Source organism: Sarcophilus harrisii, chromosome 3 (assembly GCF_902635505.1).
Source record: "Sarcophilus harrisii chromosome 3, mSarHar1.11, whole genome shotgun sequence".
Classification (NCBI taxonomy): Eukaryota; Metazoa; Chordata; class Mammalia; order Dasyuromorphia; family Dasyuridae; genus Sarcophilus; species Sarcophilus harrisii.
The window spans coordinates 180771774-181060131 of record NC_045428.1 but is presented as its reverse complement, the minus strand read 5'-3'; the positions used below and the strand labels follow the sequence as shown (position 1 = coordinate 181060131).

The 288358-nt window shown below is 33.8% G+C and overlaps 1 protein-coding gene and 1 pseudogene across 1 annotated transcript; both read left to right on the top strand.

Annotated features, from left to right (window-relative positions):
• The first annotated feature begins 49017 nt into the window (after positions 1-49017).
• LOC100926387 lies at positions 49018-49672 on the top strand (annotated as a pseudogene).
• Positions 49673-55382: 5710 nt separating this feature from the next.
• GBE1 (1,4-alpha-glucan branching enzyme 1) lies at positions 55383-198272 on the top strand. Its single transcript, XM_031958840.1, has 16 exons — positions 55383-55715; positions 91077-91246; positions 108135-108250; positions 118758-118883; positions 120384-120519; positions 130522-130612; positions 133546-133755; positions 141792-141907; positions 142437-142564; positions 150408-150506; positions 156147-156257; positions 165863-166034; positions 170834-171018; positions 172547-172677; positions 188948-189065; positions 196494-198272. Exons 1-16 carry the CDS (start codon positions 55591-55593, stop codon positions 196548-196550), a joined length of 2091 nt encoding a protein of 696 aa, XP_031814700.1. The 5' UTR covers positions 55383-55590; the 3' UTR covers positions 196551-198272.
• Positions 198273-288358: the final 90086 nt, after the last annotated feature.

Sequence of the window (288358 nt, the reverse complement as noted above, 5' to 3'; positions counted from 1 at the left end):
ACTTGAAAGGGGAGGAAAATGCCAAAAAAAGGAAGTGTTTTTTATCTTTGCAGAAATCCAAAAAAGCATTAATGATAGATTTAAATGTGAATTTATAAAAATTGATCAAGAAGAAGTCTTTTGTTCTGATCCAACTGTTAAAAATGCTTATTGGGAAAAGAAAGGTCAAAAGAGCATGACTGAAAATTGTAAGAAAAAAGAAAAAAAAATACCCATGTTGCAAAAAATGAAAAGTCCAAATGAGAACATAAGAAATAGTGAGTTGTAAAAGGAATATATCTCAGTAGGGAGGGAGAAGGAGAAGAAGGTTTTGTGAATGCAGGATAATCATCTGTCTCTAGCTTGGTATAACTATATCCAAATTTTAGTCAATGTCAAGTAAAGTAACTAATCTCTTCAATATATCCAAAAAAAATTCATTAGTCTGAATCTTCCCCCTGGTACAGATGACTATCCCTCAATGAAATAGTAGATTATAAAATGAATGGTATCATACAGTGAAGATTTCTCAGAGACTGTAATACCTTAGGCCTAAGTTTTAGGAAGTCATATGATCCCTATTTTCAGAGGGTTGTAAGGAAGAAAAGGTCTTAGACCTAGAGGTCTGAGCTTCAGGAAGTCAGATGACCCCCAGAAAGCAGACAGCATTGCTGATCACTGGCCAATGGTTACTTCCTTTTCAATCCATCTAATGAATTTAAAAATCAACAGGAAGGGGAGTTGTATCCAAGTCTTTTTTGCTATATCTTGTTTTGTAATGCCAGAGAAACTGAGGCAAAATAGATATTAGAGGTTTTTAATATTTAGTAATGGAGAGCTTAGACTAGTCAGCTGGATCAGACTATTGTCTCAAAGTCTCCAGCAAGGAACTAGAAATTCCAGGGATTCTTATAGGGCTTCAGCTATAAGGGAAACAAAGGTAAGGTGAGGGTATACCACTGGTGAGTGGGAACTTCCAGGAATGGACTATAAATTTGATTCTCTCAGGTTAGGGGTAAGGAAAGATCATAAATTCTGATAAGTTGGGAGGACTAGGAGCCAGGATGTCTGAGACAGGCGATATGCCTACATATCTTGAGATAAACCATCTTCATTTTATAATTTTTTGGAATCCTAGTGATCAGGGCTCCCAGCCCTAATTATCTCAGTCCTAATAGCCAGAAACGAGGCTTGCCACTAGGGAGACTGAGACAGAACAATTCTTAAGTAGATGTTTCTGGAGGGAGACCCCCCCTATTGAGAGAATATAACTTCTAGGGGAGACAGCAATAATTTTAAGGTACTTTGACTTAGGGTGATTCTGTTCTAACAATCTGTCAGTGATCCTAAAATCTCCTGGCTTTAGAATCTGTGATCCTGAGGTTTCCCCTCCTGCCCCCCAACCTTGGAGTACTATTGTTCTGGCAACCTGCATGTCAATGATTGTAAAAATCTTGTGGTCTAGGAATATAATAATATTTCTTCCTTTAGACTTTAGAGAAAATATATTAGTGATCCTGAGACTCTCTAACCTTAGAATACTATTGTTCTGACAATCTTGTCTGTCAGTGAGTCTAAAGTCTTCTGGCTTTAGGATAATTCTAGGTCTGCTGGTCAGTGATAACCAAATTCCTGAGACCACTCCTCAGTTCTTCCTCTAGGCCATAAAATTAGCATACCAATAACATGAAAAACTAGATAAATGTGTCTCCTTGCTTCTGATGCTTTGCTAAATTCTTTTCAAATCCAATCTGCTTCAATTAATATTAGAATTATAATAAACTTTGTCCCTTGACTTGGATATGGGTTCAAGCCTGCAAATTCTTTTGAGACACCCATGACACCAGTCTACAACCCCCAACCTTTTGGGGACCCTTCCCAATCTCAACACTATCAAATTTAATATACATAGTTACACTTAAAATCTAAGTTCATTTTCCACTCTTCTTTTCTCCTCACATTTTTCTTTGAGATGTTCTCATTCCCGCTCTCTGCTAACTTGCCTATTAATCTTTCTAACGTGTGTAAGCATCCAGATCTGCAAGTGTAAAGATTTTGCAAAAAAAAATTCAAGTTTGATTTTAGCGAAATTGGATTGTCTGGCTTTGCAATGTCAAAACCAAAAGAAAACTAAATATTCTGAAACTTTTCTCCTGTTTCAGAACCATGTGGAATTATTACTGAGAGAAGAATAGATTTTGGTAAAGCTGAGGATTTAATTAGGCTCTTTACAATTCTGTCAATATACAGGATAGCTGCTATCTATCCAGATACCTGAGGGAAAATCAAAATGGAAAATAACAAAAGATTTTAACTGACAATGAAAATGAGAGTTCTTTTAATTTTTAAGAACTTTTCTATATTTTAATTCTAATGTTTCTTTAGTTGAATGTATCTGCTTGGTCCATATATTTGTTGCATTTTATACAAAAAGTTTTAATTGTAGTTAGCCTTAATTGCAGAATAAAGCATGGATAAGTATATAAAAAGAAAAAGCAAGGAGTCTTTTGTTCTGATCTAACTATAAAAATATTATCTATTGGAATAAGAAAAGACAAAACAGTTTGTCTACACATTGTGAAGGGAGAAGGGGAGATATTCAGAAAAAAATTTCTAGATGAGATTTTTTTTTTCCATGCTAGATATAGTCAGGAAATTAACCAAAGTTTTCACAAAACAAACCCTACATCATACCTAAATTGGAATGGAATTTTTTAAAAAAATAAAAAATCACTTCCCCAAAAGTTTATTTGAAACCTTTTTAGAGTGCTTAGTGTTTTTCCTTGACTAACAAAATGAGAAATTAAAATCAAACAATGAAGTATACACAATGAAGCCTATTTTATAAATCAGTGGCTAGATGGATGCACCTGAGAATGGTTTTAGTCTCTCCTTTCTTCTCCTTCCATACCACTTCCTATTTCATTGTGAAATTTTAAATGTTATAATGGTAATTACTGACCAACTGCTGCTTCACCTATCAAAGAAAATAGCTTTTGAAAAGAGATAGCAGATTGTTTATGCAACAACATGATTTCATGCATAGAATCATACTGAATAACATTTTAGAGGTCATTTTTTGCAACTTCCCTGTAAGTATAGAAATCCTTTCCACAATAACTTTTACAGATTATTAAGAATCTGTCTGAATAACTACATGGAACTCATTGCCTCATAAGACAACTCTTTCCATTTTTTTAAAGAAAGCTTTAATTGTTAGAATGTTTTTCATTTTATTGAGCTGAACTTATAAATGCCACCCATTGTTCCAAATTCTACCCTCTACAAATATACAGAAATAGAAACTTTCTTATATGAAAATAATTAAAATATTTGAAGACAGTTATCATGTCCCTCTAGTCTTCTGACTTAAATTATTTATCATCATTTAGTACAGTGACTTGGAAAAAGTAGGTACTGATAAATCAATGATTAATAGATAAATTAATTAATATAACATGATTTTCAAACTTTAAAATCTTCTACACACCTTCTGTACACATTCAAGTTTACTATTATCCTTCCTGAAATATGCTGCTTTGATCCAATCAAAGTACTATGGAGTCAATAAATACAAAGTATTATTTTCTCTATTCACTCTATTTCTGTTAAGTTAGCCTAAAATCACAATTGTTCTTTGGGCAACACACCACTATACTGTTGAGTCATATTAATTAAGTTAAATTAAATTTCTAAATCTTTTTGATATGAACTAATGCTATACCAGAAGTCTATCCTGTACTTCTAAAGTTGATTTTTTTGAGCCTAAGTATATGATCTTACATTTATGCTTCCTAAATTGATTCAACCAATTCTGATGCCCAAAGACTTAAAGCACTCATAGTGAAATGAGGCAGGGATGGGAGGGACAAGGGCAAAGAATGAAGGTAGCATCTCAGAAACATAACTTCTAAGATATAAAATCTCAAAACACCAAGCCAATCCCTCCCCTGATTCCATCCATGGAAACTTTGTATTTTGTGCTAATGTGAGTCTATACAGGCTCAGAAAATAAATCACCTTAGGATCTTCAATAATCATTCATCAAGAAGTGCAAAGACAGATGCACTTCATCCTTAAAAAGCTATCCAGATGGTTGTTATTTCTTATGCTGAGACCATAGTTTTTTCATTGCTTTACAAAAAATCCACTTGTTAACAAAAGTTGAAGGCTAGACTCTATGCTCATGAGTGCAAATTGTTCCTTGCCAACATAGATCACCAAATAGCAGGTCTCAAGCCAGAAAATAAGGTAAATATATATCATGCATAAACAAATGACCAGGGTCACTACATGTGGATTTATGTACAGTCCAGCCTCTCCAAAGAACAGTAGGCTTCCCCACAAGCCCATGCCCTGGAGTCAGCCTCAGTTTCTCTCTAGATGAGTTCCTATGTTCCCCAAGCCCCCAGATTTGCAACTTCTCAGGGGACTCTGGATTCTATAAAAGGGTGTGGTCTAATTTTATATGTTTTGGGGACAAATCAGTCCACATAGGGAAGAATATAAAATTTAGGGGGAGAGATCAGAGCCATAACCACTTTGCTCCCAGGAGTCTGTGTCTCCATCTTAGATCTCAAATAGTTTGTTGCCAATTCAAAGATGTTGTGCAGTCTAGAAGAATGGAGTTTTAGAGGGGGAAGAGGATTTTTCTCCCAAAAATGTGACTTACAATTCTGTGTTTCAATGTAAATGGCATATGATAGAATTAATTTCAATTGATGCATTTGGGAATAAGACTTTAGAAATGTGTGTGCACTAATATTGTAGAACTGCTACTAGAAGTTTAAATCTGTATTTGATTTGAAATTTTAAAAAAATAACTTATTAAAACAAAATTCTCTGGTAACTTACCTAAAGAGGTCACATGTTTGTATCTCCTAATTAGGTGAAATATGTTGATTTCTAAAATATATATTAGGTAATTTGTAAAAATTATGAACTATGCTTTAAAATTTTGTCAGCTCTGCTTGACACATTTTTAAGTTTTATGAAATTTGGTCCAAAGTTATTTAGATATTAGCTGTATTGTGAATCTTAAAGTTTAAATAAAGGGTGATTTTTAAAAAAACAAGGGACAAGAAAGATTGATTTGCAAAAGCAATTGATAATTTGGAATATCCAGTTAGAATACCACAAAGTATTAATTTTTAAAATAACTTTTTAAAAAATTGCATATTTGTTAAAATTAGAAACTTGATTATAAATTATTGGATAGATTCCTATCCAGTTTTGTGATAGGCTATGTTATATCTATTTGGCTATCACTTATAAAAATTGTGAAATTGCTAATTAAGTTCTTTGGGGTTGTTGTCATTAATATTGAAACCTAAAATTGATAGGTTGTTAGAAAGAGGGAGATAGCATGTTGAGAGAGAGAAGGAGAGAGAGACAAGAGGCAGAGTGACAGAGGATGTTGGAGGGGAAGGGTAGGTATTTTGACTGGTACCAAAAGATGTGGTTCCAGAACCCAAAAATGGACAGATAGAATAGACACCAGGAATAGTAAATATGAAATAGAGTGGGAGAGAAAGAGGTTTTAATAATTAATGATGGAGAGAGCAGGCTCTTTAGCAGAATTTGCCATTTGCCAGGAGAAAGACAACACCCCAAGAGGTTGCCTTGACAGGCTAAATCCGGAAAGGGAATTAGCACCCTAAAAGAGTCAGTTATAAGAAGGAAAAGTGGAGTCAAGAAGCATGATATTGTTGGGAGAGATGATATATGTATGGGGAAGTGGAAAGGAAAAGAAGTTTCTTGGGGGCCTGATCCAGGGGAAGGTGGAGGTGATGGGGTGGCTATTTTTATTGAGATTTTATGGGGAGGATTTAACCCCAGAGACATGACTGGGATTTCTAACAAGGCAAAGCAGGGTGAGACTCCTCCTCTGCAGTGGGTCTCAGAAGTTTGACATAACTTGGATTTCAGACTGAATCACCCCCCAAAGGGTGAGACCACGAAAGCTGAACTGATCTCTATCTGTGCTTTCTTCCAGCCTGAGGGACAATAGAGTGGGGAGGTAGACTTCAGGCCCTATTCTAGGGTCCAATCCCCTGCTTTGTGAATTTGCCAGGTTTGGAAAAAGCTTGATTCTGAGTGTAGAGTTCCAGTCTCTTTACCTTTAGGTTTCTGAAGGTGTTGAGTGGGATTTTTGGTAGCTAATCTGAAATTTAGGATTGAAAACTATATACTAGTTATTTGCATGATCTGTTGGTTTGGGAGGCTTAAATCCACCCTTCCCACACTGAGTGTGGCTGCTTCTTAGAAGTGCAAAAACAAACCCACTTGCTGGAGCTCAAACTCCCCTCACCCCTATTAATTGCTTCTATCATTTAAAGGAATAGCTTACATTTACCCATGTGTTAATAATTGAATATTTGTTTTTCTTTTTTAAATCTGTAGTTGTTTTAAGGCAAAATCATTTGTGATGCTATATCAAAAGCTCTACTCTTAGCAATGCAAGGAACTTCTAAGAGAAGTTTGTTAGATTTCTGGTTAACTGTAAATTCTCCAAAAATGGGTATATCAAAACCCATTCATCAAATTATTTATTAAGTGCATCATGGTCTCATTGTTTAATGAATAAGATAGCAAATGTACTTTCTTGAAATATCTAGAGCAGAATTTCAACCCAACAGACCTGCATATTTAGCTTTGACTGTGCTCTGCAAGAACATGTGATATATAAATTTAGGATCTAAAACGTGATTACTGAAACTTGCTATTGAGATAAAATCTCTTGAAATTATAACTGTTATAGTTTTGATTCTTAAATTTGGGAATGATCATCTGACGAATTAAGTTAGAACCCACCATTTGAAATCTGAGTTGGCTGTAAGGTGGAATTGTTACTATTTGGCTGGTTGTCAGCTGTGCCCTCAGGCTGAGACCCTGAAGGATTAGTTTTGATGTTTTTTCATGCCCTTGCTTTTTCCTTTATAGCAAATTTCTTTCTATAATCAGAGAAAGTGGTCAGTAGAAGCCATAAGCACAATTCAAGTTTGCAATATCTTGCTGTTTTCAATCTGAAAATATGTAGTCATTATATCTTATAATTAGGCAAATGAGTAATTAGGCTTAGTCATCTGTCTGTTGCTAAATATATATTCTGACCTTATATAAAGGTGGAAAAAATTGATAACAACTGTCTGTGGGATCTGTTATTTTATTGATTATTAAAATTGAAGCTGAAATATCTTTATGGTTTTAGGAAAGATGGTTTCACTGTATCAAGTTTTCTTAAAGGGATTTTACTTAAGGAGTATTTTATTAATGGGAAGCATTATTATTTAAATTTATTACTAATGTGAGAATAATATTTGTTTGTAATGTGTTACAGTGTGTATAGTGTTTCTTTCCTTTTGAATAATTTATATTGAAAAGCAGCTGGCCAAACAATATTGCCCTTTCTCAGTCCATTCTATAACAGGCCAAAGAGGGGGAATATTTTTTTTTAAACTGGCAGAGAAGCTTTACACATATGCCTCATGCAGAAGTCTGGGTTAATCTCTATCATATAATTATATGAAATTGAAACTATTTCTAGCCATATGAAAAGATGCTCCAAGTCATGATTAATCAGAGAAATGAAAATTAAGACAACTCTGAGATACCACTACACACCTGTCAGATTGGCTAGAATGACAGCGAAAGATAATGCAGAATGTTGGAGGGGATGTGGGAAAACAGGGACACTAATACATTGTAGGTGGAATTGTGAATACATCCAGTAATTATAAAAGAGAAAAAAGATAATTTTATAAACAAAAGCTCTTGCATAAACAAAATTAATGTATCTAGTGTAAGAAAGTAAGTGGTCAAATGGTAGAAATATTGTGTCCAATTTCTCTAAGACTGTTTAATATCCAAAATATATGAATAATTAGTATCTGCAATAAAGATAAAAAAAGATGGGAATACTTGATGTTGGAGAATTTGTGGGAAGATAGATGTTCTTGTTGATAGAATCATTATAACCATTACAATTATGCAAATAAAATAACCATATATCCATATACTTTAATCCAAAAATTTAGAAGAGTATTTGCTTTTTTTCTGGCAAAAAGCCTCCTTTTTGTCACAGTCTATTTTTAGAAATAGTGGGACCAGCAAATCCCGGAACTCTGGACAAAATAAAAGATCTTTTTTTCTTTCCCTATTCTGTAGTGGACACCCAAGCCACTCAGGTCAGGCTTGGGTCGTTGTTAGAGCTCTATGCTCGTGCACAATTCTTTATGAATTGCTATGGACTGACAAAGGGCTCCTTTTGTCTCACTCTGTCTTTAGAGTCTTCTAGACACATGAGAGATGCTGCAAGAATTTGGGAAAACTAAAAGCTTTTACCTTTCCATAATCTAGAAACACCTCTGACTCTAAAAATCTTTCCTTGAGCAGAGATACTTGGCTTGAGGAAACTCCCTCTGTCCAGCTCCTGCAGACACAAAGGACCTTCCTTTGCATTTCAAGGCACTCCTGAATTCCTTTTTTTCTCATCAGAATGCCCTGTCCTCAGGCAGGAACTTGGAGACACGAGAGGAAGTGTCTTTTTAACACCTACCACCCCCACCCCTGACCAGGAGACACATGGCCATTTTGGCGACCCCTCTCAGGGGTGTTAAGCCAGCACTCTCTTTGATCTGTCTTGGGGAGATAACCAGAGATAATCGGAGAAACTTAAGAGTGTAATGCCGGAGAAATTGAGGCAAAATAGAGATTGGAGAGCAATTTGATTATTAATTTATTGGAGAGTAAATCAATTGACTGGATAGGACTCTCCTCTCAAAGTATCCAGCGCTGAGTATTGTGAGTAAGATTTTTTATAGGATAACAAGATCAATGACATAATGGGGGGAGGTACGTGGATGGGGATAACCTAATGAGGGGAGGTACCTAGAATAACATAATGGAGAGAGGTACTGGAGAGGTTCCTGATATTCTAATGATGTCTAAAATAGATAGACCTTCATCTTGTCAAACATTAAGAAGGAGTGTTTATAGCTTAAAGATACAAGACTTTTATCTCATCAAATATTTAAGAGGGAATAATTATAGCCTGGAGTTTTGGGGCAGAGCAACTGAAGTAAGATGACCTCAAGGAGACTATGGCATAACAAGAGAAGCCATGCTTAAGCCTTTCTCCCACTCCACTGTTACATACAGCTCCTGGGGTCACTGAATTGGAGCAAGCTTAGAGAACATCTCTCTACCTTTGACTGCTACTCCTTGGACAGGAGTGGGACCGTCTCCTTCAGGTCTTGCTCTCCCAGCAATATTTGGGGGTTTAGATGAGTTCCCCCTCTCTCAAGTTCCAATGTGGAATCAACAGCAGAGCCCTCAATATTTGGGAAGCGCCAGGTAATGTAATGCCAAAGTTCCCTTTTAATGGGGTAACCAGTTCCTCCAATTATCCTATTTGGTAATTCTGCTTTAAGGTTATGACCATCCCCTCTTAATGGTTGAGATAAAGGTTTTATAGACATTCCTAAATGTCATTAGAATATCAGTAACCTCCTTCTATGAGCTTATCCCCACCTAGGGTCCCTCCATTGTTGTTATTACATAAATGGCTCCCTGCCCAGAGACCCAGGGCTAGACTCTTTGAGATGATAAGTCTCGTCTAGCCCTGGGATCAACATGGATCCCAGTATTTCTCTCCATTTAATAAGTTACTGAATTGGTCTCTAATCTCTATCTTGTTCAGTTTCTTTGGCATTACATTTGGAGGCCCCAGCGAGATAATTAGAAAATGAGCAGGATTAGAGATGAGACTTTTGGGTCTCTGCCTTGGGTAGGGTGGCTGCAAATCTGAATTCTTGGCCTGGAGAGGTCAGGCCCTTCTGGATTTCTTTCCAGAGCCTCTGGGAAAGAGAGCAGTTTCCAGCCACAATAGCCTGATGGTAGACAAGCCCATTTCAGCCATAGGAGAGTAAGTTTGTCTGGGTACCTTTTGGGGTACCATCTGGTTATGTCTTAAGACTTGTTTTGTTTGTTTGGTTTGGTTGATTAGTGAATAACCGGACTGCACGGTTGTATGGTTGTCACTTTTGGGGTGCCCTTGGGGTACTGATTGGTTTGGTTGATTAGTGAATAACCGGACGCGGTTGTCACTTGGAGTGCCCTTTTTGGGAGTGCCATTTGCTTGGTTGATGAGTGGCCTACGGGACACAGGTGTCGCTACTGGAGTGTGAAATACAGAATTTTGGACAAGGTAAAAGACTTTTTCTTTCCTTATCTTGTGGTGGACACTGCAGGCATCAAGACTGCAATCGTTGTTTGGAGCTCTTGGGAGCTCTGGCACAATTTTTTAGGAATTGCTGCGGCTCTGTCTCTAAAAAGAGATACGAGGGAGGCTGCAAAGGTTGAGAAAACTAAGTTTTTACTTGTCTGCAATCTAGACACTCCGCTGCCTCAAAACTCTTTTCCTGGAGCAGATGCTTTGCTTGAGGAAACTCTTTCTGTCCAACTCTTTTCCAGAGACAAAGGCCCATCCTTTACATCTCAATGCATTTCTAAGAGAGGTCCTCCCATTTCTTCCATCGAGTGGGAAGTATATACATTTGAAAATGGGACTCAGTTTCCTTGCTTGGGTCATCCTGTGTTAATTAGAGTAATGCCGGCCCCTCCCACTTTTGCATGCTCAGGGGGCTATCTACAAAGACTGGGGGTTTTAAAAATGTTTGGCTTTAATGTTAGTGTCCTACTGAATGTTGTAATTGTGCGGTCTAAGTGTGATCAGTGTTCTGTATGTCTTGTATGTTATTATACAGTCTAGTTGTGCTCTGTGTTCTATGTGATTTTTGTGAAATTGTTTGTAATTTGTTTGTCTGTTTTGGTAACTTAAGAGCTCTGTTAAATTTAAGAACAATGATCAAATTTGGGAATTGGTTATTTCAATACTGAACTCCAGCTGGTGGAAACATTTGATTAGGAATTTAAAGATGATTCTAAATTTGAGAAATGAATTGGTTATCCTTAAGTATAAGATCTTAAAGGAACAATAGCTTGTTAAAGAAGTTCTGTTAACTTGCCTGAAAGTGGTCATGTGCCTCTAATTTTACCTAAAATATGTAACAAGAACTTTTCTGAAAGCTTCACCCCTGGCCAAGCTGGGCTTAGGAGAAATCCATTGGGAATAATGGCCACATGGGGCCAGAAGGAGAGAAAGAAAGTATGTTGTTTTATTATTTGAAATGAGATAGAAATGGATTATATGCTTTAAATTCAGCTCTGCTGGACATGTAGGTTTTATGGGATTCACCCACCCACCCACTGATTTCTGCTACTTTAAATGTTGGGTGGGGTAGGGATCTTTTGTAAAGATTTAAACTCACCACCCACTGCTGCTACTTCAGCTAGAGGAGCATTTAGTTAGCCTGGAGTGAAATTTAGTTCGACTTTGCACCCCACCCTTCCAATCTGGTCATCGGTAATCATTATATCCTAAATACTTGAGCAAATAAGTATTTGGTCAGGTCATCTATTGGTTACTAGATATTGTGTCTGGATATTCAAGTTTTTTTTTAAGGTTTTTAATTAATGAGAGGCCACATCTTGTAGCAGTCCTTGTGGACCAGTCTTTCTATCTCAGACTGTTCTAACTTTTCTTTGTCAGATTTGTTTTTATTTCTAGATTTGGTCAAATTGCAGATATATTGACTTGCTTCTGGAACTTAGATCAAACCTTTGTCAGCATGCCACACTACAGACCCATCCCCCTCGCGGCCTGAGCATCATCCCTGTTCAGCTTGAAGAAGCAATTGACAGCATCGCCCGCTTTTCCTGATGTAATTCGGACTGATGGGTGGAGTGAGAAAGTGGTCGACTTGTTAGAATTTTCACTGTCTTACTGTGCTGTGTTTAAGACTTGGAATGGAAATTGTTGCTGTTATGTTTGAGGGACTTTTAGTCTGTTATGTATATGCATATGTGTATGATTTATATGTGGGATGGTCATTTGATAATTCCTTTCCAAAAGAAAAAAAAAAGGGAGGAAAAGAAATAGGAAATTGGGAAAACTGGTATCTTGCTAGTTCAGATTTAATTGGAAGTCCTTTACTCCTTGCTTAAATTTACTAGACTACAATGTGCTGATTGTGCTTTAACTTGGAAATCCCTTATTCTATTGGAATTGCCCTGGCAGACTCAGTTTTGGGGGATCATTTTTTAGAAACAATCAGAAATTGGATACCTGTCTTGGAACTGGAAGTCTCTCTGAGCTGTTGCTCCACTCCTGTTACCCCAGATCCTTAATTAGTAATTCAGCGTACTTAAAAGAACCTTGTTGATATCGATTGCCTCTAAAAGTTTGGGGCTTGCCTGCCTTGGTCTAACTGTGCATAATCTGCATTCTAGTAGCAGCCCTGTTTGTTCCTCTGGGCGGGACAGGTGGGGCTACTCCAAGCCTCACCCTTCTCTCCTGGAGCTGGCTGCCCCTCTGAATGGGCAACAGAACTGCCTTGAGCCTGCTGCTCTCCATAAGCAGAGGCCGAGTCATGCACAAATGACCACAGCTGTCCATATACTCCCCAACTGCAGAGGATCTGACAATTAATTGTCAGAAATAATTGAAATAAGGAACTTTGTGTATTGCTGATTAATTCTAGGGTTATCAGGGAGAGACTTAACCTTACCATAAGTCCTTGCATTGGTCTAGCTTTATTTTGATTTTTATTTACTTCACATAGGGTTGTTCAAATTATAGTGCTAAAGCCTTCTAGAGGAAGGTAATTCAAAGATTTGAATAGTTCCAAGAGAAAAAGGGGAGATGTTATGCCAAAGTTCCCTTTTAATGGGGTGACCAGTTCCTCCATTTGTTCTATTTTGTAATTCTGCCTTAAGGTTATGACCGTCCCCTCTTAATGGTTGAAATAAAGGTTTTATAGACATTCCTAAATGTTATTAGAAAATCAGTAACCTCTTTCTATGAAGTTCTCCCCACCTAAGTCCCTCCATTGTTGTTATTCCATAAAAGGCTCCCTGCTCCGAGACTCGGGGCTAGACTCTTTGAGATGATAGTCTCATCTAGCCCTGGGATCAACATGGATCCCAGTATTTCTCTCCATTTAATAAATTGTTGAATTGGTCTCTAATCTCTGTCTTGCTCAGTTTCTTTGGCATTACATTAAGACTGTATTTCTTTCTCCCCAACCCTCACTTGACACCTCTGGTCTTTCCTCCCCCTCCCCCATAGAGTGGGGATCGAAGAGGAATCAAGACCTGTTTCAGACCTCTCCTCTGCCTACTGTCATTTAAATGCTCCTATTCTGTCCCCTTATTGGGGTACTATAGAGTGGGGAGATTGGGGACTCAATCTTATCTTCTCAAATCTCCAGAAAAGTTTTTCACCAACTTTAAACCAACAGTTAAGTTTACTTCCAATCTGGTCAAGTGGGCACACCCTTCCCAGACCGTTTGCCTGGCTTCCAACCCTCTCACAAAGCATGTTTGTACCGTACACTTTAAAACAGGACGTGGTTTCTCTCCTGCCTTAGAGCAGTGTCTCCTGTCACAGCCTTTTAATTGAAAAAGCCTCAAAAGTATGCTTTTGCATGATCTTGCTCATGTTTACAAAGACAGGGGATTCCGAACTGTTCTCGGTTTTTTTTTCTCCTAACCTCAGAGCACTTGCTTAAACCTTTCTTGGTCCCTTGTGGGGAGATGAATAGCCTATCTATGGAAAGCAGGGTTTGTCCTTTCTCTCATTTTCCTACCCAAACTTACTTACAGGTAGAAACATTTTTGCTCTTAATTTTCTCAATCCCAAGAACTTTTGCTCTTAGCATATTCTCTCCTATTTTTCTGGATTGGCATTCTATACCCCTGCCAGCAATTAAAGGTTTCTTTTCTAAGTTCCAACCCTGGCCAGGTTGCAGCTTCAAGAAAGACCTTTGGAATGATGGTTGGGGAATAAAATTCCAAAACAAATTTAATTCAATTGTTAAAAGAGTGAAAATAGCTTCTTTCTTTCTTTTCTCTTTTCATTCTCTGACTGCAGCAGGGAAAAAAGGAGTTAGAGGGAGAGACTGAAACTATTTGAAAACTCCTTAACTACTTTTAATTTGGTGAACACTTTAAAGGAAAGAGGCCTTTCCTGTTGCCTTTTCTCTAGCTTGCAGAATTCCCTTGTGGAGATTCCTGTGGAGTCTCTCTCTAGACTTGTTCTCTCTTCTATAGCTAGTCCTTGACAAATTCTCCTTTGCTCTGTTGTGCCACAGTTCTGCCTCAGTTTCTCTGGCAGATTCTCTGTCAGAGTATCCTCTGGCTCAAGGAACATTTTTGTTGCTCTCCTCTAGAGAAAGATGAGGGCTATAGAATCTGGATAATGTCTAGAATCAGGTGAGGAGCTATTGAATGGAGGACATTAAAGCTTTTTTTCCCCTAGAAGTCAAGGATTTTATTCTTTCTAGTGATGGCTGATTTCCCATTGGGTGACCTTTCATGAGTTTAGGGTTTTTTTTCTTAATTTTTTATTTGGTTTTTTCCAGTAAGTCCCATATTACGCTTCTACAGCAGGGCTACAGCTTGAATTCCCAGGGCACACAGGTGGAGCTGTCTGGAGCCTTACGCTCGTGCAGATTTGCCTCTCTCAAGGATGCTTGGACAGACAAATTTCTGGGGGTTGACAAAGTTTTTTTGTCACTTTTTTTGTCACATTTGTCACGTTTTGTCACATTTGACACAGAATGTGTCACATTTCTGGGGACACCCAGAGCAGACGAGAGCTATAGAACTGGGAAAGCTTGGGACCTGTTTCCCTATCCCTCTCACCTTTGAGTGAAGGTGAGTAAAGACTCACCTTTAGGCTGTCTCTTAATGCAGAGACATTTCAGCTTGAAAAATAACTCAACTGTATTATGGAATATTATTGTTCTGTAAGAAATGACCAACAGGATGATTTCAGAAAGGCCTGGAGAGACTTACATGAACTGATGCTGAGTGAAATGAGCAGGACCAGGAGATCATTATATACTTCAACAACAATATTATATGATGACCAGTTCTGATGGACCTGGCCATCCTCAGCAATGAGATCAGCCAAATCATTTCCAATGGAGCAGTAATGAACTGAACCAGCTACGCCCAGAGAAAGAACTCTGGGTGATGACTAAAAACCATTACATTGAATTCCCAATCCCTATATTTATGCCCACCTACATTTTTGATTTCCTTCACAAGCTAATTGTACAATATTTCAGAGTCTGATTCTTTTTGTACAGCAAAATAACAGTTTGGTCATGTATACTTATTATGTATCTAATTTATATTTTAATATATTTAACATCTACTGGTCATCCTGCCATCTGGGGGAGGGGGTGGGGGGTAAGAGGTAAAAAATTGGAACAAGAGTTTTGGCAATTGTTAATGCTGTAAAGTTACTCATACATATAACCTGTAAATAAAAGGCTATTAAATAAAAAAGAAAAAAAAAGAAAAATAACTCAACCTCAAAATTTGAACACTGATTAGATTAGCTGAAAGGGATCCAATCTCCCTCCACCCATCAGTATCTCAGTGCACTTTTAAAAGTGCCTTCTTTTTTCTTTCAAATCCTGGGACTGATACTGACACTTCTATTTTCAGGCAGCTAGCCAAAATATTCCCAGTAGAATGGTGTCTCTTTCAAAGCTGAAAAAACTCCCAGCCTAATGAGTGACCTGAGACCCCACCCCCAACTTTTTCAGGGGTCCAAGGCCAAAACTAGAGGAGTCCATTCTTAGCCCTCTATGTTTCTCCCACTCTGCTGTTACAAACAGCTGTTGGTTTTTTTCTTTTAACTCTCTCACCTGAACTAAAACCTGAGACTCTCAGCTCTTTTCACTCCCTCTAGCTTCTTCCACCCTTCCCCATAAAGAGTAGGGATAGTAGGGAGAAAGGTTCAGCATCTTTGCCTAAACCATCTTGGTGATTTTTCTGGTGAGATTAAGGAGCTAACTCTTTCTTTAAAAATTAATCCTGGTGTTTGTGGCAGTCCTCTTTGTAGTGGCCAGAAACTGGAAAGTGAGTAGATGCCCATGAATTGGAGAATGGCTGAATAAATTGTAGTATATGAATATTATGGAATATTATTGTTCACTAAGAAATGACCAACAGGATGATTTCAGAAAGACCTGGAGAGACTTACACGTGAACTGATGCTGAATGAAATGAGCAGGGCCAGGAGATCATTATATACTTCAACAACATACTATATGATGATCAATTCTGATGGACCTGGCCATCTTCAGCAATGAGATGAACCAAATCAGTTCCAATGGAGCAGTAATGAACTCAACCAGCTACGGCCAGCGAAAGAACTCTGGGAGATGACTAAGAACCATTACATTTAATTCCCAATCCCTATATTTTTGCCTGCCTGCATTTTGGATTTCTTTCACAGGCTAATTGTACAATATTTCAGTCCGATTCTTTTTGTACAGCAAAATAATGGTTTGGCCATGTATACTTATTTTGTATTTAATTTAAACTTTAATATATTTAACATGTATTGGTCATCCTGCCATCTAGGGGAGGGGGTTGGGAGAAGGAGGAGAAAAATTGGAACAAAAGGTTTGACAATTGTCAATGCTGTAAAATTACCCATGCATATAACTTGTAAATAAAAAGCTATTTAAAAAAAAAATTAACCCGGAATAGCCATTAACCCCAGGGATTCAGAGTAATTTTTGAACTTTTTGCTCCTAACATTTTCTCCTACTTTTCTTTGGCATACAGTATAGTTAGATGGGCCATCAGCTTTCTTAGTGCAGCCCACAAACAGGACCTGATGCATTTCCTGCAAAATGGTCCCATTCCTAAATATCCTCATTTCAATCCTGGAGGGACACCCCACTTTTAATCTGCTCCTGAGATCTGTTTTCTCTAGGCTTCAAACTTTGGATTCTAACTGCCCTTCAGCCAGGAGAACATGGGACAACTGACCAGGACAAACACCCCTTAGTTGCCCTGTGGCCATTTTCAGACCCCACACCTCATGCCTCACCTCTTGGCATGAACCCCCTCCCAAAATGGAAAATTGAAAAGCAAGATTAGTACTCCACTCTTCCTAACACTGTCTAGTGCTTTATCTACTGTGCCACTTAGCTTTTTACAAAGCAATATTACTAAAAAGATATAACAAACACTAAAGCACAAAAGTGTCCTACCCTACCTTCTCCTTACTTCAAAATATTAATGTACTTTCTCCCCTTTATCACCTCTTTCCCTGAGAAAAGGACTCAAATTTAATATGGTATCTTCAAATATTCTTTCCTCACCAGGTTCATTTCTGTGTGTAACAGCTAATTGAAGGAATGCTCTCTTAATTATGAATCAGTGTCCTAGAGGTGGAGGTGATTAACTGCTGTGCTAAATCTCACAGTAGTCTTTGTCTCTCAGCCACTATTACTAATTTAGCCAGTTAGTATCTTGCATATGCATTTTGAGCTCTAACTCGGCAGCTATTCAAAAAGCTTTTCTTCACCTCTCAGTAAATGTATATGAAAAAATCAAAAATACCTGCTCTCAAGTGGAGAGTCAGGTTTCTCTGTACCTATCATCATGTACTTCCAGAAGAAAGCTCAACACTAGAACTAGGCTTTAATTTGCTAGTCTCAGGTAACAAGAGAAATAAAGTTAGCCAAATAATTGTAGAAATAATTATGCTAGAGTATGCCAGTATAATAAAAATTATAAATTAATGAACAGATTCAGTACCATACCAAACTAAAAAGTAGTAACAAACTAGAAAAAAAAAATTTAGAGAAAGAAAAGGTCAAGTATGCCCCCCCCAAAAAAAAAGGAAAAGGAAAGGACCTAGTAGTATCAAATCTGTTACCACACTACCAAGTAGTAATCATCAAAACTATTTATTACTGCTTCATAAAATAGAATTGAATTGGTGATACATGGAACAAATGATGTATATGAGAGTCAGAAGCAATCTGACACATCAGAGTTCCATAAACCTAAGCCTCCAATTACTAGGGTAAAATTCTTGATTTAACACAATGTACTGAGAATGCCAGAAAGGAATCTAACAAGAACTTTTCACACCATATGATACAATTACCTCAGAATAGATGCATATGCTAAATATAAGAGATCATATCCTAAACAAATCAAAGGACTAAGAAAGAAGATTCTTTCACAACTATGAAAAGTTCTTTATAAAATATAAGAGAGAGAAGATTTCAGGAGATAAAATGAACAATTTTTGATGACATAAAAATTAAAAGGTTTTTGCTTAAATAAAACTAATGCATTTAGATTTCTTTTCATATCTTTGAATGGGGGACAGAAATGACCATATAACTTTAAAGGGAAACAGTTAAATGGTTAAAAAAAATCTTTGTATCAAATTTCTTTGATTAAATTTTGATGTCCAATATATATGGAAATGATACAATAATATAAGAACAAGGTCTTTGGCCTAATAGATACATTTTTTTAATAGACAGAAGGTTCACAAAAGGAGAAAGAAAAGCTTACAATAACCATAACAAAAATTCTCCATATTAATAATAAGAGAAATCAAAATCAAAACAGTTCTAAGTTTTACTTCAGTCACATCAGATTGGCAAAGATGACGAAAAACGGAAAGTTACAATTGTGGGAGAGACCATGGAAAGACAAACCACGTACTCACTGATGCAAGGTCTATAAATTCTGGAATTCAATTATTCTGTAAAACAATGTGGAATTATTCCCAACAAGTCAACAAACATGCAAACCCCTTCAACCCAAATAACCCAATATTAGGTCAATAGATCTGAGACTAAATGAACACAGAAAGAACTAATGTGTATTAAAATATTCATAGTAACCCTCTTGGAATAAAGAACCAGAAACAAAATTAGGAATTGACTGAAAAAATTACAGTATGGGAATACAACATATGTTATGAGGCTTAATTTATGGAAGCAGTGTGATAAGAGGAGCTGGAATTATGATAGCAAAAAGTATTAATGATACAGTATAAATATACATACAGGAGAAAAGGATGTTCAGAAAAGGACATAAAAAGAGTTTTAGAACTACCAAATCAGATACAAACATGAAAAAAAAAATCCATAACCAAACATATATAATGGAGATTCATAATATTATATACTAATTTTTTCTGTTATTCACATAAGAAAATTTAAATTTTTTTAAATGTGTCAAGCTCACATAAATAATTTTTAATGAAAATCTTCAAGAACCAAAAAGTATACTTCTTTATATGAATACAGTTTTAGGCTTTCTCTTCTCAGTAATACAATACTAACTATGTTATGATATCTTACATATCTTCAGTACACAATATATATATATATATATATTTTAGAATGAATATTAGAAACAGTTAATAATAATTTGTGTAACTATGTAATTCTAAGGAAAACAGAGAAAATAAATCAGAAGACTATCAATTTATTGAATTTATATTTATTGAACAAATCCAAAGTTACTGACATTTTAACTAAAGAAATTAAGTTGAATATATGTGTGTATGTTTGTATAAGAAGGTATGGTCCTTGCTCAAGAGCACTAAGAATGAATATCTCATACCCAGCTTTACAAATGCTATGGATACTAATATGTCTCAGAAAAGATTAAAACAGTTTGAAAGAATAGCAGATCAGTCACAGTTGCAATGTAGTTCAAATGTTTTCTATACTACATTACTTTCATATCTTTTGAAAAACATAGTCTGTGAGTGACCTTGAAATGAATATCCAACCACTATTTCAAATCTATTTCTAAATTTAACTATGTCACACACACTGTGTCACACACTAACAATGTCATATTAGTAATCTAACTAATTTCCAGGGATCTTGTTACTCATTTAACAAATGCAGGGTACATTTTTCAGGATATCATCTTTCAAATGCTGGCACAGCAGCACCTTCCATGACTATTCCCATTTCCCCTAATGACATAGTGGCACCTAATGAGAGACCTGTGGGTTGTATGGAAAGCAAAAGTTACATGGTATGAAAGATTTGTGATAGCTCTGATATTTTTTCTTTGCTTTGTTCAGAAACTAGATCACAAAAAACTTTTAAGTTACAAAAAAAAAAAAATTGAATTAGCACCCTTTAAAGCTAAAGTCTCAGGTGACTATTAAAATGAAGTACTAATTTATAGCTATGATTCACTGTTTTATGGAAAAGGGAAATTCTCTAGGAGTTAAAAATACTATCAGATTAAAGACACCTGTCTACAAAACTGGATAATGTATCAAAACAATGCAAGCACTATTCAATTTTATTGATTTATATGAATAATTACATAATGCTTATGTTTTCAATTGTTAAGGCAGTATTTAATTCTAAGGAACTATGTAACAGATCAAGCACTAGAGAAAGTGGAGAGAGAAAAATTCATTAGTGTGTTTTCCAGATTACTGTACAAGAATGTTTCTTTTTAAAAATTGAAAATTAGCAGTTTAAATAATAAGGCTTCTGAATAGAATGTGCTTCATTTAAGAGTGCAATTCAATTTCTAGAGCTGCCAAATAAAACTTTCAATGGTGGAATAAAAAGAAAATGACACAAATGCATGTACAGCACAACATATAGACATCAAGACTAATTAAACCGATTAAACTGATCTTAAATGATTTTTCATTAAAATAGAATTTTGGAAATGGTGCCTGGCAATATTTATGATTTCCATTAAGGAAGAATGCTTGCCCTTAGTAACATTTGGTGATATTATAAATGTATGTTAAATCAGTGTGCACTGAATTCTAATGCTAGGGTTACATTAGAATACATTTTTAATATTTGATAAATTCATAGAATTTCTTTTCTTATGTTAACCAACTTTAAAGTATAATATCACTTTAAATATATCAAGAATATTAAGATTGCCCAGACAAATTGGAAATTAATAGAAAAAATACAAACTCACACCTTAATAAGAATGAGTCCTAAATAATATTATACAGAGCATAAAAAATAAAAGTTAAAGACATCATCAAATTTTCTTAAGTATGGATGGAAATTTGCTTTCATTACATTTTTAAAGATTATTCCAACCTCCTTTTCTACTTTTAAGAATTATTGAGCAAGTTTTGATTATTTTCTGTTGCTACCAATTTAGTCTCCTGAGATAGTACCATTCTGTTGTGTCATTTTGCCATTGAAGTGACATTAGGTTTCAAAGTCTATGCAAGCAGAATCAAGATTTGGCAGGTACTAAAATGTCAGAAAGGCTTACAGTACTGGCAACAGATTGTATGCCAGTCATCTGAGGACCAGTTACCTAAACTCAGAAAAGCTCATCATAAGGTTGACTGTCAAATGATGAATTTTTCAGCCATAATAACTAACAAAGATTATCTATTAAGTCACAGAAGAGGCAGTAATTTGTGTCCTTGAACACTGACCAATTCAGAGCCTAGAAGTATTGAAGTACTTACTAATTTAGAAATCATCTTTTATGCTAGATTTGCCAATACCTTATTCCTATTTGACTAGGATAGTCTATTAAATTTTTAGAAATTGTTAATAATATGCAGCATCTATTAGCTTTCTAAATTTTTTCTGGCATTTCCCAACTCATTTCCCTAATTATGCTATCACTAAATAAAAATGTAAAACAAACACCAAAAAAAAAAAATCCTAAAGCCTTGCTGCCTAAACTTGAGACACTTTCTCAATGTCTTTTTACTTCTGACATCTTTAAATAGTTGAAGGAAAAATCAGATCAGTTATAAAACTGCATCTCACATATTTGTTTGCTCTTCTGTTTAAAAAAATCACTCATTCCTCTGAAAACCACGAATTTCATTGATTCAAACCATAGAATTAATCTTATTAAAATTCCTGAACCCTTCTAATAAAGGCCTCATTTACAAAATATAGAGAGAATTGACTCTAATTTATAAGAAATCAAGCTATTCTCCAATTTATAAATGGTCAAAGGATATGAACAGACAATTTTCAGATGATGAAGTTGAAACTATTTCCACTCATATGAAAGAGTGTTCCAAATCACAATTGATCAGAGAAATGCAAATTAAGACAACTCTGAGATACCACTACACACCTGTCAGAATGGCTAAGATGACAGGAAAAAATAATGATGAAGTTGGAGGGGATGCAGGAAAACTGGGACATTGATGCATTGTTGGTGGAGTTGTGAACAAATCCAATCATTCTGGAGAGCAATCTGGAACTATGCCCAAAAAGTTATCAAACTGTGCATACCCTTTGATCCAGCAGTGCTACTACTGGGCTTATACCCCAAAGAGATACTAAAGAAGGGAAAGGGACCTGTATGTGCCAAAATGTTTATGGCAGCCCTGTTTGTAGTGGCTAGAAACTGGAAAATGAATGAATGCCCATCAATTGGAAAATGGCTGGGTAAATTGTGGTATAGGAATGTTATGGAATATTATTATTTTCTAAGAAATGACCAGCAGGATGAATATAGAAAGGCTTGGAGAGACTTACATAAACTGATGCTAAGTGAAATGAACAGAGCTGGATTATTATACACTTCAACAATGATACTGTATGAGGATATATTCTGATGGAAGAGGATTTCTTCAACAAAGAGAAGATCTAACTCAGTTTCGATCAATGATGGACAGAAGCAGCTACACCCAAAGAAAGAATACTAGGAAATGAATGTAAACAGTTTGCATTTTTGTTTTTCTTCCCGGGTCATTTTTACCTTCTGAATCCAATTCTTCCTGTGCAACAAGAGAACTGTTTGGTTCTGCACATATATATTGTATTTAGGATATACTGTGATATTTAACATGTATAGGACTGCTTGCCATTTGGGGGAGGGGGTGGAAGGAAAGAGGGGAAAAGTCAGAACAGAAGTGAATGCAAGGGATAATGTTGTAAAAAATTACCCAGGCATGGGTTCTGTTAATAAAAAGTTATAATTATTTAAAAAAAATTATTGAACCTTTATAACTTTCTTATTGCCAAAGGAAGGAAAGGTTAATAATTTTTCTCAGATAATTCAATACAACAGGTATCTACCAGTCATAAAATGGAGATATTGAACAGATAAAACTGAACAAGATATAAAAAGATTACAGAAATAAATATATTCCATTAAAAAACTTACATTTCAAGGGAATAAATTTATTTACAGTTTTGTATGTTTTGTCTAGTGCCTACTTTCACATCCATTAAAACAATGTTATTTTCAATGTATATTTTTCTTCTCAGAAAGTCCTACAGTATTGAGTCTGGCAACAAATTCTATGCCAGTCATCTGAAGACCAGTCTACCTAAACTCTGTTTTTTTCCTCACTCTTTTCACTTCCTGCCATTCTCTCTTATATTGTTCCTTTCTTTCTCTTTCTTTCCTTTTGGTAGACCTTGTATCAGAATTTCTCACAATCCACAAAGTCCAGGTTTGCTTTGGGAAATGTCTTACTTTATTAGACTCCACTGATTTCCAATTGGAATGAATCATATGTTGAAAGCATCCACTGGAGAAATTTTGAGTGGCCTGCACATTTATGTAGACTTGTTAGTGATAATATTATTTCCAACTACCCTAGATATTATCAGGTAAAAACTAAAGAAATTTATGGCTTTTCCTATGTGCAAAGGAACCTTCTGGAGGAATTAAAACAGTTTAATTTATTACCTGAGAAGGAGGACACGACTTCTAATCAGCTACAAGTTTCTAATTCCTCTTAGGGTACCAAAAAGGAAACTTTTTTTTTTCTTTTTTTACTTTTTAAAAATAATATAATTATTATTGCTATTATTACTTTTTAAACTTTAATTTTGTTCCTTCCAAATTGTTTTAGATTGGGACAGTCCCTTATAAGTATAATATCGTCATCTCACATAGCTATGGCTTAGCGTTTTATTTCAACAAATATCAGCTGAGCTCTGGTTCATCAAGTGTCCAAGGAACTTGTAATTTCTATCTTTGTGGATAATAAGAGTAGCTGTGGCCAGAGCCCCAAATAGCCTCATAGGGCACCTTAATAAGTTCCAGGACAGCTATGATGGACAATCATCTTTTTATTCTCCTTTCTCTGGAAGGGTTTTGGGGCTAGAACTCTTGTCCAGGGGAATGATGCTCTTTTAGGAGTGTAAAATAAAAATTATTTTCCCTGGTTCTCTAAGAGAAGGATAACAGATTACTTCTGAATCCCTTTTGAATTCAAATACTTTGAACAGAATTACTTTTGAAGCTCTCTCTTACCAACATTTTATTGAGCACAAAAGACAATCACTGGAAAACAAACAATCATATTTACCATAGCAAACAGTAAAATAGAAATTGGATGATTTATATGAGTTAGATTAGGACTGTGCTGGAGCCAATCAAACCAATTCACAGTAGCTGATTGTTAACTTTTGAGTGTGGGGAATCTGGGAAGCCAGATCTTATCTGAGACTACAGGAAATTTATTAGCCATTGAAAAGTTCACTTCTCTCTTCCATCTCTCTTAACTTCCCTTTTCTCTTTCCTTCAGTCTTTCTATATTAATGTATCACCAGAAACTCAGAAGCTTATAAACCAATTAAAAGTCAAATTTGCATAGACATTATATAGTGTTATAGTATTGTCTTCCAGAGAACCTAAGTCTGAATAGGTAAGATCACATAAGCAGGGAGAGATTGAAAGTGAAAATTTCCAAAATATATAGATATGTGTAAATTTAAGCTACATTCACTTGCTTTGGAAAAGTGATGATTTTATGAGAAAGAAACTTAAATATAAATTCTATTCAATGAAAGTTTGATAAAACAAGGTCAGTCATTTTTCAAGCATAAATAACTTCATATACATGTACCCCAAATCTATACTATTCATCCTTTTTTATTGTAGTAAGTTTATTTATTTTTAATATACATTGCTTTATGAATCATGTTGAGAAAGAAAAATGATAGCAAAAGAGAAAAAACATGGAAGAGATAAAAATAACAGAAGAAAGAAGTGAACATAGCATGTGTGGATTTACATTCAGTCTCCTTAGTTGTTTTTCTGGATGCAGATGGCATTTTTTGTCCAAAATCTATTATGATTTCTTTGGATGACTGAACCACTGAGAAAAACCAAGCCTTTCATAGCTGATCATTGCACATTCTTGCTGTTATTGTGGATAATGTATTCCTGGTTCTGCTTGTTTTTCTCAGCATCAGTTCATGTAAATCTTTCCATGTTTTTTTCTATAATCAGCTTGTTAAATCACTTTTATAGAATAATAATATTCCATTACCTTCATATACCACTTGTTCAGCCATTCCCCAATTGATGGGCAACTACTCATTTTCCAATCTTTTGCTACCACAAAAAGAGCTGCTAGAAACATTTTTGCACATATAGGTCCTTTTCCCTCCTTTATGATTTCATTGGGATACAGACCCAGTAATGGCACTGCTGGGTCAAAGGGTATACAAAGTGTTATAGCCCTTTGGGCATAGTTCCATAGTTCCATATTGCTTTCCAGAATGGTTTGTAAAGGGCTGAAACTATGAAAAAGTGTACTTGAATCAGACAACCGAGCACTGAAGGCTAATTACTTATTTGATATGAGACAATGACTCTAGAAGCATATGTTTTGCATAAATGGCTCTTCTCACACTGTTTGATGATGGCTCAATGTTTGATGTTAAGATAATGGTAGGCAAGGATTACAGGGTAGGGTGAGAGAGGTGAGACTCACTTGGCATCAGGACAAGGAGGAGAAAAGTAGAGATTCTAGACTCACGAATCAAGAAGTCATCTTTGGCAAAACTCCTGGCAGTTTGCCTGTTTCTTTCACTCCACCTCCTAAAGACTGAAGACTTTTACTTTCCTGACTCTGGCTGATCCTGAGGCCTCCAGGGAGCTAGCCCGGACTTTACAATGGTTGGATTGTTTCACAACTCCACCAACAATGTATTAGTGTCTCAGTTTTCCCATATCCCCTCCAACATTTATAATTTTCTTTTCCTGCTATCTTAATGAATCTGAGAAGTTTGAGGTGGTATCTCAGAGTTGTTTTAATTTGCATTTCTCTAATCAATAGTGATTATAAGCTTCATCTTTCTATAGTAGAAGTATTCTTAGATCTTAAAAAAAAAAATTCCCTGACCTTATTTTAGTAGGAAGAAATTTTTGTCCAACTTAATTTTTATATGAAAAGGTAATTGTTAGTAAGAGAATATTTGAGTCCTATAAAGTTATATTTATCCTTTTTGTAAAATGATTCAATATGATTGTCTTATAGGATACTAGATATTCAAATGAAGATTAATTTATATAATATTTGTGTTTGTAGGATATACAGAACTGATCTATAGCACTGGTGAAATCTGAAAGGAATTTACAAAGAAGTTAAAATATAGAAAATTATTTCAATGCTTTTCTTCATTGTAATGGGGAGAAATCTGCCAAAGTTTCACTAAACTCACTTAAATATAGTATGAATAAAACCCATCTGAAAGACTTTATAACACTTATCAATAAATATATATGAAAAGAAAAAATTCCATGGGGAAAAAAGGGAAGCCTTTATCAAAGATAGAAGAATGAAAAGATAGTAAATGGAGATGGACTAATTAACTCAAACTTTAAAAGTTATATCCCCTCAAATAAGAATACTTATTTGTTAAAATATATAATAAAAAAAAAGATTATGATATATACATTGCTAAAGAAGTAAGAAAGGAAATGTGATACAAAGGGAGTGAGGAGGTAATTTTAGTAGAATATAATCCATTTTCTGAATAAACATTTATTTTTGTCTTTGTATCCCCAAGTACTTAATACAATTAAGTTCACATTATAGACATTTAATAATTGACTTCTGATTTAAACTGAATTCAATATTCATTATATGTATATTCTGATTCCTAAAGCACATATGTTGATTAGAGCTAGTCATTATAATATACTGAAAATCATAGAATGTTATATTGAAAGAGAAATTGATGAAAAGGAACTCCCAATATAACATATGGGACAAGTGGTCATTTAGTCTCTTCTTGAAGACTTTCAATGATAGGAAACTTTTGTAGGAAGCTCATTGTGCTTTTAAACAACTTTAATTTTTTCCTAATATCAAATTTAAATTTAACTCTGTAATTCCCACTCAATGTTTCTAATTCTATCTTTTAGGGCCAAAAATGTTTCATGTCAATTGAGGAAAGGCTGAACAAGTTGTGGTATATAATTGTGACAGAATGCTACTATGCTATGAAAAAGAATGGGTTCCATAATCTTAGAAAAACTTGGGAAGATTTGCACAAAATAATGAAGAGCAAAATGAGCAGAACCATTGTATACAATAACAGCAATATTGTTTTAAGCATAACTTTGGGTGAATAATTCATTTTGATTATTAGACATATCCAAATTAACTATAAAGCACGTATGAAGAAAGAGACTATATGTATCCAGAGAAAGCTTTCATGAATAAAACTAACATCTGATTCTTTGAAAAAAATTATAAACAAAAAATCTTTAATCAAACTTGTTAAAAAGAAGTGAAAAAACAAAGAACAAAGTTAAAAATGAACAAAATGAAATAAAAGAACTAGGGAAAAAAACTATATTATTGAAAATTTAGACCAATCTCTCATGCCATGTAACAAGAGCTCTAAATGATTTACATATAAAATTTCTTAGAGGAGAAATAAATTAAATAGTTTTCATAAGGATAGGAGCAGCTTAATAACCAAAAAGGAATAGATAGTATCACTGGAAATATAATAAAACATTTTCCATTACATAAAATTCAAAGTTGTACCAAAGCAACCAATAGAATTAAAATTTCTGTGGCAAGTTTCTCTGATAAAAATTTATAAAAAGTAGATTCAAATTGTCACAAGAACCATTCATGAACAGAGTAGTAATTTAGAAAATATAGCTATTTTTCATAAAAGTATGATTGTGTAAACATGTAATGGGTTTTAATATTGTTATTTTAAAATGAATTATATGTATACAAATCTCTCCCTATAAAATATTAGCTCAATAAGGTTATAGTTTTATTTTTGTCTTTGAATCTCCTCTGACTGTATAATGCCTGGCACAAAGTATATGCCAAATAGATGCTCACTGCTAGATTAATTACCATGGGGTACAACTCCCCTCTTTTTTTTCAGGCCTTTTTTCTTTGAAGTAGTTCTTTTCATTGAAGTAGTTCTTCCATTTTTCTTTTTCAATGAATTCTACATTTTCCTTGATAATTTAAATATTGAACAGCTGTTCCTTTTACTTATCTTATGCTCTAGGAAGAAGACCAGTATGAACTTTGAACAGTATCTTGGTAGGATGGATGCAAAAAATCTTAATTTTGAAATGGAAAAAAAAATTCCCTTCCCTAATTTACCATCTTTGAAGAATCATTCTGATTTCCTTCTGAATTCATTCTGAAAAGTTATGTTTCAAGGTATCTTGGATGATGAAGTAACATAGGGTTGAGGTTAGTGATTGGTGGCTGGACAAGGCACAAGAATTCAAGACTGTCTGATTGTCTATGATAGACCTAACCATATACTCATTTTGAGCAAAATTTTAACCCTATTCCCATGAAAGTTAAGCTAGTTTTTTTTTTCTTAGAATATATTAAAACTATACTTAATACTTGGTTAAATCAAAAGGCTAAGAGTTCAAGATGTTGACATCATGTCCTGTTTGCCTGAATATGAAACTAGCATGAAGATCTTTTTGTGCTTTCTAATCCTTGACTGGGAGAAGGTGATGGGCAATTTAGGCAAGAGAGCTTAGCTTAGCTGAATCAATGCAAGGTGTCCTCTACACATATCCTTGTTGAATGGCCTTCTTCTACTATGGCTAGGTAAGTCTCTTTTTGTTAACTGTTGAATGCATTAAACATAAACTATGAGGGCTCTGACCTGAGCAGACCCAACACAGAGCAACTGTGAAGAGTAAGGAAGATAGGGTTCAAATAGTGGTTTAGGAAACAGAGAGGAATCATAGTGAGATGGAAGGCTAGGAGTGGACAAGTCAGTTTCTAATTATGTGCTCGTTAAATAGAAGAAAAATCACAAAAATCAATAAAGTTCCATACCAATAAGGTTCATTATGTTACATAATATCAACTGTATATTAGCAATTGAACAGAAACCTTTCAATCTGTCTTGGTTTACTTATTACTGTTTTCATAGTGACAATTCCAAAGCTTTCTATTACCCTCTTTATTTCCTACCTTCAGCAGATCTCATCTACTTCAGTTACTAAGAATATAGAAACTATCTGTCATAAAAATCTCTTCTCTATCCAATCTCATATCTGAAAGCTCCATTGATATCCTTTATTTTGTCCTTTGTTCTAGTATCTGACAAAGACATGGATCTTCTCCATGTCTAGTCAAATGCTCTATTTTTGCTCTTGATCCCATCCCCTCTTCTCTCTTTCGGGAAATTCCATCTCAATTATCCCCCTTCTTTCATCTCCAATCTTTCCTTATCCATGGCTCTTTCCACACTACCTGAAAGATATGCTTTTCATTCCTTAAAAAGTCTATCACTTCAAGTTACTAGCCAAATCTCTTCTTTCTTTCAGAACCAAACTTCTATAAAGATTTTATACTTACACCTACATTTCCCCATACAGCAATTATTTCTTCCTTCCTGGAAATTTAGCCAAGTCTTATCAGTCCTACCTATGCAGGATCTCTATTGTCCCTCCCTTTCATTCCATTCACATAGCTCTTGGCATTCAGCTAAACATGAATTAGCTTCATAATGGGTCTTCTCTCTTCCTTTTTTATCTTCTAAAAAGCTACCAAAGTTATATTTCTTTTTTTTTTCTTAATAGTATTTTATTTTTCTTCAATTGCATGTCAAGACAAGTTTTAGCATTCATTTTTATTCTCCATCCTTCTCTCTTCTGCCTAAAATGGCAGTGCAATTATATAAAACATATTTCCATATTAATCATAGTTTTGAAAGGAGAAATAGATCAAAAGAAGAAACATACGTGTGTATACATACACACATACAATACGAGGGTAAAAAAGGATAGTTTTATATACATTCAGGGTCCATCAGTTATTTATTTAAATGTGAAAAGCATTTTCCATCATGGATCCTTTGTATTTTTCTTGGATCATTGTGTTGCTGAGAAGAGTTAAATCGTTCATAGTTGATTATTACACAATGCTTCTGTTACTATGTATAATGTTCTTTTTGTTCCATTCATTTCCCTTAGCCTCAGTTCATATATGTGTTCCCAGGTTTTCCTGAAATCTACATGATCATCATTTTTTATTGCACAATAATATTTCATTACACTCTTATACCACAGCTTCTTCAGACATTTCCAAACTGATAGGCATTAACTCAATGTCTAATATTTTGTCATCATGAAAAACACTGCTATAAACATTTTTATACATGCATTTCCTTTTTTTATATGATCTCATTACACAGATCTAGTAATGATATTGCTGTATCAAAGAATATGCACAGTTCAGTTACCCTTTGGGCATATTCCAATTTGTTCTCCAAAATGGTTGAAACAGTTCAGAACTCTACCAACAGAACATTAGTGTTCCGATTTCCCCACAGACTCTTTAACATTTATCATTTTTCTTTTTTGCTATTGGTCAATCTGATAGGTGTAAGTGGTATCTCAGAGTTGTTTTAATTTGCATTTCTCTAATAGTGATTTCGAGTACTTTTTCATAAGACTAACAAAACCTTTGATTCTTTCATCTAAAAATTGCCTGTTCATATATCCTTTGACCATTTATCAGTTGTGGAATGGCTTGTATTCTTATAAATTTGACTCAGTTCTTCACATATTTGAGAAATGAGGTGTTTATCAGGGACATTTGCAAAATTGTTTCCCAGCTTTCTGCTTTCTTTTTAATCTTGGTTGCAATGATTTTGTTTATACAAAAGCTTTTTAATGTAATATACTCAAAATTATCTATTTATGTAATGTTCTCCATTTCTTATTTGCTTATGAATTCTTCCCCTCTTCATAGATCTAATAAGTAGACTGTTCCTTGCTCTTCTAATTTATTTACGTTGTCACCCTCTATGTCTAATTCCTGTACCCATTTTTTTTTTAATTTAATAGCCTTTTATTTACAGGATATATGCATGGGTAACTTTACAGCATTAACAATTGCCAAACCTCTTGTTCCAATTTTTCACCTCTTACCCCCCCACCCCCTCCCCTAGATGGCAGGATGACCAGTAGATGTTAACTATATTAAAATATAAATTAGATACACAATAAGTATACATGACCAAAAGGTTATTGTGCTGTACAAAAAGAATGAGACTCTGAAATATTGTACAATTAGCTTGTGAAGGAAATCAAAAATGCAGGTGTGCATAAATATAGGGATTGGGAATTCAATGTAATGGTTTTTAGTCATCTCCCAGAGTTCTTTTTCTGGGCATAGCTGGTTCAGTTCATTACTGCTCCATTGGAAATGATTTGGTTGATCTCGTTGCTGAGGATGGCCTGGTCCATCAGAACTGGTCATCATATAGTATTGTTGTTGAAGTATATAATGATCTCCTGGTCCTGCTCATTTCACTCAGCATCAGTTCATGTAAGTCTCTCCAGGCCTTTCTGAAATCATCCTGTTGGTCATTTCTTACAGAACAGTAATATTCCATAATATTCATATACCACAATTTATTCAGCCATTCTCCAACTGATGGACATCCATTCAGTTTCCAGTTTCTAGCCACTACAAAAAGGGCTGCCACAAACATTCGTGCACATACAGGTCCCTTTCCCTTCTTTATAATCTCTTTGGGATATAATCCCTTTAGTAACACTGCTGGATCAAAGGGTATGCACAGTTTGATAACTTTTTGAGCATAGTTCCAAACTACTCTCCAAAATGGTTGGATTCGTTCACAACTCCACCAACAATGCATCAATGTCCCAGTTTTCCCGCATCCCCTCCAACAATCATCATTATTTTTTCCTGTCATCTTAGCCAATCTGACAGGTGTGTAGTGGTATCTTAGAGTTGTCTTAATTTGCATTTCTCTGATTAATAATCACTTGGAGCATCTTTTCATATGACTAGAAATAGTTTCCATTTCTTCATCTGAGAATTGTCTGTTCATATCCTTTGACCATTTTTCAATTGGAGAATGGCTTGATTTTTTATAAATTAGAGTTAATTCTCTATATATTTTGGAAATGAGGCCTTTATCAGAACCTTTGACTGTAAAAATATTTTCCCAGTTTATTGCTTCCCTTCTAATCTTGTCTGCATTAGTTTTGTTTGTACAAAAACTTTTCAGTTTGGTATAATCGAAATTTTCTATTTTGTGATCAGTAATGATCTCTAGTTCTGCTTTGGTCATAAAGACCTTCCCCTTCCACAGGTCTGAGAGGTAAACTATCCTATGTTCCTCTAATTTATTAATAATTTCATTCTTTATGCCTAGGTCATGAACCCATTTTGACCTTATCTTGGTGTACGGCGTTAAGTATGGATCAATGCCTAGTTTCTGCCATATTAGTTTCCAATTTTCCCAGCAATTTTTATCAAACAGTAAGTTCTTATCCCAAAAGCTGGGATCTTTGGGTTTGTCAAAGACTAGGTTGCTATATTTGTTGACTGTTTTATCCCTTGAACCTAATCTATTCCACTGATCAACTAATCTATTCCTTAGCCAATACCAAATAGTTTTGGTAACTGCTGCTCTATAATATAATTTTAGATCTGGTACAGCTAAGCCACCTTCATTTGATTTTTTTTTCATTAATTCCCTTGAAATTCTTGACCTTTTGTTTTTCCATATGAACTTTGTTGTTATTTTTTCTAGGTCATTAAAATAGTTTTTTGGGAGTCTGATTGGTATAGCGCTAAATAAATAGATTAGTTTAGGTAATATTGTCATCTTTATTATATTTGCTCGCCCTATCCAAGAGCATTTAATATTTTTCCAATTGGTTAGATCAGACTTAATTTGTGTGAAAAGTGGTCTGTAATTTTGCTCATAAAGTTTCTGATTTTCCCTTGGCAGATAGATTCCTAAATATTTTATATTATCAGTAGTTACTTTAAATGGAATTTCTCTTTGTAACTCTGACTGTTGGATTTTGTTAGTGATATATAAGAATGCTGATGACTTATGTGGGTTTATTTTATAACCAGCAACTTTGCTAAAGTTGTGGATTATTTCTAATAACTTTTTAGCAGAATCTCTGGGGTTCTCTAAGTATACCATCATGTCATCGGCAAAGAGTGATAATTTGGCTTCCTCATTGCCTATTCTTATTCCTTTAATCTCTTTCTCAGCTCTTATTGCTATAGCTAGCGTTTCTAATACAATATTAAATAGTAACGGTGATAGTGGGCAACCTTGTTTCACTCCAGATCTTATTGGGAATGGTTGCAGTTTGTCTCCATTACATATGATGCTTACTGATGGTTTTAAATAGATGCTGCTGATTATTTTAAGGAAAAGTCCATTTATTCCTATACTCTCAAGTGTTTTTAATAGGAATGGATGTTGGATTTTATCAAATGCTTTTTCTGCATCTATTGAGATGATCATATGGTTTTTGTTAATTTGGTTATTAACATGGCCAATTATATTGATAGTTTTCCTAATATTGAACCAGCCCTGCATTCCTGGTATAAATCCTACTTGATCATAGTGTATTATCTTGGAGATGATTTTCTGTAGTCTTTTTGCTAATATCTTATTTAAGATTTTAGCATCAATATTCATTAGGGAGATTGGTCTATAATTTTCTTTCTCTGTTTTCAGCCTACCTGGTTTAGGTATCAGTACCATGTCTGTGTCATAGAAGGAATTTGGTAGGACTCCTTCATTCCCTATTTTATCAAATAATTTATATAGCATTGGGGCCAATTGTTCTTTAAATGTTTGGTAAAATTCACATGTAAATCCATCTGGTCCTGGGGATTTTTTCTTAGGGAGTTGTTTAATTGCCTGTTCTATTTCTTTTTCTGAAATGGGACTATTCAAGCAATTTACTTCCTCCTCTGTTAGTCTGGGAAGTCTATATTTTTGGAGGTAGTCATCCATTTCACTTAGGTTATCAAATTTATTGGCATAAAGTTGAGCAAAATAACTCCTTATTATTTCTCTAATTTCCTCTTCATTGGTGGAAAGTTCTCCCTTTTCATTTTTAAGACTACTAATTTCATTTTCCTCCCTCCTTTTTCTAATCAGATTTACCAAAGGCTTATCTATTTTATTGGCTTTTTCATAGAACCAACTCTTAGTTTTATTAATTAGTTCAATAGTTTTTTTACTTTCAATATTTTTAATTTCTCCTTTTAATTTTAGAATTTCCAATTTAGTATTTGATTGGGGGTTTTTAATTTGGTCTTTTTTTAGTTTTTTTAGTTGCAAGCCCAATTCATTAATCTTTTCTTTCTCTGTTTTATTCAAGTAAGCCTCTAAGGATATAAAATTCCCTCTTATTACCGCTTTGGCTGCATCCCACAAATTTTGGTATGATGTCTCATCATTGTCATTATCTTGAGTGAAATTATTAATTGTATCTATAATTTGCTGCTTCACCCAATCATTCTTTAAGATGAGATTGTTTAGTTTCCAATTACTTTTTGGTCTATTTCCCCCTAACTTTTTGTTGAATGTAGTTTTTATTGCATCATGATCTGAAAAGAAAGCATTTACTATTTCTGCTTTCTTGCATTTAATTTTGAGGTCTTTATGTCCTAATATATGGTCAATTTTTGAATAGGTTCCATGAACTGCTGAGAAGAAAGTATATTCCCTTCTATCTCCATTCAATTTTCTCCAAAGATCCAACATACCTAATTTTTCTAATATTCTATTTACTTCTTTAATTTCTTTCTTATTTGTTTTGTGGTTTGATTTGTCTAATTCTGAGAGTGCAAGGTTGAGATCTCCTACTATTACAGTTTTGTTGTCTATTTCTTCTTGCAACTCTCTTAACTTCTCCTTTAGGAAGTTGAGTGCCATACCACTTGGTGCATATATGTTTAATATTGATATTGCTTCGTTGTTTATGCTACCCTTTAGCAGGATGTAGTTTCCTTCCTTATCTCTTTTAATTAGATCAATTTTTACTTTTGCTTGATCTGAGATAAGGATGGCTACCCCTGCTTTTTTGACTTCACCTGAAGCATAATAGATTTTGCTCCAGCCTTTTACCTTTACTCTATATGTATCCCCCTGCTTTAAATGTGTTTCTTGTAAACAACATATTGTAGGGTTCTGACTTTTGATCCAGTCTGCTATCTGCCTCCTCTTTATGGGGGAGTTCATCCCATTCACATTTACGGTTAGAATTACTAAATCTGTATTTCCTGCCATCCTAATAACCCCAGATTGTGCTTTACTTATTCTTGCCTCCCCCAACCCTCTTTCCCCCTTTTAAACTTATGTACCCCTCTTGTATCACGATACTTATCCTCTTTATAATCCCTCCCTCCCCCCCTTTGAGTCTTTCCCCCTTCCTTCCCTTATTACTCTTTTTCTTTTCCCTTTTCCTCTCCCCCGTTTTTAATGAGGCGAGAGAGAATTTTCTCTAAAACAAATGTCAATTATTTTTTCTTTGAGCCAACTCTGATGAGAGTAAGATTCACACAATGTTCCTCCCCCTCTCTAAATTCCCTCAGATATGATAAGTTTCCTTAGCCTCTTTGTGGGATGTGGTTTCCCTCTTTTTATCCCTCCTTCCCACCTTATTCTGCCATCATCCCTTTTCCATATCTACTTCCCTTTTTTATGTTATATCAGTACAATCAAATTATACATGTATTCTTTTTGTATATCCACAACAGAAATACAATTCTCAAGAGTTATTTTTACCTTTTCTGCATCTCTTGAGTTCTATTCTTGGAGATCAAATTTTTTGTTTAGTTCTGGTTTTTTCTTCAGAAACAAATGGAATTCATTTGTTTCATTAAATGTCCATCTTCTTCCCTGGAAGAAAATGCTCAGCTTAGCTGGGTAGTTTATTCTTGGCTGCATCCCAAGTTCTTGTGCCTTTCGGAATATCATATTCCAGGCCCTTCTTTCCTTTAATGTAGAGGCAGCCAGATCTTGGGTGATCCTTATTGTGGCACCTCGGTATTTAAATGGTTTTTTTTTGGCTGCTTGTAAAATTTTTTCCTTAATCTGATAGTTCTGAAATTTTGCCACAATATTCCTTGGGGTTTTTATTTTAGGGTTTCTTTCAGAAGGTGTTCGATGAATTCTTTCAATGCCTATTTTACCTTCTGATTCTATTACATCTGGGCAGTTCTCTTTGATGATTTCTTGTAAAATAGTATCTAGGCTCTTTTTTTCATCATAGTTTTCAGAAAGTCCAATAATCCTCAGATTATCTCTCCTAGATCTATTTTCCAAGTCTGTCGTTTTTGCAAGTAGATAATTCATGGTTTTTTCCAGTTTGTCATTTTTTTGTTTTTGCTTGACTGATTCTTGCTGTCTCAATGAATCATTAGTTTCTATTTGTTCAGTTCTAATTTTTAAAGAATTATTTTCTTCATTAGCTTTTTTTACTTCTTTCTGTATATGTCCAATTGAGTTTTTGAATGTATTGTTTTGGTCTGTGGAATTTTTTTCCATTTCACTAATTTTTTTTTTTAGTGAATTATTTTCTTTTTCCAATTCACAGATCCTACTTTCTTGCGTGTTCTTTGTCTTTTCCAATTCACGGATCCTACTTTCTTGCGAGTTCTTTGTCTTTTCCAATTCACAAATCCTACTTTCTAGTGAATTCTTTATTTTTTCCAATTCACAATTCTTACTTTCCTGAGATTTTTTTACTTTTTCCAATTCATATTTCAGGAAGTTGTTGCTCTCTTGTAAGGCTTCTCTTTCCTTTCCCCATTTATCTTCTAACTCTCTTTTGAGACTTTTAATGGTCTCTTCTATGAGAGCATCATGTAAAGGAGGACAGTCTGATGCATTTTTGCTGTTTGAGGTCTCTTCAGGTTTGCTGCTGCTCTTTTTCTGCATAGAAGCTGTCGATCGTTCTTTTCATCTTTTTATTCATGTTTTAAAGCCTTTAGGGTATGTCTCCGAGGCAAGGGGGTTACCAGCTTCCTCTGCAGAGCAGGGAGAGATGTAAACTGATTTCTGGCTCTGAGGTATGGGAGTGCTCTGAGTGAGAGTCTTCCCTTCCCCCAACAGGAAGTGGATTCAGCACTGGCCGAGCTATTGAAGTGCCCAGTTGGGCTGTGTGGGTTAGCGATTGCCCTCAGCTAGAGACTAAGGGGTGAAAGTGTCACTGCCCCAGGCCGGAGCCTCTTGTGGGACTGTGAGTATTAGCAGCTGACCGCAGACCGCAGTGAACTCTGCCCAGGAACTCTGCCACCGCATCTCTGCCTGATGCAAATCGGCCCTGTGTGAGATGTTAGCCTACATCAAGTTTGTGACCTATTGTTTTCCACTTTTCCCAGCACTTTTTATCAAATAATGAATTCTTATCTCAGAAGCTGGGGTTTTGGGGTTTATCAAATACTGTTACTATTGTCATTGACTGCTGTCTTGTATTCCTAATTAATTTCTCTGTTCTACCACTCTATTTCTTAGCCAGTACCATATGGTTTTGATGATTATGACTCTATAATATAATTGGAGATTGGGTCTTACTATGCTACATTGTATTTCCCCCTCCTCCCTATCAATGACCTTTATTTTCTTTTTTGTTATTTTTTCTAGCAGTATCATATAATTTCTTTGGCAGTTTTAAGTGATATGGCACTGAATAACTAAAGTTGTTTAGGCAAAATTGTCATTTTTATTATATTAGCTTGGCCTACACATGAGCAATGGGTATTTTTCCAATTGTTTAGATTTAACTTTATTTGTGTGACAAGTATTTTGATATTATATTTATATAGTTCCTGGGTTTGTCTGGGCAGGTAGACTCCCAAGAATTTTAAATTGTTTATAGTTATTTTAAATGGAATTTCTCTTTATAACTCTTGCTGTTGGGCTTTGTTGATTATATAAAAAATGCTGATGATTTATATGGGTTTATTTTTTATCCTAAAACTTTGCCAAAGTTGTTAATTATTTCAAGTAGTTTTTGAGTTGATTATCTAGTATTCTCTAAGCATACCATCTATCATCTGTAAAGTGATAGTTTTATTTCTTCTTTGTGTATTTCTAATCCCTTTGATTTCTTTTTTCCTTGTTATTGGTATAGCTAACATTTCCAGTATTATATTGAATAATAGCAGTAATAATGGTTATCCTTGCTTCACCCCTAATCTAATAGGGTATTCTTCTAGCTTATCCCCATTAAACATAATTCTTGTCTAATGTGTAAAGACATAATGGTTTGAGATAAATACTGCTTATCATTTTAAGGAAGTCTACCTTTATTCTTATGCTCTCTAATGTTTTTAATAAATATGGGTGCTGTATTCTGTCAAAAGCTTTTTCAGCATCTTATTGAGCTAATCATATGATTTCTGTTGGCTTGACCAATGAAATGATTAATTATGTTGATAGTTTTCCTAATTTTGAACCAACTGTACATTCCTGAACTAAATTCTACCTGGTCATACTATATAATCCTTGTGATAAATTGCTGCAATCTCCTGGCTGGTATATTATTCAAAAATTTTTATTGGTATTCATCACAAAAATTGGACTACAATTTTCTTTTGCTTTTTTTGCTTTTTTGTTTTAGATATCAGCACCACATTTATGCCATAAATGGAATTTGGTAAGATCCATTCTTTGCCTATTTTTCCAGCAATTTATATGGCATTAGAATTAAGTGTTTAAATGTTTGGTAGAATTCACTTATGCATTCATCTGGCCCTGGGGGTTATTTTGAGGGGAGTTCATTAATAGTTCAATTTCTTTTACTAAGATGGAATTATTTAGGATTACTATTTCTTGATCTGTCAATCTGGGTATTTTATGTTTTTGTGAATACTTACTGATTTTGCTCAGTCAGATAAATTGCCATGTAATTGGGCAAAATATCTCCTAATGATTATTTTAATTTCATCTTCATTAGTAGTAATTTCACTGTTTTCCATTTTTAACACTGGCTATTTGGTTTCTAATTTTTTTTAATCAAATTAATCAATAGCTTATTGGGTTTTTTGTTTGTTTTGTTTTGTTTTTTGTTGAATAAATCACTTCTTAGATTTATTTATTAGTCCAAATTTTTTTTAGTTTTCAATTTTATTAATTTCATTTTTGTTTTCAAAATTTCCAATTTGATGCTCAATTCATAATTTTTAATTTGTTCTTTTTCTAGTTTTCTTAGTTGCATATTCATTGTTCTCTTTCTCTATTTTGTTCATGTAAGAATCTAGAGAAATAAAATTTCCCCCAAACACAGTTTTGGCTACATTCCATAAATTGTGGTATGTTGTCTCATTATTGTCATGCTCTTTAATGAAATTATTAATTGTTTCTTTGATTGTCTCTTTGACCTATTTATTCTTTAGGATTAGATTATTTAGTTACCAATCACCAAACTGTTATTTCTAAAGTACTCATATAACTATGTCACTTCCACCCACAGTAAAATAATCTTTCATAGCTTTCTGTTGTCTCTAGGATAAAACATATGTCTAGAATTTCAAAGCAGTCCAAAATCAAAATCTCACTTAGTTTTTCAATATTGCTTCACCTCACAACCCCTCACATTCACTTTACATGGTTCACAATTGCCTACTAACTGTTTCCCATGTGTGACTTTCCTCTCCTATTTCTGATTAGAATATATTCTCTTTTCTCTTCCACTTTATAGAATCCTCATATACAGAAATTTACTTCAAAGGCCCGTTCTAATGCTTCATGTGTCCACTTACATGAAGTTTTTCCTGATTCCATGTTGCTGCTGTTGTTGTTTTAACATTCTATCCTTATTGAAATTATTTTTTGTATCTTTTTTCTCTTATTTAGATATTCACTGTATCCCACTAATGGAATGTACATTCCTTGAGGGCAGAGACTGTCTTGCTTTCGTATCACTAACACCCACTACAGCATTTTATACATAATATGTACTTAATGATTATTGAATTGAATTATTAGAATTTTTGTATGTGTGTGTGCTTAAGACAAGCATTTTAAAGAAACAGCACACAAATATTGGCTAACTATCATCCCATATTTCTCTTACCTTTTGTGACTAAACTTGAGAAGGCCTTATACAAAATTTCTCCTCTCATTCTTGACTCTACAGTCTGGCTTCTGACCTATTTGTAACCAAAACTTAACTCTTAATTGTCGAATGTTTTGGCCTATGAGCCATCCTCATCCTTCTTGATCTCTCTGAAGCCTTTTGTCAGAAACCCACTTCTAGATATTTTCTTCTTTCAGTTTTTAGGATACCACTTGCTCTTGGTTCCTCTCCTACTTATCTAACTGCTGCTTCTCAGTCTCTTTTGCTGGATCTTGATCTAGGTCATGTCTGTTAACTGTAGTTTTCCAAAGGTCTCTGTCCTGTTTTTTGTTCTTTTCTCTCTCTTATACTATTTTACTTGGCAATCTCATCAGTTGAATCTCTCTGGATTCAATTATCTCTCCTAAAGATTTTCATAACTATTTATCCAGTCCTAAGCTCTCTGCTGACCTTCAGTCTCTCATCTCCACCTTCCTATTAAACATATCATATTGGATGTCTTATAAATATCTTAAAATCAGCATGTCCATATTGTATTTCTTTTTTTCCCCTTGTCAACAACTTCCTCTTTTCAAACTTCCTTATTGCTTTTGTAGGCATCACCATACTCTTAGTCCCAATCTGGAATGTTTTCCTTAACTTCTGTCTCTCACCTCCTATATCCAATCTCCATTTCACATGTGTAACATCTCTTGAATTCAATTCCATCTCTCTTCTGATACTATAGTCTGTATCTCCTCTTATTGCAAGAACCCGCTGGTTGGTCAGATGCCATAAGATTTTCCCTGTTTCTCTATGTCCTTCACTCTGACAACAAAGTAATTTCTCCAAAATGTAGGTCTTACTTTCCTTGTCATACTCCTACATAGTCAAGTTCCTAATTACATCCAGGATCAAATTTTAAAAATTCTCTATTTGGTATTCAGTGCTCTTCACACATCCTTCCCCCTATTTTTCCATTCTTCTACCTTAACATCAGCCTCAATTCTCTTTAATGTTTTTCACCAAGAGATTTCATCTTGTGACTCTGGGCATTTTCAGTGGCTGGAGGAATGCTCTTCTTCCCCATTTTTCATTTATCTTTTCCTTAACTTCTTTGTAGTCCCAGCTAATCCCATCTTCTAGTACTTTTGTTCTGTTAATTATTTTATTATTTATCCTATATAATAAGTATTTTTTGGTACAAATTTGTTGCAAGTTGCTTTCCCTAATAGATTATTCTTTTTACTTTTTTTTTACTTAATATTTCATTTTTTTCCAATTACATGAAAAGATAGTTTTCAACATTCATTTTTGTAAGATTTTCTCCTTTTATGCTTTTCCTTACTGTCCCCAAAACAGCAAGCAAACTAATATAGGTGATTCATGTACAATCTTTCTAAACATATTTCCATGTTAGTCATATTGTGAAAAAAAAATTAGAACAGAAGTGGAAAACCATGAGAAAGAAAAAACAACAAAAAAAGTGGAGAGAGTATTCTTTGATCTGCACTCAGTCTCCATAGTTCTTTCTCTGGATGTGGATGGTATTTTCCATCACAATTCTATTGGAATTGAAATTATGTCTATAAGTTGAGGATATTTTAGACTAGGCAAGTTTGTGAGAGAATTATTTAAATTCTGATGTAAGTAGTGGGGGAGGAGGGTTTTCAGGGGAGTAGGTACAAAAGTTAGATTCTTTTACTTCTGGGTCACTAGTCCAATCCACTAGAAATGATTGAGAAATCACTTTTAGACTATCAAGTGACCTCTGGGTTAGTACTTGATCCTATCCCTTAAAGTTTTTTTGTTTATTTATTTGTTTTTACAATTTGTCAATGAAAGTTTGAAAATTGAAGACTGAATGGGCATGAAGCCATGAAAGGTTGTCTCCTAGGCCATATTTTAGTACCCTGGCAGATGGTCTTAGGTAGTAAGGGAAAATATGCATAGCTAATGCTTCAGCTATTGCAAGGAATAGCTAACCAGAAATTTTTATTTATATTAAAGAGTATGGGAGGGGAAAATTGTTGGAATCTTTACAAACTGTTAAGCCATTAGAGTTGATAGAAATAATAATTATCTAATTTAGCATGGTTCAATATGATTGATTTGATCTTAGAAGAAGATATTTTGGGCCAGAACTTGAAACAAGGTACTAAGTACAACTGATGGAAACAATGCTTGTGTTCACACCTTTAGAGAGCTCATAAGTATCTAAGTATTCAATGGAGTTCACACGTTTGGGAGATTTCAGGGCTTAGTATGGCTTAGTATGAGATACCTGAATTCACAACTCCCTTATGGCCAGAGAGCACTCTGGGAGATAACCCAGAATCCCTCTCTCTCCAGAAGGAGGAGTTAACCTTTGGGAGATCATTCATATATATGAAGCTCTTAGAGCTTGAGAGAATTCTTCTTGGGAACATTGACTGGGGTCAGAGAGGAGCATTCTGGGAGGAAGCCCACAAGCCCTATCTTTGAGGCAAGAGAAATTCATTGGATCTTCCAACTTGGTGCTGGCTGGAGGCTGAAGAAAGCAGAGGCAGAAGCCAAGGACAAAGCTGCAAGATCTCTTGGAACCAAGCGGAGAGATAGGCCTCTGAGCTAACCAGGCTTTATTGTAGGACACAATAAAAGATCTGAACTTTTATCACCTGGCTGTGTTTTGGAAAAAGAACACCACAATCTACTGGTCATCCTGCCATCTGGGGGAGGGGGTGGGGGGTAAGAGGTGAAAAATTGGAACAAGAGGTTTGGCAATTGTCAATGTTATAAAGTTACCCATACATATAACCTGTAAATAAAAGGCTATTAAATAAAAAAAAAAAAAGAAAAGAAAAAGAAAAAGAACACCACAGAAAATGTTGCATTCAGTTTATTAAAGAGAAAAAAAGATCATTTTAATTTGAGAATTAATTATAATTCTAATTATTATATTCACTTTTGAATCCCAACTACATCCTACTTCCTGCAAGAAGCCTTCTAAGTATCCCTTAATGTTGGTGCCTTCAGTCTTGATTAACTCTAGTTTATATAGTACCTACCTTTGTACATAATTGTTTTACTTCTTCCCTGCTCTGCCCATTAGATTGTGAACTTCTTAAGAACAGAACCGGTCCTGTCTTATTTTTTTTTTGGTATCTTCAGTGCTTAACAGTACATGTCACATATGATGTGGTACAGCAATTGTCAGGAATGACATTAATTGTAAGACTATATCCTGTTTCATTGACAATCTTATCACACATGCAAAGGGAGGCCAAATTCCTGGGACTGTCTTGTCAGCCTGACTAAAGTTTATTCTATTCACCAAATCAGATCAGGGACACTTCCTTTCCCTGAGCAGATATAGTAGGCACATTTTCACTCTACAAATAACTTTTATAATCAAAATTCCTATATTATCTTGTATTATCATACCCCACTTCCAGATATCCCAATATGCTGTTGTTGAGGTAGACAATAAAGTACATTCAAGTTTGTTTTCAAATAGGACCTTCCCTAACTCCTCCTTAATTCTCTAGACCCCACCCTTATTCTTCATCATGTTGTGTTGATTTAAAGAGATCTGTTAAGTTTTAAGAACAATGATTAAGAAATTTGGCAATTGGTTATTTCAATATTGCAATTGTGTTTAGTATAAAAACTTGCTTGTGATATTAAACTTTTTAACCTGTTGTACTAATTTGTAAATAAAAGAACAGAAAAGCTTGACTATTTTAAACTGGCAGGGAAGTTTTTTCCTGAAAAGGAGGTTTTCAAAGCCTGATAGAGAGGAGTAATGGCGATAAAATCTTATCTGCTTAATGCCACCTGGGAAAAAGAAGTTTATACTAGTGGCCTTGAAATACTCAAGCAGAAAGAAGAAAAATAAAAAAAAAATACTATTTGGTTTGCTTCAGTTCTTCTTCTGCTTCTTCTGAAACACTGGATAATTTGTTAACATTATAAGTTATGTTTTGCTAGACATGTGGGTTTTATGGAATTAATTAGTTATTCACTGTATTGTGAATCTTAAAACTTCTGAAGGGAAAAGGAAAGGAGAATGACAGATTTATGAAAGATTGATTTGTAGGAGCAGTTGTAGGTTTGAAGGGCTTTCGGAATAAGGAAGAGAAGAGGTGAGGGAGGGAGAAACGGGAGAGGATCGTTTGTCTTCAAAGGTAAAGATTTAACTCGCCCTCCCCTCTCCCCCACATACACATGCTTCTGCTACTTTATCAATGGAACATCTAGTTAGAAGGGTTATTAGAATTTGTTTTAAGTATGTAGCTGAGGGAAAAAGAAGAGTTAAGTAGGAAGAGAAAAAGGAAAGTTTTTATTAGAAGTATTTCTGTGTAGAGAAACTTGAATAGGGAACAAGAGGAATTCTTTTATGTAAATTAAGCTCCTCTTACCTTCCCTCTCTCCCCTCCCACACTGTGTTCCAGCCCTTTTTTTTTTTTTTTTTTTTTTAAATCAAGTTGCAGCAGCCTGATTCTTCACTGAAAGGAGCAAACTGTGATGTTAGAGACAAGCCTACTTTAACTTGATTGACTGAATATTTGTTTTTTGTTTTTTTTAGATATATAATGGTTTCCTTGGTTAAGGAATATGGTCATAAATGTGATCTATAATTTGGTGGAGTTATTTCTAAAAGTTTAATTGATATTTTTAAGAATCTTTCAGATGTTTTTACATGGCATTAGGATATTCTGTATAAGTTTTAATTGATTGTATCGTGAGGTTATACCCATCATTTAAAGGTATTTGGAAAATAATAGTTTTTTTTTTTCTTTGTCCTTTTGAAAATATTTCTGTTATGGGCAATATGCAATTTGGAATTTTTCTATATATTGGGTATGTTAAAGCAAAATGATTTGTATAATGTTCAACTTATGAAATTGCCTACTTAAATATGAAAGATGAGTTGTGAATTTACTGGGCCAAATTTCTTATTATTATCAATATAAAGTCGTGGTAAATACTTGTTTGGGGTTTATCTGAAACTTTGGTTAATAGGATTTGTTATTGGAGATAAAGTTGCTTGGGCTTGTAATTAATATTTATTGGGAGTTTTAAACCTCTGCCCAATTCTAATCAAATTAACTAATGATTTATGTTATTTTACTGTTTTTTTTCATAAAACCAACTCTTAGTTTCATTTATTAATTCAAAAGTTTTCTTATTTTCAATTTTGTTAATCTATCCTTGTCAGAATTTCAAAACTGATATTTTTTGAGGTTTCTAAATTTGTTCTTTTCCTAGCTTTTTTAGTTGTAAGCCCAATTCATTGATTTTCTCTTATTCTATTTTATGAAGTAAGCATCTAAAGACATCAATCAGAAGGTTATGATCTGGAGCACTCTCCGTACAAGAAGCATTGTGTAGTGGTTACTGAGGTTCCCCCATATAAAACACTGCAGACTCTTTAAACTCTTTGGCAGAGGTGGCCCTACAAAATTGTCAGGACCTGCATTTGCTCTACTTTAAACAGGGAGGGTTATGTATGCTGTTTTTATGCTAGTGACTCAGGGGTAGTAAAGGAGTCTCTATCTACAGACAGAAGACACGTCTAGGAATTGGGAGACTGCCCCACAACAATCAATATTCTGGTATCAGTTACTTTTTAATTGGTCCCCCTGGATGACTTCCCTTCTAACCTCCCTGATAGGCCCCTTACTCTATTTCTGCTGTCACTACTAATTACCCCTCGTTTGATTAACTGTTTAACTGAGTATATCAGGAAAAGGATCCAGCCCATTAAGTTGTTTGTTACCAGGACTGCTTATTCCCCCCTGGTCTCTGATGAATCCAGTTCCTAAACAATCACAAGTAAAAGGGGGGGAGTGAAATGAATGTTGCCCCTAACCTGCTTATGCACTCCTGAGACTGTGAGAACATTATTTTGGTTTCAGCTCTGTCCGCAATCAGAACTATGTTGCCAGCTCTTCACTCCCTAATGCAGGTGGTATTTTCTGTTTGCAATTGCAGGCATATGCAGCCCTCAGATATTCCACCTTAAGACCTTGACAAGTTGACAAATATAAAACTTAAAGAAATATTGTCTTGCTGCCTGTCTGGGAATGTAATTCGTAAATGTGATAACCTTTGCCTCCTGTCTGGGAAAGGAATTTCTTTGTAGATTTTTATATAAACATGTGTTCTCTGAAGCCACTTAGTGCTGACTCCCCTGTTCTGGTGGGGTTCAGTTGCTAGCTAGCAATAAACCCATTTTAGCTGTATTTTCTCTCGTTGGGACACGTCGGTACAATGCCAGCACCTCAAACAGCCTCCACCTGTTGGAGACAAAAGGGTGGATTTTGGGGAAATATTCTTTGGTACTTAAAGGCACAGCAATGCTAGTTCCCTGGGTGGGATGCTTAGAACATGAGAACATCCTTTCCAACCTTACTGCCACCATCAACCAGCTGGCCAATGAAACTGCTTTTGGTTTTGTTAACACTTTTCTGTTAAGGACTGAGAAGGCTCTGAAGGCATCAAGGCACTTGCTAAGCCTGTCTAAGCCTGAGCTACTTGCAGAAAGACAAAAACTCCAGCTTTTACTTCTCAGGTATTTCAGAGTTCTCCTGTGAGTACTCTGGAGAATGAAGAGTGAAATTGTCTGAGTCCTTCTTTCTCTCACTTTCACTTTTCTACTTAACTTTTTTTCACTTCAAGGATGAGAACTTTTTGCTTCTAGCATTTTCTCTCCTACTTTTCTTAGCATTCTATGCCCCTGCCAGTATTAACTCCTTAGCATTCTAAGGCCCCTGCCAATTGTTAACTTCTTCTCAGCCTTTTAGCTAGGGAGCCCTGTGGGTAGTGGGAGAAATTCAGCATTGTTGGGTGGGCTATCAGCATCCTTAAGGCAGCCCACAGATGGTACCTGATGCATGTTTTTGCAAAAGACCTCATTCCCAAATGTCACCATCTCAACTCTAGTTGACACCCCATCTGCTCTTGAGATTTGTTTCCTCTAGGCCTCAAGCTACAAATTTTCAACTGCTCTTCCAGTCTGGAGTTCATGGGATGATTGACTGGGACACACAACACCTCTTAGATGTCAATGCTGTTGTCTTCCCATCCTGGCCTGGACCCCCAGAGAATTTAGGTATGATACTTATGACCCTTGTCATCTTGAATCAATTACAGAAGAATGAGACCTTTGCCCCTTTACCCTAAATGAATTTGGGGATCACCCCTTGAGGAGGGGATATGACAGGGGTGAACTCTGCAACTATGTCCCCTTTGATCTATAAAAGAAGGGAGATTCGGAGTCTTCCAAAAAGTCTGGGAAAGCATATGTTCCCAGACAAATTAAGTGGCTTCATTCAACTGGAAATCTTGGTCAAATCATCCTCCATTAATCTTTTGGGGGTATTTGGGGGAATTTCTTCAGGAAATTCCAGGCTCTGGGGGGGGGGGGGAAAGTCTTCAAAATGATTTTATTCAGTTGGAGATCTGTACTTGTTGAGTGGCTTGAAACTCCAAGACAAGTATCTAGGCCTGGGAGGCACTGACAACATCAAAGGAATCTCATTCAATGAAAGCCTTTGTCTCAGACTGCTATAAAGGACAATTCTAAACTCTAAATCTCTGCAGAAGGCCGAAGTAGGAGTATGCTTTGGCAAGGGACCTCTGTTCTTGGCACAGCTGCCTACCAGGACTCTTGCCTGCTGTGAAGACACTCTTTTCTCAGTAATCACCTTTTATTATTTCACTGACAGGACTTCTTGCCACTGAGAAGTCTGTCTTCCTAACAATGCTGGCTTCTCAGTGCCAATAAACTTCCCTTTTGCCAATCAGACTTTTCAGGTTCATGAATTCTTTCACATTAGACCTGGGCATCTCTGACCAAAGGGGATTCCCACAACTCTCTGCACTGCCACTAACTTCATCAAAATGACTTATTTGCTCAAAATGCTGCAGGCATATTAATTGACATTTATTAATCAATTTATATAGATTATCTTCTTTGAACTTTACAAGAACCCAGTGAAACAGTATTATTATTTTTTATTTATAGATGAGGAAACTGCTCTGAGTTGTACAGTTACCAGCATCAGTGGTGGGAATCAAACTGTGGTCCCTGTTCCAAGTTAAACTTTCCACTACTTGGGTAGCAAGATATGGCACAAGTAAGATTCCAATCATTATGCTAGAGATAAAGGAAAATGAAGAGGTAACATTTTGTTTGAAATCACCTAGCTAGCCCAAAGAAACCAAAAAAAAAAAAACCCCAAAAAACAAAAAACAAAAAAACAAAACTGATACAGCAATTGAGAGAAATGAGATATTCAAGCTTGATTTCTGTTGGAATCGTAGTGTCAACTCAACTTGAAACAAGGTGAAAGCAAGAGTGATGTCAGAATCCTGGTGTTAACTCAGTGCTTATTGGTTAACACCTTAGAGCGCATCCTTACAAGGTGATAAGTTGCTAATACTGATGGAAACAAGTATCTAAGTACTCAATGGAGTTCACACGTTTGGGAAAGTCAGGGTTAAGAATGAGATAATTGAATTCCCACTTCCCTTAGGGCCAGAGAGCACTCTGGGAGATAACCCAGAATCCCTCTCCCTCCAGAAGGTGGAGTTAACCTTTGGGACTGACTTGAGTTAGTTACTTGAGGGAGTTTCTTGGAGAGTTTTCTTGTGAACATCGACTGGGGTCGGAGACAGAGCACTCTGGAAGAAAGCTTACAAGCCCTATCTTTGAGGCAACAGAGATTCATTGCATCTTCCAACTTGGTGTTGGCTGGAGGCTGAAGAAAGCAGAGGCAGAAGCCAAGGACAAAGCTGCAAGATCTCTTGGAGCCAGGCAGAGAAATAGGCCTCAGATAACCGGACTAATTTGGAAGAAGAAATAAATGTTTGCACTTTTATCAGCTGGCTGAGATTTTGGAGTAATTATTTATTTCAACTGAGACTAAGGCTGCCTCCAGAAAACCTTCACATTTTGGTGCCCAACGTGGGGCCCAAACCCACGAACCTGAGATCAAGAGTCTCATGCTCTACCAACTGAGCTAGCCGGGCTGCAGCTGTGGTGAGATGAGCCGGGACCAGCTTCCAGGCTCAAGCCATAGTGAAACAACTAAAAAACGGGATGACTATTTAGAATGGCCTGAATACTTCATGGCTGTGGCCTTTTTATCTGCTCAGAGGAGCAAAGATCCACATTCCCAGGTTGGGGCTTGCATCGTCAACACAGAAAACAAAATTGTTGGAATTGGGTACAATGGGATGCCCAATGGGTGTAGTGATGACTTGCTTCCTTGGAGGAGAACGGTTGATAGTAAACTGGACACAAAATATCCTTACATGTGCCATGCTGAATTGAATGCCATTATGAACAAAAATTCAGCCGATGTGAAGGGTTGTACCATGTATGTCGCCTTATTCCCATGTAATGAATGTGCTAAACTCATCATCCAGGCAGGTATAAAAGAAGTTATTTATATGTCTGATAAATACCACGATAGTGATGAAACCACAGCTGCAAGACTCACGTTTGACTTGGCTGGGATTAAATTCAGGAAATTCACATCCAAGTACAGCAAGATTGTCATTGACTTTGATTCAATTGACAGCAGACCGAGTCAAAAGCCTTAGTGAGTTACATCTCATTAAAATTCTAGAAGATTGATTATCCTCTTCTTAAGAAGCTGCTGATGCCTTTCATCTTGAAGTTACCCATAACTTTTTAATAAAAGTAGATATCTAAAGAATATAAAGCCTCAAGTCTTCCTTACTGTCTCTCTGGTCACATGGAATCTACATGTATTTAAACTATTGATTTGTGATTTGAAATGGAGAAACATGTATAGCTTGGACAAGGCTGGGGTAGGAGGGATTCTTTTCTTCCTCCTCTAGAAGAAACACAACACAGTGAAAGGAATCATATTTGGAGTGGGAGAACCTGGGTTTGAATTCCGTCATACTATAAATTGGGCAAATGACAATTTATTGCCTTTGATTTTTTCATCTGTAAAAATAACAGGTCCATGGTCTGGGGCTCTATTTTAAGAATGCCTTACCTAGTTTGGTACCTAATCATTGGAGCTGGTTGGGATTACTTAGGTAGATCACACCATCTTATTTTGGTTTAGTCCTTCACTAAACACAGTATGCTTACTTGTGCTAAAAGAACAGATAAATAATTGTTGTTGTCTTCTTAGCAGGAAAGAGCAGACACACTGGGTTGAACATCTGGTCTCAATGAAGTAGAACATGGAAGTGCCCTTGTTAAAAATAGAGGCTCAAATTGCAGTAGTTTCAACATAGCACTAGGAGTAGGTCACTAAAAGGTGGTGATCACATACTTAGGTTTGCTAGCTTGTCCTGTCAGATTCTGACCAAGGGGCAAGCACTATATCAGTTAATATGGACTGAGTGCTTACTTGAATGATACAGGCAGTTATTTACCTTAGTATGAGATCTAAGCAAAAACAGCTGTTTTTTTTTTTTTTGTGAATTATTTTATGCTTTCCTGTCACATCCTGCATTTAATTCAGCTTGTTCTTTATAGTTCCATATATTGTCAATTGTATGGAATAATTTATTTCCAATCCTAAAAACATTGTAGGTTTAAGGTCAAGGACTCACAGGATTTCATGTTTCAAGGGATTTTCAGATAAAAATTAGTGCACCTTTCATTTAACAGATGAGGCAACTGAGGCAATAAGAAGGGAAACCCAGGAAACAAGTATTAGAGTTGACATTTTGACCCCTAACTCCAAACCCGTTGTTTTTTCACCTTCCCCTTCTTGTCTGCTAGAAACCTTGTCTCCCTAGCAAGACTGGGTTCTGTCTGTCCTCTTGAAGACCACCTTTGTTCATAACCAGGGTTACTCTCTAACATGAGATCGAATTTAAGATAAAAACATTGAGCCCACTTGGAGCAGCCTGTTATAGCTAGAGTGGTGACTTGGGCATATTTAATCAAACTGGCTTCTGCCTCTGTATACCCATTTGTGCTGTATACTCTTATGATTTAACAATAAAAAGAGTAGTCAGAACTCCTTTTCAGTCCACCCAGCAGAACGAATTATGTGCAATCATGTTAGCTCTCACTTATTACCCAGGCGATATAAATATAATATCTGATTCAGCCTATTCAGTAGGTGTGGTACAAAGAATTGCCACAGCTCAAATAAAATTTTCAGCTTCTAATATATATCAGCTCTTCAAGGAACTTCAAGAGCAAGTGAGAAAGCATCCAGGTAAGATTTATATCTTGCATGTCCACTCACATAGTGGACTTCCAGGTCCTATTTTCGATGGAAATTCAAAGGCAGATAGATAGCCTTTTAACTATGTTAGCTAGTACTCCTTTGTTTCAGGAGGCCCAGGAATCCCATTCTAAATACCATCAGGCTTCTCGAGCTTTACGTTTACAATTTGGGATAACAAAAGAGGAAGCTAGGAGCATAGTAAAAAGCTGTACAGCTTGCCTTCCTTTCCACCCTCCTATGCTCCCCCCAGGGAAGAATCCTCGTGTTTTGAGACCCAATGGAATCTGGCAAATGGATGTGACCCATCATAAATCTTTTGGTCGTCTGTCTTTTATCCATGTTGTGGTAGACACCTTTTCAGGATTCACTTATGGAATACCAGCAGCAAAAGAGACAGCCTGAGTGGTCACTGAATTTCTCATACAAGCATTTGCAATGGGTGTTCCAAAAGAAATAAAAACAGATAGTGGACCCGCATATACCTCCAAACATTTTGAACACTTTTGTGTACAGTATAAGATTTTACACACCATGGGCATACCCTTCAATCCTCAAGGTCAAGCAATCATAGAAAGAAGAAACAGAGACATTAAGACACTCCTCCAAAAACAAAAGAAAGGGGGAGCCATGGGTAACCCTAGAGAACTTCTAAATTTAGTTCTCTATACCATTAATTTTTTAATTTTTGCTAAAGATGCACTGGCTCCAGCAGACAGGTTTTATAACCCACCAGAAGAGCAGTGTCGAGTGCGAGCAGCTCCACTATCTCTAGATAATCGCCAGGTGATGTGGACAGATCCAGAAAGTGGTGAATGGAAGGGACTAGATAGGTTAACTGCTTGGGGGAGAGGGTTTGCTTGTATCTCTACAGGAGGAGAAGGAATCAGATGGGTGCCAACGAGCCATATTCGCCTTGTCCATCAGAGAGAAACAGAAAAGGAGAAAAAACCTCTAAACAAAGAAGAAGATTTAAGAAACATCTGATACTGAAAGAGCATGGCTGATATTGGATTCTTGGCACATTAACTAATGGACAATGGATTTCTTTGGGACTATTTTTAGGACTTATGGAGATGTATAATTCTGTATGCTGATTCATGTTATGAAAAATTGTTTATTTCAAAGCTTACAGGAATCATTGGATTCCTGGCACATGAACTAATGGACAATGTGTAAATGTGTAAATTCTCATGTTAATTTATGTTGTTTGTTACATTACTACTAGCCTGTGTTATATTGCTATGTGCTTATGTAACTATGTGTAATGCCTCCCATAATGATGGATTTATGTACACCTTGTTTCAGGTGAGCTCCTTTAGATACCCCCTGATTTGATTTTCTATTTCCTTTGGTATTTTCATCTCCCTTCCTGAGATGTCAGGGAAGGCGTGATCACCTTTTTGGAGTTCTCACCTCCTTAAGAAGTCAAGGAGGTTATGATCGCCTATGTTCTAAATCAAAAGAAAGGGGGAGATGTTGGAATCCTAGTGTTGGAATCCTCAATTTGAAACAAGGTGAAAACTCAAGGGTGATGTCAGAATCCTGGTGTTAACTCAGTGCTTATTGGTTCACACCTTAGAGCATCCTTACAAGGTGATAAGTTGCTAATACTGATGGAAACAATGCTTGTGTTCATACTTTTAGAGAGCCCATAAGTATCTAAGTACTCAATGGAGTTTACACGTTTGGGAGAGTCAGGGTTAAGAATGAGATAATTGAATTCACACTTCCCTTAGGGCCAGAGAGCACTCTGGGAGATAACCCAGAATCCCTCTCCCTCCAGAAGGTGGAGTTAACCTTTGGGAAATCACATATATAGAGGGAGCTCTTGGAGCTTGAGTCAGGTCTTCTTGTGGGACTGACTTCAGTTAGTTACTTGAGGGAGTTTCTTGGAGAATTTTCTTATGAACATCGACTGGGGTTGGAGACAGAGCACTCTGGAAGAAAGCCTACAAGCCCTATCTTCCAGGCAAGAGAGATTCATTGCATCTTCCAACTTGGTGCTGGCTGGAAGCTGAAGAAAGCAGAGGCAGAAGCCAAGGACAAAGCTGGAAGATCTCTTGGAGCCAGGCAGAGAGATAGGCCTCAACTAACCAGGCTAATTTGGAAAGGGAAATAAATGTTTGCACTTTTATCAGCTGGCTGAGATTTTGGAGTAATTATTTATTTCAACTGAGACTAAGGCTGCCTCCAGAAAACCTTCACAGATTTCCATTTAGTTCTTAACATTAGAGAACAATATCTGTATTTTGAAATTTAGAGCATATCCTCTAACTCACTCTGAATGAATCTGAAGGAATTTGAAATATAAAGTCAACCATTTATATATATATATATATATATATATATATATAATAAACTGGAGATATATCAGAGGAAAGGCACCAAGATTTATGAGGAGCAGGTTAAAAAAATATAATTATGCACATATGATTTTATTTGGCTGACAACAGCATTACAATGTTGATGTTTTTCTATTTGGATGGTTAATACTTTAAGAAAATTGTTAGAACATCCATTGAAATTATTGATGAGATCTTCAATATTAGGTATTTTTAGCAGAGGAACTGATAAAAATTATTCCCTGAGGCTGGGAGAAGGTTCTGACAGAGATAATTTTAGCTGGCTATATCTTCAGTTTGAAATCCAAGTTATGTCAAACTAAGACCCACCATCTATTGAGATCTTGAACAGTCTTCTTGTCATGCCCTGTCAGAAAACCCAATCTATTCCTTAAGTCAAATTTTCCCTATAAAATCTGCTTATGGGCCATCCCATGGCTGCTGCTTTTCTTTGGGTCAATACATCAGGGCCCTTAACCTTTTCCATACTCCCATCTCACATGGTATCTCTCCACTATGCTTCCCAACCCTACTTCTCCTCCTTATAGCTAATTAAGGTTTTTTTTTTCCCCTCTGAGGCATTTGGAGTTAAATGACTTGCCCAGGATCACACAGTTAGGACGAGAGTTAAGTGTCTGAGATCAAATTTGAATTCGGCTCCTTCAGACATCAGGGCTGGTACTAAGGACATGCCTCAACTTCATGGAATGCTCCTTTCCTATGCATGTGTTCTCGGGTGTTTGTTGATTTGATAGGGTACATATGGTGGGTAAATTTACCTCGTGGGGAAGTAATTAGTATGTGGAGTGAATAAAGGGTGGTGATTACTGGGTAATTGTGCGTTTCACTGAGGAACTTGTTCCATTTGCTCCCTCATTCTATTTCATATTTACTATTCTAAGCATCTATTGTATTCTTCCATTTTGTCTGTAACCTCTTCCTCTAAATAAATTTACTTTTTGCCAGAGAAAATGGCTATTGTGAATTCTTCACTTTACTAAATCCCAACTTTTGGTATGTTTCTAGGGGAAATGTGGCAATAGACCTTAAGTCATTGCGTCTTGGCAGTGTCTAGTTCCACAAACAATGCTGACTGTCAGATAATCTGTTACCAACAGATTAATAATAATTAATAACAAAATTTTTGAGATGTTGAGATACATAGCAAACAACTCTTTAAGACCACTCCTCAATTTTACCTCTAAGCCATACCATTAACATATCAGTGATCAGGATAAAACCCTATAAAATTTATCCTCTTGATCCTGGTCCTTCACTAATTTTTTTTAGAATTTAGCACAGCTTCAGTTGGCGTTACAATAAATTTTGCCCCTTGACTCGGAGATGTATCAAGCCTGGAAATTATTTTGAGTCACCTCGGGACACCAGTCTGCGATCCCCAATCTTTTGGGGTGCCTTCTGAACCTCAACAACATCACCCCCCATCATTTCGGTGCTCAAACCACCTCATTATAAGGAAGTATTAAAATACGTCGGGAGAAAAAGAGTCAAAATAACAGAACTCGAAACATTTCCCTGATGGAGTGTGGACAGTTACTTTGTTACAATCCTATTTCAACTCGCAGCGTCTTTGGTTTAAAAGATCATTAGGGGATCTCGGCAAGGTGACGTTTCAAGGTCTGTACGCCCACTGAGGTAACACTAAGCAGTAATTTCAAAGCAGAGGCCCAAGAAGGACGTTTGAGCAAGTCAGGACGCTAGGATCTTGCCAGTGGGTCGCGGGGCGGATCTGGGCACGACCTGACCCCGGTTCCGGCGCGTGTACAGTCGGCTGCCGCCGAGTTCGAAGGTCCGCAGGTCAATCCGGGTCTAACCCCTCCTTCCTCTCCCCGGGGGGAAGGGAGAGAAGAGGAGAAGGGAAAGGGGTGGGTCCACAGCCAGTTGCATCAAGTATAAAGAGCTCCGAGTCGGCGCTGCCGGCCGACCGACCGCTAAGGGCTTCCTCCTCTGGCCCCGCCCCCCCCAGATCTCGGCTGCGGCTCTGCTCGACCTCTCGGGCCTCAGCTGCTTGGGGCTGCGGCGGGAAGATGGCGGCTTCGGCGGGCAGCGGGGAGGCGGCTTTGGCCGCGGCTTTGGCGGATGTTCCCGACTTGTCTCGCCTCCTGGAGACCGACCCCGCTCTGAAGCCCTACGCCGGAGACTTCCAGCGGAGGTACCTCCCGCGGCCGCCGCCCGGCGGCCGCTTTTGCTGTGGGCTCACTCCGCCTTTGCGATTTTTCTTTCTCTCGCGAAGCCTCTGGGCGGGCAAAGTGGCAGGAGGGCTGGGCGCTTCCTTTTTGAGCCGTGGAGGGGAGAGTCTGTCTGGGCTTCCGTAGTTGGGCTCGGGGCTCTGATAGCGAAGTAGGAGCTTCCCACCCACAAGGCGCACCTCTATCTTCGCCTTTGGCTTCCAGCGGAGCAAGTTGCGTCGCCCCTGGGAGTGGGTGGGGGCTCGGCAGGTGAGCGGCGCTGAAGCCTCTGCCTGGTGGTGGAGACTGCGTGTGTACCTACCTCCCCGCTAAGGCCAAATGAGCTTTTCTCCGTGCTTTGGAGAAGCCTATTGCTTCCTGGAGCCTAAAACTTTATCATTTTTTCTTCTGGAAGACCAAGTCTGGCCCCTTTCAAGAGTGAAGAAGGAGGAACCCAGCTGCTTCAAAGGACACTTTTCCTTCCCCTTTCCACTTATTTTGAGTTATTTATTTTCACAGCGACTTATATAAGTGCTCCTCTAATTTTTTGATTTGGCGGGCCACGCAGCTCCAGATGTCGGTTGATATATTTTAATTTATTTTTTATTATTCTTAGCCCCTTGTCTTCCGTTCTTTTTATTGCCCCCTTTGAAAATTTTTTCTCGTGTTTGGAACTAGTGAAAAATCGAATCGCCGTCTCTGAGCAAATAGCCCTATTGCTCAACATAAATACTCTTGGCTGAACACCCTTAAGAGTTTTAAAATTATTCCTTTTGGGTGCAAGGTGCTTTAGGAAAGTTAAACAACGTGGAAAAATTTAAAATGCAGTTGAATTTAGATTGGGTTGATTTTCAGAACATCCATTTTAATGCTAATAGACTATTTTGGTTTGGTGTTTTCTACGTTTGTAATGTCTGAATACGTTGGTAGTTTCTTGGTGAGGATCTGAGTTAGGTATTCCATTGGAGTATTTCTAGTCATGATTGGCATGATTTATTAGATAGTGCAGTGGAAGTGGAGTTCTCAAAAAGGACCCAGATTCACATTCAGCAAAAGACATTAATTGTGTGACCCTGAACTTGACCTCCATATTTCATCTAAAATAAGTTCAAGGGAGTTGAACTTGATGGTTTCTAAAAGGCCCTTGTAGCTTTGAATCTATGATCTCATGATCCTTTCAGTAAGCATTTATTATGTTCCTGTCATGTTCTGGAGACACAAAGAAGCAAAAAACAGCCTCTCTTGTCCTCTAAGAGCTTATGGTATAATGAGCAAGACAACATACAAATATCTGCAGAGCATGCTGTAAGTATGATAATTAGGAAATAACTAACAAAGACCTAGAATTAAGAGGAATTAGGGAAGATTTCCAGTTTAAAAAAAAAAATTAGGAATTTACTTTGGACTTTTAAGTTGGGAGTGAAGGAAGTAGAGTGTTCCAGGCAGTGGGAGAGAGCCAAGAAAAAAATGCTTGAAGTAGAAAGATGGAGCGTCTTGTTTGTAGAACCGCTAGGAGACCCACTGTCATTGGAAGGAAGATTAGGGGTCAAGTTTTAAAACATAAGAAGACTGGAGAGTTAAAGGGAATGTGGTAGGTAGAGAAGGGGTGTTCTGTTATGAAGAGCTTCAAATGCTAAGTAGAGCATTTTGTATTTTATATTAGAGGTAATAGGGAGCTGCTGGAATTTGAGTTGGGGGGGGGTAGAGTGGGGTGAGAAGAACAGATTTCTATTTTGGGAAAATCAGTTTAGTGGTTGAGTTAGAGTAGAGAGACACTTGAAGCCTGCTATTGCCATAATCAAGGCATGGGGAGATGAGGGCTTGCATTAGAGTGGTGGCAGGGTCAGGAGAGAAGGAGATCTGTACAAGAGATGTTTTAGTACAAGAGATGTTTTAAGGATGAAATTGACAGCAGATTGGATGAGAGACTCCTAGGTTGTGAGCCTGAATAACAGGAAAAATGGTGTTCTCTTCTATAGTAACAGAGAAGGTGAGGGAGGGACAGTTTAGAAGATATGAGTTTCTTTTGGACATACAGAAATTTAGGCTGTCTGCTGGCCATCCAATTGGAAATGCCTGAAAGGGAGTTGGAGATATGAGTTTGGAAATTAGTAGAGCTTTGGGGGCAGGATAGAGAGATTTGAGAATCTTTGGTATAGATATGGTAATTAAATCCATGGAAGCTAATGAAGTTACCAGATGAAACTGCATTTAGGGAGAAGAGAAAACAACCCAAGACTGAACCTTTCTGCACACAGAGATGAGGAAACTGAGGGAAGTGGTCAGGAGGAGAACCAGGAGAGAGTAATGTCCTGAAAATGAAAACCTAGAGAGAAGTATCAAGGAAGAGAAAAAGATCAGGTGTCAAAGGCTATAGAGAAGTCAAAGATTTGGAGAGATGATTTTCAGTGGAATAAGGTTGGTAGCTGTATTGTAAAGGGTTAGGAACTCCGGGAGATGAGAGAAATGGGTATGCAACCTATTGTAGATGGACATTGAGAAATTTGGCTATCAAGAGCAGAAGAGATACATTACATGGAGAGTGGGATAAGGGAGGTAAAGTAGCATTACCCAGAAGTATTGGAGCTTTAGTTGAGATTCGGTAGAACATAAATTTGTAGTGAATCCAGTCAGAAAGATTGCATGATTTTTATAACAGGAATTTGATGTCATAAATGAATTAGTTATGGTGTAATTGAAACTTGGTTATCTACTTGAATTTGGGAGGAGTAACAATTCTGAAGGAAGGCAATGACAAATTTCTCCCAAATATTGGGAGAAATATCTGCTCCCAACTTAATCTGCTTCAATTTATTTCTTACCTCTCTTTCTCATCATAATGTTTAAACTTCTTGGAGAAGAGACTACGTTTGTTTTGGTCTTTATTTCTTATTGCCTACAGGAGTATCTTACAAAGAATTGTAAACAATTAAAACAATTGTTAAATCCCCTGTTTATTACTGATACAGTATACTTTTGTATATACATTTTGTATATTGGATTTTGTATATAGACAAACCTCTTTGGTAGTTACTTTTCAAAATGTGGTGAACTTGGAATTCATGTCTTTTATTCCTGGCTATTCAGAAGAGCTCAGTAAATTGCAGAACCTGCTTGTTTTTATAATTTAGAGAACCTTTCTACTTTAAAACCTTGGAAATCATGGCAAGCAATTTATCTTTGTTTTTAGAATTCAGGATTTGGGAAATAAGAAAATTTAGTGAATGCTTTGCTGGGCAGAAAGAGAATACTGTCATTTTGACATGCCCCATTCATTCTGTGTATAACATATTAGATATATTCAGTTTCATAGTTTGTTTTTTTTTTTTTTTTTTTTTTTTTTTTTTTTTTTGGAAATGGAAACTACTAAATTTAATTACTCTGCGTCTGTAACAGAAGATCTGAATATTAAGTAATATTATTAAAAAGAAAAAATGAAACCAGAATGAACACAAATGAGTGTGGTCACATTGGAATTCTTTTTCTGGACCAGTTTGTTACATGGTTGTTTCTATAGTTTCATTGGTTGTAAAACTTCTTATTTTAATTTGGATTCATTTAGAGCCAAATTTAGTGAATGAAATGTTACCTTAAATTTTTGTCCTGGTTCGTTGGAGTTGGTTTTGGAAATGTAGGCTTCTATTTAGAAGAGATGAACTGTCTAGATACAATAAAAGTAGTAGAACTTTGTTACAATTATGGTTTAATTTATACATAGGATGTGAGACTTGTAGGGATAGTCAGGAACTGTCAAGAATGGGGAGGTTGACAGTTCAATCAAAGAAAAACGGGAATGGGTAATCAAAAATACAATCAGGGAGGTAGCTGCCTTCTCAGGAATTATGTTCTTCATGCTATGACATAAGGAAATTGAAAGCTATGAAAAAAGGGAGTCACTAATTCTATGAGATGGTGTTCTCTATGGATCTAGATCAGCATTATTTTCATCATTTTACCTATTTCAGTATTTATATAGGTAAAATGATGACACCATTGCTGATCATTCTTAAATTAAGATAGTTCATGTCAGTGGGGTGAGAGAATGGTGTTTAAGCACATCTGATTTGTTTTCCTCTCATGATGTCCCAAGGCAGAACATATGAGGAACTGGCAAGGAGTACCTCATGATTAGAATTTTCTAGTATGAAAAAATCCAGCCAGGAAGGATTCCAGAAAATGGAATAGAGTTGTGAGGGGAGGTGAGGTGTATAGAACAGAGAGGGAGAAGAAAGTATGTCTAGGTTCATAAATCATAGGTTGAAATTTGGAAGATATTTTCATGGTCATAGTAGACTCCTTCCCCTCATCACTCTGATTTTAGGGGCAAAAAAGATTAAGTAATTTGAGTCACACTAGTAGTACAGCTTTGTTAGGATATGATTTCAAATACAGTGTTAGTTTCACTGTATAAAGAAAAAAACAGTCTGATGAACACAAACCTTATGAATCTCAAAAAGCTTCAGAAGCTTGGAGAATTTTTGTACTAACACAGAGACATGGTGCGTAGACAGATTTTTTTCTCAGCCTGAGTCTAAAAAGTCAGTAACTTGAGTGCTAGTGTTCCAAATTTAGAAATGAAGAAACTGAGGATCAGGAACTTTGTGATTTACAAGCATTTATCTTCCAAAAGCTTCAATTATACATCTTCTGATTTTTAAGATTAGTTCAAATTCTATTTGAAGCTTTATTTGAATATCATGCCTAACATCCAGAAAAATGATTTCAATTGATTCATTTGGCAGTTTTTTAGAAATGTTTTGTAAATAGATCCAAACTGGGCAAACTTGAGATTATAAAAAAAAGTTGAAAAAAGGAGAATGGCAAGGAGAAAAAAAAAAATACTTTCCAATTAGGACTCATCCTCTTCTGGAGATTATTTAGGGGAAGATGATCAGGTTGTCAAAAGTTTTTAAGATCATGCCAATCAGTAAGGGTGAGATACATTGGAAAGGGCATTCTGAGATCAATTTTCTGAGATCAAATCTCACCTCTTTTTCTAAAATTTCCTCTTTGAAGAAATGTCCTCCCAAGATTTTAGATCTGGAAAAATAACCTTAGAGATCATCAAGTCCAACACTGATTTTACAGTTGAAAAAACTTTTAAAAAATGACTTGTCTAAGATCCATTAAAGGGAAATTCATTTTCCAGAAAGGAAACCTATTTACACAGCACATTCATTCTCTCTCTCTCTCTCTCATTCTCTCTCTCTCTCTCATTCTCTCTCTCTCTCTCATTCTCTCTCTCTCTCTCATTCTCTCTCTCTCATCATCTCTCTCTCACATTCTTCTCTCATTCTTCTCTCTCTCATTCTCTCTCTCTTCTCATTCTCTCTCTCATTCTCTCTCTCATTCTCTCTCTGTCTCTCTCTCTCTCTCTCATTCTCTCTCTCTCTCTCTTTCTCTCTCTCTCATTCTCTCTCTCATTCTCTCTCTCTCTCATTCTCTCTCTCTCTCTCATTCTCTCTCTCTCTCATTCTCTCTCTCTCTCATTCTCTCTCTCTCTCTCTCATTCTCTCTCTCTCTCTCTTTTCTCTCTCTCTCTCTCATTCTCTCTCTCATTCTCTCTCTCTCTCTCTCATTCTCTCTCTCTCTCTCTCATTCTCTCTCTCTCTCTTTCTCTCTCTCTCTTTCTCTCTCTCTCTTCTCTCTCTCTCTCTCTCTCTCTCTCTTTCTCTCTCTCTTTCTCTCTCTCATTCTCTCTCATTCTCTCTCTCTCATTCTCTCTCATTCTCTCATTCTCTCTCATTCTCTCTCTCTCTCTCATTCTCTCTCTCTCTCTCATTCTCTCTCTCTCTCCTCATTCTCTCTCTCTCATATTCTCTCTCTCTCTCATTCTCTCTCTCTCTCTCTCCTCTCTCTCTCTCTCTCTCTCTCTCTCTCTCTCTCATTCTCTCTCATTCTCTCTCTCTCTCTCTCTCTCTCTCTCTCTCTCTCTCTCTCTCTCTCTCTCTCTCTCTCTCTCTCTCTCTCTCTCTCATTTTCCAGTGATATATTTAGACTTACAATTTCAATGGGGTCCAAATAGTTCCCAGCAGTATTACTTTGGATAAGTCACCTAACCTCCCTGGGCTCCAATTTCTTTCTTTCTAAAATGAGGAGGTTGGATTAGATGACCTGATTCTTTTCACTCCAGATCTATGATACTGTTTAATGTGTAGAAGACTTGGGGCATGGTGAATAATAACAATGCTCAAGTATTTTGAAGGGCTGCTATATAGGAGAGTATTTCTGTTGCTTCTTCTCAAAAGACAGTACTGGAAGAATGAGTTAAAGTTGGAAAGAAGTAAATTTAGATTTGTTTTTGATTATCACTATTTTTTAGCTAAATTTTAACTGAGTCTGAAGAGTTATGAAGAGTCCAAGACTTTCCTCAGCCATTAAACATTTCATCTCCTTCCTAAGTAGAGTAACATGTAACTGTATATACTTGATTATACTATGAACTCATTTATAGAATATTGTGAAGAAGAATAACAGATAATTCATAAATAGTGAAATGCATTCAAGGAGAAAATGAGCCTTTGGAAAGATTAGTATTTGACAAAATTGATCCAAGTCATCTCAGGAGCATCTATAGCTAAAACTAACAGTAAAACAAATATCCATATATTATATACATTTGGAATGCATTTGCCAGATTTTCTTGTGATTTATTCTCATTTTAGATGAAAGGGTTGGCATGGGGTAGTAGAAAGGGGTTATATTTGGAGTGAAAGCAACCTGGGCAAATCACTTAAGCTTGATGGTTATCAATTCCACATCTGTAAAATGATAAGGTGATCTCTATACTCCCTACCAGCTATAAATCTGTGATACTTTCATTTTTTCATTTCTTCACTTCCTTTGGGCCAAATTCAGATAAGGGAAACTCTTTCAATATTTAATTCAATAACTTATTCAGTTCCCATGGATTTAATTATCATATTTGTACAAATAATTCCCATTTTTCCATTCTATTTCACTTTACCTCACTCCACATTTTCAATCATTTGTCAAAATGATTTCCATCATTTGTCAAGTCTTATAGATTCTTTCCACACAATATCTCTTGTATCATTCTTCTATTTTTTTCCACTCACAAACTAACTATTCTCCTAGTTCAGGTATCTATTGTCTGAATTCTCAAAATGGCCTCAATGGGTCTGTTTCTCAAGTCTACTTGAGACCTTTTTACTCTGACCTCCATTCAGCTGCCAAGGTAAGAACAGATTTCATCATTTCACTTAGTGTAGTGACTATTATTTCTAGAGTAAAATACAAACTTTTCAATTTGAAATTTAAAGCACTTTACCACAACCTGGCTCCCACCTACATTTTTAGGCTTATTTTGCATTATTCACTCACCTGGGATTTTCATGTCTTTTCTAAAATGTAACATTCTTTTCACCTACTGATTGATGTCTCTTAATGATTGTACACACACATCACTGATTAGGATTCTTTTTAAATGCTTAATCCCTAGTAATTGCAATTGTAATTTGTAATTGCCTTGGTTAACCGAAACCTATGTGATCCATTGGAAAATGAAAATCTTTGTGAACACATATTTCCATTGATTTTAGATAAAATTTATTTTAATTAGTGTGCTGCATAATACTTTAACATTTTAAGTGAGAAATAAGTTGATACTGAGATGATTCCACCTCAGTTCAGTTTGTTATATTTGATACATCCATAAGCCCAAAGTTATTGCTATGTTAGTGACAAATGGATCATTAAACATTTTACTCAGTAGTTATTTTCAGAAAAGTTCTAATTGCTTGATAATTTATCTTGAAAGCTGTTACCTGACAAATAGTAGGATTCCAAGCTTAATAATTGTGTTTACTTCTTGTTAAAAGAAAAATTTTTATTTTAGATTCTGCCCTCCTAGTTTCCTTCTCTTTCTTCTCTCTACCTTCTATAAAATTGAATGAGGTGAGGTATTATAAATAATAATTTAATAGAAAAAAAGGACCACATGTTTAAACCTTACACTGGGGAAGGAAATGATAAAGCAGTTGGTAACAGGATAGATGTTGAAACAGAATGAGCATGAAATTTCCAGTATTGAGATTGGTAAATACCAGCCTGCAGTAATTCAAAAATCGGCCTTCTCTTGATCTTCTCTCTCTTTTCTTTCATCTGATTGCTAAGGGTTCATATTCTTGTATATCAAATAGCTGCTGGGATTTTTTTTTTCCTTCTGAATTGCTGATGGTTGTATATGAATTCTTTCTCATAAAAAGTATTTTAATAGATAAGAACAACTTTGAAGATAGGGCAGTATGGAAAAAGAAAAAAAGAGTTTATTACTACTGAAATAGGAATAAGGCCATGAAAACCAGAGAATTCTTAAATTGAGAGATGAATGTTAACATGAACTATGGAAAAAGAAGTGATAAGTTATGGTGATTATATATGGAAAAACAATGATACATAGGAGCATGAGTACCCTAGATTCTAAACCATAAATGTCATACTTTTAGCCCAACTACAATGGGAGCCATATCAAAATATAATTGAGAAATGTTTAACAAATAAATAAAAAAAAAATAAGACATTTTGTGTGTGTGTGTGTGTGTGTGTTTTTACCTTGGAGAGAAAAGTTTATTTAGAAACAGTAAAACGGTCTTGAAGGGGGGAAGGAGAAAAAGATACTATTTTTAAGTTTTTATATAGTGCTTATAGGACACTGTGCTAAATACTTAATAAATGTTATCTTTCTTCATCTTTCCAGCAACTCTGCCAGGCAGGTGGTATTACCCCCATTTTAGAAGAGGAGGAAATGATGTGAATAGCAGTTAAGTGACTTATACAGGTTGATAGAGTTAGCAAATACCTGATGTAGCATTTGAATCCAAATCTTCTTGAATTCAGGCTCAGTGCTGCATCCACCCAGGTTCCATAGAGTTTTTTTCCTCCACAAAAGAACATAGATCCCTTTGTATCTTTATTTAGATTAATATGTAATTAAATAGACAAATTAAAAATTTAAGCTTCAAACAAAAATGAAATTTAGCTTCTAGACTTCTGACCCTTACTAAGAAGATAATAAAAGTATCTAGTGGCCATTCAGCCCCAGAATTCCTAGGGCCTAATATGATTCTAAATAATTGATATTGTATGGTCTATCACACTGAGTTATCCCTTTGCTATAGCTAAATAGGTTTAATGATAGTGATATTCGACCATGATACAAAAACAAGAATACTCATTGGTACAGAGATTTGGTGTAGAGAGCCTAGATTCAAATCTGTTCTCTGTCACTTAACTACTTGTGTGACCTAAGGCAAGCCAGTTGAAGTTCTTGTGGATAAAACCAAGCGCATTGGAAGATATCATATAGCCACTAAAGTCCTTTTTAGCCCCAAATGTGTATGATGTCAGACTTAACCTATGATTTGTGATACCTTTTGTAGCAGAAGTGAAACCACAAATACGTGATTATTCAAGAATTTTTATTAAAATCTCTGTCTATAGGAAAACAGCCAGTATTATGAAAGCAGTATTTTCTTCACCATTAAAAATGTCCTTTGTGAGGTGTGATAAAAATCACTTGATAAAAATTTGTACAGCTGCGTGGTTATACTAGATATGACTAAAGCAATGAAAGTAGAAATATAATTTGTCGTTTTCTGAGTCAATATGCAGAGATCCATTTCTGTATGAGTTTGAAATTCTGACCCAGATCATGGCTACTTTCCAGATGAAGAAAGCTTAGTTCCCTTTATTACTTTTTAGACTAGAAAAAGTTAAAATTTCCCCCTACCCATACTCTTAATCTATCTGCAAATATTGAACTCCTGGTGGCAATAAAGAGTGCAATCCTCTTGTTCAGATATTTAGTATATAACCCTAGGCAAGTCACTTTCCCTATCTTAAGACTATTTCTTCATCTGTAAAGTGAACCTTTCTCAAAAACTTACTGTATCAGGGGAAATAATATAAAGTGCTTTACAAACCTTAAAAATGCTATATAAATGCTAGTTATTATTAAGTACCTCATATATAATATTAGCTTAGGCCATTCTAGTAAAATCGCCAATATTTAGTCTTGTGTTAAAATTCAACCCTGCTACAAATGTGGGCCTCTGGTGCTATCACACTTAAATAGTTGTTAAAAATAACTCTTGACACTGAAAATCAGATATCAAGGAAAATTTATTAAAGAAGAATCTTAAGGAATCACCTAAATGTTTCTGGCCAGAAACGGGTTCCACTCCTCTTCAGGAAGAGGGAGCACTGGGTACCAAAATAGGGGAACCTTTATACTTGCTTGTGTGACACAGCTCCTTCCTTTGGAAAATGGATTGGTCCGTTTTATCTGAGTTATATATGATATATATATATATTTCTGATATACCCACTACGTATTTCCCTTTAATAGGTATAAAACACATCTCTCCCCCCTCCCTGTTATATATCTCATGTACAAAATGGTGGAAAACTGTTCTGGGGTGTGTTATTTATATGAAATTAGCCTATTGAGCAGGCAGCAGTAGTAATTTGTATATCAGGTCATTGATCCCAACTAGTTTGAGCTGGATGGGCTATTATCTTAAGTTTCTGGTTTTCTGAAAACCATAAGACTCTTGGCTGAATCTACCTGTGCCTTCCTAGTGTGCCTCCTCCCTACCCCCCAATTTCTTGTTTGCTCAAGGCTTCTATTGATCACTTAATTCTGTGAATCTTAATCTCCCTTAACCTCTCACATTCTGAAAACTTCTTGGTCAGTGGTACACACTATCCCAATCCCACACTACCTGAAGTTTGCAACACTGTGAAAAACCATCTTTTTAGCATTTTTCACATAACTCGTGCTGGGTCAGTTTTTCCTAGAGTTTGGAGTCACAGTAATGTATGTTGTAGGGAAACTGTTCTCTGAGATTTGAGCCTACTCTTGGAAATTTTTGTTCTGATTCATCAGAAAAATTCTATCTTAGGTTTGTGCTACACTGATTTGGAAAATCCACACAGGTGATAATGTGTTTTTGATATCTATTTAACTACTTTTCAGAGTAACTCAGAAATTTAAGCTTTTCCAAGTTTGAATATAACTTCCCAGTGGTAATTGTTCTAATTGTCTTATCTTTTAAATGTATAATTATCTCTAGGAATAATGTACTCATAAATTTACCTTTTGTCTAGTGTCCTGTAATAATATGATAGCTTAAATAGCAGTGATGACAATAGCTTACATTTATGTAGGATTTTTAAGATTTGTAATTTACTTAAAATTGTGGAATCCAGATCTGGGAAAGACCTGATAGATTCTCCAAATAAAACTTTGCCTAAAATCACAGTGATAGTAGTAAGTGACCAAACTAATGCATTGTCATTGGAACTAAGATGACATGGCTTAAAGTTTGCAGTTGAATGCTGCTTCTCATTATTTCATCTAATACTCACAACAACTAATGACTTAGGTGTTGATATTATCCCATTTTTATATTTATATATAGAAGTTGAGACCCCAGAATCTTAAATGACTTATCTAGGATCACATAGCTTACAAATGCCCCAGGCAGGATTTAAATCCAAGTGTATATTATACTATATAATTTTTGTCCCTAAGAGTTTTCTTTGTAGCTTCAAATAAGGTTTATTTTCAAAATACTGTGTGATTCCATCTATTAACACCTTTGTAGTTAACTGTTTTCCCAAGATTTCATGTCATTCCCATTTTTCTTTATTTGCAATTATATATGTTCTTGAGAAATTTGAGCAAAGTTAGGCATCTATATTAGAACATATCTAAAAATAAATATTTTGACCTAATACAATTTAGAATTTGGTTTTGTGTGAGGAGTTATGACTAACTAGTGATAAAATCTCATCTCCTTTAGAATTTCTTTTTTAAAATGTATTTTATTAATATCTTGTTTATAGTTACCATTTCAACTTTCTTCCTCCCCCTAAATGAATCCTTTCTTGTGATGATAGAAAAACAACTAAGTAAAATACCTGATATATTTTCTTATCCAACAATGTATATATTGTATTCTGTTTAGGGAGGTGTAGGTTTCGTTATATTTTCTCAGAAACTTTCATTTTTAAAATATAAAGTTTTAGTGATGTCTCTATTTTCCATGTTATTATAGTTATACCATGCATCTCATCCCAGAGAACTATCCCATATAACAGATAATATTTCTTTTAAAAAAAAATCAGCACAACATACTGAAAAATTGAAAAAATATAAAACATGTACATTGTGTAAATACTTAGACTTCTGACCTTCCTAAGGGATTGGGTTGGAGATATCTTCTCATCTCTTTACTTGAGTTATACTTAATCTTTATACTTTTGCTTGAATTCACTTTCAATTTTCAATTTTTTTACACGTGTGATTGTTTTCATTTAATTGTTGTAGTTATTGTGTGTGTATATATATGTATATTTATATATATATATATATATTTTTTTTTTGCTTAGCTTCTACATCAGTTCATGTAGATCTTCCATGTTTCTTTGTTTTCATCACATCATTTCTTTAAAGCACAATAATACTCCATTATGTTTCTATATACTATGATTTGTTTAGCCATTCCCCAATTGATGAGAATGATGAGAATGAATTCTTTGCTGTCACAAAAAATGCTGATCTAAATGTTTTGGTGTATATGAGAACTTTCTTCTTCCTTAGGATTGTTAAAAGCCTAATAATGGAGTCTCTGGTTTAAAGAGTATATTTATTTTATTCACTTTATTTACATAATTTCAAATTGCTTTCCAAAATGCTCATAGCTCCACCAACAATGTTTTAAAGTATTTATAATTCTACCACCTCAATATTTACTATTTTAGGTCATTTTTGCCAATGTGCAAAGTATGAGATGAAATCTTAGAGTTGCTTTGATTTTCATTAATTTTATCATTAGTGATTTTAGAATATTCTTTCATGAGGTTGTAAAAACTGCAATACTTTTGAAATTTGGTGATTTTATTATTATCACATACATAAAGTAATTTGATATTGCATGAAAAGTATAAATTTTGGTAATATTTTCCTTATTATATTTACATAACCCAATCAAGAACACTGAATATTCCTTTAACTATTTAGGTTCTTTTTTTTTTTTTTTTTTTTTTTTTTTTTTTTTTTTCCCCTTTCTTTTCTTTGTATTTTTTTTTTTTTTTTTTTTTTTTTTTTTTTTTTTTACAACATTATCCCTTGCACTCACTTCTGTTCCGACTTTTCCCCTCCCTCCCTCCACCCCCTCCGTAGATGGCAGGCAGTCCTATACATGTTAAATATGTCATAGTATATCCTAGATACAGTATATGTGTGTGCAGAGCCAAACAGTTCTTTTGTTGCACAGGAAGAGTTGGATTCAGAAGGTAAAAATAACCAGGAAGAAAAACAAAAATGCAAACAGTTTACATTCATTTCCTAGTATTCTTTCTTTGGGTGTAGCTGCTTCTATCCATCATTGATCAATTGAAACTGAGTTAGATCTTCTCTTTGTTGAAGAAATCCACTTCCATCAGAATACATCCTCATAAAGTATCGTTGTTAAAGTGTATAATGATCTCCTGGTTCTGCTCATTTCACTTAGCATCAGTTCATGAAAGTCTCTCCAAACCTCAGCAATTCTTTCCCTCTGACAATAATCTCAGAATCCTTCCATCCTTCTGGACTGGTGTCTGTACTTTAATTTCCCATTTCTCCCCATGACTATCATTCCTTCTACTGTTACCGTTTTCTCTTCCAGTGTATGCCTGACATTGCCTTGGAGCCCTTGTCTCCCTTAACAGGGCCAAAAAGGGATTGCCTTTCTTATCTATCTTTGCCTTAGGAACAGTTAGGGGGATAGGCACTATAATTGCAAACTTTACCAAATCCCAGGAATTTTATAACTAACTCTGCAGAAGTCTGGTTGAAATTGAGAGCCACCTTTCTGCTAGCATTAAAAGCCCTGGACCAGCAACAACAATCCTTGGCTGCCCTGACCTTACAAAACCAATGGGCAACATCCCATTCCTTATTCTACAATAAGGAACATCCTTATTGTAGGTCAAGGCAGCACCTGTGCTTTTCTTGGAAAAGAGTGCTGTTTTTATGTCAATAATTTTAACTTTATTCAATCCATAGTAAATGCGGCTGAGACTAATGCCAAACAATAACTCCAATCCTTCTTCCACTCCATGGTCTGCCTGGCTAATATCTCTCTTAACTACTCTGATTGTTCTCTTGTGTCTCTTGTTCCTTTTGCTGGCTTGTGTTCCCACTTTACTTAATTGTTTTTTTCTCTGGTTTCGTCCAGGTCAAAATATTCCCATTATTTACTTTTAACTTCAGTCCCTCTTCTATTATAGATGAGGCATCTAGGACCTTTCATATGCAGTATTTATTTAGGAACAGCTCTACACTCATGTCAGCTTGAAGCAGTTACAGAAGAATGATTTTCATTTTTGCTCTCAGATCAGAAGTGTGCCCTAGAAATTTAAAAAAGTGGAGAATGATGGGAACTAAGCCAGCTCCCTAAGATCAAAATTCCTCAATTCATTCTGAGAATATTTCTCCAAATCTCCCCTGACTTTGTCCTTCAAGTATTTTTCCAGCTCTTCCCTGACTTTATCCTTATCCATGAATTTCTCCAACTCCTCCTTGATCTTATTCCTCCCTAATATTCCCTGATTTTGTCCTTCCATACTCTTCCTTAATCTTATCCTTTGAGCAAAACATTTCCCCAACTGTTTCCCCAAGCATCCCTCATCTTCTTATCTTCCCTTATCTTCCAGTTCTCCTAGTTTCTCCCCCTTCCTTCTGTCTATAAAAATCCTTCCCAAAGCATGGCAAAAAATCATACTTGGGTTTTGTCTGAAACCTTTACTTGTGAATAAAGGTGCCTTTTAACAGGGAGAATTTCTTATTGTGATTCTTCACAATCTTTGTGCCTCATCTTTGCTCTCCCCAATCTCATCATGTGACATCATCTCTTACTTAATTTTTAAAGTTCCTTAAGGTCTTCCAAAAACTTTTATGGGGCTTTTGTTGCTCTTTGATATGTTTCTTTGAAATTGGAATGGCTTTTTAACTTCATTATCTATGGTCAGGTTTTTTGTCCTAAGCTTAATTATTTTTTATTTTATTTTTAGAAGCTTATTATATTAATCAGATTCTCTTCTATATGTGTTATTCCTTAGGTTTCAAATTTTTTTATATTGCAATTTTCTGAATTGTTTTGAGCCACAAAAGGGACCTGTACACACCCTGTTGTTGTAAACACTTTTGCTCTCTGTAGTCTCTCTGGAGGCTGGCTGTGAAGTTCAACTCATCCCTCTGCCCTGGAACTTAAACCAGGAACTCTGCTTTTCTGCAGATACCTACAACCAGCAGGATCCTTGCCCCTCTGCTATACTTCTCTCTAGTTCATGTATGTATTACTCTTGCTTGCCTTTCTTTGCCCAGAGCCCAGGACTACCTAGTCAGCACAATTGGGCCTCCAAACCAGTGTGGAGAATACTTCAATATTCCCCTAATTAAATTAGATGGCTGATCCCTCACTATCTGTGAGGTGAAAGTTCCTGAAACCTCTCCAGGTATCCACAGGGCTTGCTCTTTTTTGGTTCAGTGTTTGGGTGATTATTATGAGGTCTGCTCCAGTTTTCTTTGGAGGACAACTGCTTTGCCCCCACTTTTCATTATTCATTTCTGCTGCTTAAAGTTCACTTTGAGATGATGTTTTATCTTTGTATTTCCTGTTTTCTTCCTGTATCTTTCCTGAATCTCTTCTCTTTTGAATTATTTGGATTGGTAGATTTAAGATGATTTGACTTTAAAAAGTTCTTGCCTATCCTAGGCCCCTCTCATATGTGCAGTGCATGTGGCTCTCTAATTATTATTGCTTTACAGTTAAAATGTGACCCAAGTATGGAACTGATTAGTAAACCTGCCTTTTTACTGTGAAGAGTTGTTTTCTTTATTGCACACAAAAGTCGTCATTTCTTGATGCTTGTGCCCTCTTTGACTTCAGCTCAGCCAACAGGCAATTTTCTAAATTTAATTGAAATGAAAGTCTCAACCAGAGACAACATAATGATTCCCACAGCTATTTTAGTCCTTATGATGGGCATTATTTTTAAATAACTTTAATTTCTAAATAAACTCTTAATTTTCATCTCTGCTTATAGGCAGAATTCCTTTTTATCTCTCAAATAACTAAATAAATGTTAACTGAAATGGTTTTTCATTTAAACTGGTTTTTTTTTTTTTTTTTGGAGGGATTCTGGGAAGATGGTTGAGTAGGTTGGTAAATTTCAAGCTCTCCAGATTTTCCCCCACAAATAACATCAAATTTGTGTCCCAGGGCAAATATAGACTGGTGATAAATCAAGAAGAGTTGGAGCAGACCTGAGATTTTCCTGATCACTACACTAGAAGATAAGATAAGATAGGGCCAGTCATTATTTCTTGAAGTGCAAACATCTCTGGATTAACTCTACAGAAACACCAAATGGGGAACTCTGATGCTAGCTGGGTGTGGCTTGGGTCCCTGCAGGAACCACACAAACTTTCACTTCCTGAACTGTTTGTGGAATTGTGGGTCTGAGTCCAGGAAGACTTGAGTGAACCTTGGTTGATTAGGAATACCAGGCCCAGGTGTGATGCAGGGACACAGCCTTGGGCAAGAAGGAACCAGAAAACCCGGTTAGTGCAGAGGCAGTGAAATAGGGATGCTTTTGGGTGTGGGCACTTGCTGGAGGGTAGAGCTATTGGTTTGTGGTTACAGGTCTGTTTCAAACAGGTGGGGGGAGGGAGGGGGACAATGTGCCCAGCTCAGACCACAACACAGGGAGACAGGGTAAAGAGCTGGGTAGGGAGTCAGAGCGTTGTAGGTTTCAGGCACCTGGAAATCTTTTGTGATTCTCTTAGGCTACTCTGTCCTGGTTGCAAACAGGTGGTTTGGCAGATTTGCTACAAAAGGCAAATTGTAAACTACTGAGCCCCAGAAGAACATGGGACCTAGCCACAATTGCCCAGCACCAGAAGTCAATCAGCAGAACTGCTTCAGGGCAAATTAAAGCAGCTGTTGTTCCTTTGCATTGAGCAGACCTCAAGCCTTAAAAAAAAATGAGCTAAAAACCAAAAGGACCATAGACTGCCTTTATGGAGAGAAAGAACAGACCTCAATCCTGAGGTTCCTAAGGGCAAATCAACTCCAGATGAAGTCCCAAAGGGAGACATGAGTTGGTCCCCATTTCACAAGGCTTTCTTAGAAGATTGCATAAAGGATCTTAAATGGGAGTTATAAGAAAAATAGGGAAAGTAAATAAGATCTTTGCAAAAGAAAGGTTGGGAAAAGCATATAACGCCTTACAAAATAAATTTGATGGAAGTGGCTAGTTGGTGCATTGGATAGAGCACCAGCACTGAAGTCAGGAGGACCTGAGTTTGAATTTAGTTTCAGATGCTTAACACTTCCTAACTGTGTGACCCTGAATAAGTCACAATTGCCTTACTCCCCCCCCCCCAAAAAAAAAGATTTGATGAAATGGAAAAAGCATATAATGCCTTAAAAAATAGATATAAATGGAAAAAAAATGCAATGAACAAAACAATTCAATTGGCCAAAAACAAAAGGAGCTAAAAAGGGTAACTGAAGAAAATACTATACTAAAAATTACAATTGAACAAATGGAAGTGAATGACCCAATAAGACTGAAAGAATCTGTCAAACAAAAACAAAAAAAATGGAATAGAAGAAAATATGAAATTCCTCCTAGGAATGACCTGGAAAATATATCTAGCAGAGACAATCTAAGGATTATTGGACTTCCTGAAAGCCATGATGAAAAAAAGCTAGACATTATCTAACTGGAATTCATAAAGGGAAACTGTCCTGATGTTTTAGAAAGAGTAGGTAAAATAGCCATTGAACGAGTTGACTAATTATTTCCTGATAAGAGACCCTAAATTAAAACCCTGAGGAATATCATGGCTAAATTTCAGAACTATTGCATCAAGGAAAAGATACTGCAAGCAGCCAGAAAGAAACAATTTAAATACCAAGGAGCCACAAAAAGGATTACCCAGGACCTAACAGTTTCCACCTTAAAGGATTGAAGGACCTGGAATCTGATATTCTGAAAGGCAAAGGAACTTGGATTATAGCCAAGAATAAACTATCCAGCTAAAACGAGTATTATCTTTCAGGGAAGAAGATGGACATTCAATGATATAGGTGAATTTCATCAATTTGTAATGAAAAGACCAGAACTGAACCAAAAAACTGATCTCCAAACATAGAAATCAAGAGGAGCATAAAAAGGTAAAAAGGAAAGAACTCTTGAAAACTGTATTTCTGTTATGGGTATCCTGAGAGAGTGAGTGTATAATTTGATTTTAATATGATAATATGACAAAGAAACCAGAGATAGAAAGGGGATCCTACTGGAAAAAGAGGAAAAAAGAGGTAAAATAAGGGAAATAACATCTCATGAAAAGGGAAAGAAGACCTATTATAATTGAAGTAATAAGAAGTGAGGGGGATTAGCATTGTGTGAATCTTGCTGTCATCAGATTTGGCTCAAAGAGCATATGGGACATATTTGGTTTCACAGTGAAACTTTTCTCACCCTTAGTGAAATGGGAGGGGAAAGGGGAAAGGAAAAGGGAAGGCTAATAAAAGGCAAAACAAAAGTAGCAGGGCAAAGATGTAAACAAGGGGGAGGGACTCTAAAGGGAGGGCTGTTTGAGGGAGGTGGTCATCAGAAGCAAAATACCATGGAGGAGGGAAATGGGAAAGGAAAGAGAAAAGTACAACTTTGGGTAAATAAGATGGCAGGAAATACAGACTTAGTTATCATTAGTTATTAGTTAATTGTGAATGTGAATCTCCCATAAAATGGAAGTGTATAGCAGACTGGATTAAAAGCCAGAATTGTTGCTTACAAGAAACACATTTAAAGCAGAGTGATACATACAGAGTGAAGGTAAAGGGCTGGAGCAGAATCTGTTATGCTTCAGGTGAAGTAAAAAAAGCAGGGATAGCGATCCTGATCTCAAATCTAATAAAAGCAAAGGTAGATCTAATTAAAAGAGATAAGGAAGAAAACTATTATTTCCCTAAAAGGTATCAATAGTAAACATATACGCACCAAGTGATATACTATCCAAATTTTTAGAGACGTAAGAGAGTTACAAGAAAAATTAGACAGCAAAACTGTCTGAAACTGGGGGATCTCAACCTAGCTCTCTCAGAACCAGATAAATTGAAAACACAAAATAAATAAGAAAGAAGTTAAGAAAGAAAATAGAATTTCAGAAAGGTTAGGTATGATAGATTTTTGGAGAAAACTGAATGACGACAGAGGAGTACTCTTTTTTTCCTCTGCAGTTCATGGAACCTACAAAAAAACTGACAATATATTAGGGTACAAAAATCCTCAAAATCAAATGCAGAAAGGCAGAAATAATAAATGCATCTTTTCCAGATCATGATGAAATAAGAATCACTTATAATAAAGGGCCAGGGAAAAGTCGATCAAAAATTAATTGGACACTAAATAATCTGATCCTAAAGAATGAGTGCATAAAACAACAAATCATAGACACAATAATTTCATCCATGAGAATGACAATAATGAGACAATTTACCAAAATTTATGAGATGCAACCAACTAAAGCATTTCTTAGGGGAATATTTTTTTTTTTATCTCTAGATGCTTATTTACATAAAATAGAGAAAGAGAAAATCAGCTTTATAAAACAAATTTAAAATCCTCTAAGTAAATACCAAATTTGATATTTTTAAAATAAAAGGAGAGATTGATAAAATTGAAAATAAGAAAACTATTGAATTAATAAATAAACTGAGTTGGTTTAATGAAAAAACCAATAAAATAGATAAATCAAAAGGGAGAACTTTCTACCAATGAAGAGGAAATTAGAGCAATAATTAGTTATTTTGCCCAATTACATGCCAATAAATTTGATAATCTAAATAAAATGGAATTGTATATTTATTAGTTTTATATCCATGCTCTCCAAAATTTTAAAATAATTTTGTTAATTATTTTTAATTAGGTGTAAACAATTTTGTTAACAATTCTTTCCCTAATTTTCTTCCCTCCCGTTCTTGAGAAGACAAGTAATTTGCTGTAGTCATACAAAAATCTTTCAATGAATAGATAATTCTAAAACAGTTCATCTTTATAATATTGCTGTTTGTGTACATTGTTTTTTTTTTTTATTCTGTTTACTCCACTTTGCATTTACCCAAGCTTTTCTGTAACTATCTTGCTTGTCATTTCTATAATATAGTAATATTCCATCATCATCATCTGCTAAAATTTGTTTATTTTCCTTGATGAATATTTCATTAGTTTCCAGTATTTTGCTACCATGAAAAAAAGCTGCTATAATTATTTTTGTACAAAAGGTTCTTTTCCCTTTTCTTTAATCTCTTTGGGATAGAGATCTATGAATGGTATTGGTGAATCAAAGGATATACCTCATTTTATAGCTCTTTGGGTATATAGTTCCATTTGTTCTCTAGAATGGTTGGATTAGTTCACAACAACAATTCACTAGTTCCCCACTTCCTGCCAGCATTTGTCATTTTCCTTTTCTACTGTTAGCCATTTTGATGGGTGTGATGGTATCCCATTGTTTAATTTGCATTTCTCCCACCAGTTGATGAACTTCTAGTTTTGAATTTGGCTTATTTTAGAATATTTAAAAGTCTTTTATGATATGGCCTAAATGAATAAGACATTTAATTTGGGGGGGAGTGGGTTCTTCAGTTTCTTAATCTAGAAAATATGGTGATATCATTAGATCACTTTTTATTTGTCACAGCATTAAAATTCTTGGTTATCTTTTAATTTCAAGTCATTTCTACTTTTTAAGTCTAGTATTCTCTCTCGACTAACCCAATTTCAACTGTTTCTTATGTATTGTATCCATATGTTTATGTATGTGTATATTAAAAAATGTGTAGAATGTAAACTTCTTTGATGCTAGGGCCTGCGTATTTATTTGTATTTATTTATTTATTTTTGTATTTCCAGGGCTAGCATAGTGCCTGGAACATGGTAAATACTCAAACATTGAATGAAAGTGCTTTTACTCCCTCTTGTGCTCTTTCATCTCTCTGGGTCTCTCACATCTGACTGTCATTGAATCTGTATGAATTCCTCAGTTTGGTTTTTTTTACTACACATTGATATTTCATTAAATTCAATAAGCCTATCTATCCCAGCCATTTCCCAATCTGCTCAAAAAATTGCTCAAGATAGTCCTTTTTGCAATTGGATAAATTAAAAGTCTTGTTGAATCTTGGTAGAGACAGACTACTAGATTTCTCAGTTTTCAACAGAAAAGTTGGAAAATTTATCAATCAGCTAGTACTTTTTAAATAGATATGGGTATAGCTTGTTTCTACACATCTTGACTTTGTACTAAATGTTAATCACAATTCCAAGTCTTTATTAATTCATATAGTTTATTTATCAAGTACAGTGTTGATGGCTAAACAAAGAATTGTTTAGGCTTTTTTGTCCTTTTCCCTTTTGAAAGGAATAATTTTGTAAATTATTTTAAATGAAATAAAAATTAAGAAGAGCAAGTTTTTTGAGAATTGGTGGAGAAACCAATACTTTTTTATGGTAGACAACTTCAAAAAAGCATCATCTTTCTAGTTTGTGGAAAAAGGATATGTTACTATTTAGTTTTTCTTATTATCGTTGGCTGCAGAAGCAGTTTGATTTCTACTTGGAAAATTTTGAGTGCTGCAGTACCTAAAGAAATGACTAGACAAAAAAAAAAAAAAAAAAAAAATCCTTGTTATTGTTATTTCTTTGGAAGTCTTTAGAATTAATTTATTATTAATTTAGAATTAATAATATTAAGTGAATTAGAAAAAGAGGCATTTGTTGAGGGGGGGGAAAGCTATTTTTTTCACCAAATTTCAACTGAAAGAAAATATTTCATTAGTTTATTTATATTATATTATTTTATAATAATAATATTTTATTATTACATTACATTAGAACTTTTTTAAGCTGTTGGTCATGTCTGACACTTTGGAACTAGGCTTTGTGAGATTTTTTTTTTTTTTTTTTTTTTTTTTTTGGCGTTTTGTGGGGAAGAGCTTTAGAATGGTTTTTCCTTTCTTCCACTACAATACCTTTTTGTCAGAAGTATCCACTGTGAACTGACTTAGATAACCCTAGAAGGCATAACTCATAACTTAAGCTAAAATAAGCCTTCTTGCCACAACAAGGCAGTGATCCAAGAGAGGCCATTAAGATTTGAGCATCTCTTAATTATACTTTAATACATTGATTAAAAAAGTGTTAGGAAAGTACTTGATTTAGTAAGTTAGAAATTGAAGAAGACTAGAAACTACTTTTGTTTAAGAAATGCCTTTCACTTTGGATTGGGTAGATTATAAATGACTCTAAACAGATAAGAATGAGTATTGCTAGTATTGCAGATGGAAGACGCTACTGTGTATTTTTTCTGTATTTTTTTAGTATGTGCGCGCATGCATACACACACACACACACACACATATACACACACCCCTTGCTATTGTAGTCAGTAATCTTAAGAGAATCATAGAATTTGATAGGTAGAAAGGACCTCAACAGCTATAACATAACTTGACATCTGACTCCAGGAAGAGATCCATAATATATAGATCCATCATATATAGAGACAATTTATTCCACTTTGAGACACTCTTAATTTTTGAGAAGCTTTTTCTGACATTAACTAAGTTTGCAACTTGTACCTGTCATTCTTGGTTCTTCCTTTCTCATAAAAGACTTTCAGATATTTTCTTTTTCCGTCTCATTTTCTCTTGGCTAAACAAACATCTGCATTTCCTTCATTTGATTTTCGTACATGTATGCATGTACTCAGTTGAAGGTTTTTCCATGATGGTTGCTTCCTTGATGCTTTTGAACAGTGTACTTCAGATGTGGTTTAAGAAGACAAATGAATATGTTGTGCTTCATTGTCACTGTTTTGCTATTTATTAATTGAATAAACATTTAAAAATACCTTTGAAGATGTGAACAAAGAAAGAAAACAATTCTTAACAAATGAAGAAAAAGTTCTAAAAATAAATAAAATAGATTTGTGCTCTGTGGCTTGCCATGCAATAGGAGGTAGTAATTTTTAGCTTCTCATTTTTCTACAAGAGAGAAATGGAAAGGCTCATTATATTAGAATCAGATATCAAGAACTAGAAATTTTCTTTGGGAACTCTTTTAGTGATGAAAAGACCAGAGCTGAATGGGGGGAAAAATGATTTTGTGATAGAAGATTCTGGAGAAGCATAAAAAGAGATAATCAGGAAAGTGATATCATAAGTTTATCTGTTAACATTCCTACATGGGAGGATTATACTTGTAACTCAGAACTTTTTCATTATTATAGTGGTTTGGTGTGAGTTGAATATGAAGGAATTAGAGTGATGAAATTAAAGAATGAGAGAGGAATATACTAGAGGAAAGGGAAAGGGAGAAGTGGAATGGTTTTAATTATCTGGTATTAAAAAATAGGTAAGAAAAAGCTTTTATAGTGGATGGAAGGAGAGGGAGGGAGTGAACTTTAGTTTTCATCAGAATTGGCTCAAAGAGGAAATAACATACACATTCGATATGAGTGTAAAAGCTTACCTTACCCTGACAGAAAATAGGAGGGGAAATGGGATATGGGAAGGGGAGGGTGATAGACAGGAGAGGGCATATTGGGGCAGAGTAATAAAGAGAAGAAAAGGCATTTGGTCAGTACCAAAACACTTGGGAAGGACAAGGTGAAAGGAGAAAGAAAATAGAATAAGTGGGGGGAAATAGTAGTAGTAATTGTGAAAATAATTTAAAAGCAAGTTTTGCTGATGAAGGCTTCATTTCTCAAATGTGTAGGGAACTGAGTCAAATTTACATATTTTTAAAAAAACATCCTAATTATCAATTTGCAGGGACAAGGATGATTATGGTGAATAAGAAGATAATTAGGTTTTTGAAAAAGCGGTGTATGTTTGGGTCTGTGTGTATATATCATATTGAGAATTCTAGAATGGATCATGTGACGTGTAATGCAATGGGGATAAAGATGGGAAAATAGTCTAGTTTAAAGCTTATTGTTAGGTTGAATGTATTTATTGAGAACCATTGTCAGTTTGTAATTGTGGCTTCTTGTTCTGAATGGATGAATAAGGTTAAAGGAAGAAGGCTAGTAAAGAAGGCTAGTTTGACTGTGTTTTTACATAATAGTGGGAAATTGATGGTTTTGTGTGGGAGAAGTATATTGTAGATTAGGGGGAAAGTAAGTATAATAATGACCAGAAGTAGAGAAGATGATCAGAAGATGTGAACTATGCCCAAAGAGATACAAAATCATGCATAACCCTTTGCTCTAACAATACTGCTACTAAGCATGACTCCCAAAAGAGTTTTAAAAAAAATATATTTGTAGCAATTCTATTCTCAGGACAAAGCATTGGAAATTGAGGTGATGACCATCAGTTGGGGAATAGCTGAATAAATCGTGGCATGTAAATGTCATGGAAAGTTATTGTTCTATAGGAAATGAGCAGAATGTTCTCAGAAAAAAACAACAACAACAACAACAAACAAACCTGGAAAAATCCACCATTAATGAACTAAAGCAAAGTGAAATGTATTGTATGCAAATTAATATCAATGTTCTGGGATGACCAGCTGTGAATGACTTTGCTATTTTCAGTAGTACAATGATGTGACTACTATGAAGAACTTGTGATGAAAAATCCTTTATATATCTAGAGAAGAAATTGATTGTATTGGGTCTGAGATTGAAGCTTATTCATTCTTTGTCTGTTTCCCTCTCTTATCTCTCTCGCTCCCACTCTCTCTCAACTTTAATTTATTTTTCCCATTAAGGTGGGAGATCTATGTTTTCTTTTATAACATGACTTTTATGGAAATGTTTTGCATAATTTTTCAAAAGGGTGGAGATAAGGGAGAGAATTGGGAATTCAAAAGTTAAAAAAAAATTAAAAAATTTGTTTTGAATGTATCTGGAGAAAATATTAAATAAATAAAAAAAACTGACTTGATGCTTTTCATAATTTTTATTTTAAGCAAATATATTTTTATTTTTATTTTTTTTTAATTTTATTATTTATTATTTATTTATTTATTTATTTATTTTTTATTTAATAGCCTTTTATTTAAAGGATATATACATGGGTAACTTTACAGCATTAACAATTGCCAAACCTCTTGTTCCAATTTTTCACCTCTTACCCCCCCCCCACCCCCTCCCCTAAATGGCAGGATGACGAGTAGATGTTAAGTATATTAAAATATAACTTAGATACACAATTAGTATACATGACCAAAACATTATTTTGCTGTACAAAAAGAATCAGACTCTGAATTATTGTACAATTAGCTTGTGAAGGAAATCAAAGATGCAGGTGTGCATAAATATAGGGATTGGGAATTCAATGTAATGGTTTTTAGTCATCTCCCAGAGTTCTTTTTCTGGGTATAGCTAGTTCAGTTCATTACTGCTCCATTAGAAATGATTTGGTTAATCTCGTTGCTGAGGATGGCCTGATCCATCAGAACTGGTCATCATCTAAGCAAATATATTTTTAAAAAGGAAATGTTTGTAATCCTTATTTACCAGTATAATTCATTCAATTTTTTTCTTTTTCCAATTTTGAGGAGGAATAAATTGTGTTTAATAAATAACAGACCTTCTGAGACTTCCTTAAGGATGGGATGGAGCATGGTGTAGGTACAATGAAGAAAATAATGAAAATGAAAAAAGGTAGAAATAACCCAGGAAGAATTGAATTCAGAAGGTGAAAATAATCTGTCAAGAAAAACCAAAATGTAAACAGTTTACATTCATTTCCCAGTGTTCTTTCTTTGCGTATAGCTGCTTCGACAGAAGCATCATTGATCAGTTGAAACTGAGTTAGATCTTTTCTTTGTCGAAGAAATCCACTTCCATCAGAATACATCTTCATACAGTATCGTTGTTGAGGTATATAATGATCTCCTGGTTCTGCTCATTTCACTTAGCATCAGTTCATGTAAGTCTCTCCAAGCCTCTCTGTATTCATCCTGCTGGTCATTTCTTACAGAACAATAATATTCCATAACATTCATATACCACAATTTACCCAACCATTCTCCAATTGGAGAATTCATTTTCCAGTTTCTAGCCACTATAAAAAGGGCTGCCACAAACATTTTGGCACAAACAGGTTCCTTTCCCTTCTTTAGTATCTCTTTGGGGTATAAGCCCAGTAGTAGCACTGCTGGATGAAAGGGTATGCACAGTTTGAGAACTTTTTGGGCATAATTCCAGATTGTTCTCCAAAGTGGTTGGATTTGTTCACAACTCCAGCAACAATGCATCAGTGTCCCAGTTTTCCCACATCCCCTCCAACATTCATCATTATTTTTTCTTGTCATCTTAGCCAATCTGACAGGTGTGTAGTAGTATCTCAGTGTTGTCTTAATTTGCATTTCTCTTATCAGTAGTGATTTGGAACAATCTTTCATGAGTGGTAATAGTTTTAATTTCATCATCTGAAAATTGTCTGTTCATATCCTTTGACTATTTATCAATTGAAGAATGGCTTGATTTCTTATAAATTAGAGTTAGTTCTCTATATATTTTGGAAATGAGGCCTTTATCAGAACCTTTCAGTTAGTTTTCTTAGAGACCTATCTCCCTCCTTGCTTTCAAGACCTCTTGCAGCTTGTCTGCCAGCTTCAGCCTCCAGCTTTCTCTGAATCTTGGTTCTCCTCTCTCAACTGACTTCAGGAGCTCCTTATATACAATCTCTTAAAGGTGTGAACCGAAAGGTTGACTCCTTTGAGAGAGTGGGATTATGGGAGGTGTAAACTTTTGAATCTCCTACTGGATCCTGACTTTGAATCTCCCAAACTTGTGAACTAATGTGTGATCTAATGTATAAAGTCTGAAAGGTGTAAACATAAGTATTATTTCTATCAATTGCACTGAGTTGACACCTTGTAAGGATTCTAACATCTTATTATCCCCAGATTATGCTTTTGTTTTTCTTGTCTCCCCCCCCCAAAAAAAAAAAAAAAAGTTCTTTTGCCTTTTGGAATATCAGATTTCAGACCCTTCCATCTTTTAATGTGGAAGCAGCTAGATCCTGAGTGACCCTTATTGTGGCACCTCGGTATTTGAATTGGTTTTTTTTTCTGGATGCTTTTAATATTTTTCCTTAATCTGATAGTTCTGAAATTTGGCCACAATATTCCTTGGAATTTTTATTTTACTGTCTTTTTCAGAAGGTGTTTGATGAATTCTTTCTATGCCTATTTTACCTTCTGATTCTATGTACATCTGGGCAGTTCTCTTTGATGATTTCCTCTAAAATAGTATCTAGGCTCTTTTTTTCATCATAATTTTCTGGAAGTCCAATAATGCTCAGAATATCTCTCCTAGATCTATTTTTAGGTCTTTATTTTTCCAATATTTAAAATTTTTTTCTATTTTTGCATTTTTTTTAATTTTGCTTGACGTCTCAATGAAGCAGTCATTTCTATTTGTTCAGTTCTGATTTTTAATGAGTTATTTTCTTCATTAGCTTTTTAAACTTTTTGTATATGTCCAATTGAGTTTTAAATGAGTTGTTTTGCTCTATGGAATTTTTTTCCATTTCACTAATTTTTTTCTACTGAGTTATTTTCTTTTTCCAATTCACAAATCCTACTTTCTTTGGAGTTCTTTATCTTTTCCATTCACAAATCCTATTTTCCTGGGAGTTCTTTACCTTTTCCAATTCACAAATTTTGTTTCTCTGCACTTCCTGGGAGTTTGTTACCTTTTTCAATTCACATTTCAGAAAGTTATTACTCTCTTGAATAGCTTCTCTTTTCCTTTCCCCGTTTTTCTTCTACTTTTAAGATTTTTTATAGTTTCTTCTAGGTGAGCTTTGTGTGATGGGGACCAGGTTACATCCCCCTTTGGAGTATTGTTTGGAGACTGTCTGCTATTAGTCTCCTCAGGGTTGAAAACATGCTCTCTTTAGGTATAAACGCTATCGATCATCCTTTTGATTTTTTTTTTTTACTCATTTTTTTAAAAGCCTGTATGATCTGCCTTCAGGACAAGGAGGTTACCAGATTCCTCTGCAGAGTAGGGATAGGTATATGGATAGTAGCTATCCTGCCAATGGGCTGCAAAGAGCGGCCGAGTTGTGGGGCTGCTCTGGGAAAAGCTCCATACCAGAAGTGACTCAGGCCTGGGTTGCATGGCTGAGAGAAAGTGCCCTTAGAGGACCCCTACTGTTAGTGACTGCCTTGGGGCTAGAGGCTGAGCAGCGACATTACTTCCTCCCCTTCAAAACCCTACTTTGGGTTTTAGCAGTTGCCTTCCCCTTCATGGCACTGAAAGTATGTATCTCTGCCTGGGGAGCAGTTGCTCTGGGGAAATTCTATTGCCTCAGGACTGAGCCCTCCCCCCCCCCCCCCCCCCCCCCCCCCCCCCCCCCCCCCCCCCCCCCCCCCCCCCCCCCCCCCCCGCCCCCCGTGCAGATTAGAGACTGCCCCAGGCTGCGCCCCTTGCCGTGCAAATTTGTGACTGCCCCTGGGAAAGCCCTTACTGCACAATGCCACTGCACAGCTGTGTTGTGGCCTGTGGTAGTTCGTTCACTTCCGGTTTTGGGTGTGTATAACTATATCCTGTTAGGTTCTGGTGTTTTTTAGAGTACCCTCTACCTTTGGCTTTAATTTCTCTGCTGGTCTACTGCTTTTCAACTAAAGCAGAACAGTCCAATCTATGGTAGAGTCCTCTCTGTAAATTTTCCAACCACAGACTTCACCCCCAGCCCCAGTCCACTCCAGATGCTGACCTCTGGTTCTATCCCAGCTTCGACTGGTCTGTTCCCACCCACTCAGGACAAAGCTTTTCTGGAAATCTTCCGCTAATAAGTTGTTGTACTTACAATCTTCCTGAATTTTTACCAGTGAAGTGCTATTTTTGAGGCTGATTTTAATAGTAATGAGGGTATGAGAGAAGCTCAGAAAGTCACGCGTGTCTTCTCCGCCATCTTGGCTCCCACCTTCCTTGAGTCTTAACCTAAAACATCCATTCTATTTAAATCATTGAAGTAAATCTTATTTTTCTGTGTTTTAACTAGAAAATTTGCTTCTTACAAAAGAACTTAAGACCTTTTATTATATATGGCAACATAAAAACAATTAAAATTTAGACTTGAATGAGTCTTTTGGAAGTGTTTAAAGTTTGATTTCCCCCCATATTTTTAACAGTATGTTATTTTTATTATTGATAATACTAAGTAATACTTGGTAAAATGACAATAAAGTCAAGAGGTGGATTAAGGAATTAACTAGTGAATTGTGCAATAATAAGAAACCATACAGATTTGAGCCACAGATGGATTTAATTTGGAGGCCTGAATGTTTGGTGTCCCACTGCTTTGGTTAACCATATTATCTAATTTCATTTACTTATTTTAATGTCCTTAATTTTTAAAGTTTTATTTGTTCTTGTCATTTATTATTTAATGTCTTTTTTCAAAAAAGGGGCACTAGCCTTGGTTGCTTATAAAAGAAAGAAAATTATTAAGTGATTTCTTAAGTTTGTTTTCATTTTAATATTTCATTAATCGAAAAGACAATTTGCTGACTTGATTTTATTGGGAAATGGGTATCAGTAGAGTGACTATAATGGCACTTAATAAATATATAATTTACTTACATGCAAATTTCATTTTAAATGCATTCAAGTTTTTTCTAGTTTCTAGAAAACTAGAAAAAAATAGATTCTGTCTTTTGGGTCTTTGTGTAAAGTAAATGATCACTCTGGTTGCAAATCTATCTTTTGTACAAATATAATTTTTGCATATAGGGTTTCTTGTAGTACTGCTTAAGTATCACACTTCATGTGCTTAATTATGAAGAGAAAATTTATTAGCTTCTACCTTTATGAGCTAATTTTAAAGATTGAACACTTTTTCCAACATTTTATATTTCTTAAACTAATATAAATATATAATATATGTAAATATATATAACATATAAGCTAATATAAAAATTCATATTTTTGTTGATATTTTCCCCATATTTTTGAAACAAATTAGGAAAGTGGAAAAGGTTTTAGGAGGTATTGAGATTTTTACTTGTTTTTGAGTATTTTATGAACAACTTTTATCTAAATAAGGCAAATATCAACTTTTGTGATCAACATTGTGCAAATGTTAGTTGTTTTACAACTTATCTTATAGAATCTTATAGGAAATAATTAGTGAAAGCATTCTTGTGTTTTCATTAAAAATGCCTTTTATTAAAAATCCCTTCAAAAATGCCCTCGCTACAAATCTAGAACATTTTATAAATATTTTTCGAAGATGAGAAAATTGGTCTGTGAATCAATTGTTATTGATGATTTTTCCTTGTTCCTGGATGACTTAAAGTCTTAAGCATTGTGACAGGAATAGGGAGTAAAGAGGGAGATATTGAAACTTAAAATGCTCAGACTATGACAAGTCAGATGGCTCAAATTTGTTTCAAATATATGAACAAAATATCAACAAAGCTGTAAAATAAGCCCACTGAAATTACTACTCTTTCTGTAATCATAGACAAAAGCCAGTAGGGAGAGAAGGATATTTACTTTAAAATAATTACACAATACACAAGTTATTTGAGTACTTCTTCAGTGATATATTAAAGTTATATAGAGGTGTAAAAGTGAAACATCATTCAGGAAAACAATCATTTATTTAAGTTTTTTTTTTTTAACTTATCATGATTGGGACATGAAATACAATATAATTGAAAATATTACTTAAATTAATTTAGTTACTCAATGCTGTACCAATAGATTTCTTTATAGAGGTATCAAAAACTAAAAGAGAGGGGAAAAAACTAAAGATGAGATATTTAAAAAAAAAATAATGGGAGGGGGAGTAAGAAAGAAGTAGTACCAGATTTTAAAATACACCAAAAAGGCATCATCAAATCAATTGAATACTGGCTTTAAAAAAAAACAGAAAAGTTGATTAAAGGAGATTAGGTATGAAATAATCCAAAAACAAAGTAAGATAGTGTTACAAAACACTAATTGTAAACCTAAAGGCCATTCAGCTCCAAATTGATACATGACCTAAGAGGGATACAGATGAAAATAACTTTTACAGCTGCTAATTGGAGAAGTTTACTTCTCCTTGAGTATTTTGGAGTATCCTTTGGTAAACAAAGGATAATCATAGAAGACAAAATGGATAATTTTGTTTATGTAAAATTAAAAAATTAAAAACTGAAATTGATTCAGTTAGAAAGCGGAAGGAACCAGGTAACTGGGGGAAAGTCTTTGGAGCAGGTTCCTCTGCTAATAGTCTCATTCAAGAGACAATTCTATTTCAAATATATAAGATTAAGAAGCTATTCCCTAGTAGGTAAATGGTCATAAAATATGGACAGGTAGCTCTCAAAGAAAGAAATCTAATCTAGCAAAAAACATGAAAAAAATGGTCATAATTAGAGAAATATGAATTAATACCTTCAGTGTTCTACCTTATAACAGATTGACAAAGGTGAAAAAAAAATGTAAAATCATAGTTGTTTATAAGGGCTATTCGAGGCAATTCATTGTTGATTTTGTGAATTTGTCTCATCATATAGAAAAGCAATTTGAAAGTATTTCAAAACTGGTCTCTCTGGCCGCTGTGGGTTGCAGGAGCCTAACAAAGAAGGCCAGAGACAGGAGAGTCGGGAATTTCAAAATAAGAAAAATGGTCTGTTACACAAAGATGAGTGCTAGAATCCTGCCCCTTTTTGGAGTGGGGGTGGGGGTAAGTAGAGGCAGTGTGGGGAGATTTCAATACTTAATACCAGTAATTGCCTAGTGAGCTGTAACTCTGACAATGAAAGGTAACAGCAACAATGTGACAAGTTTGATTCACAGCAGAATTTTAGAACTTGGGTACTACAGACAGATGCTTATCCAAGCTCAGAAATCACTTCATGCTCCTGTGAAACAGTCCTGAGATTTTGCTCTGGCTGAGATCATCCAGAGAGTGAGCACAAAGTGATATTGTTTTGCTAGACTTAGGGTATGGCTGCTTCCTAGTTCTTTGCTGTGGAAAATGGTGTCTCCTAATATTTTGACAAAAAAGGTCAGTAATAGAGAACTACAGAAAAGATCAGTAATAGCGATGGCTCACATATATTCAAATATTCATAGTGGCAATTTTTGTTGTAGCAGAGAACTAGAAATTAAGGATGTATTAATAAGGAAATAGACAAAGAAATTATGGCATGGTAAGTAAAGAAGACTTGAATTCCAACCCATGGTTAGCAGCTATGTCATCTTAACTTGTATTTCAGTTTCTTCATCTGTAAAATGAGAATGATAACATCTATGTAACATAGGTGCTGTATGGATAAAATAACATTTGTAAAGCATTTTACAAAACTTAAAATATCATATGAATGGGAGCTGTAGTTAATACAATAAAATAACATTCTAAGAAGTCATGACATTGCTATATTAAGAACTCTTGTTGCGTTAGCTAGATGGAACAATGGGTAGAGCACTGGTCTTGAAGTCATGAGGACTTGAATTCAAATGTGACCTCAGATACTTAACTAAGCTGTGTGACCCTGGGCAAGTCGCTTAACCCCAACTACCTTACACACACACACACACACACACACACACACACACACACACACAAAGAACTCTTGTCCATATGATGACCAACTAGAATTCCATGAAAGGGATAATAGTGAGGGTATTAGTAGTTTAAAGGAAGAGCAGGATCATATGAACATTTCTTATGACTGGAGCAATTCTGTATATATTTGTAGGAATCTGGTAAGAAAAAGGAGATAAGGAACATTTTGATTTAAAGATCATTACTCTAGCAAATACTCAGAAATTAAGAAGACCAAATACTTACTGCAAATTCTAATAACAATTTGGAAGACTGGTCTTTAGACCTTCATAGTGACATTCACTTAATATTATTGATTTTGATATATAAGTATGGAAGACATCTTTCATTTTTAGGTCATTTAAAGTCAGACTACTTAATTTCTGGGTTCAGTTATGCATTTATTTACAAAGCACCTAATGAAGTCATTTAGGTTATCTGACTATTTTTCATTATCTTCATTTAGTCCTTTTTCATGAATATTTCTCTATACTGATTTAGATGTAGGAGCACAAATTAGAAGAAAAGTCAATCACATACTATCTGCTAATCAAAAATGCTATTTTATATACTTGTAAAATTACCATTTTTTCCTTGTGATTACTTTAATTTTTATAAAATTAACTTGATTTAAGTTACTTTTAAATTAAATGGTGAAAGTGATGGAATTTACTCCAAAAGAAAATAATAATCCCTGAAAAAAATATGGCGTAGATTGGCTTTAAAGACTAAATTGACACTTAATTACTTTTATTTTTATTAAGTTTTTATGTCACTGATATTTTTCCTCCTCTCCCTATAAAATCCTGTTATGTATCTAGAACAATAAATAAGTGATTCACCAAAACAAACCATCACAGTTTGTGAAGTATATTCTCTACCAATAAGTCTACCACTTTTCCACAGTCAGAAAGTTTGTTTCATCACTGGTCCTTTGAAACCACAGGTGGTCATTGCATGTAATACTTTTCTTACCTGAATGTACTTTTAAAAATTAAGAAGTTAACCCAAAATTTGTGCTTCATTTTAAAAGTGCTGTTACATATTTGTGTGGGACAAAAGACCAAAAGTTAAATAAATCAGAATCATCTCAAGATAGAAAACAAAGGAGTTTAATTTGACAAATCTTGTGAGATTTGGAGGTCTAACTATCACCCAGGGTGGTCTGGAAGTGAAGAGAAGTGAGGTACAGAAAATGGACAAAGATTATATATGGGTCTGGGCTATCACTCCCTATAGATTGGGCAAATGACCTCACGTACTAAGTCATAAATAAGGAAATACAACCACATCGTTAGGATTACCTTTCATGGGTGTTTTAATGCCAAGGTGGCCATAACTTGGTTTTATAAAGAAAAGGATTATATGATCCCATTCTTTGTAAATCATGTGATTTCTGGAGAAAGAAACTTGGGCCTGGGGCACAGACAACTTTCCCTCAATTTTTAGGACATTGTTTCCATCTTGTGAGATAGCTTCATAGTTCACTTCATTCATGTTTATGGTACAAAAAGGTGAAGAAATAGAAAAATAGAAATAATTTAGCATTGAATTAGTTATACACTTCTAAAATTTTTTTAGTATTTTAATTATAAAGATCTTAACACAATTTAGAGGTTTACTATTCCATTTATGAACAAATATTAGGGATGATTTTGGTTAGAAGAGGGCAAGGCAGAAATGAATTTACTACATCTTTAGGCTTTTCTCTTTTTGAACCATGGTGATTTCAGAGTAGAATATAGATATTTTTTGTAGAAGAAATTGGCATTACTAACCTATGAGAATAGTGTATATTCACTAAAATTAGTATGTTAACAGTATTGTAATTCTATTTCTATTGAATTTTTAATAAATATGACATTTGATCCTACCATATGAAATTAGTAACAAAAAAAAAAAAAAAGAAAAGGAAAGAAACTCTAAACCAGAAAAATCTGAGAACAATGATTGATAGTGCCTTTGTATAAATAGCCCTTCTAAAATATATCACCTTTAATAACATTCAGTAACATTTTTAGAGCATGCCATTGTATTGTTTTCTCCCCTTAATAGAATGCTTTTGTCTTGAATATATGATACTTGATTATTTTATTGAATGGGAATATAAACAAATGGGTAGTTAAATGAAAACTAAAATAGTTTTTTAAGGGAAAAATATAAAAAGGGAAAATATAGATTAAAGATTTTAGAGTGTATCTTGCCAAACAGACCTGTTAAAATTTCTTTCAGAGAATCTGTTTGAATGAAATAAACCTAACTTTTTCAACCCCCTTAAATTTTGTTAATATTTTACAATTTCATGTGATCCTTTACCAAATCTAATAGTGCTGTTTGATGATACTGCCCAAAAATAGTGCCCTGAATAGCAATAATATTTTCATCACATTGTTTTTACCCAATTAAAATGCCTGATCACTTAAATATCCTAGATATTTTAATGCAGTTTAAATTTAAACTTTTAGTTATAGTCAGTTTCCCCCATATAAGTTAATATTATTTGAATCTAGTTATTTCTTGTTCTGAGTAAAAGGAAAGTATGTCTCAGTGAAGCATTTTAATAGAAAATAATGTTAATTTTTAATTATTTCCTTATTTAATACTTTTTCTTGAAGAATGTTTAGTAATATTCCTCTGTCTGATTTAAAAAAAAAAAATTCTTAAAACAATTTTTTCTTTTCTAAGGTATAAGCTCTTCACCCAGACTCTGAAAAACATTGAAGAATGTGAAGGTGGTATTGATGAATTCTCTAAAAGCTATGAATCATTTGGAGTACATAGATGTGCCGACGGTGGTTTGTATTGTAAGGAATGGGCTCCAGGAGCAGAAGGAGTTTTTCTCACTGGAGATTTTAGTAAGTACTGTGATTTTAAAAGAAATACTTTTCTTAACTCTTTTATAAAAGTTAGCATGTGTGGATTTAAAATATGTAATTATTTTGAGACTAATTTGTGACATCTTAAGATCATAAGTTTAGAATTGGAAGAAGCTTTTTAGTTTAAACCCCTCATTTTACAGATTAAGGAAATTGAGGTCCAGAGAGAGTAAGTTAACTCATCCATAATCATACAAGTAGCATGGGAGAGAGTCAGGATTTGAATTCAGGTCTTTTAAGCCTAAATCAAGTATTCTTTTCCTTGCATCATGCTGCCTTCGTTTATTTGTAATTATTTATGAAGTACCTGTTGTGAGGCACAGAGGTGCTAGAAACACAAGTTTGAAGAATATTATTGTCCCTTCTCTTTCTTGGAAATAAAGTTGTGTTGATATAGTGAAAAAATAATTTATTAAATATTTACCTGCATATGTTGTTGTGGTGAGCTATATAAGGTTAATAATTAAACACTGTCTCTGGCCTTATGTTCAGAAACTGATCACATCAGTGGTTTTTCTTTGAATAGAACACATGGTATGCAAGACTACTCGATTAGTAAATATTGATATTTATCTTGCTAGTCAACAAGAGTACATTAATCCCCAAGCATGTATCAGATTTTATGGTAGGTACTGGAGTTTACAAAAATGATGGTGACATGGCTTCCATTTTCTTTTTCTTTTTTTTAAAATTATTATAATAACTTTTTATCGACAGAACCCATGCCAGGATAATTTTTTACAATATTATCCCTTGCACTCACTTCTGTTCCGATTTTTCCCCTCTCTCCCTCCATCCCCTCCCCTATATGGCAAGCAGTCCTATATATGTTGAATATGTCGCAGTATATCCTAGATACAATATATGTATGCAGAACCAAACAGGGAGAATTGGATTCAGAAGGTAAAAATAACCTGGGAAGAAAAACAAAAATGCAAACAGTTTACATTCATTTCTCAGTGTTCTTTCTTTGGGTGTAGCTGTTTCTGTCCATCATTGATCAATTGAAACTGAATTAGGTCTCTTTGTCAAAGAAATCCACTTCCATAAGAGTACATCTTCATACAGTATCATTGTTGAAGTATATAATGATCTCCTGGTTCTGCTCATAACATTCATATACCACAATTTACCCAACTGTTCTCCAATTGATGGGCATCCATTCATTTTCCAGTTTCTAGCCACTACAAACAGGGCTGCCACAAACATTTTGGCACATACAGGTCCCTTTCCCTTCTTTAGTATCTCCTTGGAGTATAAGCCCAGTAGTATCACTGCTCAAAGGGTATGCACAGTTTGATAATTTTTTGGGCATAATTCCAGATTGCTCTCCAGAATGGTTGGATTCGTTCACAACTCCACCAGCAATGCATCAATGTCCCAGTTTTCCCGCATCCCCTCCAACATTCATCATTATTTTTTCTTGTCATCTTACATGGCTTCTGTTTTCAAGGTGTCTATCTATTATTAGGGAAGAAAGTATGAACCTTGGTAACTACTGACTATAGCAATGGGAAAAGTTGTAAGGGGGCTCTATCAGATTGAGTAGAGACAAAGAGAGATAAAGTTCTCTCTCATGCCCAAAACTGAACAAAGAGATGGCCAGAAGTTGGCCATGGCTGGAAGATAGGTTGGCAGATAGAATACAGTATAAGATACAGTAAATTGTGAGTAAGTTTGTGGCTGATGAGAAGGAAGGAAAGAAATAAGTGATGTTCCAGGCACTCTGCTAAGAACTGTGAATATAAATACAAGTAACAAGAAACATTCTTTACCCTTTAGGAGCTTACAGCAGAGGAAAACATCACATACAAGATTGCTAAAAAGCAGTTGAGGGGCTGGGGAAAGGGGAAAAAAGAAAGAATGGAGGGAGGAAGAATACTGGGGATGCTTTTGAAATCTGGAATGTCAGAAATTGGGTAAGGAGGAGATGAAGGCAGATTGGCCTTCTTAAGCCACAGGAAGAATTTACCTTTGAGATATAGGGGGTGGACTGTGCAGACAAAGCCTGTTCTCTCAGATCTTGGTACCTTCTTGCCCTGGAAGTTCCAGGATGATTCAGTAGTCAAGTAGACATAGTTTTTGGAAACTGAGTGGATGCCCATCAGGTGGAGAATGGCTGAATAAGCTATGTTATATGAATGTTATGGAATATTATTCTGTAAGAAATGATCAGCAGGATGATTTAATAGAGGTCTGGAGACTTACATGAACTGATGCCATGTGGAGTGAGCAGAACCAGGAGATCATCATATAATATGGTTGTTGCCATGTATATGGTTCAATTCTGATGGATGTGGCTCTCTTCAACAATTAGATTTTTCAGACCAGTTCCAATGATCTTGTGATGAAGAGAGCCTCAAAGAGGACTGTGGGAACTGAGTGTAGTTCACAACATAGCATTTTCACTCTCGTTTGCTTGCATTTTATTTTATTTCTCATTTTTTCTTGTTTAATTTGATTTTTCTTTTGTAACAAGACAGTTGTATAAATATGTATACATATATTGGATTTAACATCTATTTCTACCACATTTAACATATATTGGATTACTTGCCATCTAGGGGAGGAGGTGGGGAAAGAATGGGAAATTGGAACACAAGGTTTTGCAAGGCTTAGTGTTAAAAATTATCCATGCATATGTTTGAAAATAAAAAGCTTTACTTTAAAAATTACATAAAGTCAGGACCAGAACCAGGAGGAGTATAGGAGAAAATTTGTGCCAGAAAAAGTAGTTTGTATCAGAGGATAATTGAGTGGTGGTAGAATTGAGGTGGTTTTCAAGCCATATTTTGAGATCTGGTAATCAGGGACTGAAGTTAGGACTCAGCCCTTTCTTGGCAAAATAGAAGATCTTTTAAAGCATTGTACAGGGAGTCCAAGTTTGTCTCTTACACTCTACAGATCATTGATAGCTGCTGTTATTGTTTTTTAGTCATGACCAACTCTTCATACCCCTATTGATAGTTTTCTTGGCAAGGATACTAGAGCTAATATGTGATCTGTCTAATTCCATGCCTGATATTCTATCCATCTAGCTGCTCCAGAGAGAGCTACTGTAGGAGTCAGCTAAATCATTGTTTGGGATCTTGTGTCTGAGGATCCTCAAGAGACACCAGCATAGTTTCCAATCTCAACATCAATCTTTTGGGATTACAGCAAGGGATAAAACCAATTCCTGATTATGGAAGGTGGCAAAAATGAGCTGAAGCCCACCAGGAAACTGAAACATGTTCGGATTCAGTAGTTGAGGAAGAGAATGGGGCATAGTACTGTTGATTTTTCTTTTCCAAAACACAGCCAGGTGATAAAAATTCAGATCTTTTATTGTGTCCTTCAATATAGCCCGGTTAGCTCAGGCCTATCTCTCTGCTTGGTTCCAAGAGATCTTGCAGCTTTTGTCCTTGGCTTCTGCCTCTGCTTTCTTCAGCCTCCAGCCAGCACCAAGTTGGAATATGCATTGAATCTCTTGCCTCGAAGATAGAGCTTGTGGACTTCCTCCCAGAGTGCTCCTATCTGACCCCAGTCAATGTTCCCAAGAAAAAACTCTCTCTCCAGCTCTAAAAGCTTCCTGTATATATGTAATCTCCCAAAGGTTAACTCTTCCTTCTGGAGACAGAGGGATTCTGGGTTATCTCCCAGAGTGCTCTCTGGCCCTAAGGAAGGTGTGAATTCAGATATCTCATACTAAGCCATACTAAGCCCTGAAATCTCCCAAATGTGTGAACTCCATTGAGTACTTAGGTACTTATGAGCTCTCTATATGAGCTCTAAAGTACTAATATAAAAGCTCTAAAGTAAAATATATATGAGCTCTAAAGGTGTGAACACAAGCATCGGTTCTATCAGTTGTATTTAGTACCTTGTTTCAAGTTCTGGCCCAAAATATCTCCTTTTAAGATCAAATCAATCATATTGAACTATGCTAAATTGGATAATTATTGTCTCTATCAACTTTAATGGCTTAACAGTTTGTAAAGATTCCAACATAGTACCTACCATCTACTCCATCCAACCTCTGCATTATGGTGGGGACCAAGTCCAGTAGCTAAATCAATCACTTTAATAATGCTAGAGGCAAACCTGTTATGGCACAGAATTCCAACCTATGTTTTGAGCCTCAAATATAAGTAAATAGAAGAAAACACCAAGCACAATGACGTTCAAGAGACAAACTTAAAAGAAAAAATAATTCTATAACAAATATAAGCAGAGCCAAAAAGGACTCTGATAGAAGATATATAGTAGGCTGGTTGAAACACAGCAAGAGCTAAAAAATGAAAATAAAATGGAAATAATTCTTTGTATGAAAAAATTGGAACATAAGAAATCTTACATAAATAGTGTGTTACCTGAAAAATATAAATTATCAGACCTAAAGGATTTGAAGAGACAAGGAATATTAGAACACAGTCAAAAGATTGATAAAATAAAAGAAAATATAAGGTATCTGCTATCAAATACGATTGATATGGAAAATAAAGAGATAATTTAAGAATCACTTGACTAATTAAAAAACATAACTAGGTTAAAAATCTGCATATTAAGAATATTATCCAAATAGATTAGAACAGGGATATATATTAAAAGTAGAGTAAAAATAGAATCCATAGCTTTTGTAAGAAATTACAAATTTGAAACATGCAGGAATGTCTTAGCTAAAATTTAAAAAAAAAGTACTGCAGGTCATGCACACACAGAAAACTCACACACAAAGTAGAAATTTTATTTTATTTTTTTTGATTGTGTCAGAGAGGGAGATCAGAAAGTAGTAAAAGATTTTGCTTGAGGACCGGTAGAACTTGTTACTTTGACAGTTGTTGCATGTTGAAGGAAATAGGATTCTAAGGCACCATATTATAAATTAGTGTGAGCTCCATGTGAGCAAGGATTTTTTCTTTTTACACCTCCAAACATCTCCACTTTAGGTACACTGTTTTACACAGAGTAATGAAAACTTTTTGATTTACTCAGTTTGGATAAATTATTGAAAGGTCAGTAATGACAGTAAAACAGGGGAAGGTAGCTTGTAGTTAAGTTGTGAGGGGTTTTAAAAGCTAAAGGGAGAAGCCTATATTTTATTCTAGAGAAACTAGGGAATTTATAAGGGAGTGATGTAGTCAAGTTAAATTTTAGCAAAATTCTAAAACTTTTCCATTTTGAATTTCATACATTTATTCACACACACAGATGAAGAAAAAAATAAGTATATATGTATATACAAAGGATATGTGAAGCTACAAATATTATGTATAACTGTCTTTTTTCAAAGAATATTGACTGATTTCAATGTGCTGCTGATCTATGTTTCTGAAATTATTTCATTTTCCCCTGAGCACTTTCAGAAGTGCTTCTGTGACTCTCTTCTTTTTTGGGCGACATTATACCTTTTATTCCTTAATATCCTCTCTCCATCAAAAAAGAAAAACATTATCCTTGTTACAAAAAATATAGTCAAGAATCACTGGAATTATTATTTTTTTTTTTTTTGCATTTCCTAAATATTAGGTGTTGTTAATTACTAGTTTTTCTATGTAGTAAGTTTACTTTTATTTTTTTGCTGAGGCAATTGGAGTTAAATGATTTGCCTAGGTCACACAGCCAGGAAGTGTTCAGTGCCTGAGACCAGATTTGAAACAGGTCCTCCTGATTTCAGGGCTGGTGCTCTATCCATTACACCAACTAGCTGCCCCAGTTTATTTTTAATACACATTGTTTTATGAATAATGTTGGGAGAGAAAAAAATTGGAACAAAAGGGAAAAACCATGGGAGAAATAGAAAAAACTGAAAAAAAGAAGTATTTATATGCTATGTTCATAGCATGTGTTGATTTACATTCAGTCTCCTTAGATCTTTTTCTGGATGCAGACTACTACTATGTCGTGCCTGCATTTTTTTCCCTAAAGTGCTGATTGTCAGAGATTTATCAGGATAATTTCTGAGTGAAGGGGACAGAAGTCCTCACACTTAAATGTGACAACTGCACTAGCACCCAGGATACCTTAGAATCAGCCAGAGTTCAGGATAAGCAAAAGTCCTTAGTCTTTATTCTTGGTCTTTAGGGGTAGAAGTGAAGGGGATCTTCCGCAACCTCCTTCTTCCTTGTCTACCGCAAAAGTAACTCTGGCTAGTCTTACTTCACCCCCTAGTCCCTTTTACAATCCTCTGTATACACCAATCATTGAGCCAGCACAGGATAGTGAGAAGGGTCATTTTCCAAGCATATGCCCATAGAGTATTGTCCAATTGGTAGTTAGCCTCAAGTGCTCGGCTGTTCTGACCTCAGTGCATCAGCCCTCTACACTCAAAGGTCTATTCAAGCCTATTGAGTTACATGTTCTGGCAATAGCAGGGCGGGTCCACATGTAATATATATATTTTTAAATTTTTATTCTTTAGGTAGGACTGCTGTTTTTTTCCCCTTTCCATCTTTTCTTCATGGACTCAGTAGCTACAACTACAGCTACAGCTACAGCTGTCAAGGCTGGGAACAGATCTGCTTAGACTCCTGTGCTCAGAGAAAGAACCACAAACCAGAAGAAGCAACTAGGTATTTAATATATAGTTTCAGGCTTATGTGGCTTATACATATTTAATATTTATCTTCAGATACATGGTTTCATTATCATAGTCAGAAGAAGAATGTCAGCTTTAGCTCACTAGAGGAAATGAGTGAGAAGGGGAGAGAATAATCATTCTTTTAAAAAAATCTATTAAATAGGTGATTTCAATCTGACTCGTCAATCTTTGACCCACTTCCACCTCAGGGATAACCAGGAGAGGTATACTTCTCCTAGAGAGGAGTATCTTTTAGAAATGCATGTCCTTCAGCCAGAAGCAAGGGTTGTGTGTCACTGGGGGTGGATCCAGCTTATGCTTAAGGCTGCCTTAGCAAAGGTCCCACTCATTAAGACTATAAGGTAGAAGACATTGTATGTATAAGACTATACAGGTAGAAGAGCATGTTTAGCTCCATTACTTCTGGTAGAAAAACAAGTCTTAAAAAGTTAGATTATGGTTAAGTGATCCTATATGGAAATAAATAGATAACTTAAAATGCCTTATTATTAATAAAATATTTTTCTTTTTTCCTAATTTTTCCCCCATATTCAGTTAGTTTACGTATTAATAACACTTATTTCAAATAGGGGCAAATGAGGATTTCAGATGACACTGATAATGATGTAAGAATAAAATAATTCAATCTGTCACATAAATAAAAGGTTCATGGCATCTGACAAGTTGTGTTTTGTTTTAAAAATACATTGAGGAAATATTTCAAATATTTCTTAACTATTGTTTTGATAACAGAAAAAAAAAAATTTCTTTACATTTTAAAAACTAATCACTAAAGAAATCAATAGCTACAATAGCCTCTCAAGGATTCTAGATTTGTAGCTACATTTATCAGTACTGGAATGTCATTCCATTGGAAGGGATTTCATTGCAAACAAACCACTCCAGAGGTCTTAGTACTAATTTTTAGTTCTTGAAACATTCTTTAGCAAGAGAAAGTTATGGTAAGGGAATTATACTTCAAAAGTAAATTTTGAGTTTTGAAAGTATTTATATCATAACTACTAAAATGTTGCTGTCAGTTCCTCTCTAGCAGGTCGATTATAAAAGTGAAATAAAAATATCTGGGTAAATATAATATGATTGTTCTCTTCCTTTCCTAGGGTAAAACATGAAATTATTCTATTTTTTGGTAGATATTTCAGATGGAATATCATTAACGCAGAATGTCAAGTAGTCCTGTTTGACCTTTGACCTTTATTAGGTAGAACACTAAAATCTGCATCCTATATTATGTGAGATATATTGAAGATTATTACATTGGTACCAACTTTTCCTGATTTCATCTTATGTTATTTTTGCTTTCCCATGATATTGCTTACTCTGAGGTCTGTGAGTCAAAAGTAGTGTTTCCAATATTATTGATAATAATGATTTACTCTAGGAATATTGGCAGATACTTTCTTTCCACTTGTTGTCCTTCCATGTTCTTGGGATTATTTGACCAGTTTGAGCCTAATAACGATCTTTCCATTGATATCTTGAATCTGGCTTGAGATCTTGAATATGTATCCATTGATATCTTGAATATGTATCTATATCTATATTTATTTTTAGACCTGTATCTATGTCTCTCTATATCTATATCTACCTATAGATAGATATCTTGGAGATAGTAAGAATAGGAATGTATGTAAGTGTGCATTACACATTCTCTCAAGTGATTATGGTAGAGGGGAATGAGATTGAAACATCTACTTGGCAGTTAGTGCTAGACACATAGTAGGCATTCAGTAATAGTTGGTCTTTAAAAATATCGTAATTCATATCAAATTTTTTTACAGTATTAAATTTAAATTAAAAAAAAAAACTTAAATGTGTAATGTTCTCGTTTTGGTTTTCTGTAGGTCTCTGGGGCAGCTTTCTTTTCAGTAGAGTAATCATCACAAGAATAGCCAGGTGTTAAAGTCTAAAAGTCTTTATTGTCTCCTTTTTCCTGGTGCTCAGCTAGCTTTCTTGTAGCCTTTAGAGGGGACTTGGTTTCAGTGGAGAAAATGCAGGAGGCAGCCACCAGGAGCCTGACCGAAGATGGAATGAATCTCATCCAGTCCTTGCTGGCTGTTATATACTCCATTATTATAGGTGTGAATCTTGTGGAACTATGTTAAGTACTAAGGACATGTACTGAACTAGAGAACTATTAAGCACCATGCTAAACTAAATAGCCATTGTCTTTATCAATTCCACTGACTTAACATCTTGTAAGAATCCTTGTTTCAAAGTTTTGGCTTATAGCATAAGTGATTGAAAATAAAATTTAGTAATCTTAGTTGAATAACCTTTTCCTTTGTGCTGAGATTTACAGAGTTCTCTATAACTCTTTTTAAGGTATACTTGACCATATGCATAACTGAGTTCTAGTAACTCAAGAATCATTCTTTTAATGTTAATGTCTTTTCAGGAAAGACTAGAAAATGTGATTGAATTTATTAAGTTCTTTGTGTTTTTAAGTAACCAAATCTTTAGAACCTCTGACATATTAGAATTACTTAGATGATGATTCACTTCTAAGAAGAGGAAATATCAAGAACTAAATGGGCTTGTTTTCCCCTAATTTTTGTTTCCTAGGTCTCATGAACATATAACTAATAATTTATTGAGTTAGAGAATTTGACTGTTCTTACACAAAATACTGAGGTTGTTAAATTAATTCTTAAGTACTAGAATGCCTCAATGATCTTATTTGTTTAGGAGTTCTTTCCCACTGTACATCAGAACTAATGACCATGCATTTTATTCTATCTACCTTTTGTCCATCCAACATACCAGACAACTTTCATGCTTCTCCCCCTTTGCCCCCTCCCCCATATTGTGAAGATATGTGCCTTCTCTAAAACAAATTTATGAACTTTCCAGGAAGTGAGGAGTATAATCATAGCTAATAGTAGTTATATGTAGTGCCTTAAAGTTTACAAACATATTTTCTTCAAAACAGATTTTTGCTATAAGTAGTAGTAGTATTGTAATTTTACAGATAGAGAAAACAAGGCTCAGAGTGGTTAAATGACTTGTCTCAGATTACAGAGGCAGTAAAATAGGAGAAACAGAACTTGAACCCAGGTTCTCCAATTTTAAGTTCAATCACTTTCTATAATGTCACATTACCTTTATTATTATATGCTTTTTATAAATATGTATGTGGATAGTGTTTGGCTTAAAAAAGATTACAAGCATAGCATTTACTTATGATTCCCATTTTAATTAAACACTTTCTCATGAGCCCTTTCAAATTTTTATTTTTCAAGGTACAAGATTTCACTTTAAATTGTCAGGTAAAGTGTTTAGGTACTTAAAATTTAACACAATATTTTCTTAATCTAACAATAAAGATAATTACGTGATATATTTACTGAGGTATTATACCATAATATGGTTGTATTATATTAAATTTCAGTAACGTAGAGTAAGATAAACTTTCTTGAAAGTAGAATCAATTGAAAAAATTATGAATTTAATCAAAACTTTGCTTTGCTACCTACTACTTATGTGACAATCTCTTTGGGCTTGCTTTTGATCTTCTGTAAGTTGACAGTCTCATAGAATATGTACAAGACAATTAACAAATTAAAAGTTTTATTGTAAGATTTTCATATCCTAGTAATTACCTGAGGGTAGATGGTAAGAGTCATATTCTTAAAATTGTGATTCTGGCTTTGTTGTAAGTTGCTTTGGTAGCTGCTGCATAAAGTCAAGTAAAAGTAAAGTTAAAAATTAGATTAATAGCTTCTTGAAGAAGCTTTATCTCTAGGAAATAAAGAATTGAATGTCAAAACCACGTAATTCATGGTCAGTGATTTATTTCTAAGTGTCCTATGAGTCTATAAGACACTTAGAACTTTAAGATTCTGAACTCAGTGATAATCTCACATTGGAACCTGTTCAGGATGTTAAACTTCAATGACTATTTTTTTTTTAAATATTTTATTTCTGTGAAACATGAGGTATTTATATTTAATGCTTATAAACATTATACTCCAAACTTTTGAATTGTCTTTATAATATCTAATTGATTTGTATATGAGATATTTTTATTTTCCTGAACTGAAATTAAGAGGGAAAATATATTAGAATAGCTGTATTTAGATTTTAATGAAACTTGTCAAAAAAAAAAAAAAAGAGTAGTCTTTTAGATGAAAAAGTATATCATTTGTTCTATATATCTTAATCATCATCAGTCAAAACAAATTCATTCATTACCATGAGAGTTAATGAAGTGAGCCCAGAGGAATAGAACATTGCCATTCAAGGAAGATTAGTTTCATTGGAAATTGGGTTACTAAACATTAAAATTTGGAATTAAGTTGCTATAGATATATTTAATTAAATGTGGATTGCTTTAACTTTCTTTGAATTAGAAATAAGTTAAAATCTTAAATTAATAGTTACTTTGTATTTAACTCAAATTCAAAACTTTAATAAAGATTCTTTATAAAGCTTAGTTCAGTAAAGTATACTTTAATTGAAATATTTGGGTGAATACATGAAGTTTCTGAAAAGAATATGTGACTTATATTCAATACAGTAATATTCTTTTCTTGAAAGTAATATTTAAGACTTGGAATTTAAAACAAATAGGAAAGGGAAAGAAAGAAAAAACTTAAATATAACTATTTAATATAATTTTAAAATTTCCTAATTATTTAATTTAACCCTAAATCCGCGCTGCTGCTATAAAAGCTTGGGGTACCCTCCCAGAGAAAGATTGAGGGGAAGCCTTCACAAAAATAGAGCAAGGTCCCAATGAACCCTTTGTGGATTTGTGGGATGTTTGCAAACAGCTGTCACACAAATCATTGGAAAAAATGCAGCTACAAAAATAATGATAAGACAACTGGCTAAGGAAAATGCCAATGAGGTTTGCAGAAGAATTATATGGGGACTACATAAAGATGCTTCTTTAGAGGAGATCATAAGACGCTATGCCACAGTGAGTACAAATGCTTATTATACCCAGACATGATGAACATGGGAAGACAAGGTCCCTCTTGGCAAGGGACTTCTAGAGAAACTCATCGATGCCTTCAAGTGGAAAAGTTGGACATCTGAGAGCTCAGTGTAGGCAAAGATATAGAGTGAGAGGACAGGGTGAGAGAATAAAACCCAATACCCCATGTCCAAAATGCCACAAGGGCTTCCACTGGGCCTCAGAATTGTAGATTGACCCAGGGAAAGGAGAGGCAGGGCCTAGCTCCAAGACCTCACTCAAAAGACAGGTGTTGTATGATGGCAGCTGAGTTTAAACCCAGAATAGTCTTTAGAGGGTCAGGACTCTGATGTGATCAATCAGTGGAAAAGCAATCAGATGGCAGAAAGGGATTACAATTGGAGAGAATACAGGCTTTCTAACCCAACAGAAGGGCAGTGTTAGTGCAAGCAGCTCTAATATAATTGCCAAGTGATGAGGAGAAATCCCAAAAGTGGTAAACAGAAGGGAGAGATAGGTTAACTGCTTGGGAGAAAGGGTTTGCTTGTATTTCTACAGATGGAAAAGGAATCAGATGGGTGCCAACAAGCTGTATTCGCCTGGTCCATCAGAGAGGGACAGAAAAAGAAAATTCTGGAAACAAAGGAGAAGACTTAAGAACAAAGTCTGCAGGAATCATTGGATTCCCTAACAAGATAAGACTTGAAAACAAGCAGGAATCATTGGATTCCTTGAGATGAAAATTTGTTGATGAGACTATTGCAGGACTTCAAAACTTACAGGAACTATTGGATTCCTGGCACATGAACTAAGGGACAATAGATTCCTTTTGGACTATTTCTAGGACTTGTATAATTCCTCATGTTGATTCATGTTATTTGTTACATCACTACTAGCCTGTGTTATGTTGGTATGTACTTATGTAATTTATGTAATTTTGTGTAATACCTCCCATATTAATGGATTTATGTATACCTGTTTTAAGAGTGAGTCCCTTCAGAAGGTAGAGTTTTCTACCTGCTAATCTGATTTGATTTCCCATTTCCTTTGGTGTTTTCATCTCCCTTCCTGAGATGTCAGGGAGGACGTGACCACCTCTTTTTTATAATGTTTTCACTCCTTTTTTGAGCAGTCAGGGATGATGTGATTACCTCCTTTTTTGGGGTTCTCACCTCCTTGAGAAGTCAGGGAGGTCATGACCACCTATGTTCTAAAAACAAAAGAAAGTGGGAAATGTTATAGGTCAGAACTTGAAACAAGGTGCTAAGTAAGTGGAATTGAGGAGATGGTAGTTAAATCTACTTTAGCATTTATTTTAATCCTACAAGAAATAATGCTTTCCTAGTGATATAATGATTGGTGTATACTCAGTGTGGAACATATAAGGAGGAGCTCTCGGGGCCACAAAGGACAAGCCCACTAGAAGCTCTCGGAGACTCAACTAGGATTCAGTGAGAAGATTCAGAAGCCAGCTTAAACTCTCAGAACCAAGGAGAGAAATGGGCCTCCAGAAAAACTAGCTGAGCCTCAAGTGAAGGAGACAAGACTTTGAAGGAGACAATAAAGGATTTGGACTTTAATCCCTGACTGCACTTACCATTACTGAACTGAAAGGAAAGCTGCTCCCAGAGAACATTATATTTTAGAAGAGAATATTACAATCAAATGTATAGTAGAACAAACAAATGTGAGTTGGGATAAAACTGTGGTTCTTCTGGGACTATCTGAAAACATTCAATGAAAGATATCAGGACAGAAGTTTGGCCTGTGTGAAGTATAAACACTTCTAGGCCATTTCTACTGTAACAGCAAATAATAAGCCCTGGGGCTTGCTGGGTTGGGAGATAGCCCTGGCCCTCATCCACAGAAATTTTTGCCTCCCTAATAATATGGGATAATATGGAAAATTGAGGGAACCTTTGCTGATTAGGAACATCTGGCCCAGCTGGGCTGCCCAGCTGGGCCCTGGGTAAGAAGGAACCGCATACACCTGCTCATTGAGTGCAGAAGCAATAGAGCAGGGATATTCCTGGCTGATGAAACACGAGTGTGGAATTCTTGGTTTCATTTTCTAGGCCAGAGTGCAGAACTAAAGAGGAGGATCTGAGGCCAGAGGTATTTATTATTAATACTCCTACTCATGCTTCAGGTTTAAAAGTGATTATGCCAACATTCTGCTACAAATTAAAAAAAAAAAAGTGAGCAGGCAAAAGAGAAAAACCCAACCATAGGAAATTGTTGAGAATAGAGAAGACTAGGTTTATCTTTAGAAGAGAATACTGAAGTCACTTGCCCAAAAGGAATCCATAGAACTAAAGGGAGAAATAACAACAACAACAAAATAAGAATGATACAAGAAAAAGAAGATTATGAAAAGAAAGTCAACCAACTAAAAGGAGATCTATATGTATATATATAATTTGGTGAGTCAATTGCGCTTCAGTGAAATGCTCATTGGAGTCACACAACTAGTAAGTGTTAAGAGTCTGAGTTTGAACTCATCCTCCTGACTTCAGGGCCAGTGCTTTATCCACTATTCATCTAGTTGCCCCAAGATCCAGCATCTTAAGGAAGAAAATGACTCCTTGAAAACTACAATTGGGCAAGGAGAAGTCAGCAAAGTCATGAGACTAAGAAATAATAAAATAAAATATAAATAATGAAAAAATGGAAGAGAATGGAGACATCTCATAAGAAAAATAACATCTGGAGAACAGATATACCTGAAGGCTATAATAAAAAAAATCTTTAAACACTAATACAATAAGTAAAGTAAATCGTTCTGAAATGTTAGAAGGGAAAGTAGAAATAGAAAAAAAATTCATCAATCACGTTTTGAAGGAGATCTTTGAGGAAAATTAACAAGAGCATCATATCCAAATTCTCAAACCCCAAGTTTAAGGAGAAAATATGAGCAAAAAAAAAAAAAAATAACAATTCACATATGGTGAAGCTACAATGATAATCACACGAGACCTAATGGGATACATTAAAACACTACAGGTCTTGAAAATAATATATATCAAAGAGCAAAAATATGCCCAGCAAAGTTGAGTATAATCCTTAATGGGGAAAAAACAGATATCCAGTGAATTGCCAGCCTTTCAGAATTTTGTGTTAAAAGACCTCAGAGTAATAGAAAATTTGACTTTTAAGATTCAAGAGAAAAAAAGGTAAATCTAAATTAATTTCAAGGTACTCAAATCGGACAAACTTTATATTTTTTATGTGGAAATGTAAACCCTGTGTTCAAGATTGTCATTAGTAATTGGGTAGTTCAAAAGAAAAGCTGGGGTAGAGCTGAGTATGATGTGATTTGAAAAAATAAAACTGTAGGAAAAGGTAAAAGTAGTAATTGTGTCATATGAATGAGTTATGAGAGCAAAAATTTACACAATAATTAGACAGGAGAGATGGGCTGGTAGTTCTGGAATTCTACTCACATCAGGAATGAGTTAAGAGGGCACACACAAATACATAGATACACATGTTTGTATCTAGAACGGTATAAAAGTCTTCTAAATTTACAAATAAGATGGAGAGGGAAAAGGACGAAGGGGAGTAAAGAAGGTTGTGTAGAGCAGAGGAATGGAGTAGAGAGGAAAGGAAAAGGTGGGAGGAGAGGATAAGGGAATCCTTAGGAAAAGGGTAGGTTAAGTAGGCAAGGTAGCAGGGATAGGGAGCAAAGGAGTCAGGGATAGGCACTAAGAGATCCACACAAACATAATATTGATCAGAAGCAGAGTCTATTAGAATAAACAAATAGCTGATGTAATAGTCATTGGTCTTAGACAAAGTTAAAACTATAACAGATTTGATGAAAAGAGAAAAAAATAAGGAAACTACCATCTCTTTTATCAGTTATTTTAGACAAAGTAACTAGATAGTATAAGGTTGGAATATTAGAATGTTGTAGGAAATAATGCGTTGGTGGATTTAGAAAAAAAATCTGAAGACTTGGACATGTGAAGATGCTACGCACATTCAGAGAAACAGGACAAATAATACATACATATATATTTTATATATATATACACACACATATATGAATGTGCATGTGTATATATGTTTATTGATATTTGTTCATATCAATGTATGCACATACATACATGTAGATACATATTAATATATCTGTGATTAATTATAGCCTTCTTGGGGGAGTGAGGAGAAAGAAAGGAGTAAAAAGAATAAAGTAAAAAGTGCGCAGCAAAAAAACAAAAGAAAGCTATAAGGAAGCAAAGACGAACTACTCTGAACACAATGTGTAATATTAATATAGTTTTCTTAAATGGAAATTTACTGTCTTATATTTTGAATCCTCTTACCTATTATATATTTAAGTTTTATGTTAATTAACAATAAATTTGTTTTAGCCAACAGGTAAATAGCAAGCATTTAAGAGAGAGGAGGGAGTGAAAAAGGGAGGGTGAAAAACAGGAACATTAAAGGAGAGATAAAATTAATAATAACACACTCTGGAATTATTGGTTAATTTTAGAAAGGAAAAAAGAGGAAAATTAAATAAGCAGTATCAAAAATGAAAAGATGAATGTGCCACTAATAAAGATGAAATTAAAATAGGTATTAGAAATTTTCTTGCCCAATTACAAGCCAGTAAAACTGACAATTTAAGTGAAATGGATGAGTATTTGCAAAAATACAAAATGTCCAGATTAATAGAACAGTATTCACTTCCATCTTTTTATGGATTCTCTGACTCTACAATTTTTCAAAAGCCTATTTAAAGGTGTTGGGGAAACAGCTTGAGAAGACCCAGATATTACTCGGCCATCTTTGCTCTTTCTCCCATTTCACAATTACTTAATTCTGTTTTCCCAAAGATGCTGGGAGGTAGTTTTTAGTATTTTTTATAAGATATAGGTAAAAAGCTCTAGTCATTCTCTATAATTGTTCTCTATGCTTGAAGTATACATCCCCCTTTATCTCAGCCTCCTGGCTTTTTAACTTCCAAGTAAAAATCTTATCTTCTGAAAGAAATCTTTCTCATTTCCTTTTTAATTCTTTTGCTTTCACTTAGAATTATTTATCTACCATGTATATTTGCTTGTTTGTATATATTTATTTGCTTATTGTTTGCTTTATTAGATTGCAGTTTCTTAGAGCACGAGTACTGTCCTTTTTTGTGTTCTTAATGCTTAATACATTTGGTGTATAGAAAATGCTTAATATTTTTTGACTTACTCCTAAATATTTCCTACTCTACATATATTTTCCTTTTTGCAGTTTATTAATTTGTTTTAGGTATTACATAATATAAAAATCTTATAAATATTCTATAACATTTATTGGCTTGCTAATAATGAACTGTGGTTAGTTTTTTTTTCTTTTTTTTTTTTTGTTTACAGATGGTTGGAATCCATTTTCTTATCCATATAAAAAACTTGAATATGGGAAATGGGAACTCTACATCCCACCCAAGAATAATAAATCTTCAGTTGTGCCTCATGGATCAAAGTTAAAGGTATTGTCTTTCTAATTATAACTATAATTACGTATTCAATTCAATAAACATTTATTCAAACACCTACTTTAAGAATAGGATTTTGTTTGGGATTTAACAGAAGCCAGAGAGGTCAGTAGGAGGAATGAAAGAGGGAAATTTTTCAGATATGAGGGACATCTATGGAAAATACCTTATTCTGAGAGATGAAGATGAATTTTGTTTATGGAATGGCTAGGAGATCAGTGTTACTAGATTGAAAAGTATGTGTTGAATTTATTTGTTTATTAATTTTAACTATGTGTGGAACAGGTGCTAGACTCCTTTACCCAAATTGACTACTCGGACATCTTCAGATTCAAAGAGGAAGCATTTATTCGGTTCTTGCAAGGAGAGGTTGAAGCACACTTGAGCAGACATAGAACCTCTCAGCTCCTATCTCCCAGCATTGTGCTTGGCCTTGCAAGCCAGATATAGCGAATTTGGTTAAATAGCAAAAGACCCAAGTCTTTATTGGTTGGACTGAAAAACCATTGACTGGTGGTCAGTGTTTACTTACTGTTGGTCATCTTCCTGCCCCACAGCCCTCTAAGAATAGGGATCATGCCATTTAGGCTGACTTTTCCTGTTCTATAGAATGTTAGGTCTAGATCTAGAGATCATGTGACTTCTGGCAACTTGGACCTAGAGCTTGACCTCATAGACTTTTTGAGAAATCTTCACCTGTTCCTAATCAACTACAATTATAATTAATTATTTATTAATCTTAATTATAATTATGAAGGAATTTTTCTCTTAGGCTGCTAAAGTTTGATTTTTTGGTATGTGTGTCCTTTCCCAAATAACATGGAGAAATTGCCATTTATTTTAATTCCATGCTTTGCTGTGGAATACAAAGATAATATGAGCAGCATACATATATCACCCTTTGCAAAAGATAATTGTTAGTGAATGAAAAGCATTTATTTATTATTTCCTCAAATAATTTGCCAAAAATTTGCCAAATTTTGCAATATTTTGCAAATATTTTGCCACATAAAGATCCTTTCCAATATTCATTTTTGTAACATTTTCTGTTCCACATTTTTCTTTCTCTCTCCCTCACCTCCCTCCTTCCCCCAAGATAGCAAGCAGTCTGATACAAATTAAACACATATAGTTCTTTTAGACATATTAACATATTTCCATTTTTGGCATGTTGTACAAAAAAAAAAAATCAAACAAAAAGGGGGAAAAAAAACCATGAGAATCAAAAAACAAACAAACAAAAAAAGTCAATTTACATTCAGTTTCCATAGTTATTTCTCTGGATGCAGATGGTAATTTTTATCCCTAGTATGTCAGTATCGTATTGAATCACCACATTGCTGAGAAGAGTCAGGTACATCACTGATGATCATCACATAACCTTGCTGTAAATTTGTACAATGTTCTTTTGGTTCAGCTCACTCAGTATTAGGTCATTTACATTTTTTACATTCTTTTGTCTTTACATTCATATACCATAACTTCTTCAGCCAATTCCCAACTGATGAGCATCCACTCAGTTTCCAGTTCCTTGCCACAAATCTTTTTGCACACGTGGATCCTTTTCTCTCTTTTATTATTTCTTTGGGATATGGACTCAGTAATGATGCTGCTGGATAAAAAGTTTTATAGTTTATGCCCTTTTGGGCATAGTTCCAAATTGCTCTCCAGAATGGTTGGCTCAATTCACAACTCCACTAACAGTGTATTAATGTTTCAATTTTCCCACATCTCCTCCAACATTTATCATTAATTATGAAAAGCATGAAATGTTCGTTCTTGGCTAAGAACTTTGCTAAATGTTGGCAGTAAAGGCATTATAAAGTTTCCATAAGTGAAAGAAGATCAGATTGTTAGATATAGAATCTCACTTGATTTAACAAGCATTTTTATTCCTAGGCTTCTCAAATATATTGTCCCTCTTTTTCTTCACTTTTTTTTTTTTTGTCTCACGTATGTACATGAATATACATGAATGTCCTATAGATAACTCATTGTTTTATCTCATAAACCTATGTCTTTTGCCTTTCTATTTCTATTGAATATGGAACTGTGCTTCTAGACACTAAGAATTTTAATTTAGGAATAATCCTTCACTTTTTTATTTTAAGTACTCCTCATATGTAATCAGTCCAAAGTTTTTTGGCTTTTTCTATTGTGGCATCTCTCTCATCCTCTCTATCTACACTGAAACCATAATTGCTTTGTTTAGACTTTCTCCTGACCTCTACTTTGATTAATTAATCATTGTCTGCATTAGTTTTGTTTGTACAAAAACTTTTTAACTTAATATAATCAAAATTATCCATTTTGTGATCAGTAATAATCTCCAGTTCTTCTTTGGTCACAAATTCTTTGCTCCTCCACAGATCTGACAGGTAAAGTACTCTATGTTCTTCTAATTTGTTTATGATATGACTTATGTTTAGATCATGAACCCATTTCGACCTTTCTAGGTTTATGGTACTAGATATGAGTCAATGCCTAGTTTCTGCCATGCTAGTGTCTAATTTTCCCAACAGTTTTTGTCAAATAGTGAGTTTTTATCCCCAAAGCTGGGGTCTTTGGGTTTGTCAAACACTAGATTACTATAGTCATTGAATATTTTGTCCTGTGAGCTTAACCTATTGTACTGATCAACTACTCTATTTCTTAGCCAGTACTAAATGGTTTTGATGATCACTGCTTTATAATATAGTTTTAGTTTGCATTTTTTCCCATGAATTCCCTTGAAATTCTTGACCTTTTGTTCTTCCAGATGAACTTTATTATTTTTTCTAGATCTGTACCATAATTTTTCAGGATTTTGATTGGTATGGCACTAAATAAGTAGATTAATTTAGGTAGTATTGTCATTTTTATTATATTCACAACAGCATGATATTTTTCCAGTTGTGTAGATCTGACTTTGTGTCTAAAGTGTTTTTTAATTGTGTTCATATACTTCCTATCTTTGCCTTGGCAGGTATAATCCCAAATATTTTATATTGTCCATAGTTATTTTAAATGGAAATTCTCTGTATCTCTTGCTGCTGGACTTTATTGGTCATATGTAAAAATGCTAATGATTTCTATAGATTTATTTTGTATCCTGCAACTTTGTTAAAGTTGTGGATTGTTTCTACTAGTTTTTTAGTTGATTCTCTAGGTAAGTATACCATCATCTGTAAAGAGTGAAAGAGTGATAATTTGGATTCTTCATTAGGTACTCTAATTCCTTTAATCTCTTTTCTTCTTTTATTGCCAAAACTAATATTTCTAATATAATATTGAATAGTAATGGTGATAGTGGGCAACCTTATTTCTTATTGGGAATGGTTCTAGTTTCACTCCATTATATATGATGCTTGGTGATGGTCTTAAATAGATACTACTGAACATTTTAAGGAAAGGTCCACTTATTCCTATACTCTCTAGTGTTTTTAATAGGAATGGGTGTTGGATTTTATCAAATGCTTTTTCAGCATCTATTGAGATAATCATATGGTTTTTTTGTTAGTTTGGTTATTGATATGGTCAATTATGCTAATAGTTTTCCTTATATCCTACTTGTTCATGGTATATTATCCTACAGATGACTTTCTGTAATCTTTTTGCTAATATTTTATTTAAGATTTTTGCATCAATATTCATTATGAAAATTGGTATATAATTTTCTTTCTCTGTTTTCATCTTCTCTGGTTTAGGTATCAGTACCATATCTGTGACATAAAAAGAATTTGGTAGGAATCCTTTCCCTATATTTTCTAATAGTTTGCATAGTATTGGAGTTAATTATTCTTTAACTGTTTGGTACAATTCACATGTAAATCCATCTGGTCTTGGAAATTTTTTCTTAGGGAGTTGATTCATAGGTTGTCCATTTCTTTTTCTGAAATGGGACTATATAAAGCAATTTATTTCCTCTTTTGTTAGTCTGGGCAATCCATTCTTTTGTTGCTATTCGTCCATTTCACTTAGATTATCAAATTTATTGACATAAAGTTGGTCAAAATAACTCTTAATTATATTCTAATTTCCTCTTCTTTGGTGAAATGATTAAGTAATCATTTAAAAACTAAATTTTAAAGTTTTATTGATCTTTTTGTCAGTTCTGAAGGACTTATTGCCCCTGCCAATTAAATGCTCTCTTCCAGCAAATAACATCTATAGCTTATTTCTCTAGGAACTTTGTCCATAATTATTAAATTATCTCAGATTTTTGCTATATAATAATCTTTCTTCAAAGGCCCAGCTTCACTTGTCCAAATCTTTATTCTTATTCATTTCATCTTTATTCTGATGGTACATAGCATCTTTGTCACACCACCATTCTACTAAATCTTTTTTCTGCCTTATGATATTTTTACACACACACACACACACACACACACACACACACACACAAACTTTGTAAAAAAGACATTGAACTTTAAATTATCTTTTAATCATTCCAGTAATGTTAATTTCCAACAGTGTTCATTTGTTATGAGTCAATATATTTATTTTTTTACTTAGATGATTTGATGTTTTGGATGTTTGTTGCTAAGTATTTATATACAACATAGAGAGATTTGTTCCTGGTGGCCAAATGTTGATAGTTTCCCTTTCTTTATTTTGTTTTGTTTTTCGTTCAAATTCATTTAGAGTTAGAGGAGTTAAGATTAGAGTTAGCATTTTAGGCCTGCAATCAGAAAGACCTAAGTTGAAACCTGACATCAGATTTTGCTGACTGACCCTGAGCAAGTCATTCATCCTCTGTTTGTTTTGGTTTTAAAATGGGGGTAATAATAGTATCTACCTATTAGACATTCATCTGATTCTGCTTGCTAGTAACTGAACTTGAATCTCTCATTTATAACACCAGTAATTCAATTAAAAATGATAGACTGAAAACTGTCTAAGAATTAGCAGCCCTTTCTCCTACTTTTTCAGAAGATATAGAACATTGACTTATTGGTTAATTATTGATAAATAGTTATTAATACAGTGTTTAGAACTCGCCAAAATATGTCATAATCCTCACTTGTTCTCCTTTTTCTCCATCTCCTCTTTCTCTTTACTCTTCTCCCTTTCTTTCTTGTCCATCTTCTTTCTATTCTTTCTCCTCCTCTAGTTCTAGAATGGCAGATATAGTTTATTATCAGGATTATATTTAAAGCATGCACTTTACTGGTAACTTTATCATGTAAGCATCACTTATATTCTATAAGGGGGTATGAGAATGAGACTTTTGTATAATGGCTTTTTTATTTTCAAAATATATTCAAAGAGTTTTTAACAGTCTAGCAAAATCTTGACTTCCAGATTTTTTCCCTGCTTTCCCCCCCATCTTCTTCCCTTAGACAGCAAGTAATTCATATATTTTAAACATGTGGAATTCTGTTGGTGTTTTTCTCGTCTTTAAAATAATAATAAGATGGTTCTCTCTGAAAGAGAAGGTTTTCTCGGGGAGGTTTTCTGGAGGTAGTCTTGGTTTTACTTGAAGGTAAATAATCACCTAAAATCGCATCCAGCTAATAAAAGTTCAGATCTTTTATTGTGTCCTTCAATATAGCCCGATTAGCTCAGGGGCCTATCTCTCTGCTAGGTTCCAAGAGCTCTTGCAGCTTTGTCCTTGGCTTCTGCCTCTGCTTTCTTCAGCCTCTAGCCATCACCAAGTTGGAAGATGCAATGAATCTCTCTTGCCTCAAAGATAGGGCTTGTGGGCTTCCTCCCAGAGTGCTCCTCTCCGACCGCTGGGAATGTTCCCAAGTAACTCCTCTCAGCTCTAAGAGCTTCCTGTATATATATGATCTTCCAAAGGTTAACTCCTCCTTCTGGAGAGAGAGGGATTCTGGGTTATCTCCCAGAGTGCTCTCTAGTCCTAAGAATTTCAAGGGAGGTGTGAATTCGTATATCTCATACTAATCCCTGAAATCTCCCAAACGTGTGAACTCCATTGAGTACTTAGATACATATGAGCTCTCTAAAGGTGTGAACACAAGCATCATTTCTATCAGTTGTACTTAGTATCTTGTTTCAAGTTCTGACCCAAAATATCTCTTTCTAAGATCAAATCAATCACATTGAACCATGCCAAATTAGATAATTATTGTCTCTATCAACTCCAATGGCTTAACAGTTTGTAAAGATTCCAACAGAATTCTTCTATACATATTTCTACATTAATTATGCTGCACAAGAAAAATCAAATCAAAAAGTAAAAATGAGAAAGAAAAACAAAAAAGGTGAAAATACTATAGTGTGATCCACATTCAGTCCCCACAGTCTTCTTTCTGGATATAGATGGTTCTTTCTATCACAAGTCTATTGGAATTGGCCTGGACCCCCTCATTGTTGAAAGAGTCAAGTCCATCACAGTTGATCATCACATAATCTTCTTTTTGTACTGCCTAGAAAAAAGTTATTCCTTTCTATGTCCATTTAATTTTCTCCAATTTTCTTGTTTTCCTATTTTCTAAAATTCTATTTACCTCTTTAACTTGTTTTTTATTTATCTTGTGGTTAGATTTATCTAGTTCTGATAGAAGGAAGTTTTGATCCCTCATTTGTATAATTTTGCTATTTTTTTCTTCTTGTAATCTCTTAACTTCTCTAGGAATTTAGATGGTGTATGACTTAGTGGTATATATGTTTAGTATTGATATTACTTCATTATCTGTGGTACCTTTTAGCAAGATGTAGTTTCCTTCCTTATTTTGCTTTTTCTTGATCTGAGATCAGGATTGCTATCCCTGGTTTTTTTGGTTTGTTTGTTTGTTTTTTAACTTCAGAGAAAGCATAATAGATTCTGCTCCAGCCTTTTACCTTTATTTTGTATATATCTCTTTGCTTGGAGTTGTCACAACTAGTCTGCTGATCTACTGGCTTCTGAACCAGGACAGAGTAGCCAGTGCTACTGTATTTTGACTAATAGCCTCCCACTAGATTTCCCCAAGTGGCGCTTCTCTGCCCTGAACCTCACTGTGCTGGACTGTGTCCCACCTCGACCTTGCCCAGTTGCCCAGTTGAGACCTTTCCTGAAATCCTCCCAGAATATCATCTGCTGGAAATTTATCTATAGTTTATCAGGATTGCTTTGGATCACTGAATCACTGAGAAGAACCAAGTCTTTCATGGTTGATCATCATAGTCTTGATGTTTCTGTTCTGCTGGTTCTGCTTGTTTAGCCCAGCATCTTTTTATGCACCTCTTTCCATATCTTTCTAAAATCAGCTTGTTCATGATTTTTTATAGAACAGTAATATTCCATTACCTTCATATACTACAAGTTTTGCAACCCCAAGTGATCTAATCATTTTCCAATACTTTGCTACCACAAAAAAAGCTGCTACAAAGATGTTTGCATATATAGGTCCTTTTCCCTCCTTTATGATTTCCTTGGAATACAGACTCAATAGTGGCACTGCTGGATCATTGACTATGCATTGTTTTATAGCCTTTTGAGCAAAGTTCCAATTAACTATCCTGAATGGTTGGATCATTTCCCAATACTACCAACAATATATAAGGGTTCCAGTTTTCCCATAACTTTTGCAACTTGTATCATTATCTTTTCCTGTCATCTTAGCCAGTCTGGGTTGTGTGAAATAGTACCTTATAATTGTTTTAATTTTCATTTCTCTAAATCATTAATGGTTTAGAGCATTTTTTATATGGCTATAGATGGCTTTAATTTTGTCATTTGAAAATTGTGTTTATCTCCTTTGACCAATTATCAATTGGAGAATGATATATTCTTATAAATCTGACGCAGTTCTTTATTTTAGAAATGAGAACTTTATCAAAAGCATTGGCTATAATTCCCTCCTCCCCCCCAGCTTTGTACTTCTCTTTTAATCTTTTTTTGTATTAGTTTTCTTTATACAAACCCTTTTTAATTTAATATAATTTCTCTAGTTCTTTTTTGGTCATAAATTCCTCCTTTCTCAAAAGATCTGATAGGTAAATTATCCCTTGCTCTCTTAATTTGCTTATGGTATCACACTTTATGCCCAAATCATATACCCATTTTGATCATATTTTGGTGAGGAGGATGAGATGTAGGTCTATGCTGAGTTTCTGACCTATTATTTTTCAGTGTTCCCAGAAATTTTTGTGAAATAATGAGTTCTTATCCCAGAAGCTAGAGTTTGGGGATTTATCAAATGCTATAATCATTGATTATTGTGTCATGTGTATCTAATCTATTCCACTGATCCACCACTCTGTTTCTTAGTACGAATTGGTTTTCTTTCTTTTTCAGTTATATGCCCATTGTTACAATTTCTTTGGGAGAGTTCAGACCCTTTTACTGTATGCTTCCAGATTGATATATAGTCAACAGCAATAGGTATGGTACCTATGTATTTGAAAATCACATTTTCCATTCAGCTCTGGTCTTTGCATCATGGATAATTGAAAATCCTCTGACATTGAATAACTATGTCTTCCTCTGAAGCATTGTCCTCAATTTTGCTGGGTAGGTGAGTATTGGTTGTAATCCTAGCTTCATTGCTCTCTGGAATATGATATTCCAAGCCCTTCAGTCCTTGAAGGTAGAGGTTGCTAAATCTTGTATTATCTTGAATGTAGGTTCACTATACTTGAACTGTTTTTTTCTGGATGTTGCATTATTTTATCCTTGACCTGAAAGTTCCCAGATTTGGCTATAATATTCCTGGAAATTTTTATTTTGGGATCTGTTTCTGGAGGTGATTGGTGGATTCTTTCAATTTCTATTTTATCCTCTGGTTCCAGAATATCAGGACAGTTTTCCTTGATAATTTCTTGAAAGATGATATCCGGGTTCTTTTTATGATCATGACTTTCAGGTTGACCAGTAATTTTAAAATTGCTTCTCCTGATTTTCCAGGTCAGTTGTTTTTCCAATGAGATATTTCACACTTTTTCTTTCTTCATTTTTTTGGTTTTGCTACCTTAATTCTATTTTTTAAGATATTATTTTCTTCATTGAGTCAGTTTTGCTTTTTAAGGCATTCTTCTTCTTACTAGCTTTTTGTATTTCCTTTTGCTCCTCTCTTAATTCCTTCCCTAATTTTTCTTCTCTCTCCTCCTTGATTTTTAAAGTCCCTTTTGAGCTCTTCCTTGCTTGGCTTGAACCAGTTATTATTTTCTTGGAGGTTTTGGATGTAGGAGCTTTGATTTTTGTCATCATCTTCTGAATGTGTGTTTTGATCTTCCTTGTCATCATCATAACTTTCAGTGGTGAGAACCTTTTTTTGTTTTCTGCTCATCTTCCTAAATTCTAACTCTGCTTTTAACTCTTTGTTAAAGTAGGTCTTTTGTTTCCAGGGTGGAAGGTGCAACTGCCCCAAGATTCAGCAATTTTGTGCAACTTTTTTCAGAAATCCTTCTGGGAATCTGATCACAAGTACTTTTTTCTGTCCTGGATAGTGTTAGATGTGTCCCTATTGTACTTTGCTGGACAGGGCTGGAAATTTTGTTTATATTTTTCCTTTTCAACTACACTATTGAATCTTTTTTCCTGTTTTCTTTGACATCTTTTTAAACTTTTTAAGGCTTTTGAGACCCTTTCACATTTTTCTTTGATGCTTTTCATGTGGGCCTTTTAACATTGTTGTCCTCTTTTGAGTTTGTGTTTTCTTCTCCTCTGTCATCAGAGTAGCTCTTTTTGGTCTGGTTTTCTGTTGTGGTGGTGGTGTTTGTGGTTTTGTGTGTATATGTGTGTTTGTGTGTATGTATTTTGTTCATTTTTTTTCAGCCTATTCAGACTTTTAAAGTTGGCTTCAGCTACTGCAGTAGATAAGGAACTTTTTGTCCCAAGTTTTTTGAGACTTTGATGTGGAGTTTCCCATGGGACCTCAACTTTCTCATGGGGTCTGTTGCACTTTCCTGGGAGTGGAGGGGAGGGTTCTCTCTGTTGGCTTGTGTTGTCAAAGTTAATAGAATCTAGCTGCTGCTCTTCTATGTTTGGGGAATTCATCCTTTTAGTTTTCCTGAAATGTATCCTGTATCCTCTATATGCTCACTACTACCTGGTCTTTTTGGGCTCTGGGCATCTGGTTACTGCCCTGCTGTGTCAGGCCTCTTATCTTGCCCCTTGTCCTGCTCCCTGCAGCCAGGAGGTCTGTGCCAGGGAGTGCTCGGCCTAATTACTGACCTATTTTGCCATGTCTTGGGACTGGGAATTGTGCTGATGTACTGCAATTATGGGATCTCAGAGCTGACTTGGGCTGGATATTAGAGTATTAAGGCCTTACTGCTTACTTGCTGGAGCATGGACTATTGCTGTCTTACATATTATGGAGTCTATAGACTCCACCTGCGCTGACATATACTCCCTTTTTACTGTAGTGAGATAAATCTGCTGACCTTCTTAAGTTATCTTAGCCTGGAAAAATTTTCATCTCACTATTTTGTCGGTTCTGTTTCTCTAGAATTTATTTTGAGGCATTATTTTATAATTATTTGGCAGAGTTCAGGCAAGTTACTGCCTTTGCTGTCTTTCTTCTGTTCCAACTTTCAAAAAAATATAATAACTTTATTTTATTTTTAGGTGGTTATAACTAGTAAAAGTGGAGAAATCCTGTATCGCATTTCACCATGGGCAAAATATGTGGTTCGTGAAAGTGATAATGTGAATTATGATTGGATGCAATGGGATCCAGAAAATCCTTATCAAGTAAGAGTGGTATATTTTTTAAGATGAGTATTATTTTCCATTCATTTTTTGCAATTTTTGTGATGGAATTGAGTTCCATTCAATTTTGCATTACCTTCATTGTTTAATTTTCTATTATCATTACATATAGGGTAAATTTTATATAATCCTAATTGTATATAACACTGCCATTTTAGAGGTTGGCTACAAGTTTAATTGATTTCTGTATTTATTTATATGTAATCATAGAATTTAAGAGGAGCTATCTATTCTAACCTATACCTAAACCACAATCCCATCTAAAATGTAACCGAATATCCAGATTTTCCTTGAACTGCAGTGAGGCAGAACTTATTGTCTCCTGAGAGAGCTTTCTAGGTCCTTTATTAACTTTGTAAACTTTATATAAATTATATATATATATATATATATAAATTAGTGTGTGTGTATATATATATATATATATATATATATATATATATAGTAATCCCTCAATAAAAATAATATCAAATACAAATAAGTTATTTCTGTCATACTCTAAAGTGAAAATTTTTTGGATGTAGCTTTTTCTCATTGGTTACTTCTGAAAAATGACTAGGATCTAGAAGAATTTTAAATTCCAGATATTAGTGGGGAGAAATAGCCTTTAAGCCCATGATTACTTATACCTACCTTCAACTTAAACTTTTAAAATAGTTCTTGCTCCAAGAATGGTTCTGTGTAAGTATATATTGGGGCTTGAATTGGGAATTTTGACTGGGATTGAGGAGAGAGGATAATACTAAAAAACATCAAAGCTGGACATTAGGTATTGCTAAAGTAGCCACACTACCCCCAGAATAGAGTAAAAATTCTTGGACTTAGTTGCATTTATCAGAGAAATGGACAATCCAACAGGGGAGAAAGGAAAACTTATCTTTAAGGTTTTGGAGTTTTTGTAAAACCCTCTCTTCACAACTTATTTGTTGTATTATAAAAGTAGTTCTTTATTGAGGGATGTTCTATGAACTGCTTTCTTTTTTTTTTGTTTGTTATAATTATATAACTATATGGATATTTCTTTTCTTGACTTCTCTAAATGAGCTTACAACTGATTTAATTCTTAACAAAGAAGACTACAAGCAGACTTAGGGATCTAATAGAAATAGTAGTACAATTTTAAAGAGTTACATTCTTAGAAACAGGGAATCTCAATTATTGATTTCATTAATTGGAATATTGTGTGTGTTTCTTGTGTATCTTTGAAACATTCTGCTTCTACATTATTTTGTTTGTTTAATGTTTCTTATTTGCCCTAGGAACGATTCCAACTACATCAATACAATCCTGATCATTATTAATTATTAGATTATTAATAAGACTATCAACAGGAATTAAAATAATCCTGTTATCATAATTGTTCAAAACTTTAATGTTGTAAAAGATGCTTTTTTTTTTTTTTTTTGGCCTGGAGTAATTTATTTTAAAAATATCAAATTATTCTTAGATTACTTTCTAATGTAATACTCTGTATATTTGTAGTTCAAGCATTCTCGTCCCAGGAAGCCAAAAAGTCTAAGAATCTATGAATCTCATGTAGGAATTTCTTCTTCTGAAGGAAAAATAGCTTCATATAAACACTTTACATGCAATATTCTACCTAGAATTAAGGACCTTGGTAAGTAATAACTGTTGATTTTAATTCAGATAAAATTTTAATGAGTGGCTACAGAAGCCAATTAGAAATATCTTTTTTCGAGTTGAAATTAAATGTATAGTGAAAGCACATTTCATTTTAGGCTTTTGAAATTGTCTTGTAATAGGGATAGTGTAGAACAAAGAAGTGAACTAACATGTAAAAAGTTATTTTTTTTTTCAATTTAAGTTGTATGATGTGATACTTTAAATAAAATAGAAAAATATACATATTATTATTATTTGTATATGAGGTACCTTTTTCTAAGTAGTAAGAAGTTGATTGCATGCAGTTTATTAAAGCTTAATCCCATTAGTGCCAATTTAATGTTTTGGAGTTGAGTAACAATATGTGTTAGAATGAATATGGCCTATATCCTAGTATTTGGATAATTTAATGCTTAATTGTTGTTCCTTTTACATTTACTTTCAGAAGGCTCGTTGGCAATTTCAGAATTTTATTAGCATCCTTTTTAATGATTAGGTAGGGGGGAATAAATAATAGATGAGATTTTTTTTGTTTTGTTTTAGGCAACTTGTAAAATTTGGTCTGAAAGAAAAGATTGAACATCTAGAATTTAATTTTGAATTACTTATTAATTTAAAGTAGATAATATTGTTTAAAGCAAACAAGAAGTTGTCTATAATAGCAAAAGGTGAGTGAATAAACTTAGACAATTTAATATTAAAGTATGTAACATAGGTGATAATTAAGTTCTGCACTTTGTGTAAACCCTTAAGTTATTTTTTTCAGAACTCAATAGTCATTTAGTCATCAAGTCATTTAGTACATCACATTTCTAAACGAAATTCCTTCTTCAATAGATTTAACATAACCTCTTTTTTATTACTTATTATGCTGCTAGACTTGCTTTGGAATCTTTGAGCATTGTACTGGTTGAGTGGAGGAAGTATGGAAAAAAAAGAAAAAGGAGAATCTGTGGTTGTCAAGGGGAATCAACTTCATGGCTGACTTTGTAAATTTATAGAGAAATATGAGTCCAATGACTCATCTCTGAAGAGGCTACAGAGAGAAAAGAAAGTGTTATTAAGTTTGTTCATGGCTTGAATTTCTCACTTATCTTTTAATTCTTTTGACTTGATTTCTTAACTCTGAAACATACAGATGCAGTAAATAAATTAACACTTGGTAATGTTAGGTGAATTCCTAGTCAGGTTACACAACAAATATTTGTGGGTACTATCACTCCAAAACCAATTCAGAGGCTTGATTTAGTGCTAATTTGAGGGATGTCAGGAAGAGCTCAAATAGGTATGTGTATCCTCTCCAGTTGGATGAAATTCATTCATTCACTTTTGTTCAGAATTTCATATATTTGAATATCTTGCATTTATGAGATGTATCAACAAGGACTATTTAGGACTAGAATATGTTTTAATACATCTTTTTAAATGTGCTTCACTGTCATGAACTTAAGATTCTATGTGAGATTTGGAAACAGCTTCTCTTAATGTAGAACAAGATTGCTTTAATTCTAATTGCTGCCATGTTACTCTGTTGATTTATATTCGGTATACACTTCTCTGAACTCTTAAATATGTATCATATAATAAATTGATCACATTTCTTTTTTCCTTTATTTCTCCAGTTTTCTTTTGAACTTAAATTCTTTCCACCACAGTGAATTTGGATTTGGAGTTCAGTATCTTGGGTTGAATTTTGGCTTGGCCTCTTAGTGCCACTATGAATTTGGATAAATCACAGAATTTGAGAATTGGAAGAGAACAGTTTCTATCTAGTCCAATACATAGATAAAAAGGATTCCCACTTCATCATCCTCAGAGATGACTGTGAGCCCATTCCATTTTTAGTTAGGAAGCTTATTCTGAAAGTATTTCTAAATTTCTTTCATTGTAATTTCTATTCATTGTTTTTAGTTCAGCTTACTGGATCCAAATGGAACTAGTCAAATCTATCTTGCACAAGACAGACCTTCCTATACATAAAGACAACTCTCATGTCCACCCAGACTTTCTTCTTCAGACTATCTATCCCCAGTTCCTCATATGACATGGATGTAAAACATTTTCTTTTTTTTTTTTTTTTTTTTAAATGATTGTGTACACTTGCTACCTTATCAGTATTCCTCAAGCCATGAATTCAAGATCTGGATGTATATTTCAAATGAAGTTAAATGAAGTAGAATAGAGTGAAACTATTCTCTCCTTGTTTGAAGCTCCACCTTTCTTAATAGAGCTCAAGATTATTTCAGCTGCATTTTTGGAAGGGGTGGGTCTAGAAGTATAGTTTGGGATGGGGAGAGAAATAAATGTATCATTGTATCAAAATGTATCAGAGAATGGAATTTGTATTTCTGGATCACAACTTATAGGGTTGATTGATCATAATGTTGACTCTTAATGAGCTTTCAGATTACTACCAACTGCTGTTGATACATGCCTCTCCCATCTTTACTTGTAAAGTGATTTTTTTTTAATGCATGTACAAGATGCACATGTATGTATATATTTTTTTTAATGCATGTTCTTATTCCTGTTAAATTTCTTATTAGTTTTGGACTGATGCTGTAGCCTTGCAAAATTGGTTTGGATCCTGATTTTATTATTCAATGCATTAACTCTCTATTCAGGTTTTTAAAATGTTAAACATGCATAGAGTAAATTGCTGAAATACTTCACTTGAAATTTTTTTCCGCATTGACATTGCACTATTAACAAGCCACTCGTTAAATCTAGATAAACCACCAGTTCAGGATCCATATAATAATATTGGCTTATCGGTATCTTTTCCTCCTCTTCACAAGAATAGCTTGAGATACTAGTTACTGGCTTTGTCTTGGTAGGTAGACTCCCAAATATTTTATATCATCTATATTTATTTTTAAATGGATTTCTTTTTCTATATCTTGCTTCTGGATTTTGTTGGATAACATACAGAAATGCTAATGATTTATGTGGGTTTATTTTCTGTCCTGCAACTTTGCTAAAGTTGTTAATTATTTCTAGTAGTTTTTTTATTTGACTCTTTGATTCTCTAAATATACCATCATATCATCTGCAAAGTGATATTTTTCTTATTACCTACTTTAATTCCTTCAATTTCTTTTTCTTCTCTTAATTGCTAAAGCTAACATTTCTAGTACAATATTGAATAGTAGTAGTGATAATGCTCAATCTTCTTTCACCAGATAGATGCAACTGATCATTTTAATGAAAATTACATTTATTTCTGTGCTTACTAGTGTTATTAATAGGAATGGATGTTGGAATTTTTCAAATGCCTTTTCTGAATCTATTAATATAACCATAATCTTCCTTTCCTCCCTCTTCTTTATCTTCCTTTTTTCCTTTTTCCCCATTTTGGGACATTTAATATTGAACTCTGCCTGAGGTACAGGGGATTCTTTCCTTAGTTTCTGGGACTCTTTCCTTAATTTCTTGTGCAGCTTTGAGTCTTGGCTTTGAGTACAGAGGTCCCTTGTGTTTGTTGTCTTGTTCAAAACAGAGGCTAGCCTGCCCTAGTCTTGCCTGTTGTTGCTTGATTTCCTGGGTGGTTGATTAGTTTTCTGTACTGGGACTGGAGACTGTTCCATTCATCTGCTCTGTTCCTTAGCCAACTGAGGTTCTGATTGCTGATATGCTGTGATTTAAGAACCTCTCACTAGCTTTTCCTGAACACTGTCTGAGCTGGGTTAAACATTTCTTTCACCCGAGTGAGACTAGCCTTTCTTATTAAAGTCCTTCTAATCTCCCTTAAGCTGAAGAATAGTTTCATTTTCTCTCTTCTTAAACTTTGTCATTCCTGACTGTGCAGAGGCATGAATTCATGTGGTTTTCAAGGGAAACTGGGAAAGCTCAAACAGGATTCTGGTTTTATTCTACTTATCTTGGCCTAAGACTTGTTTCTTAAAACTATTTTTGTGTGTTCATAGATTGACCTTAAGCATATCTAGTTAAAAGTTTATCGGGGGAAGGGTTGCTGGAGCCAAGATTGTGGAGAGGATACATATATCTATTTGAGCTCTTCCTGACATCCCTCAGATCAGCACCAAATCAAGCCTCTGAACTGGTTTTGGAGTGACAGTACCCACAAATATTTGGAGTGTAACATTTCTAGCAGAAGATACTATGAATGACTGCAGAAAAGGTCTGTTTCAATCGGGCATGGAGGGAGGTGGCCGAGCGCAGGCACAGTGCAGAGATTCAGGCTTCTGTGGGGTCCAAGCACCAGGGAATCTACCAGGAGAATCCACAGCAGTGTTGGCTAATCTGTCCTGGTTGCAAGCTGATGGATCAGCAGATTAGCTGTGAGACCTCCAACACAGCTTGAAGATGCAAATAATGAGCCTCTGAACTCCAGAATAATGCAGAATTTGGCTATACCTACCCAGCATGAAGAGTCAGCAGCCGACCCAATGCAGCCACTGTCACCTATAGAGGAAGCTTGGACAATCTCCCCTTTGCCATAAAAGCAGACCTCAGCCTTTAAAAAAAAAAAAAATGAGCAAAAAAAGCAAAAAATAACTCTAACCATAGATAGTTTTTTATGGAGAAAGAGAAGAACATACCTGAAACCTTGAGGACACTAAAAGCAAATTATTTCCAGATGAAGCCCCAAAGGGTGATATGGGTTGGTTCTCATCTCACAAGACTCTCTTGAAAAATTCAGAAAGGATCTTAAAATAGAGTTAGAAGAAAAATGGGCAAAGGAAATGAGAGCATTGCAGGAAAATTTGGAAAAGGAAACACAAAAAATTATCTAAAGAAAATGCCTTACAAAATAGATTTAGTGAAATGGTAAAAGCATATAATCCCTTTTACAAGGAGTTTTGATTTGATTTGACAAAATGGAAAAAGAAAACAACTCTTTGAAAAACAGAATTTGTGACATGGAAAAAAAATCCATTGAACAAAACAACTCATTTATAAATTCAATTGGCCAAATGTAAAAAGAGCTAAAAAAGGGTAATTGAAGAAAATAATTCACTAAAAATTAGAATTGAACAAATGGAAACAAATTACTTAAAGAAACATCAAGAATCAGTTAAACAAAATAAAAAAGAAGAAAAATCTAAAATCCCTCATTGGAAAAACAACTAACCAGGAAAATAGATCAAGGAGAGACAATTTAAGGATTATTGGATTTCCTGAAGATAATGAGGTAAATTACATCTCATAAAGAGGTGAAGAAGACCTATTATAATTGAGGGAAAGAAAGAAGGGGTATGAACATTGTATGAATCTTACTCTCATCAAATTTGGTTGAGAGAGAATATCAAATATATTTAGCTTCACAGAGAAACTTGTCTCATCCTATAGGGAAGTGGGAAGAGAAAGAGGAAAGGAAAGCAGGAGAATAGAAAGAAAAATACTTAAACCGAAGTAGTTGAGGAAGGGTGGTAAAAGTGGAGGGCTGTTTAAAGGAGGTAGTGGTCAGAAGAAAAATAACTGGGAAGGAGGGAAAGGGGGAAAGAAAAGACAAAAGCATAATTTGGGGAAAAGGTGGTGGGAAATACAAAATTAATCATTTTAACTGTGAATGTGAATGGGATGAACCTCTCCCATAAAGTAGAAGCAGATAGCACACTGGATTAAAAGCCAGAATCCTACAATATGTTGTTTATAAGAAACACATTTTAAGCAGAGTAAAGGTAAAAGGCTGGAAAGGAATCTGTTGTGCATCAAATGAAGTAAAAAAAAAAAAAAAAAAAAAAGGGGGTAGCAATCCTGATCTGAGATCTAGTAAAAGCAAAGGTAGATCTAATTAAAAGAGATAAGAAAGAAAGCTATATTATTAAAGAGTACCATAGATAATGAAGCAATATCAATACTAAACATATGCGCCACATGGTGGTGTATCTAAATTCCTAAAGGAGAAGTTGGTTGTAGCCAAAGCAGTTCTTAGGGGAAGTTTTATGTCTAGATGCTTACTTTCATAAAATAGAGAAAGAGAAGCTCAATGAACTGAGCATGGAACTAAAAAAGCTTGAAAAAGCACAAATTAAAAACCCCCAATTAAATTCCAATTTTGAAATTCTGAAAATAAAAGGGGAGATTAATAAAATTGAAAGCAAAAATAATTGGACTAATAAACAAACCTAAGAGCTGTTTTTATTTATTTATTTATTTTTATTTTATTTTATTTATTTATTTTTATAACTTTTTATTGACAGAACCCATGCCTCAGTAATTTTTTGCAACATTATTCCTTGCACTCACTTCTGTTCCGACTTTTCTTCTCCCTCCCTCCCTCCACCTCCTCCCTCAGATGGCAAGCAGTCTTTTATATGTTAAATATGTCACAGTATATCCTAGATACAATATATGTGTGCAGAACCTAACAGTTCTCTTGTTGCATAGGAAGAATTGGATTCAGAAGGTAAAAATAACCTAGGAAGAAAAACAAAAATGCAAACAGTTTACGTTCATTTCCCAGTGTTCTTTCTTTGGGTGTAGCTGCTTCTGTCCATCATTGATCAATTGAAACTGAGTTAGATCCTAAGAGCTGGTTTTATGAAAAAAAAAAATAGATTAACTTTTAGTTAATTTGCTCAGGAAAAGGAATGAAGAAAATCAAATTGTTAATATCAAAATTGAAAAGGGTGAACTTTCCCCCAATGAAGAGGAAATTAGAGCAATAATTGGGAACTATTTTGCCCAACTGTATGCCAGTACATATCTAAATGAAACAGAATGAATATTTATAAAAATATAAATTTTCCAGATTACCAGAGGTGGAAATAAATTACTTAAATAGTCCCTTTGTAGAAAAAGAAATTGAACAAGCTATTATTCAACTCCCTAAGAAGAAATCTCCAGGGCCAGATGGATTTAAATGTCAATTCTACCAATTTAAAGAACAATTAATTATGTGAAGTATTTGGAAATATAGGGAAAGAGAAATCCTACCCAATTCTTTTTATGACAAAGACATGGTACTGTTACCTAAACTAAGTAGGGTCAAAACAGAGAAAGAAACTTATAGACCAATTTCCCTAATAAATATTGATGCAAAATTCTTAACTCCTGGAATCTGTCGCCTAATATTTTATTTAAGAATTTTCCACACAAGTAAGATCCAGCCCAGAAATGCAGGGTTGGATCAGTATTAGAAAAAGTATAAGCATAATTGACAACATCAATAGCCAAACTAAGAAAAATTATGTGATTATCTCAATAGATGCAGAAAAAAGCATCAACATCTATTCCTATTAAAAACACTACAGAGTATAGGAATAAATGGAGTTTTCCTTAAAATGATCAATAGCATCTATTTAAAGTCATTAGCAAGCATCAGATGTAATGGAGATAAACTAGAACCATCCTTGGAACAGAACCATCCTCAATAAGATCAGGGGTGAAATAAGGCTGCCCACTATCACCATTATTATTCAATCTTATATTAGAAATATTAGTTTTGGCAATAAGAGAAAAAAAAAGTTTAAAGGAATTAGAGTAGGTAATGAGGAAACCATATTATCACTCTTTGCAGTGATATGTAAATATGAAGACATACTCAGAGAATCCTAGAGAATCAACTAAAAAACTACTAGAAACTTTATAAACTCACAACATTAGCAGAATTGCAGGCTACAAAATAAATCTACATAAATCATAAACATTTTTATATATTATCAACAAAGTCCAGCAGCAAGAGAAGTAAAGAGGAGTTTAGCCTTGTGATATAATTCTGGGCCTTTTGCTACAGTTTTTCAAAAACCACCTTTGTAGTTGTTGGTTCTTTCATTTGTTCATCTGCACACTCTTGGCATTCTCGTAATATCTGACCTAATATGGATTTTATTTTTCTCTTAATTTTGACATATATGGTCAAATCCTGAAATCCATTTATATGGTAGTAAGAACAGAATCAATAAGTAACTTTGCTCTTTGCTCTTATCTATTATCATTGTTCTAACTACTCCTTTTCCCTTATCAATAGTTTACCAAAACTATAACACATTCTTTTTGTGTTCTTCAACATGCTTCATCAGTCTAGCTCATTCTGAGGTTTTGTTTTTTGAATCTTTCTTATGGGATCCTTTTATTGATTCCATCTTCCGTAAATATTTTTTAAAAGTGTAATTTATTTAATGACTTACCTCGGTATTTATATCAGCATCTTTGGCTACTTTATATTTTTTCTCATTATAGAATTGCTTAGTTTTTTGTCATGAGAACTGTTTTGTAGGGAGTATTCTTTTTAGACTTTTCTATTGCATTTTTGGCCATAGATGCCTTTTTTCTTTGAATCTTTTGAAATATTTCTTTCTAAAAATTAAAATATACATTGTACCATCATCTTGAATTCTATAATGGAGCAATTTTAGAAATTTAGCTGTGCTTTTAACACAGATTTGGGAAGTGGTAATCAGATAGTTAATGTTTCCTTTTACTACTATAGTATGCTTCATTTTTAGATAATCCCTATTTTTAGAATTTCTTATTGATTTTTAGATAATCCCTATTTTTAGAATTCCTTGTTGATTTTCTTTTAATTAGTAATTCAAAATTGCTTACATTTTTCACTTCATGGATTTTTATTCAAAAATTCTTCACTATGATTTATTTCGATTTATGGATTTCCTCAAATGTGCTTATCTTCTTGACATTTAGTAATAGTTAATTTTCTTTTCTCAAGACTACTGTTTTTGAATAATACATGTACTTCCATAGGTGAAGTCCAGTCATGAGTCAGTTACCAACATATTTTATATAATGGAAACATTTCAGCATCTTGTTGTTAAGTGGATAATTTGGGCAAATATAGGAAGAGTATTTCAACCTAAAATTCTGATGACTCTGTGGTGATTAATATAAAATCCATAGGTAAATCAGAATTGGGGTATGTATTTATCACACTCTAAATGTATAATTTAATTGGAGCAATTACAATTAAATTTTTTTGAAGAAAACAAAAATTCACCACTTAGCCTATGCAATCTTTTAAAAATATTAATAAATCATTAATTCATTTCTGATGTGAATTTGTACTAATGAAATGCAATACCATTGAATTATGTGTACCAGATAGTATAAATTAACAAACAGAAATTAATGGTACCAACTGTTTTCCTTATACTGCATTTGATCTTTAAGCATATTGTACTGATACTGGGACTAATTTGACTGAACTCTAATAGGCTAAAAATCTTAACTTTATAAGCTGAGTAAAATTTTAAATATTATTTTAACATAAAATTTTAAAGCATATGAATAGATTTTCTTAAATTAATCATTATGTAAAAATAAAACTGGTATAATTTCTCTGTTATGTTCACTAGACTTGAAGGTTTTCTTCTGATTTTTCTCCATTTTTGGTGGATGAGATATTTATTTGCTCCCATAAAAATTATCTTAGAGAAATTAAAAAAAAAAGATTTCTGGATCTCTTATTGAAATAATTTTCCCCTTTAGATTTTATTCATTTAAAATCACATAAAGATATTTTGCAATAAAGAAGCATCATTCCTTTTTATTTCCTTACCTTTCTAAAATAAGCTCAGAAAAGAAATAAATACTTTAATGATTGTTCTTTGTAATAACCACTTTAAGGAAAAATGGATTTGGTGATAAGCTAATTATTATCAGCTATATGACCTGTAATCAGTCACCCTTATTTAGTTTTCACTATTTACTGTATGAATATGAGTGAAGCTTAAGTTCAGGATATGCAGATTGACATAATTAATATTCTAAAGTCAAATTAAGATTATATTTGTATATCATTTATTGCTTGTTACAACTGAGACATTTAATATAGCTAGTCAAATGTAGATCTCTTGAGAAAATGACCTTGTTGAAAAGCAGAGCAGATTATCCTAAAATGTTAAATTAGTGGTATTTTTTAAATGAAGGCTGGACTGTTTCTGCTTGTATTCTACTATAAAACATTAAAGTTAAATTCTTTTAAGGGGAAGAAAATGCCATTTCTCTGCATTTTATGTTTAACAAAATAAATTATTTTTAACCCTATTTTGTTTGAATTATTGTGTTTAAACAGGATACAATTGCATTCAGTTGATGGCTATCATGGAACATGCTTATTATGCTAGTTTCGGTTATCAAGTGACAAGTTTTTTTGCAGCATCCAGGTAAAGTTACTGTTTTTAATTATAATTCTTATTATAAGCATATTCATCACTTCATTATTTAAATAGAAAAAGTAAATTGAATCTTGTATTTTATATTTATAAATATGCACCTATTGATAATATTTTTATTATTTAGGATATTTGTAGATTACAATTTACTTACATGTGTATATCCTCATTATTAACATTTTTGATTATTTCAAGAAAATTTATGTTCAGCTTTGACAAATGAGTGACTATTTGGTCATGTCTTATAAGAGTTTTTAACCAGAATAAAAGTGACCTCTAGAAATTCATGCATTTGCTTAATATGTAATGGGAAAAAAAATAACAGAGAGTAAGTTGCAAAAGATATGGTAAAACTCATTCTCCCACCAGGAAACTATAGCAGTATAACTTTTTTTTTTTTTTTTTTTTTGCTCCAGATTCCTCATATATTCATGTATTAATAACAGTTGAAGCATTGTTATAGTTAGGGAAGTGAAGGAATTTTCTAACTTTCCATTAAGGGGCCCTTCTTAGCTCTTGACCCACCATGTGAACTAGAGTTAGTCCTGTGGCTGACTAATCATCTATAAAAAGAATTAAGTTCTTTCCCCCCCCTCTCTTTTTTTTTTTGGGGGGGGGTTCTCTTTATATGTTCAGCCCCAGTTTAGAGAGCAGGGGGAATGAGAAGTGAGAGCAATGAGAAAAAAAAAAACATAAAGCTTATTAATTGTTTACATTTTTCCTATGGATGGTATAGAAAAAAATATAATATGGAAAATAGTATTTTCCTGGGGAAACCAAAAAATAAAAAAAGCCACAGGATAATTTTCAGAAAAGTCATCAGCTGGATAAAGGGTATAAACTCTGAGAAAAGTGGGGAGTGATAGTGAAGTGGTACTGTGAGTAATTGATAATTTTCCAAGCAACCTAGTATACACTTTTACCTGCATTACTTCTTATTAGTGTATTTTTAAATGCAAGAAGTTTTTCCACCCCCTACAGATAATATTTGTGAAACTCGCATGATTCTCATCAGTGCCTTGACAGATGATTTAAGAATAAGTTGCAGAGAAAATAGACATCTATCTGCATTAGTAGAGGAAGTTTGTCTTACCTGGAAAACCTATATTGATAAAATAGTAGGTTGGACAAACAAATGAACAACAATGTTATCTTCTTTCTTCCCTCCCTCCCTCCCTCCCTCTCTTCTTTCCTTCCTTCCTTCCTTCCTTCCCACATTCCCTCAGTGTTTCTTCCCTTCTTGTTTCCCTCCTTCTCTCCCTTCCTCCTTCCCTCTCTCCCTCCCTCTCTCAAATAAGAAAATAAACATCAGGACTGAAATTTGAACTTATATCATCCTACTCTAGAGTCATTGTTCATTTTATTGAATTATTCTGCCTTCAACTGCTTATCTCTTATTTTAATAAAAATGAATTATAGATTTATTCCCCCATTATGATTCTCTAAGTTTTTCCTGAGTATTTGTAAATGTTAAATTGACATAATAGAGAAGGTAACTGTACTGTTAAACCTAGCACTTAAATATTATCGGAAAAAAAGTAAAAAGTAAAAAAGGATTAGACCTCTCTAATATCGAATTACCAAAACAAAGATTTGGAACAAAATGCTGTTAAATTTAATTTACACTTTGGAGATAAGTAGTTGAATCTTTATGAAGGGACTTAATTTAAAAAAAAAAAAAGTTTTGTAGGCATATAATTCCTTATAATTTATTAAAAATAAATCTAAAGGAATCTAACATTTATAGGGAGTTCTGGGACAGTTATATGCAGAATATTAGATAAAGAAAGCATTTTGTTTAGGATTGCTCAGGCTAGCTTTTTTTTTTTTTTTTTAATAGAACAGAAAGCTTAGTTTTTTGAGGAAAAGGAAGTAATATGTCCCAGAGCATGTTAGTAATTCATGTAATTAACATTTAGTCACTGAAACAGTTGAGACTGAAATCTCAGCCTCCTGATATCTTATTCAATGTTCTTTTTTGGATGGTTATTTGATGGCAGAATGACCCTTAATTGAGCTTCCAGAAGATGACACATCCATTATGAGAATCCTTTCAAAACACAAATGGAAACTCCTACTAGTAGTATATGTGATTAGAAAAGGGATAACAAAAGTCGTATTGGGTAACTTCATAGGGTTGTAGAGCTACAGTTGGAAAGGACATTAGAGACCTTGCATAATATTTCAGGGAAGATCCCAAAGAAATTTTGTAGTAAAGCTTCATTCATAGGGTAGATTCATTTAAAACGCTATTTTTTATCATAGGAAACCAGTTGTTTTTTTAATAATGTTGTTGGAGGATCGGTAAATGAAAATTTGAAAATGTGTCGATAAGTTATTAATATAAGTTGCTATACCAAAACAGTCTCTAACTAATACCAAAGGTATTATATTTTTCCTGGGTATACTGTAGGTATATTATTACTCAAAATTTATATATTATATTGCTATACATTTTATAGTTAGTGATTTGAAAAATCAATTTTTCTTTGAGAGAAACGTTTTAAAACTGTTTTGAACTTAGGAACAATATTATAAACATAGAGATACTTTTATCTTATCTTACCATTATATTGGCATAATACACAATAAATATTTGTTGACATATTATGTAAAATGTTTTAATTTTTTTTTTTAATCAGACCAGTGATTTCATCTTTATAGGCAAAGAAATTCTCAGATGTGGAACTTCCTCTACTAATACACCTTCTTTTTAATTTGTAGTCTTAATGAATTGCCTAAGGTATAGAGAAAAAGCTGTTTTACATGAATGCAACATAACTTTTCCAGAATCATACAGTTAGTATATGTTAGAGGTAGGACTTGATCCCAAATCCTTTTAACTCTGAGGCTAGCTTTCTATCCAATATGACAAACTATTTTATAAAATATATTTTAATTTGTATTTCTTTTATTACATGTAGTCGTTATGGCACTCCTGATGAATTGAAAGAATTGGTTGACACTGCTCACTCAATGGGAATCATAGTTCTCTTGGATGTAGTTCATAGTCATGCATCAAAAAATTCAGAGGATGGTCTAAACAAATTTGATGGAACTGATTCCTGTTATTTTCATTCTGGTCCTAGAGGAAATCATGAACTCTGGGATAGTAGACTATTTGCCTATTCCAGGTATGTGTCTTTTTTGTAGAAATCTTTTATTAAAGTTATTTTATAATGATTTTACAGAATTTCATAATATATGTATATTTTCTTCTGTACTCATATTAAGACATAATTTGTGATCTAGAGATCAAGGATATCCTTTCTTTTATAGTAGCCTTTTTTTTTTTTATAAAGCATAAATAAAATTATATAAAATTACTTTAGAAACTTGCTATTAAAATAATCTCAGATTTGATACACTTTTCCTCCCCTGAGGCAATTGGTAAGAGTCACACAGCTAGGAAGTATTAAGTGTCTGAGGCTAGATTTGAACTCAGGTTCTCCTGACTTCAGGGCTGGTGCTCTATCTACTGCACCACCTAGCTGCCCCATTCAAACACTTTTATGAAAAACTTTTTTTTAAGTTTTGATTTCCATATTCTTTCTCTGATTCTCTGTTTCTGTCTCTCTCCCCCTTCCTGCTCCTTCTCTCCATCTTCTCTTTCCTCTTGAGATGGTAGGCAATCAGATACAGGTAGTATATTAGTTATTTTGTACAAGAAGACTGAAAAACAAAAACATGAAAAAGTGAAAAACATGTTGCAGTCTGTCTTCAGACAATATCGGTTCTTTTTCTGGAGGCAGATATGTTTTATCCTTAGTCCTTTGGGATTGTCATGGATCATTGTATTGGGGAGAATAGCAAAGTCATTCACAGTTCTTGACTGATTGCACTATATTGAGCTTAGCAGGTGTATTATTCTCCTGGTTCACTTTGCATCATTTCATCTAATTCTTTCCAGTATTTTTCTGAAATCATCCTGCTTGTCATTTTTTATACAACAATAATATTCTATCACTATCATATGTCATATTCCACCCCTTTCACCTGCACTCCCTCCTTTTTTATGTCTTTGGGATACAGACCTAGTAGTGATATTATTGGATCGAAGAACATACACAGTTTTGTGGTCCTTGGCATTCCAAATTGTTCTCCATAATAGTTGGATCAGTTCACAACTCCAACAGTGCATTAATGTTCTGGTTTCCTCACAACACCTCCAACATTTATCATTTTCCTTTTATTGTCATAGCTAATTTGATAGGTATGAAGTGGAACCTTGGAGTTTAAATTTACATTTTTTTAGTCAGTAGGCATGTAGAACATTTTTTCATGACAATTGCAAAAAAAAACCTTTTTAAAAAAAACTAGGTGAAATTATTTAAATTTTTTTCATGTATCAGATTTGTTGAAATTTGGTACATGAATTAATCTGCCTACCATATAAATGATAAGTGCTTAAAAATATCATTTTGCTGATGAGTTAAATGCTATACTATTACAGTGATTTAATTATTTAAAAAGAAAAGTATTTTTTAGATGTTCCTTCATTGAAAAGATTGGGGCTTTGCATGTGGAACATTGCATATAACATTCAGTTTAAATGTTAGTATAGTTTAATCTTTTTTTTTTCTCTTTTTTTTTTTTATACTGGTACTTCTTATAAAACTGATTTGCTTATTTTCCTTTATTTTAAACTTAAAGAAAAAATAGAAAAAGAAAAAACATTGCCATGTAAAGAACAAAACGTAAGAAAAGATTCAAAATATAGAGCAATAAATTTCCATTTCTAGAAAGCTTATATAATAAATACTATACATTGTGTTTAGAGCTGTCCATCATTTCTTTGCCATTGTACACTTTTTATTCTTTTTTCCTTCTCCCCGACTCTTATTTCTTTATAAATTTAGATGTTTAATTCTCTTAAAAGAGAATGTAAATGTTATATTTTTACATTAAAAGGCTCTGATAAAAATCTCATTTCTAAATATATAGAGAATTTATAAGAATTCAATCCATTCTACAATTGATGTGGTGGTCACTGTTTTTGATAAAGGCTTTACTTATAAAAAATGTAGAAAACTAAATTAAATTTATCTTTGAATGATAAATGGTCAACAATAAAATCAATAAATGGTTTCAAAGGAAGAAATTAAAGCTATCTTTGCTCATGTGAAGAAATGTTCTATAACATTATTGATTAGAGAAATATCAATTAAAACAACTATGAGGTAACATTTCATAACTATCAGGCTACAATGATAAGAAAATATAATGAAAAATATTGGAGGGGATGTGGGAAAACTGGGATACTAATGCATTGTAGATGGAGTTGTGAACTGTTCCAACCATTCTGGAGAGTGCAAATATCCCAAAGAGATCTTAAAGGAGGGAAAGGGATCTACATGTGCAAAACGTTTGTGGTAGCCCTTTTTGTAGTGGCAAGAAACTGGAACTGAATGGATACCCACCCATTGGAGAATGGCTGAATAAGTTATGATATATGGATGTTATGGATTATTATTTTCTATTAAAAAATAAATCAACAGAATGATTTTAAAGAAGCCTTGGAGAGACTTGCATGAATTGATGCTAAAGGAAATGAGCAGAACCAGGAGATCATTCTACATGCAATAACAAGATTATATAAAGATCAGTTAATTCAGACTAGTTCCAATAGTTTTGTGATGAAGAGAGCCATCTGCACTTAAAGAAAGGACTGTGGTAACTAATTATGGATCACAATATTGTATTATCAGTTTTTGTTGTTGTTTGCTTGCATTTTGTTTTCTTTCTCATTTGTTTTCTTTTTGATCTGATTTTTCTTGTGCAGCATGGTATTTGGAAATATGTACAGAAGATTTGTGCATGTTTATTGGATTGCTTGCCATTTAGGGAAGAGGATAGGAGAAAGGGAGGGAAAAATTTGGAACACAAGGTTTTGCAAGGATGAATGTTAGAAAATTGTCCATGTATATGTTTTGAAATAAGTATTATTTTTGAAATAAATAAAAAGCTTTAAAAAAATAAGAAAACAGTCTATTCATATCCTTTGACCATTTATCCATTGAGGAATGACTTTTTAAAAAAATTTGGCCAAGTTTTCTGTCTATGTGAAAAAACAATGCTTTTATTAGAGAAATTGGCTGTAAATTTCCCCTCTCATTTTCCAGCATTCTTTCTAATTATAACTTCCATTTTTGTTTTTTATATGCAAAATCTTTTTAATTTCATGTAATTCAAATTATCTATTTTAATTCCTATTATCCTCGGTATCTCTTGTTTGCTAATAAACTCTTCCCTTATTCAAAGTTCTGGTGGGTAATTTTTTTATGCTCCTCTAAATTGCTTATAATAAAATTCTTTATGTTTATATACACATTTTTACCATTTTTAATGTACAATCTAAGATGTTAGTTTCTGTCTAGTTGCCAGACTGCTTTCCATTTTTCTCCGTTCTTGCTTCAAGGTTTGGATCATTGGATTTACTCGATTATTATGGTTAATTACTACTCTATATTCTGTACTTAATTTATTACTTTGACTCTCTTCTCTACTTCTTTGCTGACATCAGATTATGTACATGATTACTACTACTTTGTTCTATAGTTTGAAATCTAGAACTGCAAAGCTGCCTCCTTTTTCTTTTAAATCAATATTCTGGATATACTTAACTTTTTGTTCTCCTAACTTAATTATGTTTTTATTTTCTTCTAACTCTATAAAAAGATTTTTGGTAGTTTGATCTGTAGAGTTTTGAATACATAATTTAGGTCATTTGTCTTGATCTATATTCTTAAGCAATTAATATTTCTCCAGTTGTTTGGATTTGTCTGTATTTGTGTAAAAAATGTTTTATAATTGTTTCTGGGTTCGTATGGTTTCTGGGTTTGTCTTAGTTGGGAGATTGTACTTTATATTGTCTGCAGTTCCTTTACATGGAATTTTTCTTTCTATTTCTTTTTGCTTGATTTTGTTGTTAGTATATAGAAATGGTAATGATTTAGGTGAGTTCCATTTTATATCTTACAACTTTGATAAAATTGTTACTTATTTAAGCTAGGCTTTTTTAGTTTTATTTTTTAGTTGATTCTATGGTAAATATACTATTGTATAGAGGAATATAGTTTTGTTTCTTCATTACCTATTTTTATTCCTTTATTTTCTTTCTTTTCCCCAATTACACATGATAGATTTGAATATTCATTTTTATAAGATTTTGATTTCCAAATTTTTCTTTCTCTTTCTTTTCCCTCCCCTCCTACTTCCCCTACATAGCTAACAATGTGATATGTTATACACGTATAATTATGTTAAACATATTTCTATATTAATTAAGTTGTGCAAGAAGAATTGGGGGGAAAAAAAGGAGAAAACCATGAGAAAGGAAAAAAACAAAAAAAAAGTTTTAAAAAATTGAAAATAATATGCTTCAATTTGCATTCAATCCCCATAGTTCTTTCTTTGTATGTAGAGATGCAATTTATTACCAGAAATCTTTAGAAGTTGTCTTGGAGCAATATATTGCAGAGAAAAGCTAAGTCTATCATACTTAATTATCCTAACAATGTTGCGGTTATTGTGCACATTGTTTTTCTGGTTCTGTTCACTTTATTCAGCATCATTTCACGTAAGTCTCTCCAGGCTTCCTGAAATCATCCTGCTGAATCATTTCTTGTTTCTTGCAAAATTTTTTTTTTGATCTGAAGGTTTCAAAATTTGGCAATAATATTGCTGTGTGTTTTCCATAAAAGATCTCTTTCAGGTGATGATTGGTGGATTTTTTTTTTCCTACCTTCCCCTCATATTCTATCACTACAGCAGAGTTTTCTTAGATTGTTTCTTTCATTATTGTGCCAACATTCTCTTTTTGGTGCAACTTTGTGGCAGCCCAATCATTCTTATATTTTCTTTCTTGATCTGTTCCCAAATCTGTCCTTTTTCTTATACATTGTTTCACATTCTGTTCTATTTTCTCATTCTTTATAATTTGTTTTGTTATTTCTTGGTCTCTCATAGCTTCACTGACTTCCTCTTGCCCAGTTCTAATTTTCAAATAATTACTTTCATCTTTGAGAATCTGTACCTCTTTTTCTAGTTAATTTTTTTTCATAATCTTGTTTTTCTTGGATAATTTTTATTTATTTATTTATTTTACTATTTTTGGTTTTTCCTCAATGTATTCTCATTTGTTTTTAAGTTCTTTTTTGAGTTCTATAAATTCTCTTTGGGCAGGGAGCCATCTCACATTATTCTTTGGAATAGGAATTTTTTTTTTTTTTTTTTTTTTACTAAAATATCCTCCTTTGAAAATGAACCCTGGACCCCTGGACTTCTGTGTTCCCATAATATGTTTCAGTGGTGAGGTTCTTTATTCTTTGCTGCTTCATTTTTTTTTTTTTTTTTTTAATAAGAGGTATAAGTGTAAGCACCTCTATTCCCAGAGTAGGGAAATGGTGCTTCACGTTTCCCTACACCTCTTCCCTTTGACCAGGAATCACAAATCAAGAGCTCTACCATCCTGCAAATACCTGCAGCCAGGAGTATCCCTGCCCTTCTGCTTCTGCACTCAGCAGGTGCTGGTTTCTTTTTGCCCAGGGCTTCTTCTCAGCAGTACAGCTGGACCTGACCTTCCTTATCAGCCAAGCTTCTCTGACTCATACCAGACTCCACAAACAGTTCTGGAGGTGAAATTCTCTGTGGTTTTTGCTGAGGCCTTCTCCTCTTCCCTCCCACACCCCCCACCCAGCTACCCCTAGGATTTCACTCTTGATGTTTCTATGGAGCTAACCAGGAAGTGTTTGTACTTCACAGGGATCAATCCTCAGCCTAGGTCTTTCTTTAGATTTTCTAAGATTATATCTGAAGAACCTCTGTTCTTGATTTTTCACTGTCTGTTCGCTTTGAGGTGCAAATTTATTATATTTGTGGGGAAAATCTGGAGAGCTTGAAATTTATCAACCTATAGCACCATCTTCCCAGAATCCTCCTTCTGCTGATCATTTCTTAGAGCACAATAATATTCCATTACTTTTATATACCATAACTTATTCAGCCATTCCCCAACTGATGGGAATCATTCTAAGTTTTCAATTCCTTGCTAATACAAAAGAGGCTGCTACAAACATTTTTGCACATGTAGGTCTTTTTCTCTTTTTAAATAATCTCTTTGGAATATAGACCCAGTAGGGACAATGCTAGATAAAGGATGTGCACAGTTTGATAGCCCTTTGGGCATAGTTTCAAATTGTTCTCCAGAATCCACAATTCCACCAAGAGTAAATCAATGGGTCCCACTTTTCCCATATTCCCTCCAATATTTGTCATTATCTTTTTTTTGTCACCGAAACCAATCTGATAGGTATGAAGTGGTATCTCATAGATTTAATTGATATTTCTCTAGTCAGTAATGATTTGGAGCATTTTTTAAAATTTGAGTATATATAACTTTAATTTCTTCATCTGAAAACTGCATGTTCATATCTTTCACTGTTAATCATCTGGAGACTGACTTAAATCAGTTTTCTGCACTGACTATAAAATTCTGCTTCCCTTCAAATCTTGGCTGCATTAGTTTTGTTTATCAATAAATTTTCATTTTAATGTAATCAAAATTACTCCTTTTGCATTTTATAATGTTGTCTCTTTCCTTTTTGGTTATAAATTCTCTCTCCAAAGATCTGATAAGTAAATAATTACTTGCTTTTCTAATTTGCTTATACTATGATCCTACTATATCTAAATCATGAATCTATTTTGACATTATCTTCATATAAGATGTGTTTCTGCCATATTCTGTTTTCCCAGAAATTTTTTCAAATAGTAAGTTCTTATCCCAGAAGCTTGAGTATTTAAACTTATCAAATAGTTGATTACTATAGTCATAGTACTACTGTGTCTTTAGTACCTAACCTATCTTACTGATCCACCACTCTTAGCCACTATGAAAAGGTTTTGATGATTCCTACTTTTATAATACAATGGCTAAACCACTTTTCTTTGTATTTTTTTCTTCATTAATTCCTTTGACATTTTGTTCTTCCAGATAAATTTTGTTTTTATTTTTCCTAGATCTCTAAAATAAAATTTTGATAGTATGGCACTAAATAGATGAGTTAAATTAGCACACACTCAGTTCCCACAATCTGGATATAGATGGCTCTCTTCATCACAATATCATTGGAACTGGTCTGAGTCATCTCATTGTTGAAAAGATCATTTTATAATCTTGTTGTTTTCATGTACTGTGATCTCCTGGTTCTGCTCATTTCACGTAGTCAATTCATGTAGGTCTCTCCAGACCTCTCTGAAATCATCCTGCTGATTGTTTCTTATAGAACAATAATATTCCATAGCATTTGTATACCATAACTTATTCAGCCATTCTCCATTTGATGGACATCCACTCTGTTTCTGGTTTCTTGCCACTATGGAAAGGACTGCCACAAATATTTTTGCACATTTCATGTAGTTTTTGAATGAACATTTCAGTTTTTTCCTTGATACCTGACTTATAAGTAAAGCCAAAATAGGTTTTATTTTTCTTAAAAAAGATCCTCTGATCATTATATACTTCAACAACGGATGTATTCTAATGGAAGTGGATTTCTTCGACAAAGAGATCTAACTCAGTTTCAGTTGATCAATGTTGGACAGAAGCAGCTACACCCAAAGAAAGAACACTGGGAAATGAATGTAAACTGTTTGCATTTTTGTTTTTCTTCATAGGTTATTTTTACCTTCTGAATCCAATTCTTCCTGTGCAACAAGAGAACTGTTTGGTTCTGCACACATATATTGTATCTCGGATATACTGTGACATATTTAACATGTATAGGACTGCTTGCCATTTGGGGGAGGGGATGGAGGGAGGGAGGGGAAAATTTGGAACAGAAGTGAGTGCAAGGGATGTAAAAAATTACCCAGGCATGGGTTCTGTCAATAAAAAGTTATCATAATGGGGGAAAAAAGAAGATCCTCTGAGCAACATGTCTGATCTGTCTGTCTCTCTCACATACACACATACACACATACATGTGTGTATGTGTATATATGTATATGTGTGTGTGTATATATATATATATAAAACTGTCTTTTTTCTCCCATATTTGTTGTAGAGTGATTGATACTTGAAATCTTATTTTTAAAAATTCTTTCAATATATATGTTCTTAAAAACCACTTCTGAATTTAGTAACCAAATATTCATATTACTATTTCAGATGGGAAGTTTTAAGATTCCTTCTTTCTAACTTGAGATGGTGGCTAGAAGAATATAGATTTGATGGATTCCGTTTTGATGGCGTGACATCCATGCTTTATCACCACCATGGAATGGGTAAGCAAATTTCGCTCAAAAAATTAAAAATTTTTTGGTAGGAACACTGTCTATGTGGCAGCATTTCAATAATGGAAAAAATCAGAAAATGAGTTTAAAAGTTTGAGTCTTTTTTTTTAATTGCCATTGCTCACTGAAACAATCTCAAAATACAAAATAGCTATTAAAAATAACTGCTAAAATCATATTGGCACTTACAATAAAGCACAAGAATAGAATTATTAAATATTTTTCTGACTACTCCATTCAAAGCCCAACCAAAAGAGATGAGTGCTAATGTTTATTAAAAGTAGTAAGTAAAAGGTTCAGTGAGGTTGGAGGGATTTCCTTCATTTAGGATTGAACTGGACCTTTTTTTTTAAAGGCAAATATTTCCAATGTTATTAAAAGAAGAACAGTATTGAGGCTTATGCTTCTATTCTATACTATAAATAATGGATACTAATTAGTTGATGTTTGAAATATTTTTGTATTGGCTTTAAAAGCCATTCAAATTTTAACATGCCAGTCTCTGTTTTTCTTTTGTTAGGTCAAGGCTTTTCAGGTGATTACAATGAATATTTTGGACTACAAGTAGATGAAGATTCTCTGGTTTATCTTATGCTGGCAAACTACTTGGTTCATTCAGTTTATCCAGATTGTATAACAATTGCTGAGGTAAAACAAAATAGTCTTTGCTTTCTTTATCAAAGTTCCCTTGAGTAATTTTAGAGTTACTTTAAAAATTTTTCAATATCCATTTTCATAATATCAATAATATCGATCTTAAAAAAATCAATGAAATTAGAGTTTGCAATTATTATTGATTACAGGGCCAGTATTTGATTACTTTAGGATTGGAATGGAAATTGGCTCTATGATTTCTTTGGCTCCAGGAATGTCCCACATATGAAAAAACCTTATGCTGACATAATATGACAATTCTTTGCACCTTATCCTCTTAAAATTGCTTACAACTTTGAAAAGTCAAGTTGCATAGGATATGTTAGTGATAAGACTTGGAACTTAGTCTTCCTGGCTTATAGGACAATTCACTTCATTCCATTTTGGCTCCTTTTATGGCATGTGATTACCATATTGATTCAGATTTATTACTCTTCCTAACCAAATTCAATAATAAACTTCAGTGGTTCCTGTTACCTTTAGAATCAAATATTAACTCCTGTGTACTATTTCATATGCTCCCAAAGTAATTTTTTCTATCCCATCTCTTATTACTCTCTTTTCCACACGTGACCTAATTACTCTTCCACCCTGTCATGAGGATGGGAGTCATACTCCTTTTAGTCACTGTCCCTATATATGAAATTTTCTTTTCACCTTGGCTTCTTATAATACATAGTTTCTTGTGTCACAACTTAAATCAAGTATTACTTTCTTCATGAAGCCTTTCCTGATCCACTTAGGCACTGTTGCTTTTTTTCCATAATATTATCTTAGACATAAGATAGTTATCTTATGCCTATTTATATATATGTACATATTATTTTTCCTAGAGAAATTATTATACTTCTCAGGGTCACTCTTTCACTAATTTCATTGTTGTCTATGTGTCCTTAGCACTTAGTACAGTTCCCCGTCATACAGGTCCTTAATAAATATTTATTCACTAATCTTCAGAGTCACAGGCTTTGAGAGTTGGAAGGGATCTTTGCAGTTATCTAGACCAACCCATACATAAAGCAGTAGTATCAAACTCAAGATAGGAAAAAAGATTACTAATTTGTTTTAAAATGTTTTATTTTCTTCATTTATTAAATTTTTATTTTGCTAAATATTTCCAAGTTACATTTTAATTTCATTCAGAAATACTTGTGAGCCTAATAGTAATAATAGTTAAGATTTATGTAGTTCTTACTATGAGCCAGACTCTGTGATGTGTTTTATTATCTCATGTGATCCTTATAACAACCCTGGGAGATTAGTGCTATTGTTATCCCCTTTTTACAGATGGAGAAACTGGGGCTTGGCCATATGTCTAAGGCCACACAACTTGTAAGGATCTGAGTTCATATCCCTGTGGTACATAGCTGAGTGTTTGACCTGAGAAGTGGTCATTCAGCAAGTTCTTGAAAACCTCCAAGTTACCTACTCCTTATCACTTGGACATTTAGGAAGTTTTTCTAGATTTTCATTAACTTAAAAATGCCTATGCAGCTTCTATCCTTATTCTTTAATCTTTGTATTGAGGCCACGAAGAACAGTCCTATCCCTTTTCCACTTGGTAGCTCTCTACATTTTAAAACACAGCTGACATATTTCCTCTAAACCTTCATTTCTCCAGGCTAAACAACTTCAGTTTCTTTAACCAATTCTCATGACATGGATTCTAGATTATACTAATAGCTTGCCTTTGTACAATCACAAGGGTATTACTGGCTAATAAATCAAAGTGTATCTAGAATTAAATGTTATATATTTTCTCTAGAAAAGGAAATTGCATTGTCATTTTTTGGTTTGTATATCCTACTATCAAGTCTTGGATAGGTTGATTCCTGAAGAATAGCTTCCCTGAATGTTATGCAAAAGAAAAAATGATATTCAGCAATTTTCATGGAAACCATTTCAGACCCATCTGCTTTCTGTTACAGACTGCCTTTTTAACCAGATACCCTAGTCACTTTCTATTTTTTATTCTTTAAATATACATTTTAAGCATGTTTTTAAAGTATTGAGAAGTAATTTTGATTATGTACAAGTTTTGCTCCTTGTGTCAACTTTATAATCTGACCCCCCATTTCAGATTAAACTCCTGATTAGGCAGCCAATCATAATCCAAGTATTAAGTTTTACGATTGTTCTGGGTCTGGGAATTCCTTGATATAGGCATTTCCAGATGAAAAAATGTCATCTATTGCATATCAGCATTTCTTCTGTAAATTAATCTTAAAAAATTGCCAGGGACATAAGAGGTTAAGTGATGTGCCAGTTTGTATGGCAGTAGGCATACTGATTACCATCCTGATTCCCTGTCCTCTGCATATCTCATCCTCTTTATGAGATTGCATAGCGAATCAAAAGTTGTCTTACTATCAAAATATTCACTAATGAACTCACTACTTATAAAATTAAGCTTCACTAAAATATTCTCAATATAACCTATTTCCTCAATATCTATATTTTGTCTTTGTCCTGATTATCAGTGGACTTCCCTCCATTGTGTGTGGGTGCTTCAGCAGTGAATGATTTGAATATCAATGAATTAAAAGAGGTTCTTAGGAAAAAAATTGTTGTAGAGAATTTGTCTTATCTTAATCTCATGTTAACTCCCAAAACTTAACACAAGTGTGCTCACACATAGCAGACATAGAGTTGTGGTAATATAAATTTTTATTGTGTTGAATTTTTCTTAACCTGTAGCAAATAGTACATTATCAGTACTTATATGGTCATGCAGAGTTTTTATGATTATTACTGAATTTACCATTAAGCAAAGTTATAAGGTGATTAAATAAGAAAGGAAAATTCCTTCCTTTTGGTTGGAAGGAAAACTGAATCACAAAGAAATGCTATAACTGGCTTTACGTAAATAGCCAGTTAATAGAAGATAAGTCTTTCTATTGAATACTCAATCTTTCTTGATGGGGAGAATTACTTTTTAATTTAGCTGAAGCTTTGAAATCACAAGAAAAGGGTCTGTGGTTATGTTTTCTTAGCTATTAATAATCCTGTCAAACTCTGGTAAGAGTATGTAACTGATAAACCTTTGTATCTATGATATTTCTACCTCCCTGTGTAATATTTCATCTGATACATATGCTTTATTAATACTTCATCTTATAAGTAATTATAGTACCAATATAGTACTTTTAATTTGATTTTTAATTAACTTCTTAAACATCAGCAAATATAAACATTTGCATGTTAAAAATAAAAAGATTGTATATAATAATTTATGTGCTTTTATTAAATATGCATTAATTATTAAACTACAACAATTAAAATGTACAATTGTAATTAATACATTAAATCAAAGTAGTAGCAACAGTTCTGAAATAAATTTTACATAATTTTATATTGTTTCTATCAAAGGATTTAATTTCAATTATTAGAAAAAAATATTTCATCAGTGATACTGATCACAGTTCATAAAATAGCTAAGAGATATATAGCAAACAATTAATTGACACCAACTATCAGATAATAGATTCTGAGAAAAAGAAGCTATTATTTGATATGTGAAACTTAAAATTGTTACATTGATCTTTCAGTTTATTCTGAGTACAGTAGGTTTATCATCTAGGTACTCGATCTGGTTATCAGTGTTTCCACCAATGAAACTTGGAGAACTTAAGCATACTTTTGTATTAATTGGTTTAATTTTTTTTTTCTACTTACATAAAAAGTCACTTCAATTTCAGTATGTCATTTTTTCTCTTTATTGAGAGTCTGCATACAAAATATAGAGTTGATCCACATGAGCAAGGTTCAAAAAAAAAAGTAGTTTTGACTTGGAAAACCAGTTGATTCATTTAAATTATAATCTGATTATAGTAGCAAGAGGGGAGCACTTTTGGAGGAAATTAGAATATGACTAATTTTCCATAATTTTTATATCCAATTTATTTGAAAAGATTTTGTTATGATTATTTTCTCTATAATAGCTTATTTCTCAAAAATGTTGAAAATGATGAGGCCTCTTGGAGTAGTGGACAAAGAACAGGTCCTTGGCATTAAGCTTGAGCTCCTGCCTTTTATACTTATTGACTCTTGTGACCTAGGTGTTGCTCTTGGTACACTGGGTAGTTTATTGCAGAATTATTGATGCCTTCATTGGAAGAAGAATTTTTTCTGTGGGAGTTCTCCATATCAATGAAATCATAGATACAAATTGGGGAAGAAATAAATTGAATGTATTTAAAATAGGATCAGATAAAAGCTAAATACAGTTTTCTTAGCTCATATACATTGTACCTCTTCTAATACTTCTCATTGGTAGCACTTGAACACTGTTGAGTGAATTTTTGTTTTATTGAATGTGTTTATATCTCATTTGAACTCCCATGTTAGGAATATTTAGATTCGAAATATTTTTCCCAATTCTTTTTGCCTCATTCTCACCCCATATATTTATCAGTCGCCGAATATTTTCATTGTTATTTCTTCATCTTTTGAATGAAGGTTCTTCTTGCCACTGTTTAGACCTTTATCACTTTTTACTTGGATTATTACAATTCCTCATTTCATATATGTGCTTTAATTCTTTCTTCATTCCAATTCATCCTCCATATAACTGCCAAAATAAATTTCATAAAACATAGATCTGACCATATTATTCCTTTGCTCAATAGAGTCTTATAGCTCTTTCTGTCACCACTAGGATCAAATATAAGCTTTTGTTTTCAGCATTCAAATCTTTCTACTATGTAGTTGCAACTTAAACTTTTTAGCCTTATTATATGTTATTTGTATTGAGTGCATGGTGAAGCCATATAGGCTTCTTAGTTCTTCACATTCATAACAGTCTTATCTTTATTCTCCATGTTTTTGCCCTAGGCTCCTTCCTCTGCACAAAATGCACTCCCTTTTTAACTATTAGCTTTTAAAATCCTTGTTTTCTTCTAAGCCTTGAATCTGTTTTGAGTGGAATTCAATAAAGGTATATGTTTAATGAGCAAGACAAGTTTATTAACAACAGAATGTGAACCTGATAAACCAAAAGACCCAAGTAGAAGGACAATTCCCCATTTATAGTTTTTGGGGAATACAGGACAAAGAACAGAACAGGGTAGGTGAAAAAATAATACAATATTATTGGTGATATTATGGGGTTGAAGACAGCATAGTTACATAACTGAAGCTATGAATGGTGACAATTATATTGTTATATAATTGGTTAGAAGTTGAGAATGAAGGGCTATCAATAGCTCCCTTGAACCATCCTGTGACTAATGTTCTTTGTTGGAGTTCACCTACAAGTTTAGTGAACCACACTTCTTTGGATAGCAAGCCAGATATTCTTGAAGAATAGTTTGGTAGTGTAAAGAAAGTAGACCAGACTCCCTGATGTCTGCCTAACTCCTTCAAGTTTCCTTGAGGCAAGAATAAAACAGTGAATACTTGATTTTGAATTTAATTCATTACAGATCTGAGTTTTTGAACTAAGTTCAGAAACAAAGAACCATTTCTTAGAGAATTACAAGACAAAATCAATCAGAGTGAAATCAAATATCTATGATTAAGTTTTCTCAGATTTTAATGCCACTATTTCACATAAATTGTCTTGCATTTGTCTTGTATTATTTAATTTTGCAAAGCATATTCTTCATAACAGCTTTGGTTGTGAGTAGTTTTCATTTGTAAAAAGAAGACATGATCTTCAGAGAGACTAAGTGATTCCTAATGATCACTAGCTATCAAGTATATTAAGCAAGATTTAAACCCAGTTACCATGACTCCTCCATGGACATGCCCCTTTTCATTCTGGTTTCTGTCCTTATACAGCTCTCTCAAAGCTCACTAATGAACTCCTTTTTTCTGGCCTCACACATCTTAAATTCTCTTAAGTATGTGTCACTATGAAAAAATATTCTCTCCTTTTTGATATGCTGTTTTATTTTATTTGTATTTGTGTGTCTGTGTGTACACATGAGCTCCAGATAACTGTATTCTTTTAATTTTCCTTCTATCTCTCTGGCTATTTTTCTATCCCATTTCTGACTTTACATTTTCTTTCTCTCCTCTTAAATGTGGATATTCTTTGGAGTGCTATCCTTGGCCTTCATTTTCTTCATTTTTAACCTTACTATTGTCATCCACCACTATGTATTCAGTTATCACGTTTATGTCGATGATTAACAACACCTCATTCACATCCAAATTAGCATTTCTGCATATAAAATAGAACTCAAAAACAGTATATGAAATTGGCAAACTCCAAATCATATTGCCTACTTTTTAAAAAAATGTAATAAGTTCTACATTTTATTTTAACGAGTGTTCTGCTTGCTTTTCTTTCTGAGCATTCAAAAAAACAAATGATTCATTGTCTTAGCTGGTCTTTTTGCTTGTTCCATCCATACTTCGCATTACTATCTTACTATTGCTTCTGATTCACACCCATATTCATGTCACTACTTTACACAAAATCTTTAATTGTTTCTGCCTACTAACTGAAGAATTAATTATGGCTGCTAGCATTTAAGGCCTTCTATCATTTATCTTTAATTTACCTTTAATGAGAAACTTAGTCTCTTTCAAGCATTCTGTTTTCCAGCTATGGTTTCCACTCCTCTCATTTTCATCTTCTCATCTCATTTCTGTGCCATTCTTCTTTCTATTTCCCCATGATTGGAATGGATACTTTCTCCTCCATCTGTATACTTCATTAATTTGTTACTTGTTATTTATTAAAAACCTTTCTTGTTCCATCAGTGCACAACACTTCCAGATATCCTCTCATTGTTCAAGTAGTCTCATTGTACTTTTTTAATATATTTTGCATGCCTTTCACTTTCTATTCATGGATATTTGTGTCCATGTTTTCCCCCATATTAGATTGTTTGAATAGTCACAACCTCATGAAGCATATGAGAAAAACTGGGTTTATTACCAGAGAAATGAACATGCTTGTTGACTCATATGCAAGTGCAAATAATTCACCATCATGATAGAAGTTGAGTGTTTGTGAGATTGTCACAAAGAAGAGAGGAGAGACAGGAGTCATCTCTTACATGGGTGTGGCAGGAAGTAAAGAGCAGTGCCCAAGAAGGACAATTTTCTCCCAAAGGAGAGGAGGAATCATGAATAAGATGGTAAAAGCAACATTCTTTTCCCTTGGGAATTGCTAGACTATGAAGATATGATAGTCAACTTATCTACAAAGGTCCCAGATACACAAACATTTTCTCAGTCTCTTATAGACTGACTGACTCCTGTATTGACATACAGGGAGTTAAGCTTGGGGTGCAAATAAAAAATTACATCAGCTCCACATCAGTGGGTGGGGAGGGAATTTTATTCCTGACACACATAGGGTCTCTTTCATACTGTCAATCCATTGTTTCTGTATGATGGTAACTCAAAGACAAGTTCACGTACCTCTTAACAATTTTAAGTTTTTTGACATAGCATAATTATACTTTTAAATACAGAGTTTATATAATAAGTATCTTTGCTAACGCCAATCATATTGTTTTTTAAACATATTAGGCATTTAACAGATATCTTTTAAAGTGAATTGAATTAATATTACCTTACATTTTAATTTATTTTCAAAATACTTTGATTATCTGTGTTGTATGCATGTTGCAAGTCTGACTTGGACCAGAGCAAGAGAAGAAAAATCTTGGAGGATTTACCATAGAATCATAGTTGCATCAATTTTCAATTTTCTATGCTAGAGATTAATAGAATTTTAGAGTAATTTTCCAGAAAAATTAAATTGCATTTATTAAATTTAATTTTCTTTATTAAGTATTAGATAATGGAATATTACATCAGAATTATTCATATGATATGTAAAATTATGTTGGGGTTTTTTTTTTTAATCTTCTTTTAGGATGTTTCAGGAATGCCAGCTTTGTGCTGTCCTATTACTCAGGGTGGAGGTGGTTTTGATTATCGATTAGCCATGGCAATTCCGGATAAATGGATCCAGGTAAGATATCATTAAAGTTTTTTAATCTGAGTAATTATTTTGTGTATATGCAGCTATCATTTTTGGTTGTTGAAATTATTAAAAATACCATTATGGTTAGTTTCTGTATTTAAGGGAAAGGTTTGATTAATGGTCAGGAAATTATTTTTAGCATTATATAATCAAATAATCATAATTCTTAAAACTTACAAGGAGAATATTTTATCTGCTCCTCAGTGATAGAAGTTCTAACCTTAAATGTAAAATTACAATAACTAACCAGTGTTTTCCAGATTGCACATTGATTTAATGGCCTATTGTCCATATCCATGGTACTTTTTAACTGTTTCATAATTATGTAGACAAACTTTATAAAGAACTCCTCATTTACCTATGACTATTCCATAATAATGAAAATAATAACTTGCTTAAAGTTTGTAAAGAATTACACATGTATTATGTTATTTGAATCTCATAACAAGTCTGTGATGTAGCTACTACAAATATTATCCTCATTTTGATTTAGAGAAAATGGTCATGGAGAGAGAGACTTAGTGAGTTGCTTTTTGTTAGACAGCTAGTAAATCTGAGACAGTATTTGAACTAAGGTCCTTCTGGCTTCCAGAGCATTCACTCTTGCCATACTATTGTAGTCAGATGTAAGCCAAATAAAAATTCATATCCTATGTTTCTTCGGTTCTTAGTATTTATACCTATGCATCTAGTAGTCACTTTTGCTGTTTTTATTCATATAATCACATCATAAGGGAAAGGGCCGACTGACTTGACTCCTCTGTATCAATGAGCAAATAAGTGTTTTGAATTTCCTATATTTATTCATATGCTTTTCAGCAGTTTAACCATGCATATAATATAATGAGTATTAACTATTGATTTTACATATAGCAGTTTTATTACCTCTGCTATTATAAGAAAACATCATTAAAATTGCAGTCATCATAAATTAATTCTCATTTTTGACAATAATAAAGCTGTAGTTTCTTGAATTGTATGCTATAGCTATGTGACAAAAAGTTATATTGAAAAGTACTTGTTCAGGGGCCAGAGTGAAGGTAGCAGAAAGAAGCCAGGAAATTGCCTGAGCTATTTCCAGTTTCCATCAGAAATGTCTAAATAGATTTTTTAACTAACCCAACCTACTAAAAGTTGGAAGTGAAACTGTTATCTAGGTTAGGATAATTTAGCAGGATTTCAGAAAAAGACTGTCTCATTTCGGTAAAAGGGGAGCAGTTGCAGTGTCTGGGAAAGCCAGTGGGAAGCTCTTAGCCATGGCACAGATCAGCAACCGAGTCCTTTCCATCTTGATTTATCAGGCTGGTGACACAGCAAGCCAGCTGAGGCCAGGCCCCACTCCATCATAGTGGCCTACATATGAAGCCTCAAAAGGGAATATGAATTGGTCTCAGACCCAAAAAGCCTTCTTGGAAGGGCTCTGAAAAGATTTTAAAAATCAGACAATAGAGGCAAAAGAAAAATTGGGAAAAGAAATGAGTTATATAAGAGAGTCATCAGCTTGGAAAACAAAGGACAAAAATTGACTGAAGAAAACAGTTTCTCAAAAACTGCAGTTGGCCAAACTGGAGTGGGGGCAATCTGAAGAACACAAGTCCTTAACAAGTAGAATTGACTCACTGAAGAAAATAGTTCTTTAAAAATTAGAATTGGGCAAGTAGAAACTGATTCTATGAGATATGAAGAATCAATTAAACAAAATCAAAAGAATGAAAATGAATAAAATATTGAAGAAAATGTAAAATGCCTCGTTGAAGAAACAACACACCTGGAAAATAGAGTCAGAAGAGATAATTTAAGAATTATTGAACTACCTAAAAGAGATAATTTAAAAAAGAACCTGAACAGCCACTTTCAAAAGATTATCAAGAAAATTGTCCTTGTATCCTAAAACCATAGAATAATAGTCATTATTATTCAATTTCATTTATTCAATTATTCAATAAGTTTAAACTGCTTATATTCCTACACAGGAAGATGATACTTGTAACTCTTGAGAACTATATCTCTTATTAGGATAAATGAGGAATGTGGTACAAGTTGACAGACATAGGATATTATAAAAAAAAAAATGGGGGTTAAAAAAAAGGATTGTATTGAGTAAAGAGGATGGGGAGGAAGAATATGGTAAATTATATCACATGCAGAGGTACAAAAGAACTGTCACAGTGGAGGGAAAGAAGAGAGGTGGTAAGCATTGTTTGATTCTTACTCAAGGTTTGGCTCAAAACAGAGAGATACATACAGAGTGAAGGTAAAAGAGTAGATGAGAATGTATTGTTTCAGCGAAAGTAAAAAAAAAAAAAAAAAATGGTGAGGAGGCAGAGATAGAAATCATGATCTCAGACAAAAGAAAAACAAAAATAGATCTAAGTAAAAGGGATAAGAAAGGAAAGTACATCTTGCTAAAAGATACCATAGACTATGCAATTTCATCAATACTAACCCATTCCTAGAGGAGAAATTCAGGGAGTTACAGGAAGAAATAGATAGTAAAACTACTATAGCAGTGGAGGACCTCAACCTTCCTCTCTTAGAACTAGGTAAATCTAACCACAAAACAAATGAGAAAAATAGTTAAGCAGATGAATAGAATTTTAGAAAAGTAAAATATTTTAGACCTGGAGAAAATTGAATGAGGATACTAAGGATTATACCTTTTTCTCCGTGGTACAAGATACTTACATAAAAACAGAACATGTATTGATAAAAACTTCCACATTCATATGCAGAAAGGCAGAAATATTAAAAGCATCCTTTTCAGATTGTTATGCTAATGGCTCCTAGGGACCTAATTCTGATCTGCAGAGTAGATCCTTTCATGTGAGAGGATAACAATACAAGGATAAAAAACTGAGAGGCAGTTGCATTCTCTGACTTCTCCCCCACTTCTGATTTCATTCCCAGTTCACAAGCAACATCTGCCTCAGTAAAGGCTGATTTGCAATTCCTTCAAATGTGTTATGATTCACAGCTGTAGGGGCTTTCAGAGAACCTACCTGCCCCTTAATGCTAGTCTCCTTTAACCCTGTACAGGTTTTCACAATTAGTTATGGTCCTTAACATCAAATCATAATTCAATAAAAATTACATGTAATAAAGTATTGTAGAATGATAGACTAATAAATAATTCAAAACCATGTAATCTAATCCTCAAGAATGAGTTGGGTCAACTAACAAATCATAAAAACATCAATAATTTCATCCAAGAGAATGACAATGATGAGACAATGTATCAAAATTTATGGGCTGTAACCAAAGCAGTTTTTCAGGGAAATTTTATATCTCTAAATGCTTATATAAATAAAATAGAGAAAGAAGAGATCAGTGATCCACTAAAAATATTAAAAAGAAAAATTAAAAATCCCCAATTAAAAATTTTTAAAAATCAAAGAGGATTTTAATAAAATTGAAAGTAAGAAAACTGGAAGTAATCAGTTGAAAAGGTGGTTTTGTGACAGAACCAATAAAATAGATAAAGCTGGTTAATTTGATCTTTTTAAAAAAGCTGAAAAAAAATCAAGTTACTGGTTTTAAAAATGAAGGTTAGATTACCAATGAAGATGAAATTAAACCAATAAATAGGAGCTCTTTTGCCCACTCACATATCAGTAAATCTGACAATCTAAGTTAAATGGATGAATATTTACAAATTTATAAATTACCCAGATTAAGAGGAAATAAAATAGATAATCCCAGTTTAGAAAAAGAATTTGAACAAATCTTCAATGAACTCCTTCAGAAAAAAATCCCCAAAGCCAGATGAATTTATAAGTGAATTATACCAAACATGTAAAGAAAAATTAATTCCAGTATGTTATAAATTATTTGACTAAATAGTCAAAGAAGGAATACTACCAAATTCTTTTTTATGATGCAAATATGGTGCTATTACCTAAAACAGGCTAAGCCAAAAGAAAGAAAGTTTTAGAGCAATTTCCTTAAGGAAAACTGTTTTAAAATCAACTAAAAAACTACTAGAAACAATTCACAACTTTAGCAAAGTTGCAGAATACAAAATAAATCCACATAAATCATCAGCATTTTTATATATTGCCAACAAAGTTCAGCAGCAAGAGATACAAAAAGAAATTCCAATTAAAATTACTGTAGATAGTATAAAATATTCAAATACAGCTATAAAACACTTTCCACATAAAGTCAGACCTAATCAGTTGGAAAACTATCAACTGCTCCTGGGTAGACTGAGTAAATATAATAAAAATGACAATACTACCTAAATTTATCTAATGGTCAAATTAATTTAATTAATTAATCTAAATGGTCAAATGATATTAACAGACAATTTTCAATTGAAGAAATTAAAACTATTTTTAATCATATGAGAAAGTGCTCTAAATCACTATTAATCAGAGAAATGCTAATTAAGGCAATTCTGAAATAGCTCTCAGATTGGTTAAGAAGGATGATAGGAAAAGACAAGGATGAATGGTGGAGGGGATGTGGGGAAACAGGGACTCAATTCCCCCATAGTTGCTTAGTTGTTCTTTTCACTTTGCTTTCATGATACAAATTAGCTTTATTATTATCTATCTGGCCACTTTTTCTCAGTCTTCTTTGGTAGATTGACCACCATTTATGTCCATATCCTTTACCATGGTTATTTCTAAGATCTCAGGTCTAGGCCATTTTCTTTAAAAGCTGAGTTATTCCTTTGGCCCTTAAAGGTTCAATTATCTGTAAACATCTCACAAAATATGTTATCTACCCCTATTATCTTTCCTTAATTTGTGTTCTCTAATACCAACTAGATATCTTTATAAGTATGTCAAACTCAATCTGTCTAAAAGGGCAGCTGATTTTTCTGTCTAAATATGTCCATCTGACAAAGTTGTCTTCATAGACAACTATCCTCTTAGTTGCTTTCATATTTTCATATTGATTGACAATCAAATGTCAAATCTGGTCAATTTTATATTACATATTACTCTTTCTTTCCTCCCATAGTTTCCAGCCGATTCTGTCTTTTTTTTTTTTTTTTTTTTTTTTTTTTGCCATTTGTATGAGTTATTATAATTTTATCTTAATTGAACTCCCTCTCTTTATTCTTGGCTATATCCAACCACTCCTCACATACCAGAAAGCATAATCTTTCTATGTCATGGATCAAATGCCTTCAGAATTTCATTATTATATTCAGAATAAAATGAAGAAGTATCCTTTACAATCTGTCTTTAATCTTGCTTCATGTTTTTTCCATCCATGTACTCTACATTCTAGACAATTCACCCTTCCAGACATCTTTCAAATCTAAATCCATTTTTCTGTACATTTTTAATGATCTGTCCAACTGTATCTTATCTCCTCATCTTTATCCTTTAAAATTCTTATTTTCTTTCAAGGTTAAGTTCAATTGTTTGCTAAACTTTACAGTCTTCATAAATAAATGTTCTCTTATTAATTTATCTCATATTGTACATTCGAGTACTTAGAAGTGTAGATAATTATTTTTGTCCTATTTTCTGAAACATAGTGCCTAATCCCTTGTAAGTCCCTAACATCTTTTTTTTTTCATGAATGAAGTTAGCAGTCATAAAAAAAGAAGAAATACACATCATAAGACAATTCATTTTAGTTATAAGTATTTTTTGCTTTTGTTTCAACTAGATACTTAAAGAATTTAAAGATGAAGACTGGAATATGGGAAACATTGTGCATACCCTCATAAACAGGCGTTACCTTGAAAAGTGCATTGCATATGCAGAAAGTCATGATCAGGTAAAACAAATATTTATATTTTAATATATGTAAATCCATGATTTAACTATATTCAAAGTATTTCTTTAAGAAATACTGTTTATAATGTTTTTATGTTATATGTTTATATTTATATGTTATGTTTATATGTTATATGTTTATATTTATAAACATAATAATTATGTTTATAAACATAATGAAATATGTTTACTTAGATGAATTATTTAAATGTGATTGTATAAGATTTCTTTGTTGTTTGTAGTTTTTATAACTTAGCACCTTACATTATTTATATAGTCCATCTCCCTATTAACCGCCCTACAATTATAGTATGCTTAAGTTTTGATGCTGTACTGAAGTATAACTATTATTTAAACTTTGCGTGAATTTAACTTAAAAATTTAGTCTCAAAACATTCATTTTGATTAATATGGTGATAAAATTAACTAATGTTCTTGATATTTTCATTTACCAAATATTTTATATGTATTCTGATTTATTATTCCTCTGAAAAATAAGCTCATTATTTAATGATTAAATTATGTCTTAAATTATGATTAAATGATGTCTTAAGCCCCTTATTTCTCTAAATTACTTAATTCTGTAGTAGAACACTATTAGAATAAGTCAATTTTTAGAAATTGTTATATAGTTTTCAGGAAAAAAAAACCTTAAAACAAAAAGTTTAGAGATACTGAAGATAAGAGTGAATAAAAGAAAAGCTATTAGTACAGTGAATACCATGGTGTAAAACAAAGCAAGGAAATCTCCAGATGAAAGGATTAACTAACAACTGTATTATCAAAAATGAGAACTGAACTACTATTGGGAGTTAATTAATTATTCAGAGGCTTGTTATATGTAAAGATGAAGTGTTTACATTTTAATGGTGAGAGAAGAAACTGAATTGTCTCAGAAATCTAATGGCAATGGAGGTCATACAGAGATTTAAGTAAGAGTAGGGGCAATGTGGAAAATTTTTTTTTGTTATGTTTTGATTAAATTAACAGAAGTAAGAAAAGATAAGGAAAAATGAGTACATTAGGAGCAGGACTTCTACTTGTGACTCCTTTTGGCTCAAGAAATTTTTACATGACACTGGAGATATAGGTGTATAAAATAGGAATGCAAAACATACATTTAATGATGATAAATCATAATTTCATGACTGTCACCTTTAGCTATGAGGCCCCATATAGAGTTGTGAATCACAGTTTAAGAAGCCGGGGATTAGAGAATAGAGGAGGAAGAGGAGGATGGGTATGGAATTTACTCATATTACTAGGGTGTTAAAAAAGACTATCTAAACAGATAAAGGGCTGAGGGAGCTGAGGGTCCCTTGAACCACATTATCTTCTGAGGCACACAAAAGACAGTAAGAATACATATATATATATATATATATATATATATATATATATATATTTTTTTTTTTTTTAAATACTTTTATTTACAGGTTATATATATGGGTAACTTTACACTTAAATTGCCAAACCCCAATTTTTCCCCTCCTTCCCCCCACCCCCCCCAGATGGCAGGGTGACCAGTAGATTTAAATATAAAAATATAAATTAGATACAAATAAGTATACATGACCAAACCATTATTTTTGGTACAAAAAAATCAGACTCTGAAATATTGTACAATTGTTTGTGAAGGAAATCAAAAATGCAGGTGGGCATAAATAAAGGGATTGAATTCAATGTAATGGTTTTTAGTCATTCCCAGAGTTCTTTCACTGGGCGTGCTGGTTCACTTCATTCTGTCCATTGGAACCAATTTGGTTCATCGCTGAAGATTGGTCCATCAAATTGATCATAATATGTATTTTTTGAAGTATATAATGATCTCCTGACCCTGCTCATTTCACTCAGCATCAGTTGGTGTAAGTCTCTCCAGGCCTTTTTGAAATCATCCTGTTGTTCATTTCTTACCAAACAATAATATTCCATAATATTCATATACCACAATTTATTCAGCCATTCTCCAAATTTAAAACCCCCAATCAAATAGTAAACTGGAAATTCTAAAAAATAAAAGGAGAGATTAATAAAATTGAAAGTAAAAAAAGAAAAACTTTTGAATTAATAAATAAAACTAAAAGTTGATTGTAGGAAAAAACCAACAAAATAGATAAATCTTTGGTAAATTTGATTAGAAAAAGGAAAGAGGAAAATTAAACTCAGTCATAAAAATGAAGAAGGAGAATTTTCCACTAATAAAGAGGAAATTAGAGCAACAATTAAGTTATTTTGCTCAACTTTATGTCAATAAATTTGATAACCTAAGTGAAATGAATGAATACCTAAAAAAATATAGATTGACCAGGTTAACAGAGGAGGACATAAAGTGCTTAAGTAGTCCCATTTTACAAAAAGAAATAGAACAAGCTATTAATCACCTCCTTAAGAAGAAGAAATCCCCAGGACCAGATGGATTTACACGTGAATTCTACCAGACTTTCAAAGAAAAATTAAAATTAAAAATTAAGAAAAAACAGGGAATGAAGGAGTCCTACCAAATTTCTTTTATGACAAAGACATGTTACTGATACCCAAACCAGGGAGGTTGAAAACAGAGAAAGAAAATTAAAGACCAAGCTCCCTAATGAATATTGATGCAAAAATCTTAAATAAAATATTAGCAAAGAGATTACAGAAAATCATCCCCAGGATAATATACCATGACCAAGTAGGATTTATACCAGGAATGCAGGCGTGGTACAATATTAGGAAAACTATTATCATAATTGACTATATCAATAACCAAATAAACAAAAATTATACGATCATCTCAATAGATGCAGAAAAGTTATTTGATAAAATCCAACAACCCATTCCTGTTAAAAACACTAGAGAGTATAGAAACAAATGGACTTTTCCTGAAAATAGTCAGTAGCATTTATTTAAAACCATCACTAAGCAACATATGTAATAGGGATAAACTGGAACCATTCCCAATAAGATCAGGAGTGCAACAAGATTGCCCACTATCACCATTACTATTCAATATTGTATTAGAAGTGCTAGTTTTGGCGATAAGAGATGAAAAAGAGATTAAAGGAATTAGAGGAGGTAATGAGGAAAGCAAATTATCACTCTTTACTGAAGATATGGTGGTATACTTAGAGATCTGCAGATTATCTACTAACAAGCTATTAGATAGTATCTACAACTTTAGCAAACTTGCAGGATACAAAATAAATCTATGTAAATCATCAGCATTTTTATACATCACTAACAAAATCCAACAGCAAGAGATAAAAAGAGAAATTCCATTTAAAATAACTGTTGAAAAGATAATGCTGAATATTGGAGGGAATGTGGGAAAACTGTGACACTGATACACTGTTGGTGGAATTGTGAATACATCCAGCCATTGTGGAGAACAGGTTGGAACTATGCTCAAAAAGTTATCAAAATGTGCATACCCTTTAATCCAGCAGTGTTACTATTGGACTTATATCCCAAAGAGATCTTAAATCAGGGAAAGCAACCTGTATGTGCAAAAATGTTTGTGGCAGCCATTTTTGTAGTGGCTAGAAACTGGAAAAAGGAGTGGATGCCGATTAAGTGGAGAATAGCTAAATAAATTGTAGTATATGAATGTTATGGAATATTATTGTTCTAAGAAATGACCAGTAGGAGGATTTCAGAAAAGCCTAGAGACTTACATGAACTGATGTGTTAGTGTTCTTTTTCCAAAACACAGCCAGGTGATAAAAGTTCAGATCTTTTATTGTGTCCTTCAATATAGCCCAGTTAGCTCAGAGCCTATCTCTCTGTTTGGTTCCAAGAGCTCCCTCCGAATGTCTCCAAATCCAAAGGTTTGTCCTTCCAACTCCAGCCAGCACCAAGGTAGAAGATGCAATGAAATCTCTCTTGCCTTGGAGAGAGGGCTTGTAGGCTTCCTCCCAGAGTGCTCTTCTCTGACTCCAGTCAATGTTCCCAAGAAAAACTCTCTCAAGCTCTGAGAGCTTCCTGTATATATATGATCTCCCAAAGGTTAACTCCTCCTTCTGGAGAGAGAGGGATTCTGGTTTATCTCCCAGAATGCTCTCTGGCCCTAAGGGAGGTGTGAATTTGGATATCTCATACTAAGCCATGCTAAGCCCTGAAATCTCTCAAATGTGTGAACTCCATTGAGTAGTTAGATACTTATGAGCTCTGTAAAGGTGTGAACACAAGCATTGTTTCCATCAGTTGTACTTAGTACCTTGTTTCAAGTTCTGGCCCAAAATATCTTCTTCTAAGATCAAATCAATCATATTGAAACATGCCAAATTAGATAATTATTGTCTCTATCAACTCCAATGGCTTAACAGTTTGTAAAGATTCCAACACTGATGCTAAGTGAAATGAGCAGGATCAGGAAGTCATTATACATTGGCAACAACAAGATTATATGATGATCAACTCTGATGGACGTGGCTCTCTTCAACAATGAGGTTATTCAAACTAGTTCCAATTGTTCAGAAATGAAGATAATCAGTTATATCCAGAGAGAAAACTATGGGAAATGAATGTGAACCGCAACATAGCATTTCCTTTCTTTCTTTTATTGTTTGCTTACATTCTTGTTTTCCTTCTCAGATTTTTTTTCTTCTCTTTCTAGATCTGATTTTTCTTATATAGCAAGATAACTCTATTAATATGTATACATATATTGTGTTTAACATATTTAACATGTATTGGACTACCTGCCATTTAGGGGAGGGAATGGGGAGGTTTTGCAAGTTTCATTGTTGAAAAATTACCCATGCATATGTTTTGTAAATAAAAAGCTATAATAATAATAATAAAGAAACAAAAAAAAAAAGTGAAACGTAAAAAAAAGACTAACAATTTTTTTGAAATTGGATAATAAAATATACTATTAGCTCATCTGATTTTTTATTAAAAAATATTAAAAGTTTAAATTACCATCATTAAAATGGAGAATGCAACAAATCTAGAATTCAAAACAAATGAAATAGGAATTTGAGAAATTTACAAATTATTTCTTTTAATTATATTCTACTGTAATATATGAAAAAAATGAATATTACCCAGATATAAAATGTCTCGATAAACAGAAAGAAATGGAGAAATTAAGTGCCCCAGTCAACGAAATACAAATTAAACAAGCCATAGCTAAGTCCCAAAGAAAACACCATTAGAGTAGTTATGTTTACAAATAATTCTAACATATTTATAGAATAATTACTTTTAATATTATATAAACTTGTTTAAAAATGGAAAAAAAATTCTCCATATTACTTCTTTGATCCAAAATAGTTTTAATTTTTAAACCATTGAGAAGCAATGTTGTGGGGGGAAAAACAACTCTTATCAGTATAACTTATCAGTATAACATCAATATCCACAAGACAGCTGAAAAGTTGTATACTGTAATAAAGATAAAAATTATCTGTTACAGGAATATGTCAAGTTTGGTCAATTTTAGCAAAACTTATAGATTATGAATAAGAATTAATTTAAGATATTGAAACAACAAATAAAGGGGAAAATCTTTTTAAAAATCCTATTTCTATTTTAAAAATAATAGTAAAAAACAGGATGAAATTGACCTTTTTATTAGCATGGTGAATAGTATGTATCTAAAACCGAAACCCAATATTATGTTATAGAGAAAAAAGTAGAGTCCTTTCCAAGAGATTCAAGAGGAAAACAAAAATAAGGAAATGATTATGCAAAATTGTAACTTTTTTGCAGATGATATTTTGATGCACTTAAGATCACTTTAGAAAGTTAATCAATTGGAATTATTCGAATTGGAAATAATTAGAATAATAACTCCCACAAAATATCAGGATGTAGAACAGTCACTAAATTTCTTGTGTATTGTCCTTTTTCTCCTCTGATACCAGCCAGTACAATTTAAATTAATTTATTTAGTCTGTGTAGTTCCAAAGTGTTATATTCATGACTTTTAAAAAACTGACAAAATTAAACTGAAAGAGACAAGGCCAGGAACTTTTGAAATGGTGAAAAAAAAGTGGAATTGGAACAGACTCAATGGGAGTAATTAACAAACTTTGGTAGCTAGATAGGTTGGTAAGTATGTAGGAATGCAAATAGAGTATAGATAGGTAGAAAGATAGCTAGTGACTTCACCTTCAGACCAATGTTTTGCCATCTGCAACTTCAGCCTATTCTTTTTAGTTGTAACCCTTCAGACAAGCCAGAATAATTTTAATTTTTTTCCATGTGATTACTTGAAATACATGTTATGACCTAATTCACATTTTCCACCATTTTGTTTTGTTTTATTTTGTTTACTTGTTTCTTGGTTTCTCATATAGTCACTAAGTTTCACTTGCCTTTTAAGGAATTATTGTCTTCAGTGAGCTTTTGTGCCTCCTTTCCATTCTATTTTTTTTTAAGATTTTTTTTTACACTTTTTTTGTGCCTCTTTTACCAAAATTGTTAACTTTTTTTTTCATTTTTTTCTTAGATCACTCTCATTTCTTTTCCCAGTTTTTATTTGCCTCCCTTATTTAATTTTTAAAATCCTTTTTTAGTTCTTTTAGGATGTTGTGGGGCCTGAGACCAGTTCACATTTTTCTTGTGACACTTTGGTTGTAGTAGTTTTGATATTATTGCTTCTGAGTATTATTTTTGACCTTCCTTGAAACCATAGTAACTTTCTGTGGTCAAGGTTTTGTTTTTTTTTTTTTTTTTTGTAGTTTTTGTTTGTTTTGGTTGTTGCTTATATTTTTAGCCTGTTTATTGATTTTTTTAAAAAAATTTATGTTAAAGTTGGGCTTTCCTCTTGTAGAGAGGGGCACTCTCTCAAGGTCCAGATTTTCATACCACTGTTTTCACAGCTAATTCTGGGAATCCAGTTTTTTGGTTCTTCCAGGTTGTTATGAACAAAGGAGAGATGTGGTCACTGCTTTCCTGGCTTATGCTCTGATCTATGAGTGACCACAAGCATACTTTTCCTCCCTGAATCTGTAATCGGCATCCTTATCCCTTGTGACTATATAGTCTAGTGTGGTAGAGCTCCTTTCCCCTCTGGTCAATATAACAGTTCTGTACCCTGTATTTTTTTGTCAGCAACCTGTCTTTATAACCGGTTTCTGACTAGTTGTCTAATTGCCTTATGATCCATGAGGTGAGAGCTCTGGGAATCGTTGCTATTGATTCAATCACCTCTGGCTATGTGTTTATCCCTAAGGCTTACTTTTGGCGTGCTATGGTGTGGCCTGTACTAGCCAACTCCAATCATTTCACTTTCCTTTTATCCCTCCTCTGAGTGCTTTCTATGAAACTCTTAATACTCCAGATATGCTTTTGTCCAAGACAAAAGTAGTATCAAGGTACTATCAACTTTCTTGTCTTGAAAATGATGTTATACTCTAAGATTGTATGGCTCATGTAAACTCTAGGGCATGGAGTGCCTTTCTTGTATTGACCTCTACTCTCATTGACAAGTTGGGACCCCAGATCTAGATTATTAATTTTTTCCCTATTTTCTCTGCCTATGAGAGGTTGGTTATATTTATTTCTATTGACTTCATCTTCTACTTTATGGTGTTTTCCTCATGATTTTCAGTTGATCAGTTACTTTTAATTAGCTTTTAGAACTGTCACCAGTATATGTAGTTAAGTTAAAGGATGTTACACAAGAAATAGGTTAAAGCTAAAACATTGTCCCTATCAGCAATTCCTCCTCAAGGATGTTGTTGGAATATTTTTTTTCCTGTTTCATACTGCTTCCTAATCTGAAATACAAATTAACGTGATATTTTTTTTTAAATCATAGCTTTTTCTTTTCAAAATACATGCAAAGATAGGCTTCAACATTAAACCTTGCAAAACCTTGTTTCACCTCCTTCCCCTAGACAGCAAGTAATCCAGTGTAGGTTAAACATGTGCAGTTCTTTTACACGTATTTCCATATTTATTATGCTGCACAAGAAAAATCAGATCAAAAGGGGGAAAAATGAGAAAGAAAGAAAAAACAAGCAAACAGCAAAAATGGTGAAAATACTATATTGTGATACACATTCAGTCCCCATAGACATCTTTCTGGATGCAGGTGGCTCTCTCCCAAACATATTAGAATTTTCCTTCAACAACCTCATTATTGAAAAGAGCCAAATCCATCAGCATTGATCATCACACAATCTCTTGTTGCTGTTTGATTTGACTTGTTATTTTATAGAAAATCCCTTGATTGTAACCAGTTCATTTATTTTTCCAGCCAACTCAAATACATTTCCTATCTAACATCACTTCTTAAATCGATTATTTTTTTTTAATTTAGTCTAATCTTTCTGATTGGTTATTTGAATTAAGATTTCATTTATTTTAAATAGACTTGAGTGAGTGGCTTGATTTGCTTAAACAAGTCTAACCCTTAGAATTGAAGTAGAAATTTTGCTTGCTTACTCTATATTAATAATAATAATAACAGCAACTAAATTTATATGATGGTTAACGTTGCAGGCATCACAATGCCGTACAGCTTTACAATTGTAAACTCTCTCAAACCTGAGAGAGAATTATACTATCCCCATTTTACATTTGAGGACACTAAGGCTAACAAAAGTTAAGTGACTTGCCCTGTGTCCTAGCTGCTAAATATCTATGGCCAGAATTTAACCCAGACTTTCCTGATGTCAGAACTGATGCACTACCCACCATGTCAGTATATTCTTGATAAAGTTCATGTATTTTATTTGCGTAGTTACTGTGACTAATATAAAATCTAACATTTTTTTCTTTGCTACTGAATATGGTTCTGGATTGCTTCTGTAACATCATCAATTGATCTGCCCCCAAGGACTTTATACTGTTGCAATTGTGGTATTCTGTATTCAAAAGTTAATCAGTGCCTTATAACTAATGAAACCCTGGGCAACTCAAAGGATCATAGAATGTTAGAGCTGGAGGAGACTTTAGCAACAATCTAGTCCAGCTCCTTGATTTTGCAAATAAGTAAACTTGGCTGAACAAGCTAACTGATTTATCCAAAGTTGTGTATCTGGGCAGTTATCATTGTCAGATCTTAGGATTACAACACCAGTACTCTTTGTAATTACACTTATCAGTTATCTGCTCTGTATTTTATTTCCTCTTCTGTAAAGATATTCTAGCACTACCTGTTTCATAATATGATTGTGAGGAAAGCACTATGTAAACTATAAAGCAGTATATAAATGTGAGCTTTAATGACTGTTAACTTAAATAGCAAATAGAAAGTAAGTTTGCTTCCTGTCATAATATATTTTAGAACAGTTAAAAATATTTTAATCGTATAAGTCACTATTCTACTATATTTTCACAGATAATCTAAAGTTGACTTTTTCTTCTAATTAGTATCATTATTTTAGCTACTGATTATTGGTATTTCAAAAAACCTGACACATCCTTTCTAATTATTTGCATATGTATCTGTGGGAATTATAAGTACATTGAATGGTTTGCCATTTACTATTCTTCATTTGGCACCTTCTAAAATTGGCTCATATTCTTCTTGAAAAATAAGAAATTCAATTTTTCTTCATCTAAGCTAAGGAGGGCAATATCTGTTTGTAAATTTGATTCAAATTATAACTGTTTATAACACATTTTGTGTTTTATTTATCCCCATGTTGTTGTTTTTAACTGTTGTAGGCTCTTGTTGGTGATAAAACCCTGGCATTCTGGTTGATGGATGCAGAAATGTATACAAATATGAGTGTGCTGTCCCCTCTTACTCTAGTTATTGATCGTGGAATACAACTTCATAAAATGATTCGTCTCATCACTCATGCGCTTGGAGGGGAAGGCTATCTGAACTTTATGGGTAAGTATGTTTTATCCATATTATCCATATTAAATATGAGTTTCAAGTGAATAAAATGAAGAATTTAATGTGATATTATGCAATATAATTAAAACCATTATTTATATAAAACATTTTCATAGTATCAAATTGGAAATATGAAATTGAAATTCTATTTTTATAATTGCACATGGCATAAATTATGAAAGGAAAATAATAGCAAAAAGTATTTTTGTCTTTGTAAAATATTTGCATTTCTGGTCCTTATTCTGTTGATGTCATTTTTAGTAGGTAAGTTGTCAATTAGTCAAAATATTTTTGTGCTTGTCTTAATAGTATTCAGTATAAGAGAATTTGCTACATAGAATATTTTTCAAAATTAATTAATATTTTTCAAAATTAATTAATCCCCATTCTCTTAGTATTGAAGAATTTGTTAGAGACACAAATTGTACTTGACAAAGAGTAGATCTTTCATACAATTAAAGTTTACCTTTTTTGGGAAAAGGATAGAGTTGAAACAATTTCATTTACTTCAGTTTCATCATTTAGATGAGAAAATTGGTCCAGAGAGATTGAGTGATTTCTCCATGTAAACTGTTGATAAGTAATCTACTTTTTAAAAAAGAGTGTAAAAAAATATTTGAGAAGCATATCAGTTAAAGTGACTTTAGTCAGAACAGCCTAGCATGATAAATTTGCATGATATTTGAACTTTAAGCAATTGTACTAGCAGTAAGGCTTGAGGGAAAGAAATAGTTCAACTGAACAACTGTACACAGTTTGCTGAGAAGCATCAGTCTAAATTCTTTTATAAGGCTTTGAGAAAGGGTCTTGTTTATCTTTCTGTACCTATAGCTCTTTAGCACCATTTCCTGCACATGTTAGGCAATTGATAAATATATTTTTAAATGAATGAATGAATAAGGAATGAGTTATCTCTGTGTTACTTCCCAGGAAAGCCTTAGGGTAAGCAAAGTCTTCTGGGTATGTTTATAATTTAATAAATTTTGTAAGAGACCAAATTCTCATACCTCTACCTGGTAATATAAGACTTGTATGAACTAAGCCTGTTTAGTAGAAAACAAGTATCTCTGATTTTCAATAAAAAGCAAAATAGTCTATGGCCCTTATTATATCATATTCCGAATTTCATTTGAGACTCCAGATATTTCACTAACAATGACTGTTTAGAGCTATAGTTGTCACTAAGTTCCATAAGACTCCAACAAATATACAAAATTGAACATATAAAAATTGTGTCACTAAATAATGTTAAATATTTTCTTGGATCAATAAATAAAAACAGAAGTAAACAATATAGATTATTAAATCATTTTACAACTGTACTGTTATTGTTGATTTGCACTTATGTTTAATTGTTTTGTATATTTTATTTTTGACAGTCATATCAAAATATTTACATATCGACACCTTAGATATTGAATGTATATTGTGTAATTTTTCTCCACTATCATCATAATTATGATCATTTTTCATCATGTATTTAAAGGAAAATAAAAATCTATTTTCCATCTTTCTAATTGTTCATATATTTGCCATTTCATAGATAAAACTTTTTTTAAGTTTTTAATGCAGCTTGACACTGAGAATTTTGGGAAGGAGTTCATATTTGTAGCTCTATTTTTCCCCTTTCATGCATATAAATTCAAACTAAAATCCATATTGACATAGTTTGTTAAAATAGCAAAAACAAACCTATCCTCCATTTATTTTGAGCTTGTGTTGTTGAGAAGTATAATGAATAAGTCATTTTACAGTGACCAAATTGAATTTTGATTATTGATTTCTGTTGGTTATTTACAGAATCAACCATGTCTTAAAAATACATCAATTTAAAATATTCTTGGTGATTTAACTTCTGTAGATAAGTAAGTTGAAATAGAATAGTAAGGAAGTATTTTTTTCCTCATGTCAAGCCTAAATCTCCTTTAAATTTCCTTACTGAAACTTCTACTGTTAATACTAATTCTGTCTTCTGAGGCCAAGCAGAACATATAAGATTCCTCTTTGAGGAAACAGCCCTTTGAATACTTGAATACAGCTATTGTATCTTTACCTTCAGACTAAACATTCCCAGTGTCTGTGTATCATCTTCATATAGCTTGATCACAAGTTTATTCACTATCCTTGTTTTCTTCTTCTGGATTGTAGTTCACTATTCTTGTTTTCTTCTTTTGGATATGCTCCTCATTTACCTACAGTATTCTCAAAATATGGCATTTATATTTGAATATAGTAATCTAGATGTGTTCTAACCAAAGTAAATTACAGCAGAATTATTACTTGTCCTCTCTGTGCTTCTCAAAGCAGCTTAACTTAGTTTTTTTGTTTGTTTTGTTTTGTTTTGTTTTCAACATGGAAGAAGAGAAAGTTTACTTAAGAACCTTTAGAGCAGGAAAGGGAAAAGTGTTCATTGAGACTAGTAACAACAGCAATAATAAATAGCAAGTAGTAGTAGACAAGATTTACTTACTGTTTGATCCTCACAACATCCCTGGGAGGTAGGTGCTATTATTATTCCAATTTTACAGATGAGAAAATGGAGTTAAACTAGTTTAGTGATTTGATCAAGGTCACCCAGCTGAGTAAATGTCTGAGGCTGAATTTGATTGAATTCAGGGGTCTTCCTGACTTCAGGCAAAGTACTCTATCTGCTGTGCCACCTAGCTACCCAGGCTATTGTTGATTCTCTTTTAGCAGCTGGATCTTAGTCACCTGAAGCAGTTAAATCTTGGGGATCTTCAAATACAGAACTCAAGAAAAGCATAAAAAGGTGAAAAAGGAAGGAAAAATAAACCTATGTTTTTTAAAGATTAAAATATTTACATCCCTAAATTGAAAGATGATATGTTTAACTCTTGAGAACCATGTTTTTGGTATGGGTATTCTTGGAGGCATAATTTGTCTTTATTGTGATGATACAAAATAGAAACTAGATATAAAGGGATTTTACTGGAAGAAGAGGAAAGGGGGGATAAAATGGGATAATAAATTGCATCATATTTATTCAAAAAAGATCTATTACAGGAGGAAAAAAAGAGAGAGGAATGAGCATTGTTTGAACTTTCATTGTTTGAAATCTCATCAGATTTCCCTCAGAGAGAATATCTTACATATTTACTTTGATTGAGAAATTTGTCTCACTCAATAGGGATGTAGGAAGGAAAAGGGGAAAGGAAAGGAGGGGATTAATAGATGGGAGAAAAGAAGTAGAGGGGGAAAGGAATAATGGAAGCAGGTAACAGACTGGATTAAAAGCCAGAATCCTACAATCCTACAATATATTGTTTACAAGAAACATGCCTGGAACAAAATCTTTTTTTTTTTTTTTTTTTAAGCTGTACTGGCTTCTCCTTGCCCAATTCTAATTTTCAAAGGATTATCTTCTTTATGATTTTGTATCTTCTTCTTTTTTTTTAAGTATTCCTCAGTCTTTCTCATTTGATTTCTGAAGTCTTTTTTGAGTTCTATAAATTCTTTGCAGATAGGTATATTTGACATTACTCTCTGAAATAGAAGAGTCTTTTTTTACTTCACTGTCCTCTCAAGATGAATCTCAGTCTTCCATATTACATAGTGAGTTTCTATGGTTTGGTTCTTTTTTCTTTGCCTGTAAATTATTAATATTTCTTTAAATGAGAAATTATTATTGTAAGCACCTCAGCCTAGGGTAGGATTGATGATGCCTCTCAATTCACTTCAGCTCTCCCCTCTGACCTGGAATGCCAAACTAGAAACTTCATCCTCCTGCAAGGGTTTATAGTCATCAGTATCTTTGCCTCACTGCTTCCCGTGTGTTGGTTCCTTCTGCCTTGGGCAGTGTTTCAGCAGCACAGTTGGGCCTGCTGTTCCTTATCAGTTGAGGTTCTCAAGAAGTTATTTTCTTCAATTTTTTTTTTCCATTTTGCCAAATTTATTTTTAAGGAGTATCTTCTTTACTCATTTCTGTGCTCAAAGCCGTTGAATTTTTTTAAAAAATAATTTTCTTTCTGAGCTTTCATTTCTTTTCCTAATTTTTCTTCTATATCTCTTGCCTGATTTTTGAAATTCTTTTTGAGCTCATCCAAGAGAACCTTTTGAACTTGAAATCAATTCATATCCCTTTTTCAGACTTCACATTTAGGCATTTTGCCTTTGCTGTCCTCTTCTGTATTTGTGTTCTTATCTTCCCTGTTGCCATAGTAGCTTCTTTGGTCAGTGATCATTTTATTTTTTTAAAGTTGAGCTCTGCTTCCATTATGGCACAGGAAACCTCTTAATAGCTTTTCCATTCCGGGACTTAGGTTGGATATCTCATAGCTGGCCTGCTGAACTGCTGGCCTTTTGAGGCAAGATGGAAGAACTAAACACTGTTGGTCTGTACTTTGGCTAAGAGCCTACCATGAGATTCCCCATACTATGTCTGTGTTTGGCCATGTTCCCCTTGCCCAAGTGAAAGAAAGCTTTTAAATCCTTCCAAGATATTTTAAATTGGAAAAGTGTTTCACTCTGAATATTTATAGATTCTGTCACTCCAGAATCCATTCCTAGGTATTTCTGAGGGAAACTGAGAGGAACTCGGGCAACTTATTGACTTCTGTCTTCCATCTTGGCTCTGCCCCATATCCGTTTTTGTAGAAGTCATACTTCTAAAAAAAAATATTGTTTCTATTGAATTTTTAAAATATTTTATTGTTTTTCTCCCTATTTTTTTTTTTTTGCAAAATTTGAGTTTAATGTCATGATATATACCTGTAATTTGCTTTATAATATTTATCTTTCTAGCTTACATTTTCAAATGGATGTTTTTAATACAGGTAATGAATTTGGCCACCCAGAATGGTTGGACTTTCCAAGAAAAGGAAATAATGAGAGCTACCATTATGCTAGGAGACAGTTTCATCTGACTGATGATGAACTCCTTCGCTATAAATTCCTCAATAACTTTGACAAAGATATGAATAAGTTGGAAGAACGATTTGGTTGGCTTTCAGCACCTCAGGTAAGCTCTATTCTGAAAATGCTGTCAACTGTTTAGAAAAGTATTCATTTTAAATCAATACATAGTTCTTTTAAATGGTACTTAATTATCCATTTGTATAGCATCAATAACATGAATCAGATGATCAAAACATGTCACTAAATTCTTTCTTGAAAATAATGTGAGTAATAATTTTCTCACTATTACAGTAATTTTTAAAATTAGTAATTTTTTAAAAAATTGATTGAAATCAAAATGTAAAACCTTATATAAAACCCATTGCAGAATTGTTGTGAAAAGACCATAATTTTTTAAAACCATTTCATTACAGAACTATATTGTAATTTTAAAAAACAGTAATACCATATGTTTTCTGTTTGCCAAATTTTGTTCATTTCACTAGTAGCCATCATTTGTGACACTTTTGCATTTTTCATGAAGCTGACTCGTGATCAGAACTAGATTAGCAATTTTCTATTTACTTTGAACAAATAAAATCAATATATGTAAATTTTTTCCTGGTGAAATTTAATAGCTATTTTCTTTATAAAGACACAATTTAACAGTTGTCTTGAATATGACAGAAATAAATGCGGAAATAATGCAGTTTTCCCCAGAAATAGTGAAATAAAGCCTCTGTTTTGCAGAAGCATTGCTGAGCAGCAAAACTCTTAATGTTTTCTTTAAACCCTTTAAACCCTTACCAAAAATAATGTTTGGAGGGCGAGGGGGAGGGAGGTGATTCAGTGGATACAGCACCAGCCCTAAAGTCAGGAGGACCAGAGTTCAAATGTTGCATCAGACACTTAACACTTCCTAGCTGTGTGACCCTGGACGTCACTTAATCCCAATTGTCCTAGCAAAATATATAAATAAATAATATTTTCTCAGTCCACAAGACAGGAAAGATAGAAACATCTCATAGAAATAAAATTTAAAATTACCATTAGAAAACTTAAAGTTATAGACAGTTATCTTGAATTAAAATTTTTGTACTCTTTTAAAATTTGCAAATTTAAGTGTATATAATAAGTTTAGGTTCTCATTTATATATAACTTTATATAACTATTGAGGAACTTCAAAGTCTTGTTATGACAATCTCACATTTATTTTGTAATGAAGATAAAAATGGAATTATCATTTTGAGTATTCAGAGAAAAAAATAAATTTAAGAGTAAAAGCCTTTTGCCAGATATTTGAAAACCATATTTTCTTCTTCTTTTTATATGGATATATTTACACAACACATAAACTTTAAAATGAACCATAACATATAAGCAACAGATAATTGTTTATTTTTCCTTATTACTATTACTGTCATGGAAAAGGTGTGAATTTTTTTTCTGAATTTTTAAAATACACATTCTAGTTTATTGTTTGAATTTTTTTGTCAAGATTATTGTGCATTAGAAATAATACTTTAGATAAGTCTTTTAGTAAAATATAAATAGCCATTGTATTAACTGTAAAAGCTATTTTTTCTTTCATTTCTAAGTAATTCATTTATTTAGATATAGTTGAAATATAATATATTTTTAATTTTTGTAGGCCTTTGTGAGTGAAAAACACGAAGAAAATAAGGTTATTGCTTTTGAGAGAGCAAATCTTCTTTTTCTCTTCAATTTCCATCCAGAAAAGAGTTTTACTGATTATAGAGTGGGAACAGCATCATCAGGAAAATATCCTTTCTTTTATTACAAAATAATGTTCATTTGAATAAATACGGATACCCCACAGGTAAGAAAAAAACCTTGAACTCTAAAAGTCAACTTTCCTGGGTTCTAGTTCTCTATTTCTCAAATGATTATAATCTTGGGCAAGGCATTTAACTTTTTCAAATATAAAATGAGAAGGAGAAGATCATCCCTAAGGTCCTTTTCTATCTATAAAATGAGCCAATTCTGTAAGTCTTAATTATTGTTAATAATCATCTGTCTCTCTGGTTGCTAAATATCATAACTCTTAAATATGCAGAATTCTCTATAACCAAATTCAGTGAATCACATTCACTCTACTTCATATATATTGAACAGAACAGGAGGCTTGTTTTAGTATTAGTTCATAGGTATATTTCTTCTCGTCTACCTTGAAGACATTACCACTCTGTCAAACCATAAAGAACCTCCTCATGATTGCCATTATCCTTTCTATCACCTTCAAAAAGAAAAGTAAGGGAAAAAAAAGTAGGTTTTATTAATTGATGGCATCTGAATTTTTTATCTGGTAAAATCTTCTGGGGCCTAAAACTTGTCACAAGAGCTACTGAAAATTATTTATTAATAACTATATTTCTTGTAAGACTCTATAAGGTAAATTTTCTCTTTTTCTCATTCTTACCAGTCTCTTTGAAGTACTTATGAAAATTCAGTCTTAAAATTTGTCCAATATTGGAAAGTATGTTTTTAATTCAATCACAGTCTTTTGTGATTGAAAAGTAAGAAGAAAAGCATACCTCTACATACTTGTTTTCCTTTTTCTTTCATCTTATATTATGACTATTATTCTCTAAGGTGTTATTTTCTACTAAAGTATTTTTACTTTTATAGAAGGATCTTTGATATCTTAAAAAATTTAATTATCCAAGGAAATTAATCTCTTATGGTGAAATTTTGTTATCAGTTTAAGTACAGTTAAGTACTTAAGTACAGTTTAAGATACTTTGTGCAAGAGTCATGTCCTGTAAATCCATACTTCTTCCTTCAAAATTGTTCTATGTTTATAAGATAAATTCTAAGAGTTAGAGAGATGATCAGACCATCTATCTTGTTCCCTAACATTAAATGTTCCCTAACATTTAATAGATAATTCTCTTTAAAGAAGTAGTTTTGTAGTAGATTTTACCCTACTGAAAAAATAAAGCAAAAGATTGTATTGAAAAGAATTCTGAAATTCTGCTGAAAGATAAAAGCAAAACCCGATATACAAGGCCTGTATACTTAGTTGAGATTTATTGAAGTATATGTTATTATTCTTCACGAGTAAGAATGTTTAATTTATTGTGTCAATGTGCTCAATGTCTAGCACACAGTGTCTGGCACATAGTAAGAAGCTTAATAAATAGTTATTAATGGACCTTCACAGATATAGCCAGATGGATCTCAAATCCATAATGTATATCAGATTTTAGATGCAGATATCTATATCTCCTTTGGCTACTACTAAATAAAGAAAACATTTTTCTATATCTGTAAATTAATTCTAATCTCGCACCAATCTTCTCCCTAAATTGTCCCTAGGTAAAAATTGGCTTAAAAAGAAATCTGTTTCTAATGGCAGTCAGCTATCGGGAAAGCCTTAATCCTTTAGATGGTGGTGGTGTTGTGTGTCCTTCGTTCTCAAAGAATAGGTCCTCAGTGAGGACCATGACTTTAGGGCCCTTTAGGTATTCTTGAAGACTTAAGAACATTAATTGTTTAAAACTAGGTATTCTAGTGCTCATGGACAGTTTTTTTTTTTTTTTTTTTTTTATATATTAATAGATGAGATCCAAGGAAATTAACTCTTAGTCTTTTACATAGTTTTGATTGTGTTTTGGCCCTTAGTACATATTCAGTATTGTCAATCAATCAGCCAACATTTATTAAACACTTAGTATATTTCAGCCACTGTGTGAAAGTACTAGGGATACAAAAAGAGAGGCAGTTAGTATGCACATAGAAGTCCTGACCCACCTGGGAAATAACATGCAGATAAGAGTAATGTATTACCACAAAGAAAAAGTTAGCTCTTTTTTGAGCATGCTGATTTTTTTCCTTTTTTTTAAATTGTGCTGAGGCAATTGGGATTAAGTGACTTGCCCAGGGTCACAAAGCTAGTAAGTATTAAGTGTCTGAGATCACATTTCAACTCAGGTCCTCTTGACTTCAGGGCTGGTGCTCTATCTGTTATGCCACCTAGCTGCCCCAAGCATGCTGATTTTTGAGAAGCAAAAGCCAAACAATAGTTTACACAATTAACAACTCTAATCACAAAACAAATAAGAACATTATAGATGCATAATATGAAAGGGACAATGATACTCCTCAAGCTCTCACACAGTGTATAGTAATCAGTATTAGTTTGTGCTGTTATTTCATAAATAAGTCCTTAGAAAAGTAAACTTAATGGCTGTGATATTGCATTAACAGAATCATTATTTAACTTTCTTAAGCACATTTCTTCTGTACATCTTAGTACAAAAGATAAACACTGACTGAAAATGAAAATCATAAGCCCTTAGGAGATTAGAATTGCTTCTGTCTAAACCACTATGAATAGCATGATTATTAATTGGTATAGTCTTCAAAATGGATTTGATATAGTTGTAGGGAAAATTGCATACATATTCAGTTCTTAAAAATAGACTTCTTTTGGGTTACCCAAACCTCTGTAGAATGGAAACAAAATAAAATAAGCTTTATATAAAATGGTGGTTCTGTCTGCTTCTCATAGATAGATTTTCATGCCAATATATTAAATATTAAAAAGAGTTTATGTGGATTAATTGTAAATGCCTCACATTAGTTATTTAGAGATTGGTTATTGCAACATATATAATATTATTCTAAAATCCAGAACTTTGTGCTTGTAATTTTTTTTAACATAGATATGTTACATTGTGTTATTTTGAGATTTTAAAAACTAAAGCATGAGTAAGTATGTATAGTAAAATCAATCATGCCTGCTAAATCCAAGTCACTTGATAAGGATCAAGTGACATTTTAAACTGTCATGACACTGAAATGTGAAGGAAAGTGATTCTATCACTGTGGCACATATGAGGCATGTGAATCTAGGGAAAAAAGATTTGAAACTAAAAATACAGATAAGTAACTTTATTTACTTTAACTGATATCTCAGAAATATTGCATCAAAAATGCTATAAAATGTACTTTTACAAAATGTAAATTCAAGCTTTCTGACTTTTGCAGCCTGTACCTACTGTTGCTAATGAGCAAATAAGATCACTTGAATAAGTCACTGGAGTGAGATTTCTGAAAGCCGAGATGTGGCTTTGTAGTTTCTTAGTTTACTGAATACTTTTGAAGTGCAGTTATGTAACTGTGCTTGTCTATTAGATTTCATGCTTTATGAAACAAATAAGGACTAAGACCTTAATTTAGTATCAAGCAAATGCCATCTTTTATCAGAATTCTTTATGTGTTAAAGTTAATTTCTGAGATAAAGATACTTAAATGTAATTTCAAAACTAGATTACTTTGTAGAAAAATAAATACATAATTTTAGTGCATCCTCATCATAATTATATAGTTGATGTTGAATATATACATGTCTGTTATGAGCCAGAATTTGATACGAGGTGATAACTCACTGGAATTGATGGAAGCAATACTTGTATGCTTGGATTTGCACCTTTGAGAGTTCACACATTAGTTTACACTTTTGGGAGATTAAGTCAGTATTCAGTATGAGATTCATGAATTCACACCTCCCATAATCCCACTCTTAGAAGGGAGTCAACCTCTGAGTTTATACCTCTAAAAGAACTTGTCAATCAGTCAGTTGAAAAGATTGAGAGGGGAGCGTCAGTTGGAGATTGAGAAGCCATGAGTCGGAGTTGAGCTAGAGGCAGAAGCTGGAAGAGACAAAAGACAAGCTGCAAGAGCTCTTGGAGCCAAGGAGTGAGATAGCCCTCTAAGAAAACTAATTGGGTTTTGTTGAAGGAGACAATAAAAGATTTGACCTTTTAACACCTGGCTGCATTTGGAGTGATTATTACTCTGAACTGAAACTAAGGCTGCCTCCAGAAACCTCTCCAAGAAACCTGCTTCCACAGAGAACCATCATTTATTATACAAAAGAAGAATACCACACGTGTCATTTATTTATGTAATGAAAGCTGAAGGAAGGAATGCTTTTATTTAAATTCATAATATGAGTCTTACCTAGATGAAAGTTCATTCTTTATGTCTGCTTTTCTAGAAGCTTTTTCCATTCCTGTTGCCTTGGCTTTGATATGGCTGAATAGCTATTTTCTGAATTAATTAGACTTTTAAATATTGCTTAAAGGTTCTTATAAATTTGCATTGTTTATCAGATTATTAAGAAAACATTGAAAGAGGAGAAATCTGAAATTCCACTTGTCAAAAAGAGCTCCATAATTCAGCAGTGTATACAGAAATACACACACACACACACAAGAATTTAACATGAATCACAAAGCAAGAAAAACCGTTTTTTGCTTTAAGGAATAATTACACAATTGCTTTAACAACTTTAGATTAGCTTGATATGCAGTAATGTATCATGACTTTATTTTTGATATTATTTCACACAAATGATGTTAATTGTTTTTTCAGGTTTTCAGGTTTTTGCCATCTCTTGTTTAGATGATTGAAACAGCTTCCTACTTGGTCATCCTGCCTAAATCTTCCTTCATCCCAGTTCATCTTCCGCATATAGTACTTTACATGTTTTAGAAATATCTTATTTGATTCTCACAATCCTGAGGGATAGGTAATACTATTATCGTCCTTTGTACAAAAAAGATATAGTTTCCTTCCTTATCTCTTTTAATTAGATCATTTTTTACTTTTGCTTGATCTGAGATCAGGATGGCTACCCCTGCTTTTTTTACTTCACCTGAAGCATAATAGATTCTGCTTCAGCCTTTTACCTTCATTCTGTATGTATTGTTCTGCTTTAAATGTGTTTCTTGAAAACAACATAAGATTCTAGCTTTTAATTCAGTCTGCTCTCTGTTTTTACTTTATGGGAAAATTCACCCATTTACATTTACAGTTAAAAATACTAATTCTATATTTCCTGCCATCTTATTAACCCTAAATTATGCTTTTCTCTTCCCTTTTCCCCTTTCCCAATCACATTTTTCTATAAGGTGAGAGAAGTTTTTCTGTGAAACCAAATATGTCTAATATTCTTTCTTTGAGCCAAATCTGATAAAAATAAAATTCACACAATGTTCATCACCCTCCCTTTTTTCCCTCAATCATAATAGATTTTCTTTGTCTCTTCTTGAAATGTAATTTCCCTCATTTACCCTCCACTTTCCCCTTTTTTCCGGGATACTCCTCTTTCCACTTATAGTTTCTTTTTTATATTATAACATAAATTCAGATGATACATTCATTCTCTATGTGTACTCATAACAGAAATACAATTCTCAAGTGTTCTTTTCTTTTTACCTTTTATCTTCTCTTGAGTCCTTTATTTGGAGATCAGATGCTTTGTTTAGTTCTGGTCTTTTCATCAAAAATCAATGGAATTCACCTGTTTCATTGAATGTACATCTTCTTCCCTGAAAGAAAATGCTCAATTTATCAGGGTAATTTATTCTTGGCTGCTTTCCAAGTTCCTTTGTCTTTCGGAATATCACATTCCAGGCCTTTCAATCCTTTAAAGTGGTAGCTGCTAGGTCCTGGGTGATCCTTATTGTGGCACCTTGGTATTTGAATTGTTTCTTTCTGGCTGCATATTTTTTCTTTGTCCAATAGTTCTTAAATTTAGACACAATATTCCTTGGGGTTTTAATTTTGGGGCCTCTTTCAAGGGATTTTTGGTGAATTCTTTCAGTGATTATTTTGCTTTCTGATTGTATGACATTTGTGCAGTTCTTTTTGATGATTTCCTGAAAATGGTATCTAGCTATTTTTTTCAGGGAGTCAAATAATCCTTAGATTATTTCTCCTAGATCTATTTTCCAGGTCAGTTGTTTTCCCAATTAGGTATTTTCAGTTTTTTTCTTTTTTTGGGGGGGGGGGAAATTGCTTGACTGAATCTTGTCATCTGGTTGAGTCATTCATTTCCATTTGTTCAGTTCTGAATTTTAGTTTTAGTTCTGAATTATTTTCTTCATTTACTTTTTTAACTTCTTTTTGTATTTGTCCAATTGAATTTTTAAATGAGTTGTTTTATTCTATAGAATTTTTTTTTCCATTTCACAAATTCTGCTTTTTAAGGAGTTATTTTCTTTTTCTGTTTCACAGCTTATGTTTTTCTGAGAGTTGTTTTCTTTTTTTTTTTATTTTATCAAATCTATCTTTTAATGAGTTATATGCCTTTTACAAAATTTCTTCCAAAGTTTTCATTTCCTTTCCCCATTTTTCTTCTAGCTCTCTTTTAAGATCCTTTTTAATTTCTTCTAGAGCCTTGTGTGATGGGGACCAGTTATATCCCCTTTTGGGGCTTCATCTGGAGTTGATCTGCTTTTAGTTTTTTCAGGGTTTGAAATTTGTTCCTTTTTACCATAAAAAAACTGTCTATTGCCAGAGTTCTCTTTGGTTTTCATTTTTTTTTTTTTTTAAGTTAAGCTGTTTTTAGGGCAGGGGAAGTTTTCCAAGCTTTGTCTACAGTAGTGGCTTCCTCTATAAGTGGGCAGCTTCCTTGATAGCTGTGTCTGTGCTGACTCACTCCCGATGCTGGGTGGGAGTGACCAGGTCCTGTGAGATTCTGGCATTTTGGGGTTCACTATTTACCTTTTCTGTTATGTTGGATGTTTTATAATTTTTCTACTGATCTACTGGCTTGCAACCAAGGAAGAGTAGCCAATACTGCTGCTGTAGGTTCCTCACTGTAGATTCTGTGCCATGCGAAGTCTGCATTGCCCCACGGAGTCCATATTGTGCTGGCTTCTGTGCTCAGCCTGCTTGCATTTGGCTTGCTTCTCTCTGTTGCTGATTAAAACAGACTTTTTCTGGCAACCTTTGAAATTATCCTCTTCTGGTAATTTGTTGCACTCCTTATTTGTGGATTCTACTGATCCAGAGGTAATTCAGAAGCTGGATTTGCTAATTGTTCTGCGGGTTATAGGAGAAGGTAAAAAAGAAACGTGTGTCCTCTCCGCCATCTTGGCTCTGCCCCTGGAAACCCCCCTTTCATTAATATTTTAAAGTTAGCTGGTAATCTCTTTTCCCTTTAAACCTCCATCCCACATCCTCTCAACTGAGGATCATGCTTTATACTTTATTGAAAAAGTGAGGTCATTTGCTTAAAAGGCTCTTTTCATTTCACCTCACATTTCCTTTTTTACTCTACTTTTTGATGAAGTTAGCTCTTCTCGCCAAAAATGATTCTTCTACATGCACCCTTAATACCAATCCTTCTTATCTTCTCCATAAAATTTCCTCCAGTAACATCTCCCCTTCCCTCTTTAATTTTTAGTCTCTTCATCAGAAAGAGAAACCAAAGATAATCAATAGTGTTATATGCTGATAAGTGATCGAGCAGAATTAGAATTGGCAAACAGGCAGTAGATATGATAATTCAGAAATAATTAACAATTTGGGAGAGAGTAATTTCATGTGAATGATGAGATTAGAAGCCAAATTCAAAAGTAAGAAACATTTTCCAAAAAGTTTATTTACTAGAATCTGATGAGGATTTTTTAAATATGGAGGAAATATGAACATATTTTCACGGTTTCTGTGACATTGATCACTCTTGGTTCAATTCCTACCTCCCTAACCATCATGAGTCTCATTTGCTGGATCTTCATCCATGTCTTGGAACTAAATGCAAGTGTCCAATAAGCCTCTATTCTGAATTCTCCACCTAACCCTCTTCTTTTTTTTAAATGTTATCTCTTTTGGTGTTCTCATCAGTTACTATGGATTCAGTTATTCTTTCTATGCTGATGGTTTCCCATTTTGTTGTTGTTGTTGGGTTTTTTTTTTTTTTTTTTTTTGGTCGAGTCATTGCCTCTCTTCTTCATTGTAAGTATCCATTAAATGTTGGACATTTTGAATTGGATGCCCACAGACATCTCAAAGTTTATATATTCAAAAATAGTTCCTTGTGCTTCTTCTATACTTACATATAATTGTTAAAGGTAGACTCATCCTCCCCTCAGTATCATCCTAGTTTCTTCACTTTCCCTCAACACATATATCTCACAAGTTTGGAAATTCTATCATTTATACTGGTACATTATCTCTCATAAGCATTCACTTCTTTCCTTTCATCCTAGTATAGGCCATCATCACTATCTGGGATCAAATATAAGTTTATCTGTTTGAAATGTAAAGTTCTTTATAAACTAACCGATCCTATTATTCCAGGCATCATACACTCCTCTAAGCACTTAACAATTTAGTCAAATGGGCCTAGTTATTTTTCTTCAAACATACCATTCCATCTCTCATTTCTATATCTTCTCTTTGATATTCCTCTTTCCAGTGTTTTCTCCCTACTTTTGTCTCTAAGAATCCCTGACTTCCTTTAAGACTAAGCTTATATATGAGACCTTTCCTAGTCCCTTTAATTTCTAGGATTATCCCCTCTTATTTTCCAGCACATATATATATATATATATATATATATAGATATATTTTCTTATTCTCATCTTAGGAGAATTCAATCTATAGATAGATAGATAGATTGAATTCTCCTAAGTATGTTGTCTTATAATATGTTTCTTTTCTTGCTGGTTCAGCAGTATAACTACCATAAAGTAATCCCTTTAATAAGTACCTATTAACTAATTGATTTCTTTTATCTCTTTGATCCATGAATTCCACCTCAAGTTGCCTGAAGGTTCCTAAGCCTTTTTGGCTCTCCTGAATTTAAATACATACAGACCTAAATGCCTTTCATGTCCTACTTAGATTATAGGGGAAAAGAATTACTAATACAGGCATCTGTTCCCTCTTTCCCTGTATTCATAATTGAGTCAATAAAAGTGTATTTTAAATAATTATTTATAAAAGAATGTACAAATTTAAAAATTATATATCAACATAAAATAATTATATTGTAAGAAGAAAAGAAAATAGTTCCAGAGAAGGTAATAGTCTACCTTCCTAAACTACCTAGCTTATTTTTCCTCAGGATTATCAGGATTTTCCATCGGCTGGGAATATCCATTTCCTTCTGATCCCATAGATAAGAATTTCTCATCCTGTATAAGAAAATTCATCTTGTCCATCCCCCTCTTATTAAAATGGTGTTAGTCCATTTCATTTGTATGTATAGTTATTCAGTTATCTTAAAATTCTGTCCAGACTCACTTTTCAGCCTATTAGTCTCCTGATTGATTTTGGTCTTACCCTTGTACTAGTACTGTGTGAAAGACATATGTCTCAAAGGAGCCAAGTAAATGGTCTTCTCTCTAACATTTGATCAATGGATATATTCAGATACCCCTGAAGAAGCAGTGGTGGTAGTGGGGAAAGGAGTGTCTCAGTACATCCACTACACTCCTCAGTGCTGTTCTTCTAGAAAAAAATTTACCACCAAAAAAGATCAACATTTGCTATCTAATCATCCTTCCAAATAATTAGAAAACAAGTAGATTAATTAGAATTGAATCCAACACAAAAGTTATTTCCAAGATTTATCAACAGACTACTATTTTTTTCACAGAGTGATTAAAGAATTGGATCTCAAAAATAATTGATTTGCTTGGTTTAACCAGCTTGATTATTAATCTGTAAAAAAAAAATTAATTACTTTGAAATCCGAGAATTTTACCTTACATTAGAGTTCTTTAGTTTCATCAACTGGAATAAAATAAGTTGTATCAAATGATATAAGTGATGGTACTTTTTCTTACATCAAAATCTTCATTCTTTGAAGAAACATTTTATCAAGAAGCTAAACAAACAAAGCAGCTTTTGAAGCATTAGAACACATCGAATTTGTAAAAGCTTTGCTTTCTCTTCCCTTTAATCTTATTGGCCTCTTGCAGAATATGGCATTTCCACAATTCTTGCTATAAGCTTACCATTTATTCAAACCTGCTCATAGGTGTAGTGAGTGCTTAGGAATCTTTTGAATTAAAAAAAAAATTGTAAATCATAGCATTTAACAGGGGGCAGATGGCACAGTGGAGAGCACTGGCCCTGCAGTCAGGAGGATCTGAGTTTCAAGTTTGGCCTCAGACACTTAACACTTACTACCTGTGTGATCCTGGGCAAGTAACTTAACCCCAATTGCCTCATGAAAAAAAAAAAAAAAAGTAAACATCATAACATTTAAAAACTATGTCCAGGTTGATATCTGTAATGTCCAGACTAGCTTTCTGGAGGGTCTCAATACCAGCCCACGTCCTTAATTTTAGAAGAGAAGTGAGAAGGCAGGACTCACGTGGATGGTTAGTTATGGAGTCTGTTTATTTCAGAGTCTCTCAGCCTTGTATTCTCTAATACCCTTATATAACTATAGCACACTGTGCATACAGGACCACATAAACTTGCTGTGTTGTGTAGATCTCTCTGCTACTTGGTATCACTCTGCTTTAATTACAACACAGGTTGTCACACCCCCTGACTTCACAGGAAGAGTGAGAGCCCATGGTGGGAAATGAGGAGCCAAATGAAACACTGTCAGCAGGATTCCTTTTACTGGACTAAAGAGTATTATACCTCAGTCAGGGTTCCTCACTATCTGTGGCTCTCTACATCTCTCTCTTTCTTTTGTTTTATTGAAGCAGCTATATATCAGTAGTTAAATCCATCAGCATAGGAGGAATTACACAGTAATATAGCAAACAATATAAATAAATAAGATACTATAAAAGACTTCCATGAGTCCCAGAAGGAAGGTATAGAAAATATCTCTTAATTCACAATCATACATACACCTTCCTCAGCAGCCAAGAGATAGTCCAAAGCCAGTCCATTGTCCATCACTTCATATGTCAGGGAATCCAGTGATTGCTATAGGTTTTGAAGTCTCATTAGCAGTTATTTTAATGGTCATGGTGATGTTCATTAGTCAATTGCCATATACATAGGGTTAACTGCCATGCTCTTTCAGTAGCAGACATAGTCAGAGATGGAACCACCTGATGTTTCTTGGGTCTTCTCCTTCGTTTTTAGGGTCTTTTCCTTTTTTTCCATCTCTCTCCAATGGACAAAGGCCTATCAGATTCCTTCTCCATCTGAAGAGACACAAGTAAACTCTTTGCCCCAAGCAGTTAACCTAATCTAGTCCCTTCCATTCACTGCTCTCCAGATTTCTCCACATCATCTGCTGATTAAAGATACTGGAGCTGTTCACACTGGACACTGCCCTTCCAGCGGTTTATGAAATCTGTCTGCTGGAACCAGTGCATCTTTTTCAAAAATCAAAAATTTTATAAGTTTTCTACGGTTACTTGTGGCTCCCCCTTTCTTTTGTTTTTGGAGGAGTGTCTTGCTGTCTCTATTTCCTCTCTCTACTATACCTGTTCTTGAGGATTGAAGGGTATGTCAGTCATGTGTGAAATCTGATACTGTGCACAAAAGTGTGCAAAAGGTTTATAAGTATATGCAAGTCCATTATCTGTTTCTATTGCTTGTGGCACAACCATAACTGCAAAGGAATTCAGTAACGAACTGGGCCATCTCTTTTGCTGCTGGTACTGCAAAAGTAAAACCTGAAAAGGTATCCACTATGACATGGATAAAAGACAGATGAGCAAAAGATTTATAATGGGTTACATCCACCTGCCAAATTTCATTGAGTCTCAGACCATGAGGGTTCTTCCTTGGAGCAAGTGTGGGAACATGGAAAGGAATGCAAGTTATACAGGTTTTTACTATGTTCCTAGCTTCATCTTTTGATACCCCAAACTGTAGACATAAAGCCTATGCAGCCGGATAATATTTAGAATGAGATTCTTGGGCTGTCTGAAGTAGAGGAGTGTTAGCTAACATGATGAGAAAGCGACCTGCCTTTGAGTTTCCATGAAAAATAGTTCCTAGAATACCAGTACGATAGTGGACATGCAGGAAGTAATACTTACCTGAACAGTTTCTCACTTGCTCCTGAATTCCTTAAAAAGCTGAAATATGTTAGAGGCTACAAATTTTATTTGGGCTGTGGCAATTCTTTGCACCATAACTACTGAATGAGCCAAATCAGATAATATATTTATAACTCCTAGATAATAAGTAAGAGCTAACATAATTGCATATAACTCATTCTGCTGAGTGAACTGAAAGGAAGTCCTGACTACTTTTTTTACAGCTAAATCAGGAGAATATATGGCACAAATGTTATGTTTGGACGCATCGGTAAAGATGCTTAGTCCTTTAGAAACATTTTCTTCAAAAACCCATGGCCAATTATGTAAGAGCTGGGTTATCTTTAAGGGGGACCTACGTGTAAAATTTGGAGCTCTGGCCAATAAAATTTGCCACTCTAGGATATTTTCACGGCATATTGTTATAAAAGGTTATAAAAGGATATAAAATATCTTGTCACGCCTTATCCCCAGGTTATTGTATCACTTGCTTAATGGCCTTTAATAAGATTCTAACCACAAGCACTGGATAAGGAGTAAGACTTTGGTCTAGTGCTTAGAGGGTCACCCTCATACTTTCTCCTTGATGAAGGACTGCTTTGAGTGCCTGTTTCTTAGCAAAAACTGATATTACCAAGGGTTTTTGCATGATTATTTCAACCACATTGGATAAAGCCAGTTCAACCTCCCTCACAGCCTTTTGAGTTTCTTTTGTAAGGTGGCGGTGTGAGTCTAAAGCAGTGTCTCCCCTTAAGATGTCATACAATGATTGTAATTGATAAGTAGTTAAGCCTAACACTGGACATGTCCATTGAATATCTCTTAACAGTTTCTGAAAGTCATTTAAGGTGCTCAACTTCTCTGTTCTTAAAGAAAGTTTTTGTACTGTAAGAACCTTGGGGTATCCCTAAATCCCTAAATCATATCCTAAACATTGAAAAGGAGCATGCCTTTGAATTTTTTCTGGACAATTGGTAGTTCCTTAGTGTTTATATGGTCTTTTGTAGGCATGCTTCTAATCTTTGTTCCTCAGGTGCACACCCCAAGATATCATCCATGTAATCTAATAACATAACTTTTGGAAATGTTTTTCTTACTGGAATAAAAGTAGTAGCCACATACATTTGTCCCATGGTAGGGCTATTTTTCATTCCATGGCAAAACTGTCCATTCAGATCTTTTATAAGACTCAGCTAAATTAAAGCTGGGCACTGAAAAGGCAAAAATTTTCATATCATCCTTATTTAGAGGGATAGAGAAGAAACAATCCTTAATGTCTATAACCCAGAGGCGATTCCTTAGGCAATTGATTAGGAGATGGAAGCCTAGTCTGAAGACTTCCCATAGTTTCCATCTGTTCTTTTACTTTTCTCAAATCAATCAACAGCCTCCATTTTCCAGATTTCTTTTTTACACAAATACAGGGGAATTCCAAGGACTTAGAGGAGGTTGTAGGTATCCTTAGTCAAGTTGCTCCTGTACTATATCTAATAAGTCCTGAATTTTTTTACTGGTTAAGGGCCACTGTTCCACCCACACTGGTGTATTAGTTTTCCATTGAAATTGAACAGGTGATTGTGCTGGCAGGCCTTTCAAAGCAGCTCTGCCTAAAAAGCTGAAGTACTCAGTTGTAATCCTAACTGTTGTAAAATGTCTCTTCTCTTACCACCCCCTCTTGCTACTCATTCTCTTCCTCATGAAGGCTGCTTTGAGGGAGGAGGATCAAGAAACAGAGGATACCTCAAGGGCACATGCACAGGCTTAGAGGGAAGTGAAGAGGGGCTGAGAATCTGAGAAGCACCATGCCCCTCAAACTTCTCAGCACAGTCCTTAACTCCCTTCCTGCCCAATTGACCATTCTCCTCAAACCTCTCAAAGCAGTAACAAACAATATAAATCAATATGATACTATAAAAGACTTCCATACCTCTCTCATACGTTGTATCCTCTGGGGCTATGGGCACCAATTTTCTGCTTGTTTTTCTTCTCATACTTCTTTGTCACTTCATGCTAAAAACTTTCTTTTTCTTTTTCTTATATATGGAATTTCTTAAAGCCAGTTTTATCACATTGTGTTCAGTTAGTTGTTCTTCTACTATCTTCTGCATCTCTGGCTCCAACCTCTCCTCCACAACTTGAGAACTTAGTAATCTGCTTCTGAGTTACAAGCAAACCTAGCTTCTCCCCTACATAGTTCCCTCAGGAGGATGGTTCTTTTGTTAGCACTTGCCTCATTTTGGCTGAAAAATGAAAGTGGCTAGATTAATCCTTACTGAAATCTTCCTGCTTGTATGTCTTTAAATTTAACTTGTTCCTGAGTCACGCTGCTTTCCAAGGCCCCATGTTGAATGTCAAATGTAATGTCCCAACTAGCTCTCTGGAAGATCTCGTTATCAGCCCAAGTCCTTAGTCTTAGAAAAGGAGTGAAGAGGTGGGACTCTCATGGATGGTCAAACATGGAGTCTGTTTACTCCAAATTCTCTTAGCCTTATATACTCTAATACCCTTACATAACTATAGTACGCATGTGCTAACTATATACTGCAGATGCAGGACCACGTAAACAACTTGCTATTCTGTATAGATGTCTCTTTGCCACTTGTTGTCACTCTTATTCAGCTATAGCACAGGTTGTCCCTATTCCTAACTTCTCAGAAAGGCTGAGAGCCCTTAGGGTGGATGGGTAGCTGAACCAGACAGTCAGCAGGGTTCCTTTTACTGAAATAAAGAGTCTTATACCTTGCCCATTGTTCTCCATTATCTGTGGCCTTCTACAGATAACACTTAATTTAATCTCTTTTTCCTTTTCCCTTTCTTCTCTTTTCTCTGAAATAAGCAGATTATTTTTTTTTCTGAGACAATTAGAGTTAAGTGACTTGCCCAAGGTCACACAACTAGGAAGTATTAAGTGTCTGAGCCCAGATCTAAACTCAGGTTCTCCTGACTTCAGGGCTGGTGCTCTATTCACTGTGCCACCTAGCTGCTCCACCTAGCTGCCCCACCTAGTTGCCCCACAGATTAAAATTTAAGACCAATATTTATTCATTACCTTTCTGTTCTCAGCAAGTACCACCTCTTACATGATAATTTTCCTGATTCCCCATAGCCCCCAACTTTCTATTTATTAACTACATGTTTTTTTTATGTTTTCTTTTTTCTTCAGTTATATATTAAAACCATTTTAAACTTTTTTTAAGGTTTTTAATTATATTCCCTTTTTCTTTCTTTCCCCTCCTGAAACAGTAAGCAATCTGATATAGTTTTTACATGTACAGTCATGTAAAGCATTTTCTTATTAATCATTTTTGCATAAAAAGAAAAAATGGAAAGAAAAGAAAATAACATGCTTCAGTGTGTATTCAGACTTTTAGTTCTTTCTCTGGAAGCAGATAATGATTCATCATGAGTCCTTTGGGATTGTCTTAGATCATTATATTACCAAGATTATTTAAGTTATTTACAATTTTTCGTCATACAATCTTGTAGTTACTGTGTAAAATATTTTCCTGGGTCTGCTCTCTTTGTATCAGTTCATGTAACGGCATTTTTTTCTGATGTCACTCTGCTTATCATTTTTCATAGTACAATAACATTCTATTACAATCATATCTCACAGCTCAGTGAGCCATTCCTCAAAATTGATGAGCATCCTCCAGATTTCCGGTTACTAACTATCAGTAAAAAGAGTGGCTATAAATATTGTTGTTTTTGTATTTGAATACTATTCTTAGCAGTTTTGAATGTAATAAATATGCATGAGTATTTATTACAAGGAATGTGTGTATAAAATAAAGTTATTGGGTTCTTTGGGAAATCAAATTATAACAGGTTCTAATATACTAATACCAGAAAGTGGTAGAATATAAGCTTCTTGAAGGCAAATGTTTTATTTTTGTCTTTTTATCTTCCAATCCTACTATAGTTCAGATTATTATTAAGAACAGTAACAGTGACATTGATATAGCATCTAAAATTTACAAAGTATGTTACATATTTTCTTTCATTTGATCTCCACATCAGGCTTGTAAGGTATCTACCACAGGTATTTTATTTATTCTGCATGAAAAAAAGCCTGAAATAGGTCAAGTAACTTGTACATGGTTACAAAGTTGCAGAAGTGTTTTTGTATTAAGTCCTTTCTTCTATTTAAGTCAATACCTACTGTGCCATATTGTCTTAGAAGAATAAAGGTAAAACAAATATGGTATATATTTTAGGAGATCTTATTAAAACAAAATTAATTTGAATTCCTTAATACATTATAAATTCAAAATTGTTCTGGATACTGATGAAGAGAAATATGGAGGACATCAGAGATTGGACCATAATACAGATTTCATTTCTGAGTCTTTTGAACATAATGGCCGTCCTTATTCTCTTTTGGTAAGTATTATTTCCAAAACATTTGCTTTCTGTCTTTAGGAGGCTCTTGAAGTTGCTGTTGATATTAATCATAACAATAAAAAGCTACATTTCTTGACATTTCATAAAATATTTTTTTTTTATTTCCAGCATATTTTCTTAACAGAAAGAACCTAGAAAATAAAATATTAAATCATATGAATAAGTTCTATTTTGTGTGGCTGTTCTTGTCGCTTATAAATCAGTCCTTGTGATCTTTGGACCCTAGTAATTCATGTAATATAAAGGAAAAATGTTAATTCTAGCAGAATTTTTCTTTGTAAAATGTGAATTTGCTTTAATTTGTTTATCACATGAGTGGTTTTTTAAGTGTTTGTATAGACTTTATTTCCTGTATTTTGCTCCACAATTTCTTATCTTTTTTTCCATTGGGTAATTGGATGATTTGTGAATTACTAAGATAATTATGATAAATTTCTAAGATAAGATCAGAAATTTGGTCTATTTATGCATCTGGAATAATTTACAATTTCATTTGGAATGTAGTTTTGCACTCAAATGCATATCTCAATATTTTCTGCTCCTCTTAGCTGACTGATATGATTCATCTTTTTTTGATTCAAGAACACAAATGCTTTATGAAAACGCTTTTGTTTATTCCCTATTACAGAAAAAGGTAATCTTGCATAGTGATTAACAATGGAAAAATGAGATTTTTGATGATGAGTAAGATTGGATTCTGGAGAAAGTATATATACTAGAAGATGTTAGGTAATCTCAAAGCTCTGTACAAAGGCCAAGAATACAAAAAGCAAAAATTAAACATCCTCTATTCTCTTTTTTTTTTTTTTAATAGCTTTTTATTTACAGGATATATGCATGGGTAACTTTACAACATTAACAATTGCCAAACCTCTTGTTCCAATTTTTCACCTCTTACCCCCCCCACCCCCTCCCCTAGATGGCAGGATGACCAGTAGAAACATCCTCTATTCTCAAAGAACTTATGTTTTGTCAGATCTTGGCTTGATAGAAACTATTGAAAGTAACACTCAGCTAAAAGTAAAAATAGAAAATATCCAGTAAGATGACAAAATAGTCACTTTCTTCAATCCCAAAACCTCAGAAGAAAAGAATTATGGAGTAGATGATGTTACAGCCAACTCTACAAAATAAAAACATACCATTCCCACACTACTAGTCCACAGAATTTTAATACTTAGAGCTTTCATTAGAATCCTACACTTACAAACTTACAAAACTTCCAAGTTTGGGGACCCCCTAAAGTCTATCCCTTTGGGATAGATCCCTTTGGGACTTTGGGTAAAAGTTCTAGATTTGTTAAATTGATAGCAAAATTAGAATGTTTGGGGCTTTTTCTTTTTAAATAATGTAATTATTTTCTCATTTATGTTTCAGTCTCATGAAATATTATAAAATACATTAACAGTGTGATAGAATTTAACAAGAAGAATTGTCCTGGTTCATGGTTGTTGAATAAGCAAATGAAAAAGTATTTATTAATTATTTATTGTGCTAGGGATACAAAGAAAAGTTAATCAGCACTTTTTTTCCCAAGGAGCTCACATTGTTCTAGGGGAAGACAATTATAGGAGGTTTTAGCTGCAAGCCAGATGCAAAGGTCTCAAAGTTCTTAAAATTCAGTGACAAAAACAGATGGTAATATTTCTTTAATGTTAATCCATTTTTGATGTTGAACCATCTAACAGTGCCAAGGACTCTGATGATGAGAACTTTCTTTTCTGAATCTTAAGAAACTATGACTACAGAAGAAGTACAGGCTGCAACCTTTTTAAAAACAGTTGCCAGGCAGTATAGGTTTCTGAAGAGTGTTGCATTTCCCATTTCTCTTGAGTCCAGAATTTATGTCTTTTTTGGAATCTGAGTTTTAGTCGTTGAAGTATTGGCAGAATTGAATGAAAATTAACTGATAAAGTCACTCATTCTACAAAAATGTATTAAGCATAAGAACCATTTACAGAAGCAATTCCACACATATACATTAATCAGTATGTCCTGTACAACAATTTGTTAGGTAGGAACAAGAATTCATAGAAATTGGGAAAAAAAAAGAAGAATTTTATAATACCAGCCTTCCTAGCTACTATGGATACCCATTTGTGTGACCCTTTAAAGATCTTTGCACCCGGCTGAAACAAAATAACAGCACTAACAACTTCCCCCCTCCCCCCAATTTTTTTTTCCCAAAATTAACTCATTCAACAGACATGGAATGTGCTGCACATTAATGCATCAACTGGAAAAAAAAAAAGTATGTTGCATAGGGTTGTGTTACATCAAGAGAGATATGACATCATAGGGACAAGTAGGACAAAATAGAGCCTTTTTCTTTTATTTTGTTCTCTCTGACCATGTGTTATTTAAATTGCTTATTTAAATAACTAGGCTCTAGATGGGAAATCACAGGTAGTAGGGCTGAAATAGGAGAATACAAATGAACCAAGAAAATACAATTACCTCTTTACCATATTTGCTTAAGGAACAACTAGAAGAAGCAAAATTGACTTCAAAAATAACTTTTCCTACCTTCAGCTACTTTATAGCTGAATCCCATAGTAATAAAATTCATTATTACCCAGTTTTAGTTGTGTTGTGGACCCAGTTACATCACTTGAGCATAACAACCTCATACTGTTTTTATCAGACTTATCCTGTCAGTAAAGCAAGGGGCTGTTTCCTTTTGATGTTAAACCTTTATAAAGGAATTCTGTGCCCATGAAACAGTAGTGAAAAAGACAATTTTTGTTAAGAATTTACTTTGCAAGCTCCATTATGATCCATAGGATCTGCTGAATAAGTTTCAAATCTATGCTTTCAAAAATAGCAACAAACAGAGCTTTCAGAATTTTTTTTTAATAGCCTTTTATTTACAGGTTATATGCATGGGTAACTTTATAGCATTAACAATTTCCAAACCTCTTGTTCCAATTTTTCACCTCTTACCCCCCCACCCCCTCCCCCAGATGGCAGGATGATCAGTAGATGTTAAATATATTAAAATATAAATTAGATACACAATAAGTATACATGACCAAACCGTTATTTTCCTGTACAAAAAGAATCAGACTCTGAAATATTGTACAATTAGCTTGTGAAGGAAATCAAAAATGCAGGTGGGCATAAATATAGGGATTGGGAATTCAATGTAATGGTTTTTAGTCATCTCCCAGAGTTCTTTCTCTGGGCTTAGTTGGTTCAGTTCATTACACTTGCAGAATTCTTAAGATAGCATTTCATGCTGCAGCATCAGCAGGTAAAAAAGCCCTAGATTTTTTTTTCCCCCCATTGGTCAAAAATGTGAAGCCAAGTGATCCAGTTTGTTATATACTGCCACTGAAATCATATTAACTATGATCAGAATAATTTAAGGTTTAAAAAAAAAAAGTGGTGTAAAACTTTTTAATCTTGTTGGGAAAAAGTGGCATTCCATTTTAGTATGTTCATTTTTTTGAGCTTCAGTTGCTGAAATTCACTAACAGTATTATGTTGGGGACCAATGTGCTAGGGAGAATTCTTTTTTCCTACTTAACATGAACCTGACCTAAGAGCAGAATTGCCACTTAGAAATATAAATTCCCTGACAGAAAGGGGAGCACAGATAAATAAGCCCCAAATTTTTGTACTTTGCTTCTTTGCTATTGTGAATAATGTGAGTCCTGTATAATGAAAATATAAGCAAAGTTTGCTATTTAGATTCATTGCCAATAACCATTTGGTCAGTTAATTATCCCCATTTTACATTTGGGAAAACTCAAGTGGACTGTAATACAATTATCTTTTTGACAAGATGCTTAGCATAGTTATTTAATTTTTGTAAAGTTTTAAATTTGTTTTTTTAAAAAAATGAACCCTGACATTGAAAATTATCTTTTTAATATCCTTTAAAAATAAAAAAAATAATTAATCAACTACTTTAAAATTTATTCGTGTTGTTTCATGTTTTTAAAAATAATATATGTATGTATAATATATATATATAGTTAACACATATATTATATGTGTAATTGTCTTAGAAAAGTACAACTCACTGAAAATTATAACTCTTTTCCCAAAATATTAGCAAAATAAAATTTGGCAGAAATGCATATAGTTTCATTAAATTTAACATACTAAAAACCTGATTAAAATTTTTAGTTTCTTGAATTGTTCATTTTCAATCTTGATGTTACCAATGGTATTTTTTTTAAGTTTTTCAACTTTTTATAACTTTTTTAAATGCATGAAATTAGATAACAATTACTATATAACAATTTTAAATGCTAATACATATATATTTCCCCAAATCTAACAGTTTTAAACTTGTTTGCTTTAATCCTTAATGTTATCTAATTAACTATATTTATTACTGTCTCTTTTAAGGACATGAATTGTTAGGAGCTCTATATCACAAAAATTTTAGAAGAAAAGATTGTGTCACATGAATATACCACAATGTCCATGAATGTTCTCTTCTTTTTTTGAAACTTATATTAATAGACTTTTTGCCTTTTCTGAACTTAAAAGAACAGCAAATAAAATTAGCATTTCCATATACATAATAGAAAAGAAAAAAGACAATTGTATATTAAACTGCGTATCTCTATTATATACACCTTACAATTCTTTTTCATTACACTCACTCACTGTCCTGCCTGTCAGTGTTGCTGCTTTTTGGCCTTCTTACTGTTTTGTTGGTTTTGTTTTTTGTTTTTGTTTTTTTTTTTTAATTTCTGTTTTTTAGAGAAAGATAGCTCAATGGTTCTCTTTATTTTAATTTTCTACTTCTGTGGATGATAATTTTATCCTTATCACCTGTCACCCACTCTGCTACTACTGAAAAAATTAAAAGCAAAGCTCTTGTAATAAGTATGTCTAGTCAAAATAAATTCCCTTATTGCCTGTGTCCAAAACTTCATCTTGAGTCCTCTGTGTTTAGAATGAGTAGTAATCTTTATCATCAGTCCTTTGGAATCAGTTGAGTCATTTTAGCTACTCTTTTATTTTCTTTTTTTTTTTTCCCCTTCTAAATCTGTGTTTGCTTTTTATTTTGCCTTCTGATTCCAAATTATGAAAGACTTACGCCATCGGTCAAGTTCTCACATTCTGCAAGTAGATTATTTGGAATACTAAAAAATTATAGCAAAATAAGATATTTGTCATAGTGAAGGCAGTACTGTGCTAGTTCTTTACTTTACTAATTATAGTTTTAAAAAGAAACATATCTTTACAAATTAAGTTATAGAGAGAATGGTGCATTAATTGGCTAGAGTTTACTTCTGTCAGAAAGACCTAGCCTTATATTTTGCTTCTTGAGACTTACTGGCTATTGTGATTCTAGGCAGGACATAACCTCTCAGTGCCCTCAGGCAATTCTTTAAGAGTCTAAATTGCTGAGGTGGTGCTAATCTGAATTGATAGGCTGTCACAGTTCCCAGGAAGTCACAAATCCAATGCTATTTTTATTAATAGTAACAACAAAGAATTAAGTAGCAAAAAGGTCCATTAAAGCAATTCATATCACTAGGTGAGCTAGGTGACTGAATGGATTGAGTCTTGAGTCAAGAAACCCGAGTTCAAATGTAACTTAAGACATTTACTACTTGTTACCCTGGGCAAGTCACTTTACCCTGTTTGCCTCAGTTTCCCCATTTTTAAAATGAGCTGTAAAGAGAAATGGCAAATCACTCCTGTAGTTTTGCCAAGAAAATTCCAAATGGAGTCATATGAAATGCTGGAGTGTTAACATTTCCTATATTTACATATGAACAGACAATTCTCAGATGAAGAAATTGAAACTATTTCTAGTCATATGAAAAGATGCTCCAAGTCATTATTAATCAGAGAAATGCAAATTAAGACAACTCTAAGATACCACTACACACCTGTCAGATTGGCTAAGATGACAGGAAAGAATAATGATGATTGTTGGAGGGGATGCGGAAAACTGGGACATTGATGCATTGTTGGTGGAGTTGTGAACGAATCCAACCATTTTGGAGAGTAGTTTGGAACTATGCTCAAAAAGTTATCAAACTGTGCATACCCTTTGATCCAGCAGTGTTACTACTGGGATTATATCCCAAAGAGATTATAAAGAAGGGAAAGGGACCTGTATGTGCACGAATGTTTGTGGCAGCCCTTTTTGTAGTGGCTAGAAACTGGAAACTGAATGGATGTCCATCAGTTGGAGAATGGCTGAATAAATTGTGGTATATGAAAATTATGGAATATTACTGTTCTGTAAGTAATGACTAACAGGATGATTTCAGAAAGGCCTGGAGAGACTTACACGAACTGATGCTGAGTGAAATGAGCAGGACCAGGAGATCATTATGTACTTCAACAACAATACTAGATGATGACCAGTTCTGATGGATCAGGCCATCCTCAGCAACGAGATCAACCAAATCATTTCTAATGGAGCAGTAATGAACTGAACTAGCTATGCCCAGAAAAATAACTCTGGAGATGACTAAAACCATTACATTAAATTCCCAATCCCTATATTTATGCACACATGCATTTCTGATTTCCTTCACAAGCTAATTGTACAATAATTCAGAGTCTGATTCTTTTTGTACAGCAAAATAATGTTTTGGTCATGTATACTTATTGTGTATCTAAGTTATATTTTAATATATTTAACATCTACTGGTCATCCTGCCATCTAGGGAGGGGTGGGGTGGTAAGAGGTGAAAAATTGGAACAAGAGGTTTGGCAATTGTTAATGCTGTAAAGTTACCCATGTATATATCCTGTAAATAAAAGGCTATTAAATAAAAATAAAAAAAAATTTCCTATATTTATAAGGTGAATCCTCTGAAATACAGATTTGTGACTAATTAGAAAAATAGTTTAAGTTATACCACCTGAAGTTAAAAGTGTGTGGCTCTTAGGATTCTTTTGATTGCATTCATTAAGCTCTTATTCTTCAAAGGGAGAAAAAGTAAATAAGCAAACATTTTCATAAATAATGCTTTCTAGGTGCAGAAATAGTTCAAAAACATTGGTTTGTCACATTACTTCTGTTTAATGAAACAACATGACATCATTGGCCTTAGGCAAGATTTAATTCACAGCACTATAGTAATGCAATAATGTTTAAACATAACAATAAGGAATCATCATTTGTCACTCATTTATCATTGTCAGTAGCCCTACTACATATTCTCAGAAGTCTTAACACTGACAGTTATAAATCATACAGATCCCTCTAGTAGTAATTGTTTTAAAATGCTGTCATTAACATTAGAACAAAGATTGGAAAGGTATTGTACAGTATGGTAAGATTTTAAATATGATTCATAAGGATTAATTACCTTAGGAAAACAGAAGTCTGTCTTGCCATCAAACTTATTTCTTGAAATCTGTAGTGTAATGATTTTCAAGTTTGTAATGACTTCTTTTTCTTACCTCTTTAAAAATTAGGTATACATTCCAAGCAGAGTGGGTCTTGTGCTTCAAAATATGGATATACCAAACTGAAGGCGACAAAATTTGCCTGCAGCGGATACAGATTCTTATTTTATGTTCCTGCATTTAGCCTCTTTTCATTTTGTAGGCTTTAAAACTGTGTGGCAAAAAATATTGGGAATTGAATATTGATATGTACACATGAATATTAAATTTTTTAAAAAGACCTTTTCCAGAGCCATATAAGTAAACAAATACAGAGAAAAAATTCTTTGCATTTCTTGTATTTTTTGTAGCATATTTTCAACCTTTAAATGGCTATTATTCTCAAGTTGAATTTTACATTTTATGAAAGTAAAGTGGACTTTCATGCTGTTTTAATTTAAGATTTGATTTATTTGTTATATGATATAATCTTTTTTTAATGCACAGAGTAAGCAATTTTTTTTTTAATTGGACAAATAGCAATCTTATTGAAGTTTCTTGAATATTTGGCAAAGAATACTATTACTGAAAAGGTATCATAATTTTGTTATATTGGTGACATAATAATGTTAAGAATTTTTTCAAAAGATAATATCATAGGCTTTATGTGTAAAGACAATTATGTATGATTTTGGTATAACAATTTCATTTTATTTACTTTCATTCACATAACATTCTTGTATCCCCTTCTGTTTTCCCAAGCCTTATTATAATAATTGTGGCATTTCAAGGACCATTTTAATTTCCATTAGTTAATACTGTACAAAAAGTAATGATTTTTGAAATTAATGAATGTCACATTCATTAATTCTTTCCATTTTATATAATGCTGTTTAAGGCCTTCATTGACCTTCATTAGCATAATTAATTCACGTTTTAAAAAATGCTTCATACCTAGTTTGAAGAAAAATTTACTGCTTCTTCAGTACTTTGGAATGGGCTTCACAAATGGGCTGCAATATAACCTATGAAGTAGATTTCTGTGCCATGGCCAATATATCCATAGTTTTCTTAAGTATCATCAATTCTTTGAATATATGTTTTAGCCACATATTAGCATTATTTGTTTTTGTTATTTGTTTTGTCCAGAATCATTTGTAATTTACAGCAACTATATTGCAATTTTCATTTTTAAAGGAAACATCCAGTACAATTTGTTTTCTATTAACAAACTTTTGCATTAACTATCTTCCATATACTAAGCTTTTTATTGTAAAGTGTGGAATGAATATTTAAGGTTTATTTTGGATTTCTGAATCTTAATTTCCTTTTTAATAACTCAAATAATAATTTGAATGTATTAGAAAGATTAAATGGTACTGGATGACAATTTTGCATGCTAGGAAAAATGAAATGGAAAGTTTTTTGTGATGCATTTCCCAAAAAAAGGATTTGTGAATGTCCTAGCACTGTCATAGTCTTCATACTATAACTATTAAAGATGAAGACACTGTCACATTAAGTATTTTCAAGTTTGTATTACCCTACTGTTTCCATTATGCACAAAAGTATTACCATGTTATTTACATATCATGATAGCATTTTAAAATGTGGAATATAGAATTATTATTTTGAATTGTTTTATAGATGTGGAATTGTTATTTTCAAAGTGTTATATTTTATCATATTGATTGATTTTGCAAACATATTCTTTAGATTTCACTGGTTTACAGTGATGGTTCCACAAAATAATATAAGGTAATTTTTGTCAAGTTTTTATGCTTGAGGAACAATAAATGTATGCTGCTAAATAGGAACAATAAAAATATATGCAAATAAATAAAATATTAAAAGTTTAAAAATGTTGTAGTTATTTATCTATTAAAAACCTTTACAAAGTATTTTCATGTTTGATGTCCATACACTTTTTTTTTTTTTCTGGTTGCTTTTGTGCTTATGAAATTATCTAGGAAAATCTTTTTTCTTTTTAGTTGCTAAATATTTTCAACAAATACAAGAGATAATGGAATATTTTTATTCTTTTAACAGTTCTTTTTTCCCCCTTATTTTGTCAGTAATAAGGAGCCATCTTGTCATCACATAATTAAAAAATGGCATCTTAGTGTGATTTTTTTTCCAATAATTTTCCAAAACAGGAGTGAATATCTTCATTTTATGTTTTTATAAACAATATGGTCAGAAATGCAATGCATTATTGTTATGAAGGAAAAGAATATTGATCAGCATATGCAAACTAATTACAGATTATCATCTCCAAAAAACACCTTATTAAAAAATGAAATAAACTTAATCATTTATACCTCTTCATAAAAACAAGGTGTTAATCCAATTCAGAAAACCTTGTACTTTGTAATAACTATTATCGCAACATTCAGTTAAATCTAAAATTTTTTTTCTAAGAATGCTTTCTTCTTTTGACAATTAAAAGATTGGTAGTTCACCTTTTTCCCATTTTTGTCAAGTCCTACACAATTTGCATTCTAAAAAATATTTGCCCTACTATGTTTCTATCTTTATTGTAGCATAAATGATATAATCTCTTTTCAAGACATTAACATAAATGATTAGCCCAAAATCAACTCAATTTTCAGTAAAAGTAAAGGAACATTTGTTAATATGTGTGTTTTTCTGATTTCATCAAACCCCTTTAACAATGACAAGGCTAGTTAACACTAGCTATGTGACACTATGTGACACTATAGATAAGCAGCTTCTGATTGGGAGGTCTGTTCTTAAACTAATTCAAAGGAATGTGCAGGCAAATAGATTTGGCAGGAAGCAATGAGAAAAGTATGTGTTCTTTAGTTCAATTTTCAGCTTTAGAGCAAACATCTTTTTCTCTGTATTTGGGCCTAATTTCTTCAAAAGCAAGATAAAATGGTCTTATTGTCTTCACTAAATGAAGCAAATCAAAACACATGACATTAAATAGAAATTAGAATAGTGAAAGAGCTTTCCAGCTGAGCAGTAGCTAGTATGGTCATAGTTATTTAGGCTGATCTGGTTTTTCCTAAGACCTTGCCCATGCAGATTAGGTCAATATTTTTCTTAAAATGAATTCTCATTTTTTATACCCTTTGATGAAAATAAAAACTGAGTTTAAAAAGTAGTCACAAGCTCTTCCTTTAAATAGCATGTACAACCAAGATTGATATGGAGACAAGAAAGGTGCCAACAGAATTAATCCTATATCCTTGCTAAACAGTCTTTCCCTGCCATATCTAAGTATAATCATCCTCACACTATGTTTTCTTTTGCTTTTATTTATTATGTTCTATAGGAATAAAGTAGTGGATTTCATGAAAACAACAGTTATAAAGTGACAAATCACTGAGCAACAGTAAGGAAAATATTTTCATCAAATGGAAGGGAATGCATTGAATTGTCATGTTCTTCATGATGGAATTAATTCATTATTCACAATGTTATACAATTACATGTATTAGTTCTAACTGAAACTTGCCTTTGAGAAAAAAAAATTCATGAAGTCTTTCCTTAATGTTTATTCTTTCATCTTATTAATGGAGATTTGTAGCCACATGCTATAAAAATGGATTCATACTTCAGGACAGAATTCATTAATTGGGGCATACAGGGCTTAAGAATAAGTAGTAGGTAGTATAATTTATGTATTTCAAGAGTATATTAGTATGTAAGGCTTTGGGTAAAGCTATAAAGACAGGGGAATGCTTTCCTTATGAAAATGATATTTTCCTGCTTAGGGTATTGTGTGGTTTTGGTTATACTGAAGAATATTTAATTTGACTGTTTTAGTTATGACTTTCAGCACTTTTTTTCTCTCTATTGGGTTTGTGGATGGCTGTGATCTTTGCAGTCATCCACAAGAGACACTTGTACAGTGAAATCTTATTTTTATTTAGTGATTATCTTGAAAAACATCTTTTCCAGAAGGTGAATTTGGTCATTTTTTTTAACATAATGTAGTAATAGCAAGAATTTTTGTAGAACTTTAAGGTTTAAGGTTTGTGAAACACTTTGCAAATATCTCATATTATCCTCACAATCCCTATAGCATCTACAAGATGGCTATTTTCCTCTTTTTACAAATGAGAAAATTGAGGCAGGTGGACTTTACCAGAATCACAATTGTGTGAGATCAGATTTGAGCTCATACCTTCCTGACTCCAGATTCATTATTCTATCTGCTGTACCTCTTAACAGGCTCAATCTTTTCTCAACTTTCCTTTTTATTTTTTTTAATATAATGTATGATATATTAATGATAAAAATTAACATTTATAAAACACTTTAAGATTTGCAAATACCTGTAATTACATTATCCCATTTTATTTTTTTTTAAATAACTTTTTATTGACAGAACCTATGCCAGGGTAGTTTTTTACAACATTATCCCTTGCACTCACTTCTGTTCCGATTTTTCCCCTCCCTCCCTCCGCCCTCTCCCCAAAGATGGCAAGCAGTCCTATACATGTTAAATAGATTGCAGTGGATCTTGGATATAATATATGTGTGCAGAACCGAACAGTTTTCTTGTTGCTCAAGGAGAATTGTATTTAGAAGGTATAAATAACCTGGGAAGAAGAACAAAAATGCAAGCAGTTTACATTCATTTCCTAGTGTTCTTTCTTTGGGTGTAGCTGCTTCTGTCTATCCTTGATCAATTGAAACTCAGTTGGATCTTGTCTTTGTTGAAGAAATCCACTTCCATCAGAATATATCCTCATGCAGTATCGTTGTTGAGGTATATAATGATTTCCTGGTTCTGCTCATTTCGCTCAGCATCAGTTCATGTAAGTCTCGCCAATCCTCTCTGTATTCGTCCTGTTGGTCGTTTCTTACAGAACAATAATATTCCATAGCATTCATGTACTACAATTTACTCAACCATTCTCCAATTGATGGGCATCCATTCATTTTCCAGCTTCTGGCCACTACAAACAGGGCTGCCACAAACATTTTGGCACATACAGGTCCCTTTCCCTTTTTTAGTATCTCTTTGGGGTATAAGACTAGTAGAGACATTGCTGGATCAAAGGGTATGCACAGTTTGATAACTTTTTGGGCATAGTTCCAAATTGCTCTCCAGAATGGCTGGATGTATTCACAATTCCACCAACAATGTATCAGTGTCCCTTCAACTTTCCTTTTTAGATACACTGTTCAGGATTAGGCAGTGGAAATAATAATGTGGAAAAGAAACAAAAGAAAACCATTACTTTAAAAGCATGAGCTTTGTGCCTATATTTGGGGGAGCTAATTTTTTTTTCATTTTTTCAGTTACCAAGTATGTTTTCCTCTCACCTCCCCTTTCCCACTAATATGAAAACAAACAAACTTTGTAACAGATAAACATAAGTAAAACAAAACAAATTCTTACACTGGCCATGCCCCAAAAATTTGTCTCCCATTACACTTAATAGTCTATCATCTTTTTGTCACCAGGATATAATTCCTCCTCATGGGTTCTCTGTAATCGTGATTTTTTCAGAGTTGTCATGTTTTTTTAACAATGCATCAATTCATAAAAGTTCTGCCAGGTTCCTCTGATACCCCCTCTTCATTTTTTAGAGTATATTCCTGAAAAAGATGGAATGGTGTCTTGTTCTTTGCCATCGCAAAAAGAGCTTCTACCAACATATTTGTGTATATGATAACCTTTCCTCTTTCTTTGATTGAGGTAATGAACTCAGAAGTGGTACCCACAAAATATATAGAGTTTATTAACTTTGGGACAATAATTCCAAATTCCTTAATAAAATGGCTGGAAAAATTCACAGGTCCACCAGTAATGAATCAATTTGCCTGTTTTCCATAGCCTTTCCAATGTTTATCATTTTCCTTTTCTTTATTAATTTTGTCAATGAAGGATATGAATTGGAAGCACAATTACTTTAATTTGCATTTTTCTAAGTAATGCTTTTAGAGCATTTTGGGACTTCACTTGAGAGTTGCCTATTCAAATACTTTGACCTTTTATTAATTGGAGAATGATTTGTTTTACGTAAACCTTGGAAATGAGAAATTTATCAGAGAAATATGCTAGAGATTTTTTCCCTGTTCACTATGTTCCTTCCAATCTCAGCTATACTGAATTTGTGCAAAACCTTTAAATTTTATATATTTGTGTCCCATTTTCTTGTATATTTTCTTCTCTTTATACCCGTCCTATTTTTACCAAAAAAAAAAAAAAAAAAGTAAAATGTTACAAGAGTGTGCTCTGGTCAATGCTTAATGAAACAGCTTTCATTCCCTTCCCCTCTTCTCTACCTATTATGCAAGCAAAATTAAAAGCTTTTATCCTTGTGAAGCCTTTTTTTGCAGCCCCTCCTCTGAACATAAGCTTGGTTTTTATTATAATTAAGCTTAGACCTTTCTTAGGCTTGCCCTTCTTTTTATTGTGACCTTTCCTTTCTCCCTGATTCTATTTATATGTTGAATTGAATACATTTTTATACCAAACTCCTATTATTTATGTATTTGATCTGCGTGTTCTCTCTTTTTACAAATTCAGATTAAACTAAAGTTCAACATGTCCAGTTTCTTTAGCTCTTCCTGGTTTATATATAGACATCTACTTTTACCTCCTGATTATATGAAACTTAATTCCTATCTTTCTTTTTTCATTCTCTAGTGTATCCATTTCTTTTGTCTCCTTTCTCTCTTTAGACCATTGAAATAGAAAGAAAAATCATTCTATAATATTTGATTTCTTCTATGACCCTGTAGTATTCATGGTTTTTATAAGATGCTTGTATCATCTCTTCCTATTAGAAAGCCATATTTGTTTTAGGACTTTATATTTATAGAAGATATTAAGAATTTGCCACAATCATTGAGGAAAACAAAAGAGTGATCGTAAAATAACCTGGTCTCCATTCTTCCTTGTCATCCTGGATATTTTGTTATTAAATTAATCATCTGAAATAACCATACATATATGACCATATATGTGAGTGTGCTTATATAGTCTCAATTTCATGATCTAAAACTCCCAAATAAATCCCCAGAAATATCACAGACAAAATCCAGTTTTCATTTCAATGTATATTTCTTAATGTTCATTCTTCTAAAAAGGCCTTGTTCCACCATTCCACACACTCAAGATATCTAGATCTTTCTCCTTTGCTTTCTTTAATCTCTGATCCAGAGATCCGAAGGTCTTTATCCTCTCAATTCTGGAAATCCCTCAGAGGCACTTGTTCTTCTGGATAATTAGTGTTTTACATGACACACTATGCCTATCCAACCCCAGCTATGCTTCACTTTGAGATGTGATGTGTTCCCTCCAAATATATTGCCATTCTCCCTGCCAACTCCCACATAAAACCGATACTGCCTTTCCTACTAAAAAGATTACCTTTCTAAGTATCTAAGTAATAGATACCTTAACTCTTCTATATTTTATTCTTTACTCTTTTATTTGTGAGACCAAACATCAATCCTCCATTGCACTAAAAACACCTTAAGGCCAAAAATGAATTCACTTTTGTACTTAATAACCCCAGTGCTTGGCATAGTAAGTGTTGAAATAAATGCTATTTCATTCATCCATTAAACATTATTAAAGTGTTATTAATGAGCTTCAAATATTATAAATTTCATTTTTCAAATGTTTAAAATCTTAGAATATTGTGATGATTAAATTTTTATATTCTGGCAAAAATTCTTTAGGAATACATTTCCATTTTTATAATAATGAAAGGCAGCTTTAGGTATGGTTTTTCAAAGTTATGCTTGGAAAAGTATTTGTACATATTTAATTATATCAAGTTAGGTCTATTAATACTTTTTACCAAATGCTAATCTCTTTTATCTCCTCATCCTCTTGTTGCATTGTATTGATTACCCAATATCTTACTGGCAAAGAAGATATAACGGCAGAAGGAACTTCAGACTTGGGTAAGAGAATTAGTAATTTGAGCCTAGTTTTGACAAGTGAGAATTTTCACTTCATGATATTAACCTTACAATTAATATTTTTCCAGATTATTTATATTCATTTTTACACTGTTTAGTAAGTAGAATATATCACATTTCTGAAAAACAAGCATTTTTACCTTGTCAAATTATTTTATCACATATATACTTAATCACATAAATTTAATGTTGTTTTTATTGAGCTATAAAGCAACAAGTGGCATATATTTACACATCTTGTAAACATATAGAAAGAACACATAAAGTATAAAATTGTTTTAATTTAGTGGCTTGAGAACCTGCAAAGCGTTCATGACAATGTTCCAAGGAATTCACATTGAAAATTCTTTAATGGAATCATAAGTAGCAAATAGTTGTCCAATTACATTTCAAATATATGTTTCCTTTATGATGGTAAGATAAGGTAGAGATTTCCTTTATGATGGAAACATTCTAGGTTTGTTTTTGTAGCCATTTAAAACCATTATTGTCATACACAATTTTGGTGTTTATAAAGCAATTATATCAAATCTTGACTATTTCTAACTAAGCACATAGATAATTTTCAACATTTACCCTTCCAAAATATTGTGTTCCAAATTTTTTTCTCCCTTTCCCCCATTCCCTCCCCTAGATGGCAAGTAATGTCACATGTATTCTGGAAAATCTGTTACCAAATAGTTTTCTAACCACCACAAAAGTCAACATTCAAATATAAATCTATTTCCACTGGATGGTCAGAAGTGTGAGCATGTCCTCATTTTTGTTCTGTCAGCTACTGAAAGAGACATCTACTGTTACTTTTTAGTCTTTTTTTTTTTTAACTGAGGCAATTGGGGTTCACACACCTAGGAAACACTAAGTTTCTGAGGCCAGATTTGAACTCAGGTCCTCCTGACTTCAGGGCTAATGCCACTGCACCACCTAGCTGCCCCTAGTTATTCTTAATAAATGTCCCACATAAATACTTGAACTTATTTTATAAAGTTGATATAGTGCTATTTTTAATAATGATTTTATAGTTAACATAAATTTTATTATTAATTAATGGAACATTAATAACTATGACATGATTTTATTTGATTTACAAAATTATAAATAGAATATTTTAGAATTATAAAATGTAAAATGTAAAGCTTTACATAGAAATTATTATAAGTACTTAATCTAAAGCATTTTTATTTTTAGTAATATATTACATCATCTTGAAAGTTCACAACTCATTTTAATTGTTTTTGAATGGCATTCTTGGAACAAAAATGTTGAAAACCATCAGCATAGCAAATATTCAGCATGAAAACCATCAGCATAGCAAATATTCAGCATATTAGTTGTGAAGACATGAGTTAAGTATAGCTTCTGATATATACTTGTCATGTGGTGCTATGTAAATTGCCAAAGAACTCTCTAAAACTTTTACCAATTCTCATGAATTTATTGTGTTTCAGTCTTTTTTTTTTTAATCTCTGATCCTTTTCAATCTCATTTAGAGTTTTCTTGTTAAAGATGCTAGAGTAGCTTGCCATTTTCTTCTCCAGTAAAATCAGTGGGTCTGTTTTGTCAGGCAATCAACATTAAGCCACAGTTATGAAGTGTTTTTGGTTGGATTTGTATTCAAGTCTTTTTGATTCCAGGCTTAGGGCTCTATCCACTGAATCACTAGCTGCTTTCAAGTATTTAATAAACAGAGGATGGAGCCAAGATGGCAAAGAGGACATAAGTTTCTTTCTAATCTCATCCCATGTCCCTCAAACAAATTAGCAAATCCAGCCTCTGAATTCATTCTGAACTGGCAGAACCCACAGATATTGGGAGTGTAACAAATTACCAGCAGAAGATAATTTCAAGGCTCTCCAGAAAGGGTCTGTTTCAACCAGGCACAGGGGAAGGCAGGCCAAGTGCAAGCAGGCTGAGCAAAGACGCTGGAGAGTGCAGGCAGCACAGTCCCAAGATGGTGCCCCAGAGAATCACAGGGAAGAATCTACAACAAAGTTGATTACTCTGCCCTGGTTGCAATCCAGTAGATCAGCAGAGAAGTTAGAAAACATACAACACAAACACAAAATGTAAATAGTGAACCCCAAAATGCCAGACTTTCAGAAGACCTAGTCATGCCCACTCAGCACCAGAAGTCAGTAAACACAGCCACAGCTACTTGTATAAGAAGCTTGGACAATCTCTCTTGTCCTAAAAGCAGGTCTCAATTTTTTTTAAAAGAATGAGCTAAACAGCACAAAGAACTCTGACCATAGATAGTTTTTATGGTGAAAGAGAACAGATTTCAAACCCTGAGGAGACTAAAAATAGTTATTCTCCAGATGAAGCCCCAAAGAGGTACCCATCACACAAGGCTCTCCTAGAAGAAATGTAAAAGGATTTTAAGAGAGAACTAGATGAAAAATGGGGAAAAGAAATGAAAACTTTTCAAGAGGGTTTAGAAAAGGTAACACAAATTATCTGAAGAAAATTCATTATAAAATAAACTTAGGGAAACGGAAAAAGCATATAACTCATTAAAAGACAGATTCCACAAAATGAAAAAAGGAAATAACTCCCTGAAAAACAGAACTTGTGAAATGGAAAAAAAAAAAATCAATAGAACAAAACAACTCATTTAAAAGTTCAATTGGATGAATACAAAAAGAAGTTAAAAAAAAAGTAAATGAAGAAAACAATTCACTAAAAATCAGAACTGAACAAATGGAAATGAATGACTCAAGGAGACACCAAAAATCAGTCAAGCAAAACCAAAAAAAAAAAGATAGAAAAAAATAAAATAAAATACCTACTTGGGAAAACAACTGACCTGGAAAATAGATGTAAGAGAGAGAATCTAAGGATTATTGGACTTTCTGCAAACCATAAATGAAAAAAAAAAAAAAAAAAAAACACTATTTTTGCCCTGATGTCATAGAATCAGAAGATAAAATAGCCATTGAAAGAATTCACTAAACACTTCCTGAAAGAGACCCCAAAGGAATATCATGGCTAAATTTAAGAACTATGAGACTATATATATATATATATATATATATATATATATATATATATATATATATTACAAGCAGCCAGAAAAAAAATTCAAATACCAAGAAGCCACAATTAGGATTACCCAGGACTTTAAAGGATTGAAGGGCCTGGAATTTGATATTCTTGAAGGCGAAAGAACTTGGAATATAGTCAAAAACAAATTAGCCTGCTAAACTGAGCATTTTTTTCCAGGAAAGAAGATGAAATAGGTGAATTCCATTGATTTGTGATGAAAAGACCAAAGCTAAACAAAACATTTGACCTCCAGTTATAAAACTCAAGAGAAGCATAAAAAGGTAAAAAGAAAAGAACTCTTGAAAATTGTATTTCTGTTATAGGTATATATAGAGAGTGCATGTATAATTTGAATTTACTATTATATTAAAAAAAGAAACTAGAGGTAGAAAGGGGATTGTACTTGAAAAAGAAGAAAGTGGAGACAACATGAGGGAAATTACATCTCATGAAGAGGCAAAGAAAACTTATTATAATTGAGGGAAAGAAGAGAGGGGGATACACATCAGATTTGATTGAAACAAATAATATTAGACATATTTGGTTTCACAGAGAAACTTCTCTTACCTTATAGAAAAGTGGGAGGGGAAAGGGGAAAAGTGAAGAGATAGGCTAAATAGAAGGGAACACAGAATTAGAGGAAAGATATAAGAAAAGGGAGGGCCTCTGAAGAGGGAGGGCTACTTGAGGCAAGTGGTGCTCATAAGTAAAATAATGGAGAGGAGGGAAAAGGAAAGAGAAAATTATTATTTGGGATAAATAAGATGGCAGGAAGTACATAATTAGTAGTTTTAACCACAAATGTGAATAAGGTAATTTCTCCTATAAAGTGGAAGAGGATAAGAGGATAGCAGACTGGAATTAAAGCCAGAATCATACAACATGTTGTTAACATTAAACACATTTAAAGCAGAGTGTTACATACAGAGTAAAGGTAAAAACCTAAAGCACAATTTATTATGGTTCAGGTAAAGTATAAAAACAACAACAACAACACACACACACACACACACACATACACACACACAAATATAGAACTTGAGAGAAACCTAAAATGGTAAAAAGAAATCTTGGGAACTATATTTCTGCTATAAAGATATATAAAGAATACATGTATACCTTGTTCTAGAAACTAGAGGTGGAAAGGAAATTGTACCTGGAAAAGGGTAAAGTGGGGGTACTACATCTCACGAAGAGGCAAAGGAAACCTATTATATCTGAGAGAAAGAATGGAGGGGGATGAGCATAGTGTGTATCTTAGTGCCATCAGAATTGGCTTAAAGAGAAAAATTTTAGACATATTCGATTTATGGTGAAACTTCTCCCACCTCATTGAAAAGTGGGAGGGGAAAAGTGAAAAGAGAAGCAATAAGCTAAGTGGAAGGGAATGCAGAAATTGTGAGGAAAAGGATAAGACAGGTGGAGGAACTCTAAGATGGGGGGAGGGATACTAAAAAGGGAGGGCTGTGAAAAGCAAATTGTGCTCACAAGTTTAATACTGGGAAAGGGGGGTAAGGAGGAAAGAAGGGAGAAAAGCATAAACAGGGGTTAACAAGATGGCAAATAATACATAATTGGTAATTTTAACCGTAAATGTGAATGGGGTAAACTTTCCCATAAGGAGGAAGCGATTAGCAGAATAGATTAAAAGCCAGAATCCTACAATATGTTGTTTACAGGAAAAACACCTGAAGCAGGGAGATACATACAGAGTAAAGGTAAAAGGTTGGAGCAGACAAAAAGTTATCAAACTGTGCATACCCTTTGATCCAGCAGTGTTACTACTGGGATTATATCCCAAAGAGATTATAAAGAAGGGAAAGGGACCTGTATGTGCACGAATGTTTGTGGCAGCCCTCTTTGTAGTGGCTAGAAACTGGAAACTGAATGGATGTCCATCAGTTGGAGAATGGCTGAATAAATTGTGGTATATGAATATTATGGAATATTACTGTTCTGTAAGAAATGACCAACAGGATGATTTCAGAAAGGCCTGGAGAGACTTACACGAACTGATGCTGAGTGAAATGAGCAGGACCAGGAGATCATTATTTACTTCAACAACAATACTATATGATGACCAGTTCTGATGGACCTGGCCATCCTCAGCAAGGAGATGAACCAAATCATTTCCATTGGAGCAGTAATGAACTGAACCAGCTACGCCCAGAGAAAGAACTCTGGGTGATGACTAAAAACCATTACATTGAACTCCCAATCCCTATATTAATGCCTACTGCATTTTTGATTTCCTTCACAAGCTAATTGTACAATATTTCAGAGTGATTCTTTTTGTACAGCAAAATAACGGTTTGGTCATGTATACTTATTGTGTATCTAATTTATATTTTAATATATTTAACATCTACTGGTCATCCTGCCATCTAGGGGAGGGGGGGGGGGGGTAAGAGGTGAAAAATTGGAACAAGAGGTTTGGCAATTGTTAATGCTTTAAAGTTACCCATGCATATAACCTGTAAATAAAAGGCTATTAAATAAATAAATAGATAAATTAAAAAAAAAAAAAGGTTGGAGCAGAATCTACTATGCTTCAGGTAAAGTCAAAAAACAGGAGTAGCCATCCTCATCTCAGAACAAGCAAAAGCAAAAATTGATCTAATTAAAAGAGATAAGGAAGGGCACTATATCTTGCTAAAGGGTAGAATAGATAATGAAGCAATATCAATATTAAACATATATGCACCAAGTGGTGTAGCATCTAAATTCTTAAAAGAGAAATTACAGAGATCTTCAAGAAGAAACAGACAGCAAAACTATAATAGTGGGAGAGCTCAACCTTGCATTCTCAGAATTAGATAAATCAAACCACAAAATAAATAAGGAAGAAGTCAAAGAGGTAAATAGAATACTAGAAATGTTCGATATGATATATCTCTGGAGAAAAAAAAAATGGAGACAGAAATGAGTAGACTTTCTTCTGAACAGTTCATGGAACCTATACAACAAATGACCATATATTAGGACATAAAAACCTCAAATTCAAATGCAGTAAGGCAGAAATATGTCAGCTCATGGTGCAATGAAAATTACATTCAATAAAAAGCCAGGGGAAAATAGACCAAAAAATAATTGGAAACTAAATAATCTCATACTAAAGAATGATTGGGTGAAACAGCAAATCATAAATATAATTAATAACTTCACCCAAGAAAATGACAATAATGAGACATCATACCAAAATGTGTGGGATACAGCCAAAGCGGTAATGAGGGGAAATTTTATATCTCTAGAGGCCTACTTGCACAAAATAGAGAAAGAGAAAGTCAATGAATTGGTCTTGTAACTAAAAATGCTGGAAAAGGACCAAATTAAAAATCCCCAGTCAAACACTAAACTTGAAATTCTAAAAATAAAAGGAAAGATAAATAAGATTGAAAGTAAAAAAACTATTGAACTAATTAATAAAACTAAGAGTTGGTTCTATGAAAAAACCAACAAAATAGACAAATTCTTATTAAATCTGATTAAAAAAAGGAAAGAGGAAAATCAAATTGTTAATCTTAAAAATGAAAAGGGAGAACTTGTCACTAATAAAGAGAAAATTAGAGCAATAATTAGGAGTTACTTTGGCCAACTTTATGCCAATAAATTCGATAACTTAAATGAAATGGAAGAATACCTTCAAAAATATAGTTTGCCCAGATTAACAGAGGAAGAACTAAAAAGACTAAACAGTCCCATTTTAGAAAAAGAAATAGAACAAGCTATTAACCAACTCCCTAAGAAAAAAACCCCAAGACCAGATGGATTTACATGTGAATTCCACCAAACATTTAAAGAACAATTAACTCCAATGCTATATAAACTATTTGAAAAAATAGAGATTGAAGTAGTCCTACAAAATTCCTTTTATGACACAGACATAGTACTGATACCTAAACCAGGTAGGTTGAAAACAGAGAAAGAAAATTATAGACCAATCTCTCTAAATAAAATATTAGCAAAAACATTACAGAAAATCATCCCCAGGATAAAACAGTATGACCACATAGATTATATACCAGGAATGCAGGGCTGGTTCAATATTAGAAAACTATTAATTGATTATATCAATAATCAAATTAACAAAAACCTTATGATCATCTCAATAGATGCAGAAAAAGCATTTCATAAAATCCAACATCCATTCCTAATAAATACCCTTGAGAATAGAGGAATAAATGAACTTTTCCTTAACATAGTCAGGAGCATATATTTAAAACCATCAGTAATCATCATATGCAATAGGGAAAAACTGGACTCTTTTCCAGTAAGATCAGGAGTGAAACAAGGTTGCCCACTATCACCATTATTATTCAATATTGTATTAGAAACATTAACCTCGGCAATGAGTCGAGAAAGACATTAAAGGAATTAGAGTAGGTAATGAGGAAACCAAACTATCACTCTTTACAGATGATATGATGGTATACTTACAGAACCGCAGAGATTCTACTAAAAGGCTATTAGAAATAATTCATAACTTTAGAAAAGTTGCAGGATACAAAATAAATCCACATAAATCCTCAGCATTTTTATACATCACCAACAAAATCCAGCAGTAAGAGATACAAAGAGAAATTCCATTCAAAATAACCATTGATAACATAAAATATTTGGGAATCTATCTACCAAAGGAAAGTCAGGAATTATATGAGCAAAATTACAAACCACTTTCCACACAAATAAAGTCAGATTTAAATAATTGGAAAAATATTAAGTGCTCTTGGATAGGCCAAGCGAATATAATAAAGATGACAATTCTCCTAAAACTAATCTATTTATTTAGTGCTATACCAATCAGACTCCCAAGAAAATATTTTAATGATCTAGAAAAAATAACAAAATTCATATGGAACAACAAAAGATCGATAATCTCAAGGGAATTAATGAAAAAAAAATCAAATGAAGGTGGCCTAGCTGTTACCTGATCTAAAACTATATTGTAAAGCAGAAGTCACCAAAACCATTTGGTATTGGCTAAGAAATAGATTAGTTGATCAGTGGAATAGAGTAGGTTCACAAGACAAAATAGTCAATAACTATAGCAATCTAGGGCTTGTTTGACAAACCCAAAGATTCCAGCTTTGGTCATAAGAATTCATTATTTGACAAAAATTGCTGGGAAACCTGGAAATTAGTATGACAGAAATTAGGCATGGACCCACACTTAACACTGTACACCAAGACAAAATCAAAATGGGTCTATGGTTTAGGAATAAAGGATGAGTTTATAAATAAATTTGAGGAACATAAGATAGTTTACCTCTCAGACTTGTGGAGGAGGAAGGAATTTGTGACCAAAGATGAACTAGAGATTATTATTGATCACAAAATAGAAAATTTTGATTATATTAAATTAAAAAGCCTTTGTACAAATAAAAATAATTTAAACAAGATTATAAGGGAAGCAACAAACTGGGAAAACATTTTCACCATTAAAGGCTCTGATAAAAGCCTCATTTCCAAAATAAATAGAAAATTGACTCTAATTTATAAGAAATCAAGCCATTCTCCAATTGATAAATGGTCAAAGGATATAAACAGACAATTTTCAGATGATGAAATTGAAACTATTTCCACTCATATGAAAGAGTTTTCCAAATCACTATTGATCAGAGAATTTGGCTAAGGTGAAAGGAAAAAATAATGACAATTGTTGGAGGGGATGCAGGAAAACTGGGACACTGATGCATTGTTGGTGGAATTGTGAATACCTCCAACCATTCTGGAGAGCAATCTGGAATTATTCCCCAAAAGTTATCAAAATGTGAATACCATCTGATCCAGCAGTATTACTACTGGGCTTATATCCCAAAGAGATGCTAAAGAAGGGAAAGGGTCCTGTATGTGCCAAAATGTTTGTGGCAGCACTGTTTGTAGTGGCTGGATATTGGAAAATGAATGGATGCCTATCAATTGGAAAATGGTTTGGTAAATTGTGGTATATGAGTGTTATGGAATATTATTGTTCTGTAAGGAATGACCAGCAGGATGAATACAGCGAGGCTTGTAGAGACTTACATGAACTGAGATCATTATATACTTCAACAACGATACTGTATGAGGATATATTCTGATGGAAGTGGATTTCTTCAACAAAGAGAAGATCTAACTCAGTTTCAGTTGACCAATGATGGACAGAAGCAGCTACACCCAAAGAAAGAAAGAAATGAATGTAAACTGTTTCTATTTTTGTTTTGCTTCCCGGTTATTTTTATCTTCTAAATCCAATTCTTCCTGTGCAACAAGAGAACTATTCAATTCTGCACACATAATATTGTATCTAGGATATACTGTGACATATTTAACATGTATAGGACTGGTTGCTATCTCAGGGAGGGGCTGGAGGGAGGGAAGGGAAAAAGTCAGAACAGAAGTGAGTGCAAGGGATAATGCTGTAAAAAATTACCTAGGCATGGGTTCTGTCAATTAAAAGTTATACTTATTTAAAAAAAAAAGAATGAAAAAAAAGACCTCCAAATCAAATGCATAATGGCAGAAGCAGTAAATGCATTTTTTTCAGATCACAATATAATAAAAATTACATTCAATAAACAGCCGGGGGAAAATAGAACAAAAAGTCATTGGAAACTAAATAATTTCATCCTCATGAATGCTTATACAGCAAATCATAGACACAATTAATAATTTCATCCAAGAGAATGACAATAATGGGACAACATACCAAAATTTGTGGGATGCAGCCAAAGCGGTAATAAGAAGTAATTTTATATTGCTAGATGCTTACTTTCATAAAATATAGAAAGAGAACATCAGTGAATTGGATTTGCAACTTAGAAAGCTAGAAAAAGAACAAATTAAAAACCCCCAAATACCAAACTTGAAATATTATTAAAAATAAAAGGAAAGATGAATAAAATTGAAAGTAAAAGAAACAAACAAAAAAAAACTATTGAATTAACAAATAAAACAAAGATTTGGTTTTATGAAAAAACCAGCAAAATAAATAAACCTTTAGTTAATTTGATTAGAAAAAGGAAAGAAAAAACAAATTTTTAGTCTTAAAAATTAAAAGGGAGAACTTTCCACCAATAGAGAGGAAATTAGAGCAATGCTTATGAGCTATTTTGCTCAATTTTGTGCCAATAAATTTGATAACCTAAGTGAAATGGAGGAAAACCTACAAAAATATATATTGCCCAGGTTACCAGAAGAGGAAATAAATTACTTAAATAGTTCCATTTTAGAAAAAGGAATAGAACAAGCTATTAATCAACTCCCTAAGAAAAAAATCTCCAGGGCCAGATAGATTTGCATGTGAATTCTACCAAACATTTAAAGAACAATTAACTCCAATACTATATAAACTATTTGAAAAAATAGGGAAAGGACTCCTATCAAATTCCTTTTATGAAACAGACATAGTACTGATACCATAATCAGGTAGGATGAAAACAGAGAAAGAAAATGATAAACCAATTTCCCTAATGAATATTTATGCAAATATCTCAAATAAAATTTTAGCAAAGAGATTACAGAAAATTATCCTCAGGATAATACACCACGACCAAGTAGGATTTATACCAGAAATGCAAGGCTGATTCAATATCCAGAGAATTATTAGCTTAATTGACTATATCAATAACCAAATTAACAAAAACCATATGATTATCTCAATAGATGCAGAAAAAAGCATTTGATACAATCCAACATCTATTCCTATTAAAAAAATCTGGAGCGTATAGGAATAAATGGATTTTTCATTAAAATAGTCAGTAGCATTTATTTAAAAACCATCTATTAACTGAAATATTTAGCTTAGTGCTTTTTTTTTTGTTTGTTTTTAGTCTAAAAACCCCTTACTGGAAGGAGACTTGTAGAACTCCATTAGAGGGATTGTTATCTCTTGCCTAACATCCACCCATGTCCCACTCAAGATACTGTGGGTATAACTGTGATTCAGGTTCTCCCACCTGTTGGAATCCAGATGTTGGAGCTTCCTTCTAGTGAGGAAAATGTATGCTGTACGTTGTCTATTGTCTGTTTCTTATATTGTCTTGGTACTCACCTTATTTGCTAATTGCACTTTACAGAGTTCCTGCCCTCTACAACATACATCCAAGAGAAGAAAATACTTAGACAAGTGTTTGATTTGGGCTTTTTTTGGCAGGGATGAGCAGGAGAATTATTACATCCTTGTTGTTGTGAAAAGTTGTTGTAAATACAGACAGTTATTTTATTTAATTTATTTTGTGTGTGTGTGTGTGTGTTGCAATGAGCAGTGTCAGAAACATTGGACCAGAAATTTTTGTTCTATTTTATTATTTTATAGGCTTATTATGCTGAATTATATGTGCCCAAGAATAACAATCATTTAATTTTGGTAATGTACATATGCTTATAATTTTTATCAAAAATTTTGTAATCATTTCTTTGGAACAAATAAAGTAAATTAAGAAAAATTAAACCCTAATTAAGGAAAGATTGCAACAGTTTTAAGATAATCTTGCTGTAAAATTTAATTAGGAACTGACCTATTGACAGGACAGAGAACTTTTTTTATTAATGTGAATGTCATTCCAATCTGGAGATGCTCCTAAATAATTTTTCCTCTATCTCTGTCCACTCTCCATTCCCATTTCCAAAGAGTTCAAATTTGAAGTTTGAAAATTAGATTCTTGAAGGAATACACATTCCTTGATATGTAAGAAAATGATAATCAAGTAGAGATTCATTTATATTTTTTGCTGAAATTAAGCAAGGTTTTATATCTAAAACACTCAGTTTCTAGAATAAGATCTTTGATTTAAGATTAAAACATTCTATCTATAGCACACTGAGCTGTAGAAGAAAAAAAAATACCCATGCCTGGGAAGAACACCAATGGGTTCCAACATGAATTAAAAGAAACTAAGTTAAAGGGCAATAACAACAATAAAATAAATCTATAAATAAATCTACACACAAACAGTATAGTTAGGTCCAGCTCTAAGCATTTTTCTGTTCACCACTGGAGATCCATAGCAGCTCACAGCTAGACTGAAATTTGATAAAAGCTGCTTTTGATGGGAGCATTTGCAAGAGTTATAATATAGAATAAACGCTCAAGAAAAAGATCACTCACTCTATGAGTGAAACCCAAACTGTTGTCTTCAAAAAGCAATGCCTGATGAAGACATGTGAGGAAAAACACAGGAAGAACTCAGTACCCCAACGCTTTCCCCTCCTGAGTTTTCCCTTGTGTAACATACCAACTTTTCCAGCTTCATTCAGAGAACCTAGAAAGAACAACCAGTTCTACACATGATCTCTAGAATGCTCAGAACTACTCTTTATAACTTGGTTTAGATGTGAACTACTTTTGCCTTACCTCTCTTCCCCTTTAGTTCAGTAATCTTTTATTTACTATGTTTTATATACTTTCAAGATACTAAAAGAACCAGAGGGGAACATCCAGTATATTTGGATATGTTTTTATGGAGGATTTATGGGAATTCATCATGGACAAATATTGCATAGAATAAATGTGGGTGAATGGGAAGATAATCTCTTGAAAAAGATATGGCCAGGGAGGATTCTGGGAGAATAGTGGAGTAGGTTGGTAAATTTCAAGCTCTCCCGATTTCCCCCACAAATAGAACAAATTGCGTCTCAGAGCTAAAATAGTGGTGAAAAACCAAGAAGAGTTAGAGCAGAACAGGAGTCCTCCTGATACAACTCAACAAGATCTGAAGAAAGACCCCAGGCAGGGATGTCTGAAATACAAACATCTCTGGGCTAGTTTCCAGAAACATCAAATGGGAACTTTTAGGGCTAGCTAGATGAGGCTGGAGCCTCAGCAGGAACCATAGACACTTTCACCTTTGGAACTGTTTTTCAAGTAGGATTTTGAATCCAAGAAAACAGGAAACCTCGGTTGATCAGGCCAAGCTATGCTGCTGAGATGCTGCCCAGAGTGAGAAGGAACCAGCACCTGGTAAGTGTAGTTACAGCCAGGAAGGGGTATTGCTTGCTGTGAGCACTTGCAAGAGTGGGGAGCTCTTTGTTTGAAATTCATGATCAGAGGAGAGACCTGAAAGGAAAACCTTGATACAATAATGCAGGAAATAATCCCAGAAAATTGTCCTGGAATGATAGAATATGAAAGGAATATAGAAATAGAAAAAAAATCCACCTCAAAAAGATCCTTTGTGGAAAACACTTAGAAATATTATTGCCAAATTTCCAAACCCCCAAATCAAAGAGAAAATTTTGCAAGAGCCAAGAAAAAAAACAATTAAAAATTACAATTAGAATTGTACAAGACTCATCATCAGCTACAATATAAGACTCCAGATCTTAGAATCATATCTAAGCAAAAGAACTAAGCCTGGGGCCAAAAATATCATATCTGCAAAATTATCTATAATTTTCAATGATAAAACAGATATTCAGTGAACTTGCAGATTTTCAGGACTTTCTATCAACCAAACCCAAACTTAACAGAATAAGAGACAATATCAAAGAGAAATTTTAAGGAATTCAGCATGGACAAACTGTTTAAAAACTGACAAATTGTTCATGTTTTTTTTTTTTTTTTTAACATGGGAAAGGTATACTTTATGTTTAAGATTTACATCAACAATAGGGTAAGCTCAAAAGACAGATTGCAAATAAAGGTAAAAATAGTAATCATGTTATACAAATAAGGTGCAGAGAGGAAGAATAGACACAGAGAGAAAGAAGGAAGGTTCATAGTTCTGAAAACCTACTCACATCAGGAATAGGTTCAGTATAGCACCTTCCAAAATCTATAAGGAAATAAAGGGAGGAGGGATAGGTGAATGGAGAAGCAAAGGATGAGGGAAGAAGGCAAGGAAGAGATCCCTAAGTGGGGGAGGTTAAGTAATAGTAAGCCAAGTTATGGAGCAGAATTTAATGAATCAGCTGGGAAAGGAAAGACATGTGTGTATCTGAGGCATGTGTATGTGTGAGTATGTATACATAAATATATCTTTCTTTAATTGTAGCTTGCTTGTGGATGGGGGAGAGGGATGAAAGGGAGATATGTGTGAGTCTATTTGTGTATGTGTATCTATGTGTATGTATATATGTATATATAAATGTATCCTTTCTTAATTATTGCCTTCTTGAGGATTGGGGGAATGAAAGAGGCAGAAAAGGAATAAAGTAAATAAAGTACACAGTAGAGAACAAAAGAACAATTTACAAGGAAGTAAAGAAAAGATGGACATTCATGAATATAATTTCTTCTACATATATATATATATATATATATATACGCGTTCTTAAATTGATATTTGTTGTCATATATTTTGAATCCTCCCTAATATTCTGCTGAGCACATGATAATGTTTCCTTTTGTTTTGTATTACTTTTCTGTTTTTCTTTTTTGCTTATTCTGTTTCTTCAAATAAAATAAATTTGGAGAAAAAAGAAAGATATGGCTGCTTTTTTGTTTGTTTGTTTTTGCTTGTTAGATAGGCTAGATTAGCTCATGGGGAACTTACCCTCTGTTCCAATTTTGGTTCTGGTAGGTCTCTATGATAAAATTTAGTTTTATTTTTTGTTCTCACCCAGAAGATGGGTGCAGCTTCCTACCAACAGAGCCAGGTTGAGCACTAGTGGTAGCACAAAGTATTAAGAGAAACTATTCCAACTTCAGGAAAGATGTCAGAATTTTATCCAGAGGAGGTTGATTCTCAACAGTCTCTAAAATTTTAAGAAGGCTCAGAGGCAGGATATTGCCAATGCACCTTTCTAAAGTCATCTATCTCTGTCCCTATTCTGGAGCTCCTTTCTTCATATGTTGCTCTCAAGAAACCAAATCTTGAAGTCCCTTATAACAAGGAACTTTTCCACTTTTTTACTCAATAATTTTTATGTGACTCCAGATATATGTAGTTGATAAAAAGGGTATATAAATCAAACAAACTGATAACAAATCATAATTTTGAGGAAGAATTCTGGAAAGATGGCAGACAGAGTAGGTTGGTAAATTTCTAACTTCAGATTTCTCCTCAAATAGAACAGATTTGTGCCCTAGGACAAACACAGACTGGTGAAAAATCAAGAAGACTGGAGCAGAGCAGGGGTTCTTCTGGTACAACCAAGAAGATCAGAAGAAAGGTCAGGGTCAGGATGAATTGAAAACATTTCCAGGCTAGTTCCAAAGAAACACCAAGTGTGGTCCCCTAAGACTATCTGGGTTTGGCTGGAACTTCAGCAAGAACCACAGAAACTTCCACCTCCCAGACTATATGCAGAGTTGGCAGTCTGAATCTGGGAAGACCAAGTGAACCTCTGCTGATTAGGAACTCCAGGTCCAGCTGTGCTGCAGGGATAAAGCCCTAGGTGAGAAGGAACCAGCACACTTGATGAGTGCAGAAGCACTGAGGCCCATACTTGTAGGAGAGTGAAGCTTTTGGTTTGGGGTTCAGGTCAGAGGGGAGAGCTGAAGTTAGAAGCATCATCCACCATCCTGATTAGAGGTGCTTACACTAATACTTCTTTTAATTTCTTTTAATGAACCAGCAAAGAAGAAAGAACTCAACCATAGAAACTTACTGTTGAAATAGGGAAGACCCGGGGTTCATCTTCAGAGGTGAATACTGAAGTAAAAAAGCTTCTACTTGAAAAAGTAATGTTAAATGACTCCCTTCCCAGACAGGATTTGTAGGAGAACTCAAAAAAGGTTTGAAAAATCAAATGAAAGATGTTGAGGAAAAACTCAAAAATAGAAAAAAAAATTCCAAGAAAATCAAGATTATAAAAAAAAAAGTTAGCCAACTATAAAAAGGAAATACAGAATCCTTTAAAAAAAATAAAATTAAAAAAGAAAAAAAAAAGGAAATACAGCCAAGATGACAGAAAGGACTCGCATCTTTTTCTAAGCTCTTCCCATAACCTGCAGACTAACTACTAAATTCAGCTTCTCAATTAGCTTTGGAGTTAGGGAACCCACGAATATTGGAAGTATAACAAATTACCAGCAGAAGATAATTTTGAAGAACTCTAGAAAAAGTCTGTTGCAATCAGACAAGGGAGGAGGCAGGCCAAGGAGAAGCAGGCTAAGCACAGAAGTCGAGTACAGGCAACACATCTGCTGGGGTGGTGTAGGCTTCATGTACCAGAGAATCTACAGGATGGAATCTATAGCAGTGTTGGCTACTCTGCCAGTAGATCAGCAGAGAAGTTATAAAACATCCAACACCAACACAAAATGTAAATAGTGAGCCCCCAAACACCTGAATTTCACCAAGTCTTTGGCCACGACCACCCAGCACCAGAAGTCAGTCAGCACTGACCCAATGCAGCCACTGCTGCTTGTATAGGAAGCTTGGACAATCTCCTTTGCCCTAAAAAGCAGATTTCAACTTTTAAAAAATGAACAAAAAAACAAAAAAGAACTCTGACCATAGAGAATTTTTATGGTGAAAGAGAACAGATTTCAAACCCTGAGATCACTAAAAGTAGATGGTCTCCAGATAAAGCCCCAAAGGATGATATAAATTGGTCCCCATCACACAAGGCACTCCTTGAAGAAATTAAAAAGGATCTTGAAAGGAGATAGAAGAAAAATGGGGAAAGGAAATGAGAGCATTACAAGAGGAAAAGGAAAGAAATTATCTGAAAAAAATTCACTACAAAATAGACTTAGTGAAATAGAAAAAGCATATAACTCCTTACAAAATAGATTTGACAAAATGGAAAAAGAAAACAACTCCCGGAAAAAAAGAATTTGGGAAATGGAAAAAAAAATCCATAGAACAAAACAACTCATTTAAAAATTCAATTGACCAAATAGAAAAAGAACTAACAAAAGTAAATGAAGAAAATAATTCACTAAAAATCACAACTGAACAAATGGAAATGAATGACTCAATGAGATATCAAGATATTAACAATTAGTCAAGCAAAACCCCAGAAATGAAAAAAAAAAAAAAAAAAGAATAAAATGTAAAATACCTAGTTGGGAAAACAACTGACCTGGAAAATAGATCCAGGAGAGACAATCTAAGAACTATTGGATTTCCTAAAAATCATGATGAAAAAAAGCGCGTAGACATTATCGCACAGAAAATCATCAAAAAGAACTGCCCTGATGTCTGAGAATCAGAAGATAAAATAGCCATTAAAAGAATTCACTGATAGCCTCCTGAAAGAGACCCCAAAATGCAGACCCCCAAAAATATCATAGCTAAATTTCAGAACTATCAAAACAAAGAAAAAATACTACAAGTGGGCAGAAAGAAACAATTCAGATATCAAGGAGCCACAATAAGGATTACCCAGGATCTAGCAGCTTCCACCTTAAAGGACTGAAGGGCCTGGAATCTGATATTCCAAAAGGCAAAGGAACTTGGAAGGCAGCCAAGAATAAACTACCATACTAAACTGAGCATTTTCTTTCAAAGAAGATGGACATTCAATGAAACAGGTGAATTGCATGTATTTCTGATGAAAAGACCAGAGCTGAACAACAAAAAAAAAAAAAAAAATGGCCTCCAAATCAAGAGAAGCATAAAAAGGTAAAAAGTAAAGAACTCTTGAGAACTCTTATCTCTGTTATGAGTATACATAGAGAGTGCATTATAATTTGATTTTGCTGTTTATAATATAAAAAAAATTAGGGGATTTTGGAAAAATGGGGTAGTGGAGGTAAAATAAGGGAAATTATATCTCATGAAGAGGACAAGAAAACCTATTATGTTTGAAGGAAAGAAAGGAGGGAGATGAACATTGTGTGAATCTTAGTCTCATCAGATTTGACTCAAAGAGAGAATATTAGATATATTTGGTTTTCACTAAGAAACTTCTCTCTCCTTATAGGAAAGTTGGAGGGGAAAAGGAAAAGAAAGGAGGAGGCTAATAGAAGGGAAAACAGAAATAGTAGGAGAAAAGTATAAGAAAAGGGGAGGAGCTATAAATAGGGAGAGCTGCTTGAGGCAAGTGGTACTCAAAAGGAAAACACTGGGGAGGAGGGAAAGGGGAAAAGAAAAGAGAAAAGCATAATTTGAGGTTAATAAGATGGCAGGTAATACAGAATTAGTGGCTTTAACTATAAAAGTGAATGGGATGACTTCTCCCATAAAACACGTGGATAGCAGAATGGATCAAAAGCCAGAACCAACAATAAGTTGTTTACAAGAAACACACTTAAAGCAGAGTGATACATACAGAATAAATGTAAAAGACTGGTAAAAGGTTAAGTTAAAAAAAAAGCAGGGGTAGCCATCATGATCTCAGAGCAATCAAAAACAAAACTATAACTAATTAAAAGAGATAAGGAAGGAAACTATATCTTGCAAAGGGTAGCATAGATAATGAAGCAACATCAATACTAAACATATATACACCAAAATTTATAGCATCTAAATTCCTAAAGGTGCAGTTAAGAAAGCTGCAAGAAAAAATAGACAACAAAACTATAATAGTGGGAGATCTCAACCTTGTACTCTCAGAACTAGAAAATCCAACCACAAAATAAATAAGAAAGAAGTTAAGGAGACAAATAGAATACTAGAAAAGTTAGGTATGATAGATGTTTGGAGAAAATTGAATAGAAACAGAAAAAAGTACTTTTTCTTCTCAGCAATTCATAGAACATATACAAAATTTGGCCATATATTATGGCATAAAGAACTCAAAATCAAATGCAGAAAGGCAGAAATAATAAGTGCATTTTTTTCAGATCATGATGCAATAAAAATTATATTCAATAAAAGACCAAGGGGAAATAGACCAAAAAATAATTGGAAACTAAATAATCTCACTCTAAAGAATGAATGGATGAAACAACAAATCATAGACACAATCAATATTTTCATCCAAGAAAATGACAATAATGAGACAACATACCAAAATTTGTGAGATGCAGCCAAAGAAATTCTTAGGGGAAATTTTATATCTCTAGATGTTTACTTGCATAAAATAAAGAGAAGATCAATCAATTGGGCTTGCAAATAAAAGAGCTAGAAAAAGAACAAATTAAAACCTCCCAATCAAATACCAAACTTGAAATTCTAAAAATAAAAGGAGAGATTAAAAACTATTGAATTATTAAATAAAACTTAGTAGGTTTTAATAAAAAAAATAGATAAACCTTTACTTAATTTGATTAGAAAAAGGAAAGAGAAAAATCAAATGACTAGTCTCAAGAATGAAAAAGGAGAACTTTCCACCAATAAAGAGGAAATTAGAGGAATACTTATGAGTTATTTTGCTCAACTTTATGCCAATAAATTTGATAATGTAAGTGAAATGGAGGAATACCTACAAAAATATAGATTGCCCAGAGTAGCCGAAGATGAAATAAATTACTTAAATAGTCCCATTTTAGAAAAAGAAATAGAAACAAGCTAATCAATTCCCTAAGAAAAATCTCAGTGTCCACATGGATTTACATGTGAATTCTACTAAACATTTAAAGAACAATTAATTCCATTATTTAAATAATAATTAAAATAATTAAAAATTAATAATATTTAATTAATAAATTAATCCCTATTTGAAAAAAAATAGGGAAAGAAAGACTCCTACCAAATCCCTTTTATGACACAGACATGGTACTGATATCTAAAACAGATAGGTTGAAAACAGTGAAAGAAAATTATAGACCAATTTCTCTAAGGAACATTGATGCAAAAATCTTAAATAAAATATTAGCAAGTGGTAATCAAATCTTAAGTAGTGGTCATCAAAATCATTTATTACTGTCTAAGAAATAGAGTAGTTGATCAATGGAATAGGTTAGGTTTACTGGACAAATTAGTCAATGTCTATAGTAATCTAGTATTTGACAAACCCAAAGACCCCAGCTTTGGGGATAAAAATTCACTATTTGATAAAAATTCTTGGGAAAATTGGAAATTAGTATGGCAGAAACTAGGTATTGACCCATGCCTAACACTGTATACCAAAATAAGGTGGAAATGGGTTCATGGCCTAGACATAAAGAGTGACATTATAAACAAATTCAAAGAACATAGGATAGTTTACCTCTCAGATCTGTGGAGGAGGAAGGAATTTGTTACCAAAGAAGTGGAGATCATTACTGATCATAAAACAGATCATTTTGATTAATTAATTTAAAATTAAGTTAAAATGGTTTTGTACAAATAATACTAATGCAGACAAGATTAGAAGGGAAGCAATAAGCTGGGAAAATATTTTTACAATCAAACGTTCTGATAAAGACCTCATTTCTAAAATATGTAGAAAATTAACTCAAATTTATAGAATTCAAGTCATTCTCTAATTGTTAAATGGTCAAAGGATGTGAACACAATTTTCAGATGAAGAAATTGAAACTTTCTAGTCATATGAAAAGTGCTCTAAATCACTATTGATCAGAGAAATGCAAATTAGAGTCAATTCTCTATATATTTTGGAAATGAGGCCTTTATCAGAACCTTAGACTGTAAAAATGGTTTATTTTCCCCTTCAATTTGTCTGATTAGTTTTGTCTTAAAAATTTTTCAACTATATAATAAAATTTTCTATTTTGTGATAGTTATGATTCTATTCTTCTTTTCATAAATTTTTCTTCCCTCTGGAAAACATCCATGCTCTTCCAAATTTATAATTATTTTATGCCTAGGCAGAAACCCATTTTGACCTTATCTTGGTGTATGGTGTTAAATGTGGGTCAATGCCTAGTTTCTGCCATACTAGTTTCCAATTTTCCAGCAATTTTTGTCAAACAGTGAGTTCTTATCCCAAAAGCTGGGGTCTTTGGATTTGTCAAACACTCGATTACTAGAGTTATTGACTGTTTTGTCCTGTGAACCTAACCTATTCCACTGGTCAACTAGTCTATTTCTTAGTCAATACCAAATGGTTTTGATGACTGCTGCTTTATAATATAATTTTAGATCTGGTACAGCTAGGCCTCCTTCATTTGATTTTTTTTTTCATTATTCCCTTGAAATTCTTGACCTTTTGTTTTTCCATATGAACTTTGTTGTTATTTTTTCTAGGTCATTAAAATAGTTTTTTGGGAGCCTCCCCATTATTTCTTATAAAACCTTAGAAGTAAAGTAAGTTCTATTAGAACAATCATTAGTCTTTACCAATCCATTCTTAGATTCAATTGGTTCCAATGTTATTCCACTAACCCCTCTTAAAGCAGCAGAGCTCAGAAGAAAGCTTCCATCCATTCTATCAAATAGTCCATTATAATCAGCAAATATCTCAGTTTTCCCACTGGTGTCATTTCAATAACCTAACTTAAATATTCTGGGGCCAGGCTTTCTCTCTCTGGAGGGACACCTCCTTAATACCTTCTTATTTATTTTTAAACATATTGATGGGGATGAACCCTAAAACTGTTTCACTAACTGCATCTGTGAAGACTGCATTAGCATCCTGGATACTTTAGAATTGGCTGAGTCAGGATCAGCAAAAGTCTTTGATCTTTATTCTTTGCATGTGAACTGAATGGCAAGATGAAGTGAGTAAGATGGAGACACAAATCCAGCCAGAAATCACTCTGGCTTTCTTACTCCACCCTTTTTTCCTCCTCCAAATCTCTTTATAGGCCAATAGATCAAGCCAGCACTGAATAATGGGGTAGGCCATTTTCCAAGCAAATGCTTGGAGTATTGTCCAATTGGTAATTAGCTTTAAGTGCTGGGACCTCAAATGTTTGTTGCAATTCTTTTTGTAGAGGGAAAGAATTGGAAAATGAGTAGATGGCCATCAGTTGGGGAATGGCTGAATTAATTGTGGTATATAAAGTCATGGAATATTATTGTTTTATAAAAATGATGAACAAGCTGATTTTAGAAATGTCTGGAAAAATTTACATGAACTGATGCTGACTGAAACAAGCAGAACCAGGAATACATTGTACATAATAATAGCAAGATTACACAATGATTCAGTGATCCAAGGCAATCCCAATAAACTTTGGATGGAAAATGTCATCTGCAACTAGAGAGAGAATTATGGAGATTGAATATAAATCAGCATGTTATTTTTACTTTTTCTCCCCTTTTTCTTCTGTTTTCTTTTTCTCTTGTGGTTTTTCCCTTTTGTTCTAAATTTTCTCTTCCAACATGATTCATAAGGAAAAAATTTTCAAAAAATGAATGTACAAGTATAATCAAAAATGTTTTTATGTGTAACTGGGGAAAAGAAAATAAATTTTAAAAATTTAAAAGAAAGAAAAAATTAAAGCATCTGCTCAGTTAAAAAAAGAAAGAATTTTATTGCTTTATTTTATTTTTATCACTACAATTATTTTCCCATCACCTAATAAATGGTTAGCATATTATAGATTTGGTTTTTTTTAATTTTTTGATTGGTTCAGGCTCTCATCATCCCTACCTTAGACTTTGAAATAATCTCCTAATTATCACTTCTTTTTCCAATCTCTATCCACTACTTTTAAGAGAAAATAGAAACTCCTCAGTCCAGAATTTAAAGGTATTCATAATTTGGCCCTCATCTACTTTTCCAGATTTTTTTCATAAATATTTGTATTTCAAACACCACAAAGTTATGTGTATATGGGTATTATATTTATATACCTGTTCATATACATATATGCATATATACATGTATATTATATGTATATGAACTGTCCAGTTTTTTGTTCTGATACTTTAGCAAGGTGATATTTCAATCTCTTTCTCTCTCTCTACCTCTGTGTGTATGTCTATATATACATATGCATGTTTCTATGTATAAAGAGTTATATGTACATTATATTTATATGCATTTATATATACATACATAAACCGATTCCTTTGTTCCCAAGTGCTCTATTCTAGCTTAATAATACAGATTTTAAATTTATTTGAATTTAACTACATGTAGAAAAAACATACACACATATACAGATGAAAAGAGTTACACAGACATAGAAATAGAAAGAGAAACAGAAACAGAGAGAGTAAACACAATTTAACTAATAGGCAATTTTATGGGCCATTCCACTCATTAAACATGTATCAATTGGGAAAGAGAATAGATATTTATAGTGTCAAGCTCTTCTTACAAATGTTATCTTATTTTAGGCCCACAACTCTTTAAGGTAGATAATTCTTCTTGTTTATAGTTGAAGAAAGTGATTTTCCTACGATCATATAACCTGTAAGTGTCCGAAGCTGGAGTCAAGTTTTTCTGATTTCATGCCTAGTCCATATTCATTGTATTCATCAGCTTTTACTTAAATAGAAGATAAGAAACTGCTATACTCTCACTCAGTTTGTATTCTCATGTCTTTTTGATAGTTTGAATGTCTCTCCTTCTGAGTGGGATTTTAGAATCTCTTTTTCATTGTGATACCTACTTAATTCATTTTCCTTAAATTAATGAGTGAATGAACCAGCCTTAGGTGGACTTCTTAGTATTCCTGGCCTCTGCTGTTTTGTGTGATTTTGACTATCTTTTGTTCTCCCTTGCCTTGTGGGTAAAAAAAAAGAAGAAAAAAAGAAAGAGGGTGGTGTGCTCATCCTCAACTATAATCACATTTATATGAAACCTTTTCAAGAACATTTTCTTCCAATCATCAGTTTTTGTACAAGCCAAAATTTTGCCTATTTTTGTTTTCTTTAGGCTAGGTGATCAATAGATTGGGCATAGTGAAAAATGAATATTTCACTTGTTTCCATAGCAACCATCTCATATCCATCAGTCTCCAATACAGAAAGCTTTCTTTTAAAGATACCCTAGCCTTGTTCCAGCTACACTTTTTAAAGATAATATATGTTACTTTATAAATGACAAGGAATTTTCAAGGGTAATTTTGACTATGACATTTTGCCTTATGAACTAACTTTGGAATCTAACTCACTTATTAAGATATATGACTCAACTTTATATAGAAAACTAGTGCTCCTACCAAATGATGTTTCTTTCCTACACCCTCCTTACCCTTTCCAGATTCCTCCTTCCTCCATTTTCCCCTCCTAGTCTGGCTTTAAATAGCAAAAAACACTGGAGAAGGGACAAAGAGGTATATCAGAGTCTTCCAGTTCTCCCCATACTGTGACAGAAACCTATTCAGAAACTAACATGGATCTTTTAAATTTGGCTAGGCTGCACATAGCTGGCAGACCTGAACTAGCAAGTTCAAGAGATTCCATTTGGAACAGCAACTGACACAGAACCTCCAGGAAACAACTATTTTTTTGGAATGAGTTCCATAATGTTCTGTATTATTAATCCTTTTTTAGCATAGTTGTTGCTCCAGCTTTGCAGACTTCTTGGGCTTTTTTCTTGTTTCCAAAACTCATTCATTCTTTTTTATCATTGCTACCTTAGTTCCTTGTGGGCAATTAACCTACGATTTTATCTATATATCTGTCTCATATTAAGTGACTTTGAGAAAATCCCCTAAACTATATGAACCTTAGTTTCTTCATCTGTAAAATAATGCAGTTATTATCTCATAATCTAGCATTCCTTAATGATCTACGTCCTATGAATCTCTTGTGCTAATTCCTAATAATTTAGCTTTAAGATTTTATAATAATCTGAGACTACTCTTGGTGTGCTGATTCTGAATTTAAAATTAAATTTTGTCCCTTTTACTTCATTTTTAATTTTCATCAAATGCAACCTTTGATCCTTAAATTCAGACTTTTTTTTCATCCTACTAATTCCCTCCAGTAACACTCTTTTACTTCACATTGTCTTGTTTCTTCATTGTTTCCATATATCAGGAGAAATTTTAAATGAAGTTATATGGACCTAGAGATTACCTACTCTAACCATCTATTAAAAGTGCAATGAAAATGAATTATTTTACAGTGCTCTGTCTGAAACAAAGGCAGAATAGACAGCACATAAGCCCCAAGATTTCTATACCTTCTGGAAAAAAAGCTGAGTATTATTTCCAACCTTTCTTTGAGCACTTGATTTTATTCACTATTAGATTAATTCATGGTAAACCTGTATTCTAGGACTATTAAATTATAAAACACATCAGGCTGCAAAACAATCTCTTAAGGAGAACCAGCAGTACCTAGCAGCAGATCCACTAGTCCACTTTAAAAGGAAGGTTTAGGGGTCAGTTATCAGTTCAAGTAGGGCTCTCCATATTTTGTTTTGTTTTTAATCTTACTGCTCATCATTTCTTATAGCACAATAAAATTCCATTACATTCTTATACCACAATTTGTTCAACCATTTCCCAATTGATGGGTACACCCTTAATTTCTAATGCTCTGCCATTAAAAATGGCTGCTATAAATATTTTTTTATACATGGATAGTTTTTTTTTTAATGATCCCTTTAGGATATAAACCTTGTAGAGGTATTTCTGGACCAAAGGGTATGCATAGTTTTGTAGCTCTTTTGGCACAATTCCAAATTGCTTTCCAGAAAGCTGGAAAAGTTTACAACTTCACCATCAATGCATTAGTGTCTAGTGTTCTCTACAAACCCTCAAACATTAATCATTCTCTTTTTCTGTTATCTTAGCTAATCTGAAAGGTGTGAGGTAGTATCTCAGAATTGTTTTAATTTGCATCTCTACTTAATAGTAATTTGGAGCATTCTTTCATATGACTACAGATGGTATTAATTTCTTCATCTGAGAATTGTTTATTCATACCCTTTGACTATTTACCAATTGGGAAATGACTTGTATTCTTAAAAATTTCACTTTCAGTTCTCTATATATTTCAGAAATGAATCTTTTGTCAGGAATATTTGCTAAAAAAATACTTCCCAACTTTTTGTTTTCCTTCTACATTTGTTTGCATTGGGTTTGTTTCTGTTAAAAAAAAAAAATTAAATGGAATGTAAGAAGGTGGAGCCAAGATGGCAGAGAGGACAGACACATGCTAAATTCTGAGCTCCCTTCACCCTCACTACTAATTACCAAATTCAGCCTCTGAAATAGTGCTTGACTGGTAAAATTCACAAATGTTGGAAGTACAACAAAATACAAGCCGAAGATAATCTGGAAGATCACAGAAAAAGTTTGTGCTGATAGGGCAAGAGAAGACCAGCTCAGGCAGAAAGACAGAACACAGAGGCTAGCACACTGAGTGAATTAGAGGCAGGGGTGGTCTCCATGGGTGGAGAATTTGCAGGGAGGACTCTACCACATATTGGCTGCTCTTCTTTGGTTGCAATGCAGTAGATCAGCAGAAAAGTTACACAAACGCCAAAAGGAGAGTGTACTCCAAAACACCAGAATTTAACAGGATCTGGCCATACCCACCCAGCTCTGAGAGTGACTCAGAACAATCACAGTGCAGCAGCACAGCTGCGGTCTGCAGCCCAGGGCAGTGCCACTTCTGCTGTTCAGCTGCTCTTCCCAGGGAAGCCTCTGATCCACACAGCGGGGCTCTTCCCAAGGCAGTAGTACTTACAGCACAATGGGGTTCTACCCAGGGCAGTCACACTTCCACAGCTTGGCTTCTTCCCAATTTGCAGGACAGCTACTATCCATCTATTCATCCCTGTTCTGTAGAAGAAGTTGGTAATCTCCTTGCCCTGAAAGGCTTTAAAAAAAATGAGTAAAAAAGCCAATTAAACTCTAACTATAGATACCTTCTATACAGAAAGAGAGCAGATTTCCAATCCTAAAGAGACTTATACCAGACAATCTCCAGTAAAAACCCCAAAGGGAGATATAGCCTGGTCCCTTTCACACAAGGCTCTGCTAGAAGAAATTATAAAAGATCTTAAAAGAGAGCTAGAAGAAAAGTGGGGAAAGGAAAGAGAAGCTCTGCAAGAGAGTATGGAAAAGGCATGTAATTCATTAAAAGAAAGATTTGAAAAAGAAAACAATTCCCTGAAATGTGAAATGGAAAAGGTAAAGAACTCCCAGGGAAACAGAATTAGTGAAATGGAAAAGATAAAGAACTCTCAAGAAAGTAGGATTTGTGAATTGGAAAAAATAAAGAACTCCCAGGAAAGCAGGATTTGTGAACTGGAAAAAGAAAATAACTTATTTAAAAAATAATTAGTGAAATGGGAAAAAATTCCATAGAGTAAAACAACTCATTAAAAAACTAAATTGGAGGGGCGGAGCCAAGATGGCGGAGAAGGCACATGCGACTTTCTAAGCTCTTCTCTTACCCTCTTTATCAATATTATATCGAGCCTCAAAAATAGTCTTGACTGCTACAATTTGTAAAGATAAGAAGTATAACAACTCACCAGCCAAAGAAAATCTGCAGTCTCGCCAAAAAAGGTTTGTTCCAGGGCCAGGGCGGAGATCAGCGTAGATTGGGAGAGAAATTAGGTTCCGAGGAGAGCCTCAAACCAAAAGTGAAAGCACAGATCTCAGCACAAGCTCTCAGCCCCAACCCGCAGTACAGGGCTTTTCCTTGGGGCAGTTGTGATCCTGCACAGCAGGAGGACACAGCCTGGGTTAGCCTCTAATCTGCGCAGTGGGGGGCTCGGCTTGGGGCCATAGAGCTTTCCCAGGGTTGATTTGTTGGGCAGAGATGCTGGGACAGAGTTCCAGGCAGAGTTCAGTAGAATCAGAGGTCTGTGGTCAGCTGCTAATACTTAAAGTCCCACAAGAGGCTCCAGCCTGGGGCAGTGACACTTTCACCCCTTAGTCTCTCGCCTAGGGCAATTGCTAACCCACACAGCCCTACTGGGCACTTCGCTAGCTCGGCCAGTGCTGAATCCACTCCGTGGGGGAAGGGAAAACTCTCACTCAGAGCACTCCCATACCTCGGAGCCAGAAACCGGTTTACATCTCTCCCTGCTCTGCAGAGGAAGCTGGTAACACCCTTGCCTAAAAGACATACCCTAAAGGCTTTAAAACATGAATAAAAAGATGAAAAGAAGGGTCGACAGCTTCTATGCAGAAAAAGAGCAGGTCAGCAAACCTGAAGAGACAGCAAACAGCAAACGTGGACCAGATTGTCATCCTTTACATGATGCTCTCATAGAAGAGACCATTAAAAGTCATAAATGGGGAAAGGAAAGAGAAGCCTTACAAGAGAGCAACAACTTCCTGAAATACAAATTGGAATAGATAAAAAATTCCCAGGAAGTGCAGGGAAACAAAATTTGTGAATTGGAAAAAATGAAAAAAAATCTCAGGAAAGTAAGAATTGTGAATTGGAAAAAATAAAGAATTAACTAGAAAGTAGGATTTGTGAATTGGAAAAGACAAAGAACTCGCAAGAAAATAGGATCAGTGAGTTGGAAAAGACAAAGAACTCGCAAGAAAGTAGGATCTGTGAATTAGAAAAAGAAAATAATTCACTAAAAAAAAAATTAGTGAAATGGAAAAAAATTCCACACACCAAAACAATACATTTAAAACTCAATTGGACATATACAGAAAGAAGTAAAAAAGCAAATGAAGAAATAATTCTTTAAAATTGAACTGAACAAATAGAAACTAATGATTCATTGAGACAGCAAGAATCAGTCAAGCAAAACAAAATGACAAACTGGAAAAATCCAGAATTATCTACTTGCAAAACAACAGACTTGAAAAAGAGATCTAGGAGAGATAATCTGAGGATTATTACTTTCCAAAAACTATGATGAAAAAAAAGAGCCTAGATACTATTTTACAAGAAATCATCAAAGAGAACTGCCCAGATGTAACAGAATCAGAAGGAAATAAGCATTGAAAGAATTCACTAACACCTTCTGAAAGAAACCCAAAATAAAAACCCCAAGGAATATTTGGCCAAATTTCAGAACTATCCGATTAAGGAAAAATTTTACAAGCAGCCAAAAAAACAATTTAAATACTAAGGTGCCACTAAGGATCACCAAAGATTTGGTGCCCACATTAAAGGACCAAGGGCAATCTGATATTCCGAAAGGCAAAAGAACTTGGATGCAGCCAAGAATAAACTACCCAGCTAAGCTGAGAATTTTCTTCCAGGCAAGAAGATGGACATTTAATGAAACAAATGAATTCCATTTGTTTCTAAGGAAAACCAGAACTAAACACAAAATTTGATTTCCAACCATAGAATTCAAGAGATGCAGAAAAGGTAAAGATAACTCTTGAGAATTGTATTTCTGTTGTGGATATACAAAAGAATACATGTATAATTTGATTTTACTGATATAACATAAAAAGGGAAGAGATATGGAATAGGATGATGCAGAATAAGGTGGGAAGGAGGGATAAAGAGGGAAACCACATCCCAGAAAGAGGCAAAGGAAACTTATCATATCTGAGGGAATTTAGAGGGAGGAACATTGTGTGAATCTTACTCTCATCAGAGTTGGCTCAAAGAAAAATAATTGACATTTGTTTTGAGAAAATTCTCTCGCCTCATTAAAAACGGGGAGAGGAAAAGGAAAAGAAAAAGAGTAATAAGGAAGGAAGGGGAAAAGACTCAAAGGAGGGGAGGGAGGGATATAAAGAGGATAGTATTGTGATACAAGAGGGGTACATAAGTTTAAAAGGGGAAAGAGGGTTGGGGAGGCAAGAATAAGTAAAGCACAATCTGGGGTTATTAGGATGGCAGGAAATACAGATTTAGTAATCTAACCGTAAATGTGAATGGATGAACTCCCCAAAAGAGGAGGCAGATAGCAGACTGATCAAAATTCAGAACCCTACAATATGTTGTTTACAAGAAACACATTTAAAGCAGGGAGATAATATAGAGTAAAGGTAAAAAGGCTGGAGCAAAATCTATTATGCTTCAGGTGAAGTCAAAAAGTAGGGGAGCCATCCTTATCTCAGATCAAGTAAAAGCAAAAATTGATCTAATTAAAAGAGATAAGGAAGGAAACACATCCTGCTAAAGGTAGCATAAACAACGAAGCAATACCAATATTAAACATATATGCACCAAGGTATGGGCATCCAACTTCCTAAAGGAGAAGTTAAGAGAGTTGCAAGAAGAAATAGACAACAAAACTGTAATAGTGGGAATCTCAACCTTGCACCTCAGAATTAGCAAATCAAACCACAAAACAAATAAGAAAGAAATTAAAGAAGTAAATAGAATATTAGAAAAATTAGGTATGTTGATCTTTGGAAAATTGAATGGAGATAGAAGGGAATATACTTTCTTCCTCAGCAGTTCATGGAACCTATTCAAAATTGACCATATTAGGACATAAAGACCTCAAATTAAATGCAAGAAAGCAGAAATAGTAAATGCTTTCTTTCAGATCAATGATGCAATAAAACTACATTCAAATAAAGTTAGGGGAAATAGACCAAAAGTAATTGGAAACTAAACAATTCATCTTAAAGAATGATTGGGTGAAGCAGCAAATTATAGATACAATTAATAATTTCACTCAAGATAATGACAATGATGAGACATCATACCAAAATTTGTGGGATGCAGCCAAAGAGGTAGTAAGAGGGAATTTTATATCCTTAGAGGCTTACTTGAATAAAAACAGAGAAAGAAAAGATTAATGAATTGGGCTTGCAACTAAAAAACTAAAAAAAGACCAAATTAAAAACCCCCAATCAAATATTAAATTTGAAATTCTAAAATTAAAAGGAGAAATTAAAAATATTGAAAGTAAAAAAGCTATTGAACTAATTAATAAAACTAAGAGTTGGTTGTATGAAAAAGCCAATAAAATAGATAAGCCTTTGGGAAATCTGATTAGAAAAAGGAGGGAGGCAATGAAATTAGTAGTCTTAAATTGAAAAGGGAGAACTTTCCACCAATGAAGAGGAAATTAGAGAAATAGTAAGAGTTATTTGCTCAACTTATGCCAATAAATTTGATAACTTAAGTGAAATGGATGACTACCTCCAAAAATATAGACTTCCCAGACTAACAGAGGAGGAAGTAAGTTTGAATAGTCCCATTTCAGAAAAAGAAAAGAACAGGCAATTAAACAACTCCCTAAGAAAAACCTAGGGCCAGATGGATTTATATGTGAATTTTACCAAACATTTAAAGAACAATTGCCCTATGCTATATAAATTATTTGATAAAATAGGGAATGAAAGAGTCCTACCAAATTCTTCTAGACACAGACATGGTACTGATACCTAAACCAGGTAGGCTTGAAAACAGAAAAAGAAAATTATAGACCAATCTCCCTAATGAATATTGATGCTAAAATCTTAAATAAGATATTAGCAAAAAGACTACAGAAAATCATCTCCAGGATAATACACTATGATCTAATAGGATTTATACTAGGAATGCAGGGCTGGTTCAATATTAGGAAAACTATCAATATAATTGGCCATGTTAATAACCAAATTAACAAAACCATATGATCATCTCAATAGATGCAGAAAAAGCATTTGATAAATCCAACATCCATTCCTATTAAAAACACTTGAGAGTATAGGAATAATGGACTTCTTCCTTACAATAATCAGCAGCATCTATTCAAAACCATCAGTAAGCATCATATGTAATGGAGACAAACTGCAACCATTCCAATAAGATCTAGAATGAAACAAGGTGCCACATCACCGTTACTATTTAATATTGTATTAGAAATGCCTGTTTTGGCAATAAGAGCTGAGAAAGAGATTAAAGGAATAAGAACAGGCAATGAGGAAACCAAATTATCACTCTTTGCCTATGACATGATGGTATACTTAGACAACCCCAGAGATTCTACTAAAAAATTATTAGAAATAATCCACAACTTTAGCAAAATTGCTGGTTATAAAATAAACCCCAAAGTCATCAGCATTCTTATATATCACAATAAAATCCAACAGTCAGAGTTACAAAGAGAAATTCCATTTAAAGTAACTACTGATAATATAAAATATTTAGGAATCTATTTGCCAAGGGAAAATCAGAAACTTTATGAGCAAAATTACAGACCACTTTTCACACAAATTAAGTCTGATCTAACCAATTGAAAAATATTAAATGCTCTTGGATAGGGCGAGCAAATATAATAAAGATGACAATATTACCTAAACTAATCTATTTATTTACACTATACCAATCAGACTCCAAAAACTATTTTAATGACCTAGAAAAAATAACAAACAAAATTCATATGGAAAAGAAAAAGTCAAGAATTTCAAGGGAATTTAATGAAAAAAATCAAATGAAGGTGGCTAATACCAGTTCTAAAATTAATTATAGGAGCAGCAGCTACCAAAACTATTTGGTATTGGCTAAGGAATAGATTAGTTGATCAGTGGAATAGATTAGGTTCAAGGGATAAAAACAGTCAACAAATATAGCAACCTAGTCTTTGACAAACCCAAAGACCCCAGCTTTTGGGATAAGAACTCACTGTTTGGTAAAAATTGCTGGGAAAATTGGAAACTAATATGGCAGAAACTAGGCATTGATCCACACTTAACACCATACACCAAGGTAAGGTGAAAATGGGTTCATGACCTAGGCATAAAGAATGAAAGTATTAATAAATTAGAGGAACACAGGATAGTTTACCTCTCAGACCTGTGGAAGGGGAAGGTCTTTATGACCAAAGAAGAACTAGAGATCATTAGTGATCACAAAATAGAAAATTTCGATTATACCAAACTGAAAAGTTTCTGTACAAACAAAACTAATGCAGACAAGATTAGAAGAGAAGCAATTAACTGGGAAAATATTTTTACAGTCAAAGGTTCTGATAAAGGCCTCATTTCCAAAATATATAGAGAATTAACTCTAATTTATAAAAAATCGCCATTCTCCAATTGAAAATGGTCAAGGATATGAACAGACAATTCTCAGATGAAGAAATTGAAACTATTTCAGTCATATGAAAAGATGCTCCAAGTCATTATTAATCAGAGAAATGCAAATTAAGACAACTCTAAGATACTACACACACCGTCGATTGGCTAAGATGACAGGAAAAATTAATGATGATTGTTAGAGGGGATTCTGGGAAAACTGGGACATTGATGCATTGTTGGTGGAGTTGTGAACGAATCCAACCATTCTGGAGAGTAGTTTGAACTATGCTCAAAAAGTTATCAAACTTGATACCTTTGATCCAGCAGTGTTACTGTGGGATTACATCCCAAAGAGATTATAAAGAAGGAAAGGGACCTGTATGTGCACGAATGTTTGTGGCAGCCATTTTTGTAGTGGCTAGAAATTGAAACTGAATGGATGTCCACGTTGGAGAATGGCTGAATAAATTGTGGTATATGAATATTATGGAATATTACTGTTCTGTAAGAAATGACCAAGAATGATTTCAGAAAGGCCTGGAGAGACTTACACGAACTGATGCTGAGTGAAATGTGAGGACCAGGAGATCATTATAACTTCAACAAAATATTACATGATGACCAGTTCTGATGGACCTGGCCATCCTCAGCAACGAGATCAACCAAAAATTCCAATGGAGCAGTAATGAACTGAATGCATGCCAGAGAAAGAACTCTGGGAGATGACTAAAACCATTACAATGAATTCCAGTCCCTATATTTATGCCATATGCATTTTTGATTTCTTCAAAGTTTAATTGTACAATATTTCAGAGTCTGATTCTTTTGGTACAGCAAAATAACGTTTTGGTCATGTATACTTATTGTGTATCTAATTTATATTTTAATGTACTTAACATCTACTGGTCATCCTGCCATCTGGGGGAGGGGGTGGGGGGTAAGAGGTGAAAAATTGGAAGAAGAGGTTTGGCAGTTGTTAATTCTTAAAAGTTACCCATGCATATATCCTGTAAATAAAAGGCTATTAAATAAATTTTAAAAAAAACTAAATTGGACACACACTAAAAGAAATAAGAACGTTAATGAAGTAAATAACTCAATAAAAAATCAGAACTGAACAAATAGAAATGAATCATTCATGGAGACATCAAGAATCAGTCAAGTAAAACTCAAAAAAAAGAAAGAAAGAAAGAAAGAAAGAAAGAAAGAAAGAAAGAAAAAAAGAAAAAATAGAAAAAATGTTAAATATCTACTTGTAAAAACAATACACCTGGAAAATATATCTAGAAGAGATAATCTTAGGATTATTGGACATACATAAGCATTATCTCCAATGGTTCTGATTACAGCTGTTTGCAAACGTCCCACAAAATCTGCAAAAGGTTCAATGGGACCTTGCTCTATTTTTTTTGAAAGCTTTATTTCCATCTTTCTGTCCGGGAAAATTAAGCTTTTATTACACCTTAGAAATTTGCTCATAAACTGGTATGGGAAATAAATTGTTCTGTTTCTGATGACCTTCACCAATAGTTGGTCAAAAGTGATTTGTCCAATAGCTCCGTTTGCCTAGTTGGACTTGAATCCTAATAATACATGAAACTCTGAAAGCCACAACAAATTTTGTCCTGGGTTAAGCATTTCTTGCTATGGTTTCCAATCATTTTAAATTTAAGCTTTCATAAGACAAATTATCTACCAACATCTTCAATAAGATATTTGATAAAGGGCAACCCTTTTCAAATCTTTAATTTTTCCAAATTAAAAAAGGGTGTATTTCCTCTTTTGACCTGAAGGGTCAACTTTTCAATCCGGATATGCATGTATAAAATCAGATATATCTTCTTTATTTTTGCTTTAATTAATGCTTATTCTAATCTTTGTCATATTCTGCTTTGGGAGAAGCTGACTGTGTTTTCCCTCTCTCTTTCCCTTCTTCCCCACCCGAGGAGGTCAAAATGAGGAATGATCTAATTTTCTGCTGTAAGTATCACCTCAGAATTGTACTTAATTCCATTCTTATCTAATTTTCCCTATTATCCCTAGTTTAGTTGGACTTTCTTCTTTTTCATTTTAACATTAAATAACTTTTTATAGCTATTTTTTAAATTTAGTAAAATATGTCTTTAGAAATTGAGTTAAGGGAATTTTATTACAGAATTGACAAAGATCCCTCCTACTAAGTTCCATTCATCTAGATCAATTTTTCTCCAGAGAGAAACAAGGCATGTTCTTAACAGTTTTAAAGTTGGATCTCTCCATAATTATAATCAAACCTTGGCTTTATAACTTTGACAATGTTTTAAACATTTTCCTTACGAAACAGAAGGTTTTTCTAAACACCTGTCCCATCTTAGCTGAAATTCCACTTTAACTCTTTTAACAAAATTTCTTTGTTGTACTCACTCTAATTTCTGGGTTGAGGAGACTTTTCCACTAGATTAGGGTCACAGGCTTTTTCACTGAAATCAGGATCAGAGGCTTTTCCATTGAAATCAGGATTGGAGCTTTTCCACTGAAATCCACTGAAGGGCCTTCGCACCCCTCTGATTCCTTCTCCATCTGTAGAGATACAAGCAAACCCTCTCCCCCAAGCAGTTAACCTATCTGGTCCCTTCCATTCATCACTTTCTGGATCTCTCCACATCACCTGGTGATTATCTAAAGATAGTGAAGCTGCTCTCACTGGACATTGCCCTTCCTGTGGATTATAAAACCTCTCTGGGATTTATTTTAATTTCATCTTTTACATGATGAGAGTTTGTTATTATACTTTTTATACCACTTCATTTTTCTTTTAATTTTTCCCTTTCCCTCTTATCAATCTAGACTGAATGAAAAGATGGAAGTATTAAAATACATAAGCATCCTTTGATAATGGGTGGCATTTGATGTGTTCCCTATTTTATCTAGCCACTTGTATTTATTTTAAAAATTATTAAAAATCTACTTTCTCTTCTGCTTGGAAATTTGTGGCACATCGTAACTCATTTAGACTGTTCTGGTGTTGGGATCCTCAGAATTGTATCTGAGGTCAATCGTTAATCTTTCAGTGAATATCACAATGTAAAGAGCATTCACTGGGCAGTTGTAATTTGTTTTATTGAATAAAAGACAATTTGAGCTTTATCTAGAGCAAGGTGTGATACTGACTCAGCATATTAAGTACTTAGTATTATCATAATGCTATCCTGTTGATTTTGTGCAACTAGCAGTCACTCAGTTATTGCTTTATTAGAATTATAGGTTCTCTGTGAACTGTAATATGCAGTGTCATCAAAAATATATTTGGGACTGCATTTGACCATTTAATTCTTATCACTCAATTTCCACATACATCCATGTTTTCGAAGCTACAACATAAGTATATTAAGCTATTGCATTTCAATGCAACCCACCCACACTAGTGGTTTATTTAGATGTGCTCTATAAAAATGTAGAAAATGTGAAGAAATTTCTTGGGAAAGCATTTTTGCTACAACTTCAGTCCTTAAAACCTACTCTAGAATCTTTGTTCATAGACAGAAAATGCCTTGTACTTAATTCTGATTTTAATATTACTTTTAGCGGTAACTATGTAAACATGATATTTCTTATTTAATCTAACTATGACCTGACAACATACACTGAAAAAAAAATACAGACCAGAGGTAGTACCTTTATGTGCTTAAATAAATTTTTTTTTCTTCCTGATTTTTGTATTCTCAGCAATTGTCTCTTCATAAATCTCTTTGCTTGGGAATTCCAAAATATTTTTATGGTTGTCATAATTTCCAAGGTCTTGAAAAGAGCTTTATTCAATTTATTAGCAAATTTAGAGATAAATATTATACAAATTGATGTTCACAAAGGTAGATTGTGCATACATGCATACACATCTATGCAAGCATACACACAGACATATATATATATATATATATATATATATACACATGATATACATATATGCATGTGCATATATGCTCATATTTCTATTAGTGAATACATGTATATATATAAAAATTAAGGAAACATGCATTTTATAATACATATATATAATGTATACATGTGTTTATATCTGTATATATACCTCTAGATAGATAGAAAGATGATAGATACGACTTTTTCCTTTTTATATCTTTTTAGTAACTAAATTTGATTGACAATTAGCTATGAAATTCTTATATTTCTTACCAAAATCACAACTACTGATTGCATTTCATTTTCTTTCCTTTTTCTTCTTCCTTTTAATTACTTTCCCTTCTTTTCTTCTCCTCAATTTCTATTTTCTTTTCTTGGAAATATATATTTTTAGGGAAATTTATTAGTACTTCCAAATTTGAGTATCTGTCATTTCATGGGTTACTTTGTTCACCGACATAGATGGCATTCCTTGCTAGCCTTTATAAATTAATGATTTGCAATGATGAAGATAATCCATCTGTTGATAAACCTCTCAGTCAACTGAGTTAGGCTCATAGACTCATATGTTGTTTATACCTGAAAGTGATCTAAGAGGTCAAGTATCTCTGTCTCTGTTTGCTTGTCTGAATTTGCCTTTGCTAACCCTTCTTGTCACCCAAATCTTCTATATTTTCAAAAAAATCTATTGAAATAAATAAATTGTCAGATAAAACAAATGTACACATTCTTTGTATAAAAATGTGTCTTATTTTAAAACTCTTTTTCTATCACCTCTCTGTTAGGAGGGGAAAATATGCTTCATCATGAGTCCTCTGGAATCATGATTGATCATGTATCGATCAGAATTCTTAAATCATTCAAAGCTGATTTTTTAAATAATATTGTAATCACTGGATAAAATTGTCCTGCTAATTCTGTTTACTTTATTCTGCACAAACACTTATAAATATCCCCAGGTTTCTCTCAGTCCATTACTTTCATTTCTTAAAGCAACATTTAAAAAATTTTTTTATACTAATAACTATTTAATTTTCAAAATACATGCAAAGATAGTTTCAACGTTCACCCTTGAAATACATTGTGGTCCATTTTTTTCTTTCTCCCTTCTCCCTAGCCAGTAACCCCTTCCATAGATAACAAGTAATACAATATACAAAATGCAATAATTGCATAATTACATGTGCAATTCTTCTAAACATATTTCTATATTTATCATGCTGCACAAGAAAAATCAGTTCAAAAGGGAAAAAATGAGAAGGGAAAAAATCTTCGCTTTAACTTGAATCATCTTACTGTTGAAAACAGCCAAGTCCCATCACAGTTAATTATTATGTTCTTAATTGATATATACGTTGTTCTCTTGGTTCTATTCACTAAATTTAGCATCAGTTCATGTAAGTCTCTCCAAGCTTTTCGGAAATCATCCTGCTGATTATTTCTTATAGAAAAATAATATTCTATTACATTCATATAACATAATTTCTTCAGCTATTCCTCAACTGATGGGCATCCACTCAGTTTCTAGTTCCTTGCCACTAAAAAAGGGCTGCAACAAACATTTTTTTTTATGAATCAAAGGGCATGCACAGTTTGATAAATCTTTGGGGAAAGTTCCAAATTGCTCTCCAGAAAGATTGGATCAATTTACAACTACCCCAACAATGTATTAGTGTTTCAGTTTTCCCACATCCTCTCCAGCATTTATCATTATCATTTCCTGTCATTTTAGCCAATCTGAGAAGCATGAAGTGAATTTGCATTAATAATTTAGAGTATTTTTTCATATAAATAGAAATTGCTTTAATTTCTTCATCTGAAAATTATCTGTTCATATCTTTTGACCATTTATCAATTGGGGAATGGTTTGTATTCTCATAAATTTGAATCAATTCTCTAATATATTTGAGAAATGATGTCTTTATCAGAAACCTTGGATGCAAAGTTGTTTTTTTTTCCAGTTTTCTGCTTCCCTTTGAATCTTGGCTGCATTGGTTTTGTTTGTATAAAAGCTTTTTAATTTACTATAATCAAAATTATCCATTTTGTATTTCATAATGTTTTCTAGTTCTTCTTTGGCTATAATTTTCTTCCTTCTCCACAGATCTGAGAAATAATTCTCCTAATTTGTTTATGGTATCACCCTTTATGTCTAAATCATGAACTCATTTTGTCCTTATCTTGTTATAGGGTATCAGGTGTTGGTCATTATATTATTTTCCAATTTCCTCCCAAATTTTGTCAAATATTAAGTTCTTATCCCACTAACTGGAGTCTTTGGGTTTATCAAATATCAGATTACTATAGTCATTGACCATTGTGTCTTGTGAACCTAACCTATTTCACTGATCCATTACACTATAACTGTGCATTAAAAGGAATTTGATGACTCTTTTTTATCAAATATTTTGTATACTATTGAAATTAATTATTCTTTAACTGTTTTGTAGAGTTCACTTGTAAATCCATTGGGCTTTGGAGATATTTTTCGTAGGGAGTTCATTAATAACTTATTCAACTTTTATTTTTTTCTAAAATGAGACTATTTAAATAATTTATTTCCTCCTCTGTCAATCTGGGAAATCTATATTTTTTAGAAGTATTTGTCTATTTCACCTAGATTATGAGATTTATTAGTATACAGTTGGGCAAAATATTTCCTAAATATTGCTTTAATTTCCTCTTCATTGGTGGTAAGTTCACCTTTTTCATTTTTTGATACTGGTAATTTAGTTTACTTCTTTCCCTTTTCTAATCAAATTCACCAAAGTTTTAACTACTTTTTCCCCACAAAACTAACATTTAATTTTATTTATTAATTTAATATTTTTCTTACCTTCAATTTTATTAATCTCTTATTTTATGAATTTCAAATTTCATATTTGATTGGGAATTTTAAATTTGATCTTTTTCTAGTTTTTTTTTTTTAGCTGCAATCCCAATTCACTGATCTTCTCTTTCTCTATTTCATGCAAGTAAGCCTAGCAGGGGTCCTCAAACTATGCCAAGCGAGCCAGATGTGGCAGCTGAGGATGTTTATCCCCCTCATCTAGAGCTATGAAGTTTCTTTATTTAAAGGCCCATAAAACAAAGTTTTTGTTTTTACTATAGTCCGGCCCTCCAACAATCTGAGGGACAGTGAACTGGCCCCCTATTTAAAAAGTTTGAGGACCCCTAATAACCACTTTGGCTACATCCCACAAATTATGACATGTTGTCTCATTTTTGTCATTCTCTTGGATGAAGCTATTAATTGTGTCTAAAATTTGTTGTTTCACCCACTCATTCTTCAGGATCAAATTATTTAGTCTACAATTAATTTTTGAAACACAGTCCTTTATTTAATGTAATTTTTATTGCATTATGATCTGAAAAGGATACACTTACTATTTCTGTCTTTCTGTGTAATGTTCTTGTTGGTTTTCTGGAAGTCTTGGAGCAACCTTCCTTTCAGCAGATTAATCACCAGAATAGCCAGGTGTTAAAGTCCAAATTCTTTATTGTTTCCTTGCCTGGGGCCTAGTTAGATTTCTTGAGAGCTTTTCAGATGGGCCTTGGTCTCACTAGGGGAAGTGCAAAAGGCCAGCCACCATGGTGGTGTGAGATAAAGTGAATGAATTGTCTCTCAGTCCCACCCTGGCTGAGTTTATTCCATTTTATATGCTCTATTACAGTTAAATCCGTTCATCATACTGAGTATAAGCCAATCATTATATCACTAGGGAACCATTATTTGTTGTAATATTAAATCCATCACACTGAATTAAAGAACTATTAATCACCATGCTAAACTAGATAACCATTGTCTCTTCAATTCCGCTGAGTTAGCACATTGTAAGAATCCTTGTTTTAAGTAAATAATTCTGGCCCATAACATTTCTGCATTTGATTGTGAAGTTTCCATCCCCTAACCTGTGGTCAATTTTCGTGTAAATTCCATGTATTACCGAGAAAAAAATATATTTCTTTCTGTCCCCATTCAGTTTTATTCAAAAGTCTTTCATATCATGGATGTCCATCAATTGGAGAATGGCTGAATAAATTATGGTATACGAATGCTATAAAATACTATTGTTCTGTAAGAAAAGACCAGCAGGATGATTTCAGAGAGGCTTGGAGAGACCTACATGAACTGATGCTAACTGAAATGAGCATAACTAGGAGATCATTATACACTTCAACCACAATACCATATGGTGATCAATTCTGATGGACATGGCTCTTTTCAACAGTGAGATGATTCCAACCAATTTCACTTGTGCAGATAGATCTTAACCCAAAGAGTGAATCATGGTAACAAAGTGTGGAACACAAATAGCATCATTCTCTCTTGTTATTTACTTGAATTTTGTTTTCTTTCTCAGTTTTTCTTTTTCTTCCTTCTTGATCTGATTTTTCTTGTGCAATGAGATAACTGTAAAAATATGGATACATATATTGTATCTAACGTGTATTTGAACATATTTAACATGTATTTGGACTACCTGCCAGTTAGGTGAGGGAGTAGGGGGAAGGAGGGGAAAATATGGAACAAAAGGTCAATGTTGGAAAAACTACCCATGCATATGCTTTGTAAATAAAAAGTTTTGATTTAAAAAAATCCATCATACCTAACTTTTCTAAAATTCTATTTGCCTCCTTAACTTCTTTTTTGTTTATTCTGTCATTAAATTTATCTAGTTCAGATAGAAGAAGGTTGAGATACCCCACCAGTACAATTTTGCTGTGTTTTTCTTCTTGCTACTCTTAAATTTTCCTCTAGGAATTTGGATGCTATACCACTTGGTGCATGTATCTTTAGTATGATATTACTTTATTATCTATAGTACCATTTAGCAAGATGTCATTTCCTTTCTTGTCTCTTTTATTTAGATATATTTTTGCTTTTGGTTGATATGAGATCAAGCTCACCTTTGAGGCTCTAGCCTTTTGCTTTTAAAGGCTTCAGCCTTTCACCTTTACTCTGTATCTATCTATCTCTCAACATCAAGTGTGTTTCTTTTAAAGATTGTAGGATTCTGGCTTTTAATCCAGCCTGCTGTTTTCATTTTATGGAAGAATAGTTTAAAATTACTAGCTCTGTATTTTCCCCATAGGATGTACTTTTCTCGTTCCCCCATTCCTTTTCAGTAGTGTTTTGCTTCAGACTACTACCTCCCTCAATCTGTCCTCCATTTTTTCAGCCCCTTCACCCTTTCCCCTTCTACTTTTCTCCCTTTTATTAGCCTGCCCCTTTCATTTCCTTTTTCTCCTCCTTCTTCCCTATGAGGTGAAACAAGTTTCTTTATCAAACTAAAAAAAATGATATTCCCTCTTTGAATTAAACCCAATGAGATTAAGGTTCAAACAATGCTCATTGCCCTCCCTTCTTTCCCTCAACTGTAATAGGTTTTTTTTTAACCTCTTCATGTGATGTAATTTATCCCATTTTACCTCCCTTTTACTCTTCTTCCTGAAGAACCTTTTTTTTTTTACCCCAGTTTCTTTTTTCTATTATCTCAGTAAAATCAAATGATACTTACATTTTCTACATATACCCCTAACAAAGATACAGTTCTCAAGAGTTAGACATACCATATTTGCAGGTATGGATAAAAATATTTTAACCTTTAAAAATGTAGTTGTAGGAGGCAGCTAGGAGGCACAGTGGATAGAGCATCAGTCCTGAAATCAGGAAGATCTGAGTTTAAATCTCGCCACAGATACTTAACACTTCCTACCTGTGTGAACTTGGGCAAATCTCAACCCCAATTGCCTCAGCCAAAAAAAAAAAAGGGCAGTTGTGGGCTTCTCCCCCTCCATATCTCCCACCCCCATCCCCATGCAAAACTGGCCTGACCAAGTTCTACCTGTAATGCTGGCATGCATGGGTTCACTATTTGCATTTGTAGTTGCATTGGAGGTCTCACAGCTAGCCTACTGATACACTGGCTTTCTGAGCCAGGACAGAGTAGTCAATGCTTCTGAATTTTGGTTAAGATCATTCCACTATTTGCCTTACATGGGGTTTATATTCCCTGGGCCTCCCCTCACATCAAAACAATATTGTATTATATTCTTGTACTGCAGTATAATTCATCCAGTCATTCCCTAATTGATGGGCACCTACTTAGTTTCTAGTTCTTTGCCATCACAAAACAAGTTGCTATAAATAGTTTTTGTATATATGATTCCTTTTGCTTTAAAAAAATTCTTAGGCCAAATAGTAGTATTGCTGGACAAAAGTACATGAATTATTTACTAACTTTTTAAAATATAGTTTAAATTGTCTCCCAGAATGGCTCAACCAATTAATGGATTTTCCTATAGTATATTAATGTGTCTGTTTTTCTAGTTCAATATTTGTAATTTTCCTTTTTTGGTCAACTTTATTAATATAATGAGTATGAGGAGGAACGTGTTTTAATTATTATTTATTTAATTATTTTTGATTTTTAAAAATATGTTAAGAGATAATTTGGTTTTCTTCCCTTGAGAATTGCTCATGCCCTGGTCATTCGACCATTCATTATCTGGAGAATGACTTTCATTTTTATACACTTGAATCAGTTGTTTATATAGTTTGGAAATAAAAGCCCATCAGAGAAATTTTCTGTAAAGATATTTTCCAGGGGGTGGGAGGAGGCAGAACTGAGATGGCAGAGAAGACACACATTTCTTTCTGACTTTCTCCCATGACCCTCAGACTAACTACCAAATTCAGTCTCTTAATTAGTTCTGGACTGGCAGATATTGGGAGTGTAATAAATTACCAGCAGAAGATAATTTTGAAGATCTCCTGAAAAGTTCTGTTTCAATCGGGCACAGAGGGAGGTGGTCCAAGCATAAGCAGGCCAAGCACAGTTGCGGAGTGCAGACAGGGTTCAGTCCCAGGGTGGTGTGGGCTCTGTGTGCCAGAGAATCTACGAAAAGGAATCTACAGCAGTGTTGGCTACTCAGCCCTGGGGGCAAGTCAGTAGATTCAACAGAGAAAGTATAACACATCCAACACAAACACAAAAGGTAAATAAAGAAACTCAAAATGCCAAAATTTCACAGGACCTGGTCATACCCACTCAGTACTAGAAGTCAGTAAGCACAGCCTCAGCCACTAGTAGAGGAAGCTAGGACAATCTCCCTTGCCCTAGAAGCAGATATCAATTTTTTAAAAATGAGTAAAAAAGCAAAAAGAACTCTGACCATAGGTTTTATGGTGAAAGAGTAGAGGAGATTTCAAACTTTGAGGAGACTAAAAGCAAATCGTCTCCTGATGAACTCACCAAAGGGGATATAAATTGGTTCTCATCACATAAGCCTCTCCTAGAAGAAATTAAAAAGGATCTTAAAAGAGAAATTCAATTGATCAAATAGAAAAAGGACTAAAAAAAGTAAATGAAGAAAATAATTCACTAAAAATCAGAAATGAACAAATGAATGACTCAATGAGACATCAAGAATCAGTCAAGCAAAACCCCCCAAAAATTAAAAAATAAAAGAAAATGTAAAATACCTACTTGGGAAAACAAGTAACCTGGAAAATAGATCTAAAAAAGATAATCTAAGGATTATTGAAATTCTTGAAAGTCATGATGAAAAAAAGAGCCTAGACATTATTTTTTAGAAAATTCTCAAAGAGAACTGCCCTGATGTTCTAGAATCAGAAGGTAAAATAGCCGTTGAAAGAATTCAACAAACACCTCCTGAAAGAGACCCCAAATTTGAGAACTATCAGACTAAGGAAAAATATTGCAAGCAGCCAGAAAGAAACAATTCAAATACTGAGGAGTCACAATAAGGGTTACCCAGGACCTAACAGGTGGAAACCTTAAATTGTACCCAAAAAAGGGGAAAGTGGAGGTAAAATGAGGCAAACTACATCTCATGAAAAGGCAAAGAAAACCTATTATAATTAAAGGAAAGAAGGGAGGGGGATAAACACTGTTTGAATCTTATTCTTATCAGGTTGTATCAAAGAGATAATATTAGACATATTTGGTTTCATAGAGAAACTTCTCTCACCATATAGAAAAGTGGGAGGGTAAAAAGCTATGAAATTTTAAAAAAAGAGGAAAAAAATGGGAGGGGAAAGGAAAAAAAGGGAAGTGGTAGACTAAATAGAAAGGAAAATAGAAATAGTAGGAGAAAAGTTTAAGAAAGGGGAGGAACTCTAATGGGGGAGGACTGCTTGAGGCAAATAGTGCTCATAAATAAAATATTGGGGAGAAGGAAAAGGGGAAAAGGAAAGAGAAAAGTATAATTTGGGGTAAATAATATCCTGGGGAATACAGAATTAGTAGTTTTAATTGTAAATGTGAATGAGGTGAACTCTCCTTTTAAGGACTATGCCTAAGTGTGAAGGGATTGGTCAGTTCTCTGGAAAGCCCCCACAGCTATGAATCATAACACACTTTAAGGAATTGCAAAGTGACCTTTACTGACACAGATTTTTTTTTTTTTGGTTTGGGAATAAAATAAATTGGAGGAAAGGAGGAAGAAGAGAGATATCAGAGAATGCAACTGCCTCTCAGTCTCCTTTGTATCATTATCATTCTCTCACATGAAAGGATCTATTCTGCTGGTCAGAACATAAAGCAGAAACGAATAGCAGACTGGATTAAAAACTAGAAGCCTACAACATGTTGCTTACAAGGAATACATTTAAAGCAGAGTGACACATACAGAGTGAAGGTAAAGGGCTGGAGCAGAATCTATTATGCTTCTGTGAAGTAAAAAAAAAAAAAAAAAAAAAAGCAGGGGTAGCCATCCTGATTTCAGATCAAGCAAAAGCAAAAATTTATCTAATTAAAAGAGATAAGGAAGGAAACCCTATTTTGTTAAAGGCTACTACAGTAATATCAATACTAAACATATCTGCACCAAGTGGTATAGCATCCAAATTCCTAAAGGAGAAGTTGAGAGCTACAAGAAGAAATAGGCAGCAAAACTATAAGAGATCTTAATCTTGCTTTCTCAGAACTAGATAAATTAATCCACAAAATAAATAAGAAAGAAGTTAAGGAGGTAAATAGAATACTTAAAAAGTTAGATAAAATAACTCTTTGAAGAAAATTGAATGGAGACAGAATGCAAAAAATGACCACATATTAATACATAAGGACCTCAAAATCAAATGTAGAAAGGCAGAAATAGTAAATGCAATTTTTCACGATGCAATAAAAATTACATTCAGTAAAAGGCCAGGGGAAAATCGACCAAAAAGTAACTGGAACCTAAATAATCTCATTCTAAAGAATGAATGGATGAAACAACAAATCATAGACACAATTAATAATTTAATCTAAGAGAATGACAATAATGAGACAATATACCAGACTGTAGGAAGTTTGTGTGGTTTGCAGTATAACATTTTCACTCCTTTTGTTGTTGCTTGCTTGCATTTTATTTTGTTTCTCCTTTTTTTAAACTTGTTTGATTGGATTTTTCTTGTGTGGCACATTAATTGTATAAATATGTAAGCATATATTTGATTTAATATATATTTCTACCATGTTTCATATGTATTGGACTCCTTGCCATCTACGGGAGAATGTGAGTTAATGGAGGGAAATTGGAACAGAAAGTTTTGCAAGGGTTAATGTTTAAGAATTGTTCAGGCATATGTTTTGAAAAATAAAAAACTTTAATAAAAAAAGATATTTTCCCAGTTATCCATGTCTCTTATAATTTTAGCTTCCCTGGGGCACCAGCTCTGGAGTCAGGAGACCATAAGCTGAAACTCAGCCTCATTTACTTAACACTGTCTCCGGGCAATTCACTTTATTCCAATAGCCTCACAGGAAAAAAATATTAGCTTCAAGGTTCTATTTGTGAAACTTTTTTAAATTTTTGCATAAATTGCTTATTCAATCTTTTGTGAACATTTTAACTTGTTTGGTCATGAACTGCTCCCTTAATAAGTAATTTAAAATATAATTTCTATCTTATTTTTCTAGTTTGTTTATCTTGTTACCCTTGATATTTGTTTATTTATTGTTTCTTTTAGCACAGTAATAATCCATTTCATTCATGTACTATAAGTTATTTAACCAACCTCCATTTAATAATTATGTATTTGTTTTCAGTTCTTTGCTACTATAAAATCCAATGCTATAAATATATTTGTTAGATATTGGGCCTTTGTTTTTATTATTGACCTCTTTTGGATTATATGACAATCAGTGGAATCTTTGAATCAAAAGATATAAATGCTTAATAATTATTTTAAGAATTATTTCAAATTGCCTTTTAAAATGATTGGAATGATCCATAGCTCTACACTTTATATCAGTGTATCTGTCTTTCCACAAACCCTTCTATATTGCTGTCTTACTCCACATGAATACATGACAATTATAAAAAAAATTTTACTAGAAAATTATCATTCAGATTTATGGATATGTGAAGGATTTATGAATAAACAAAAGATAGGGACCAAAGTAAGGTTTAAAATGGATAATTTCAATTATATTACATTTAAAAGTTATTCTGTACAAATAAAATAAATGTAGCCAAGAACAGAAAGAAAGCAGAAAATTGGGGAAAATATAAATACTTTATCAGATAAAAGTTTTATATCTAAAATATATAAAGAACTTTTTGAAATCTAGAAGAATATGAGTCATTACTAAAATGATAAATGGTTAGAGGATATGACCAGACAGTTTTTCAAAAAAGGAATCAAAACAATTTATAGTCATATGAAAAAATGCCCCAAATATTTATTGATCAGAGAAATACAAATTAAAACCATTTTGTGATCTCATTTTACACCTACCAGATTGGCTAAAATGATAGAAGGGGAAAGTAACTAATGTTGGAGGGATGTGGAAAAACTGAGACACCAGTTCATTGTGAAATGGTGCCACCATTTTGGAGAGCAATCTGGAAATATACCTGAGGAGATATTAAGTTGTCTATACCCTTTGCTCTAGAAATATCACTACTTGATCTGTTTCTCAAAATGATATTGAAAAAAAGGGAAAGAAATGATATGTTCTAAAATATTTATGGCAACTCTCTTTTTGACTAAGAACTGGAAATTGTGGAATGCCTATCATTTAGATAAAGCCCAAACAAGTTGTATTATATAATTGTGATAGAATATTGCAGTAATATAAGAAATAGAAATTTTAGAAAAACATGGAAAGATTTGCAAGAAATAATGAAGAATGAAACAGGCAGAATCAAGTATATAGTAATACCAATATTAATTTAAGAATCACATTCAGAAAGTAAGTCATTTTAATTATTTTAAGTACCCAAATTAACTATAAAGGACTTGTGAGGAAAGATACTATCTGCTTTCAGATAAAGAAAGGAAGAATGAAAGTTTGTATAAAATGGGTGTGTGTGGATATGTATTAATGTGTGTACATATAATGGTAGTCATTTCTAAGTTTAGATGGAGAAAAATTTTTTTTAAAGAAATGTAAATGATGATTGTGTTGTGTCTTTGAAATGAATAGGAAAAAATATATAGTAGATTAGTGATTTCTTGTTTTGTTTTACTATGTTATGGAAATAATTGTCACATTTCATACATTAAAAATGATTTTAAAAACATAGTGCTTAGCTACTTTTTAAAAAAAAATAATTATAACTTTTTATTACCCATGCCTGGGTAATTTTTTACAACATTATCCCTTGCATTCACTTCTGTTCCTATTTTTCCCCTCCCTTCCTCCACCCCCTCCCCCAGATGGCAAGCAGTCCTATACATGTTAAATATATCCTAAGTAGCATATAGCTGTCCATTAATGATTTGTGCCATGTTCTCATTTAAGAAACAACTCCACATTTTCTAATATACTAGTTGTAGAATGGCAATGAAACATAAAATACTATTAACCAACTCCCTAGGAAAAAATCCCCAGGACCAGATGGATTTACATGTGAATTCTACCAAACATTTAAAGAACAATTAACTCCAATGCTATGTAAACTATTTGAAAAAATAGGGATTGAAGGAGTCCTACCAAACTCCTTTTATGACACAGACATGGTACTGATGCCTAAACCAGGTAGGCTGAAAACAGAGAAAGAAAATTATAGACCAATCTCCCTAATGAATATCGATGCTGAAATCTTAAATAAAATATTAGCAAAAAGATTACAGAAAATCATTCCCAGGATAATAAATATGACCAAGTAGGATTTATACCAAGAATGCAGGGCTGGTTCAATATTAGGAAAACTATTAGCATACTTGACTATATCAATAACCAAACTAACAAAAAACATATGATCATCTCAATAGATGCAGAAAAAGCATTTGATAAAATCCAACATCAATTCCTAATAAAAACACTTGAGAGTATGGGAATAAATGGACTTTTTCTTAAAATAGTCAGGAGCATATATTTAAAACCATCAGTAAGCATCATATGCAATGGGGAAAAACTGGACCTTTCCCAGTAAGATCTGAAGTGAAGCAAGGTTGCTCACTATCACCATTATTATTCAATATTGTATTAGAAACACTAGCCTTGGCAATAAGAGTCGAGAAAGAGATTAAAGGAATCAGAATAGGCAATGAGGAAACCAAACTATCACTCTTTGCAGTGATATGATGGTATACTTAGAGAACCCCAGAGATTCTACTAAAAAGCTATTAGAAATAATCCATAACTTTAGCAAAGTTGCAGGTTATAAAATAAATCCCCATAAATCCTCAGCATTTTTATACATCACCAACAAAATCCATCAGCAAGAGATACAAAGAGATATTCCATTCAGAATAACTGTCGACAGCATAAAATATTTGCGAATCTATCTACCAAAGGAAAGTCAGGAATTATATGAGCAAAATTACAAAAAACTTTCCACACAAATAAAGTCAGACTTAAACAATTGGAAAAATATTAAGTGCTCCTGGATAGGTCGAGCGAATATAATAAAGATGACAATACTCCCTAAACTAATCAATTTATTTAGTGCTATACCAATCAGATTTCCAAGAAAATATTTTAATGATCTAGAAAAAATAACAAAATTCATATGGAATAATAAAAGGTCAAGAATCTCAAAAGAATTAATGAAAAAAAAAATCAAATGAAGGTGGCCTAGCTGTACCTGATCTAAAACTATATTATAAAGCAGCAGTCACCAAAACCATTTGGTATTGGCTAAGAAATAGATTAGTTGATCAGTGGAACAGGTTAGGTTCACAAGACAGAATAGTCAACTATAGCAATCTAGTGTTTGACAAACCCAAAGATCCTAACTTTTGGGATAAAAATTCATTATTTGACAAAAACTGCTGGGATGACTGGAAATTAGTATGGCAGAAATTAGGCATGGACCCACACTTAAAACCGTATACCAAGATAAGATCAAAATGAGTCCATGATTTAGAATAAAGAACGAGATTATAAATAAATTGGAGGAACATAGGATAGTTTATCTCTCAGACTTGTGGAAGAGGAAGAAATTTGTGACTAAAGATGAACTAGGGACCATTGTTGATCACAAAATAGAAAATTTTGATTACATCAAATTAAAAAGCTTCTGTACAAACAAAACTAATGCAAACAAGATTAGAAGGGAAGCAACAAACTAGGAAAACATCTTCACAGTTAAAGGTTCTGATAAAAGCCTCATTTCCAAAATATATAGAGAACTGACTCTAATTTATAAGAAACCAAGCCATTCTCCAATTGACAAATGGTCAAAGGATATGAACAGACAATTTTCAGATGATGAAATTGAAATTATTACCACTCATATGAAAAAGTGTTCCAAATCATTATTAATCAGAGAAATGCAAATTAAGACAACTCTGAGATACCACTACACACCTGTCAGATTGGCTAAGATGACAGGAAAAAATAATAATTGTTGGAGGTGATGTGGGAAAACTGGGACACTGATACATTATTGGTGGAGTTGTGAACAAATCCAGCCATTCTAGAGAGCAATCTGGAATTATGGCCAAAAAGTTATCAAACTGTGCATATCCTTTGATCCAGCAGTATTTCTACTGGGCTTATACCCAAAGGAGATGCTAAAGAAGGGAAAGGGACCTGTATGTGCCAAAATGTTTGTGGCAGCCCTGTTTGTAGTGGCTAGAAAGTAGAAAATGAATGGATGCCCATCAATTGGAGAATGGTTGGGTAAACTGTGGTATATGAATGTTATGGAATAGTATTGTTCTGTAAGAAATGACCAGCAGGATGAATACAGAGAGGCTTGGAGAGACTTACATGAACTGATGCTAAGTGAAATGAGCAGAACCAAGAGATCATTATATATGTCAACAACGATACTATATGAAGATGTAATCTGATGGAAGTGGATTTCTTTGACAAAGAGACCTAATTCAGTTTCAATTGATCAATGATGGACAGAAGCAGTTACACCCAAAGAAAATATACTGGGAAATGAATGTAAAGTGTTTGCATTTTTGTTTTTCTTCCCGGGTTATTTTTACCTTCTGAATCCAATTCTCCCTGTGCAACAAGATAACTGTTTGGATTTGCACACATACATTGTATCTAGGATATACTACGACATATTCAACATATATAGGACTGCTTGCCATCTAGGGGAGAGAGCGGAGGATGGGAGGGAAAAATCGGAACAGAAGTTGAGTGCAAGGGATAATGTTGTAAAAAAATTACCCTGGCATGGGTTCTGTCAATAAAAAGTTATTATAATATTAAAAAAAGAAACATAAAATAATATCACCTCCACTAAAGCCCTATTTCCTCCCCCCCCCTTTTGGTATGCAGATAACCCTGAGTTTTCAAAGGCTATGTTAGTAATGCATAGTTCTGAAAGATTCTATCACACAGGAAAGTGTCTTAGGTTAACTTAGGTTAAGTCTAGGTTAAGTTAGGTTAAGACTTAACTTAGGTTAAGTCTAGGAAATGTCTAGGAAATGGCACTGGTTTATTGTCATCTGAAAACCAGTCTAGTTAAGTTTGGAGATATTCATTCCCACATCAGGGGTTACCATGAACTGCTTTGACCTCAGTAATAAACAAAGGCCATTGAATAAGGTATAGGCTGATTGCAATCTACTTTGGTTTATGAAATTGTGGCACAAATTGAGATTTATTCTTATTCACGGGTGCTATTGATGGATATTGAGGCATAGTAGAGTACTGGATTTAGTATCAAGTATCAATGACTGGAATTGAAATCTCAGTTTTGACATTTATGATCAAGGTTTTTAACTTCTCACTCATTGTTTTCTCATTTTGAAATGTGGGCTAATATTCCGTGGATATTGAACTTAATATATATATATATATATATATATATATATATATATATATATATATATATAATCTTGAGTGGTCATGAGATAAATAGTTTCCAGGAGAAAAGAGGTGACACATCTTTTATACTTGACCCAAGTCAGACCTTATCAAGTCTTGTCTTCAGTTCTGAGTACCATAGAAAGACATGAATTATACAGTATACACTTAGTTGAGAACAACTAAGATTGTGAAATAATATGAATCACATAAGAAGCAATGAAAGAATTGGGGATATTTTGGATTGAATTAAAAATTTGGGTAGCAAGCATTTGAATGATTATCATGTAGTAGAAGAAATAAACTTTTTTGGCTTGGTCCGAGAGGGCCAAATGAAGACTAATGGATAGAACATGGAAAGAGGCTAAAATTAACTTGATTTCAGGAGAAAAACAATTAGAGATATATAAAAATAGAACTAGCTGCTTTGGAAGCAGATTGGTTCCCACTCACTAGTAGTGGAGGTAGGGAAAATGAGAGTACTGATTCATATTTAATACTGGATTTCTGAGATTTCTGAAAACGTAAGGCACATTTAAAAAATAAATTTAAATTTTTGACATTTTCTGCATCATTTTCTTAAATCTAGGAATAAAAAAAATCCTGATTTGCAGGTTTTGCTTATTTCTGAGGTTTTTGCTTGCACTAAAAGTTCAACAATCAGCTCTTATCAGCCAATTTAAGTTACCTGTAGCATACCTTTAATTCTGTTCTTTTAAAAGTCACATGGTATTGTAGAAAGAGCATTAGACCTGAGTTGTGGTCTTTCTTTTGATCATATAACTAAGCTCAATGACTTTGGTCTAATCACATTCTCTAGTTTTCTTATATGCAAAATAAAGGCTTAAAATAGATGATTCCAGGCTTTTTCCAAACTAAATTTCAATAGTTCTAACAAATTTTATATTCAATTACAAGGCTGACAAAATAATCACCATTGTAAGATGATATATTTCACATATGGGATAAATAACAAAAAACACATGCTGATCAAAAATTTAGACAAAATATGTCATAAAACTACTCCTAAACATCTTGTCCACTTATCTTTGACATGAAATCCCTGTCACTGAAAGCATTCCTTAGAGTTTTTTAGCTATTTATATAGATGTGTGTTACATTGACATATTAGGCATTAAAATCTTAGCTACAGTCAGAATATACTGGCTCTTGGGAAACAATTGTGAAATTTTCTGTGTGAGTATTTAGATTTCAGGGACTGGTAAATGCTAAAAATTGATGACTGATGCCTATATATATATATATATATATATATATATATATATATAGTTGCTTTTCAATCATGTTTGATCCAGTTTGGGGTTTTTCTTGCCAAAAATGATGCAATAGTTTCTCTTTTCTTTCTTCAGTTCATTTTACAGATGAAGAGGATGAGCCAAATGGGACACTATAGCTACTGATTGTCTGAAGGCAGATTTGAACTCATGAACATGAGTTTTCCTCACTTTAATCCTGGCACTCTATCCACTGCATCAACCAAGCTGTCTCATTATTTCCTAGGATTGGCTGCTATCTAGTAAATAACTGAGCTCTGAAAAAAATGATACAGAAAACATGTCTTTATATTTCCATAACATGTGGACACAACAGTATAGGGAAAATCTGAGACATAGAAATGTTGCAATAGAGGTTACAGGACAACTAGGGGAAAGAATAAGGAGAAAGGATATAGAGTAGGAAGGGAAAAGATACAAATAGAAATTATAACAGTGGGCATAAAAAATAATTTTTCCTTTGCATTTTTTCCTACTCTATGTTACTGAGTATATACATAAAAATCAAAGATTTCTTTGATTTTGGGGTCTCTTTCAGGACGTGATTGGTGGATTTTATCTTTGGCTATTTTACCCTCTGGTTCTAGGACTTCAGGGCAGTTTTTTTAATGATTTCTTGAATGTTGTTATCTAAATCCTTTTTTCATCATGGTTTTCAGGTAATCTGATAATTGTTAGATTATCTCTCCTGGATCTATTTTCCAGGTCAGTGTTTTTTTATGATGATTTTACATTTTCTTCTATTTTTTCACTTTTTTGGGGTTTTGTTTGATTCTTGATGTCTCATTGAGTTATTCACTTCCTTTTGTTCAATTCTAATTTTTAGTGAATTATTTTCTTCAGTTAGCTTTTTAATCTTCTTTTGCCAATTTGGCCAAAATTAAACTTTTAAATGAGTTGTTTTGTTCATTGGATTTTTTTTCACAAATTCTATTTTTTAGGGAAGTATTATTTTTTTCCATTTCATCTAATCTATTTTTAAGGAGTTTTCTTAATATAATCTCTGTGTTTCCTTTTCCAAACTCTCATGCAAAGCTCTCATTTCCTTTCCCCATTTGTAATGTCCAGAATAGCTTTTTGGAGGGTATCTGGTCGAGCCTTGGTCTTAGGTGGAAAAGTGATGAAGTCAGGAGAGTTACCATGAGGATGGTCAAGGATGGAGTCTGTGTCTGAGTCTCTGAGTCTGAGATCAAGCTTAAGAACACACACTCTCCACTCCAGTATTCTCAGCCCATAATTACCTCAATACGATTTCATAACCACAGTACACTGAGCATGTGCCAACTGTAGAACCATTACATTACCATATCACACTAAATATATGCAAACTAGAGAACCATTATCTCATCAGTCACACTGAGTAAACCCCCTGCTGTAAGTATCCTTGCTTCAAGTAGAACACAGGTGATCACATCCTCTTTAACTCTTCTGGAAAAGGTGTGAACACCAAGGGAAATGGGGAGCCAAACCAAATATTATCAGCAGGTCTCCTCTGGGCTTACCCAGAGTGCCCCCACTATCTGTGACCCTCTACATCTCCTGCTTTCTTTTGTTTTACTTGAAATAGGTATGCATAAATTCATCAGCATGGGAGGTATTTCACAAGCACATAGTAATATAACAGGCTTGTATTGATGTTACAAACAGCATGAATCAACATGAGGAATTATACATGTCCATAAGTCCTAGAAGGGGGGGCATATAAATAACAATCACACATGCATGTCTTTCAGTAGCCAAGAGGTAATCCAAAACTAATCTATTGTCCATCACTTCCCTTGAGTCAGGAAATCCAATGATTCCTGCAAGTTTTGAAATCCTGCAATAGTCTCATCAACAATTTCTGATGTTCATGAGTCAATTGTCATACATATTGGGTTAACAACCATATTTTTCAGTGGCATGTATAGTCAGAGATGAAACCACCAGATGTTTCTTGGGTCTTTTCCTTTGTTTCAAGGGTCTTCTCTTTCTTCTCAAATGGACAAGGCAAATATGGCTCACTGGCACCCATCTGATTCCTTCTCCATCTGTAGAAATTCAAGCAAACCCTCTCCCCAAGCAGTTAACCTATTTGGTCCCTTCCATTCACCACTTTCTGGATCTCTCTGCATCACCTGGTGATCTTGAGTTCTATGTTTGGAGGTCAAATTTTTTGTTTAGTTCTGGTCTTTTCATCAAAAATAAATGGAATTCACCAGTTTCATTAAATGTCCATTTTCTTCCCTGAAAGAAAACTCAGTTTACCAGGATAATCTATTCTTGGATGCATTCTAAGTTCCTTTCCTTTCAGAATATCAGATGTCAGGCCCTTTGATCCTTTAAAGTGGAAGCTGCTAGGTCCTGAATAATTCTTATTGTGGCTCCTCAGTATTTGAATTGGTTTTTTTCTGGATGCTTGTAATATTTTTTTCCTTGGTCTGATAGTTCTGAAATTTAGTCATGATATTCCTTGGGGTTTTAATTTTGGGGTCTCTTTCAGGAGGTATTTGGTGAATTCTTTCAATAGTCAATTTACCTTCAGATTCTGTGATATCCAGACAGTTCTGTTTGATGATTTCCTGAAAAATAGTATCTAGGGTCTTTTTTCATCATGTATTTCAGGAAGTTTAATAATCCTTATATTGTCTCTCCCAGATCTATTTTCCAGGTTGTTTTTTTTTTTTTAACAAGATATTTTTCATTTTTTTTTGGTTTTGCTTGACTGATTCTTGTCTCATTGAGTCCTTCATTTCCAATTGTTCAGCTCTGAATTTCAGTGAATTATTTTCTTCGTTTTCTTTTTTTTTCTTTTTTACTTCTTTTGGTATTTGTCTAATTGAAATTTTAAATGATTTGTTTTGTTCAATGGAATTTTTTCCCATTTCACAAATTCTGTTTTTTAAGAAGTTACTTTCTTTTTCTCTTTCACAAATTCTGTTTTTCTGGGAGTTACTTTCTTTTTTCCATTTTATCAAATCTATTTTTTAATGAGTTACATGCCTTTTGCAAACCCTCTTGCAAAATTTTCATTTCCTTTCCTCATTTTTTTTCCTAGCTCTCTTTTAATCTTTTTAAATTTTTTCTAGGAGAGCCTTGTGTGATGGGGACCAAGTTATATCATCTTTTGGGCCTTCATCTGGAGACAATCTGCCTTTAGCATCCTCAGGATTTGAAATCTGCTCTTCCATTTCACCATAAAAGCTATAGTTAGAGTTATTTTTACTCTTTTACTCATTAAAAAAAAGGTAAGGGTCTGGTTTAGAATAGGGAAGGTTTTCCACACTTCCTCTAAAAGCAGCAGCTTCTTCTACTAGTTGTACTGGGCTGTATCTGTGCTGACTCATTCCTGGTTCTGGGTGAGCATGGCCAAGTCCTGTGAGATTCCAGCATTTTGGGGTTCACTATTTATCTTTTCTGTTTGTGTTGGATGTTTTTTTAACTTCTTTGCTGATCTACTGGCTAGCAACCAGGGCAGAGTGGCCAACATTGCTGTACATTCTTGTAGATTCATCCCTGTAGATTCTCTGCCATATGGAGTCTGCACTACCCTGTGGAGTTCATACTACCCTGGGATTCTGTGCTGTCTGTGCTGGTGTCTATGCTCAGCTACTTGTGTTTAGCTGCCATCCTCCTGTTTCCAATTGAAATAGAACTTTTCTGGTGATCTTCAAAATTATCTTCTGCTAGTAATTTGTTGCACTCCCAATGTTTATGGATTCTGCCAATCTAGAGGTAATTCAGATGCTGGATTTGCTAATTAGTTTGAGGGTTGTAAGAGAAGTTCAGAAAGAAATGTGTTCCTCTTCACCCCCATAGAGACTATTTTTTGCTGTGTTTTTTTTCTCTCTCTAACTTACTTAATACTATACCTAGCACACAGTAGGCACTTAATAAATGTTGATAAATTGCACAATCATACATATATTTCTGTCAAATATATGTTAGATTAATGTGGCAATAAAGAGCAACTCTTAGCATATTTATTAATTAGTACCTTGTAAACTTTTGTTTACACTATTAGTGTAACTCTTCAGAGTTTTAAACTAAAGAATATCCTTGGGAAACTTTAGTTTATCCTAAAAACAATCATTTAGTACTTGTTCTAAATTAAGAGTAGCAGAGTTCAATTTCTCCTCTTGTCAAATCCTTACTACTTTTATGACCTAGGGCAAGCGACTTAACCTCTCTGGACCATTCCAGAAGAGTTTAGACTAGATAGCTCCTCTTCACATTCTAAATATATAATCCTATGTCTACATTTCAGAAGTACTTGAATGCTAAAATAAAGCACAATGTAATGTCCCCCTTCCATTGTCTTCTTGGTAACCCCCAAGAGAAATGCAATTTAATTTCAGAAAGATTTGCAGTATATTTTTATTTCACACATTGTTTCACAAGAGCACAAACGTGTTTTAATAATGTGTGAAGCTGAAAATCATTACAGCAGGTGAATTAAGCACTATTAATAAAGAGAGCATATAAACTGTGTGACCTTGGGCCAGAGTGCCTGAAGTCACTAAATTTTACTAAAGTTTGCCATCTAGAGGTTCTCAGGAGTAAATTTTAAGAGGTTTAGATAAACTAAACACATTTTTCAGAAGTATTTTCCTTCTCAAATCTATAACCTTGACATTTGTATATCTAATGTTTTAAATAAAAAGAGGAATTAGGAAAAATAAAGATTTTTTTACCTTCTCCATTTCTGTATCTGCAAGGCATATTTTTATTTCAGTCTTTTAATCTCAAATAAAAAGCAAAGTCCCCTTCATTTTTATTTATGTTACCATATTAGTAACCTTTCAGGGAAGCCTCTTCATAAATTTCTTTATTATATTTGATGGAAGGGAACATAATAAATGAGAATTTAAAGTCATAGATAAATGTAAACTGCTGGGTTAAAACTTTCTTGGATATCAAGAGGGATTTATAAAAAGAAATTTCTTTGTGCATATTAATATTTTGATTATAGAAAGTTATTCTTATAAAAGAGTAATAATGGTCTGAACATAAAATTCTCAGTCATATCCTCCTCCATCCTCTAACCCCCCCCAAAAAAAAACACATCTATTACCAAGTGTTTGATTCTGCACAATGTTCTTCAGTTATTAATCATATGAGGTGGTAGTGGGATGAAGAAACAGAACAAGAAAGTTTTTATTATTAAAAGAAAGGCTATAAAACTTCTACACTGATTAACATCTGAGCCATATGTCATTTGAAATGAGTATTTTGTGAATGTTTCAGTTAAAACCAGGGATAATGAGCTTTAAAATATAGGTCGCATGACCACAAGAGACCCTAACTCTTATAAAAACATAATTATTAACTCTACTGAAAGCTAGTAATTTTTAATTCTAGCCTTTCTCATATAGTTTTTGTATCAAGAAGAAAAGTCATTGCAATGGCTGCTATCATTATGTGCTACTTGAGGTGTGTATTCTGATTTTCATAGGCAATATTTTGCTATTGAGTTTGAAAAGGATTTCTTTTACTCCCTCCTGATCTATCAAGTCTATCTTAAAATAATATATGTGTCATTTAATCTGCTTCATTAAATCTGCTATTTTATCAACCTTTACTAGATGCCATGGCAAAGAGATTTTTATGTAATTTGTGATTTATTTTGACATTATTCAAGGAATAATGATAACAGTTAACATTTAAATGGTGATTTAAATTTTGGAAGCTTCCTTGGTTTTCCTTCTAACAAAGAATATAAAAGAAAAATAATGAAATAAAATAGTACAGCAAAACCAACCAGTATATGTAATATTCCTCACCCGATAGTTCCCCATCTTGCAATAAAGAGAGTATACTTTCACAGTTTTTCTCTGGGATCAAGCTTGATTGATATAATTATATTACAATTCAGTTTCTATGCATAATAAGTTATAATATTATTATTGAATTTACAACAAAATAAAAACATAAAAGTAAGCAACCAAAACAGGGTAGACAAGACTTTTTGTAATTTTCTTATAAGAATGGGGAAATAATTAAAATATATAAAGGCAAATGTAATTAAAAACTAATAGAGAAAAGAGGTACTTTTAACATTCAGATTTTGTTTTTTTTTTCCTACCATATCTCCATTTAATGTTGATCAAAACATACTATTGATTGTTTGTAAAATATGCATGATTTCTTTTTACATTTACCAGTTTCTTTTTTGAACAATAAAGGATTGGAAAGAGGCGATAAAAAAGAGCAAAAATCATATAGCAGAAATCAGGATGAAGATGAACCAAATTTTCTTGTTATAATTGTGAATTAAGTATTTTCCTTAGAGCTCAATTCTGAAGTAAAGTATCAGTCTCTCTTTTTAGAAAAGGCATCCTAGCTGTATCTTTTTCCTTGCTGTATCTTCATCCTTCATTTTCAAGAGTGCAATACATCTATTTTATTGATTGACTATTCATAAATTGGAAACTGATCTGTCTCATTGACAATCCACGTGGTTAGCAATAGGTTTTCATTAGTTTATTAAGTTGTATTTCTTTGCTTCTTACTCTTTTTTGCCTCTTTCTCTTCTTTTTTTCCCCAATAGTATTATATTTGCCTCAGTTACATGCAAAGATAATTTCAGCATTCATTTTTGTAAGATTTTAAGTTCCAATTTTTTTCTTCCTCTGACTTCAGAATTCAGTTTTTTCAATTATAAAATAAAATAAGGAGGCTACACTAGATTGTTTTCCCAGATCTCTTATAGCTCTAACATTGATTCTGTGTAGATTTAAGTACATCTTAAAAATCCTCGTTTCAGAATATTAAATGCAAACATTTCCAACTTTATGTTTGCAAAGACTTGCATAATACACAGTCAGATATAATAATAATGGCATATACTACTGTGTAGATTATATGCAATTATATATATATATAAATACATATAAAATATACATACATACATATATATATATATATATATATATATATATATATATATATATATAAAACACAAATGAAAATTAACTTGTTGGTTACTCTTTGTGTATTTAAAGCACCACCATATAGAGGACAGTATCTCTGTTAAGGTAAAATGGGAATCAAATCCTGCCTCAGATACTTATGTGGCCCTTTGGCTCAGCCCTAGCACACTCCTCTGTGAAATGGAGATTAGAACATATATTTTACAGGGGTTATGTAAAAATCAAATTAGATAATATATGTAAGGTACTTTACATAGATAAACCCTTTGTAACTTTCAGTGATTATTGCTATTATGATCTGGATTGAGGGTTATACTTTGTGAAGCTTACATTTTAATTATGTTAGCATGAGTTTTATATTCATGAGAATTTCTATATATCTTTTTTAAGTCATTTAACTTTCTTCATTAATATTTTTGGTCCCCGTTCTCTTTTTGAAAGATTGATTCATTTATTATTACTGTCCTTATGAATATATGCTATTTTAGAAGATAATTTCTATGCTGACCATCATTCAGATCGTTTCTAAGTGAGATTTTAATTTGTCTTCTCTAGTTTAAAAAAATAGCATTTAATTTAAAAGATGAAAAACTTGTCCTTTTTCTGGAATACTGATCAAAAAGTTGGACTTTAGGTTAAATATCAGAGCTTAAATATAAATACAGTACAAATATTTCTGAATAAAGGTCTGGCATATATACTTTATCCTAAGGGAAAGAGGAAAACAGAACAAAACAAAATTAGCAAAGGACCTGTGATTTTGGAAGATTATTTTGGCAGCTATATAGCGTACAGATTTAACAAAATAGGAGAAATATAATGCCATTTGATCCCATGGAGACATGAGATCAACAAGGGAAGGAGTACAAAAATGGATGAAAAGAAAGTAATATCCATGCTAAGGGAATAGCTCAGAAGGTCTAGTCTGAAAGTTAAGAAGTTAAGAAGATAATCAGTTTTGTAGCAACTAAGGGAGAAGAACAAAATCCAGGAACAATCAAAACAATCAAGGAGAATGAGTATTGAGAAAAGGCCATCAGCTTTAGCAAGTATAATGTGAACCAGCTATGCCCAGCAAAAGAACTCTGGGAGATGACTAAGAACCATTACATTGAATTCCCAATCCCTATATTTTTGCCTTCCTGCATTTTTGATTTCCTTCACAGGCTAATTGTACAATATTTCAGAGTCCGATTCTTTTTGTACAGCAAAATAATTGTTTGGCCATGTATGCTTATTGTGTATAAATTAGATACATAAATTATAAATACATAAATTAGATATCTAATTTATACTCTAATATATTTAACATCTACTGGTCATCCTGCCATCTGGGGGAGGAGGTGAGGGGAAGGAGGAGAAAAATTGGAACAAGAGGTTTGGCAATTGTCAATGTTATAAAATTACCCATACATATAACTTGTAAATAAAAAGCTATGAAAAAAAATAGAGAAGTTATCTCTAGGTCTGTGGGACTCTGCGTGGTTCACCCAACCTCGCCAATGTGTTTATTTTCAAAATAATGGAAATTACATCAAACATCATAACAAAATGAAAAGAGAGGATCCTTCTTATGTATATATGTGGCAGATTTTTACACCATTTACCACACCATCAATGGGGAAAGGCACTCATATAGTAAACACATATGAGCAGGAAACATGTGGGGAACACACATGTATAAAAACATTAATGAAGGCTAGAAAACATAAGTGAAGAGTCACAGTCCAAAACCTAATATACCCAGAACTAGAAATGGCATAGCAATATATAAATCTAATATGACAGGGTTGCCATTGGTTTCTGTTGACATCTTTACACTGTACTCTGCTGTCATGTCTTGGCTAATACTAATATCCACTGGGTACTTGATACTTCTGGAAGTTGTGTCTTTGCTTTTCCATTTTGTCAGGGAGCTTTTTACAATTACACTCTTCTAAGCTTCAACTCTTTAGGGACACCTAATGAACTCTGTACCTATCTATTAAAATATTGTAATTTGAAATTATCTTCCTGATAAAAATGAGTTGAGCTCTTTTTATTCTATAATTCAGGCTATGAACTAAAATGGGAGAAAAACAAGCAACCCTTCCCCCAAACAAAACAAAATAAAACAATAGCCTAAACAAAAAAGCCAAAGACAAAAACATACAAAATTAAGAATTGCATCTTCCACCTTTAACTGAGTGTATCTGGTACCAGTTTGAAGTCCATAGTCCCAGACATCATTTATTTAACTTAGTGTTGTAGTACCAAGATTGTGGAGACGACACACGCTTCTTTTCTGAGTTCTCCTACTACCCTCACATTAACTACAAAATTTAGCCTCTGAAATACTTCTGGACTGGTTGAATCCATGAATATTCGGAGTGCAGCAAATTACTAGCAGAAGATAATTGCAAAGAACACCAGAAAAGGACTCTTGATCTGGTGCAAGCACGGAAGAAGGCCAGATGCAGGAAGGGAGGCAGAGCACGGAGGCCAGTGCACTCTGAGCAGACCAGGATGCAGTCTGCACAGGGCAGAGAATCTAGGGGAAGGATTCCACCACAGTGTTGGCTACTCTGCTGTGGCTGCAAGCCAGTAGATAGCAAAAGGTAAAGAGTATACCCCAAAGCACGGGAGTTTCACAGACCTGGCCACACACACACCCAGCACCAGGAGTGACTCAGTGCAATCCCAGCACAATTGTTTCCACTTCCAGATGTCTGTAGCGGAAGCTTGGAACATCCTTGTCCTAAAAGGAAATCCCAACAAAAAAAAATAATAAGTAAAACTGCAGAGATGTAACTATAGACAGCTTCTATAGTGAAAGAGAAGAGCAGATTTCAAACCCTGAGGAGCAGATTGTCTCCGGATGAAGCCCCAAAGAGTGATATAACTAGTCTCCACCATACAAGGCTCTTCTAAAAGAAATTAAAAAGGATTATAAAAGAGAGCAAAAAGAAAAATGGGGAAAGGAAAGGAAAGCTTTGCAAGAGGGTTTAGAAAAGGCATATAACTCATTAAAAGTTAGATTTGATAAAATGGAAAAAGAAAACAAGTCCCTGAAAAATAGAATATGTGAATTGGAAAAGGTAAAGAACTCCAAGGAAAACTGAATTTGTGAACTGGAAAAAGAAAATAACTCCTAAAATTTTTTTGTGAAATGGAAAAAATTCCACAAAACAAAACAACACATTTAAAAACTCAATTGCACAAATAAAAAAGAAGTTAAAAAAAGTAAATGAAGAAAATAATTCATTAAATATCAGAATTGAACAAATGGAAATGAATGACTAGATGAGACATCAATAATCAGTCAAGCAAAACCAAAAGAAAAAAAATGTTACATACCTACTTGGGAAAACAACAAATGTGGAAAATAGATCTAGGAGAGATTATCTAAGGATTATTGGACTCCCTGAAAATCATGATGAAAAAAAGAGGCTAAGACACTATTTTTCAGGAAATCATCAAAGAGAACTGCCCAGATGACATAGAATCTGAAGGTAAAAGCCATTGAAAGAATTCATTAAACATCTCCTGAAAGAGACTCCAAAATTAAAACTCCAAGGAATATTGTGGCTAAATTTCAGAACTATTGGACCAAGGAAAAAATATTATAAGTAGCCAGAAAAAAAAACAATTCAAATACCGAGGAGCCACAATAAGGATTACTCAGAATCTAGCAGGTTCCCCATTAAAGGATCAAAGGGCCTGGAATCTGATATTCCAAAAGGCAAAGGAACTTGGAGTGTAGCCAAGAATAAACTACCCAGGTAAACTGAGCATTTTCTTTCAGGGAAGAAGATGGACATTCAATGAAACAGATGAATTCCATTTATTTATTATTAAAAAAAACAGAGCTAAACAAAAAATGTGGCTTCCAAATATAGAACTCAAGCGAAGCATAAAAAGGTATAAAGAACTCTTGAGAATTGTATTTCTATTATGGGCATATTTAGAGAGTACAGGTATAATTTGATTTTACTGTTATAATATAAAAAAGGAATTAAAGGTGGAAAAGGGATTGTATTAGGTAAAGGGAAAAGTGGAGGTAAAAAAGAGGGAAAAATATCTTACAAAGAGGCAAAGGAAACCTATTGTATCTGAGAGAAAGAAGGGAGGGGGATGAACACTGTGTGACTCATACTCTCATCAGATTTGGCTCAAAGAGAAAATATTAGACATATTTGGCTTACAAAGAAACTTTTCTCACCCTATATAAAAGTGGGAGGGGAAAGAGAAAAAGGGAAGGATTAGACTAAATAGAAGGGAATACAGAAATAGTAAGGGAAAGGTATAAGAAAGTGGGAAGAACTCTAAAGGTGAATGATTCTTAAGGGGGAGGGCTGGTTGAGGCAAGTGATTTCCCCAAGTTAAATACTGGGGAAGGGGAATAAGGGGGAAAGGTAAGAGAAAAATATTATCTGGGGATAATAAAATGGCAGGAAATACAGAATTAGTAGTTTTACCCATAAATGTGAATGGGGTGAACTCTCCCATAAAGTGGAGGCAGATAATAGACTAGATTAAAAGCCAGAATCCTACAATATGTTATTTACAGGAAACACATCTAAAGCATGGTGATGCATACAGAGTAAAAGTAAAAGGCTGGAGCATAATCTATTATGCTTCAGATAAAGCAAAAAAAGCAGTGGTAGCCATCCTGATCTCAGTTCAAGCAAAGGCAAAAATTGATCTAATTAAAAGAGATAAGGAAGGAAACTATATCTTACTAAATGGTAGCATAGACAATGAAGCAATGTTAATACTAAACATATATGCACCAAGTGGTGTAGTATCTAAATCCTAAAGAGTTTAAGAATGCTGCAAGAAGAAATAGCAAAACTATAATAATGGGAGATCTCAACCTTGCACTCTAAGAACTAGATAAATCAAACCACAAAACAAATAAGAAAGAAGTCAAAGAGGCAAATAGAATACTAGAAAAGTTAAGTATGATAGATCTTTGGAGAAAACTGAATGGAGACAGAAAGGAGTATACTTTTTTCTGGGCAGTTCATGGAACCTATACAAAAATTGACCATATATTAAGACATAAAGACCTCAAAATCAAATGCAGAAAGGCAGAAATAGTAAATGCATTCTTTTCAGATCACAGTGCCATAAAAATATTTTTTTAAATAATAAAAAATAAAAAAGCTAGGGATAAATAGACCAAAAAGTAACTGGAAACTAAATAATCTCATCCTAAAGAATGATTGGGTGAAACAGCAAATCAAAGACACTGAGGTACACAGGAGAGAGAAAAACAGAGCAGCCAAAATAATGAAGTTTTAAGAACATTTATTACTGGCCAAGACTGATCCCTCAATACCAAGATTGGAGGGGTCAATAATGAGTGGCCTCAGGGCCATATATTTATAGAAAGAAGAGAGAGACATCAAAATGTTTCTTGATACATTTGTCATAATAAAGGAATTTCTATTCTAAACAGAAGGCAAAAAAAGTTACCACTCTAAGGGGGTCATTCCCAGACAGCAATAAGCAACATTTCTTTAAGCTTATCAGATTGTCAAGGTCTTAGGTTTTTCAGGACAGCATATCTGTGTTGTTAAAAATACCATCTGCATTAAGGAGTGAAGAACTAGTAATAAATTTTGAACTACAAAGATTTAAGATTATGTGTCTTACAGTCCCATTTGGGGATGCTTTTTCACTTCACTCCCCCCTTTTCTTGAGACCATCAGAGACTAGACTTATCAGAGGCCTGGGGAGAGTAAGTGACCTTGGCAACCAACAACTTAGCATCCTGGATCCTCTTCCTGATAGATGTGGTTAAACAATTAATTAGGCAAGAAGCAATCAGTAATTTCAGCAGAAATAGGGTAAGGGGGCCTATCAGGGAGGTCACAAGAGAGGTTACCCAGAGGGAGCAATTGAAAAGTGAATGGGACCAAGACAATGATTGGCATTGAACCTTCTCCCGATCCTTGATCTGCTTTCTAACTGCAGATAGGGACTCTCTTATTACTCCAGAGTTGTTAGCATAGAAACAGCAAGCTTCCCTGAAGGCCATACGTACCCCTCCTTGCTTAAAATAGAGTCTGTCAAGGAGTTTAGGGAGTTCTTCAAGAAGGATATGTGATTTTTCCAATTCCTTCAAATTCTGGTCCACCTGGGAAACCCAGGGCTAACAGCTGGCTGTCACCATGGATCAGGGCAGCAGTCCCCACAGCTGTGGAGCCTGTTATTCCCAACCCCACTAGAAGAGGGACAAGAATAGGAGCAGTCCTCCTTGCCCTATCTAATAGACCAAAATGTCCTTCAGCCCCTTCTTCAGATTACAGAGAGACCTGAGGGAGCACGTACACAAGCAAGCAAGGCTCCAAGGATTCTTCCAAGGCCAAAGTGAATTCACTGATACAAGGGATTAATCCCATGGTACATGCAAAGATAGGACCCTGTCGGGGCCCATATTAGGACATGTACAGTATTTTTGTGTGGGGAAATGGCAACAACTTCCACACAGTGCTTTTTGTACAGGGAGTGATCAAGATTATACCCCTCTGACTTGATGCACTGTGCCTCACCCAAAGCCCCCTCCCAAAGTTAACTTGGGAATGTGAGTGGTGCACTCTGGGGGCAGGTTCTCGACTAAGGGTGAAAGATTCAGGATGGAGAGGGCCTCTGTCCCCGGGGTGGCACCTATGCCCACAAAGTGGGGGGGGCGGGTCCAGGCAGAGCCAACTGCTTGTGGCAAGGATGGGACTGGTCAGGTTTATCAGCTGGTGTATTCCATCAGGGGCTGACATAAAGATCCCATAGGGAGATAACGGTCCTCTGGGGAGTGGAGGCTGAGGTGTATTAGGGCCTACGGGGATGTTTTCCCAGGGAAGGTTCTTTGGATTGTGAGCAGGGCTCCCAAATCTCTTTCTGTCGCATAGGACCTTCCCCAGAACTGGCATAAGACCAGATATAACCATGGCTGCAATAAGTCTCATTTCAGGCCTCCACCTCCCCCCAGTAGTTCTTATTAAGGTCCACACATATCTATGGGGAGAATAATGGCTGGGCTTCCAGGGCAGGGGAAGCAAGAGAGAGGATCAGGCCATAAAAGGGGATAAGATATGAAAACATCATCTTCCTGAGTCATGAAATAGACTTCCCAGTGTTTGCCAGGTGTGAGTCCTTGAGGGTGCTGAGCAGGCACAGTGGGGGGATGGACAAGGTTCACTTTGGCACAGGTCAGGCATCAGCAGGCTAGCAGTGTCAGTGAGGAATTCCATTCCAGGCAAGAAAAAGAAACGGCAAAGCAGATCATTATAAGGGAGTCCCCCCATGTGAGTTAGAGAATGCAGTTTTGAAATAAAAGGTTAGCACAAGGCTTTTGGAAGAATCACACATCCTTCTAAAGGGCACCCACAGTCCTGGTCATGAGCCAGGCCAGGAGGATCTTGAGGTCCATAAGAAAGTTGGTTGATCATAGGTTTTGTTGAACTCCCCCTTATCTGGAGTTGGCACATATACAAGTAACTAGCCCTAAGTTATATCAGTCCTAATGAACAGGAAGGGGGTTTGCAAACAGAGGAACTGAGGCAGAACAATTCAGGGAAACTGAGGTAGGGCTATTTAGGGAACTGTGGCACAACAGTTCAAATCACTGAATTACCTTCCCCTAGATACCTGGAAGGTCCCAGGACCAAAATGTTGACCAACCCTCTTTGAGGCAAATAAACCAAAACAGGACTGGAGACTGCCAAGTCCCAAGGTGCCTGATTTCTGGTTGTTTCAAAAAAAAGTGGCAAACACTGAGTCTGCCAGGGCAACTCCAACAGAATAAGGGGTTTCAAAGTTAAAACATAACCAGCAGTCACATTCCAGTAGGTTTAAGCAAGGAGTAAAAACGAAAAAGGACTGCTTAAGGGACTTCTAATTCAACATGAACCACTGTGATAGGGGGTGGGCAGAAGTACCAGGGCAAAGTGAACAGGAAACTAGGGGTTCCCATTCTTCCTCTTTCCCCATTTTCCTATCTCTTCTTCCCTCCATTTTTCTTTCAGGCAAATGAAATCATTCCCCCCCCCAAAAAAAAGCAAATAAATTGTCAAATAACCATCCCACATATAAATCCCAAGAGTGAATTCCTATACATATCACAGTAGGGTTTCCCAAAAATCATTCAAACATAACAGCAGGAGTTATACAGTTTTTACAATTTCCATCCCAGTCTCAACACACAGTAATAAATGACCCATTCAGAGTTTAACAGTCATTCATCAACCATTTTCCAATTCCCCATAGCTGTCTATCAGGGGCAGGGGGCGAAGCACCTCATTCAAAAACTGCTTCAAGTTGATCAGGGGTGAAGACAGTCTGACATAGAAAGACTGGTCCACAAGGACTGCTGCAAGATATGGGGAGGCCAAAATAGACCAGCCAGTAGCTTCCCATGGAAAGAAACATGCTTGTCTCACAGGACAGCCATAGGCTGTCAGCTGTAATCCCAATAAAAACAGCAGTTAGGTTTCACAGACCACTGTTAATTGTCCTCTCATCATTTAGAAACCTTTAAAAACTTGAATATCTCCGGCCACAAATGTCTAGTAATAGATTGATGACCAGGCTAATACTCATTTGCCTAAGTATTTAGGACATAATGATTACATATAACCAGATTGGAAACAGCAAGGTATGACATGACTGAATTGCATTAACAAATTCTACTGACCATTGGCTCCTATTAGGCACAGAAGGAGAAAAAAATGCAGAAATATGAGTATAACATAATATAAAAACTGATCCTTCAGCACATACAGGACAAAGGATAAAGTAGCCTTAACCCAGTTGTCCCACCAACCATCAGAGGGTGGAGGTTAAAAACTCCCTATGAATATTAATTAAAAACCCAACAAATTTTACTTCCAATAATAAATTCCATTGAACAAAGTTTCAGATAGATCCCAAACAGGTATTTACCATGACCTTATATTGATAACAGTAAGAAATTTGTCCCAGTAAGTTTGCAACTCATCTTTCATATCTAAGAAGGCAGTGTCATAAGTTAAACATTATACAAATCATTTTGCTTTAAAATACTTAATACATAGTAAAATTCCAAATTACATATTGCCCATAACAGAAACATTTCAAAAGGACAAAGGAAAAAACTATTATTTTCAGAAATCCTTTAAATGATGGGCATACAATCAATACAATCAGTTAAAACTTATACAGAATATCCTAATACCACATAAAAGAATCTGAAAGATTCTTTAAAACATCAATTAAACTTTTAAAAATAACTTTACTAAATTATAGATCATATTTATGACTATATTCCTTAACCAAGGAAATTATTATGTATCCAAAAAACAAACAAAAAAACAAAAATAAATGCAGGCTGTCTCATTAAAATCACAGTTGCTCCTGTCAGTCAGTTGTGACTTGATAAAATAGTCTGCAACACACTTGGGGGGGAGGGGAAAGGAAGGGGAAAGAAAGATGAGCTAAATCTGCATAAAAGATTCCCTCCTGTTTCCACTCAAACTTTTCCACACAGAAATCATTCCATAAAACCCTTCCTTTTTCTCTTCCCACTTAACTCTTCTCTTTCCCTCAGCTACATGCTATAAACACATTTTTAACAACCCTTCTACTAGATGCTCCATTGCTCACATAGCAGAAGCAGTGGGGGGTGAGCTGAATCTTTACCTTTGAAGACAAAAGATCCTCTCCTGTTTCTCGAACACCCACCTCTTCTCTTTCCTCATTCCTAAAACCCTTCAAAGCTTCAACTGCTCCTACAAATCAATCTTTCATAAATCACTGTCATTCTCCTTTCCTTTCCCCTTCAAAAGTTTTAAGGTTCACAATACAGCAAATAGCTAAATAACTGCATAAAACCCACATGTCCAGCAAACATAACCCATACTATTAATGTTACCCAATGTTTTAGAAGCAAACCAAGTAGTTTTTTTTAAAAAGTTCTTCTTCTTTCTGCCTGAGTGTTTTAAGGCTACCAGCAGAAACTTCTTTTTCCCAGGTGGCATTAAGCAGATAAGATTTTATCGCCATTACTTCTCTCTAGCAGGCTTTGAAAACCTGCTTTTCAGGGAAAACTTCCCCACCAGTTAAAAATAGTCAATTTTTTTTGTTCTTTTACTTACAAATTAGTACAACAGGTTAAAAAGTTTAAAATCACACAAAAAATTTATACCAAGCATAGTTGCAACATGGAAATAACCAACTGCCAAATTTCTTAACCATTGTTCTTAAAACTTAACAAAGCTCTTTAAATCAACACAACAGACAAATAAGTCACAAACCTAGAAAAAAAATCACACAGACATAGGGGCACAATTATAACATTAAACAAGACATTTAACATATACAGACGAGGGGCTATTCAGAAACATTAGAATAACCTTGAGGGAAGTTGTTTTAGCTTGAAAGTCTTCCCTCCCACAATCCAAATGGAGCTTTTAAGGCTTGCAAACCTCAGTTTGGTGCATTTCTCTGTCTTCACAGAGAATGCCCAGAGAACCAGATAGTACCAAAAACACTCAGAACCAGAGTTGTGCCACTGGCACATAGAAGTAGATAGACACAAAAACACAAACACAAAAAGACAGTAGACAAACAATTCCGGAATACAAGAGATAACCAACCAGCCAGGGCACCCCAACAGTGTCCTGTGGAGGCAGGTAGGTGTTACTATTGCTGTGTCCAGTGTAACCACCTACTATCCTTGAATACTCAACCAGAATTAAACAAGTTCCCAGAACACTCAAAGCCAATTGAGTCAAATTTATGTCTCCTCTCACACTCCACAAAAGTGGATTACTGAGGTCTGAGGTCAAGGAACGTCTCATTGGCCACCCTCTAGAGACGGTAACTCTCTTTGCCCTCCAGGGAAAGAGACTGGCTGTCGAAGCAGAGCCAAAGAATATCTCGCTGGGGCCTCCAAATGAAGTACCCAGGCAAGAGAAAAACAGGGCAGCCAAAATACTGAAGTTTTAAGAGCATTTATTATTGGCCAGCACTGCTCCCCCAACACCAAGACTGGAGAGGTCAGTAATGAGTGGCTTCAGGGCCATGAACAGGAGACAAAAAAAGCTATCACTCTAAGGGGGCCATTCCCAGACAGCAATTAGCAGTATTTCTTTAAGCTTATCAGGTTGTCAAGGTCTTAGGTTGTTCATCTGGGTTGTTAAAAATACCATCTGCATTAGGGAGTAAAGAACTAGTAATAAACTTCTAACTTCCAAGATTCAAGATTATGTTTCTCACAGTCCCATTTAGGGTGCTTTTCCACTTCAACACAATTAATAATTTCATCCAAGAAAATGACAATAATGAGACAACATATGAAAATGTGTGGGATGCAGCCGAAGTGGTAATAAGGAGAAATTTTATATCTCTAGAGGCTTATTTGCATTTAAAAAAAAGAAAGAACGAAAGAAAGAGAAGGTCAATGAATTCGGCTTGCAGCTAAAAAAGTTAGAAAAAGGGCAAATTAAAACCTCCCCAAATACTAAACTTGAAATTCTAAAAATAAAAGTAGAGATTAATAAAATTGAAAGTAAAAAAATACTATTGAATTAATAAATAAAACTAAAAGTTGGTATTATGAAAAAATCAACAAAATAGATAAACTTTGGTAAATTTGATTAGAAAAAGGAAAGAGGAAAATCAAATTATTAGTTTAAAAATGAAAAGGGAGAATTTTTCACCAATGAAGAGGAAATTAGAGCAATAGTCAGGAGTTATTTTGTCTAACTTTATGCCAACAAATTTGATAATCAAAATGAAATGGATGAAAACCTACAAAAATATAGATTGCCCAAATAAACAGAGGAAGAAATAAATTATTTAAATACTCGCATTTTAGAAAAAAAATAGAACAAGCTACTGATCAATGCCCTAAAAAAAATCTCCAGGGCCAGTTGGATTTAAATGTGAATTCTACCAGACATTCAAAGAAAAATTAATTCAAATACTATATAAACTATTTGAAAAAATAGGGGAAGAAGGACTCCTATCACATTCCTTTAATGACACAGATATGGTGTTGATAGGTAAACCAGGTAGGGTTAAACCAAAGAAAGAAAATTAGAGACCAATCTCCATAATGAATATTGATGCAAAAATGTTAAATAAAATATTAGCAATGAGATTAAAGACAGCAATCCCCAGAATAATACACTATGACCAAGTAGGATTTATACCAGTAATGTAGGGTTGGTTCAATATTAGGAAAACTATTAGCATAATTGACTACAACATTAACCAAATTAACAAAAAAAAATGATCATCTCAATAGATGCAGAAAAAGCATTTGATAAAATCCAACACCCATTCCTAATCAAAACACCAGAGAATATAGAAATAAATGAACTATTCCTTAAAATAGTCACTAACATCTATTTAAAACCTTCAGTAAGCTTCATATGTAATGGGGATCAATTGAAACCATTCCTAATAAGATCAGGAGTGAAACAAAGTTGCTTACGATCACCATCACTATTCAATATCGTTTTAGAAATTCTAGCTTTGGCAATAAGAGATGAAAAAGAGATTAAAGGAATGTGAGTGGGGACTGAGGAAACTAAATTATCACTCTTTGCAAATGATATGATGGTATACTTAGAGAACCCCGGAGATTCTACTCAAAAAGCTATTAGAAACATCCCACAACTTTAGCAAAGTTTCAGGATACAAAATAAGTCCACATAAATCATCAGCATTTTTATACATCACTAAAAAAATCCAACAGCAAAAGATGCAAAGAGAAATTCCATTTAAAATAACTATTGAAAGTATGCAATATTTGGGAATCTATCTGCCAAAGGAAAGTCAGGAACTATATGAGGAAAACTACAAAACACATTCCACACAAATAAAGTCAGATCTAAACAACTGGAAAAATATTAAGTGCTTTTGGATAGTTCAAGTGAATATAATGAAGATGACTCTACCACCCAAACTAATCTATTCATTTAGTGCTAAAGCAATCAAACTCCCAAGAAACTATTTTACTGACCTAGAAAAAAATAATAACAAAATTCATCTGGAAGAAAAAAAAGGTCAAGAATTTCAAGGGAACTAATGAAAAAAATCAAATGAAAGTGCCTTAGCTGTACCAGATGTAAAACTATATTATAAAGCAGTAGTCATTTTGGTATTATCTAAGAAATAGTATAGTAGATCAGTGGAATAGGTAGTTTCACAGGAAAAAATAGTCAATAAGTATAGCAATCTAGTGTTTGATAAACTCAAAGACCCCAATTTTGGGAAAAGAATTCACTATTTGACAAAAACTGTTGGGAAAATTGGAAACTATTATGGTAGAAAGTAGTCATAGAAAATATAGACCAATACCTAACCCTATATATCAAGATCAGATTGAAATTGGTTCATAATCTAGACATAAGGAATAATATTATAAATAAATTAGAAGAACATAGGATAGTTTACCTCTAAGATTTGTGGAAGAGGAAGGAATTTGTGACCAAAAAAGAAGTAGAGATCATTACTGATCACATAATAGAAAATTTTGGTTATATTAACTTAAAAAGTTTTGTACAAACAAAACTAATACAGACAAAATTAGAAGGGAAGCAATAAACTTGGAAAACTTTCTTAAGGCTCTGATAAAGGCTTCATTTCCAAATTATATAGAGAATTTACTCAAATTTATGAAAAATCAAGCAGTTCTCCAATTGATAAATGGTCAAAGGATATGAACAGACAATTTTCAAATGAAGAAATTGAAACTATTTCTAGTCATATGAAAAGATGCTCTAAATCACTATTGATCAGAGAAATGCAAATTAGAGTCAATTCTCTATATATTTTGGAAATGAGGCATTTATCAGAACCTTTAACTGTGAAAATGTTTTGCCAGTTTGTTGCTTCCCTTCTAATCTTGTTTGCATTCGTTTTGTTTGTACAAAGGCTTTTTAATTTGATATAATCAAAATTTTCTATTTTGTGATCAGTAATGATCTCTAGTTCTTCTTCGATCACATATTCCTTCCTCCTCCACAAGTCTGGGAGATAAAGATTCTCACATTCCTCTAATTTATTTATAATCTCTTTCTTTATGCCTAAATCATGAATCCATTTTGATCTTATCTTGGTGTATGGTGTTAAGTTTGGGTCCATGGCTAATTTCTGCCATACTAATTTCCAGTTTTCTCAGCAGTTTTTGTCAAATAATGAATTCTTATCCCAAAAGTTGGGACCTTTGGGTTTGTCAAACAATAGATTGCTATAGTTATTGACTATTTTGTCCTGTGAACCTAACCTATTCTACAGATCAACTAATCTATTTCTTAGCCAATACCAAATTATTTTGAGGACTGTTGCTTTATAATATAGTTTTAGATCAGGTACAACTAGGACACGTTCATTTGATTTTTTCCATTAATTCCCTTGAAATTCTCGACCTTTTGTTCCTCCATATGAATTTTGTTGTTATTTTTTCTAGGTCATTAAATAGTTTTTTAGGAATATGATTGATATAGCACTAAATAAATAGATAAGTTTAGGGAGTATTGTCATCTTTATTATATTCGCTCGGCCTATCCAAGAGCACTTAATATTTTTCCAGTTATTTAAATCTGACTTTATTTGTGTGGAAAGTGTTTTGTAATTTTGCTCATATAATTCCTGACTTTGGTAGATAGATTCCCAAATATTTTATGTTATCAATGGTTATTTTGAATGGAATGTCTCTTTGTATCTCTTGCTGTTGGATTTTGTTGGTGATGCATAAAAATGATGAGGATTTATGTGGATCTATTTTGTATCCTGCAATTTTGCTAAAGTTGTGAATTATGTCTAATAGTTTTTTAGTAGAATCTCTGGGGATCTCTAAGTATACCATCATATCATCTTCAAAGAGTCATAATATGGTTTCCTCATTACGTAGTCTAATTCCTTTAATCTCTTTCTCAACTCTTTACCAAGGCTAGCATTTCTAATACAATATTGAATAATAATGGTGACAGTGGGCAACCTTGTTTCACTCCTGATCTTACTGGAAAGGTTCCAGTTTATTCCCATTACATATGATGCTTACTGACATTTTAAATATATGCTCCTGACTACTTTAAGAAAAAGTCAATTTATTCCTATACTCCCAAGTGTTTTTATTAGAATGGATGTTGGATTTTATCAAAAGCTTTTTCTGCATCTATTGAGATGATCATATGATTTTTGTTAATTTGGTTTTTGATATAGTCAATTATGCTAATAATTGTCCTAATATTGAACCAGCCCTGCATTCTAGGTATAAATCCTACTTGGTCATAGTGTATTATCCTGGGGATGATTTTCTGTAATCTTTTTGCTAACATTTTATTTAATATTTTAGCATCAATATTAATTAGGGAGATTGGTCTATAGTTCTCTTTCTCTGTTTTCAACCTACCTGATAGGTAGGTATCAGTACCATGTCTGTGTCATAGAAAGGAATTTGGTAGGGATCCTTCAATCCCTGTTTTTTCAAATAATTTATATAGCATTGGAGTTAATTGTTCTTTCAAAGTTTGGTAGAATTCACATGTGGCCCTAGAGATTTTTTTCTTAGGGAGCTGATTAATAGCTTGTTTTATTTCTTTTTCTAAGATGGGACTGTTTTGCTTAACCAATTTATGTCTTCCTCTGTTAACTGGGCAAGCTATGTTTTTGAAGGCATTCTTCCATTTCATTTAAGTTATTGAATTTATTGGCATAAAGCTGGCCAAAGTAACTCCTAATTATTGCTCTAATTTCCTATTCATTAGTGGTGAGTTCTCTCTTTTCATTTTTAAGACTAACAATTTTATTTTCCTCTTTCCTTTTTTAAATCTGATTTACTAAGGGTCTATCTATTTTGTTGGTTTTTTCATAAAACTAACTTTTAGTTTTATTAATTAATTCAATAGTTTTTTTTACAGTCAATTTTATTAATCTCTCCTTTTATTTTAAGAATTTCAAGTTTAGTGTTTGACTGGGGGTTTTTAATTTGTTCCTTTTCTAGCATTTTTAGTTGCAAGCCCAATTCATTGACCTTCTCTTTCTCTATTTTATGCAAGTAGCCCCCTAGAGATATAAAATTTCCCCTTATTACCGCTTTGGCTGCATCCCACACATTTTGGTATGATGTCTCATTATTGTCATTTTCTTGGGGGAAGTTATTGATTATGTCTATGATTTGCTGTTTCACCCAATTATTCTTTAGTATGAGATTATTTAGTTTCCAATTTTTTTTTGGTCTATTTTCCCCTGGCTTTTTATTGAATGTAATTTTCATTGCATTGTGGTCTGAGAAGGATGCATTTACTATTTCTGCCTTACTGCATTTGAGTTTGAGGTTTTTATGTCCTAATATATGGTCAGTTGTTGTATAGGTTTCATGAACTGCTCAGAAGAAAGTCTACTCATTTCTGTCTCCATTTGTTTTTCTTCAGAGATCTATCATATCTAACATTTCTAGTATTCTATTTACCTCTTTGACTTCTTTCTTATTTATTTTGTGGTTTGATTTATCTAATTCTGAGAATGCAAGTTGAGCTCTCCCACTATTAACGTTTTGCTTTCTATTTCTTCTTGCAGATCTCTGTAATTTCTCTTTTAAGAATTTAGATGCTACACCACTTGGTGCATATATGTTTAATATTGATATTGCTTCATTATCTATGCTACCCTTTAGCAAGATATAATGCCCTTCCTTATCTCTTTTAATTAGATCAGTTTTTGCTTTTGCTTGATCTGAGATCAGGATGACTACCCCTGCTTTTTTGATTTCACCTGAAGCATAGTAGATTCTGTTCCAATCTTTTACCTTTCTCTTATTATCCCTGCTTCAAGTGTTTCCTGCAACATTTTAATTTCCTTTTAATCCTCTCTAAATTTTCCCTCTTTATTTTACCTTTCACATTTTATTAAATTACCAATTCTTTTTCTTCTTTCTTTTAAACTAATCCCTTTTTATCCTTTCCTTTCCCTACCTCCCTCCCAATTTAAATTGAAGCACCATTGTTCTAATCCTTTTTATCGTTTCCCCCTTAGTTCCTCCCCCTTTATTCTTTTCCTCAAAATTTTATTTTTTTTTTTTTTTTAAAAAGGGTTTCCCTTTTGCCTTTCCTTTATGGGAAGAATTAGTTTCCCCCCCACCCCTTTAATTTCCTTTTCTTTGGTGCCCCCCAATTTTTTTCCTTTTCACCTCTAGTTTCTAGAACAAATTATATTTGTGTTCTTTTAATAATTTTATAGCAGAAATATAATTCCCAAGATTTCTTTTTACCTTTTTAGGTTTCTCTTGAGTTCTATATTTGGAGATCAAACTTTTTTGTTTAGTTCCATTTTTTTTTCCATCAGAAGTACTTGAAATTCACTTATTTCTTTGAATGTTCGTCTTCTTCCCTGGGGAAAAAATGCTTATTTTGGCTGGGTAAGTTATTTTTGGCTGCATACCAAGTTCCTTATTTTTTCAGAATATCAGATTCCAGGCCCTTTGATCCTTTAATGTGGACACTGCTAGATCCTGGATAATCCTTATTGTGGCTCCTCTGTATTTGAACTGATTTTTTTCTAGAAGCTTGTAATATTTTTTCCTTTATCTGCTGGTTCTGGCATTTATCCATAATATTTCTTGGAGTTTTGATTTTAGGGTCCCTTTCAGTAGGTGATCAATGAATTCTTTCCATATCTATTTTACCCTCTTTTTCTATAACATCTGGGCAGTTCTCTTTGATAATTTCCTGGAAAAGTTTCCAGGCTCTTTTTTTCATCATATTTTTCAGGAAGTCCAATAATTCTCAGATTTTCTCTCCTAGATCTATTTTCCAGGTCTGTTGTTTTCCCAAGAAGGTATTTCACGTTTTTCCTATTGTTTCATTTTTTTTTTTTTTTTTTTTTTTTTTTTTTTTTTTTTTTGGTTTTACTTGACTGAGTCTTGGTGTCTCCTAGAGTCATTCATTTCCATTTGTTCATTTCTGATTTTTAATGAATTATTTTCTTCACTCACTTTTTTACATCTTTTTCTAATTGTCCAATTGAGTTTTTAAGTAAGTTGTTTTGTTCTACGGAATTTTTTTCCATTTTGCCAATTTTGTTTTTTAGAGAGCTATTTTCTTTTTCTAATTCACTAATTCTGTTTTTCAGGGATTTGATTTCTTTATCCACTCTATCTTTAAATGAATGGGATGACTTATCCAGACTCTCTTGCTGCTTCCCTTTCCTTTTCCCATTTTTCTTCTAGCTCTCTTTTAAATTTCTTCTATGAGAATCTTGTGTGTTGAGGACCAGATCATCTCCCATTTGGGGGATTTATCTGGAGACAGTCTGTTTTTAGTCTCCTCAGGGTTTAAAGTCTGCTCTCTATCCATATATAAAAGGGATGAAACTCTGAGTAAGTGAACTGGAATCAGATAACCGAGCACTTAAGGCTAATTTCCCATTGGACAATACTCTATTAGCATATTCTTAGAAAATGTCCCTTTCCACTATTCTGTGCTGGCTTGATTTTTTGGTGTATACAGATCATTGTAGAAGGGATTAGGGGGTGGAGTAAGACAAACCAGAGCCACTTTTGTGGTGGAAGAAGAAAAGGGAGAGAGTGGAGATCTTGTGTCCATTCCTTTCATTTTTACCCCTATAGACCAAGGACTTTTGTTTATCCTGACTCCAGCTGATTCTAAGGCATCCAGGATGCTAACTCTTTCTTCACACATATAGAAGCTATCAATAGTTAGAGTCTATTTCAATATTTTGCTCATTTTATCAAAGAGGAATCAAAGAAAACAAACTAACAACAACAACAACAAACAAATACAATCTGCTTTTTTTTTTTTTTTTTTTTTGGCTGAATGGTATTACCAAGCTTTCTCTATAGACTGCAGGTGCAGCAGCAAAGCATTAGCTCGACAGCAATGGCTGTGCTGAGTCTAACCTCTGAAACTCTGAGACTCAGAGTGTGCTGAGATACTGTAGGTGGGTGTGGCCAGGTCCCAAAAGACCCTAGCTTTTCGGGGTTGTTATGTGATTTTAGGGAAAAGTTCAGATTTGCTCCTATAAATGATGCTCTCAGGCTCAATCAAAGTGAAAGTAAAATTTAATTATACAATACACGGAATAGATTGCTTAAAATAACAACCAATACAGTAAATAATACATAAAAGACAAAGAATAATGAGAATTATGATTAAAATAGTAGAAAAGGATAGATAAAACATCACCAGTTTGGGGGAGAACCAACTCTAAGTTACATGGCTGGGGAATCCCGAATCAGCAGCCTCTGAGTCCCAAACAAGAAAGTCATCATCTCCATGGGTGAGATTCCAAAGACAATTGAACTGACCAGAGTTTTTTAGGGTTTGAGAACAAAGAAGGCACAGAACCAACTTGCTTATATAATCTATATAAGATGTTATATATAGGAGAAGGAAATGCCAGATAGGCTTCAGGATATAACTTGATTAATGTTGACACCAGGGAGGGGAGCCAACCCGCACTGACATCTATTGTGTTCCAAGGAGTGGCTAGTTCCTGGAATTGCAGAAGTGAAGCCAAACACATGTGGCACGTTCCTGATCTCATAGGGTTAGTGTGTGACTGAAAAAAAAACCATAAATAAATACCAAGAGAAGATATCCTCGAAATTTCCCAGAAAAGGTCTTTTTTTGCTTGTGGGTGGGGATAGTTAGATTGGGCATAGTTAAGTTCCCATGGAGAGAGTCACGTTCTTGCAATGATTTGAAATGAACTTACTAATAAGAAGGCATTTCTTATTCAGGGGTTATAGTCTTTACCTCTTGTGTTTATAGCTTCTCTGCTGATGTACTGGCTTGCTGCTAGGGCAAAGTTGCCATTGTGGTAAAGTTCTACCTGCAGAAATGGCTGAGATCACACCCCACCCCTCCTCAGGTCTGCTCAGTGTGAGCTGCCTTCCATACTCTCATTGTCTGTTGTGCTGCCACTGCCTGCCTGTCTTCAGTCTGTGCCCGATCTAACCATCCCCACCCATGAGCAAAAACAGACCTTTTCTGGGAAATTTTGAGGATATCTTCTCTTGGTATTTATTTATGTTTTTTTTTTTCAGTCACACACTAATTCTGAGGCCTTCTCATGAAATAAAGTATTCTGAGAGCAAAGACAGAGTTTAAATAGATGTATGTGTCCTCTCCACCCTTTTGGCCACTCTTTGATAATTTCTAGAATAAATGGAGTGTTAAATGGAGATTAAATGGAGTCTTTTTTCTTGACCTGAAGAGTCAAACTCTTCAATCACAGAATATACTTCTATTTTTAAATCAGATATATCTTGCCCTTCCTCTTTAGCTTAGCTTAGCTCTTTAGTGCCTTTTGTAAGTTTGTTGTAGGGGGTGGACAAAACTGCTCTATGGGTGGTGCTGAGGGTGTCACTGCCCCTTCCACTCCTCCTCCTCTCTCCATCCAGGAAAGGGAAATTGAGGGGGAAAGTCATGAGATGGGGAATGCCCCAATGGCTCCTGCTGTGAAGCACCACATTCCTTAATTTCATTAGCACTGTACTTAATCCTTTCTTGTCTATTTATTCATTCTTTTCAGCTACTTTGTCAGTACTGTCTCTCTCCTTCTCTTTCTTCTTTTTCCTTATTCTAAAACTTATGCAATTCTCTAAAGCCAATTGTATTATGTTGTATATATATAGAATGTTTCTTCAGGAATTGAATCAGGACTATTATCATTGTAATATTCCATTAGTTGCTCTGCCACTAATTTCCACATATCTGACTCTAATTTTTCTTCCTTAAAGAACCAAGGAGACATGTACTTTAATATTTCTAAGAGTACAATGATCTGCTTCCAAGTTATAATCAAACCTTGCCTCTTTATTAACCTAACTATACTTTATACATACTTCCCTTGGGGTAGGGAAGGCTGTTTTCTTAGTGTTTGTCCCATTTCAGCTGAAACACTAGTTTAGCCCTTACCAAAGTTTCCTGCTTATCTATTTTTGTACTTAACCCATTTCCAGGTTTTGGGGACATCTCCACTGAACTCACAATCATGTCAGTCAAACTGCTGAGTACAAATCCTTATGTCCTCGGGCACCAAAATGTAATGCTTGGGCTAGCTTTATTGAGGGCCTTGGGACGAGCCTTGGTCTCAGCAGAATAATCACCATGAGAATAGTCAGGAATTTGGACTTTATTCATGTCTCCTTCAGTCTCCCAGTCTTTTTTCTTTTTGTTTTTGTTTGACTGATTGTTGAAATCATTCCCTTCCACTTGTTCAATTCTAAGTTTTAGTGTATTATTTTCTTCAGTTACCTTTTTTAGCTCTTTTTTGTAATTGGCCAATTAAATTTTTTGTTCATTGCATTCTTTCTGTATTTCATACATTTTGTTTTTCAGTGAATTGTTGTGTTTTTCATATTTCTTTTGTAGGGTATTATATGCTTTTCGCATTCCTTCTTTCAATGATCTCATTTTATTTCCCCATTTTTTCTAATTCTCTTTTAAGATCCTTCATGAAATTTTGCAATAAAGCTTTATGAAATGGGGACCAGCTCATATCTCCCATTTGGGGTTTTATCTTGAGTTGCTTTGCCTTTAGGAACCTCAGGATTTGAGGTCTTTTCTTCTTTCTCTCCATAAAAGCTGCCTATAGTGAGAGTTCGTTTTGGTTTTTTATTCATTTTTTAAGACTTGAGGTCTGTTCAACGCAAAGGAGTGAAAGCTGCTTTAATTTGTCCTAAGCAGTTCTGCTGACTAACTTCCAGCGCTGGCTAATGGTAGCTAGATCCAATGCTCTTCTGGGGCTCAGTGTTTTACAATTTGCCTTTTGTAACAAATCATCCAAACCATGTGCTTGCAACCAGGACACAGCGGCCTAAGAGGCTCACAGAAGATTCCCAGGTGCCTGAAATCTGCAAAGCTCTGACTCCCTGCCCAAGCTTCTTGCCCCAGTCTCCCTGTGCTTCAGTCTGGGCTTGGCACACTGCCCCCTGGCCTATTTGAAACAGCCCTGTTCTGAAGTTCTTCCAAGGTATCTTCTTCTGGGAATGTATTATACTCCAAATATTTGTGGATTCTTTGACTTCAAAACCAGTTTAATGGCTTCATCTGCTGTTGCTCTAAGAGGTCAGAGAAGATCACAGAGAGTCGTGTCTGCTCTCTGCCATCTTGGCTCCATCTCCATGAACTTTATTTTCAAATAAATTTTGGAATTAACAAAAGTATTTTGAAATAAATCCATTCTTCCTTTTCTCTTAAGTTCAGGACCTTACTTATTTAAATCTATTTTTTTCTAGGTCTAAATAAATGTTTTATTGGATATTCATCCAATGCATGTAATAATAGACATTAGTCATCTACTTGGCCTTTTTATATATGAATGCACAGATAAAACTCTTTTGATCTCTTCTGGGAGACTGCTATGTTTTGGGGCTTGATGCAATAAACACAACATCATATGCAAAAGGAAGTATCTGAAGAACATCCCTGTCCTTGACCTAGACTCTGTGACTGTAAAATATATTTGGTGAGTATACAGTTCCCTGTCATATCTTGTCTGATGTTTTTATTAGAGGGTCATTGTCTAAGGTTTCCTATTAATATTAGAACATCCAAGAGATGTTGAATAATTTTGACATGGGGATAGACAATTATTTATTGTAAAAGTGCCTGTATGAAAGTATTTTGTTCTACCAAATAAAATGCTTTATAAAATATTTAAGCCATTATAAATTTAGTGACATCTTAAATCCTCCAAATCTTTCAGTTAATTGTGAAATGGTAAAGATATAGTCTAGTATTGAATAATGCTTGGGAAAACTTCATCATTCTATAGTAGTTTGCATAATGTATGTTCTCAACTCATGAATAAATGATGCTCATAATTATTTTGTGGTTTTCTTTTGATCACCTTTTTAGTATTAACAAAGTTCGAATTTTTTTCTCCATTCATTTACCAGCTTTTCCACTCTTAGATATCTTATATCTTTTATTTTGTGTCTTTCATCATTCTACCATCCACATCACCTCCAACTTGGATCTACAACATGGATTCAGTCTACCTGCTTTTTCCATCCTTGTTCTCTTTGGTGCCTTTTCTATAAGCAAATCAGAGACTGTGTATAACATTAAGATCAGTGTCTAGTGCCTTCAATATATGATGGTGAAAGCAATTTGCTCAAGTAGCTTTTTCAAATCTTTTCTATTTTTCTTCTATTTGCAATTCTCTATTTTCATCCTTGAATGTCTTTAGATGACTTTGATTAATGGGATATAACAGTCAAAAAGTCTTTTTTTTTTCTGAGGCAATTGCCCTGGACCACACAGCTAGAAAGTGTTAAGTGTCTGAGGCCAGATTAAATCTTAGGTCAAAAAGTCTTGACAGACTATTTAAACTAGTTTTTTCTTTTACTGTTTCTTTCTGTTGATATAGCTTTATAAAGTGATATAATCATCCATTGTCTTTCTGGATTTTATACAAATTAATTTGTAACCTAATGAATGTTCATTTTGGCAGTCACACCTCTTCATCAAACATCAGGTATTTGATGACTAGGCATTTTATGAGTTCTTTTGGTATCCTTTTGTGGCAATTAATTTTAATTGCCTAAACTTCTGAAATTATTATAAGGAATATTAAGGTCTCTTCTTTTATTCATTTCCTAAATTTTGTTTTTATTTGCTCAAATAGTTCAGAATAAGTTTTTTTAAATTGCATCTTTTTCATTATTATTATTTCTTATTTTTTATTCTCAATTATTAGATCTGATGAATTGATAATCTAACTATATCAACAACCAATAGCTACATAAATAACAAGTGTTTTCCTTCTTTTTAAAATATTATCACAGATGGGGAGAAAATAGGATAAATAAAGTGGGGTATAGAATTAATGGGAAAGGAATGAAGAGGGAAGGAAAGAGTGGGGCAAGAAAGGCAGGGGGAGATTAAGTAGTACAAAGGCAACGTAGCAGGTAGAAGTAAAGTAGAACAGTTAGCAGAAATAGGAAACAATATGTATATATGCATGTTTTTATGTGGGTTTGTATGTGTATGTGTGTATGTCTGTATATATGTGTATTGTGTGTATATATGTGTGTTGATATGGATGTGTACATGCACATATGTATATATGAGTATAATATATATATATATATATATATATATATATATATATATATATATGCAAACATAAATATATATCT

Coding starts and splice junctions, on each gene's coding strand:
- GBE1 (XM_031958840.1), top strand. CDS start 55,591: ATGGCGGCTTCGGCGGGCAGCGGGGAGGCGGCTTTGGCCGCGGCTTTG. Junction 133,756..141,791: donor AGACTATTTGCCTATTCCAG/GTATGTGTCTTT, acceptor TTACTATTTCAG/ATGGGAAGTTTTAAGATTCC. Junction 189,066..196,493: donor GCCGTCCTTATTCTCTTTTG/GTAAGTATTATT, acceptor TTTAAAAATTAG/GTATACATTCCAAGCAGAGT.